This window comes from Salminus brasiliensis, chromosome 9 (assembly GCF_030463535.1).
Source record: "Salminus brasiliensis chromosome 9, fSalBra1.hap2, whole genome shotgun sequence".
Taxonomy (NCBI): domain Eukaryota; kingdom Metazoa; phylum Chordata; class Actinopteri; order Characiformes; family Bryconidae; genus Salminus; species Salminus brasiliensis.
In genome coordinates this window covers 30,827,420-31,111,142 of record NC_132886.1, presented here as the reverse complement: position 1 = coordinate 31,111,142, position 283,723 = coordinate 30,827,420, and the positions used below count along the sequence as shown (strand labels likewise).

The window sequence follows — 283,723 nt, the reverse complement described above, 5'->3', positions numbered from 1 at the left end:
TATTTTAAGAAAATTGTAAAAATAAAACACCCAAAGACCCTAAACTTGACATTTAGAAACCCCCCAAACATGGACATTTCAGCCGATCAGTCAGGTTGAAGACGTTCTCACATACAGTATCATCAATCGAGAGCTAAAACCATGGGGGGGAAGCAGTACGCTTGAGCACGTCAGACACTGGCCTTTGCGCAAACGGCTCTAGGGGCACAGAGGCTAACTGCCTCCCTGCTCGCAGCCGATGGGCGATGTTTGGGCCGCTGCTGTGAGACGATGCCTCTCCAGGTAGACCGAAATGGCCATGGCGGTGAATGCGCTTGACCTTTCCCTCCCTGCTCTAATCTGATTGTGCCTCCTTTATGTAATCAGCCGCTAAAGGTCACTGGGCTATTTAACATGGGAACCCTTTAGCTATGGAATTTGCCTTGCAGTAAATTACCTTTATTATGTTTCGCTCGCATGTCGCCCATGCAAAAAGCTACTTAACTCCTTGGGGTGTCAAGAGTCTTACAAGCGATAACGTTAATGGTTAACACAAGTCTGTCCCGCTGCAAGGTAAATCATGTGATGAATTGGTAAATGAGTGAAGCGATGGGGGAGATTTACTTGAGAAGCATTCAGGCTCTTGGGTAACTGATGAAATCAAGCAGATGTAATGACTTCAGCTGAAGCACCTCCGAACATGATTGCATTTGTAAACATAACATAACATAACATAATTATGTATCTAATCACAACAGGATGTTTGATGGAGCCGTGCATATTAAATGCCAGTGTTGAAGAGCAGGGCCTTGAAGAGAAAGCCTAAGACGGGACATTCAAAATTGAATGTTTCTATTGTGACAGGACCTTCAACAAATATCAATTCCATATAAAAAACATACTCAGGAATACATCAAAATAAAATTAAAATGCTATACTTAGTGTGACATATTGTTTCAGGACTGAAAATATAGGGAACATATCAAAGGGAGCAGATCATTATATTGAGCATATGGAGCCCAAAATATACTGAAAGTAAACCAGTGTACAAAAAGTTTAACAGTTGTTGGTTATTTCACGAAGACTAATTTGCTAAAGGATTTTTTTGTCACAGGTAAGGTTTCCGCCTAATAACTATTTTAAACACAGTTGAACATTACACCACCCTCTTGACTGAGCTAATCTTTAATGCTGGCTTTTGGCATTCATACTGCAGCCCAGATTTGCCTGTCTTACCAGCATACGAGCAGTTCTCTCTGAGAGTTTCATTTGTTAATTTGCTTAGCTAGTAAGAATCTAAACCACAAGATCCAAATAGTGATGGCTGGACAACTGGGTCAAGAGAGCTCCAAGGGAGGACAACCAGTGAACCAGCGACAGGGCCATAGACACCCAAGACTTTTTAAATGTTTGCAGGGATTCAAGGCTAGCCCATCTAGTCCCGTCACACAAAAAAGCTACTGAAAAACAAACTGCCTGCCTTACCAGCATATAAGCAGTTCTCTCTGAGAGTTTCGTTTGTTATCCAGATCTCACGTTGACCTCCACAGTTCCCCTGAAGTGCCATTTCTGCACTGTAGAAACTGATTGACTACATTCTAGCAGTCTTCCTTTGCCTTGAGAGCATTAATTACTTTCATTGTAAGATATTTTAACTGTTGCTTAGAATAATGTTTTAATACAAGGTTTGAGAATTCTGAGAATGTATTAAGCTTGGAAATTTCATTTATCTGGATTTGACAGTTCTGAGAGAAAAAAAAAAAGCTTTGTTAAGCTTTCAGTGCCAAAATCTTTGTACAGGCCATACTAATAATTGTTTAGGTTATTAAGACTGTGCTTAGGTTATGAAAGACTAACCATCAGAAAACCTTGTGTAGAAGCAAAACCTTTTAGCATTAGTTAGCTAACAGCGATTAGCTAATGGTTAACTGTTATTGCTCACACATCTCAAGATTATTTTGAATAATAACACATTCCTTTTCTTACTGCAAATGTATTATTATTTTAGTGTTTAGCTCCTAATACAGTTCACACACAATTAAGCATGTGTCAAGCATATGTCATGACAATGGTGGGATTTTCCCTTATAGACTCCACAGAGCCCTCTGCTGGCCACTCCATGTTTAATCGTATTGGTGAATATTCATATTCTCACAGAAAATTTACTTAATAACAAACATAATTTTAGTTAATTAGATTTTTAGTTTTTTAAACCAAAGATATCAGTTCTTGACTTGACTGCCATTTGTTTGACTTTTTTTTTTATTATTATTTCCCACTCACTTTCACTCTTTCAAAGTTGTCGAAGTTGCAGCTGGGGCGCATATTTAAATGTGCAGCTACGTGAGAATGACTATATTCATTGTTGGTTTATAATATTTTTAAATAAAAAAAAAAATAATAATTATCGGTTCATGTTGAGGGTATTGGCCCAATATGTTAATTATCGGTTATCTAGCAACCTACAAAGGTCTATATGTGTGTATCTCTACAATATGTACACTAATAACTCATAATATTAAAACCACTGATGGGAAAAGTGAATAACAATGGCACCTGTAAAGGGCTGGGATATATATATTAGGCAGCGAGTGAACAGTGAATTTTTGAAACTAATGTGTTGGAAGCAAAAAAAATGGGTACATGTAAGAATTCAGCCACAAGATCCAAATAGTGATAGCTAGACAACTGGGTGTAGAGGGAAGCTCTCTGTCTCCAAGGGAAGACAACCAGTGAACCGGCGACAGGGCCATGGACACCCAAGACTTTTTTAATGCAAGTGGGGATTCAAGGCTAGCCCATCTGGTGCCGTCCCACAAAAGAGCTACTGAAGAACAAACTGCTTGGAAAGGTAATGCTGGTTATGTCTTGTGAAGTCCATGACTCTACAGGTCAAAGGTGTTTTTGGTGTTACCAGGGAGACCTATATACGTTATTAGGAAGGTAGATTAAATGTTATGGCTGATCAGTCTATAGCATTTTACAACAATGAGATTAAGAGGAGCATTTTGAGAAAGGTTTCAGGATGTTGAAAATAAATGTTAGTTGTAACTAATTAATGGATCAGATCCTCTAAATAACTCAGATAATTCAGATCCTCTGGATCGATGGTTTATGACAGGATGTTTTTGGTATTGTTGAAAAATTGACGCCTGTACAAAAGCTACTGTGAAATCAAAAGGGTCTCTTAATCATTCCTGAAATGCTGTAACATGCACACTACATTATACTATGTTGTATGTGTGTATGAATGTACATAACTCTTACAAACATACATACATACAGTGATCAACTTTGCTTCTTCAGAAAATAACAAACGTCAAACGTCTGAAGGACAAACGTTTTGTCCTTCAGAAATGTTCTGCAGTTCAGATTTTTTCCATGTTCTATCCTCAAATATTCAAATGAAATGGGGAGCTCTTTAACCTGCACACTATAATCCAGCCCAGTTCTGAAAAAGGTCCAAATGAGATAATTCATGGCTGTTTGCTCTAAATGGGAAAGCATCGTTTTCTAATAGAATCATATTTCACCCGGACTAAAAGCTTCCTCAGGAACAATTAAAGATAACGGATGAACATTGCCTTATTCGAACAGATTCGTCCACATATGCACCCATAACTCTAGTCCCAATTGTAAAACTGCCTATTTGCGAATGTGCTACTACGTTTAATATGTTACTGTCTCGTTCATTAATCAACGGCTAATGAGATTGAAGCTTTGCCGTTGACCAGTGCCCAGTTCTGCTTACTCAGATTGTGAAAACTCAACAGTTTTTGCACAGAAATCTCCTTCGTTTAAATTTCCTCTGTAAGGAGAGGCGTAGGAACGGCCAAGCCACCACTTTTATGCAACTGTACAATCTATTCAATAGCAGTGGAAAGCAACATATTATCAGTATGTTACTATATTAGCATGCATACTCTTGCACTTAAAAGAATTTATGTACTACATAAAACCAATAAATATCTTTGAATGTGGAGTTCACATTACATACAATAGTTACATATACAGTCATGCATCTTAAGAAGCACAAAATAAAGCAGCAGAGTGTCAAAATTTGACCAAACAACTTTCTACAAACAGACTTTTCTATGTGGGTTTAATACTTGCTTTAAGCACATTCTTTTCATTTGGACAATTGGCTGAAACGATGAACTAAAAATAGTTGCAAACAAACCAGCAAATTCAACTAAACTCTGAGGAACTACAGTAAGAACCTCTGGTGGTTCACACTGCCTAATTCCTTTTACTAAATCTTATTAAACTGGGGGAAACCAAGGCCATGAAATAATTCACAATGAGACAAGCGGTCCAAATCAGCATTAAAATGATAATGCTCCATATCCCGGTGTTTCATCTTGGGGCAATTCTTAGGATGTTCTCCTCCGGCATAGTAGGCACAGTCTTAAGACTAATAGCATGCTTAAGCTAAACCACTTATATATAGGTTACCCACCACTTTGGCGTATCATACTAGGAACAGCAGTGCTTCAGTAATAAAGAGAAAGGAAATAGGTAAATCTGGGTTTCAACCTGCAGCTCTGAGGTTACCTGACCCCATTTCTCAATGGCATTATCCAGGGCCTTTTATAAAATGGCCACTGAAGTGAAAGAAACCCAAAGCTACAGGGCAAGCCGACTACCTTCTGGTCTGTACCCTGTCTAAGACGCCAGCTCCATCCATTTTCTGACAGTTTGGAATTTGAGCGCTTTCTTCCAGCTCTGAAGAAAAATGGCTCTGGCAAAAGTGTTTTAGAGAAATGTCAACCCTGAAACAATCTGAAGGATTTGAAGGTGTGTGCAGAGACTCGAAATGGCCACTCGAAAGAGGTTTAATGGGATGGACACCTCCTCTTGGCCAGGGGTCAGGTAAATACTGCACAAATCAAGAAGAGAATATCTGGTTTCTATTATTTAAATGACATTGTGCCGGGGATGGAATTGTTCTGGCACAGGCGCACGGCACGCGGCAAGAGGGAGATGATTTAATGTAATGGGAGGAATAAAGCATCATTAGTGCAAATTAACTTTTGTCAGCTGAGGTGATCTTGTTGGGTACTAATGCCATTGGCAGCCGTTGAAGGTGGTAATTTATGCAGGGGGTGGTGGTGGGGGGTGAAGTGAAGTGCACCTCACCGTGCATTTACCTCCCAATGGCAGGTAGGTCACAGCCGCCGCAGGTTTTGTCTCCTGGAGTTTGAGCAGTGCCAAGATGAGGGATGCCCATGTTTAATTCATGTCGCTTTGTGTTTAAATCGGGGCTGGGAACGGCCCGCAGTCCATTAATTAGTACCGTACGGCCATTCAAAACAAGATCGGCCTTGTATAGGTCGCCCATTCTGCTGGTTCAGGAGGAAACGGATTCCCCTTCAGTACCTGCTAAGAGTTTTTAAGAGTTCCTGTGGTTATGTAGCAGTCATCTTCAACAATTTTTATACACAAGCAGTCGTCCTAAAAATTCAGCTTTGAATGTAGTATTAAGATGAAAATGTAACTGACGTTCACTGGGTAGCCATAAGATGCACCACTAACTTTCTAACACTCTATTATGTTCTAAAAGAAATGGCTATATTCTTAATGTCAGTATAATATACAGTCTTGCATTTCTTAAATACTATAAATAATCTAGAGGATAAACATTAAAAAATATGTTGTCAGAAGTTGTTGTTGTGTTGGAAAAAATGTGGTCCTACCAGAGGCATCTTTGGTCCTGTACCAAACAGCAAGAGGACTCCCAAGGCTCCTAGGCTCCCAAGAATCAGCATTACAGTATGATGGGCCGCGTCTACACAGTCTCATTCAAACAACGCATTTACACTTTCAGGTATCATTTTTTATTTGAGTGAGAATCTATAACCTCAGCTTACAAATGAAAACCAATTTTACCTCTGAATATTTGAGTTCAAAGTTAGCTAGCTAGCACTAACTCTGCTGAGCTGACACAAACATTTTGTCCAGTGCACTCTCTATCCTAAAAGCTAAAGCAGCGTTAGCCCAGTGACCTCAACCTGGGGTTTCTGTTTCTGTCAGGTGTCCACAGAAAGCTTTCCAGTCTGGACTTGATGGTGGGTCAGAAGTTCAAACTTATCCTTTTTGAAATCTTCTGGTTTGTGTTTTGAACACGCTTCTACTGTTTCTCAGTACAAATGATGTATTTGTCTGCAGCAGCAACTTTTAGTGGTGAATAATTTGTCTTTGAAGACTTTTCTTAATTTACACACACACACACACACACACACACACACACACACACACACACAGTGGTTCCACAGAAAACGTAGCTAGCTTGCTAGCTCACTTACGAAGTTGGAACGCTAAGCGGCTCGTGATGACGAAGGGGGCGTGGTCATTCACGCGAGGTGTCGAAATAACCACGCCCCCATCCGCTGAAACAGCGCAGTCTAACTGTTGAAGAATCAAGATTTATAGGTTAATTAAGTTTTTAAATATTTATTTTTTATAACGTTACACTGTATGCTGTTAATAAAAAATAGATCTAAAAATGATTTAAAATGTAATAAGTTACTATTATGATGTTCTCTCTCATTGGTTAGAAATGTCTTCGTTGCTATGATTAATTCATTCAAATTATTTGGTAAAGTATTCTATGGACTATTATTAAATGAAGTGCTAAAAGTCCATTATGGCACAGTCTATTGAACATCATCCATAAGCCTAATCAAACGATACCCTATAGACCAATTTCATGGACACAGATAAAGATGAAAGGTGCACGTATTTGTCACTGTACAGTGTACAGCGAAATGTGTCCTCCGCATTTAACCCATCTGGTAGTGAACACACACTCACACACACACACATGTGTTAGGGGCAGTGAGTACACACACACACCCAGAGCGGTGGGCAGCCAACTCCAGCGCCCGGGGAGCAGAGAGGGTAAAGGGCCTTGCTCAAGGGCCCAACAGTGGCAGCTTGCTGAGCCCGGGAATCGAACCCACAACCCTGTTATCGATATCCCGGTGCTCTAACCGCTGAGCCACCACTGCCCCACTATAAGCCTACTATAGGACTAAATTGTAACGTCTGTGGAATTTTATTATGGAAAAGCCTATTTAGTCAAGAATTAAGTTTAAGCTGGGTCCAGGAAACAATCAAGCTGTGAGCCTTTTGAGGCTGTGTTTAGACTGCTGGCCCAGATCTGATTTTTGACATATCTAGATTCTATTCGGATTGATTTTTGCTTGTCTGCACAGCCAAAACCCACATGGAATCTAAATCTTGCAAATGCATTTCAGATTTGTACAGACATGTCTCAGTCTGGACGCTCAAATTTCAAAGTGTCTTCCGCGTCACTCGCAACACAGCATCTACAACGACTACAATTCCAGCGTGACAGAAGTGTGAGGATCCAAGAAGAGCACCACAGGTTAGTTAGCCTATGTCGTTACCACAGGACCACACGCAGATATGTTTGTGATGTCCGGACACGCAAATCCAATCTGATCTGATCACTGCAAATAACAGACAGTAATCTCACCAGTCAGTCTGAACATAGCTTGAGTGTCTCCCATAGAGGCACAGCCAACGTTGTGGCATTTAAATCCACAGAGGTATACTTGATGTCCATGGTTTCAGAGGTAACAAAAAAGTCTTCTGGCTGGGTTGGAAGCTTATACAAACATCAGGGCATGGGGAGTGAAACAGAAGCCTCTTTTGGAGTAACAGAAAGAGTGGGGACTAAGGGTATGGGCCACAGAGGCCTCCTAGAAAGTAACTAATCCATTTAAACCCAAACTTCCTATCTTACAAAGTACAAATATGTGCATCAGAGCAAGGGGCAACCCTGAGCCTCTTAAGTAACATCCTCACAGTGACATCAGTACATCCCTAAAACACTCCCACAGCAGAACAGTGGAAGTAAAATGTAAAAAACTGAACAAAAGCAATATAAGATTAAAAGCCAATCATTACTGAAGTTGCACATGGGGCACAATGGCTATTCCAGACACTTTCGGCAGACTGTTATACTGGCGACGTGACCACTGCTGTAGGAGTCTGAACATAAGAGCTGATCAGATATTCTGAGAAAAAATGAGTTCTAATGAATATAAGTGAGTTCTAATGAATAAGTAAACAGTGTGCTATGTAGCCACATGCTACATCTACTTACTCAGTTTAGCTACTTTAAAAGCATAGCTTGGCAAAAAATTGAACATGAACATGATGTATTGCTTACTCCAAATGCAGCCGATCAGCTAAGTCTGACGTTTGGTCCTGTAGTTTACCACGGGGGTTGCTAGGCTAACAAACTATCGTTCTGAACTGTCACCAATCTCGACTCTGTAAATACATGCCAAGCTCCTAATTCACCTGCTTCCAAACTAAATAGCTATAGAAACAAGTTTACAACAAAATGTTTGGTGAAATGCCATTAGTATGACCTTAGCTAAAATTGGAATGCTTACACAAAAAGTTTGCAGACTAAAGTAAGTTATATTGTGTTATAAACCACATCGATTTGTCAACGCAAATGAATGAAGATGCTTTTTTTAAGAATGTTGAGAGATGTGAATTTACAGAGATAAGATGCATTGGGAGCATCACTTGCAGTGGAGTGTTCGGTTCTGCTGCACCGATCTTCAGTCCACCTCACATGAGATGGAAAGTGGCTACCTTTGCATGGACCACTCTCCTGGTTATCACACTCAACTGTTGCTTATCTTTGGTTTCTTTTGCACACAAAAAGATTTGTATGGAAAAGGTTAATAATGTGCACAAAGAAAACTCAAAAAATATATATATATAGTACTCTATAAGTGAAGATCTGAAAAGTTTGCTGAAGCTTAGAAGCATAAGGAAACGTAACCCTGAAAGTTATTACAAACTTTTACCAAACTATTACCAAAGCATAGCCCCATCAGTTAGTACAGGCCTTCTTGTATTTACGGAATAATACGTCCTTAATGTGTAACAAGCCTGCCTGTGTTAAGGGGTTTAAAAACTAGCTGTAACTTTATTTTATTTTGGTACAGTGTTCCTCTCAAGCCAACAAAGTCTAGCTTTGGTTAAGATACAAAATAATGTACACAATAAAAACAGATAACTGTAGGCTCATTTAGATTTGACAATAGTATAGGCTTACAAACCTAAGCTGGTCATTTAGGAGTCTCCTGCCTAAATGCACAAACTAGCAATGTAGCAACAAAGTACATAAGTACCTTGGATTATAATTCATTTAGCAAGCAGCAATAAATGTAATGAACTATTGTTCAATTAAAAGGAAAAAGATTAGCGGTAAGTTATTGAAATGACCAATCTGACAGAATTCTGCTTTCTCACAGGATCTGTGCCAGATCGATCCAGCCGCATGTCATCGCCATTCTGAAGATGAAGTGCGGTTCGGCCTCTTTTTAATTAGTCAGCGTGTCTTGCCAAGAAATTGGTCATTACCTCACAGACTAGAGACAAATTCGCTCATTCACTGAACATCACATTTCCTTCGTGTAGTCTTCCGAACTGTGTTGTGCTCTCAAATGAACACTGGTGGGCTAATAAAGCACAAGCATAAGGACCATTTCTAAATATGTGGGGGCATAAGCAACATTTTGTCGGCAAGAATGAAAGATATAATTAAAACATGTTTAGTTAACATTAACTTAGCAAGTTAACACGTGCTAAGCTGAACACATTAAAACACTAAAATTTGCTCAAATGTCTCAGATGTGGTTCTGTGTAAACTCCCTCTTAGACAGTTACTTCCTGACATTGTTCTTCACATAAGTCTACATCTACATTAAAGTACTACAGTCCTTGGTGAAGACCACTGTGCTATAGAAAAAAAGGCTTAGCAAAAAAGACATGTTAATAAATCTATGGTCAGTATGCCATGCTATCACAAACACTTCAGTCCAGTCTCCAGAATATTCATTGTTTGCTAATATATACATATGTGTGTGTGTGTGTGTGTGTGTGTGTGTGTGTCCATATTTAACTCTTTGTTGAGACCACATGTCGCTAGATAATAGAACACATGTCAGTTTTATCATTGTGGGGACAAAACACTTATTTTAGATTGACCTTTGACTGCTGAGGTTAAGTTCAGGTTGGGTTAGGCACAGCAATATCCATCTACAAAAATACACATACTCCTGAATTTATGGACTGTTACTATTACCTACCCCACAACACAGAAATCAGTGGCCTCAGAGTGCCTCATAACGACAGGAATACAAACCTCTGTGTGAGTGTGTGCCCATGGTGAGGTAGTAATATGCAGATAAGTGATGGGCGTCTGGGGGAAATGGTGGTTAGAGAGCAGACTCTCCAAAGTCATGACAGCGCTGTGCTCTGGAGAGGTGGGGCCCGTCATCATCAACACGGTGACACATCTAAATCTGCTTAGTTAGTGAGCTCTGGCTAGCGGATTATCAGCCAGATTTGAGTAATAGACTCCTCATTTGGGCTTAATGCGTTTTGCATAGAGAGCAACCGCCTCTCATCAGTCTTAAAGATGAATCGGCTTCCCAGGCAAAATTCTAAAGATATTAGTGGGGCGGCAGCTGCATAAATCATGAAATTTTTACTAATGGGACCAAAGTTAAACACACTCCCATCCTCTTAAGGACACAAGGAAGATTATTATGATGTCAGGACGGTTGCATTGAAGCAAAGGTCCCTGTTATTTACAGGAGGATTTGCATGCAGGAAGGACTGTCTGCTTAAATTATGAAATCTTTTCCAGTATCTCCTGGATGAATAACGCAACAACTCTCTCATAGAGAAATGCAGTGCGCAAAAAAAATAGCTGGTCTATATTCTGTATAAAAAATCTAATAAGCCTCATAATAGCTCCTGATCCAGCAGAGTCACTGAGGAAAATGTCAAGGTTTGGGGGGTTGGACTCTGATGACTCTGAAGAGGCCGGAGAAGGAAAATTACGAAAAACCTTTTCTGATGGCACTGTGGCTATCAGAGCCTCTGACTAAATCTAAATTTAAAGCCAGCCTTTAGAATGTGTTTAATCTATATGATCATGACAAAATAGTTCTGTGCTTGGGTAGCGTCAGAGTCTTACAGGGGTTTTCTAGGAAGAGGGAGATTTCATAGGGTGAGCTGGAGCCAATCATACTGTTGAAAGGTGGTTAATTTTTCATGATTTGTTAATGTGCATATTTAAAGCAACATTATGTAGCATTTTTACTTTAAGAACACAGCTTTATTTTGATGCTCCACCCATCTGTAATAGGGGGAATGGCATCTCTATCATTGTGTATCATGCAGAACAAGTCATGTTTGTGTAAAATCCTGTAATATCACTGTACCGCGTGAGTCTTCATGCTCCTTTTACTGTCAGGGATGGCTGTGATGGTATCTCCAAAAATGTCCAAAAATGCATGTGTAAAGCATTTCCTGTAGTAGTGGCTCAATATATGATATATAATAATAATAATAATAATAATAACATATAATAATGGTTTTATAGTACTGAAAAACAGTTATAGTAAATGATAGTTCGGTACCAACTATCATTTGAAACCAAGCAAAAAGACCGCAAAAAGAGTGCAATAAGACCGCAAATGCAGTGAACAGTCCGTTTTTACCTGCAAAAAGACTGCATATGCAGTGAACAGTCCGTTTTTGAAGGTGATGTGTTAAAAGCAGGAAATTGAGAAAATCTGAGCCACTTTGAAAGGGCCAAATTGTTATGGCTAGAAGACTGAGTTAGAGAATCTCCAAAACATCAGACAGGCCTTGTGGGTTTTTTCTGGTATGCAGTGGTCAGTACCTGCAAAAAGACCACAAATGCAGTGAACAGTCCGTTTTTACCTGCAAAAAGACCGCAAATGCAGTGAACAGTCCATTTTTACCTGCAAAAAGACTGCAAATGCAGTGCAAATTCCTTTTTGGTAGGTGATGTGTTAAAAGCAGGAAAATGAGAAAATCTGAGCCACTTTGAAAGGGCCAAATTGTTATGGCTAGATGACGGAGTTAGAGAATCTCCAAAACATCAGACAGGTCTTGTGGGTTTTTTCTGGTATGCAGTGGTCAGTACCTGCAAAAAGTGGCGACACCTCACAACTTACAGGACTTAAATGATCTGCTGCTAATGCCTTGATGCCATATACCACAGGGTGCTTTCAGAAGTCTTGTGGAGTCCATGCCAGATGTTTGTAGTAGGCAAACTATATTTAGCTCACATTGTACAAATCCTGAATTTGTCTTTTAGTCACATGTGTAGCAATTCCTCTTAAAACGTGGCTGTTCTCTTGGCAGCCCTCTCCCCCCATTACTCAGTGTGATGCTAGTCAGTGCGGGTGTCGATTAGTAGCTGAAGTAACAGAGCTGAGTTAGCATTGTGCTCCAAGCGTGTTTAGCTGCCCAAAGACATTGTGTTAGCAGCAATTCAGAAAGATGTGGTAGCATTTCACACAACTAAGAGGAAGCATATGCTAGCTTTCAACCTCCCATCACTGCTTGTATACTGTGGGGATGGATAAATACTAGTTAGTGGGTTGTAACTGGAAAATACCTAAACTTGGGAGAACCGTAGATCTTCAGATAAGTAAATATATTTTTATGACTTTAAAGCAGCATTGTCCTAGAATTGGTATTCTAGCATAGACTACTGGGCTCCCCCCACAGTTGTGGAGTGTAATTCACGTTTACAGCACTTTAGTAAAATGTGCTTTGAGCTCCGGCTCATGGACAGCTCTACACATGCATTTGTTGACAACTTGAGAGATACAGACCGGCATCTGAAGTGACAGAACCATTCAGACTGAGGCGGTAGAACAATATTACAGGATTTTACACATATATGACCCACATATATGGGTTACGCAGTTCTAGAGTGAGTTCTCATGCAGCTCCAACAAAGTTACATAGTGCAGTAGCAGTGTTTTGGACCAGGGGGGCAATGACCAAGACCTAACATCAGTGGCACATCAACATGATAGAAAAACTGTGCTTCTACACTGCGTCAAAACCCCAATCATATGTGATATCAGTGCAATTCAGTCCAAGTTTCTGTAGATTTATCAGTCATTATTAGTTTAGTCTTGTCTTCAGAGTAATTGAGCGTGTTGCTACAGAACTGATAACAAAGGGATTTTGCTTTGCGCAGGAGAACAAGGGAAGTGTGGGGAATGTCGACGCGTGTGGTGGAATCAAACGCCTGCTGCTTTTCTTCTGCTTTTTGTGCATCCCTCTCTCTCTCTCTCTCTCTGGAGGCCTGTCATACAACACTACTCCTCTCTCCCCTTCATTAGACACGCGCTCTCTCTCTGCGCCCTATATGCGCCTTGCCGTCACCGTCAAATTAAGCACACACACATGTCCAACCGCACACTTGCCCCTCCGAGTGAACCAACTGCACAAATGTGCCTGAACTGTCATACTTTCTTCATGTGTACACAAATGCAGCTAGCATGTGTGCTTTCACTCACTCATGGACTACACACACACACACACACACACATACATCACTTTGTCGCACACCCTAGAACGTGCCGCTTGGGTATCATCACTGTGCCCGTGTGTGAGTGTGTATGTGTGTGTGTGTGTGTGTGTATGATGCCACCGGGTTTGTTTTGTACATCTAATTTGACAGAGCTTTTGCAGGGGCCTCACGCTTGTCAGTTTGGATGCCTCCGAGAAGCCAGGAGGTGCTCTCTTGAAGTCGTTCTGTGAAGCACAGGCACTTTGAACGAAGCCCCCGCTCACCAAGGGTCTCTCTTTCTCTCTCTGCCTTGGAAGTGGAGTGGGGAGGGGGCACGGAAGGTAAGGTGTGTAGCATGTGGGGGGTTGTGAGGGGGATGATTGGTTAGTCGGACTGAAGAGAGCGAGACAGAGAGGGGGAAGAAATCTCTCTATTCCAGAGTGTTCGATTCTTCAACCGGCAGCACGAAGAGGGGGGCTTTTTTCAAGTTCGTCAAAGCAGAGATGACAGAGATGACCCCGTCTCTCCGTCTTGCTCTGCTCTGTCTCTCTCTCTTTCTCTCTCTCTCTGTCTCTCACTCACTCACTCTCCCTCTCTGAACTGAGGAGGGGGTCCACCGCCAGCTTCGGGCTGCTTCAGTGGGACGCTTTTCCTCATTAGAGGAAAAAAGAGACGACTTGAAGCTCCATTACACCACGGCCCTGCCAAAACAGGTGCGGAGGAAGGGGCTTTACTGTAAAGCTTCAGGAGCCCAGTGACCGAGCGCCGCTGACAGTGGGGGGAAAGGTGGGAGGGAATGAGAAAGGGGGATGGGGGGGTTACGGAAGGACAAACAAGGGCTGATGTGCAGTGTCTGTTTCCTGACACCAAATCGTTCAAGGCTGGAAGACAAAGATGACACGAAAGCGGAGCACTGCCGGAAGCAGAAGAGGTGCACGGCACAGTCAGCTTGTGTTTGACCCCTGAACCCGAGACACTGCATAAAGAGGATTCAAAAAAAGAGATAGAAATATAGCAAGTCTGGACATGTGCCAATATTTTATGTTAAATTCATATTAATTCATATTATTCATTCATGTTATTTATTTATAAATTGGAACTAGTAACACCCACAGAGACTCATACATACATACATTCTAATATTATATACAGTATATATATATATATATATATAAATCTACATTCTTTTTATCTCTTTAAAGAACCAGAGAAGTATACAGGTGTGTTTTTATTTATTTATTAGTTTATTTTTTGCTTTTTACAAACACCCATCATGGACATGTCATGGCAATACTGTGTCTTTGAACTGTTCTTTTTCTAAGGCAGAATAAGTGCACAACACTTTTTTTGGCTGCACAAGTTAGAATTTTTGGGCGTTTCTGAAATCAAAGTTACATACAGGGTCAAAAATATACATACAGCACTCCTAATATTTGGTGAAATGTCTCTTAGCAAGTTGCACCTTGACCAGACAGTTGACAGCACCTTGACAAACAGAGAAATTTTAGATGTATGTTTTTTATTGGACTAAAGCGATATTTTCTATAGGGCTGAGGTCAGAACTTTGGGAAGGCCATTCCAAAAGCTTACTGTTAGCCTGATTTATCCATTCCACAGCCACCTTTGTATATGTGTGTTTGGGGTGACTGTCCTGCTGGATCACTCAATTGTGTAATTTTTTTAACTGTCTAGCTGATGGTTTGAGGTGATGCTGAATAATTCTGAGGTAGTCCTCCTTCTTCGATATTCTATCTACTTTGTGTAATGAACCAGTTCCATTTAGCATCACATCCGCTGCAGAATATGATGCTACCAGCAACTTGCTGGTATAGTGTTTTTATATTGACAATTTAGTCTCACCTGACCATAGAATTTCCTCCAAAAATGCTTTTTCCTTGTCGTTTCTTTTTTGAACGGCAGCATCTCAGTCCATGGTGATGTAAAACTGATGAAAGACAGTGACACTGGTGTTTCATTAGCTATGCCATGCTGCTAGCTATGCCATGGTCGCTCTTGTGTTGTCCTTTTTCAAGTCTTCTTCCAGACCTTGGGAAGTACTATGGGAAATTTCAAAAACTTGTACTAACATACAATTGTGTGAACTGATCCTGGAATCTGCAGTTGTCTAAAAAAATACTCCAAGAGACATTCTTGTAGATCTCTGATCATCCTGCACTGAGATCTTTGGACTTTCCTGTTCTACACCGTGTTGGTGAATCAGTTGGTGAAGTGCAATCAGACAAGCCCTTTTTAAGTGGGCACAGAGAAGCTACCAGCAGTAGTCAGTCATGAGCACTAATAGGACAGGACTTGGCAAATTAAAAGACATTTTGGAACTTCATCAATGAATTAATAGCTGATAAGTATGGGAAATAATTAAAATTCAAGAAATACATTGAACGTCTAAAATTACCATCTATTCTCTGAAATTCTTTAGTTAAAGTTGTTATTTTGTTTTTTTGAAATGTAACTAAGTAAAAGTATAAGCGTTCAGTTTCACTAATACATCTGTAAGGTCCATAGTAGTGGTAGGTTTCTTGAACCACTTTTGGGAGGTACTGACCACTGCATACCAGAAAAATCCCACAAGACTTGCTTGACCCTTGTCAAAATCCCTCACATTCTCATGATTGTCATTTTTTCCTGCTTTTAACACATCACCTTCAAGAACTGACTGTTCACTTGCTGCCTAATATAATCCAAACCTTGACTGATGCCACTCAAGATGAAGACAATCAATCAATCATACACACGTACATATACATATATGTAGTTTTTGCACTGTTGCTATGGAGCTGAACCATTAACCTTTAACTATCCATTAACTTCATACCTAAATCAAACACATCCTTCTAAGTGTGCTCATTTACCAAAGGAATCTGCTTCTCTGTTTTTTGGCATGTGCGGTCGACTATGAAAACGGACATCTGATCTAAATAATTCATCAGTGTGCTGGAGAAAGAAAAAAAGCCACCTAAAACAGGAGAGATGACAGAGATTCCTGGACTATCGCGATAACTTGCAGTCATCCCAGATTTATCCATTTCCCCTGGGATAAAGGGCAGTAAAATCATATCAGATTTGCTCTCAGAACCCAGACAGGAATGAATCGAAGCGCACAGTGATTGTTTGTGGAAGCCTGATCTCCACATATGCGTATCTCTCAGTCACTCCAAAAAGACCAGACATGTAAAACAGTTGTATGACTTGACATTAAACTCAAAGTGCAAGAGGACGACGGCGCTGAAATCCAAAACGGATTTGAAAAATTCATACACAGGCCTTCTGATGGTCAATCACAGTAAATGTCAAAACTTCAGGAGATAGCAAATTCACCTTCACTTAAACTGTGATACGTCCAAATATGTTTATGTCCAAGATCATATGTGCCATTTATATTACCCAGATCAAAACTAGCCATAAAAGTTAAGGGAACTACAAATGTTATCTGGACAAGTTCGGATCTGTCCACCTCAAAACTACATCATATGTCCCAAAGCTTGTAGACATCCAGTGTTTCTTCTGAAATAAAGAGTATTCAGGGAAAAGTCCACAATTTTTATACATTTTCATAAAGCCTTAAGCCTTAAACACTGTCATTCAGAGAAGTTTGGAGTGAAATGCTTAGTTCTACAGAAATATGTTCACAGAACTGCTCACAGTGGCGGGGAATCGAAGCAGACGTCTGAAATAAATACACTAAGGTGGAACAGGCATTGCATGATAAAATTGTCCCCAAAGATGAATTTTTTGATATATCACTATGTTACTGCTACCAACAAAGAAGACAAGTGTAGGTTGTTTTGGGTAGTAAATAAAACGCCTATATCTGTGTTAGAGATCATAGAGATCATGACCCCTGGTTTCTATCACCATCTAGGGATGCCGTATGGGGTGTGTGTGTGTGTGTGTGTGGGGGGGGGGGGTTAGGGTGATTATAAAGGCTTGTGACTGACAGGGGCCCTAAAAATGTATTAATTGAGTATGTTAGCAGAATTGTTGGAATTGAGAATTGAGTTGGAGTGGGGTCCAGTGTAATATCTTTCAAATCTCTGATATATCAAATCTCTGACTGCACCTCTGTCTACACTGAGAAACCTTTCTGGCACTCCAACTCATCCTGAAGGTATTGGATGGAGTTCCGTCACTCTGGGCAATGCAGTTTCACGGCTCCACAGCCCAATGATATGGAGCTCTATACCTCCTGTAGCCGGTGCCTGGCATTGAACGTGGTGGCGACCGTGTGAGGCTGAGAATTCACTAATTAGAAGGAATGTCTGCATACTTTTGGACATGCAGTTTATGGAAGATGAATTCAGCCTGCAGTAATTTCTCTCTAGGGGATGGTTCACTCGTTTCTGTTTTTGGCTCTAAGAAAGGCCAGGTGGTGCGCATGGACTAGCACCTGCATGGAAGTGAAAGAAGGACCAATTAGTCTTTCACTTTTGGGTTTCTGGGGAAGTCTCTATTTCTGGAGTATCGCTCCACACTCCAGCTTTCTCTAGATTCTCTCTGTGTGCGGCTTGCAGCTTGAAATGCCGCTCCACTGGCTGACAGTGCCATCTATTGGTAACGAAGGAGAAACTGCACTGAGTGCTCTGGTCACCAGCAGCTAAACAGGTTGGCCACTACAGCCCAGACTATAATGACTCCACTCTGGCCCTGACTGCCACTTAGTCCAAAGCTAGGCCAATATCCATGTCTGGATATCCTCTTGGAGAATCCTCTGCCCTGGGCATTTTAGTGTTTTCCTGCTCCAACCCACCCACTTCAGCTTAGAAAGTCTTATTAATGGGGTTATTACTTGAATCAGGTGTGCTGACAGCAAGGAAAACAGATACCACCAGTGCTGGAGATCTGATTGAGATCCCCAGATCTAATAAAAGACTGCAAAAAATGTTTTTTTTTCATGTGAGGCTTAAAGAGCTCCTGGGGTGGATCTTACTCCAAACTCTTGAAACTTCTACAGAGCTAGGGAAATGTTGCTCATCTGCCAAATGCCACTACTTAAAACCATCATTCTTGTGGCCCGCTTGCTGTGTGAGCATTCAGCTTCTCCCTAATGTTCAGAGCCTGACAGAAGCCATTTTCCATGGACGAGGGGGCTGAAGAGGTCTGTTGACCCCTTTCCACTACAATTTTCCCACATCATACTGTGAGACTTCATTAACTCTGAGGGCAATTTGGGGACTTTTTCCCCCCCTGGATTTTCATCCTGGAGTGCTGTCTATTACGCAGCCTCACCATATAAATGAAATCCAATAATAAAGTGTTTAGCATAGAGGTTCTTTGAAGGCCAGAAGACCATCTTTTCGACTTTACCCATAAATTTAATGAAGTCGCACGCAAAGCATATCCCTCATGAAGGGGAACTGGGCCAAAGCTGTCACTTTTTTATTTAATGAACACAATTTTACCTTATATCACTAAGCACTTCAATGCAACACACTTTCAGTGGCTACATCAGTGTACTTGCCCCACCCCAGATATCCATATTTATAATAGGTCATGTCTCAAATAAGCCTATAACAAAGCCAAATTTGAAGATATCTCATCTGGATATAAATGAGCAGCCTTTGGGGACAAGAACATACTGTACGACTGGGCTTTTGCACAAGACGAGGGATGTGAAGGAGCAATGGCACCCCCTTGTGAGAGTAACACAGAAGGGCTGATGGCACTGCACCTGAATTAAGACTCCTGCAACTGAATTCTGCATTGTCCATTTTCAAGTACACCCATTGAGCTTGCATTGATAGATCAGTTACAGAGATAGGATTGGATTGCAGCAGGCTTTAATGATAAAGCGGCATTGCCATCCAGTATAACAGCTATACAGCAGCCCTGTCTACAACACCCAGATTTCCACTGCTTCTTTGGAGATAATAAATATCAGTATCATATAACCTGTCTGGGTTGAAAGCAGGACAGTCCCTGAGTGTCTATTCTACAGATATCAAACCTGAAACACTTAAGCAACACGAGCTACTCGTCCACCCAGACAAACAGCAAGATGATCTGTTCGCTGTGCACTCCAATAAGCGATGTTCATCTGTCTAAGCAGATCTGCAACCTCCATTCTTCCTCTCTCCCCTACCACCGGCTCTAAATGATATATGAAGTACCAGGGTGAGCTTCCTGGAGAGACAAATGCCAGTGACTCGCTCTGAAATGTCAAATATGTCAGAAGATCGCTGCTGCCTGGCGGAGATGGCAAAGGCTGAGTTGAACTGCCCAGAGGTGAAATGTCTCACCATGCCAAGAATGAGACCATGGGTAAGCTGTTTACAATCCGCAGGTTAATGTTCCCCTCACAGAAAAGGTCTCTGTCTCTGTGTAAAATGTAAAAAGTCACAGTATCCATGAAGACAACCAACAACCTCATGGCTAAAGAATTTCCCTCAAAGTTTCTGCATATTTCAATCGTAGAATAGTTAACACTTATAATTCAGATTGGCTCTTTGATTCATGAATCATGGCACATAAGAAGATTCTCATTGGTGAAGCATGGTGGGCTTGCCCAGCTAGGAAATCAAAGTCAATGAGAAAGCAGTTGTACACTACACTACGGAGCCCCACAGGTGACATCCCACATTATTAAAATGAAGTCATGACCACGACTTAGTAAGGTGTGGGAACAAGATCATTAAGTTGTGGCCATGACTTTGTAAAGCGTGGAAATGGGATTCTAAGTCATGGCCACAACTTAGTAAGATGAGACCTTACTAAGTAGTGGCCACGACTTAGTGATCTCGTTCCCACGCTTTCTAAGTAGTGGCCACCACTTAATGACCTTGTTGCCATGCCTTACTAAGTTAAGGCCACAAATTAAGTTTCATTTATGTGGAACGTCACCAACAGGGTTTCGTACTTCACCAACTAAAATCCATACTAAGACCTGAAGTGGTTGCAACCAAGACAAGACCAAAAATAAATTGGTTTTGAAGTTCATTTGAAATCTGATTCATTTAAAACAATTCAAAAGGAAAAGGGCTTTCATTTTTGCATTAGGCCGAGGGTCAGCCTTGTAATTTTATCAGCGAACAGACACAGGTTTTCATTCCAACCAAGCAAGAGTAGACCTCATATGACCAATTTGGTGCTTGAAGACTGATAAACAGATTAAACATTTGGAATGATGTGTGCAGTTGTCTTGGTTTCCCAGACCTCAACTTGACCTCCATTGTTCCTTTTAACTGCAGTTTCTCAATTACATTACGAACTGAAGAAGCGGCTCCCTGAAAATGCTATTTTCTTAAAGCCCTGTCCTGTGATGTGGGCATCAGTTATGTTAATTTCCAGAAGGGCCCATGGCTGCTGATTGTTGGGACAATATTTAAGTCAGACTGTTCATAAAGCTATGAAATTTGCATCGCCTGGCCTTCCCTTACAATTATTAACAATAACTGTAAACAAGCCATATCGCATAGACCTTGGTTAAAGTTAAAAGAGAGCACACATTTCTTCAGGTGCCCAAACTTTTGCATGTTGCTCTCTTTCTGTTTTTCCACTCTGATATTGCATAAAACTAAAAGAAATACACTGATGTTGCTTAATGATGGCCAGCAGTGCCCATAATTTTCGTGCCACTGTACACTGGAATTACTGTACTGTTCCTATGGTTTAATGGGTCATTGGAACCCAAGTTTAACTCCTATTGTGAAACTATAAGTCCTATATTGGAACCAATTTCCCTGTTTTAGAAGATAAGGAAAAACAGTCAACATTTTTACTGAAACACCATGACCCACCAAGCAGTGGTTAACCAAATGAATGGATTATTTATTTCTGGAAGGCACGTAAGTCAAATACATTAACTGGTTAATTACAGTTTATAGAATTGAAAAATTTAGTATGCTTTAAATTAAGTTAAATTAGTTATCAATTCACAGTACCAGACACATACAGAACACAATTAGCAGTCAGCTTTCCCTTATATGAACTTACAGAAGGTCAACTTATTAAACTTGTCAATCAGTAGTATTTATACAAATGTGGCGGTTTGTATGCCTGACTTTACAGCAGTTCCGTGATCATGTAAATTATTTAAGGGCAAAGTGAGAACACAATGCTGTCAGTGCTCCACTTGGAAGCGCTTTCTTGTTAGGGTCCCCTCGTGGCTGGTCATGCAGCTGGTCAAGAAGGTGTGGCACCTGCTGGAGTAGTCCTCGGGACAGTCTCTGAACAGGCTCACGTGGGCCGGGGTGATGAAGTCAAAGCTCTCCACGGACAGCCCTTTCTTCTGCAGTGCTCTAACCATCTGCTCCACATCTCGGTACCTGATCACCAGGTCCGCCCTGGAGTACAGGTACATCTGAGGCCAGGGCGCTGGCTTCTCCATCATGGCGTCATAGTGGTTCTTGTGGAAGTATTTGGTCAGAGGGTACAGGACAATCCTAAGCAGGACCACCATCACAGCGAACAGAGCAAGGAGGAAGCACCGCAGCAGAACGTTGACATTTGGACCCAGTGTGGTCTTGAGGGCGCGGAGGGCCCCTCTCACATTTTGGCTCCCTGGTGCGCTGTCCACGACCGTGCCCACCACGCACAAAGAGCTGAACTGCTTATGGCTTTGCAAGAGCTCTACCATGTAGCGGTAGAGCATGAAGCCACCATTGCTGAAGACGTGAAAGAAAACAGGGTTGTTCTCCACCTCATAGTCAAACAGTATCTCCAGCAGTTTGTGAGCAGTGCTTCTGAGCTCCTTGTAGCCAAACGATTCTGAGATGAACACAGTCTTGAGGGGTGCAGTGTAGCGCACGGTCACGCATCCCTGAAATGATAACAGAGGAAGAGCCAGACAGCTTTACTTTGCATTCATGTTCTGCACATAATCAGTTTCATCTGCATGTTTTTAACCTTTTACATACTGTATGATGCTCGATTAGGGATTGATTAAGGATTTGTTTCAGTGATTGGTGTGGGTGTGTATGGAGAGTAGTGTGTCTGGAGGATAAGGATAAGACAAAGTAAGATGTGAAAGAATATGATTTCATTGCATCTTACATATCTTATATGTAAACCTGACCTGCAGCTAGTTAATTAAGCCACAATGTTGTTCCTAATTGATCCCTAATCCCTGACAAAACATACATCATAAACTAAACTGGCATAACATAGGACTCATCCAGACATACTCAAAGCTCAGGACTCACCTGTGTGTTATAAATGGAGCTGTACTTTGATAGATGCTTGTCTCTACAGCCAGCCCAGCCTAAAAGAATAACAACTGGCTCCTTTGACCCAGGCCAGTATTTCTCTGCCAGAAGAGAAGAACAGGAGAAAACTGAAGGTAGCTTGGCAACACAGCAAGATAAACAAAGCAGCCCAAAATACTGCCGTCCTTTAACCACGGTAAATAGCTTCAATGTTCATTCAAACGCGCACAGTTCGGAGGAAATTGGCTGGTGATTTTCTAGTTCAGGTTAATCCCTTAACCCCTTAAACCAGCAACGACTAGCGACAATGTGACATACTCCGCCTCAGGTACCTGCCCCTCACCAGCTAAACAGACCAGCTAAACAGTTAAATAGCTAATAGCTAGCAACTCATTCAAGGCTTTAAAGACAAATATATTAGTTGAGCAAATTAATAAGGCTGACCAACAAGGCAGATGTACCAGAATTCAAGCAGTACTGGGAGCTATAGCTAGCTAATATGAACGCCACTGCAACACAATGGCATCTGTCTCCTGCAGACCGCTGATGAAAGGAGGCGTAACTGGCTAACGTTAGCTAGCCCGCTAATGCTAACACACAGCCGCCTTACCTGAAATCTGAGGCTCTGGAAAGACTATATTGTAGTCTATGCCATCATCTCCCATATTGAGATTTTATTATCGCTCCCGTCCGACTGCCATGAATATTGGTTTCAAAACGAGCCTCGGTTTGACTCCGACCTCTCCGGCTGGAAGAAAGCACAGCAAGGCGGAGCGAAAGCTTCCTCTCCACTTCCGGCTGACGCTTTCCCTTCAATAATAATAATAATAATAATACTAATAATAATAAGCACTTTCGTTTTTAGACTGAAGAAGAATTTTCTATCAACTAACTTTACTTACCTGATTATGTAGTTACATGTTTATGTTTATATGAAGGCAATCTATCTATTTACATATTTACTATTTATTATTAGTAGTAGTACGCGCTATATATTACTGGCAGTACTTTCTAGCTGCTGTTTTTGTTTATTTGTGGTCATTTATGTCAATATTCATGCCATGTATATTATTTGCTTTTTTGTTCATTTTGCATTTACATCCTATATTAAGTTTATATTGATTATGTACCTTTTATTTATCCAGGTGGTTTCCACCCCCATTGTGTTTTTACATGTAATTTTCCAGAATAAGAGTCTTCACATTTGCATGTATATTTACATTTAAGGCATTCAGCAGACACTCTTATCCAGAGCAATTTACAAAAGTGCTTCACTGTTTACTCAAAATATCCATAGCTAGTTTGTATCCGTTAGGATCCAAAAGATACCTCTAATCTTAGATACTACTACATACAAAAGTCAGTATGGAGACCACAGTACTCACGCCTACACTTTGCACAAGTACTCTTGAAAGAGATGGGTCTTCAGTCTGTGTGTGGAGACAGCAAGTCGTTCGACACCCAGGGGAAGTTCATTCCACCACTTTGGTGCCAGGACAGAGATGTAATAGTTAAGCTTGTTAATGTTGTTCTTTTGTTAGGAGTGCAGTGCCCATGACTCTATGCCACAGTGGCCTTAAAAGCTGTTTTTGTACTTCTTCCATTTTGGTGTTTGGGTAACTCCTGCACATACTTCTACTGCCTTCTTTTCAAACTGCTGTTAACACAACACACAAAGTTATGGGGTAAAGGTAAAGGCCATCCTGGGACTCCATGTCTGTGGCATGACCGGGGATCAATCCTGCCAACATCTGAGACGATGGTGTGCTCAGGAGCCCATAATACATTCTAGTTTGTAAAGTTAAAGAAAATTCCAGTCATATTTCTGGTATCATATAGGAACAAGAAGAGTCTTTGGACCAGCAGTAATGTGTTTAAATAGGCTTGGGTTAAGCAGTTTATTAGCAAGTGAAAATAACAAGAAAGTCTGCTACTCAAGTAGCAGTTTCATTCACTATTTTATTCATCTTAAAATATAGAGAAAACATCACACATGCAAAAGAAATTTGTTACATCTTCTGAAAAGAACATTTCATCTTTGAGTAGCACTTGAACCCCTGTTCTGGACATGGGTGAAGCCTATGTCTTGGACTGTAATAGTAATGTGATGTAATTAACCATTTAAAACCCTTATTTGTCTAGGTCTAAATTTAAGCATGGTCTGGGAAACCAGCCCTACAAATCTAATATAAATCTATACATCTTCAAAGAAAGTAACCATAACTTTAAAGTAGTGTTTACAAGATATACAAGACAAAACAAGTATTCACAGCTAAAATAAGTGCAAAGTTAGAAGAGACCTTTGGTTTGCACTGTACAGTTTATACAGAAAGTAAAAGTTTGAAGGAGTACCCAGACCAAAGCACTGCACCAGCATTCCTCTCTCTGTCAGTTACCAGACAGGAGGAAAGCTTTACCGTCTGAAAGTACACTTCCGTCTGACACATCTGGCTCCAGGGTAATGGAGGGCACCGGCATGCTGCCAACCTTTTCAGTCTGCCCCACTTTCTGCCCGCTGCCAGTGTTCGCACTGGCCTGCTGTGGAGGGATGGCAGTGTCTGTAGAAATCTCTGTAGATACCCTTCTGGCAAAAGGCAGGGAGTTGACACTTGAGCCATCTGCCTCACTCTCTGTCCAGCAAGAGTCAGTGTCCGAGGCGGAGGACAGTCGGGTCTTCCCCCAGCGGCCATTAGCTCGAGCAGCGTTGCCAATGCAGACACCCAGGGAGCACTGGCTGGTGAGGGTGGGCCGGCGAGATGAGGAGCCACTGCTAGAGCTGAAGGAGGAGCGCATGTCCTTCTCACCTACACATAGAATGACACGGAGAAGGGGAACGTAGCGGGCAATGGCCGCTCTGTATTTGGGGTGGGTGATGGCGTAAATGATGGGGTTGTGGATGGCCGAGGCTTTGGCGATCACTGCAGGTACAGAGTTCATATAAGGAGTGAGGTGATGGGCATATCCCGCAGTAGCAGTCAGAGCCACAATGGAATAAGGTGACCAGGATATCACAAAGAGCGAGATGACCAGGAGAGCCACCTTGGCCATCTTCCATTCACTTTTCATGCGCTCAAACATTTTGTGGGTCTCCCCGCAGTCCAGCTCCTTCACCTCTCTCCGAGCTGAACGGATGGCCTGGAATATGGCCAGGTAGCAGCCACCAATGATTCCCAGAGGGATAAAGAAGACAAAAATGAACAGTAGGATGGTGTAGGCACGTACCGATGGCGTGAAGGACATATAGTCCCAAGAGCATGAGGTCTGGAGACCCTCCGGGACGTAGGCACTCCAGCCAAAGAAGGGAGGTAAACTCCAGCCGAGAGCATAGAGCCAAACTAGAGCCAGCACTGCCCCTGCCCTGCTGCGGCTGACCCTGCCCAGCAGGGCAAGTGGTCGGGTTATGGCGAGGCAGCGGTCAGCAGCTATTGCCGTCAGGGTCATCATGGAGCAGATCCCGAACAAGCCACCACAGAAAGCATAGAGCTCACAGGCTTTCTCCCCAAACACCCAGCGTCTATGCAAGCTGGCCACAAAGAAGACCGGCGACTGTGTAAGGGACATAAAGAAGTCAGCCACAGCCAGGTTCACCACCAGAATGTTGCCCGGGGTGCGTAGGGAGCGGCTTCGGCAGAAGACATAGACAACCAGCGCATTTCCAATCACACCAGTGACACCCACCATCAGAATGACTGAGCCGATGATGTAGTGAGCGTGGTCCGGGACGTCCACAGTGGGGAAAGGGTGTGGAGGCTCATGATGATGGTGGTGGAAGTGGCTGTGGGTGGGCCCGTGGAAAGGCACATGCAGTATCTTGTAGTTGCGACTGCTTATGGAGTCCTTAAACCCGGCAGTGCAGTTGGACTCGCCAGGGTGGCAGAGATGCCCTCTTTGAGCTGAGTGGAGGCTCATGGCGTGAGTCTCAAACTTGCCAAAATATATCCAGTACAGTCAAAAAAATGTGAAGATCTAAAAGCAGTCTTTTATGCCAAAGGACCAAGAAACTTACAACAAACTTCTACCACATTGCTAGATGTGAGATGTAGGCAGTGCCCTGCCTCTATCTATCTGGACATAACTGTGCCCAACATTAGCTTTTTATAAGTACATTGATCAATCCATTTAGGACATCATTGATCCACTGTTGTCTGGCTTACATCTGAGACTCTCACTATCAATGGGGATCTAAAATAGCAGATGACAGAAAGATATGCCCGCCCAAACAGACCATTAGTGACCCCATCTGTTGACTTCCCTATAACATTCAGTTGGAGTTGAAGCCCTGCCAAGCTTTCCCTAAAAAGCTCAAGTAGGTCAGCTGGTAAAGGGCTGAGAGTGGGCCGGGCCAAAAAGGGGCCACCAGGAGAAAAAGTGGGCCATGTCAAGCTATAGATTTTTGGGAGTCATTAACTGACTAAATGTCACTACTCTTTGTAATCAGGGTAACATGGACATGGTCCAGGAGTGGTGCGCATGGAAAAACCACACCTTTGTGACCCAAAATTAAGCCAAATGGATCATCTGAGTGGCTGCAATGAGCCAAATCAATTGGTGCAGGGTGTAAAATGTAGAGAGTTCCGATAATTAACATCCTTCACCCTGGAAAAGCGCTCGGTGACCTGAAAGGTTACCACACACTGCCTGCCCCACCTAAGCGACTTCTAATCTGCCTCACGCAGGACCCTAAACAATGACACTGGACAATTTGGTTTTGTGCTAGTGACATTTACTGTTTATTGATCTCTAATCATATTCTAATGTACAATAATTCACTGTGAGCAGTGAGTTTTATTTGGCACCACCTAATTATAAAGCTATTTTGCAATGCTTACAATCACGGTACAAATGTACAGTGCTGTAACCCTACCAGATGGTCATAGAAATAGGAGGTTGTGAAGTCTGTAGTTAAAATACAGCACAAATATATTTAATTTACTATCCCAAACTACTTGTGAGCATGGGAAAAAATATCTGAGACTCAAAACTGTTGAATGGGGAATCAGACAGTAAAGTTGTAACCATTTAGAGTAATTAGGTTCTGTGAGGTAGCTTTTACAGGCTTTAAAAATGTCTGGTTCTTATCAGCACTGCTGGGAACAATTCTGAGTTGGTTCCTCTTTAATGGAGCATTTCACATCAAACCACTGCCTTTTAAGCACTGGTTTTAAAGTTACATGGTTATACCATGATTTGGTTTCGGGTGAAATTAGGATCAATACAGACACTGTACATTTTTTTTTTGAGATAAAACACTTCTGTAAAATCCTGAGTTAGTATTCTCCTCTTCATTATTAAAAGCAATGTGAGAAACAAGAAATCTGTCTTTTTTTTTTTTTTTTTAAGAATACCACTTTATGCTACAGCACAGCCCGTCACTCCAGAATGTCTGTCTCACAAACCTCTAACTGCAAGAAGGACAAGTTGATAATGCAGTTTTGTGGTTTAGTGGCAGCATGATTTGGCTCCTGAAGCCCAGTGTCAGCCAAGTTCAAAGTTGCAGTTTCTGCATTACAATTGAGTCCACCATCCTGTTTTATATGAGTCCTTGTCAGCACCTGGGAGCTGTGTGTTGAGGAAAAACAAGCAAGGAAAAAAAAATGCCTGTTACTTTCAAAATAAATCCTAACCTCAAGTCCAGTACTAGCCTCACACATACTCTCAATTCACTTAGCACTGCTGATTGTTCTAAATGGATGATCAGTATCTTACCTTCTCCTTGCAGAATGCACAGAAAGTTGTTTCTCACTTTCCTTTTCCTTTAAATACGCATCATAAAGTATAGTTTCAGTGTTGGCCAAGCAGAATCCATTAGACCTCCATACATCTGCGAAGCAAATTACAAAATATGACAAATTTACGTGGTTAAAATGTACGTGGTTGAAATTTACGTGGTTGAAATTGTCATAATAAAACGTAAAGCGCTCTTCAAGCAGCCACATGTAGACAAACCTGCCACTGTGACGGGACTCTGAAAGAAGGGTTGAACTGAGTCAAGGGAGGCAGTCTGGACAAATGTGAGAGCTGCCTCAGACTGGGAATACTGGGAAATGAAAAAAAAGCACATGAATGAACTTACATTTTGCATTAACGTAGAGTAAACGGTGTGAGAAGATAGGTGAAGCTATGTCTGCGGTTGTGTGTGTGTGAGTGTGTTCTTTGAACCATTTACAAAGTTCTCCTTGAGGAAGTCCATTATTTACAATTACCATTTAATACCTAGTTTATCTAATCAGTCCTTCATTAAAGTAAATCAGGTGAGCTGCTGGTGGAACTGAACAAATACACATAGTGGCTGACGTTTAGCAACCCAACCCTGTTTTCTTCTTACAAACACATTATACGTTATTGACGAACAACACATTCTGACTACAGACTACTACTGTTTTTATGTTAGTTTGTGACCTTCAGCTGGAAAAAGAACTCTATAGTATACGTCTCAGAGCTTTATACCTACCTAGCCCCCGTCTGGCATGGGTTCATGCTCTACTTCTCTACAGGTACTAGACAAGCTGTGTGTGTGAGCATTTATACATCTGTGTCAGCGGTCAGTCCAAACGTACAATGTGTCTGAATGCATTTATTAGAAGGGTTACCCACAAACATTTGGACATATAGTGTAGTTTGCACCTTGTCTTTCCATCCTTCCCTTAATTTTAACAACATGCTCAGATCACCACAACAAAGCATCACCACAACATATCGGTCATTAATGCCATTTATATATCAAAATACATAAACAGAAGTGCATGTACTGTTTAATGTTTTATTTGCACTTATTCTAATATTTTAAAGTGAAAAAACGCTCACTGCCCAGATAAATAGTGTTAAAGCAATTTTCATGACTACTAGGTGACAATTTTAGGACTTTTGCACAGTAGTGTAAATGAACATACAAATAAATTTAATTATATATAAATATAATTAAACTAATCGATTTGATCAGTGATTGCATGTCCACACACACACACACACACACACACACATATATATATATCATATTTATTGCACATTTTAGGCATAATTCCTGTTTTTGAATTGAATATACTAGGGAGGATAATGTATAATAATACATATTTTTTTACATTTATTATTATTTATTTTTTTATTTGCAGTATGTAAAATTAGGGAAACAGTCATTATACTTTACAATGTGCAGAGATCTGTAGAAGATGTGAATGTATGTTCGTCTTCTTCTTTATTATTATTTATTAGGGCGCAGATTCATACCTGATGAGACATGCTGATTATATTCTTCAGTATTTGTTCCACTTCTTCCAGCCTGTTTTCTAAGACGGTGTTTCTCTCAGACTCTCTTATCCACTGAAGTGCTGACAATAAAGCAAAGAGAAGTCAAATCCGTTTTAAACTTAAGACGCAAGGCAAAGGCTGCCCTGCAATCCGATACCAAGTCTGCGCAGAAACTTCTAGCTATAAACACAAACTCAAACTAAAGCAAGATTACCTGCCAGCACCGAGGCTTCAGCCGTCCCCACATCCTCCGAGAGTGATCTTGTTAACTCAGTCCACAGTCTCTGAATATCTGAACGTCTTCCTCCACAGTGTCCCTGAACCTCGAACAGCTCCTCTTCGTGCTCCTCCTGCTGCTCCTCCTGCTGCTCTTCTTGCAGGCAGCTTCTGTCCATCTCCCTTATCCAGGCGGCCTCTTCTCCTCCACTAACACTCGGGTTTGTCTGACTGGAAAAATAAAACGTCTGTTATGTCCAGTGAGGACAAAGCAAACCGCTAACGAATACAACCCCCAGTCTATAATAATAAGAGCTATAATCACCTCAAAACACAGCCGATGCGATCACAGCACTGTAGCGCTTAGCTTGCTTTGTGCTAACGTGACTGGATTGCTGAAGAAAAAAGCAACGAAAAAAGCGGTCACTGCTTCGCTTCTTTCAGATGAAGGCAGATTTATTTGCATTCCCTTTAGACTCCCTGGCAGTTAGCTGTGTTAATTATGTATGAACTACAATAGACTGCTGGACAGATTGCTAGGAGCTACAGTATACAGTGCCTACCCCTATAAATGAAGCACAGTGTAAATCTTGGGTGACTTCAGCTTGGAAACCCTCCAATATTTCCCTCCTTTTCTGTTAGTAATGTGAATCAGTAAGACCCCAGAGGTAGGATAATCCCATTTCAATTGGATTGGTGTTGGAATTTGTTTTTCCTTCTAAGCGATACCCATTGGAAAAGCTATTATCAACCACACACCATAGTATAGTGTACACCCAACAGCCCACCAAATACACTGTATACTTCAGTGTAATAATAATAATAATAATAATAATTCAGCGTACATCAAGAGTGACTGTATATCAGAGCGTGATAACCAACAGCCCACCGATTTCATAGGATGTGTGAGACCTGCCCAAGATTTTGGGCCCCATGACAAGATGCACTCTGCCCCACAACTCTTAGAATACTTCATTCAAAGCCCTTAGAATTGTCCTAATACCCCCACCTACATAATGTGCCCCTGCTGATAATCAATAGCCCACCAAGTGCACTATATAATATAGTGCAATTCATGATAAGTTAAGTCTAAGTTCAGTCCATATTCGAGAGCTACAGCCGTTAGCTCATGGAATAACTTCCATAATGTCCATATTCACACTCCCTTGACTGACCTAAGTGGTGTATGTATTAAAAACAATCAGTTAAATTATTATTATTATTATTATTACAAAAGGCAGCCAGTACATTCCATTCCACACATTGCAACTGATGTAAAACATCATTACATAACTCATGTAAAACATTAGATTTGACATTTATAGTATAAAATCACAGTGAAAACCAAAACAAAGTTCAAGTCCAACACAAAAGCATACAATTCCATGTTATGTAGAGGTACGTGGTCTTTTGGAAGAGCCGTTGCGACTTCTCGGACCCAGTGCGGAAGACTGTTCTGTGCTGTGGTGTTTATGCGTGTGTCGCAACAACAGCTGCCGGTCTGGCGTGGAGTACTGGCACAGAGGACAGGGGAAGGATTCTCCTGTGTGATGTCTTCTGCAGTGAAGGTCCAAGCTTTTCTTCTGGATGCTGGTGAGGAAGGAGCGCCATTCTCGGTTAGTTCAATACGTGCAGCCACATCTGCATGTGTAGTACACGTTGCGATACAACATACACAGTGTATTTTTCAAGTGTGTGTTTACCAGCTGTAGGGGCAGTACTGGCAGCGGTAAGGCTTCTCTTGCGTGTGTGTCCGCAAGTGCCGTCGCAGAGAGCTCCCATCGATGGAGGCGTAGGAACACTGGGGACACTTGTAAGGCTTCTCACCTACAGCGCAGAGCAGGGCAGAAAAATAGTTTTCTGAAATTCTCCTTCTAAGGCACTCAGATGTCATGGCAACCCTGGCATGGGAACCCGTTCTTCCAAAAGCGCCTCCATTAGGCTCTAAATATCTACGGCACTATGACAGTGAGATGCATAGCTGTGGTCCTGTCGAACACTTCCATGCTGTTGCCACAGCTCATGCAGAGACTGTGTGAAAAGTCTCCTAATAGCCCCATCACGGCCACAATTTATTCGCCTGGTGGAAGGGGACGAAAAAGTGGTTGACGAGGTGTCACCATCATCCTGCACCAAGTGCTATCCTTACTCATGTGTACCTCCAAAGCATGTAAACAAGTGGATCTGCAGCTGAGGGGAACTGCATGTAAAATTAAATATATAATGATATTTCTTCCCTTTTAGAGTCAGACGTTTAAAAGTAATCCAAGCCAAAGTGGACGGTGTAAAATCACCTTTTCCAATTTGGCCTGTATACTGCTGTCATTTGTATTGTGGCACTACCACCATAACAACATTTATTATGCTTAAAAAATTTTATTGTGCCATCTAGGCTGTCATTCAAAAGCCCAATTAAGAATGGTCTACAGGACCTGCAGTAGCTCATATTGGTTATCTTCTCTCTACAAAATAATGAGCACTAAAGTTTCAATATGACAACCTGACTTTAAATTGTCAATGTTTTGAAAATATCCTGACTTTAAATCAACTGAGTGTTTTTACACATTTACAAAGCATTTAGGGTATAAACAGAAACTACTGAGGACTATCACTGCGGTGATATGGTGCATTATCATGCTGGAAGTAGCCGTTAGAAGATGGATAAATTGTGGCCATGACGAGATGCACATGATCAGCAAAGTACTCAAAACGTCTGTGGCATTCAAGCAAAGACTGATTAACAGGACTGGGCAGTACAAAAATACATGTACAGCACTGCATAATCAGGAATCTGTTACAAAAATCTGTTACAGTGAAAAAGTGAGTAATTAGGGTGATTACTCTCTAGAATTACATTACATTACAGCAGGAGTGTTGAACAACCGGCCCGATAAAGGCTCTAATCCGCCATGCCAAATAAATTATGAATCCATATTCTCAACAGCAAGAATATGGATTGTATATATTATAGTTATTATATATTATAGTTCAGCCACTTATTAAAATAAAACACACTTTCCTAAACCGTACAGACACTGTCCTATAGGCATGAACAGGGAGGAGGTAAGCGTGTGACTTCTCTTCAACAGTTAGACCAGAGTTCGGCTCCAGCTCATTAATCCGGAAAATGTTTTTACTGCAAGTCATAAACTGATATCACTACACTCGTTCACAGTTTATACTCCACAGTGTGTGGAAATTATTAAATGTCCATCACAGTACTTTTTATAGTGCTATCTCACCTAGATGTTCTCCAGAAATGTTACCTAGCACAGTTTAAAGCTTTGTGTGAATCTGCAGGGCTAAAGCAAACACTAAACACTGACACTGTTTATGATTTATTGGAACATGGTTTTATGTTACAGCCCTGACAGAAGCTGAACGTAGAGCTGAAAGTTAGTTCATTAAGTCAGAGAAAAATGTAATTTGTCAGTCACTGTTCCACTAGCAGCTTTAGCCATGATGTAATTCTCTATTAGCAATCTAAGATCATCTATATGGTATGTCTACTGCATCCCATAAAAATGTGTAGTGTAAAGAACCTTTAAAATGGTCTTCTTCAAAAAAAAGATTCTTCACACACGTTAATATTAAAATGGTTCTTCTTTGGTATCACTCTTCTGTAGCACCTTTATTTTAAGAGTGTGTATTAGACAGGAGATTTGTTTCATGTTTTCTTCTTTATTTCTTTCTAATTAAACCATAAAACTGATCCCAAAAAATCAACAGTTCTAAAAATACTCAATCCAGCCTATTTAATATGAATCTCACTATGCTCAAAATCACTGAGATCACATTTGTCCCCATTTTGATGGTTGATGTGAACATTATCTGAAGCTGCTGTCCCCTATATGCATGATTTCATGCACTGCACTGCTGCAACACGACTGGCTGGTTTGATAATTGCATGAATGTGAGTCTTCTCTGCTTTCAACAGCTGATCCTACTATCCAATGCTGGCCAAGGGTGAACTTGGTGTGTTACCACAGGACAAAATTACAACAAGGGTACACTGAGACAATGACTGAGAACCACTGGTATAATTATCATTTGTAGGGGAGTGGTGCTGTACCTGTATGGACGCGCAGGTGCTGGATGAGTGATGCCTTTAGTCTTGTGGAGTAGTGGCAGTGAGGGCACTCGAACGGCTTATCCCCCTGGTGGATGCCCATGTGTCGACGCATAGTCAGCTTACTAGTAAACTTCCTGCGACAAAATTCAACAGGATATATATAAGACACTCAGACCTACTGTGTAACTAACTGACGTTTAAACTAAGTTGCTAAATCACTCACTCACTCACTAATACCTTAGATTCTCCACAAGGGGGTGCTATTAGTACTCTGATGTTTTGAATCAGTGACACCATGTGACGCATTTTGGGTAACTGCTCAGTAACTGAATTGAGTAATTGAATTGACATGCTGCATACATTATCTAGATGACTATAAACACTGTGGTGAAATCAGCCTGCATTTGCTAACACGCTCACTCACTGAATAAAGCTGAAGATTCTCCATGAGGTAGTGCTATTAGTGCTCAAATAGTCTTTGAAGCTTCCCACATATATATCTTTAAACCTTACAAACAAAATCTGGTTCACACCTCCAGTCATCACACTGCTCTGAATAACTGTTTACATTTTAATCACTGAACTACTTCAAAAAGAAAAACAATTTCTGAAATGACACTGGAATTTATTAAGCAGAAAACATGGCATTTAGAAAACAGACGTCAGCACTATCTATCAAATACCATATATTATACGTTTATAAAAAAAAGTGTGCTATATAATAAGAAACTGAATCTCAGGAAACACCAGTTGTAACTCACCTATCACAGAGGGTGCAGCAGAACTCTTTCCTTTTAGGGACTTTGACTCCTTCAACCCTCATCTCAGTGTGTCTCACACCATCTTTCTTTCCCACCTTGTTCTTTCTTCCCTCAACTTTGTGTTTTAGTTTTCCACTCCCTGCCCGGCACCATGGCTCTGGCTGCACCCCTCTGAGGCATTTTGGGGAACTGCTTGGCGATTGCGTGTCAAGATTTAGAGGCCCTCTGTAAAGAAAGAAAAATAAGAGAAGGATGCAAATTTTTAATTACACAGGGTACTGTAAACAGAACAGTGGAATCAATGTTCAAACATCCGTTTTTTTTACTAGCAAATAACAGCCAGTGAAATATTACAGGAAGACGACAAAATCAACAAAACAACTGGGCCCACAGACATAGGCCCCAGCCCATCCTCTTCCTCTATACTCTAATCACCCACTACATCTCAAGCTCTATCAGGTAAGCACCACCCTTCCTATGCAGCTGTGGCAGTTTATGATCTAATCAGCAGCATTTGCTATCCTTAAGCAGTTAGCTTTTTGGAGTAAAATAATGCACAAAAAATAACAAGATCCTACACCTAACACTTATGGTTGCTGTGTCCGTTTATGTTCCAATCAGCAACACTTTCATGAAACATTTAGCTGATTGGAGTAAGTTAATACACAAAAACCTAATCACCCACTACATCTCAAGCTCTATCAGGTAAACACCTCCCTTCCTATGTTGCTGTGGCTGTTCCACCGGGGCTGACAAGATCTTACACCTACTATTTAAGGCCTGGCATCTCAGACCCAGTCAAAAATATGTACCATATCTGATTATAATAAGTTCTCAAAAAATGTCTAATTTTTAAATTATATTCCATTTAGTCAACATCACTTGCTACAGGGGCTTTCCAGAGAAACTACTTATAGTAAGTGAACGGGTTACTTATAGTAATTGGAAATTTCAGTTAAAAGAGTGAAAGTAAAATTATTCACATTTATATTTTCCCACCCCTGATTTGATCTGTGCAGTCATAAAGGTAGTAAGCAGACTTTTCTATTGTCAGAGAGGTCATGGAAACCACACAACTCTGGTATGAACACTAGGGGAATATAAGTCTATAGTGTGCTCTGTTACACAATACTTTCACATATCTACTAAAATAAAAAAAACACACTTTCAGCATTAGCATTAGTTTCTCTACGTGAACAACTTACTCATGGTAGGACGTCTGTTGGTCTGTATCTGCCTCGTTCTGTGTGTGTTGATTGAGGATGTGCTTGTGTATCTTCTTCCATGACTTTTCTACAATGTTGTCAAGGGAAACGGAGTGTCAGATATTGATACAATTCAGCAGTAGAAGTCTTATATGGTACACCTTTTATACAAAATATACAAAATGCAATATTTACATTTTTAACATGAATTTTAGCTTTAGTTTGGTTGGTTTAATGACAGCCTGACTCCATAGATTTGTGTAAAAGCCTCAGAAGAGTTCAGCAAATTCCCCTGAGAATCATTTGACAGCACAAGATCAAATGGATAAGATTAGCATGAGATAAAAAAAATCCCAACTTTGCATACAGAGCATTCACATGGTCACAAATGTGTCTATGTCTGATTAGTGACCTAGAAATCAATCTTGATTCGTTTCTCTTTAACCTTACTTATTAAATCAGATGTTTCTCTGTTTTTTCACATTTCTAAAGCTGTTTATTTTCAGGTTTAATTACAAAAATAATGTCAGAGTATGTTCTCAGGCATTTTGAACCTCATAATAAGAAGATAATTTGTCTGTAATAAATTAAAGGAACTTAAGCAACTGACATAAAAGTAGGTTTTACCAGTGAAGTCACAGAACAAGCACTTAAAGCCTCCTTGAAAGTGGCAGCGCTGATGAATCTCCCACTCTCTCTCTGAATGGCACCACTCGAGGCACTGGGGACACTGCGCCAAAGGAGAAGACTTTGTCCCTGTTCGATTGCGGCGGCCATGCCTCTTCTGGTGAGCGTCACGGGAGTCCGCTCTCCTGAATGTTCTGGCGCAGACAGCACACTTGTGAGGTCTGGAGCTCCTCCTTCTCCCATGGCCTATCCAGTGGCGCTCCATATTCACCCACTCCGCTGTGACCCAACCACAGCGCGGACATTTATAGCCCTGCTCTCCGTCATGGCACTTCAGGTGGACCTCCAGCAGGCTGTGGCTGCCCATGTTCGCCTGGGAACAAAGATGTAAAACAACAATTTGCTTTTATCATTAATCTTCGGGAAACATTTGATTCAACTGTAATTCAATGTGCCAAATACACAAGTGCAAGTAGAGAAACTATGTATAGCGAAAAGTAAGACACTGACTTTGAAAAGTAGCAGTACGACTGGAATTATGTTGCGTTTACACTGACTCCATATTTTTTTTCTAAATCTCTTTTCTGATTATAGGCAAGGCAATGAAACATGAGAGCATCAAAAAAATCAGATTGTTGTTATAATGGATATAAACACCTTATACACTGCTCAAAATAATAAAGGGAACACTTAAACAACACAATATAACTCCAAGTAAATCAAACTTCTGTGAAATCAAACTGTCCACTTAAGAAGCAACACTGATTGACAACCAATTTCACATGCTGTTGTGCAAACAGAATAGACAACAGGTGGAAATTATGGGCAAGTAGCAAGACACACTCAATAAAGGAGTGGTTCTGCAGGTGGGGACCACACACTACTTCTCAGTACCTATGCTGTCTGGCTGATGTTTTGATTACTTTTGAATGTTGGTGGTGCTTTCACACTCGTGGTAGCATGAGACGGACTCTACAACCCAAACAAGTGACTCAGGTAGTGCAGCTCATCCAGGATGGCACATCAATGCAAGCTGTGGCAAGAAGGTTTGCTGTGTCTGTCAGTACACCAGGAGACGTGGCCATAGGAGGGCAACAACCCAGCAGCAGGACCGCTACCTCCGCCTTTGTGCAAGGAGGAACAGGAGGAGCACTGCCAGAGCCCTGCAAAATGACCTCCAGCAGGCCACAAATGTGCATGTGTCTGCACAAACGGTTAGAAACCGACTCCATGAGGATGGTATGAGGGCCCGACGTCCACAGATGGGGGTTGTGCTCACAGCCCAACACCGTGCAGGACGCTTGGCATTTGCTAGAGAACACCAGGATTGGCAAATTCGCCACTGGCGCCCTGTGCTCTTCACAGATGAAAGCAGGTTCACACTGAGCACATGTGACAGACGTGACAGGGTCTGGAGACGCTGTGGAGAGCGATCTGCTGCCTGCAACATCCTTCAGCATGACCGGTTTGGCAGTGGGTCAGTAATGGTGTGGGGTGGCATTTCTTTGGAGGGCTGCACATCTCGCAATGTGCTCGCCAGAGGTAGCCTGACTGCCATTAGGTACCGAGATGAGATCCTCAGACCCCTTGTGAGACCATATGCTGGTGCGGTTGGCCCTGGGTTCCTCCTAATGCAGGACAATGCTAGACCTCATGTGGCTGGAGTGTGTCAGCAGTTCCTGCAAGATGAAGGCATTGAAGCTATGGACTGGCCTGCCCGTTCCCCAGACCTGAATCCGATTGAGTACATCTGGCACTTCATGTCTCGCTCCATCCACCAACATCACGTTGCACCACAGACTGTCCAGGAGCTGGCGGATGCTTTAGTCCGCCATCTCATCAGGAGCATGCCCAGGCGTTGTAGGGAGGTCATACAGGCACGTGGAGGCCACACACAATACTGACCCTCATTTTGACTTGTTTTAAGGACATTACATTAAAGTTGGATCAGCCTGTAGTGTGTTTTTCCACTTTAATTTTGTGTGTGACTCCAGGCCTCCATTGGTAAATAAACTTTTCAATGATTTTTTTTTTTTTGTTCTCAGCACATTCAACTTTGTACAGAACAAAGTATTCAATGAGAATTTCATTCAGCTCTAGGAGGTGTTATTTGAGTGTTCCCTTTATTTTTTTGAGCAGTGTATTTACACCCTACCTGGCAGAGGATGCAAGACAATCCTCCGTCCTCCTCGCCCTGCTTCTGCATTTCAGCTGTGGTCAGCAGGGGCTGTTTGTCTTCTGCCAACGCATCAGAGGCATCCTGTTCTCCAGTGGTCAGAGCCATCCTGTTGACTAAAGGTGCGGGCTGAGTGGGGCACTTAGTGCTGGAGATTCTGCACAGTCCTAGGGTCATTAAATGAGCTGATTGGGCCATCTCTTCATCCTGGTCTTCTGTACAGGCCATCCTAGTTGAAAGGGGTCCAGGCAGGCCATCTCTGGTGTCCTCCAGCTGAAACACAGCCTCCTCCTCACTGCTCTCACCATGCCGGTCTTCCTCAAACAGAGTGCTCACCTTTACAAAAAAACATCAGAGTGCTTTTCAATGCAACTGCTTAAAACAAAGTGCCACTTTCAAACATTTGCCACAACTCACCTCACACGTCTGGGCCACATGAAGGTTGCCGTCAGAGTTAGAGCTCAGGCCCATGTCGCACGGTGGGCTGATGTTCTGTAGCATTCCATACATGGGGAGAAGAAAAGACATGCGTTCCATGTCCATCTGGTCCTCCTCGCTGTTCTTTGAGTCTGAATGGAGGTCGTAAGGAGAGCCACTTGGGTCCAGCTCATCTTCTTCATCCACCCTCATGCCCACGGTCAAGCTCTCCTCGTCCTCCTTTTCCAGGCATGAGAGATGGGGGCACGGTGGCGGCGAATGTCTCTCGGACACATGTCTGCTGATTCTGGCTTTCTGGCTGCTGGTGAACTGGCATACCCGACACCGGAACACCTCCACTAGGAAGACCTCCACCAAGGTGGACAAGTGAGCTTCGATACCCTTGGCTGAGCTGCAGTAAAGGTGTGACTTGATGCTGTCCTCTGCAAGTTGCAGAGTTACAGGTGGGATGTCTTGGTAAGCATCTTTAATTCCACCCATCATGTGGACTCTTGATGAAAGGAGAGAACCGACACACTGTTAAAAACACAAGACAGCTAATGTAAGTTGAATTTTCATATTTAAGATTAATCAAGACTGACAAGTATTATATTGCATTATATGCAGGTTCTTGGAAACAGTTTGGATACAGTTATCAAATTAACAAACCTAATTTACCCCATCATCATATTTTCATGATTTTTTTTTTCTGCCCACCTGTAGCCAATATTCAGCCCCAAACATCCCTCACCACACTCCTCAACTTAACACAGTCCACCCTTCACTAGATCAGCCGTGTGGCACCTTGCATTTTCATACTGGAATATGAAATGATTTTTTCTGATTATTCACCAGTGGAAGAGGCAGATTTCAGCTGCTAAACATTGGGACAGTGTGGGACATTTTACAGAGAAAGCGACCGGCAGTGGTAAAAAAAAAAAAACACACACAGTACACGAGAACTACGAGATGTAGCTAGTGTTAGCTAACTTTTTCAGACATGCACAAAACTGCAAAGCCCACTGAAAGCAAATGATCAAACGTCCCTGTTTAATAGAGGTGAATTTAACGTGATCAGAAAGTCTTAGTATCAAGTCACTCAGCATTCGGCTAGCAGGCTGGTCACTGGAGACCAACATAAACAAAACGCGGCTCACGGATTATTACAAATTATGCTAATGTTATTTATTATAACACCAACGTTACCTTAGGTTCATTATTAAACCATGGAGTAAAATACAATATATAAAAACACTAGCTACAACATTACTTCTTATCGATGTGGAAAGCTTCAGGCTAACGTAGCGCTACGTGTTGTTGCCACGGTTGTTGTTGTTGTTGAGGGACGAAGGAAAATTCTCAGCGAAATCCCGAACGTAAAAAAAAAATTATTTGAGATTATAAAAACCCAAACCGTGTAAATATACATGAAAAGCATGGTTGTCTATGCCGTTCCCAGCGCATTTTTCCAAGTCATCGCTTGTTCTAGCTATACGCTGTATTGAACATTATGGTGTTGGTGAAACTTATTGACGGTGCCTAGGATTTGTCCACCGGGGCTAGCGAGCTAGCTAGCTAACCTGTTATTGCTAAAATGGAAGCGCTGATCAGCGGCGCCGCGAACGATTTCGAGTAAGAGACATTCACACTTATACTAGTCTGCTAGTCTGTCTGTCCGCGTACACGTATATTTAAACGGCGGCATTTGTATAGAATAGTGTAGCGTTGGTTGGACATACCCAACATTTAAAAATCGGTCGTTAATGTTAATGCTAGACGGCTAGGTTAGCTAACTTAGCTAGCTAGCTAGGTTAGCTATCTTAGCTCAGTGGGTAGCTACCACCTTCCGCGAAATGAATCGGTTTAAGTAAAAATGAAGGTAATTTTAAATAGTAAATTTGTCGAGGAACTATCTTTCTGCATGTCATAACGTTAAACGTGCACGGTGACATGGTGGTGCATTAGTTAGCCAGCTAGCGCTAGTATTAGCTTGTCAAAAATAATGGCTAGCAAAACAGGACGTTTTAAAAGGTCCTGTGTTATCTGACCCTAACACCAAGCACTCAAATAATACACCGCCGTTAAAAATAAAAATAAACCGTGTTTAAACCGTGTCTGACGTTGACATTAGGTAGCTATCTAGCTTTGTACATTTGATTTTTGATTGATTGTAGCTAGCTAGCTGAGTTTTGTTAGCTTGTTAGTGCTAATATAACGAGCCCACTAGGGTATCTACAGTAGTTTGACAGCCCATGTTTGACAGCCCATCAGCGCAACGTTACCGTTACCGGTTATTCTTGACAAGCAAGTATTTATGATTGTGTTGAATATTGGGGACAACGACATTGTGTGTTTCTTTCCAGAGAAGATGATGTGGATAACTCTGACAGAAGTGGGAACGGCTCAGGTGAAGAAGAGGAGAACAGAGGAAGGAAATCTGAAAACTTGAAGGGTGTTGACATGGAGAAACACAAGAGAAAGAAACACAAACACCATAGCAAGCACAGAAAGCACAAATATTTGTCATTAGAGGAGAAGGATCACAGACACAAGCATAGGCACAAGCATAAAAAACACAAACGCAGAGAGTCCTCAAAGGTGGATGATGGAGACTGTCCTGAAGAGGACAATGTTGACCTTATCTCACTAAAAAGGTCCAGACTGGATGACATGGCAGCTTTGGAGGATTTAGAGAAGCAGAGGGCCATGATCCAAGCAGAGCTTGATAATGAGCTGCTGGATGGGAGGGTGCACTCAGGAATGGGCCTGATACTGCAGGGATATAACTCGGGCTCAGACGAGGATGGGGAGATGCCAGAAGGGACATGTAATGGGGATCAGGCAAGGGACAGTCTGGAGGAGCCAAATATGACTAAGGACAGTACTTCCATTAAAGAAGCTGAAAGACAGGATTCCAGGTGTCGAAGCAGAAGCAAGTCCAAGGAGATGCCTGTCAGACAGTATAGATCAGATAAAAGAAAGAGTAGAACTGAGCCAGACACTGAAATCAAGAAGAGAATTCAAGCCCATGAAGGTCCAAGCCCATCCTTGGAGAGGAGGCCATCCAGTAGTATTCAGCAGTCCAGAGATGGACGTCAGAGTTCCAGATCTCCTGTGACATCCAGGAAACAACAGTCTGCTAACAAGAGTCAACATTCACACTCTGCTGAGACTGAGCAGGGAAATAAAAGGGCTTCTTCACCTCCAGTTCCACAGCCTGGAGGCAGACAAAGTGTGGGTTATTCCAAATCACCAGACAAAACGAGACACTCTAGTTACTCCAAATCGCCAGATAAGATGAGACGCTCTAGATCCAAAGACAGACATGGACGACAGACTGAGTCTGACCGCAGACAGGACAGGGACAAGATAGCGGTTAAGTCTCCCTCTAAAGAAATCTCATCAGGCAAGGAAAACAGATCTCCCCGCAGAAAGCAAGACCAAAGTCCAGCACAGCATGCATCCTCTATTAGGACCAGAGAACCCCATTCCCCTCAACAGCTTCCCCGCAACCCAAGTGACGACAGAGGGCCCAAGCAAAGCCGCTCTGACCCTCGCAGCAGATCTCCAGCCAGAAGGGGTCGATCTCGCTCTGTAGAGAGAAGACAGAGAGATTCTGACCGCCAGAGACTATCACCTGTCAGGTTTGAGGCCTTTTTTTATTTGTTTGTTTTTTTTATCTTATATACTCCTGTGGTGTTTATTGGTGCAATGTTATGATCATTACAGTCAGTGGGGCAACAGATTCAGTGTTAATGAACGATTTGTGAAATCTGTGTTTGTAAATAAACTCTACTCTGTAATCATTTCACTATTAACCATAGTCATAACATGACATTTGTTCTTCCTTCTATACCCATCGTATGTTCCTGTTTTCCTCCATTGTTGAGAATGTCTGTATGCCCCCTGTAGGGTCCGCTCCCGTGATGAGGCAGGAGGGGGCAGAGGGCTGAGTCCCTCTCTGGGCTCTAGACGGAGACTGAGCCGCTCCCCTCTAATGTGCAGATCTCGCTCCCCCAGGAGACACGCCAGCAGGTCCACTCTTCCCAGACGAAGGTCTGTTTCACTTCTAACTCATAAGCCCATATTATTTATTATCATAAATAATAATAGCATGTATTATCTTTTTTTATATAAGTGAGGACATTATAGAGCTGCCCACAGGGTGTCAATTACCATGTTAACCCTAAAGGAAATAATCCCTCGTTGGGGATTGTTCTTGGACCTGATTTACAGGGCCACTAAAGCCATGATGTTTCTGATGTTTCAGGTCGTTGGAACGCAACAGATTGGGCCACAGGCAACATTCACGCTCAGGATCTCAGGAGAGAAGGAGGAGAAGCAGGGAGAAAGAAGACAAGTTTAAGGGCAGTCTCTCTGAAGGCATGAGAGTAGAACAGGATGAATCAGATGAAGAAGTGTGAGTACACAAGGGATGTGTTTATTGCTGCTGTACTGCAATCTGTCTTGTCAGATATTGTAGAAGCATTTTGATCCATGGTTCATATTACAAAGAATGTGAAATATTGTTTTATGTTGTTTTGGACTGGGAAGTGTGCAGTAATTGCAACTGTGGGTTATCTCTACATACAGGCTGGATGATTATGATGTTGATGAAGAGGATGAGGAAGCCCTGATTCAGCAGAGGAGACTTCAGCGATTGGCGATTGTGCGGGTCAGGTTCTTGCCATGTCTTTGGCTATGTATGCGTAACACATTCTTTCAACTGTCTCCGCGTTACAAAGTAAAGAGACTTGCATTTTAAAGCTGCATTGCTAAATATTGACGTACTGCTTTGCACATAATGCCTCACAGCATGGAAGTAGCCTCTGTATTCTCTGCCCTTCTGCAAAAACAAATTATATTTTTAGCTCACAAACAGACATGAGTTTTATTTTCTTGTCACTGTAGTGTTCATTCGCTACCGGTATGTGGATAAAAATGATGAACTGTGATCTTTTAGTGAACAAAATGTTTCAACAACAACAAATAAATATTGACACATTAAGATTGGGTTATACCAGATTTTTTTTCTTGATGCCAGTATTAAAATCTTGACCAATATAGATTCAATATTTTTCTTTAAAAACTGCTAATGACCTGTTTTAAATTGTAATATTTAACTTAACATGAGTATCAGAGTAGGCTATCATGCTATAGACTGCTAAAAACACTACTACCCCACAGAAAGTAGTACAGAGCTAATGTCACACACTGTGACTCTACTTGCTTTGAGTTCAAGAAAAGCACATTATAAATGGAATTATTTGTTGTTCTTCTTCTTCATTTTCTTCTTAAGCTATTTATTTCTTACATTCAGCAAAACTTAATATCTTCCCCCTGCCCCACATATGATATCTTATACAGAAATATAAGGACACTAAGGAGGACAGCATTAAATCTGAACCTGGCAGTCCACAGAGTAGCCCTCGCAGTCGTTCACCTTCACCTGATGACGTCCTTGAACGTGTTGCAGCTGATGTGAAGGCATACGAGCAAGAAAACCTGGACACCTTTGAGGCCAACATCAAGGCCAAACACAATCTGCTTACCCAGGAAAAAGATGGTATGTTTTATATTCAGCAGCATTTAAAGAGAATATTGACAGCAGACAGTCTATTTGGAACATATGTTTTATAGGTGGTGTACATTTGTGTTTTACCTTGATCAATGACCATTGAATTGTTCTGTGTGGTAGAAATGATACTTCATGTTCTGGATGATGTTTCAGTGTACTGTTCTTTGCACTAATGTAATTTAATGTTTTGTTTATATATATGCGCTTCTGTAAATATTATTATTAGAGCAAGCAACTGCACAGTGGAGTACTGTGGGCAGTGGAGTCCTCTACCTTGGTTTTCAGATAGTTGCTTTAAGGTGTTAGCACAAGTGTTAGCACAACTTTTGACATGTCATAGATTTTAATGGAAAATGGAAATGTAATACAGCTAACATTGGTGACTTACCTAAAGGCTGATTAGCTACTGAGGCTGTTTTCTAGATTAAAAAAAAAAAGAAAGTGTCCAAACGTGCTCAGAATTTTGCATACAATGGTATATTAGTGGGCCCATATTTAACAAGGGTATCAAAGTGAGAACACTGATCTAAAATCAGGTTATATCAATCCATTTAGTCCAAATCAGTGATATATAAAACAAAAAAATAATAATCCTAGATCCAGTTATGCCTAGTATCTGCTTTGGATTAATGACAGTTAAATTTTTTTTTTTGCAGGGGCTAATCTGAAGAAACCCTCAGCGCCAGATATGTTTACCGAGTCAGATGACATGTTCGCTGCGTACTTTGACGTGAGTAGCCTTTTCCATTGCGCTGGTCTGTGACCTTCCATGCTTGAGTGCTTAAATAAAGTTGTCTGTGTAATGGGATCTGCATAGGTAGAGTTACAAACTCTTGTCTCTCCCTTATTGCTATTAACTGTTCAGGTAAGCTGAACCTTATCGTGCTGCATACTCACTCTTTACGTCTTCATATAAAACTATTATTAGGATAAACTATTATAATGAGTACAAAACGTTTTTGAAAACTATTTTTGGGAAAGGAGAGAGAACAAAAATGTGGATATTTAAATTTTATTTATTTATTATGAGCAATGTTGGTTGCATTGTTGCTGCTGATGCTGGTTTAATGTCCTGTCTTGATATTTTTTTATAATTGAACCTTTAGAGTGCAAGGCTGAGAGCAGCAGGCATTGGAAAGGACTTCAAAGAGAATCCCAATCTCAAGGACAACTGGACAGATGCAGAAGGATATTATCGTAAGTTTCAACCGCATTTATGCTTGATTCATGTCTTTATTGCCATCCTGTTTGACATTTTAACAGTGATGACACATTAACAGTCTTGAAGATCTTTCATTGTCATGTCTTTTACATTTCCTGTCTTATCTCTAGGTGTGAACATAGGAGAGGTGTTAGACAAGCGGTATGACGTTTATGGCTATACTGGGCAAGGTGTGTTCAGTAATGTTATCCGTGCAAGGGACTTGGCCAGGGCTGGTCAAGAGGTGGCCGTGAAGATCATACGCAACAATGAGCTAATGTGAGTAATTGGTAATTAAGCGGCAGTAAATCGCTTACACATAGTTTCACTTACACATATTTTAATTTTACTTCACAGTTTCTTAAAACGGTATTTAGATCAATTACTAGCGGACCATTACTCCATTATTCTAGTATTTTATGTGTCATTAAAAAAAATAAATAAATAAAAATGCACATTCCAAGATAGAAATGGCCTTAGTTATTGTGACTTGCTTTTTCCAGATTGATGAATGAAAAAATTACATTATCAACAACATTAAAAGTTGAAAGTTTATCTCTAGATGGGGTTGCTGTGTTGTAATACAGATACTTAATGAATGAAAATATGTGATCCTGTAGGCAGAAGACAGGCCTAAAAGAGCTGGACTTCCTGAAGAAACTGAATGACGCTGACCCTGATGATAAATTTCACTGCCTACGTCTTTTCAGGCACTTCTACCATAAGCAGCATCTCTGTCTGGTGTTCGAGCCTCTCAGGTTAGTTTAGCTTTAAACCCTTCTTGACATCCTTCTTGCTTAGGTTGTGTTGGAGTTTGCCATGTATATTGCATTCCAATTACATTAAAAGCTGTGTAAAGACGTTGTCCTGTTATGTTAGTAGAAGTGGCTTGTTAGTAAATAAATCCTAAATGTGCTGATATGACCTGGCTCCAGTATGAACCTCCGTGAGGTCCTGAAGAAGTATGGCAAAGACGTGGGGCTCCACATCAAGGCAGTCCGCTCGTATAGCCAGCAGCTTTTTCTGGCCCTCAAACTCCTCAAGCGTTGCAACATACTTCATGCTGATATCAAACCCGACAACATCCTGGTGAGTCATATCTGTCCGTAAAGCTGTTTCTACACATTGCAATTTCAAACATCATTGGCTGCTATCCTTCATTTATTAACCACTTTCTCCTCTGTTAGGTGAATGAGTCAAAGACTATCCTCAAACTATGTGACTTCGGTTCAGCATCCCACATTGCTGATAATGACATCACACCCTACTTGGTCAGCCGGTTCTATAGAGCACCTGAAATCAGTGAGTCTACAACACTGTAACCCCTATAGTTATTTTTGTGAGCAGCAACAGATTCACTATATAGCACTTGTGGCACCACTATGTACATGAACAAGCAGGAAATGTACAATATCTGTACAATAGAGTTTCATAAAGTATTGCTTTTGGATTTAGAGTTGCTGTTTCCTTTCCTTTTGCAGTCATTGGAAAGCCATATGATTATGGAATTGACATGTGGTCTGTGGGTTGCACGCTGTATGAGTTATACACTGGAAAAATCCTTCTCCCTGGAAAAACCAACAACCACATGCTTAAACTTGCTATGGACCTTAAAGGAAAGATGCCCAACAAGGTAAAGAAAATGCTGACATGTTAAGTGTGATGTGTGGATATATTTTCCTGTTTTCAGTGTTTGCAAGTGAGTGACACCCTTATACACCAATAGTTCAATGCTGGAACAGACTGAATATTGTTCAATTATTTTCCCAGATGATCAGAAAAGGCTTATTCAAGGACCAACACTTCGATCAAAACTTGAACTTCTTGTATACAGAGGTAGATAAGGTTACTGAACGGGTAAGCATAATTTATTTTCACTTTTTAATACATTCTGAAGCAATCAAACAACCTCTGTGTAACAAGCTGCTCAATTGCTAATTTCTTCTTTAATTTCTAGATTGATTTCTGGCTGTCGTGTTCTTCTAACACTGTTTTACCCCTTTTGTCTTGACTCTTTCTCTCTCTTTCTCTTTCATATTTCTTCATTGTCTCTTGTCTTTTTTCCCCTGTCCAGGAGAAAGTCACAATGATGAGCAGCATCAACCCCACTAAGGACCTTCTAACTGACATGGTGGGTCGCCAGAGACTACCAGAGGATCAAAGAAAGAAGGTAGTTCAGCTCAAAGACCTTCTGGACCAGATCCTTGTGCTGGACCCAGCCAAGAGGATCAGCATTAACCAGGCCCTGCAGCATCCCTACATTCAGGAGAGGATGTGACCACATCGTCCGTATGACCAATGAGGGCACATGGCACTAAGGACTCAACAGTCTGCCAGCAAAGTGACGGTTTTGTATTTGCAGACATGACTCAAAAGACAAAGAGACGTTTAACTACTTAAGTAATGTTTTTATTTACTTTCTGAACAGGTATGCTATCTTGGCTTTATTTAAAAATCTTAAAACTTTGCTAAATAGTTCCACTAAATAACCTGCAGGGTGTTCCAAAATGTCTAGTCTAGTTTTAATTCAGTTTTGTGATTGTGTTTTTTTTTGTTTGTTTGTTTGTTTTTTTTCCTCCTCTCATTTATTCTCCATACCCCTGCAGGTCGTAAGCTTCTGAGAAGGTTAAAGGGCAGATATGTTTGATACAACTATTTAGGTTGTAAGTTGTGCTTAAGGCTACACAAGTGATTGTATCTGTGTGTGTGTACTAGCGTTCCAATACTCCGCCCCTTAATTTGTACAAGATGTTGTCAGGTCAGCATAAATGCTGTCTATATCCGCATCTCCTTCAGGTGTTAGAGCAAGAGCGCATTCTGGTGTGCGGGCCTGTAGGTGTATGTCTGCTGAAATCGGAGCTCTGATCCCATCTGCAGGGAAGGCATCCTCTTTAAAGGCAGGTTGTGTTCCTCTGTTAGTACACTGAAGGTAAGCTTGCCCCTCTAAAAATGCCATCGTCTTCATTTGGTGCCAAATGTTTTGGCCAAATGTCCTGAAACCCAGAACGCTCATGTTCTGGTAACTATTGCATGCTTTAGAATGTAGAGATGACGAATGGACATCAGCCTAAACCCACTGTCCCTCCATGTGCTGCCGTATCTCAACATTGCTTTCACAGAGTTAAAGTTAAATCCTTTATTTAAAGAAAATCTTTTGCTTATTTCACTGCCGCTAAGGGTAAGAAAAAATTTTAGAATTTGAAGAATTTTGTAATGGAACTGGCGCCTTCAGTGTACTGCCCGTGACAGTAAATACACTGAGAACACCAATGTTAGTGCCCTTTCAATGTATATGCACTTTGACAAGTTTCATTGTTTTCCCTAGTGTTCTTTCAAGGTGTGCATGTGTATATGAAATCCTGCACTGTGTACTTGTATAAGCCCTTCGTTGTGTCTTTCTGCTGTGGTCCTTTGTTCTGACATGATGTTGTCTTTTGATACAGGAGTATTCCTCATCTGCTCTATGAATCTGCTTGTTTTGAGCGGTAATTGCTTCTTTATTTCATATTGCTTTATTGTTCAAATCAAACAGATAAAGACACAGAAAGATTAGCTCATGCTGGAAACATTCACCTTGTATAGTATCTTTTGCAACAATATCCTGCCCTGCATGTTAACAACTAGCCTGTATTACTTGTAAATTCACAAATTCAATGTTCTCGTAAAACAATATAAAATAAAGATGTTTTGTGGTGGAGGAAAAGGTAACACAACATGTAGAGACTTGTAAAGACTTTTAGTGAGTGTTTGACTGGAGTCTTTGAGCTTCTCTTTTGGTTTCACTAATTGCTTTTTGTGATGTTTCTCCCACTGTTTCCCTGTGGTTGCTGAGAGAGAGATTATATTCTCCAGCCAAAGGAGGCTCTTCTCTGTGCACCATCCTCCAGCCTGCCTCTGCTTTCAAAGAGACGAGACCTCCACAAGATCCCCTTATCCAGGTCACTTCTAAAGGCATGTGTAGCTCCAACATAGCAATACAGAGATGATCAAATTTGGCTGAGATGAAACTGAACATTCCAGTGTAGTGGGGCTTGCCCCCATAAAGCCTCCTTTAAAATGGGGTAAAAGATACTTGCTGGTATTTGGGAGCTTGTCACAGTACTGCAGAAGTACTGTAAATGATTTGACCGTGAAAAGGAAGAAGCTTTGAAATTATGGATTGTACACAATTGTAAACCAGTTTTCCTACTTGTCTAGCCTTGATTTACTCTGGCTAACTCTGGTAGCCAGAGTAAATCATTCACTACAATGATTCAGTTGTGAAGGATAATGTTTTTTTTTATTATTAGGTAAACATTCAGGATGCAGAAGATTCCTTTTTTTTTCAGATTTCTTTTATTCAGAATAAAGTCATGTATAAGAAAATGGGGGAAAAATTACTCATTTGAATCCATTTCCATCTTCATCTTGATCTATGTTTGCCAATAGATGTGGTGTTACTTTTTAGAGGGTAAAGCTTTCAGTTTTAAATAGGCAGGTGGACGTTTATGTTTCATTGTGTTTCAGGAACGTATACTCTTAACTGCAACAACATTGAAGGAAGATACTGGTTTATTTGTTCTCTGTATTTTAGGTGCTGCCCATTAGAGAAGACTCTTAAAGGGAACCACATCTGACCAAAGGTTTCTGTTTTAGAGAGAGATTTTGTTTTTTTAAAAATGTGTTTAATGTGTTTCACTTAAACGTTTACAACAAGAGCTTTCATTTGTGATTAATGACTCATTTGTTGGCCATTAAGAAGAGGCATGAAACTATTCTGCAGGTGTAAGCACACATGCATAGTTGCATTACGTTCCAAAACAAAGTGCTACAAGCACTTCACTTGTACTAGAAATGACACTTGAAATGGTATTTTGGATAATCAGTTCTGGCATTTGACTAAAGAACTACAGGATATCTGAAACTCTGGCACAGTTAAGATGTAAATTTGAGCCCCTGTCACCTGCAGAATCACTTTCAAAAGTTTTATCAGCTCTTTCAAAGTTTCAAGAAAAAAAAAACATTGTTTTCTGAGAAATTGTTATAATTTGGCGGTATGTAGCCAAATTGAACAACAGAAAGGTAATGCTTTTCTTTTTTAACTGAGATATACGTGTGCGTGTTTATACTTTATCTTCTACACTAACTTTTCATTTCTTTATTTTAGGGTAAGTCAACATTTGCTTCCTGTTTTAATCATTGTACAAGATCTCATGCCTGGAACGTATCCTGACTGCGGGCCCACTCCATTGCTGAAGATTTTTTTTCAGTTTTATAATCACATACAACTACATTTAACCAGAGGATACCATCAGTACATGTTCAGCCATACTCACAAATGTAAAATATGAAAATGTAACAATAAAAGAAGATAAACTCTACACAAATGTTTGGATTGCTGCTTCAGAGATTTTTCCTGTGTGCTGCCATTATCTAGAGTAGTGGTCCTAGACTACCCCTCTAGTGCACATTTTAGAGCTTCCCTACATCCGAACGCACCTCATGCGTTCCTGTCCTGATGTTAGATGAGTGCACTGGAGCAAATAAAACACTACAACATCAAAGACAATGGTCCAGGGTTCTGGGACCAGATTCACAAAAATATATGATGGATCTCAGGATAAACATTTCTACAAATAACCTTAAGAAGTACTCAAATGTACTCCTAAACAATTTTTATTTTTTTATTAAGATCTTCTTTAAACACTTTTTTTTCTTATTTAGGCCAATTGTAGCAAGAGTGAAGTGCAAAATGGAGGGAAAAAAAAGCTTTTCAACATTTTTCCTAAACAACAGCCAGATGTGACTTTTCCTTATATAGACACTATTTAAAAGGCTTACTTATTGAGCTCTTTCACACTTTGACAAGTGTGAGGCTGTTGTAAAAAAAAAAAAAGAACACAGTTCTTGTGAACACAGTTCTGTCCTAATATAGTTCACAGCCTATACACACTGCAAATGATGCAGCAATGTAAACATCAGGTTCTTCTACTAGGAGCTGCCATTGTCTTTTTGGCAGAAGTGGAGTCCTCTCTCTGTGGCCTTGGTGTGCTTTTCTTTGTAGTTCTGAGTCTTTTGGTCCTATTTGGAGTTTTGGGTTTTGGTGAGGCCTTTACATTAACAGAGAAAGCTGGAACCAAAGTTGCAGTCCTGTTAAATTTGCCTGACATAGTGTGTGGACGTTTAAGCAAAGTTTGATGTAGACACGCTCCTCTGCTTCCATGTCCTAATTTTATCAAGGGGCAAGTATCATGCCTGCATCTACAGGAAGAGTTGGAACAGAGAGTGAGTTTGGTTAAACTACATGTAACAGAATTACATTCTGCATCCACAGAACTCTCCAACTTGGATGCTGGAAATTCACCATTTCTTAAACGAGTGGTGTTTCGCGTCTGCACACCAGCAGTAGTCGGCCGAGATCGCACCGGTTTTGCTCGCTCTTTCTGCACCGTGGCGGACTGAAGCTTTTCCAGCTCCAAAAGACGTGCCACCATAGGAGCAAGACAAGGGTCACTTGCAAACAGTCTCTGCTGAGTCTCTGAGGTTTCTGTGGAGGAAAGACCATGCGTAAAATCCAAATCTTTGAGAGGAGCGGGAAGAACCTCTGGATAAACTTGTCTATCTTCTATCTCTGTGGAATGAGAAGGGCCCGGGTCACAGTGAAATGGCTCAGGCCTCAAGTCTAGCTCCACAGGTGCAGACCACTTTGAAACATGAACTTTTTCTTTCTCCTGATCAGAGAGATCACTGTCGTCAGAGTTGAACTGTATTGACACTGCTGTGTTACTTGGTGCATCCATGTGATTCACTTTCACCTCTGGAATTCCAACACCAGAAATGTTTGAGCTTAAGCCTTCTTGTTTTCTATCTCTTGGCGCTCTGTCGTGGCTGGTCTGTATGGCTGTGATTTTTAGTGGACAGTCAGTCTTCTCTTGGCTATGTTCAACTGCGTGGTCATCCCTGTTCCCACTGGCAAGATGCTGGAGGCCAAGCGTCTTCCACCTGTGGGTCAGCATTCTTAGCTGGTTGTCATGACGATGCCTCAGACTAGACGTGATCAAAGACATATATCCCATATTTATTTGGAGGGAACAATTGAAGTTGAAAGTGTCTTAAAACCATTGATCCTCCTGAATCAATAAGAATTCTGAACATGATATCAGGTCCCAGTAAGGAGAAAGCAAGGAGTCTAATGTTGCAGGATAATGCAGAGCTACATTCAGTTCAACCACAGGTTAAGGATTTTGGCAACACCACCAGGACTTGCTGCCAAGTGCTGTCAAGAGAGGTGGTGTACATTTCTGATTTATTCAACACACATCAAAAGCAGAGTTGGAGATGGACAGGCGAGATATCTAATAGAGAGCCCATTACTAGTATCCCTATTGTTGCCTGCATGGGTGGCAGCTAATACGCATTCACCATCACGTTTTGCTGGGCGTGTATGAGGCTAATGTGATGAACTGTGGAATAAGATCAACTCATAATGATGATGAACTGTCGTCAGGCTGGGAGTGTCCCTGGTGGGTTAAAAGAGACGTCCGTATCTACTTACACTTTGGCTGATTCCGGCGAGACGAAACAGATGGCTGGCTCATGTGCCGAATGGACAATGGAACTCCTGCTTGATGAAGCTTTCTGTGAAATACATTTCGTACAAATGACATGCAAGCTTGTGGATCAGTATACACACCTTTAAAAGGTTGACTTGTACATCCAAAGGTATTCAAACATTAATATAGCCTAATGTTCACAGAAATGGAAAAAAAAGAGAGGCACTGATACCTGATACCTTTGCTGCACTCACTCCTTTAGATAACTGTAGAGCCTCAATTTTCTGTATTAACTGTGTGATTAGGAAATCCTGTGGGGCAAAGGAGAACAAGTCAACGTTGTACATAACATTCACAATTAGGCCTTTACTTTGATTAATGTCCATTTAGTAAAGTCTGGAGTATCTGCAATATGCAGTCTGCTTTAGTCAAACTACTGCAACTAATGGGGCTTGCAGAACTCAAAATACTGACCAGGATTAAACAGCTGCAGTTTCATGGGTATTGTGCAGCTAATTTGGACATGAGACATTCAAATAAGTCAAATTAGCACAGATTTAGCTTACTTGTTATATAAAGTACCTACCTTGTCAGTGTCTCTCTCCAAAGACACACCTGTACTGAAACATGCAAGCAAATTTAGCAATGTCTCCAAACGATAGCTAGAGATACCTCACTGATGAAAAATGACCTGTTTCCATTTCGGTGTCCCACTGACCTCGAGCTGGCCCTGGGCTGGAGGGCAGCGGTGTCCTGCCTTGCCATGTAAGCTACGAAGTGAAAGAAAGGAGGACGTTAAACTCAGACCACCTCACAAACTGAACCCAGCACCAGACTGGCAGCCGGCCATTCCTGCTCAACGCGGTGTGGAGGACGGCAGGTCGACTGCACAGCTCTGTGCCAAAACCAGTCGCCCAGCCTCTCCTCACATTTAGTGCTAGCTAGAGATAGCTAGCTACATCCTCCACAGGACATGGAGGCTTAGTTCTGACTGACTGTTGGTTGAAATGAAAAATGTTTACTACAATGTCCTTTCATTTCCTTTTATTATTAGATTCCACATTTTCGAGCTCAGAGATTAGCTAGACCTACATGCTTATTTACAGCCACAGAGTTCCTCTCATATGAAGTCAAACCAGGGCAAATCAACACAAACCTGATAACCCCTGGTTCTTCTTCCTCTTTCCATTGCTGTTTTGTGACCGAGAAGCCCGTTCTCTCGTGTCAAAGCTACTGCAGAGGGAGGAGTAGCCATATCAGACACCTCCGCACCTGCAGGCAGCGACTCGTGAATGCAAAGTTCAGCGTAAAAACACAATCCGAAACCATGGCAACCAACCGCCGGTTAGCAACAACACACCGCGCGAACTGAAGGAGAGGCGAAGAGCAGAGCCCTGAACACCGCTGATCTAAAGGGAGACCCGTTAGCGTTAATTATTTAATGGGGGTGATAATCTGATGGTTTTAGGGACTTCTTTCTAAATATTACACCACGGATACGCATGTAGCCAAACTGAACCACAGAAAAGTAGCACTAATGCTTCTCCTTTTTAACTGTGGGAGCTGTATGTGTGCGTGTCCATGCTTAATCTTTTTTCACTAACTTTTATTTTCTTTATTTTAAAGTCTACATTTGCTTCAGTAAATGTTCGAAAACTGCTCGTCTGCTTTTCATAAGAAAAAACGTTTTAATGAGAAATGCATTTAAATAAACACTGAGGAGTTCATAAAGATGCATTTAAATGCATTTATCCGTAAAAAAAAAAAAAAGTTCTTTAATATACAATTAAAACAATTGTTTTACTTTCTTAATATTACACAACTTTAGAGTAAAACCCCTTGTGCAGTGATGTTTTAACCATGCCGGTTTGATCCAGGCAGGGGTTCAAATACTAACCCGTTACTGCACAATACATGCACTTATATATACACTTATTTACTTAGCTAAATTCATTTATTGGTTTGTTTGCCTAACCTAGTGCATCTGTAATTTCCATGGACAACATTGGGTCAGTTTCTGTATTTCTTTTGATCATTTGCAATCCTGTTGCAGTCTGTACTTCTTCTTCTTTACACACACAGACAAACACATGGTAATGACTGGCCCCAATATCTAGGCTATAACTTTAAGTCAATTCTGAAACAATCTGTGATCAGGGTTTTTTTTTTTTTCATGCAATTTAGATGGTATGTGTTGTATTTACAAATGATCGGAAAAATCTTTTCCTTATGGCCAAAAAGGTCCATTTCTGGACTTCTTAATGTGGGCATGACACAGATGAATGACGCACGCGTACGGTATGCTCACGTCTGGATGATGCATGTTTCTGTGTTTTATGACAGGGTATTTTATTTTGAGCTTGGCATATTCAAGTTCCATTAGTGCAATGATGTTACTAACTAAATTACTCAGACTTTTCAGTACTCGACAGGACATTCGTGTTTTGTGGTGAAATCGTGCGCGTTGTCCTGTTAATAGATAGCTACGACACCATTAAGCGCCTTGTAATTCAGTCTCCAGAAACTCTACATTTTTCCTTTATCTTGATTCAGTCTTAAATAAGTGCAATTTTACGCACTTGCAGTATCAACAGTTTACCAAGCCACTCTAATACAAAGTAAATCCACCCCTTCGATGCAGACCATGGAATGTTCCAGTCGTGTGTCCAGTGCTCCGACTTTCCCAAGACGGAGCTCTGGAGGGGGTGCCGTTATTGACCAGCATCTCGGTGGCCTAACCAGTGGCTTTTCGTATTCCTCTGGCTAGGTGGGCTATCTGTTTTTATACTCCTATCAAAAATGCTTGTTCTTTGTTACACTGTTAAAACTATCCGAATCGGTGCATTTCGTTCGATTACAGCCGTAGTAGCTAGCTAGCTGTCTATGTGGTCAAGGTTAGCTCTTAGCTCGCTGGCGCTGCTACTGTAGCGCAGCAACGCAGAGCTGCTCAGCTCCGCAGATCTTCAAGCCATTCCCTCACGGCAGCGTGCCGACGTGTTGACATATAGATCCGTAGATGGAGAGATGGCGTTTGTTTTGTTGCAGGCAGCCTACATATTTTCCCTGACCTATTTATTTAGTTTATATTTATAGACGCAGATTAGTCCGTAGCGTTAGACGCCTGTACTGTACTGTCTGTACAGCTGGGTTAAACGCTAACGTTGGCTTGTAAGCACGATGAGCACGAGGACACTACTACTTGCTAAGCAAGCTAGCTAACCTTTTAAGCACAAACTGTCATAGGGCTTATTAAAATGTCAGTTGTCTATATTTGGTTCGTTCTTCTTTGTCATATTTAAGATATAGTAACGTGAAAAATATCTACTGACATACTGGTTAATGTAATTGTAATGTTGCCTTTCCCCCCTCAGTGTGCAAAGACATAACTGCCAAAATGTCCAGCAAAAGGGCAAAGGGGAAGACCACCAAAAAGCGTCCCCAGAGGGCCACTTCAAACGTGTTTGCTATGTTCGACCAGTCACAGATTCAAGAATTCAAAGAGGCCTTCAATATGATTGACCAAAACCGGGATGGTTTTATAGATAAGGAGGACCTGCATGACATGCTTGCTTCATTAGGTAAGGCTGTCTTAGCACGCTGGGCCAGATCTGTTGACCTTGATCTCTGTGGACCTTAAGTGGAGAATCAAGATCAAGAAGAACTTTGTCATCCCCAGATCGGTTATACATTGGGATGAAAGTGATGCTCCTCCAGGGCCTTACTGCAACATGCACACATGTCCTGGGTTTAAAGGACAATGCAGTATGAAGTCAGAAAGGCAGATGACATGGGTCACAATTCAGGGCCGTCACTAGAGATGTATGCATAAGGGAGTATGCATAAGCCCTTAATGAAAAGCCTCCAAAATACCAATTTTTATGATTTATCCTGATGATAGGAACAGATGTGGCATTGACCAAAGGTAAGGCTATTTTTTGAACTTAGCAAAAAGAAGAGCTGTTCCTTCATAGTTAGTTTATGTCACAGAAAAGACTCTCCATTAACTTTCAGCAGACACCTTTAACAGATCAACCAATGGTCCTGAGGTCAAGCAGTGCTCTCTCAAGCTAATACAAATACACATACTATAGACTGGTACCACTCTGGTCTTCCTCAGCATCTTTCTCATTCACTCTTTTTCTGGATTTGAGGTTTAGATCAATCAATTCTAACACTGAAATTTGTTCACTGACATTAACTCACTGAACAATAATCTGGTGACAACTTGTGAAAATGTGAAAGTTTTGAAAATATTGAACAAATATGAAAGCAATGAATATAAAAACATTAACAGTGAGTTGTTAGTTAGCTAACAGGTTTAAAGGTAAAATTTTGAAATAAACAAAATGCTAGAACTGGTACAAGGGAAGGAAACAAAAAACAGAAATGAGCTGTATGCTTTTACAGGGCATTGTGAAACAGTCTTATTCACCAGCTTCTTTCTCAGATTTTCTGTTTCACCTTAAATGTTGCAGCAGTTCCACTCTGATGCCTGCATGCCATTTGAAGTAACTGTGGCACAGTCTGAAGAGAATTAGAAAATTCAGACAAGCTGATGAATAAGAAGCAAACTTCAGCCTCATCAAAAATATCCAGGAAAATATCCAAGAGCGGCATCACTAATGCGCAGCAGTCACAGAACTAACGCAGTGCTAGAACAGATATAAGCAACATCGCCTGCCACAGGGTCTAGCACTGTCTCCATATACTTGGAGTTTGGAGACGCCATTTCATAATGTGAAAATGTTTTCTAAAAAAAGAGTGTACATTTACTTAGGGGGGCTGAAGTAAAACGGTTGGCCTAGTGAGGCCCCGGACAAAGACAAAGACAATGAAGTGCAGCACATTCTACTGAGGATTACAAAAATTCTGACAGTTCAAAGAAAGTGGCCAGGATGAAGTGTCAACTAACCCAATAATTCTTTTCAGGTAAGAACCCCACAGATGAATACCTTGAAGCCATGATGAACGAAGCACCTGGTCCCATCAACTTCACAATGTTTCTTACAATGTTTGGAGAAAAACTGAATGGAACCGACCCGGAGGATGTCATCAGAAATGCTTTTGCTTGCTTTGATGAGGAGGGGACGGGTAACTTCTTAATAAAATATTAACTGAACAAATGACCTGTACTTAACTGAGATTGTAGATTTTCTTTGGTCCATGTGTCCTCTGATCTTGCCCAAGCGCTACAGTGATTTAAGACAGCATTGAGATGATGTGGACCTTCTTAATGTTCTTCCAATTATTTCTGTAGGTTTTATACAAGAGGACTACCTCAGGGAGCTCCTGACCACCATGGGGGACAGGTTCACAGATGAAGAAGTGGATGAGCTCTTCAGAGAGGCCCCTATTGACAAAAAAGGCAACTTCAACTACGTGGCGTTTACACGTATCTTAAAGCATGGTGCCAAGGACAAGGATGACTAGGAAGGGACTGAATTGCACTAAAGGTTAATGCAGATGCATACACTGTTCATAATACTGCACATCATGTTTAAGTGTCTCTGGTTCTTACCCTGTGTGGAACAGTTCATACACATTGGCTTCAGAAAGGAGGTACATAAAACTACAAGGCAACACTAAGACAGTTAGCCCCTATCCATGGACCTCTCCATTATTACCTTTGTAGACTTGTATATAAGTACAGTAATTAACTACATATATGTAAACTGTGGTGTTCTCAGGAGCTATACGAAGCTGTGGAAGTTGGGAAGGTTGGAAATAAACTGTGGAATGATGTTATTCACAGTGGTAGTTGTGTAGTTACATTTTTCTGGTAGCTGGTTCATTGGTCCAATCATCCCATTCCAGCTTGCTTTAGTGAGGAGACAAGCAAGGAAGCAAGAAAGCTGGTAAATTGTAAAATGTGACAGAATCAAACTGTTAGCAGTGTTAACATTTGGCATTGCTATGTGTGTCATCGCTTCCTCTCTCACTGAGAGGTGGTGTTTTGCTATTGTCTGTAAACATCAACCGATCACTGTCCAAACCTCCTTCTCCACTGTTATTCTTAATATTTGAGGTCGTTTGCAGCTGACCAGGTGAACCAGGGGCTAAAAGCCAGTCCATCAGCCATAAATAACTGGATTACTTATTTAGACACTGTGCACCGCTTTATCTAAACCACCTCCCACACACTCCGCTCCACTTATCATGTAGGAGCACTCTGTAGACTGTAGTCCATCTGTTTCTATGCAAACGTGTTAGTGTGTGTTGTGCTGGTATGAGTTTATCAGACAGTGTCACTGCTGGACTGAGAATATTCCACCAACCAGAAAAATCCAGCCAACACCTTCCTGTGACCACTGATAAAGTACTAGAGGATGACCAATACAAACTGTGCAGCAACAGATACAGAGCTTCTGTCTCTGACTTTACATCTACAAGGTGGACCACATTGGTAGAAGTGTCTAATAGAGCGAACAGTGAGTGCACACAGTGTTTAAAAACTCCAGCAGCGCTGCTGTGTCTGATCCACTTGTACCAGTGCAACACAAACTAACACACCACCACTATGTCACTGTCACTGTAGTACTGACAGTTACCCACCACCCAAATGATACCTGCTCTGTGGTGGTCCTGTGGGGTTCTGAGCATTGATGAACAGGGTATAAGGAGGCTAATAAAGTATACAGAGAAACAGATGGACTACAGTCTGTGAATATAGAACTACAAAATGCTTCTAAATGGTAATTGGAGCTGATAGAATGAAGAGTGAGCGTAGAAACAAGTAGGTGGTTTTAATGACATTTATTATGACCATTATGACCTATACCTATATGACTATTTGTAGACAATCGCTCATCTAGCATCAAGAGTATTAATTGAGTGTTTGCTGCTCCACTGTTGCAAAAACAGACGCTTCTGGTAAGATTCTGGTAAGAAGTAACATTTGCTGTAAGGATTTGATTGCCTTCATCCACAAATGCATTGATGAGGTCAGAGATTGATGTTGGATGATTAGTTCTGGCACTCCAATTCATCCCAAAAGTATTTGATGTGATGGTGGCCCACAGCCAAAACTTGGGAGGCTTTAACTCCCCCAGCTGACATTTGGCACTGGGCATTAGTGGGCCCATCTGCTGTTGCCCCAGAGCATCTCATTCAGTTGGCAGTGCTATTCTATGGAAATTATTATTATTATTTTATTGTTAATAATTATTATTATGTGTGTGCACAACTTAACACATTTCAGCAATGGGTGCACCTTAATGGTCACTAATTGGAAGTTCTGTCTGGATCTCATTGGACATACAGTGTATAGAGTATATGCACAGACAAATTAAAGGAAAATCTCAACTTGCAGATATTTACAAACAGTTGCACTGCATGATACCATTAAGCAAGTAAAATCAAGTTCTATAAGAGGTATGAAAATGAGGTATGAAAATGCTGTGCAGATCCTGTGCAGATCCTCAATTTTAGAACGAAATGACAAAGGGAAAAAAAAAGCACAGAGATTGTGCAACTGGTCAGTGTTTCAATCAGAACAGTGACTAAAGTGTCCTCTGCATTTAGATGTCTGGGAAAGACATCAGTAAATAGAGTTGGAAACTGTGGTTGGAAGCGCGCATTCAGAGTGGTATATAAGGAAAAACAGAAGAGCAGTAGTTCCTCAGGTGACTAAGACATATCAGACAAGAACATATGGCTGCAGTGCACAGACTCCTAATAACAAATATGTTCTAAAAAGTGACTGAATCTGAGTCATCCTTTACTGTGTTCTTCACAAGAAGGAGCATGCTTGTGTGGAGCACACCAAGAGAACATAACAGGCCTGAAAGCTTGACCTCTACAGTATGGAGGTCTAGTGGATCTAGTGGTTCCATCAGCTTTGTCCTGTGATGGGACATGTCTATCCTAATGCGAGTGGTCTCAACAGAGCACAAGGGCTTATGAAATGGTTTAATGAGAATAAAAATGATCATTTACTTTGGGCTTTGCTTTCATCAACTGAACCACCTATGGAACATTTTGGGCAGATACTGTGTGGTTGACACTCTCAAAACACCTAAGGTAATATGCTATATGTCCAAATGTTGTGCCATTGCTGACACAAATGCGCAAGTGCACACACAGCTTGTCTAGAGGCAATAGAATAGGACACTCTGAAGCAGATCGACATGAACCTATTGGCACCATGTCTAATGCCCGCTGTGGGCTAGATGGGTATAAAGCTCCCCAGCACTGAGCTGTGGAGCAGTGGAACTGTGTTCTCTGGAATGATGATGCTCCATTCAGTACCTTTGAGATGAGTTCTTGTTGCTGAATACAATCAAATCCTCACAGCAATGCTCCAAAATCTACCAAAAAGGCCTTCCCTGGACAGTAGAGACAGTTACTCCCAACAAATTCAGGATAAACATTTAATACTTTTGTCCTATCTTTCAGAAGAATGGTGTTCCTTGCCTCTAGTACGGTTCCAGACACTTGTAGAATTGATAGCAATGTGCATTGGAGCTGTTCTGGCTGCTCCCCCCGCCCACCCCTCCATCCCCAGTCTGGATACACATTCTTCTTTTGACATTTCTAGATGCATAAGAGTGTTTCATTAAATTGCTGAGTCCCACTTTAATAGCATTTAACCAAACATCCTTTTTTCATTTCTCATCATACTCTTGCACTAAGCTATGTACTATGCATCATAAAGCCCCTATAAAATGTGATTAAGTACTGTATAATGGCACTCAATCACTGTGCTCATAGTTTTGAATGCAGTCGTGTGTAAACATTTTATCAGTTACTTTCGTTGTCTGTATGCAAATATGTGGTTAGTTATGTGCATCTGAATTTGAAAGAACATGGTGTCACCATGAACCACTTCCTGTCGTGAGAAGGTGGTAGTTTCTGAGAGCCTGTGTGTGTCTGTGTGGTTTCTGAATCAATCTCATCTCATTGGATGGTACATTACCTCTTCCAAAGTGAACATTTTGTTCTGCAATGCATACTGCTTTTTTGGGGGGGAGGGTGATGGGGGGCTACACACACAACACAATACTCACTGACCACTTCCTTATAGAACCTGTTTGTTGGTGTTATGGTAACATAAACAGTTTTGCACAGTTTGTGATATTTTCTCAATGGTCAGTTTCTGAGCACAGAGCGGGCTGGATAGTTTTCAAGTGGAGGACCTATGAATTACATAGAGAACACTTCTAGAACTACTTGAAAGTATGGGACATTTTATTTTATGTTTGATCTTTTCTCCAGTAAGTTAAATTTAACAAATATGGTAAAAACTTTCACTGACACTTTCAGCTTTAACAAAAAAAATACAACCAAATTATAAATATAACAATTATTTTTGATACTTGGATGTAAATTCTTGCCATTGACTGCATGAAACATAGAACCCATGGACATGGAGTTCCCTCCCTTGACAGGCTGTGCCAGGCCTTTACTGCAACCGTCTTGTTTGTGAGTCTGTCTGCTTTCAGTTTTGTCTTCAGTAAGTAAAAAGCTGCTCAACTCGATTGAGATCAGGTAAGTGACTAATTTCTTTGCCTTGTTTTTTTTTTTTTTTTACAGTATGTTCTGTACTGTGAAGCGCCCCTCCCTTCACTTTAGCAGCATTTGACTGAATCTGGGCAGAATCTGAATAAATTTGTAGCTCTGTTCACTTCAGAATTCATCCTACTAATCTTATTAGCAGTCACATCATCAGAAAACACCAGCAAACCAGTTCTATTGGCAGCCAAACATGCCCGTGCCATAACAGTACCTGCACCATGTTTAACAGTTAAGCTGTTTTCACACCAAACATGGAAAATGGCAGACACGTGGGGTCATATAAAGTTTAAATGTTTAAAAAATCAACCAATAAAAGAGCAGTGGGCATGCCTGGTGGTTCCCCTTCAACATGGGGAAAAGCCTACTTTAATCTGTTTCTGAACTCGAAAAGCTGTGGCAATACTAGTCTGAAAACCTATTGTGGCCTATAAAGAAAAGGTTTAGCAGCACCTGAAAAGCAGGTGTCGGCCCAAGTCTTCCAGCTTCATAGGTACCCGTGTTTAAACTAACTAAAAAGAAGGAGCCTGAAATAAACCTGCAAGCTAATGTAGTCTCCAACTAGCCAATATACTTATGCAGACCTTCCAGCTACAGAGGTGTACAGAGAGATTGTACTTTGGGCCCAATCGGCAAGTACACCACATGCTACGCACAGTGCATACCATGTCTAATCCCAATATTCCTAAAATGGTTACTTAGTCTTAATCTGTTCTTGAGTGTTACCAATGGTTTGCATCTTGAATTAAATCTTGAAATTCTTGATAGCATCTCTTATTTGTAGACTTCAACAACAATACACCTCAAGTTTAGAGAGTGTTCTAAACTTGACAATATGACTAGTTTTTTCACCAAGGAAAGAATTCTGTGTTCATGTACTTTACTTGTCTTTGGTCTTCTGGCTTATGTTGGGATTGCTAAGCTCCCCAGTGTATTCTTTCTTTTAATAAAAATGACCACATTGTTGATTTGGTCTCTCGATGTGTCCTTTTATTACAATGTGCTTCTAGCAAACTGAGAAGATTTTGAGCAGGATTAGCTTTAAGCCCTGCCTCCACTTTTTTCTTGAGTCTTGCCAGCACAAAAGTAAGCTGTTGTTTGCCTCCACAGCCTTTGCTTCATAGTGAGCTAAGTTCACAAGGCCTGGGCCCTTGTGTAGCATCCCAAAAATCCCATATTCTTTGCCCTCCAGTATCAACAACACCATATTCTTCCAAAGTGGCCATCGTGTTTTACTGCCTGCTTTGACTAGGCTGGTCGCACGTGGGCTGGGTTTTAAACTGGACCGTTTTCCAGCTCTGTTTTCATTAGGCTTGATCATCTTTTGAAGAAGGGCATCACAATGTTTGAGGTTCACAGTATGTCAGTTCCATGTACCAAACTCTTTTATTCAACTATGCTACAGTTTGACATTCTAGGGCATGAACAGTGACCACATGCAACTTCAGCACTTGGAATCAACTCCAGACCTTTAATCATCTTCCTTTGTCATGAAATATCAAGTCACTGTCCTAATACTTATAGACTTGACTGTGTATAAACATACAATAGCCCCAAACAATCTGGGGAAACATGGTCATCGATGCATCTGTTGGTTGGTGTGGCGCAACAGATAATACCACTACCTGCTAGTGAGCTACCTCACCACATGGGAGACTGGGGTTCGATTCCCAGTCTGGGTGACTACGCTGCGCTACACCAATAAGAGTTCTTGGGCAAGACTCCTAACACTACATTGGCCCACCTCTGTAATACGAGTAACCCTGTAAGTCGCTCTGGATAAGAGCGTCAGCTAAATGCCATAAATGTAAATGTAAATGTAAATCTGTCCTGTGACGAGAGAAACTATTCACTTAACGCTCAACATGGTGTCTGTTTACAGAATAAGCCCCGCCCTTTGGCAAAAAGAGCCAATCAGCTTGCTGGTTATGGATAAAGTCTCGCCCTTCAACAAAAAGAGCCAATCCGCTTGCGGGTTATGGAGTCTCGCCCTGTAGCTAAACAAGCCAATCAGCTTTCTGGTTACTCTGCGAGCAAAGGAGGGTCATCATGCTAGTGGGGAAACTCCCCAAGTGAAGATTTGAGCAAGCGTATTAATCTCCTTTTTGTGCTTTATTAAATCGAAGGGTTCAAACCATTTTATTTTCTGTTTTTTTTTAAAGATTTTACCAGTGAGGTTTAAAATGTGTTTTTGAAACAGTAATTTGGCCTTCAGTTTTCAGTAGTTTCGTCTCTTTCCATTCAGCCTGTCACTTCAGTGAGCAAGCTTGCTAGCACTAGTCAGTAGCTAGCTAGCTAGGTAGCCATGGGTATAAGAACGTTTTTCAGAAGGAGTCAATCACAAACATCAGCCACAGAGAGTGATTCAGCTTCAGCTGCATCAGCATAAGCATTAGCATCGACCGGTGTCAGCTAGCTACGTGGTTAGCATAATTAAATGTTAGCTGCAAATATGGTAAAAACTTTCACTGACACTTTCAGCTTTAACAAAAAAAATACAACCAAATTATAAATATAACAATTATTTTTGATACTTGGATGTAAATTCTTGCCATTGGCTGCATGAAACATAGAACCCATGGACATGGAGTTCCCTCCCTTGAAAGGCTGTGCCAGGCCTTTACATTTACATTTACATTTATGGCATTTAGCAGACGCTCTTATCCAGAGCGACTTACAAAGTGCTTTACTATTTACCCAAGAAAAACCTTAGCTAGTTAGAATAGACTAATAATACAAAAGATACCTCTAAGCTTAGACATTGCTAAACACAATACAATGAGGTGACCATAGAACTATTTGTCCAAGTACTCTCTGAAGAGGTGGGTCTTCAGTCTGCGTTTGAAGACAGCGAGTGACTCGGCCGTTCGGACACCCAGGGGCAGCTCGTTCCACCACTCTGGTGCCAGGACAGAAAAAAGCCTGGACGCTCGTCTTCCGCGGATTTTGAGGGATGGCGGGTCGAGCCGTACTTGAAGCTCGAAGGGCTCTTGGTGCGGATCGGCTTCAGATGCCATCAGATACGGAGGGGCTGGACCGTTCTTGGCTTTGTAGGCCAGCGTCAGGGTTTTAAATCTGATGCGGGCAGCTACAGGAAGCCAGTGGAGAGAACGCAGCAGTGGAGTGACATGGCTAAATTTTGGGACATTGAAGACGACCCGTGCCGCTGCATTCTGGATGAGTTGCAGGGGCCTGATGGTGCGCAGAGGGAGACCAGCCAGAAGAGAGTTGCAGTAGTCAAGTCTGGAAGTGACAAGAGACTGAACGAGCACCTGGGTGGCCTCTCTAGAGAGGAAGGGTCGAATTCTCCGGATGTTGTACAGAAGAAATCTGCAGGACCGAGTTACGTTTGCAACATGACTTGAGAACGATAACTGATCATCCATCACTACACCAAGGCTTCGGGCTTCAGTAGAGGGAGTGACCAGTGAGTTCTCAAAGGTGATGGCAAGATCGTTTCTTGGTCCAGCAGTTCCCGGGATGTACAGCAGCTCCGTCTTGCTGGGGTTGAGTTTGAGGTGGTGAGCCGCCATCCAAGACGAGACGTCGGTGAGGCATGCTGAGATACGGGCAGAAACCTGTGTGTCAGACGGTGGGAAAGAGAGCATGAGTTGAGTGTCATCGGCGTAACAGTGGTAAGAGAATCCATGGGAGGATATCACTTTACCAAGAGAGTGAGTGTACAGTGAGAAAAGAAGAGGACCAAGAACCGAGCCTTGTGGAACGCCAGTGGAGAGACTACAAGGAGCGGACGTATCGCCCTGCCACGTTACCTGGTATGAGCGTCCCTGCAGGTATGATGCAAACCATTGCCATGCAGAGCCGGTAATTCCAAGACCGGCAAGGATAGACAGGAGGATCTTGTGGTCCACTGTGTCAAAAGCTGCAGAGAGGTCAAGAAGGATCAGAACCGAGGACAGTCTGGCAGCTTTAGCTACATGGAGCTTCTCTGTTACTGCAATGAGAGCAGTTTCAGTAGAGTGTGCAGCTTTGAAGCCAGACTGGTTAGGGTCCTGAAGATTGTTCAGAGTGAGAAAGAGAGACAGTTGGTTGTAGACGGAACGTTCGAGAATCTTTGAGAGGAAAGAGAGAAGAGAGATGGGTCTGTAGTTGCCGATGTCCAAGCTGTCCAGAGTTGGTTTCTTTAGGATGGGCACGACTCTGGCAGACTTGAAGGCCGATGGTACCTGACCTGACGACAAAGAGCTGTTTATGATAGAGGAGATGAAGGGAAGGAGGTTTGGAGTGATTGTTTGGAACAGAGGGGATGGAACAGGGTCTAGTGGACAGGTGGTAGGATTATTGGAGGTGAGAAGATGTAGGAGGTCATCTGTGGAAAGAGGAGAGAAGCAGGTCAGAGAAGGAGGAGGGAGGAGGAGGGCAGTGCCTAGAGAGCGGGGTAGAGACGGGGGGGGGAGATCGGCGGATCTTGTCAACCTTTTCTTCAAAGAAGGAGACAAAATCATCTGCAGACAGGGTAGTGGGAGGTGGGGGAGTAGGAGGGTTGAGGAGAGAGGAGAAAATGGTGAATAGTTTGCATGGGTCAGATGCAGAGGATTCCAATTTCCCCCTGTAGTAAGATGCTTTAGCGGCAGCAACTTCCGTTCTAAACCTGGAGAGAAGAGACTGATAGGAGTGGAGGTCGGAGTCGTGTTGTGACTTCCGCCACTTCCTTTCAGCCAGTCTTAGCTCTCTACGGTTGTTGCGGAGAACATCTGACGGGGAAGGTGGGGAAGAATTTGCTGACCTAGGGGAGAAAGGGCAGAGAAGGTCGACAGAGGTTGAGATAGAAGAGAGGAGAGTGTCTGTAGCAGTTTCAAGTGGGAGAGAGGAGAAAGATTCAAGATGGGAAAGAGTGGTCAGGACAGTAGAGGCAAGAGCTGAGGGGGAAACAGAGCGAAGATTGCGGTGAAGAGTGGAAGAACTTGCAGAAGTGGTAGTTGAAGGAGCAGAGAGGGGGAGTGAGAAGGAGAGAAAGTGGTGATTAGAGAAGTCCAAAGGAGTCACAGCCACATCCAGAGCAGGGACAGGTCTGCTGAAGACCTTTACTGCAACCGTCTTCAGTTTCTGCTTGTTTGTGAGTCTGTCTGCTTTAAGTTTTGTCTTCAGTAAGTAAAAAGCTGCTCAACTCGATTGAGATCATTTTTTTCATCAGCATAAGCATTAGCATCGACCTGTGTCAGCTAGCTACGTGGTTAGCATAATTAAATGTTAACTGCGATTAGCTCACTGGCTAATGTCAGAACCCTTGAAATAGCGTCCTGGGGAACGTTAGCTAGTTGAGTTTTACTGACTACAGTAGATGCTGCGTTTGTGTACCTTTAGATGTTATAACAAGATAAATGTAACGCCAAGAAACAGGCAGTAGCATTTCACAAATCCTAAGCTATTTACGATAAGTTACTGTGCTGCTACGGAGTTAAGCAAACTTGGAACATTTTATTAACGTTATGTATTAGCTATATTTGGTTTATTTGCCCTGCTGGTACACTGAAAATGTTATTATGTGTGTGAATATAAATATTTAATTGTACTTATATGTAATTAAAAGCGGAATTGTGAAGCCTAGTTCTTCTGGGGCAAGCATGGTCCTGGACATTAGGGCTAAACCCCTGATGTTTAAAATGTCTGGCTCCGCCCCTGGTGTAAAGCTTTGTTTTATATATATGCAGTCTTTGGTGTACTGTATATACCCTACACCGAAAACAAGCCACATAACACGCTTACAAAATAGCTTTCACATCCTAAAAGGAGGCGAGCATTGTCAGGAAGTTGCCTGTTTGAGATCAGTATTAATAAAGGGGGTGGGGAGGGGGTGTGTGAGTCAGACCTAAAGCCGCCATTATCATTTTGAATGTGCAGGTACTCTACGTATTTCTCTCTGTGTACTCATGTGACAGCCTGGTCTCGCCGCAAGAGCATCAGTGACTCAGGTAACCAATGCACGTCACACTCGTAACGGTTCTACTGCCACAGATTGTGGTTTAAACTACTCTCTGTGGCATAGGGCCAGCACTTTGCACGAAACACGCTCTCAAGTAAACAAGCCAGCTTTGTATGTCACTAAGGAATGTACTTCTCCTTACGAACAAGGGTAGACTTACAGTTGTCTGATTCCTCTTGTTTCTGTTTAGCATATTTGACTGAGGTTCATTGTGGGGGGAGGAGACGGGGAATAAAAGAGATTCGTTTTACTTTGAATTTAATTTCAATTTAAGTTTGTTGATACAAAAAAGCAGCATGTATATATGAACACTGGCTCAGTTTAGCATTACACATATATTTCACTGAATACAAATACAATCATATCAAGGATATAAAGAAATGATACTGAAAGGTGTGACAGACAAAACATAAGGCCTTTGCGGTCCTGAAGCCCTTAAAGAAAAATATTCAAAGTAACGTCTCACTGAGAACACAAAAGCATTTTTTACTTCATATCGATGTACCATGACTGAACATTTTACTGTATAACGTCTTAAATTGAAAAATAAAAAATAATGCTAACGTCGATACAGAAAATGGGCCTCATTCACCAACCGTTGTTAAGACGAGATTTCTTCTTAAAAGATTTCGATGAATCTGGTATTCTTATTAGGGGTTTGTTTAATTTATGAGGACAATGGGATACATTATTAAAATAGAATAGCTGTGAACAATTCTGTGCTTTAAAAGCACAACATCAATCTGACTTGGCTTTTCGTTTGTCCTTTTCTAAAGAACAAATGTAAGGAAGGTGTTGGTGAATGAGGCCTAATATCTTTACATTCATAAACAGCAGAGGATTTGCCACACAGTCCATGTGTATTTGTTGAACCCTTCAAGTCTCCACAACATACTGGTTTTGACCAATTCATCCCGTTTGAAAGACATAGATAGTCTTATTTGGTCAACTACCTCTTGGAGGTTGCTGATTCAAATCTCTCAGTCAACTTTCTCAAGTTTTCCAGCAGACGGAGCTGGGAGTCCCAAAGTTCAGACTACACCCACCAAGCAGAGAAGTGAATGCTGAGAACTCCTGAAGCACTGGAGCTGTCCTGTAGCCAACCTTACAGCGAGAGAGCCACTGTGCTCTCTGCATCCGACATGACAGATGAACGCAGTGGGCCTCCATGCTTGATGGACTTTCCACTGCATCGCAAGCAGTGCCTCTGGAACAGTTTCTTCAAATCCTTTCTGAAGCGTACGCCGACAAAGACGTACAGGAACGGGTTGAGACAGCTGTGCATGTAGGCCAGACTCTGCATGATCTGGAGGACAATGTCAAATGTTTGGACTTGGCTACAGTCTGTGATGGTTGTGTTGGCGGCCTGTGCTGCCTTCACTGCAAGCATGCCGTTGTAGGGCAGCTGAGACAGGACGAAGACACCCACCACAGCCAGGATGACTCGCAAGGCCTTGTGCTTCTCGAAGTTCCTTGCCTTGAGCAAGGTGTAAATGATATTAGTGTAGCAGTAGATCATCACCAGCAGAGGGATGCAGAAGCCCATGCTGATCTGGAGGGCCAGGACCAGGATCTTGGTGCGGTTGTTCTCGTTGTTCCAGTAGATCATAGTGCAGAAGGTGTTGCTATCCAAGACTTTGGTGTTGGCAAAGAGGATCTCGGGAATGCTCAGCATCAGTGCCAGTAACCACACGATGAGGCAGATAAACTTGCTGTAGGCCAGGCGCTGCTCCTTAGAGTTCTGCGCCTTGGTGGTCTGCACAATCACAATGTAGCGGTCCACACTGATGCAGGTGAGCAGTAGCATACTGCTGAAAAAGTTGATCTTGTAGACTGCCGACACGCCCTTACACAAAGGCCAGCCGAAAGTCCAGCCGCTTATGGCATCAGCTGCCCAGAATGGCAGCGTGCAGAGGAAAAGCAGGTCCGCCACAGCCAGGTTCAGCAGGTACACGTCCGTCATGGTCTTCAGGCGGTTCTTAAGGTTTGTGTAGATCCAGATGACCAGAATGTTGCCCACAGAGCCTAGGATGACGATGAGCCAGTAAAGAGGAGGCTCGTAGTACTTGCGAAAGTTACGCACTATGCTCATGTCACAAACTGAGCCGGAGTCATCGAGGTCATAATCTTCAGTGGTGGAACCACCTTCATAGTCATCCTATAGAGATGAAAAAAAGGAGCAAAAGCTCAGAAAAGCTTGCATGGCCAAAAACATAACAGATTTGCTGTATATTTTGTTTGTTTGTTTGTTTGTTTTTGTTTTGCACAAATGAATATATAGAGCTGGTTGCGTGTAGACATACACCGCACTGGCTTTTTCCAATTCTACTTACAGGTGTGACTGCTGCTAACACCAGCATACTGTAGTCTTCAGTTGTATTTTCCATTATTTCCTCTAAAATCTGAAAACAGGAAAGCATTTGTCACATTAGATTTGCAATCATAAATACACACACTTTGAAGAAATATTTAAAAAAATCAGCTGCAATTTACACAATTAAAGTCAACTTGAATCTCTATAACTTACCTGTTTATCTGCGAGAGTGAAAGCGTGGATACTGATACGCCTGAGCTTCTGTGTCTTTGTCTTGCACTGTCTGTTTTGCAGAAGCTTTTAAGCTCAGTGTTAACCACAATGACGTATGTTCTGTTTTGCAATATATTTTTCTCTAGTGCCCCCCAACGTCAAAGCCTGCACCTTCAGAAAGGATCAAGAACTGTTTGATTAACACACAACAATAGCAACATACAGCTCTGTTAAATAGGTTTACCCTTCGTTGAGATTAAACACTTTAGTAAGAGTTTATAAGCCGTTGAAGAGAACTGGAGCAGTGTGACTAATACAAGTATCATTTTTATTCATCTCTCTTTCTGATGCAAGACTGCATCAGAATGCACGTTAAACCCTTGGCACATGTTGAAAAACTACAGGCATGTTAGCTGCAATTGGGGGGAACTGGTTCAAGACTGTGAGTCATTTGTTTTGGGGCAAGACACGCTACTAGTAACACCTAGTTTCTGATACAACATCAGGTGTGTGCCTAGCTGTCAGGGAATAAAAACATACTTCCAGGAACAGAGCCAGCACCTGTTCCCCTGATTTGTAGCTGTGTAGGTAGGTATATGGTTACTGTGCCTGTACATACATGCAAAAGGCTTTGTGTTTGCAGGATTGAAATCTGACAATTTAGTGACATTAGTTTAATAAGCCTGCCCCTAGCAGACAATTCCTTGGGGCTACATTGGACTGTTGGCAGCTGGACAGCAGACACATTCACATGCCTCAGCTCCTCAATTAGCCCTAATCAGCCATAATGAGCCCATTCTCATGCAAGGAAACTATATTAAAGCTGTTTCGGGCTTGTGTGTAGTATATCACCGTGAATCTGCCAATAACAGTAAAGTAAAACAAAATTGCCCTGACTTTTGGTTATCTCACTTCTCAGGTTATCGGTTTGGTTAGAGAGTAAAGCGTGACCAAACATTTGACCTCTAGAAAGCTCATTTTTTAGTTTCTCCCAAACCACAGGGTCACTAGGGAATTTAGCAGTGACCTTAGACGTGACGCTGAGCCTAAAGGGAACTAGTAAGAAGAAGGAACATATAATTGTCTCATCACCTTCTCCTTTTCCTGTTGTTTTTAAAGTCTGTTTATCTCTGTGGTCAGTAACGCACACACGCATGTGACATAGGTCACACACTCTGTGCTGCAAAAGTAGTGGACTGGTCACAGGAGAGGTACGTTCATGGCACACTGACCTAGCACCTCTCAACAAACTGACTTTTCACTGTTCCAGAATTAGAACTAGTCAAAATGATATAAATGGTGGGATCGGTTCTAGAGCATGGTGAATGGTTGATGGAGGGAGAACATTGTAAAGCAGTGTTAACTGAAGATAACGTTCTAGACAGTGGCAGAGCAACACTTCATTACATCCTGGTGGTACAAAACAGGTTTTGTATACTAACCTGCCAAACCCACACAATTAAGATTGTAAATACCTTATAGTTTTACTGTGTGGTACACAGTTGGGGAAAGCACAGCCAGAGTTGTTGGTGAGAGAATATTTTAGAGCACTGTTAATGGATGAAGTTAATGGAAGAGAAGATTCTCTGGAGAGAATCTTGCAGAAAACAGCATTATAGAAGATGGTTAATAAAGCCAGAACATTTCTAGAGCAGTGTTAATGGGAGAGGAACGGTACAGAACATTGTAGGTGGAGGTAGGAAAGAAAGGTCTTGTGAGCAGCTGAGGCTGTTTGGAAGATGTGACTAAATCTTCAGTGTCATAAATGCAAAAGCATTTGGAGTGTAGATCCTCTTTGAATGTTCTCATGCATTACGACATCCTGTTTTTCTTCCTTCACACTACAACGTCTAACTTCACACAGAACCCTGTCTTATTTTGCTCTGTTGTTTTACGCCATTTCCTGAGCTTATAGCTTCAGTTCCTCTTCAAAGAGGGGCCAGACTATTGCACCTATCAGTCTGTGATCAAGCTCGGTCGAGACGAACTGTTTACATGTATTTGCTAATAAGCAAGGACGTTGTTGCCAAACCACTTGGTATAATTCGGGTAGCATGTATGTCTGCGGTCTGCCCACTACTCAACTTCCCTTTCACTGGCCCCCTTAGGGAAGGTAACACAGCCGTGGCTTCATTTAGATTTTATTTGAAGTTCTAAATCTCCTCTGTAATTGATCCAGGATTGAGAAATCCTAAACAAAAGCATGTCAACAGAACAAAAACTGTTTTTCAGTTTTCTTCATTTTTTGCATGACTAGATCTTGTGACCCTCAGTGCCACATAGCAGCAAAAACAACATTGTCAGCAGTGAACGCTACACGGCACACAGTCCAGGGTCAAATGTTGAGGACCTCTTACTGTCACCTAGCAGCATGAAGGCTGCTGTGATGCCATCTCTTATCAGGAAACAGTAACCAGAAAAGGTCTGAAATGCTCTGTAAAATCACAAACCTGATTTAGGGGACATTCCAAACAATGGCTTGGTTTGCGTGAGAAGCATGCATCAGTAACAACTGTAGTTCTAAGGGGGCAGTGATGTAAAAGTAGCATGATTGTCCCTAACAGTTGAACAAAACCTCACTGGAACAGCCTGCGGTGGACACTTGCACGACACAGTCATACCATCAAAAACTATATTGAGGAACAGTGCCACCACGCAACCGCTTACTTACCTTCTTTTGCCCGCCCACACATTTGACCAGGACCAAAACACATGAGCGCTCACGAGCACCGATCTGTTTTCAGTCATATGAAAAATATAACTGAGCATGTATGGAAATATATTTGAACATTGAAGGCTAAAAGGATTACTGTGATTACTGGATCCTACATTTGAAAGCAGTGTTCAAGAAGTTCAGTGTTGAGGGAGCCAAAACATCCTCATGTCACATGCTGTTTTGGACAGTGGCATGTGCCTGGTGAGATCATGATATTTTAGTGAAAGAGAAAAAAACATTGAAAAAGAAAAGGCATAACTTTGACAGAAGTGTCAGTAGCTTCCTCTGTGGTCTAACGGGCAGCAGGGAAAAAAAGATGAAAAAAAACCCTGCAAGAAGTCACACCTAGCAGACCAGCTTCACTACCATAAAAAGAAACAAGATAAACATCCTGAGAGAGAGAGAGATGTTTAGAGATAAGGCTAACACTACAGTGTGGCTAGTGCATAGATATGTTGGTCTAGTTCATTTAACCCTCTATGTGAAGATACAATTCTGATAAAGGAGCCTACAAAACGTTTAACCCTGTCATCTTAGCCATCATTCATTATTCAGCAACTGCAATATACATGATTCAGTAATTGTAATTAAACTAATGGAAGATCCACATCCAATGTATTGGCACAGAGACTATAAGGGGATAATGTCTGTCTGAGAGGGTTTTTTCTGCTCTCTAAAAATGTACTGCCCTGACAGGTGCCAGACGCATGATGTACCTTGTGGGGAAAAAAAAGTGTGTTGTCTTTTTCACAGATGAAACATAATTAGCTATGGTCAGGGGTGTTGTATGAGGAGGGGGGGGGGTGGTTTGTGACGATTCCGAGGGCCCTAAAAGTATGTGTTGATGTGTGAGTATTTTGGCAGAATTGTTAGAGTTGTGGGGCCCAGTGTATTATCTTTTCATGGGGCCCAAAATCCCTTGCAGTGTCCCTGGCTATGTTGCATTTGCATCAGGCCTGCACAGTATAGACAAATGATTACTACAATTTCTAATGCAATAAAATGATATGCTAACTACTAGGACAATGGCCTAATATCACAAGCAATATCAAATACTGAGATAGGCCAGTGTACTGTTTGCAATCTTAAATCCAGGTACTCTAATTGATGGAGGGAGATATTCTTGTGTGGGTGGAGAATCAAACCCCAGTCTGCCACATTGTTATCCACTACCCTACACCATATTGTACCTGTCATGCAAAAACCTTTTCTCCAAAATGGCAGCTTTACAAGAAAAGGAATAAGCCTTCTTAACTTTCAATGGTAGTCATATTTCAAATCATTTTGGGGCATTTCTGTTGGTCCATTCATCATTCGACAGTTTGACACTATGTAAAGAACAACGGTCAGTTTATATCTAGAAGAAAATCAACAAAAATGAAGATTTTTGTGAGTGTGACAGCAACAATATTGATATACAGGATATTAAAACTGTCAGTGTGTTTGAGCAGAGAAATTGCCAATCTGTCCAATATGTGCCGTCCCTGTCCCTGCAGGATCGAAACTGGAAAATGTTGTTTTACAGTATTGTGCGAGTTAGGACCACGCCATCAGGATAAAATGACATTAGCTGGGGCTGTAAGAGAAATGGGAATACAGAGAGAACATTCAGGGGGCTTCTGTTTGGGCTAGATAGCTTTAAGGTAAGTGTAGGTGTATATTTACTTCAAAATGTTAGTGTAGACCCAAGTAGATAAAAAGCACAGGAGGTGGGTTTTATTGGGAATGCAGCTTTATTGGAATAGTCGAAAGGGAGATGATTGCATGTGGGCTTCGGGCCATGACAGACAATCGCTCTGTATTCAGGAGGACTCTGCGTCGTCTCCATCGCTGATGACTGACGTCTCTGGAGAGAGAAAAAGAGAAGAGAGAGAGAGGAGTCATGTAGAGAGCCAGTGCAGGTCCTAACAAGAGTAGGTCGAATTTTTAAAAACATGTCTTTGTTATTCAATGACAGACACTGTGCATTCCCCATATTAAGCCTTGTTCGGGCTGCTTATTCCAGACATATCCAGAGTTCGAAATGGTCACATTGTAACATAGCAGGAATGTTACTGTGGCAGTCTGATGGCTATATAATGTGCTTGTTTATTGTTGCTTATTGCAATGTCTCAGTTCTAACATAAGCTAATGGCTAATATAACTATCCAATTGAACAATTGCATAAGTAGCAATATAGGAGCTTCAACAAGTGCATTAGGGACTCTGACCTTGGTGCTAAGGGCACCAAGAATCTGTACTACCATTGGTTCCATTACCGACACTAATGTTATACAGGTTTGTTCAACTGCGACAGCAACATTAGCCTGCTAGGGAACATTAGCCATGTTTCAAAGCCAAGGACACAGAACATTGCATCACTGAAGAGTATTTTGTAAGATCCTTAGAATGTGTTGAGAAATAAAAAACACTCAGCCAATTTGTCTTTCTAGACATGCAATCACCCTCACGAGAAACTACCCCATCAGGAGTTATTATGAATTGTCATCCGTCAAATCATATTATTATCAGGGCCTACCCAGAATCACTGGGCACATGGAAGGACTACTTACCGCACAGGGTCCAGTTCATCACAGGATATCAAAAACACCCATTCACCCACATACTCTCACTTAAGGCCAGTTTAGCAAGGCCAATTCACCCATCATGTGTTTTTGAGAAGTGGGAGGAATCCGGAGCACTTTTTCTGTTGTAATTCCTGTATGTCCCACGCCCTTGAAATCTAAGGGAGGTGTTGTGAACTCAGGAGTTTGGACCAGCTTCTCAGTATGTGTGTGAAGCTGAAGCCCGTGAGAAGTGAGTAAAAGGTGAAGAAGGGAGGAAACGGGGAGGTGGAGAGGACAAAGTTGTTCAAAGTGACGATTGAGTGAGAATGAGGGTTTATATAGGGCTGAGTGGCAGGAGCTCTGGGCATTCTAGCTTCACTTATTTTTTTATTCATTTATTTAGTTACTTAGATTTTACTTTTAAAAGTCCTGACTTAAACCCAGAGGCCTTTTTCAGTTGTGTGCAAAAGTTTAGATACCCCCATTCAACCTTTGTTTTGTGTGCTAACAAGCTTTCTCCTTCCTTGGCTGAAGACTTTGAGCTACCTATTCCAGTTCATTGTCTGGATTGTAAGAGTGCTGTAGATACTGTACCTGTGATGATCTCTTTGACTTGTATTTTTCCACCAGCTGAAGGCACAGGAGAGAGAGGAGAGGGAGAGAAAGAAAATGGAGGACTTAGTCTTTCAGTTTCACTTAGGTCATTGTGGCTTGAGCAAATTCAACATGTGCTGCATTAGATGTGAGACAGTCCTAAGCTTGTCTCTGATTACACTTCACTGGAGGGGTGTGTTTGAGATGGACTTGCCTGTGCGCACATATCTAGAGTGTATTTCCACATGGGCATTGGGGGAGTCCTGGGGCGTGCTGGTTTGGGGTAAGGCTCCCCCTATGAGATGGAAAAGTGCAGATGAGCGAGGGCTCTGCCCACCCCCACGGCCCAGGACTCCACCCTTTTCACTACATTGGAACAGAAGCTAAATCATGTACACAAACAAAGAAATGGACTAATGATCAAACTCATCTATGTAAATATAAAGGCTAGAATAAGTACAAGGGTTCTATATAGTGCTGAAAGGGGTTCCTCCTAACAATAGTGGAAGCTTTTGCTGCTGCATGTATGGATGCCTTGTGCTATACATATAACAGACAATGAAAATAAGTTGTCATGTTTAAGAACCCTGTACAAATATACACTCAGGAAGACAGCAACTGTCAACACTGTTAGTGCTATTGGTGCCTAATAAACACAGTGAGTGTTAAATGTTGATGCTAACAGTGTTGATTTAACATTGGCAAATTTGCTGTGTGTATAGTATTAAGAAGGGGTTCTAAACTTCTTTCAATATTGGCAATATTGGAAGCCTATTAGTAGTAGCATTTTTTTAAACGTTATTTAAACAACTCATTTATATCTGTAGATTATTATTACAAACTTATTTGACCATGCAGTGAACCATGTATCCACACAAAAAAAGGTTCTTGAATTTCTTTTTAGTAAAATCAGTGGTTCTGGCAACTCAAAGAAATTTAAGGCATGCATATATAGTACACTGGTCTAGGTCTAGTTCTAGTCTAGTTTGCGGTTAACCCCTGCAGACTTAATTATTATATTAACCAATTACAGTGTTTTTTTAGTTAACTTAGTTTAGTCCAAAGTCCTCCTAACTCAATTCTTTTTTGTTCTGCATCTCAGTAAGACTAACAAAACATTTTGAACTAAGACAACTTAAAAAACATCAATGAATGTACTGCATAGAAAATTACTTTTAATATTTTCTATAGATTTGTGGTTGGTGACTTTATTCTCTGCAGTTCATTCATTGCTGATTTACATCTGCAGGTTAGAACCTTATCACAAGTTGTACCCAGACTCTTGACCATAGAGCATTGAGACCACCTTCTCAAGGGCTTAGGTCTTCATTAGCAGACAGTTGTGCCACTCTAGAGCTTGTTAAGAGACAGTAGATCATATGTTTGAATTCCAGAGAATAGGAAAAAGCACCCTGGAAACCTCATGTGATTGGGGAGTCCTAACTTGCAGATGGGAATCGACAATGAACAAATGTAGTAGGGAGGGAGTAGCGGACATCTAATAAAAAGCTTACAAAGTATTTCAGCCACAGCACATTTACTGATATTTTTGAGGTGACCTAACTGAGATTCATAACAAAATGAAATATGACTTAATATGACTAAACTAAGTTGAGTTAACTTTTAATCATTTTATAGGTTTCATTAGTTTTCATGATTTTAAGACCATTACAAATATTTTTTAAGAAACGCATCCGACAGCATTTTCCATCATGGAGAAGAACCATTTGGATAGGCAAAGAACCATTTAGCCATTCAAATGTTTTTTTTTCAAGTATATTCATTGTCTTTACCAAAGAACCCTTAAACATCTGCTTTTTACAGGGTGTAGGAGTTAAGTTAAAGTAGTTAAATTTTGAGGGGTTGTGTGAAGAGCGCTATAAAGCTGAAGATGGTGATGTGGAGACACGTGAAAGTGCTAAGAAACATCTAGAATGAAACTTTACTAAGATACTAGAAACCTTTTAGAGCCAGTTACAGAATATCTTTCTATTATTGAACACTTTTATACTTTTATATAAAAAATGTACTTAAAAAACCAAAAATCTCTGTCTTGTTTTTTTCAAATCACATTCAATATCTCAAAAACTCAATGATCTATCCCAGTGATCTAAAATCTTAATTTGCAGCCACGCATCAGCTAAAACGCTGCTGCTGGTGTCAGCATCACAAGCTTCCAGAGCAGCTGAGAATGCCTTCCTTGTGACTGTTTTGTTTCCCCAAAAAAAGCTGTTTTCCATAAGGTAAACAGTCAAAAAAGGCTACCACAGTGTGCATGCGTTTCTTCCTTGTTTTCTGTTTTTCATGGCTCTTGGATAACTGTTTTTCCACCCTGTTAGCTAACCGCCATGTGCTCAGTGAGCAGGTAAAAGCAAGTGGGTAAAAATGTGCTCAGATAACCGAGGTACCTAGTTTGGTCATCTGCACCACAAACAGCTTCACCAAGCTAATGCTTTCTCCCACACAAGCAAGCACAACACGCACACATGCAACTGAAGAGCCAAACAGGGCATTATAGGTAACCCAGGTTACGGTTGCTAAATAAACATTTGCAGTGTGTCGTGTCTTTGAGCCTGATCACACTGTCACATGGTTGCCAACTGTCAGGAATCTCCCTGAAAGCCCATGTGTATGAGATGAAAACCCGGCTCCTCGCTAACCACTTATATTGTGGCCTGTCCGCGGTTTGTGACGCAGTCACAGTGATGTGCTTTGCAGACTGCTCTTACCTGAGAAAGTGTAGGATGTCTCGGTGTAGTCTGGCAGTCTGTAGAGCAGAAACGAAACAGGGTGTGTCAGAGAGGGGTTTTGGGTGTCTGACTTTAGGATTTGGTTAACACCAGGAAATCATCTAACAGTTTCGCAGTCCCCTACACGTCAATGGAAATCTAGCAATTTATTAGGAATGAGGCTGCTGGAATTTTGGACATTGTTGTTTCTGTTTGGGTTAACTAGAAAGAGAAAGAGAGGGGTAGAGAGGCTCACTTGAAGTCATCCCCCTCCAGAAGTTTCCTGTAGGTGGAGATCTCCACATCAAGGGCGAGTTTGACATCCAGCAGCTCCTGGTAGGCCAGCATCTGTTTCTGAAGGTCTGCTTTAGCTGCCTCGATGGCTGACGTCAGGCTGGCTATCTGGGCCTGGTACTCGGCCACACCCACACTGGACTGGGCACTGGCCTCGGCCAGGCTTTGCTCCAGGGTTAGGTTCTGAGATAAGAACATATGATTCCATTATATGTTTATAACACTTTTTTTAAGGACATTACAAACTTTTAGCTAAACACTTTAAATGTGCTGTTGAATAGAATGCTGCACTTAACTAATTGAAAAAGCTAGATTCATGTGACGCAAAGAAAGCGTAAACCAGCCTTCACTTTCCCAGAATTGCTGACGTTGTGTGATGGGGGAGTCCTAGCTACTGAGTGAGAATTGAAAATGACTAACAACAAACAACATATGCACCTTAACCTCAAACTCTGGGACTTTATTACATTATTATTCAGTAATTACATAGAAAACAATGCAAACTGGAGCTATTCTTATGTTTCTTAAGGAATTCACGTCTGGAACAACCAGCAGTTCTGTGGAGTTTAACACATGAACATTTTCTAGAGTTCAGCTGGTTCCCTGTCACATGGTCAGCTTTCTTTGGAAGGCTGCACTGCATTCTGTTGTTCTAAAAGGAACTAAATAAACCAAGCCTGTTAAGATCTCCAAAATAAATCCCCTACTCTTAGCACTAACTGTCAAAAAGCACCTAACGTTTCAGCATTAGCGTTTCACTTTGTAGTCTAGTAAGTGATGTCAGAATGTGTTTAAGAGTGAAGGATGCATCTCCTCTGAGAAGGCAGCAGCTTGCTTTCTTCTGTGGCACTGACTGCGAAAACCACTTCCTGTGTCATCTGTTTCCTGTACCTGGTAGCTGTGATTTATTGTAAATACATTCGTTGCTCGCTGGGAACCTGTGCTGATTTCAGCATGTCTCCCAATCTCATGTTGCTGTCTAGCCTTAACCTTGGCATCACCTGAACATGTGCAGGCAGCTTTTGACTTCCTATGTAGTGGGTTTAGAGCAAAGCTGTGCGTAAAATCCCTGAGAAGAAACGACAAAACCACGTCCAATGAGGCACACAGCAGGGGATACCCAAGCTGTAATATGAGAGTAAGCACGCTGCCTTTATCCAAATGACAGAGCTAATGGTCGTCATGACGCTGTTTGACACAGTCAGCGATGTCACTTCTGATGTCAGCCATCTAATCTCTGTCTCTGTCAAACTGCCCATTAGGAATGATAAGGACATTCAAACCCGAATCCTGTTATTCAGAAGACAGTATCTGTGTTCTAATGAAAAGAGCTTGAAGTGGTAGCTACTCATCTGACATTGATGTCAATAAGATGCTGAATAAGACTGTTGCATTTTTCTAGAACTAGAATCATTCATACATTGTCTACATTGTCTGTTTATTAGAAACACCAGGAACTCTGTCAGGAATTTCTGACAACAAAGTCGCTATGGGCTGGATATTTTTAATGGTGGGCCGTACCACTTGCTGTGTGAGAGTGAGAGTGTTCCACCAACTAAATAATATCAAATTAAGGTATAAGGTATATATAAGGTAGTTGAAGCTCAAAGTGACCTGTGGAAGAGCATGGTGAGTATGTATGTATGTATAAATATGTATGTATGTTTATGTTCATTATATATGCTCATGTAAACTATATGGACACTCACTTGTGTGATGAGCCCCTGTAGCTCTATCCCCAGTGATTGTAGCTCCTTCCGGGCTGCAGTGATCTCAGTTTTGGTCGCTGACACAGCCTCCGTGCTCTTTGCGTTAGCTGTCTGTATCTCATCCATCTGAGGAAGTGGTACAGAAAGCGAATCTCATTTCATGGGGTCCAGATATGTGTAACCGTGAGTTTTAAATTCATCCTATGAGTAATGGAAAATGAGCGGTGTGGAAAAAATATATGATATTCATAAACAAGGTACAGTGACAAATACGTGCACCTTTACCTTTACCAACGATGTACCCACTAAGATACAACTTTGCCTTGAAGTCTCTAGTGTGAATCCCAAAGGTACCCTACATTGACTGTCTCTTAGGGCCAGGAGCTTATTTGCACATTTGATTTAAAATCCAGACCATATATGGAAACCAAGCTGCAAAAAAACAGCCCACGTTGAATTCTCTGGTTTTGTGTTGTCATAAAAAACCTGAACATTTACATATATCTGCTTATTCAATCCACAGCACGTTCACCTAAACCTTATGAGGAGTGTTTTAGCCTGAAGTGCTTTTTGAATAAAGTACATTACAGAGTAGGTAGCCAAACAGAACAGAAGTAATAATATTTTGTACAGGATAAAGAGGGGTTGGGTTATGGTTCTTTGACAATGCATTATGAATATTTTTGGTGCATTAAACCACATTTGTCACCAGTGGATCTCCAGGAAATAAATAAACTGCAAAACAAATGCGGGATATGGACCCTATTAGGTTCAATAACACATTCATTTACAAGTAGAAACTGAATTAGTCGTTATATGATCACCTTGAGTTTGTAGTAGGCTTCGGCCTCATCTCTGTGTTGTTGCACAGATTTTTCATACTCCATTCGCATTTTGTTAAGAGCTGTAGAGATGTCAAAGGACTTGCCAGTGTCCACTTCAATCATGGAGACAGATGTGTCCATGGTGGTTGTGCCCAATTTGGACTGCAGAGTGGACAGCTCCTAAAGCGCGAGAAAATCACACCACAAAGAAAGAGTGAGACGTATTGATAGTACACATATTGAACAGTGGAAAATCTGAAAATATCCAGTCTTAAATTCTGCACAATTCAGCAGTATCACACATCTTATGCATATTTGGAGCACCTGTCCCTGCGTTTTGGAGACAAAGTCCAGTTCAGTCTTAAGGCTGGCATACTTTGCATCCAGGTCAATTCTTAGGTCAGACGCTACTTCAATATCCTGTGGTCAGAAAAAGAAGATGGAGATTTATGCTTTCAGTACCTTCTCATTCCAATAGTCAGTCACAAAGATAAGATTCTACGTCTCTTACTAGATGGAAAATTCAGGTCCGCCCCAGGATTTTTACTTTCTGGACCTGAATCTCTATCTCTTACCTTTTTCATTGCAGCAATGTCAGACTCAAGCTGGAACTTGACTCCTTGTTCAAAGTCAAGCCTAATAGAAATGGAAGATCCAGAAATTGAAGAATCAGTTTAAAATAAAGAGATAAACTACAAAATAAAGCATTTTGTAAAAACATGAATCCAGCTTAGATAGGGCAGTGGAACTCCAGGACTAGATGGTGAACCACTGATGCTCTGATAGAAAGGGCACAATACCACTTTTTGTCCCCTAATACTGATCCTGCAATTAAAACCTTGAGTATCCGCTAATTATGCTCCAATTCAAAAAATTCAATACAATTTTCCTCATCAAGCATTTTTATTGAGATTGACACTGATATCCATACAGCTATGTCTGAATTGTTAGATTAAATGGCCCAACAGCTTTTCATTAGAAACCTATACCCAACATAAACACTCACTTGGCCTTGATCTCATGAGCGGCGCCACGGACATTGTCAAGCTCTATCTCCAGCTTGATGGTGTCGAGAGTAAGGATCTGCAGGGTGCTGCGGTACTCACTCAGCTGGGCCTCATACTCCACTGTGGTGGTGCTGGATGCCTCAGGAGACATGTCGGCACCTCCAGTCAGCTGAGACAACTTGGCCTCCAGGGCTGCGTTCTCCTGCTGCAGCGCCCGCACTTTGGTCATGTAAGCCGAGAAGCGGTCGTTCAGATTGGACAGTGTGCTCTTCTCGGCCTGACGGGACAGGACAGGGGCCACGGTGGCACCTAGGGCAGGGCCAGCTGCTAAGGCAGAGCCTGCACTCAGCCCTCCTGCAGCGAAGGTGCGGCCCATTGCGAATGCTGGGCTAGCAACTAGCGCTCCTGCAGCTCCACCGGCTCCCAGGCCAAATCCAGCTCCAGCACCCAAACCAAGACCATAACCAGCACCAGCACCCAAACCAAGGCCATAACCAGCACCAGCACCCAAACCAAGGCCAGGGCCAGCACCGGCACCCAAGCCTAGGCCAAGCCCCAGCCCTGCTCCAGCACCTCCACCAAGCCCAAGGCCTGCTCCAGCACCTCCACCAAGCCCCAGGCCCAGCCTGGCTCCAGCACCACCACTAACCCGGGAGAAACCGCCCGAGTAGCCAGACGACCTCAAAGACGACATGGACAAAGACATGATGGACAGCTGTGGGGCAGAGAGCACAGCAAAAGCAGACTGGAGAATGCAGGAAGGTAGAGGGCTCCTGATGAGGTTTATATACAGTCAGGGATGAAGAAGGAGGGGGAGGAACTTGAGGGAATCTGTAACAAGACTGAATGAGCCAGGACTTGATGAAACTTTTGATGCCACTTTTAAATTCCAGTGAATTTAGACTTTGGAATCTTTCCCTGAGGGTAGACTTGTCTTTGTGTTTAATGACCATGAAGCATGAAATGATTAATAGTGTACAAAAGTAGTATATTATGGCAACAGAAGTGAATAAACCCAATGATATACTATGCTGGTACTGTACAGTTTTCCACCACTGCATTTCAGTTGGGTTGGGGTCTGGACTCTGACTGGGCTGTTGCAATTGGTTGCTCTCTGACTGTTGCTGTTGTAGATTTGGTGGTGTGCTTGGATCACTGTCCTGTTGCATGACCTAACTTCAGCCAAGCTTTAACTGTTGGATAAACAACTTCACATTTGACTCTACTTTGGTTAACAAAGGAGTTCATGGTTGATTGGTGACCACAAGGTGCCCAGGTCCTGCATCTGCAAAACAAGCCCAAATCACCCCTCCACTACTGGGTTGGACAGTTGGTATGAGGTATTTGAAATCCTGTTTGGTTTTCACCAAAGATGGCGCCGTGTGGTAGGACCAAACATCTCCACTCTGGTCTTGTCTGCCCAAAGGACATTGCTTCACAAGTAGGGTTGCAAGGGGGTGGAACATTTAATGTGCTATTAATGTCAATAAAAATATGAACCTCTTCAAAACCTGACATTCGGTAGTCCTTTGGTCCAAATGTGTGTAGTAATCAGTGTGTAATGGTTTGGTTTCATATCTAATTATTTTAGCCAAAATTATGCTTCAGTATTTTTTACCAACTATATGTAAGTTTCTTACCTTTAGCTTCAAATATTCCTATTTTATTCTCATTCATTTCTGTTCATTTCCATAATTACCCAATTATTTGTGTTAATTCCCATTGTAAATTTCCCAACTTTGAAAAATCCTGGAATTTTGCAATCCTATCCACAAGTCTAATGGGGTTTGTTCAGATACAGCTTTGCAAACTTAAGCTGTGCTGCCATGTTCTTTAGGGAAAGAAGAGGCTTTGTTCTGGCAATGCTTCTAAACAAGCCATACTTGATCTGTCTTTTTCTTTTTCTTTGTACTCTCATGAACTTGAACATTTCAAAAATGCTTACTGAGGCCTGTAGAGTGTGAGATTGCTATTTTTGTAATCTAGAGACACTTTCTTCTGTGTGAGAGCATTGCTAAATTTTCCTCCTTGACATTGTGTTAACCCTCTGTAGGCACCAGACCATCAAACTGCCAAAACATCTGCTATCATAGAGGTGGTCACACTTGTAGATGATCAGTTATTTAAGTGCATTTAATTAGCAGCATTAAATGTCAACATTTCTGAAAGTATTTTTTTTAAATGCTTTTTGTATTTTGTCATTTGTACATAATTTGTGCTGTTTTTTATTCCCCTTTCATCCCAAATTGCTCACTAGCAGCTCAACATAGAGGGTGTTTCTTAATACTGAGAATGCGACAAAAAGACTTCTTGACAAGATACCTTGCAAGAAAACAAGGCCTGAGGACACTTATTGAGATGTGCTGAGTACTTGCTACTGCACTATAAAATGAGTCCAGCTGTTAGTCACAATTATCCGCAGCTAACCAACTTAGCTAAGGCTAATACAAGAAAAACTTGTATTAGATGTATTAAATGCACTTAAACAGGAGGATATATGAGCCTCACAACATAACAGAAAAACGCTCACTGTTCGTAATAAAGGAACTGAAATATGATAACTCTTCTACCCATTTTTCGCTAATGGCGGTTGGCAGACCAACGTGAGATGCATTACTGCCACCTACTGAACAGCACCATTAAAAAAAACAAACAAAAAAAAACATCCAAAAACTTGTGGGTCTGATCAGTGTCTTTGGTCATTGCATCAGTGCTGGATTTGCAGTTAATGCTGGGTATTTATGTTCGTTCGGCAAGTTATCAACCAATGCATCCTCGGTTTTCAGGGCGGAGAAAGAACACATCTGGGAACTTTAACCAGTCCTGTCACAGTCCTAGCCCCACCCGGTCATTAGTGTTCCCACCTATGCTCCTTTGTAGCCTTGCGCTCACGTTACCCTGGTGTTCCTCACTGTCTCTTGTACTTTTAGACCCCTGTGTTTGCAGTGTTCCTGGTCTTGCATTGTTGTGCTGTGTTTCTGTTATTTATGTTCTTTGTGTTTCGTTATGTTATACTATGTTTTTGTTTCTTTTGTGTTCCTCCTTTATGGACGCATCTACACTTCTTAGTTCTGTAAGACTCTCTTAAATGGACCAATTAAGTGAACATGCACTTGCATCCTGACTCCACACCGCAGTCGTTACAACATGATAACTTGAGTTTTGGGGAGACATATTTGGCAACACTTTATTTTCACACTGCTACAAACCTAAACATGTCAATTATTACTGGTGATTGTCAAGACAGATACTGTAAAGTCGGATGACACATGCAGATTTTAATTAGTTTAGTTAAGTCAGAACACCAAACATTACAGTTACTGGCAATGGTAATGTGACATTGTTATATTATTGGAAATGATCTGCCATGAGGTACTATACTATTTTCCATGATTTGTTCATGGATTGCTTCTATCTGTGTTATGTAGCAGGTTCTGGAGATAGAAAAGAGGGTTTGAGTGTTACATAAAAATATTGTGTTGATTAAGGGGCCTGCAGGAAAAGGAAAAGGGCAAGGCAAGTGTGTGGTGATTTAGTTTAGTAGCCTGAAATTTACATGATGCTCATTCTTGTGTATACTTTCATTGTTTGGTAGCTACATTAGCCTTACTGATAGCCATACTGATTAATCACATATTGATAAAAGGCCACTGACTACACTGATTTTAGTTTCTGTATTTACTTTCAAAATAATTGATTATATCATTAAACTCTACTTTCACAATACTATCCACAAACCATTTTCTTTACACCATGTGAAAAACCCTTTCTGTGCTATATATAACCATTTATACATTAATAGAAACTATAAATTATGTTTTTCTTGTATTTTACTAGACCTAAGAACAATTTAAGCATTCAGATACTTTGCAAACACTGGAAATAGAACCTATATGGAACCATTGCCTTTAGTAATGAACTCCTAAAGAACCTCCCTTTATAAAAAAAAAAAAAAAAAAAAGTGAACTGTAGAAAATAGCTAGCTACTGTTGAGACCTGATACCACCTCAGAGCTGTAGTCTGCTAGCGTCTTTCATAAACTCTGGAATTTGACAGGCTGTGCCCAGTCTTGAAAGCCTTAAGGAGTCTTTTGGGCAGCACCTGGATGAATGATCAGCGTCACCTGCCCATCTGCCTCTCTGACAGGTGAATCTTTTCACCGCCTAAGGCCCTGCCCAAGTCCTTCTTACATAACTAGACAACTAGCACCCGATGTACATTATCCAAATAACCAAAGTGAATACATTTAAAGAAAGCAAAGAAAGATGCAGGTAACGTCAGTGCCACAAGACCTTTCAGATGTTCTTGATCATTTAAGCAGGTGTAAGTGTGGTTTGTCACTTTGCCACTCCACTGAGCAGCAATTCTGCAAACAGAAACACCTTGGTAATGGTGAGCGAGGTCAACAAAAAATGGCCAGCCTGGTTCGTGATAAAGAAAGTATGGTAACTCAGAAAGGGATGCATAAGTGCCAAAATATATATTTATATATATATATATATATATAAATAAGTGCTGATTCTGATATGATTCTGATATCGTTCTTTGCCACTACTAAAAGCACAGGGTGTGTTGCAGTTTTTTTCTTTGCACAAAAATGAGACACAGCAACAACTTTCAATCTAATCATAGTAAGTGACCTCTTATAAAGTCATGAACTCAAATATGGTATCCCAACTTGGCCACATTTAACTAATCAGATCAAGGCCATGGCCTTTAGGGCTGCTTTTATACACCTACATGGTCTGCTGAAATGACTGATTTGGAAATGGTTTCAAGCTAAATGTACTGCTCATGTTAAGGCAGGCTTTAGTTGTAAGCTAAACTTAAATCACTGTCATCGAGAGCCATTTGCTAATCAATCATTTTCCAATTATTGCCTACCTCATATCTGAAGCTGTGCTGCCACAGCTCTGGACATGTGTTGCTATAAGCAGTGCCACATCACTTATAGCATTTTTACATAAGTAGGCTGGGACTGAAGCTTTTGAAATGCTGGAACACGCAAAGAAGACACTTAAAGATGTCTTGAGAAGAAACAGTCTGTCTCAGCAGGCTCTAATGGCATTAGCTTTATGAGGTTAGTGAAGATGAGAAGATTAAAAAAGGCATGTGGTTGGCAGGCGCGTTCACTTGTGGGTGGAACACAAAAAAATGTGTTAGCAACGCAATACAGCAACACAACTCTGATAAACTGATGTAACGCAGACAAGAACTACACAAATAAAAACTGTAAGCTATGCTATCCTGCTGTATGATACTATGATAATCTAATATAATATTCCTGCTGTACTGTCTACTATGATACAAAAGTATAATCTGTTCACTGCAATGTTAAAAACCTGAACTTAGAATCCATATGGTCAAATCAAGCCTTATTGCAATTTAGAGGCTCCTGAGCAGCAGACCCAATGGTAGGTCAGTCAAAGCCATTAATGTAGGAGATGATTTGGCCTACAGGAAGGAGATTCAGCACCTGAAAACCAACAAAGACCAAAGATATCATGATCAACTGCTGGAAAACAAAAAGCTGCACACAGCTTTTGTCTACATCAACAGGAACAAGGGAAAGAGTGTCCCCAGCTTCTAGTTTCTGGGCGTCATGTCTCCTAGAAGCTTTCATGGACCCTGAACACCTCCCATCTGGTTAAGAAAGCACAGCAGCATCTTTACTTCTTCCGACTGAGAAGGACTATGCATCTATTCAGATCCCCACAGACTTGTACCATTGCAAGTGTTGCAACTGTGCGATGATGTAATACGGCACTTCTGCTGTGGCAGACAGAAAGGCCCTGCAAAAGGTGGCAAAGAATGCTCAGTGCACCTTTGGTGCACGTTATCAGCCATTAATACCACAAGTCCACAAGACCTTTAAAGGCATCCTGTGGTATCTGGAACCAAGATGTTTGCAGCAGATTCTGTTTACACCAACAGTTAGCCCAGGTGCTGCTGGTTTGCCGGTTGTCTTTTCTTGGACCACTGGGGCAAGGTACTGACCACTGCATACTGGGAACACCCCACAAGACCTGCCTTGATTTGGAGAGGTTCTGAATCTTAAATGTGGGTCACAAATTCATCATAAACAAATTAATGCAAACTACAGCTTGTGCAAAATGTAGCAGCACATATTTTAACGCCTACTAGAAAACCAGATCGAATTACACCAGTTCTAGTATCTCTCCACTGGCTGCCCCTTTTGTTTTTAACCAAATGTTTTTTTGACCAAATCATTTTTTAAGATTGTGTGATGCTGCAAAAAAAACACTAAGTATTAGCAATTATAACTAACTAACTTTTAATAAAATAATTTTCTTTTATGGACATATTATTTTTGTTGTACTTTTATAAATTTTTTTAATCAAACAAAAGTATAATATTAAATTATATTATTATTATTATTATTATTATTATTATGTTGTTGTTGTTGTTGTTGTTATTACTATTATAATAAACATTGTTTTTTTTGTTGAAGATAAATTTGTGGAATGGTTCAAACTAACATTAGATGCAAATTCAATTCACCATTAAAAGTAGCAATGAAGTTTTGGAGTAGCAGCCCTCTTCAGTTCTCTGGAGACTGTTTTGTGTACTCCTATCCACCTCTTTCAACAAGAAGATGTGGCTTGTTGATAATTCTCAGGGGGTGTTAAGCCTCTCTGAGAGCGACACATGCATTGCACACTTTTCTCTCATCTCAGGTTGATGCAAGCCTCAGAACACAAGCTGTTGGAGATCAACCGTAGCTTTACTGTGTGTTTTAAACGGATTGTACACCTGAATGTGGTGTCATGCATCAGAGAAACAGAAATAGTCTTGAGGAGACGTTTCTGATCTCAAAGACATTTAGTGAATGTGATCTCCACTGTAATGAACTGGTTGCAAATAGCCTGGGGTGAGGAGTGGAGGATGCCAGTTCAGTGCTTAAGGGCAATTCTAGAGTTTATGTACTTCACACTTCACTAGATCATTTACACTTTTACAGTCATTGTGTTGTTTTCCCACTACAGTTTTTAAATGAAGCACATTCATGCATAATTATTTGGGAGTTTTGGAGAGAACAGTGATCTGCAATGGGATTTTTTCTGAAGAAAAATTCTAATTCAGATGTTTTGTTTTTTTTCTAATGCAACTCGAGAATTTACTGGTGCAGGAGTTTCACTTTTCACATTTCTGCGCTTCTGTTTTTTACTGAAGTGTGCTTTCTACCTGTGGTAAATCCCCGTTTCAGCAAACACTGCTTAAACTGAACTAGCGAGGATCCACAGAATGAGTTCCCACATTATTTCAACACATAATCTGAACTCTGTGGCCTGCCACACATCTACCGTATTCCTACTTTCTTGCCTTGTTCTGAGAATAGGCATGAGAACAAGTTTATGGGGGTTGGAGGGGGTGATTTTTAGACAAATCAGCACATGTACATGATGACCACTTCCATCTGCGTATTTTTGAACTTCCTAGAATGGTCTACTTGCTCTGATGTTGAGTTTCCAGCTCAACTGGTCAGAAACTTACAGTTCCAGCTGTGGGAAGTCTTTTTATTTTCGTAAATGCTTATTCAAACAGCCACTAATGTAAAATCATTGGACAGCTTAACACACTTTGAGAAGAACACCAATTCGGTCTCATCAACTATGCCCACATTGAGTAAGGTAGGGTGAGGTAGGGCTGTAGCCACCCAGAAATGCCAAGGCAAATGATGCTTTCTTGGTCTCCCACACCACAGTTGGCTGTGGCATCATGGAGGATCCATCCTGTAATCTTCCAATGACCAAGCCAATGCTTAGATAGTTGCAACACTTGGGAGCCCACCATGTTAAGACTTAACCACTTAAACTGTGAATAAAACGACAGCCTTACACTACTTGTAAACCTAACTGTTGAGTTAAAAAGATGAGCAGTGAATAATATGATTGTCTTTTATCTTAAAAGAATTACTTACATGTATTACATTTGTCAATCAATTATAGCCTATGTCTGACTCCCATGAGCATTATTAGTAGTGTAATACTGCTCTGCATTTTCCATAAAACAGTAGTTGTAAACATGCAAGCATGTCATGAACTCATTTGGAGATCATGGAGACCCTGGAGGTGCCCTCCAGTGTACATACAACTCATTGCAGTTTCAATGATTCACTATTCTGAGGCCCCTGTTGAGTATTTTCCAGAAGCCCTGTGGTCAATTGGACTTTTCCCATTCTATATCTGAGAAAGAAAACACAGGGTGCCATGCTGTGGCCATTGCTGAACATGACAGCATTAGGAAAAAGGAAGAAACCCTGAGATCAACCTGAAATTAAATAGGAAAATCCAACTTTATGTGGTATTGTTGTATGAATCAAGCATAATTATTTTATAATAATAATAGATGATTAATGCTTACAGTAAGTATCCCAATGGGGAAAGCTGATATATACGGCCATATGTGCAGAATTGGGCATATATTTTTAATGATATGTACATATATGTTATTTACATATCCTATATGCTAAATACATTGAGCACACATATGTATGATACCTATATGTATATACTTATATGTAGATACATATAAGTGTATAATATGCAGTTGCAATTTATTGAGTTACAAATTATTAAACCCCTATTGCAAATTAGATTTATTAGCAAAATGTAAATTTTTTTGCCAAAAAAATAGAAAAGAATAATTTAAATAGCACACAACTAATATAAGTTATTAGTTTATGTATAATACAAGTGCTTTCTTCAAATCCAACACAGAATACCACTTTTAATGACTACTTCAGTCTCAGAACTACTCAACCCCTTCATGACAAGCGTCTTTAGTACTTAGTAGAGCACCTTTTTACTGTTAACCTGCTGTAGACATGATGCATAGCCAGACACCAGCTTCTGACAGCATTCCTGATTATTGTTACATTTACATTTACATTTACGGCATTTAGCAGACGCTCTTATCCAGAGCGACTTACAAAGTGCTTTGCTATTTACCCAAGAAAACCTTCTTAACCCATTAACATTCTTAACCCATTCCTTATGGGCAGTGGCCTCCTGTTCACTCTTGCGTTTCTTGGGTTCTTGGGTTTGTGTTCTGCAAACGTCTTTTTCAAATCCCACCAAAGATTTTCTATGGGGTTCAAGTCAGGTGACCGTGACGGCCACTCCAGAATCTTCCAGGACTTCTTCCGAAACCAAACCTTGGTTTCTTGAGGAACTTACAGGGCTCCTTAAATTTGAAACTGTGGAGGAACCTCTTAAGATTATTTGAGGAACCTTTAAGGATCCCCATTTCTTCTAAAAAACTTCTATTAAAGTTTCTCCACAGTTTAAAGTATTGAACAACCTCAAAAAGTTTTTAAGGAACTTTTAACAGTGAGAGTGTTCTGTCTAGTGCATGCTTCATTCTTCCTCCTCTAGACATACCTCTGATCCATAGGCCCAGCTTTGTTTCACTGCACCACAGAACAGAATCCCCAATTCATTTGTGGCTTATTTACATGATTTTGAGCAGATTAGAGCCGGCTTTGCTGGTGCAGTAGAAGTGTAGAGGTGCCGGCCGTGACGACCTTCAGTACCTTACTGTGCAAACTGAAACCTCAGTGCCTGCTTCCACCAAATCTTGCTGCAGGTCTTTTAGCAGTTCTTTGAAGGTTTTTTCACCTCCTGCTTACTCAGAAATCTAGTGATCGCTTCCTTGTACTGCTACGTTCAGGTTGTATAACCAGTGTTCCTTTAATTTACTTTTTTCCGGAGACAGCAGTTGTCATTAAAGGTGGTATTCTGAATTGGTTAGCAGTTCTATACATTTTGTCAAAATGTCACAATGAATGGACCAATAGAAATGCCCCAAAATTACAATAAAATAGTGCATGCTTTATTCTTTCTCCTCTAGACATACCCCTGATCCATAGGCCGAGCTGTTTCACTGCTCCACAGAACAGAATCCCAAAATCATTTGTGGCTTATTTACATGGTTTTGAATGGACCAATAGAAATGCAATAAAAAAATACATAAAATAGTTTTACATTTACTTTCATTAAAAGTAAATGTTTTCTCCTGTAAAGTTTCTCCTGTATAGTGTGCAATAGAGATGAGCTTGGGTATAAATCAGATGGTGCTCATTGCCTCTGTTTGTAATGTGTTACACAATGCTTATGTCCAACAACATCCACCCCATCCCCAAACACACACACATACATGCACTGCTACGCATTCAGTGGTAAATACTCTCTTGAGACAATGTGATGATTTTCACAGTTTTTCATCCATGTTCATTGTCCTCATGCTCAAACATGCCTGACCATGTCCTGGATTGGTCAATGGCTCAGTAGATCTTTCCTGAGAAGCCCACACTGCTGAGGCAGCCGAAAAGCGCCCAGCCTCAATGAACAAAGGGCAGCATCCAGCATGAGCAGGTCCCAGTCACAATGCTCCAGGAACAACAGATTTTGCACAAAGGCGTCGCTTTCCAGAAGCCAGGGCCACCATAAAGAGGCATGCGACAGGAGCTGTTGCCGTTTCGCTGAGCACCAGTCAGAGAGAAGTTTTGCTGCACTGCAGCAATGTCTATGGGTTAGTAGTACCCTGTCAAATAACCAACACCAGGACAGGAATGCCTCTGCCAAGACGCCGATCCTCCATCCTGGGCCAGGCCAGTGCGGAGCGGCCAGGCGGTGTCGGGCGGGTGAGTGCGGGTGGCACTGCGGCGCCTAGGGGTGTCTTTGTGGGCACCGCGCCACCCACCGTGCCCCAGATGCCTGCCAACCTGGGTGCGCGCGTGTCCCGCAGGGCGCTGGGCATCAGCAGCGTCTTCCTGCAGGGCCTGCGCAGCACTACCAGTGCCCCCATGCTGCCTCAGCCAAGAGACCGGGCCCACCAGCAGCTAGGATTTGACAGCCTCAATTGCTGCCTGCTAGAGTACCGTGACAAGGTGCGGGCCCTGGAGGAACTCAACCAACAGCTGGAAGAACAGATCCGAAACTGCCTGGAACGCAAGGCCTCCAGTGCAGAGACTTGGGGAGCCCTGCGACATGAGTGGGATGATGTATACAGACAGGTGAGGCAGGGCAGGCCATCAAGAGGAAAAAGGTCTTGGTTATGGTCCTGTCAGAATGTAGATTACAGTACAACCTTAAATGGCAGTGGGGAAGTCTTAGATGGGACAGAAAGTGAATATGTGCGTGTGCAAGTTGTTGGAATGTCTGAATACCACACTATAAGGGAAAGTCATTGTGTTCCTCTGCTTTAATGAGACCACTTTATTAACAGACCCCTAATATATCCTGAGAACATTCAAAGTACTGTCAAAATACTGCCTAAGATACCTTGTTATGCTGGCCTCATGGTGCCATCAAATGATCTTAGTGACTGTAAAACTGTTCAGGGCTATGTTTGCCAACCCTTTTTCCTGGACCAGAGTTAGAAAAGAGGTAGGAAGGTGGTTGGTGTGGCGCAACAGATAAGACCACTTCCTGCCACTGAGCTACCACACCATGTTGGAGACTGGGGTTTGATTCCTGGTCTGGGTGACTATGCTGCGCTACACCAATAAGAGTCCTTGGGCAAGACTCCTAACTACATTACATTGAACTACATTGGCCTACCTCTGTAATACGAGTAACCACGTAAGTCGCTCTGGATAAAAGCATCAGCTATATTTAATGCCATGAATGTAAATCATAAAGTAGGAAAAACCAAATGGGTAAATGCACTGCAGGACAGTCTAACACACTTCCATTGTCCACCAGGTGAGCGAAGCCATCCTGGACAATGCTCATCTTATGCTGCAGACAGAGAATGTCCAGGCCAATGCTGAAGACCTCAAAGACAGGTATATGTGACATTCAGAGAGACAGAAAGTAAGGCATGTAAAGAATGTAAAGTTTTTAAGACAACACAAACACAAAAGTTACAAATTATTGCCTGGATTTGTTGTACTCAAAGAAACCCTACCGGATCTAGTCCCCAAAGCCCGCCTGAGTCTGTGTGTGTGTGATTACTCAGGTTTGAGAATGAGCAGCCTTTCCGGAAAGCAGTGGAGGAGGAGATCAGCTCACTCTACAAAGTTATTGATGATGCTAATCTGACCAAGATGGACTTGGAGAACCAGATTGAATCCATGAAAACCGAGTTGATTGACCTTGTTAGAAACCATGAAGAGGTGAGATAAAGAATTCCAACCCAACAGCAAAGACTTGCTGGGATTTTTTTCCCGAGCCCTACACAATGCAGACCTGTTCCAGTGTGCAGAACTGAAAATTCTTTGTTTTAGAACCATTGTAATTACTAGCTCTGTCCCTTTGTAGGATGTTAGAGTGTTGTATAACCAGATGGCTGGTCGTGAAGTTGATGAACCTGATGCCCCTATTGAGACTAGTTTGGAACAGATCCTGGCCTATATTCGGTCCCACTGGGAGAAGGTCATTGAGAAAAGCCGTGCAGAGACTGATGCATACCTGGAGTGTAAGGTAAAATAAACAGTCCAAGCCTACACTGTCAGAAATTAACCACAGAACTGTACCTCAATCTGATCATTCTGATTGTGTACATTTGTGTGTGAGAGCAGCAGGCTGAATGTGTGAATAGTAAGTTAAGTCGCGAGGAGGCAGAGCTGGAGAGTCTGAAGACGGAGTGCAACGAGGCTAGCGCCAAGATCCAGAGTCTGCAGGCTGAGACAGAGTCTATGAGGGCACTGGTAAGAAACCTCTTACAGGTCCCTTTGTTTTCAAATTGTAGGTCTTCCCTAAAACATCAGGCATCTTGTGTACCTTCATGTCCCTTCCATGCAGAAACGAGGTCTGGAGAACTCCCTGAATGATGCTAAGCACTGGCATGATATTGAGCTGCAGAACCTGGGTTCTGTCATAGGGAAGCTGGAGGCTGAACTGTCTGATGTGCGTGGGGACATTGAGCAGCAGCGGCGCGACTATGACACTCTCCTTAACAACAAGATGAGGCTGGAGCTGGAAATCGGGACGTACCATGGAATCTTGGACGGGGAGGAGAGCAGATACCACCCTTCATTGTAAGTTGAGCCAGAGATTCCCAAAGGACTGGGAACCCTGCCTTCAAAAGATTAAGCACACTTTACCGCCACCGCCCAGCAGAATTCAACTTTTGCATTTAACCCAGACGTGGCATTGAACACACACTCCAATACAACACACTTGCTCAAGGGCCCCTCAGCTGTAGGTCCTGGGGATTGAACCAGCGACAACCAAGTCCACGGCTGCCCTTATTCTCTTAGCAGTCATTTTAAGCTCAATCCTTGAAACAAGAGTCACTGAGCCAACATTTATAGTTGTAGATATTCCCCTGTACCATTTTTCAAACTGGGTCCCAAATCTGGTCCAGAGCATTAAGCAAAACACTCCAAATCCAAAAGGAGACTCCAACATGATAGTTGAAGCTGAAACTAGATTCCAAATGCTTAATGTGTGCCACTGTGTGTTCTTATGTTCTGTCACCCTCTACAGGAGCCCAGGTGGTTCTGCTAAGCCTGAAGGAGCAACTGCTCCTCCTTGCCCACCTTCCGAGCCTCAAAGTGTTCCACAGCCTGAAGGTACCACACCTTTGCTCACTTTCCAATGAAAATGAACTCTCTTCCTAATACTGGGTCAAGATACCTCTTTTTGATCTCTACTTTTGATTAATTTTTTCCCCCTATTTCAATTTCCTACCACAGGTCCTCAAGACAAAGAGAAGTGAACCCTTTCCATTTAAAGCACAGTTGCTCTACACCACAACTGCAGAGATTTCTCTGACAAAATGCTTGATTTTCATTTGCATCCCTTCATTTCTACTCGACTGCTTGTATGGATTACACTGCTATTTTACAAGTTAAGGGAGTTTGATAGCTTGGGAATAATAAACCAAATCTCATACTAGTTAGAAGTTACGAACAAAGCATACCGTAGTTCCAAACTGTATAAATACTGTATGTTTTGAACCCCGTTTTATTCTACAAAAGAAAACAAGAACATTCTTTTTATGAAAGGATTGCAAAAATTATACCTCTGAAAGCAGCAGACTATTTTGGTCTTTTGTCTCATTCCATTCATCCAACGGGCAGATAAAGAGAGACCACAATGAGAAGGGACTGGCAGGTGGGCCGGGAGAATAAATGACTTTGGTCTCCATCTACGCCCCTGCACACCATAATTACACACCTCGCCTCTAATGACACACCTGAGCAGCAGCCACTCGGACGTCACTATGTGAACTGTGTCATTATTCAACAGTTTAGGAAATCCACAAATTACAGTGCAGGAACACTTTAAGGTGCGTCACAAACACCACACAACACTTTTGTGAAAAAGAAGGGAGAAACAGACATGTTTATTAAGCAGAGCAGAAGAAAAAAGAAAAAAAAGTCTGAAAGGGTGCATATACAGAAAACACAAAATCAAAGTTAAAAATAAGTATAAAATAAAGTTAACACGTATTCCCCATGATTTAGTTCATAAAAAAAAAACAGATTTCAGTGTAAAGGTGTTATTGCTGCGGAATTGTCGGGTCTCCAATGACAGAGAAGCAGCCGGTACAGATCCGGACCGGCGTCTTCGGGACAACGGGGGCGGCCCTCCTCAGCCGAGGACTCACAGAGAAAGTGCTCACATACTGTAATGGACAGAGAGCATCAGTCTACACTACGGCCCTAAACAATAGAAATTTCTCTTCAATGTATCCAAAGTTTGGCATGAATAAAGCTTTAAAAGCACTTTTCTCATTAAGGAAAATCTAGCAAATATGATTGACTGCAAAAACACCTCACACTCACCTGAGGCTTGTCTGAAGGTCCTCTTTCCACAGGCAGTGACTGAATTCCTGGTGGAGGCGTCTGAAATGTCCAGAGAAAAAGAATGCATATCATACGATATCACAGCCCATCAGATCAGTGATTTATTTTTGTGTGGGATTTCCAAAAGCTTAACTGACACGTAAAGATCAAATAAATTAAAGATTTTAAATTAAAATACATAGATCCATTAGTTGTTCTAAAATACAGTATAAAAAATATACAGCATTTATATGGTCACTGTTACGCAAAAACCTTGTATCTCCAAAATGGTAACTTTAAGTAAAAACCTTATCTTTAATTGGAAGTCAGTGGAAATAGATTTAATTCTTTAACTTGAGACAACAAATTATATTTCAAACACAGGTAAACATAAAGGTACAAGGTTTTTGCAGGACAGATACTATACTACATATAATAATGTCTATCACTTCTCATTTGGTTTAACATAAGGGGGGAAAAAAATTCTCTACTTACAACCTGCAGCCTGTCCACTGGCCCCGCTAACGAAGAGCTTCTGAACAAAGCCACAAGCAGGATCATAAGCACTAGTCCCTTCATCCTGCCTCGTCTTTTTTCTTCTGTCAGAGAGTTAGAGATGGAGCTGCTGTGGCTGAGTCCGGTTTATAAAAACACCTGCTGGAGGCAGGGCGGGACGTCTGCGTTTATGTCACTCCTGCGTCACTCGGTCTCGTAGGCCAGTCCTTGGGATGAATAAGCGGCATACCATTTGGATCCACCAACCACATAGCTAAACATGTTTGTCTCCCAGCAAGAATTCGGCAAAAAAAATCCAGCAGGCCGTATGTGTTTGTTAGAAAAAGACATGATTTATTTAAGACAATTGCGAATCTGTAACGTGAATGAATCACACAAGAAAGAAAAAGAGTGAGAGACAGATTGAGAGAGCTCAGTCACCGGTTTTGAGATCCTTCGGTATAAAAAGAAGTGGTGGTAGGGTCACAAGCAGGGCGTCTGTCTGCATCCGGCCCTACCTGCCCTCTCCCATCTCAAACGGAGGTAGCTAAAGATTATATGAGAGACACAAAGGATGAAGAAACACACTACAGATTCACTGGTCCACATATTAATAAGATCTTCTGTTTATATATTACACATCTATAAACGTTCAACTTGATTCTCAATTCTGAGACAGATAATTATCAAACTATTATGTGCAATGCTGTAAAAAGAACAAGGGAACAAAAAACAGAAAAAACATACAACTAAAAATAAATACAAACTCTGTGGTCCAGAATTCCAACCATTAAAAGTAGTAAAAAAATACTGCACCATGACCGACGGTTACAATATATAATCATGTAAATATGTTATACAAAAATCCATCATAAAAGAAGATCAGCAGAAGAACGATGTAATGGCCAAAAAAAAAAAAAAAAAAGGAAAGGAGGAAAACATCATCCGTAAAATTCACAGTCAGTAATCCCAAATTAAGATCCGCAATCACGCAAAAGCCACTGGCTGAAACTAATTTACAAAGCCTGTTCGCTGTATCCACATATCCACACATACACCCCCAGTCCTGATTCTGCACTACACCTCCCACCACAACAGGAACACTGCCACTGCACTGACTACAATGTGTTTACACTGCCAATGCTGGTCATCAGAGAATTAATTACACGCCACTGGTGTACCTCCGTTTGCGCTCCATGTATTCACCTCCATCCATACGCCCAATGAACAGAAATGCAGAGAGCAATCTACAAGGCAAGTCAAGCTACTGTCAAGCCACATGACTCCTGATTGTAACCAGTTCACCCCACTGGGCGGCGCTAAAGTGTCTCCAATACACAACCTGCAAGGTCTCGTGGGCCCAGAGCTGGTGAGCAGCTGGCACAGGAGTGACCAACCTGACATAGTTCTATCCCTCCTAAAGGAGTTTAGAGAATTTCAAGTGAGTCGAGTGTTAGAACGTTGTCCAAGAGGAGTCCCATAGGATGGCTGGATGGACCATGGCACATCTGAGCGGATGTCCTGCGCAGTTTGGTTGTTTTGCAAGTTTTCAGTGCTGCTGTTGCGTGTTCATGCAACATTCAGTACAGCTCCAGCACAGATTCAGTACAATATCCCAAATCACATGATATAAAAGCACAAAAGAAACGCCCTAAGAATCAAATCTGAATGATCAGGTTCTCCCAAGTAGCAAGTACCCATTTGCTTGGCATAAACCTTCAGTGGTTACCTTGTACCTTCTCATATATCCTAAATAAGCTTCCAGTTTAGAAGTGCCAACATTTAGCCCAAGCAAAAGTCTCTTTTTTTTATCCCTTATGTTTCGCTCTCATATACAAACATGATCACCTGAATGTGCATACACATACGACACACACACCCACACAATACACACACTAATAACAATAAAGTGGTCCATATCCCAAAACAGCCCCAATCCAAACCCTCTCATGAAATGCCGGTCACGCTGTATGTTTATCTTAGTCATTAATCTGTTTTTAGTTCTAGTTCTGTTCTATTAAACAAACTTTCCATTCTTCGTTCCGTCTGCCTCTTCTAACTTCAGAGTCAAGCGGGCTGCCTCGACCACAGGACCACGCAGTTTGACTCATACTAGCAGCTTCTGATGGCGCCCCCGCCTCAAAGGAAAGTATTGGTCATTGACAGTTTTTTAAAAAAAACAAACAAACCACATGATTGTTGACGGTTTGCACGTTAGCTTTGTATATCAAGGCTTTCGGTAACAGAGCCAAAAGTGTGGTGCCTCAGTTGCAAACCCCTTAACAAAAACATAAAAACTGTATAAAATTCTGCTCTATCCCCCCCCCCTCCCTTCAAGTCATACAGCAGTCCTAGGCTGGCTGTAGGGGTATACACCCGACCCCCACTCCTCCCTCGTGGCAGACCATGGGTGCCATAAACGTCCAACGGTTGGTCTCGGGGTCATACATCTCTACTGAGTTGAGGTTAGACTGTCCGTCATAGCCTCCCACGGCATAGAGGTGGCCGCAATTGGCCACAAGGGAGACTCGGCTGCGCCGTGTGTTCATAGGCACTAGGTGGCTCCACTGATCCGCCACGGAGCTGTAAACTTCTGCGCCGCTCAAGAAGCCGGAGCCATCGTAGCCTCCGGCAATGTATAACTGGCTGCCCAGAGCCGCCGCTCCATGCCGACATCGCTTGTTCATCATTGGAGCCATTGGGTGCCACAGGGCTGTGTGCTGATTATAGTACTCCACCTAGTGGAAGAGAGGAAATAACACTTCAGCTACAGAAGGATCAACACATTTACATTTACATTCATGGCATTTAGCAGACGCTCTTATCCAAAGCGACTTACAAGGTTACTGGTATTACAGAGGTGGGCCAATGTAGTGTTAGGAGTCTTGCCCAAGGACTCTTATTGGTGTAGCGCAGCGTAGTCACCCAGACCGGGAATCGAACCCCAGTCTCCCATGTGGTGAGGTAGCTCACTAGCAGGTAGTGGTGTTATCTGTTGCGCCACACCAAACACGCCTTAAGAGCCCTTTTTTGCCATTGCCAGTTCCCACCCAAGTCGGGACGCTAAAGATCAATATCTATGCTTACATGCACATAACAGCTCAACAACGTTCTTAGTCTGTCTTAGAAATTGGAACAACCTAACTGTCAAATGACAATTCACAAGAGCTGTGTAAAAGACTAGTCCATTTACAGTCCCGCTGATATGCACACCAGCACAGCCTGACCTTAAAGTAGTTAACGCCCCCATTATAACTGACTTTTTTTTTTTTTTAATTTTTTCACTGCATAATCAGTATGGGCTCAATCTCTCTAAGCTTAGATCATCTAAGACCTTTGTGGAACTATTAAAAACAAAAAAACTAAACACAATGTGGACAGAAAATGTCATTGGCAAGACACGCATGAGTTGCATCCAGTGTGAAATGTCAAGAAGGAGGAAGAATGGAGGATGTAGGTCTTATGGTGTGAAATGAGATTTTGCATTCATAATGTAATTCCTGCTGAGCTGAATGAGGTTGTGTGAGCTGTAAATCCAAACTGTGCTGGACTGAAGACCTGCAGGACTGTTTGGACTCTGATTTATATGGAACTCTAATGGTAAACAGACAGGACTTTGGTAGTTACAGGGCAGTTTGGCAAGTGGTTCTGCCCTATAGGTTAAAACCTATAGTTGCACAATAGTTAAAACCAATGGATATTCAATGGACATTATGGAGGCACATTAAAATCAAGTGTGAAAATATGAATTGTTTTAAGGCACAACAAATAATGTAGGAAGTCTTTTACTAACCGTGTTGAAAATCTGCAGACCGTCATGGCCACCAGAAACAAATATCCTTCCCTCAAATACTGTCACACCTGCTGCGCTACGACTTGCACTCATCTCCGTTACTATCGTCCACCTGGCCAGAGAGAACAGACACACATACAAATGTCAAATTTCATTTAAATCATCAGCATTTTGGAATCAAAATTGTAGTCTTCTATCAAAATGGTATAATTGAACCCACCTGTCAGTTTCTGGAGAATAGCACTCTACTGAATTGAGTGAAGACTTTCCATCGTAACCACCACAAACATATATGTGTCCGTCAACTACGACTGTTCCCATTGCACTTGAGATAGGAGAGAAAAAGGAAAAGTTATTCTATAACTATTATGCAGTGCAGCAACTTTTGCAATATTTCTCAATGAGGTGTCTCAACCACACCTGCATCACCTTCATTTGTACAGGCTTTACATTTTACAGGCCTCTATTGAAAGTCTTCATCAATAGGTGCTTTACAGAGGGACACCAGTTCAAAGTGGGAAGCAGTTTACACACATTTCTGGCAGACAAGCCAATACACAATAATAAGCTGCATTTCTACCAGTCACTCCACTATCCTTGACTTGCGTTGTGTGTAAATAGTTGTTAGAGGTCCTTAATCTGAACCAATTAAAGCCCAAAACAAGGAACAGGCAAATTAGACTGTGCATAACCGAAACCTAGACAAGACAAGCAAGTCTCACCTGCGCTGGCTATTCATGCTGGCCACTTTTGTCCACGTGTCTGTTTCCGGATTGTAGACTTCAACTGTGCTGAGCCGAGACTGACCATCATAACCTCCAATAGCATATAGCAGCCCGTTGACCACAGCCACGCCCACTCGACTCCGCGCCGTACTCATGGGCTGACAGCGTTCCCAGCAGTTACCAATGGGGTCAAACACTTCAACCACGTTTAACGAATCACCTGGACATAAAGCACAGGGGTTAGCTGCACCGACACATACGTTACAGAAAGCTTTTGAGTAGTAAATAAACAAATGGATTGTCTTTTTACATTTAAAAAGTCATTCAGAGTTGTGAAATGGCAATTTTTTGAGACATACACTGGATGTGGTATTTCTAAAGGGTATGTTAACATTAAGTGATAGTGATAAGAATCAAGGGACCATAATGTCTACAATGGTTAATACAGTCATTCTATTTACTTTGAAACCACCAGTGAATTTACACAGGTCAACTGAATTTTCATACATTATGTGAAATAGTGGTAAAGTTGGAGAACAAAATCCTGGGTACTATTTTCTCATTTTTACTCCCAGCATGTAACTCTAGGCCATGAATGGCTTTAAAGTGCCAGTACACTATAATTATATATATTTTTCTACCTGCAATTTTTACACACATACTTCTTGTAGCATTTGGATTAAACAACACAAGCCATTTTATGGCGGAAAATTATACTTTTGCTGTTTCAAACCTGGCTAGTGTGTCCCCAGGTGGTTCAAAAAGAAAATCCAACATGTTTTTTCCACCCAAATGTGCTGTGAGGGCAGGATACCCACTGACACTGAGGGTGGCTTTTAACGTTAAACAGTGTCTCAGACATCAGGCAGATTTGCAACCATTACAGTTAAACATTTTCGGTGACGATGCAGAACGGTAACATTTGCATTCAATTATCTTTAAGTGACTGTTTACAGCCTATTAAGAAACTCTCAAAACACTGGGAAATGTTCAATTGTTTAATAACCTTACATGTAATTCCATTCTAAAAATCTTAAGGAAGGACTGTGAATTTGTCTATTTTAATTTTTATATAATATGGGGCCATTAGGTGACTATTACATGTCCATGAAAAAAGCATGAGATTACACAGCAGGAATAAGCCTCGACAGTGGGATACCTGCACTATTCAGGCCTCCAACAGCATAAATTAACCCAGCGATGGATGTGCAGCATCTTTGCCGTGTTTTGTAGGCAGGTAGGTGTGGCCGCCGCTCCGGCATTAGATGGTAATCCTTTGCCTCATCTACTAGATCTCTGTTAATAGAGAAACCAAAATCAAAAGCCAAACTTTACATTTGTACATTGTGCTTCACAACTACCAGAAAGGCTATTCTGGATGGGGTCCAGAGCGTGAGACACAGAGACAGTTAAATGCACACATTTTGTGAAGAAACAGACCTGCATTTGTGGCAGCAGCGCACAAGCTCATCCTGCTGCACTCGGTCAGCCAGGAACTGGGGTCGACACAGGGGCAGTCTAGTCTTTGAGAGGAGCTCTGGCAGGCAGGGTTCGCGGTCCTCCCGCTGATGTCGGACCCATGCGAGAACAGCTTCAAACACCTGTGGAGAACAGATAAACACAGCTGAGCGGGTGAGCGCGAGGTCATATTTACAGCCTATTGAGAAACTCTCAAAAGACTGACATTTTCAATTGTTTAATAACCTTACATGTAATTCCATTTTAATTTGCGAGGTCATATGAAACAATGATGTTGGAAAACAAATTAAGCTTTAAGCTTTATTCAAAATTATTTACAGTTTCAAGGAAACAACATAATGTATAGGAATATAAATTAAAATCTAAGCAATACGAATAATAGTTTAGTATTTATTACACTGTAATTATCTCTTTATTTTGGTTTAGAAACAAATTTCAAATAAATTTGCAAATGAGGCTGTCTGGTTATTAATTTTATTTAAAATATTCTTATGGATTTCCCATTTTCTTAGATGGTTTAGAAACAGTCTTACAGCTCAGTTAATCACACTGAAAACTATAGGACCTCTACAAGACAAAATTTTATATAAACGTATAATCATTTATTGAGACATTGATTCCAAACTTGTGCATACATGCTGCTCAAGACCACCCTCCAAAAAACAATTCTCCATAACAATAATTTATCATGTATGTAAAATATTAATTCCAGACCTGTTCCTCAGCCTTGACGTTGAGCTCATCACAGCCCACCAGCTCCAGCACCTCCTCCGGCCGTAAGCTCAGAAACTCCTCCGACACAGACACCTCCACAAAGTGCTGGTGCACAAAACTATTGGCTGCATCATACAACCCTGTACACATCATGGTCTCAGCGAACTGGCGCACGCCCAGACAGTTCTTTGGATGCAACCTGGGATCAGAGCAGGGGGAGCAGAACATTTGTAAGAGAACATGTCTCTAAGGTGTAAGGTCAGTGCTGCACTTGGCAGAAGCTGTGGGTGTTGGTGGAAGAGCGAGTACCTCTCTTGAAGGAACGTGCAGCAGGCGTCTTTGACATTTTGCAGCTGCAGGAAGCTGGCTCCGATCAGGAGTGCCTGAACGTTCTGCTGGTCTATGGCTATGTGTCCGTTATAGGCAAAATTGATGAGAGCTTCAAGGGCACTTTGAGAGGACATAAAGCAAACAACTGTAAGTGAACTGGGAAGTCTGATCAATACACTGCAGCTTTAAACACTCAAAGACCTCACAAACCTGGTGATGAATTACTGAACTGGACAAAAATGCATCACATGCATTGGATAATGAATAGTGTCTATGTTATTTTGAGGTTACTTATTTACTCGACATGGTTTAAAATAAGTGTGAGTGGCAATTTAAGATAAGATAAGATAATCCTTTCTTAGTCCCACAGTGGGGAAATTCTCAGTGTCACAGCAGAAAGGGATAGCATAAATAATTTACACTATATAGGTATGTGGTTTGCACTATGCTAATTGATGGGATTAGATGCTTTTCCAGAGCAGTCAACTTCAGACACCAGTTTAAAGTCTAGGATGATCGACTATATTTGGTGTAAGGGGAGAAGTGGCGCCTGTTGGGAAGTGGTAGTACAGTCAAAGACCAAAACTAACCGTCATAACTTACACAGCTTTCAACTACTTCTCAGTTCTTACTTGTGGCTTTAAAGCTCGTAAGTAAGACCAGATTTCTGTTCAAGTGGTTTTGGTCAGAACCAACAAAAAACACCCAGGGGAAATCTTTTTTCTTTCATTTCTATTTTTCCAGAAAAACGTAATGGTGTGTGCGCTCATCTCACAAATCTGATATTTCCGACACGACTCAAAGGCATAGACGCCTACCTTGGGTCCATGCCTTGCATGACGATCTCATCCTGTTTGCACTCGACCATGTCGTTGGTGAACATGGCGTGGAAGTAGGGAATGGAAGCAGCCAAAACTATCCTGTGGGCGCTGAACTTGTGTTCTCCCACCTGCAACAGACAAACACACGCAGTATTTACTACAATCAGCTTTTATCAAGCTAGGAAATATCACTGCTAATAAGCCATACAAAAGCATAACATTAAAACTGACCTAAGCCACAAGAAAACCTCTAAATAGGAGTCGGATCGATATCTGTATCTAATAACAACGTTCATTGAGACCATAGATCACGTGAAACTGAAATTCACAATTCCATGTTTAGGAGTTTTAGTTAGTCCTAGAGTAAGCTGTCAGCAAGTCAATGCTGGTGTATCTGTATACAGAATCATTTGCAAAAAACAACACAAGACAATCAAATTACACAGTCATTTTTGGAGCTTATCTAGGACAGGTTTACTGCACTGAATAAGTGTAATATGACATTGCTGCTTTCAGTCTAGATATGCCAAAGAAACGCCATTCAATTCCAACAATAAGGGCTGTTCAAAAGCATGTCTGTATTTTCTTGGTATTAGCCTTGAAAGTGTGCTGATGACCAGATTCTAAATATGAATATCTTGCAGTTGAAATACATTCCCTGTTAAGGTTGGTAAATGAGATTCTACATGTTTACAGATGCTACTCAGCAATGATATTCTGCCTGGATTGGCCTCCCTCTGGAAACTCTGGCAACTGGCAAATCTGAAAGAGCATGTTAATGAGCTGATTAGCAGAATCAGGTGTGTTAGGAAAAGGGAAAGTACTAAACTGTGCAGGCCAGGGTGCCTCTAGGACCAGGGCTGAGAAACATGGTCCTAGAACACCAATCTATATTAAAACACCTACTAACTAATGCTTTGAAAGAGTCTCTCAACCATTCCCTTGGTCTGAAAGGTAAGACTTGGTCTTCACTCTCTTTAGCAGGAGAAGAAAGAAGTCTATCAGAAGAGTAAGGGCTGGTTATAATGGCAGCTACAGCTTACTGTATAATCCCAAGATCATCCATTGCAGCTTTTAATGATCACATGACTATATTACACAAACATCCAGCTTTATAGAAAGTACAAGTCACAAGAAACTTGCTTGTACTGTTTGCTGCTTTTGCAAAACTGGATGGCTGAAGAGATGTGCACCATTTGATCAATCTAACCCAATCCAAATAAGGTTATAGTCAAACAGCTCGCTTTAGACAGTTGTATATAAGAGGAAGCACACAAGACACCTTTTAGACCAGTGCTTTCCCATACATCAGACATTTGCATCAGTCTATCACCTGTTGCACAGGTGTGTGGTGGGGTGAGGTTAGCTGCAGGGACAAGCAGGCCGTGTGTGCCGGTCAGGTGTGGCACAGAATTAATCGGCTGCTCTTCCCGCGAAAGAGGCTTTTGATGCAACACTGCAGACACAGGTGTTGCCTACGGGAGCGGGGAAGAGGGTGAAGCCCTGAGGATGTAATCTGACGTTAGTCATAATGCTGCTTAGCACGGAGACAAACAGTGATTGGCCGCATGGTCAGTTCTGTCGAGTCATGGGGATATGAGCAAATCTGAACAAACCAGGCAACTAAGAGTAGAGAACCACATGTTTGTCTGACTATTGAGTGCATGTCAACAAGCACAAAAAAGGCGAGGTCTCTCAAAGGCGAGGTTTGCCACTTTTCTGTCATTTAAAAAAAATCAGTCAGATGAAGATATTTCAGAATATTACACCCATTATAAGACAAGCAAGTCTTCAAGTTCACTGGGCAAATCCTGAACTTTGCCACAATCCCAAACTCCAAGTGAATAAATGTTAGTAAATGGTTACGTGGCACCGTAGGCTCAGGTAAATGGACTTGAATTATTCAAGTAAAGAAAAGTGCTACTACTAAAGCTTGATCTGTGACATAAAACACTAAAAGAGATTAAGCTTAAAAATGAATAACACTACTTTTGTAAATAGATAAATGAAATAAATATCTAATAAATATATACAATATAATAAATAAATAAATGTCCTAAGAACTAAATTGTTAAGATCAAAACCTTTTTAGAGGTTTAGATCACAGACCACCAGCTCCAGAACCTCCTACAGTGGTCTTACACATTAAATGTCTTTTTTTGTTTGTTTACACTGTAAACATGTTGCCCGTTGTCTGAGCTACTGTGTTCCAGTGCTACCTTTTGATTAAGCATTATCAATAACAGATCTAAAATCTCAGAAGACTCGCTGGTCATTTTGGACAGTACTTGTAAATGGCTGTAATTGGGTTTTAACCACACTGTAAAAAAAACAAAACAAACAAAAACAAAAAACAACAACAACAACAAGAAATAAACTATTGCTGTGTTCAAAACTGTCCCCTGCTCATAATCCCCTATATGCAAAGTTCTAAACCACTATACAGAGTACTATTATAGGAAACAGAATTCGACAAGCGGGCGATTTCGGACATGTTGTTGTGTGTTTGCTCACTGCTGTGCAACAGGCTGCATGTGAATCTTCAAGCCAAACAATGCAGTGGATTGTAGGTATTCCATGTCTGGTAGTGTACATCGTTTGTACACTACCTACTACAGTGTACTGTTGGACTGTTACATATTGAAAATAGTACTGAAAAATTTGCCACAGTTTAAAAGTCAGCAGGTTTCTCACTACACCATTTCATGACAAAACATTGTGAAATGATTATATATATATATAACAATTACACAAGCTTCAACTATAGGATTTTGAAAGGTTGAATGTCAAATGCTCCCTAATCCCTACATAGCGCACTACATAGGTCATTCAAATAAATAAATAGCTCTTGTGCGTGTGTGTGTGTGTGTTTGTGTGTGTGTGTGCATCTGCTTTCCAATAAATGTTCAAGTACGTCTCAATACATAAGACCGCACTAAAAGCACACTTTTCTAAATACTAGATCTAATCGGTACTTGGTAATATAGTCCCCAACCAACGGCCGCCCCCAATATCGGGCACTTCTGTGTAGTGTGCTTTTCGGCTCTTGATGTGCCAGATTACAACATTGTTAGGTATGTTTAAATAGTTTTCAGATTAGACTTTGTGCAAGAATAAAGTTGAAATGCCTCTCTAAGCAGGAAGCTTTTGTTTTTAGCATTTCATCCAAGCGGAAACGTGCAATTCTAACATAGTGGGACACTAACTGCTATATATCCCACACTTCAAAGCGTTGCTGACATCCTAAACTGATGTTAAATATCGAACATTAAAATTTATGACAAATCTAAAACTGCCTGTCCCACAAAGACTGGTGATACAAGTCTGAACACTTGTGGCCTTAAGTGTACTTGCGCACTTTGTCAGAAAAACCAAGAACCACAAGCGTGGACTTTTCAGAAGGCAGATGAATGCAGTGAGTGCACTAGGGAGGTAAATAGGATTCACCCCAAGAGTAGAACCCATGTTCAGGAAACTGGCTAATAAACCCACCCTTCTGCTCTTCTGTGTTCCCCTCAAAAATAAGAAAAAATATACTTGACAAAAAAAAATAAAAAATAATAATAATAATTAAATGAAACTGGGGTTTTGTCCTAACATCAGTGGAGAGCACTGGGAGCACTGGGTGGTGTGACCCTGCTGGCCAAGCCCCACCACAACCTGACAGCTGAAGAGCAGCAGGTGAAAAGGGACTCCACTCGAGTAGCTCAGAGACATCTTCTCACAACTAAAGACATGGACCGCTTATGCGTTGACTTCCATGTAAAAACACAGGAAACTCTGCACATCTTATAAACAACGAAACTCAAACAGTGCTGCTAGTTGTGAAGGCTAGCTAGCACAGGGCGGTTTGGTACACAGCAGGGTGGGCAACGTTAGCCTCCTAGCTTCAGCAACCTGCTGGCCCCCAAAACTGCTGAATATCGCGCATCTTATCGTTTGTCATCGTCATATTGTATTAGGTACGTTTCAAAGATGTGGACGTGTATTAATGACAGCGTTTTCCAGCCTCTCAGTTGTCTCTTCAATCCTGTCTTTCCCACGCTTACCACCGCAGACCTGCTATCTTAGCTTAGCCTAGCCTAGCCGGCAGGTCGGCAGGCGGGTGTTAAAGTGTAGTCAGACAATTCACCGGTACCTTCAGCGTGACATCGCAGAGTTTCCCCTGTCGCCGGATCTCCTCCATGACTGAATATCCACGGGTTGGTAAATCGTGGACCGAAAAATGCATCAAATCCTCCAGCTCCTCGAATATCATGTCACCCATCGTCATTGAAGGGGAAGGGAAAGCGGAATACGAAAACGCGAAGGAAGAGGAGTGAGCTACGCGGGACGCCGTAGGAGGAAAGACAATAACAACACAGCCGGCAGAGAGACGTTGTCTAAAAACCAAAAACGCTCAGATCAGATCATTACAACGAAACATATTAACCATAGCAGCATTAACATTTATTATGTAGAGCAATTAGGCCTCAATCCGTTGTTCAATAACGTGAGTGAGTGGATTAACACGGGATTATATTCCCAACAGAGGGATTATTATGATCTTTTAGAGGAGGATAAGGACTTCTCCTCGTATCAGCATATCCGAATGTGAAACTCTAGCCCGGACACCTTGACTAATATGTCTAAAATATAACTTATAACTAAAATATCATTTATAAACTCCAGTCTCCATATATCTTTTTACATATTTTCCAGATTCAACGCATCTGAATGTGGAACTGTATCCTTGTCCTTTAAAACAAGTGTCAGACAAGTGTCCTTGTTGTGAAATGCTTGGTTCTAGAGAAACCTACAGAGTCAGAATTGTTCACATTGGTAGTAAAAGAAGCACAGAGTAGAAAGTGTTTAATGTCTATCAAGAAACTATGATATAAAATATTTACAAATGCACTACCTGCCACTCCTTGATTTTGCCCAAATTCTATATTTTAAAGTACATTCATGGTTTCAGAGGCACACACACACACACACTCGCATGTGATTGGGAAGGCCACATCTCACACTGAACTCATGCCATGTTTAATAAACTAGTTGACTTTTGCACTGTGACATGGTACATTATCATGCTGAAAGTAGCCGTTAAAAGATGAGCCAATTGAAGCCATGAAGGGAGGCACATGTACAGGATCAGCTGCAGTATTTAAACAGACTGCGGCATTTAAACAATGATTGGTATTAATGAGCACAAAATGTGCCAAGAAAAAGTTCCCCACACCATTGCACCACCGGCACCAGCCTAGACTGTTGACACAAGGCAGGTTACATTAATGAGTCCTTTGAGTGATACCATAGAAGAACCACATCTGGGTCCCTAAAGAACCATTTGTGTAAAACTCTAGTGCCACCCCTGAGAGACAGCTTTCCAATGGAAGTATCAATATTAATTCCACTCTAGCGGCTGAGGCCAATGGCTGCCATTTCCAGATGCCAATGAGAAATGCGTTTGCAGTATTATGTTTGCACACAGCAATCAATCAGTCTTTGCCCAAGTTGAAACAGAACTTGTTTCCACAACAATACTAATGAACAAATAGCCTCATGAACTCAAGCCTGCCTTTCTTATGTGTTTCATTAATATGCCACATGGACATGGCTAATATGTATGATTAATTATTCATAGATATAGCATAGCCTACTGCTAAACTTGTGGCTTATAATTGAACATCCTATCCATTCTACAAAGTCCCTAAATCAGCACTTCCCTGTCACACCTGGTCATTAGATTTGACAGATTCTGCACTGGAGCCATTAAAGACCCATGTAGCTAAAAGTAATGCAAACTTATACATTGCACACCTAGACAGTCACAACGCTACTTGTCTCAAACCTCATTGAGTTTAGATATAAAAATCAGGTTAAATGACTTGTTGTTGTACTGAGATTTACATCATTGTGGTCACTGAAGGATTGCATGTTCATTAGGAGCTTATAAAATGCCAAATAGTGAACGAGCCTGTTTTCATCAGCTAAGGACAGTAAAACAGAAGTCTTTCAAAGAAGAGGCACAATGCAGACCTTCAGTAGCGGCTAACTCAGGTTCTGAATAAGCACACATCATTTCTGCAAGTTTGTTCTATTTGATTATGCTCTAAATGTTGGTAGATGTCATTGGTTGGTTGTGCTCTACGAATTAGGGCTAATTTCATCTCCTCTGGTCAGCTCCCCTCCTCTGGGGCTATAAAATGGGCTGAATCTGCCAAAGCATCACTTTACATTGAGCTACATCCTCATCTGATTGATCCTTTAAAGACTGACTAGCCTGTGAGTATTTCATCAATGCTATTAGTATCATGTGTCTTGTGTTTAGTACATATTTCCTGAGAATAGAAGAAAAATATCCATAGGAAGTATGTCTCAATGTAATATAGATTTTTTCATTGTAATATTGATCATTTGATTGTCATTTTAGAACCATGAGCAGAAACTACATGTCCAAGTATGATGAGCTCCGCAGGGGAGACTACCTATGGTCCAACAACAAGGAGTACAAAGCAGTCTTTCAGGTACAAGTTCCTGCTGGCTTCAAAACAAATTGGTGTGAAGATCATGTTTGTACCTTCTGGCACTTTGACTGCTTCTGATCTTATGAGATTTTTTTAGAAAGCTCGAACACACTGCCCCAATGTTCTCCAACAATCACAGGCGCTCAGTACCCTGTGTACACCTCTGTGTGATTATTGGGATGTTCTATAATGTTCTACCACCTTTACACTCTTTAGTTCTTTAGTTGGTTCTTCACTTTGCTTTCTGGAACAGTTGGGAAAGCCAACTGTCAACATCAGAATGCTGTTGGAGAGTGTGGCGTCAGTGTGGTGTGGGTTGACTTCTCTCATCTCTTATTGTTGCAGGAAGATGGCAACTTCGTCATCTACAGTTGGAGGCAGGTGTGGTCATCTGACACTGGAGGAGTGAGGGACGCCCATCGCCTATGCATGCAGGACGACTGCAATCTGGTCATGTACAAGAAAGACGACAAGGCTGTGTGGCACACCAACACCCACAGGGCCGATGCCATCAAGATGTGCCACCTGTACCTGCGCAACAATGGTAACCTGGTCATTGAGAGAGACGGTGAGGAGGTGTGGAACTCGGCCCAGTCCAGGGGGCAGAAGTGATAGAATCAACGGCTGATTTCAAAGCCTGCATGGCTTACAGACCCACATGCCTTTTGGCCTTGAGAGTCTGTGTACAGTGCTGTTGATGTTTCTCAATAAAGCTCAAGATATAAATAAATATCTTTCTCTGTCTCTGTCTGTGCTGGTGTTCTAATGTCTATACGTAAATTACTGAGAAACAAATGAGAATGACATTCATGATAAACACAAGACCAATATAGTGGTATATCAGTACATTGATTATGCTGATGTATAAACCTCTATACAGATTTGCTCCTGAGTCCATGCAAGATCTCAATTTCTATTACGAACCATCGTGATTACTTAGATTACAGGGTGTTGGCTTCTTACTAGTTCCCAACTAAGCCCCCAAACTCTAGATTAACCTTCCAGATAATGTTTGGGACTTAATGTTGGCACAGTTTCAATCTTTAAGTCTAGGCTGAAAACTCATTTGTTTAGTTTAGCTTCTGGTGATTAATGTTTACACTTATTTAATGGTTGCATTGACACAAAGGTTTATGGACATTGTGGTAAACTGGGATGCCTGTTATACTGTCCTGCTGCTTGCAAGCAATGACTCAAGTTTGTAGACACTAGAGCGGAGGGATGCCAGTGTTTCAGGGTGCTCCCATGTCTGTGTTACCTTCTGGCTCTCTCCTTTTAGTTAGGCTGTTATCATCGTTAGTAACTTTCTGATAATGTCCACATTCTCTGTACTCCATGAATCCAGACTGAATGAATTCTATCACTTTACCTTTTTTTGAGTCAGTGACTGCTCACATGTCCAAACCTGACACTGATGGAAGTTTGACCGTCAGGTTGTCCTGCTACCTGCCTCAGACCAGCTGCCAACCCTTAAGCTTCTGCTACATGCCACTGACTTGTCTACCATTTAATAACCCCTTAACACTCCAGGGCTTATTACACATTAAGTTGTATTACTCAGTACCTACAATGAGTTCTGTACAAACTGGTGGGGCCATTGTTTGGTAATAGAAACTTTTGGACCACCGGCAGGGCCATAGGATTTTAAAGGGGTAAATAACGACATTTAAGTTTACCTGGACTGGACTATTATTATTATTATTATTATTATTATTATTACCATAAACCATCATAATTACTTTTGACTATATCTGTACACTTGAGCATAACAACAGACTTATGTGTTGGTACTGTGACTTTTATTATTAAGTGGTTTTGACTAGAGGAAGATGGGATCACCTTGTAAGTCTTAGTTCCCCCCCCAAGTTTTTTTCCTCCAGCTATGAGGAAACTGTTGCATTTGGCTTGCTCACTGGGGGTTGTATGCTTCGTTGATCTTTTGTTTCATTACTGGATTTCTGTAAAGAATTGTGACATCATTTATAAAAAGCACTATAACACAGTAATAACATGGTAGTACATATCTCTCTTAGATTCATGTTCATTGGGTAACATGTACATGTGCATGTTTCTAGATGGCAAGCACACGTACAGTCAAGTCCATATTGGGCAGTGACACATTTTTAATTTGAAGTGTAGACTTTCATTCAAGGTGTTTAATAATAATATTGCATTAACTGCTACTTCTATCAAAAGTCACATCTCCAATAAATACCAGTGAGTCAGTTCCACTAGCAGCCACATGTCCATGCAGCAAAACTTTTCTTTAAGCGTCTTGAGTGGTACCAGGGGTTTGCATTTTGCACTAAACCTTATTTACTTTCGTGAAGGCATCTCTCAAGTACATTTTCACAATGATAGGTATAAACCTCCTCAACTGACTTGACTTGATAATGTGAAGGGGTTCTGCTGTCATCATCATGTTTGTTTTTTTTTTGTTTTTTTTTTTGGTCTTCCATGGTCTTCCATTTTTTTTGGCGTTGTTGATCTCATATACCAAATTCTCTCTGATTTTTGTTTTGGCCTTCCTTGCAGCAATAGCTCTAAAATGGAATAATGAGGAAAACCGCTTATCAATCAATTGTCTAGCTACTTTTGAGAAAAACTTTTGTATTTCTGCATTTTGTCACTTCTGTATTTATCTCATAAAAAAGCAGAATGTCCCAAAAAACACAAGCCTATCTGTAAGTACATATACAACATAACAAGTGTTAAATTTAACACTGTAAGAGTTGAATCAACACTGAAAAATTGCTGTGGACCCTGTGCTACTGTTTTTACAGCTATGTTACTGATACTAAAAATAAGCTAAGCCAAAGCCTTCAATTTCTCTTTCTGAACAAATATCTTTCAGTCTTTTCAGTCCAGTCATAATATCTTTATATTGTACAATTTTTCAAATAAAAAGGGACATTTAGCGTATGAACACTTTTAGATTGCTGGTTGCAAATTTAGTGGTTTCTCGACTCATTACCCTCTCTAATCTCTCATTGCTTCACTGAAAAGAGCTTTTTTCTGATCTGCTGCATCTCATGACCCACTAAACCACAGCTGAATGAGATCAAGCTCAGTCCTTAAGGCTAAAAGTGAAGCATTCAGTATTTAAGTCGGAACAGTGAACTACACACAGGTTTGGACATTATGTAAACATGTTTACTGTGTACTCTCACAGAAAGCATTTTGATTAAAGTGAGCAAAAAGTGAAAAATAACCTCATCATCCCAAGTATGTTCACTCGGTTTAGAACATTTGGCTCATGTGCAGCTCACACCGACCTGTAATTTCACAAGAGTCCATGTGGCAATAGAAGATTGTGTGTCAGCTAAAGGGAATATTCAGTTTTTCAAATCACACACTGAGGTCAACATGTCAAACAAATACTATATCTTTTTGTATCTGTATAGGAAGCCATAAGAAATGTAGGCTAACTCTTCCCTGTAAGACACAGCTATATATATGCTGAATGGACAAAAGTATTGGGACACCTACGCATTACACCTGCAGGAGCTTTTATGACATTCTAATTCCATAAGCATTGATATAGGGCTGGCTCCTGCTGTGCAGCTCTAACAGCGGGCTTGGAACTCTGCGCAGCCTTTAGCACTCAGCAACCTCGCTCTGTAACTTTACATGGTCTACTACTTTGTGGCTGAATTGCTATGCTGTTCTTTATTAAGTAATAATTATGTAAAGCTGCTTTGTGACGACAACAGTTGTAAAAAGCGCTATACAAATAAATTTGACTTGACTTGACTTGACTATGGCTCCTAAAAGCTTGTTGATGGTGGAATTTTTAGGAGGGAAGAAATTTCACAAACGGACTTGTTGCAATAGTGGTGTCCTAGTACAGTATCATGCTGGAATTCACTAATGTGTGTAAAGGCAGACTGCATACACCTGTGGCAAAGGGCTTAAATGAAACTTCGGAATTCAATGATTAAGAGGTGTCTCCCAATACTTTTGTCCATAGTGTACATTCATTATGGTTATAGAATGAACAAAACTGAATAATTGAACAAAACATTACAAAAGAATGGAATCAGCTTTAGTAACAGTTCCTTACTTCCATTACATGGGAATGACACCGGTTTAAGAATATCCAAGGAAACCATACAACCACCACCTTGCATTGCTGTTTCATGTACTCAGTGATCAGCCTTTGGGTGCAGTAAGCTGGAGAATTTTAAATAATTGCTGAGAATCCTTTACAAAGTTGTGCATTCAGAATACATTTAGAATAGACACGGAAATCGCAGGTCGAAATACCTGTTACTGTGAAAAGTAAAGTAAGCAGAAGATGAACTGATCTCCAAAAGGCAAAAAGTTACAGATTTAACATGCTGTTCAACATTTTATGCAAGGGTAGTGCAGTCTATTTGTTCTGTATTATTTTAAGTTTATGATCGAAAAAAAAAAGAGCATCATGCAACCGTTTGAGAACCTCAAGAAATTTGTGCTCTCGGATGACTTTTACCAATGTCTTAGACCATAATTAGCTTGTTAGGGCAATGGCTTTACAATAAACAGTCGAGGTCAAGTTGAGGTTTTTAAGACCAAGAAAACTTTCTGAGAGAACTGCTACTCAGAACTCTTCCTACACAAAGGAAGATCTTCAAGGAAGAGCCATCAGGAGAAGTGTGATTACGGTATTCACACCTGCCCAAACAAATCGCACCAAGGGTGAAAACCAACCTCTGACCTCTGAGAAGTGCAGGTGTGAAAATGTCCTAGTTCAGTTCTCACATGGTTTGTTTTAACACATTTAGGTGTGCTAACAGTTGAAAATCTCGTTAACTGAGTTAGCAGACCAGACCAAACGAACTACAGGTGTGAAAAAATGTAATTACAAATGTTAATAGTTAATAATACTGTTCTGTGTACTGCCTTTTTAAAAATGTAATATGGTCTGAAAAACACATGTTTTGGCATTATGACATCACAACCCTGCATTTTAAGGAATCAACTAAATAAATGAACAATGTGATGGATGAAAATACAATGATACATATATCTGTATATTTGATCACAAGTCTTTTTCAGAAGCTTAATGGAAAATAAGTATTTTCAGACCTGCTTTTACTTTTTTGTTTTTGTCTTCTGATTAAACCCCAGTTTTAGATCGTACATGCTTTTAAAGCCCCATCTACAGGGTTTAAATATTTAAAAGGTTATCTGAAAACTGAAGATATGCCACAGAACAAGCATTTACCAATGTTATGTTCAATATATATATTTACATATTAATGCAGTTTGAGCTGTCCGTGTTTTGCACGTTTTAATAAAGTGGTGACACTTCATGATTTTGATTCATGTATTCACTGGATATGACGGATATAAAATGTCTTAGAATATAATGTTGAAAAAATAACATAAGAGGTTTGCAGTGCGCTAATCTCATCTCAGCATGAAGCTGATATTCCACCTTAAAATAACAAAATTGCTGGGAGAAGCAGGTAAGATGAACAAGTGGAAGTAGAGCTGGTTGCTGCATCACTGCATCAGAGGCTAAATGCAGGTGTTTTCTTTAGTGAGGTAGATGACATAAACAGATTGATCGATTCTTTGGCTGATCAGAGATCAACAGAGGAAAACTACAGAAAAAAAACTGTAGATAATAGAAGAGACTCATGAAAATAAACATACAAGACCATGCACTTGACTTTTTTTAGGCCTGCTTCCATCACTATCTGTGCCAAGATTTCCGTTGGTAGGATTTAGATATTTTGTGCCTCATTATTGTAAAAAGGGACATATAATCCTCTTGATTGATAAAACCATTATTTTTCTCAAACATAAAAATACATTGTGACGTAACAACATATACACAGCGTTTCCTTTCATTTCTTTACAAAGAATTCACTAGTAATGTGCTTTTCATGGAGTCTTTTACTTCAAAGCTTGCGACAGCTGAAGTGTCCCATAAAAACAGCTTTAGTGGGAATGTCACTGCTTCAATTTTGTGGAACATAGAAGTCCATATTTGCTGAGTCAAATAACACATTTCACAAAAAGGCACATGGTCAGGGCTGCAGAATCAGGCTTTAAAGTGTCAGTAAAATAGTCTAGTCAGCGAAAGCAGCTTAAAGCAATTACACCCTAATCAACATGATCTGATAATACACATGAAAGCACTTCAAATTCCGGCGAAATTGGAAGCGCCCTCATTCACATCTGAGGTCTCGTGCATCCCTGGGCCCGCTCAGGCATGAAAGAGACCCTCAGTGCCCACAGCTGCTCCCTCCCCTGCTCTTCACCTATAAAACAGGTTGTAAGTGCAGGACCATGACTATAGAGCTAGAGCCTCAACTGTCTGATCCACTGAAGGCCCAAGCTGACCCGTGAGTACTTGTTGCAGATGTTTATTAATGGGTTCATGCATGAATTTAGAGTGACAGTGTTACAGCGACCCTTTCTTTTCATTAAGGGTCATTTGAGTGTTATCTGCCCATGTTCTTTGATGTAACAGGTCTAATGGTTTGCACCTGCAGATGGCAGTCCTCCACCTACCTTTGGCCAGTTGGTTTGCAACTGAATAAGGACGTCCCAGTGCTTTACAGTAATGCTGCTGTATATGCTTTTACATCTTTTTCAGAACCATGAGCACAAACTACATGTCCAAGTATGACGAGCTCCGCAAGGGAGACTACCTGTGGTCCAACAACAGGGAGTGGAAAGCTGTTTTCCAGGTGAGGTTCAGCCTAAGAGTACATGCAAATATTGAGAACCAGTGTGTGAGAGAGAGAGAGAGAACGGGAGACATTGACACATTGATGACGGTGGTGCCAGCAGTTATGTTGGTATCATCAGAATGTAAATTTGCATTTGAAGGAAAACATTAGTCAATTTATTTTAAGTTAATGTACACAGATTTTATTCCAAGCCATTTTTTCACCATGTTAAAGGTCTAAAAAACCTTCTCTTGATTCTTCACACTCATTCACCAATAACTTCTTCAGAATTTTCTTAAATTTGTTTTTGAAGAAAGTCCAAACAAAAAGTCTACGTCAGATTCATGATGATGTTTCCAAACTGCTGCAGAGTTCCCAGCTCTGCTTTTAAAATGATGGATCCCAACGTCCTTGTAAAAGAAGTAGGTGGAAGAAAACGTTTGGCGAATAAGGCCCAATGTTCTTTGTGGAACCAAAAGTGTCTCTTCTATGGTGTCACTGAAATAACCTTTTGTAGCTCCTTCATTTTTTAAGAGTGCATGTCATGTCACGTGCAGTCCACATCATCTTCACTCAGTAAGAACATTATTTTGACCCATGTTTTCTATGTGTGTGCTGCCTACAGGATGATGGCAACTTTGCCATCTATGGCTGGAGACAGGTCTGGTCGTCTGACACGGGTGGCACGAGGGACGCCCACCGCCTGTGCATGCAGGACGACTGCAATCTGATCATGTACAAGCGAGACAACAAGGTGCTGTGGCAGACGAAGAGCCAGGCGCCTGGAGGCTTCAAGGCGTGCCGTCTGTACCTACGCAACGACGGCAACCTGGTCATCGAGAGAGACGGAGAGGAGGTGTGGAACTCGGCCCAGTCCAAGGGCTACAAGTAAACAGGCCAAGCAGAGGGGCTGTAAAGAGCTATACGACTTTGCAGCGACCCTGCTATGCTAAGTTCTAAGAATGATTAAAAGATTATTCAATAAAATTGAATTGCATGCTCCAATAGAGCCCCCTGTGTTCATTTGAAAAGACACATTATCACTGCATTTATAAATCTGCTGTGCCACCAATACATTTTGACAAAGGTGTGTGAGCAGATTTCAAGGGGTCCATAATCTATTTTATCATGAACCACCGTTTACTCCTTAAACTAAAGTAACTTCCATGTGTTTGTGGAACACAGAACCAGGGAAGGTCTTCCGTTTTTTTCACTTAATGACAGGTGATTATAATTGGAGAGGGATGATATTACTGGTTAATATTACTTTCCTTACTTGTTGATGCATGACAATATAACCAAAAATCAGAAGAAGTGATGGGAATGTAATTTAGGTAAACATATAAAACTGAAGAAGAAATGTCTTTAAAATCTTTTTATTTGTTAATTTATTATAAGCTAATTAGCTTGCCGTTCCCTGCTGCATCAATTCCAAATCATGACCTTTCCACATTCATGCTTCGCTGTTGCTATGAGGTTCTTGTGCTCAAATGCTCAAATGTTTTCACCAAACATATCTTCTGTGACTATGCCTAAATAATTCAATGTTGGATTCATGTGTTCAAAGCACATTGTTCCAGAAGTCCTGGTCTTTGTCTAGGTGCTCTCTGGTAAACTTTAGCCTGAGTCTTGAGAGTTTTGTTTGACATGCAGGATTTCCGGGTCACACACCTTCAATGAAAAACAAACTTGTACTTTTTCTGATGGTAGATGTTGTACTTTGACATCAACTGTAGCAAGACATTTTGGGATTGGAGAGTTCATTACACATCTTGTGTTTTAACCACAACTCTAACCCTAACCCTTGAGCTGAACTTGCTAATCCATGTTGGCAGTTGTTTTATAGTTGTTTTTGCAGAAAATGAAATGGCTGAACTCTTATTGTTTTTTAACTTTCTTCAAAAGTCCTCTCTAACCATGTTCTAATCATTCACAGCTGATTTGATATTTATTATAATACTACATATATATATTGAATGCCTTGAAAAAAGGTCACAGTAAAGGCTTCACAGTCCAACAGCTGGACAAACTGACTTTGGAAAAAACATCTAAAGTAAACATGGAAAAAAGATAAGAAAAAAACGCTTCAAACTTTTAGTTACGCCTGTTATATAATAGACCCCTGGAAAAGAGTTGACAGACATGACATACACCTAATCAGAGGGATCACCTCTTCTTTCAGTGTGTTTTTATTCCATAACTGTGGCCTGACAAATAGCATGAAGTTACACTCTCGATGAGCTGGTTGTCTTCTTCACAACAAAGACAACATAAGAACAGCTGTCAAAACTCTTCACACTGATGCTGTGTTACTGGTTATGGCAGAACTGGATAACTGAATACCAGTGACATTAAATTCTGTACCTGAATTTAAATTTAAATAGAGTGAAATTTCTAATTAAGTTAAAGTACTAAATGCTTTTAAATGTACTTAAGTAACAAAAGTAAAAGTATTATACAAACACATATTACACAAACTCACAATTGTGTTATAACGACTGGCCTACTCCTTTGGTAGACCTACCCCCATCTACCAGACCAAGTGTGTCTCAGACCGCCTTTATTGAGCTTACAGCGCAGAAGCAAAGCGGATTTTCCCCCTGGATGCCCAGTTTGTCCGATAAGTACAGTGTTACAGCAGTAAAAGTGCAGTTCTTGTAAGTTCCACTACAACTTCACATAATGAAGAGAAAGCCCACAATGCAGGTCCTGCAAACAGTCTCTGCCGGCCAAGCCAAGGCTTTCAATCGCTTTAATAAGGGTTTAAAAACAAAAAAAAAGTATATATATATATATATATATATATATATATATATATATATATATATATATATATATATATATATATAAGAAATTGGGCCAGTATAAGCACAGGGAAAACTAACTTTTAATGAGATGGAAAATGGGCTGTTCTGTCTTTGAAATATACAGGGATGGGTGGAGCTACACATCATACTGCAATCAGCCAGCAGAGGCGCTAGACCTGTGGTGGCTGTCCATGTTTTCAACAGTCATTGTTCCAAAATATCAAAAGAGAGCACTGGAAATTTAAATTTGATAAGGATGGAGGGAAAAATCTATTTTCCATCATCTGCATTTTTGTAGACAAACACATGTTTAGACTGAATGGTGAAAAAATAAAGGTAAACATGAGAGTATCAAACATCTGACTCCTTAACCTTTCTGTGCCTGACCCCACACTAGGATGGTTAACATCCCAGTAAGCCATCTCAGCCATCTAACCTACATACTGTTTAGTATAAGAGTATGTTGTTTTGGACGCAGCCCTGGCTTGTTTGCTCATGTGTGGGTCACTATTTTAGCCAGCAGAGGGCACAACAGCTTGATAACAACTTGGTGGATTTTTTAAATCATTGCTAAATACAAACTAAATCATTTGAGTCACTTGGCTATTGTGGCATTGACCCAGAAACTCTGCAGTCCTGTGACTGACGTGACACACTGCACACACTCAGAGGCACTAACATTTCCCTTCTGCTGACCCTGAGCTGTAGTCTATTGTGAAAATGTTTTGGGACAAAGTCACTGGACTGAACTAGACAAGGTCATAGTCCGTGCCTTACCTCACATCACTGTGGTGGAGATTGAGAAATGTGTGTGTGGTGTAATTCCTTGCCACACCCTAACAGTGAACGGGCTACAGTGAACTACCTTCATATGTGGAAAGACTACTTCTTAATAATAATAATAATTTCCACCCCCCCCCCCATTTATTTTCCTGTTTAAAGGCCCACAGTCAATAGACACTGATACTACTTCTCTCTCATTGACTGTAGTTAAAGAAAGGCTGCGGGATGTTTGGCTTTTCGCTAAAGCAGAGCCTCTAACGTGTTGTATTTGTCCTCTTGACATTTTTATGAGATCCACAGATAAGATGTTATCATACATCTAGTGGGACCTTTAGACATCTCTCAACTAAAAACACTCCTATGCTAAATAAACTACAAATACAAGTAGGCACAGACACTTTAACGGGACATATTCTTCATGTTTTGCATTTTCTTTTTTTTCTTTCTTTTTCCATAAAAGTCCACCTTCCACTTCGGTGTGGGTTTGTGTACCAAAACCGTTGATTAATTGACCACTCTCCAGGTCAATTTAGTTACTGTGCCTTTAAGATTGATTAACTGTATGTAAATGACACCTCTTCTGATTGGCTGGCCTGCATTGTTGACTCAATCAGAATGAATTACATTGAATGAATTACACATAGTGTAGTTTTACAGCTTAGTCTGATATCAGCCTCCGCCCGGTAACATAACCGTAGTAGAAGATAATGATTGAGAGAAGAAAAATGGTATTATTACCTTATTTTTATTTATCTTTATTAATTTTTATTTTTAATTATTATTAATTATTATTATGAGCAGAAAACAGACATTTCCAGTGGTGCAAAAAGATACAAAATAATAAAAAAAAAACATCATTTTTATCAGGAATCATTTCTGTGCTTTACCCTGAAAACGGTAATGTGAACCCAGCGGATCTGTCCCTCACCAGCCTGCAGCCTCACTGCGCGCGTATTATGAGATTTACGGTAGGGCCTTAAAAAAGAGGACATTTCTGAAAGCACGGGCTCACACACACACACACACATATACACAGTCTGGAGAGCTGCACACAGATGAGATGCTCGTAGGCTGTTAGGAGGGTCTCAGTGTTGTGGGGGTGTTATCTGCCACCGAGCAGCTTCACACACGTCCCACACGTCCCTCGTGCACGGCTGTGGGACTGCAGGGCGAGGGGTCGAGTTCTGAGGTTCCTTCTATCTGCTCGAAGACGGTAGACGAGCTGCAGTTTCGCAAGAGGACAGCTCTGCTTTTACTGCCGACTGGACCGTCGTCGTCCGTCGTCGTCTGCCTGAGCGCTTTCTGAGGAGCCGCTGACCAGACGCGTTGTGTGTGTGTGTGTGTGTGTGTGTGTGTGGTCTTGCGCTCCTGCTCGACTGCACAGGAGTAACGTTCGTTTCAGCATAAGCTAAGAGAGGAGAGGAGTCGCGTTCTTCTGTTTTCTCGTAGTCGTGAGGCTTCAAGGGGGGCCGGTAGGGTCGAGCTCGGATAAAAATGACCATGTCGGTCCCGGAGAGGATATCGGAGTCCGGAGGAAAGGAGGAGGAGAGCGAGGACGAGAGTGAAATCCTGGAGGAGAGCCCGTGTGGCCGCTGGCAGAAGCGAAAGGAGCAGGTAGGTTTGGGCTCTGTGGGCTGGGATTTGCAGCAACGCCATGAGGCAGCACTGACAGACAGACAGACAGACATAGCTACATACATACAGCGGATTTACAAGGGCTGTTTGCAGGGATGTGTTTACATGAACATGCAGAAGATCTCGACCAACCGTACTAGTGACCTGTATGAGTGCTGGTTAGCTAGTTGAGTCTGCACGAGACTCAAACCCATTCTATAAAAAAGGCTCAGGACTGTTTATGCAGCCAACCCTGCATGGACTGCATGGCTGCATGCTGCAGCAGGTAGTAGGACTGTATTTGCTGATTTCCCGTTTAAAGTGAGCAAGACTTCAAGACTAAGGCAATCGATACTACACTGCTGTCAGATATTTCCCACAAACAAACAAACAAACAAAAACAAGATCACAGTCTATTTTTCTGTACTTTAACGTGATTGGCTGAGCTTGTTGTTCACGAGTGGTACAAATTGTCCGCCCCGCCCACAGCACGCGCGGTAACCTGTCTGAATACATGCTGTGTAATGTGAGAGTCCCTCTCCAGTAGGGACCCCCGCACTGGGTTTGTGAGTGAGATAACATGGGTGTGGTGGCTTGTGTCAGTAGAAGTTACGCTGGAGACCGAGCCATGGAGTTCTGCTGGCCTTCACTCTGAGATAAGTGGGAGTAAAGCTACAAAAAGCCTTATCACTACTGGCACACATTCAGACTCTGAGCACACACAGACTTCTTACTCACACCTCTGGCTCAGAGGACAGGAAAATCACCAGTGTTGTTAACACCTACAGTGTCGAAGTAGCACCTGCACTGCTGAGTCAACTCCTACAGTGTTCAGATAATAGCTGTAGTGTTGAAAGTCATTCCTAGCAGTACTACCCAACCCTGCTCTCAGACTTTTGGTGTTTTCCCTGCTCCCAACACATCTTATTCAACTCTGAATATCCTTAATTAGCTGTGTGGAAGTTGCTGTGATGGAGCAAAAGTTACTGGAAGGTGTGAGACAGGGGGTACTCCAAGCCCAGGGTTGGCAACCTGTGTCCTACAGTGCTGAGGTGACTCCTATGTGTTGAACAACCCTGCTGTAAGGGCTGCTTCAAGTCTGGTCCTGGAGGGCCAGTGTCCAGTGCAGTTTACTGCTCAATACAACATATTAACTATTTGTGTTGGACACAGATGGAGTTTGGCCTCCGCCTTTAACCTATCTAAGCTATCACATGCATACACACTAGTGAGCAAACACGCTCGCCCAAAGCGGTGAGCAGCCATCGCCATCTGCACCCAGGGAGCAGGGAGGGTGAAGGGCCTTGCTAAATGGCCCAACAGTGGCAGTTTGCAGAGTTGGGATATTGAGCCCACAACCCGGTCATCCATAGCCTGGTGCTCTAACTGCTGAGCCACCTTTAAAAACCTGCTAATTAAAAGATTAGTTAAATCAGTGAAAATCAGTGGTTGGAAAGTGCTAGACACTGGCCCTCCAGGACTGAAACTGAAGAACTCAGCAATGTAGAGGCAGCCTAAATGCTTTATGGTAGAGTTTGACACCTTTAAAGTATTGAAGTAGCCTCTGCATGGTAGCTCCAGTGCTGAAGTAACCTCTAAATTGGAGAATTAACTCTCTAACCTACAGTGTTGAGGTAACTCCTTCAGTTTGTATGCATTACCTATACTGTTGAGGTAACTCCTTCAGTTTGTATGCATTACCTATACTGTTGAGGTAACGCTTTGCCTTCAGTGTTGATGTAACCTCTACATTACTGAGGTAATTCAGTGATGGATTTATATGCTGTAAACATTTGCTGACAAAAAAAGTAGTTATCTCAGTGTGTAAACAGTGACCATTGGAAAGTCATTCCAAGGATTTTGCAACTCTGAATTAAAAAACACTCTGCTTTTTGGTCCAGTGTAGTGTTTTTCCACTGCTCTAACACTCTAAGACCATAATGTACACCGTATGGGCTGCTATATGCTTCATACTTCATGTACGCATGCGTGACTTGGCTGCCCTGCACATTTCCAGTTTGTAGCTCAGAAGCTTAGATTGTGCATGTTCTCGGGAATTGGCACTAAACATTAGCGAGCATCAGTCTAAAGAATCTGTGACAACCAGCTCTCCTGCTGTCTCTTTCCTCTGTTTTACTTAGGTTAAACAATAATGGCGAATATGCAAAGGTGGTAATTTATTAAGGCGTTCTCATGCCAGTAAATAATGTTTCAGCCCTGACCTGCCCCCTAGTGGATGTAGCTTCAAATCCTCCACATAGATGCGTATCGTGTGGCTGCGGTGTTAAATGAAATATATATACACTGTGGTTAACAGCAAGCATTTCACACAGTAATGGTACATGCTGCACTGGGAACCCTGCTGTATTCACGCACCTATGACTAACCTGCTATTCCTGATGAAGCCAGTCTTTAGAACTGTTGTGTAGATCACTTAAAAAAAAAAACTCGGTCATGCTGTTTTGCTCAGTGTAATCTGTTTTTCCATTTTGTTATGCTAAGGCCTCCTGGCGCAAGTGATGGTCTCCCATGACGCCTCTCAATAAGCAGCGGCGAGGGCCTATAATTAGAGCAGAAATGCCGTAGTGTGTGGAGCACAACAATTTAATGATTTCCGTCTCATAAACAAGTCGTGGGACTGTAAGAGTGATGTTACTGTGCCGTGCGGAGAACCACGTGCGAGGCCAGTTACATGCGCTTGCACGGTAAAAGCCCTGTTTGTGTTTTGCCCTCTACAGGCTGTAAGCTACTTGTTTTTCTGTGAGCAGACAGGGATCAGTCCCCCTACTCAACATGTTGCACCAATCTTGTCCCTGTGGATCAGTGTTTCCCAGTGTTGTCCTGGAAGCCTGCCCGTTTCTTCTCCACAGTTTAGTGCTTTCCTTTATTCACCTGATGTAGCTCACAATGGACTTATGAGCTAGTGATTTCGCCGTGTTCTTGTGATTAATTGACAACATGCATTTTGAGGACACTGTGGCTGGCCTCCTAGAAAACTGAGAAACTTAATGGATTGTAAACCAATTACTGAGAGCCTGTAAACAACAGCAAGCATGTACCCGTTTGTACCCATGTGACCTGAATAATAACAAGTAAGATGTCTGCCCATTATGCTGTTATTTTATATGTTTATTTGTTTACTAAGGCTGGGCCTGAATAATTTAATGACATATTGATATTCATTACTTTATGTATTATACAGATGCTGATTTGAGACAAAATCAGCATCAGCAAAGGCCTTTAAATAGAAGAAATGGCTAAATTATAGTAAATTCTAGCTTTAGCTCTAGTATTACATAGGGATTTCAACTTAACAAGAGCGTTAGTGAGGTCTGGCTGTTGGATGATCATCGGCACACCTCGTCCCCAGCTCCCCAACTCATCCCAAAAGTATTGAATGGAGCCTTTCAATGCTGGGGAGGGGGGTGGGGGGCTTTATACTCCACTAGCCCACCCATGGCATTAGGCTTGGTGCCAATATTGTCATGTTTATCTTCTCCTGATTGGCAGTACTTCTCTACAAGGACTAGCCACGCTGTGTGAGCAATGGGTGTCCACAATTATTTGGACATTATCAGAGAAACCCTTGGGATGCGTTGTGTACATATTATACTAGGTCCCTTAGCATCAGACAGAAGCATTTAGTATGTACGTGGCTGATTTCAGTTCATTTGCACCATCACTGGTGTACACTATTAATATATAATTTGAATAATTTGTATGGATAAAATATAAACAGCATTAACGACAATGCATTAATGAACTTATTTAAAATTGTGATGAACAAAGTAAAATGCAGTTGAGGCCATCCTTCATTAACCACTTATTTTTGAGGATTGTACTGTACAGTTGTGCTCACCTTTTTTTTCATATTTTAAATTGTGACATTAGTGTTTTTCTGCAGTGTTTCATGTTCTGTCTTTAAATGCTGTATTTTGCCATTTAGCCTTATGTATGTATAACCGTATGTTTGGGTTGGAACAGTGCCATGCAGATGGGCCTGCAGGACTGGAATTGCTGCATATTGATAATCTGAGTGTAATCTGAGGGCTGACTGGTTGTAAAGCTGCAGAGAGTCAGCATTTCTGCAGAGGGAGGTTGAAGCACTGTGTTCTCCACCTTAGTTTGATTTCTATGCAAACCCCTGCAGAAAGCTCATTTGACTATAGGCCTGTGTTGTGGTACAGAGCCACCTTAGCAAAGCTATTCTCTCAGTACAGTGTAAGTTTGTCTTCATCTGAGCTGGTATGAGCTCCCTAGGCAGCTTTACTGTGTTGGGTTAGCACAAAGCACCTTAGTGTGAATGAAACGCAGGGTTGTGAAAATTGCCTTCGTACGCCCACGGGACGACTGTCCCATCTTTGGAGTCCAGGTTTTTTTTTTTTTTTTTAACAGCACTCGTATCATATCTACGGTGAGACTACAGCTAGAGGGCTGTATTTTACAGTACAACCAAACCTGTCGTGCCTCATGAGTGATTTGCTCTCGCGTCCCGCTGTGACATGTAGAGACCCCGTGAAGTAGTTCACCTTTCTGGGTCATGCTGTAATTAACTTCGATGAGGATTCGCATGAGACAGCGGTGAGGGCAGATGGCTCCTCCAGACTGCACAGTTCTGTTGGATCTGAGGCTGCAGAATGGGTCCATTATTGGAGCTCTTGGTGAACACGGCCAACTTGGCAGTGCTGTTAATTATGGGCCTTCTCTTATGTAACACTTTCCACCTTTTTAGCTGTTTTCATAAGGAGCTGACTGCTCCTTGTTGAGTGTTTAAGAACATTAGTCGGACCTGGACTTTGTGCACTTGGTAAAGAGTGTAGCAGAGGAAGACTTAACGCTCCAACATTGTTGTCAATTCCTACAAGTTACCTACTGTGTCAAAGCTACTCTTTTGCTTTTCCACCACAGCCCCGCCGAAAAAAAAATCCCAGTTGAGTTGCCACACTGCTTCCATTTGTTTATTAATAAAATCTATTGGTTTGCTTTGCTTTAAATGTACCAAGTGCGGTCACACAGTGAGGGGGAAAATTGCTGTGTAGAGGGGAAAAAAAGATGCATTAAGATTCAGTATCGGTAGTTATTTTATCATCACATTGCAGCCCGAAATGCAATCGTAATGAATAGAGAGGTGCCTAGAGATTCTCACCCTTACTAGTTAGCTGTCTATCTAGCAACATGCATAGGTGAGTTACCTTAGAGAAGCCCCTTGGTTTCCTTTTTAAAAGGGAAGCTGAAGTTAATGGAGCGTTTTATTTGCCAGCTTCTATTCAGTTTTTTTCCATCGTCGAGTATGATGCCAACTTAAGATTTGTTTAAACTTCGTTTGATAAAGGCTTAGTCATTAGATAGCTAAGAGACTGTATTCTCTGTTAGTGATTTAGTTTATGAATACAAGTTAATACAAAACAGTTTATACATGAATACATAACTAAAATGGGCACTAGCACATAATGGCTTCATTTTATTATAATTATTATAATAGTAATAATAACTAGACAAGTAGAATTTTTGGTAGACAGTGCAGAGGGATTGTGGCACTTTATCAATTCCCAAGTGGTTGCTATGCTGTTCCTATACAGTTCCTATGAAGTTGCTTTGATATTTTTTTGAATGATTGTATACCAGGTGGTTACTAAGTAGTTCCAAGTGTTGTTTCCTGTTGTTGTGCAGTCACTATGGTATGCCAGGTGCTTACTATAGGGGGTTTATGCCGTTCCGTGTGGTTGCTAGGGTGTTGCTATGGTAGTAAGATGCTCCAGGGAGGGTTGGCTGGGTGATTAAAATGTTTGCTAGTCAATACATTTAAAAAATGTACTTGATTAGTAACAAACCTTGTAACACAGCCTACCTGTGTCCTCATTTTCACCAGACAGTTTGAAATGGCTTTCTTTAGGTTAATTGATGGGATACAAGCTTCCAATATTTGGTAGCTACATTAGCATCACAGCTTAATTACAAAACTGAAGACCCAAACTAGGTATATCGAACAAGTCTGCAAAAAACGGACTGCATGAAAACAGTAGCCATGGTCATAGTTTCAGCTTTAGCTTAGCATTAAGTCTAGCAGCTGGACTAGACTGGACAAGTGAGAGGGCTCAGAAAGTCTCAGTGATGATCGGTTTGCCAAGGCTTCCACAGCAGGGGGAGAATAATGAGCTCACAAGGCAGCATGAATGTCTGGAAGGCCTGTCGATCCCCTGGCTAAAAGAAGTTTAGAGTTGATGGTTATTCAGGTCTGTGATCTAATGGATTTTCCCAGAGGCAGCCTCATTGCCTTACTGTCTGCATAGCTGTGCCTTCATCTGCTCTGTCTCTCCAGCCTGCTGAAGCTTCAGGGTGTTGCATTGCAGACTCTATCTGCTCTCTCTGCTCTCTTTCATGTCTCTCAGTTGCTTCCTTTTGCTGTCCAGCTGTGCCTCTCTTGCACTATCTCTCTTGCACTCTCTATGTTGGTCTCTCTCTGTCAGTCTCTCACTCTTTTTTTTTTTTTTGCTGTTGATCAGTCTCTTATGCACTCATTCTTGTGTCTCTCTCTGCTCTCTCTCACTAGATTCAGTTTGCTGCATTAACATTACAAATGTACCTTTGTTTTGTCAAAGGATTGCAAAGACTCATTAACACTGATATCAAACCAATAAACATTCAATATATACAAATCTAAAAAAAAAAACATGAAAGAAAGATCATGTTAAATAAGCTTTGTTAAAAAAAACGATGTGCAAGAAAAAGCATTACAGCTTTATAACGTAATTAGAGCTGGGCGTTTTTTATATCACGATAATTAAATAAATATTTACAATATACGAAAACTATGGCAATGTGCACAGACAGCGTAAAGCGGTAACTCTATTGCTCTTCTTCACTTGGAGTGCAGGAAATGACTTGAGTACGTGTAAATGTTATCCTGAGCTTCATCAACTCCTAGAGGTTTAACAGTTTTGCTAGCACAGGTATCCCAAGGATCAACTCCTGGACGTTTTACAATAGAGCTGGGCAATAGGATATTTTATCGTATGGTGATGCACAGTATGATTTCTAAGCATATCAAGGATATTGTTAGTGCTTAATAAACACTGATCAGCTGCACGTTTCATTACAAACAGGGTCATTAATTAGATGAAGTGCAGCAGATGTTGAATAAATCACTGTATTCTGTACGGGACAGTGCCTGAATATTGATATTTAAGAATCTGTTGCAACGGATGTATTTAGTCTGTGATTACATATATTTTGATAAATATTGTGTATCATGCAAAATGTCTTTTAAATATTATAATATAGTATTTTTTCCATATTGCCCAGCCCTGTTTTACAATTTTGCCAGCACGTGCATCTCAAGCATCACCTCCTGGAGGTTTTACAATTTTGCTACCAGGGTATCTCAAACATCAGTTCCTGGAGGTTTTTCAATTTTGCTAGCACATGTATCTCAAACATCAGTTCCTGGAGGTTTTACAATTTTGCTACCAGGGTATCTCAAGTATCAGTTCCTGGAGGTTTTACAATTTTGCTACCAGGGTATCTCAAGCATTAGTTCCTGGAGGTTTTACAATTTTGCTAGCACACGTATCTCAAGCATCACCTCCTTTTTTTACAATTTTGCTAGCACACGTATCTCATGCATCACCTCCTGGAGGTTTTAAAGTTTTGCTACCAGGGTTTCTCAAGCATCAGTTCCTGGAGGTTTTACAATTTTGCTAGCACACGTATCTCAAGCATCAGTTCCTGGAGGTTTTACAATTTTGCTAGCACATGTATCTCAAGCATCAGTTCCTTTTTTACAATTTTGCTAGCACACGTATCTCACGCATCAACTCCCGGAGGTTTTATAGTTTTGCTAGAACGAGGATTGCTAGCAAGAATTGATTAACAGCTTAGAGGCTGGTCTTATTTTTGAAGTACAGTTTTGTTCAGTTACGGCTGCTGTCCAGTGGGTGAAAGCAGTAACAATTAGTTCTACCAGAAGACTTCGGAGACATGAGTAAAGTAAAACATACATTTAATCTTAACAACTAATGATTAATGAGATGGGAATTATGCCATGGTGTATGAAAGGTGCTATACCAATAAACTAGTCTTGCCTCTCTGTCCCTCGTGCAAACTCTCTCTTGCACTCTCTTTCCCTCCCACCCCCTGCCCCTGCACTCATGCTCAGTTGGGCTTCTAAAACATGCATGTTATCTTTGTGAATTGCTGGCAGGCTGCCAGCAAAGTGGCCTTGGCATCGTTTGACCCAGCAACTCATTCAGAACATAAATCTCCACAGGGTTACGCCTCCAGCAGCCACTCCGCTTCAGCAATGCCATGCCCACTAAAACTATAACTGTAACTGATATTTATTGATGCCCATACAGCAGGGAGATGGTGAGTACACTAGAAACTAAAGTGTTCTGTATGGTCTATGAGGACACTTGATATCATGGATAGTTGCAGGACATTAAAAATGAATAGCACACCTCCGTTTTCACAACCTGTGGAGTTCTCAGGTTGTTTGTTGCCTTTTTTCATAGTAGTCCCTGGATGGTTCGCCTTAGGCTACCCTGCACTGTCACCCACTTCTTTCACGAAAGCACAGAGTCTTGTGTAAACTTGCCTCCGTAATGACGCATGCTTTGCTTTACGTCTTTCAGTGAATGCTTTGCATTTTCTGCGGCGCTTGGCAGGGTCTCTCACAATGTCTTAAAAGAGATGACCTTGTCGCTTTGAGCGTTAGATGTTGCTGAGCCACAATAGAAGAGTTAAAAGCTTTGTGATGTGCGCTTCAGGCAGGCAGGCAGGCTGAGAAGCAAGTATGTGTGGTTGCTAAGTTTTACCTTTAGTTTGAACACTGCCACTGTAAACACATCGTCCTGCCTGTATATTTGTCTCTTTTGGAACCATAGTGTTGAGCAACAGCGATTGCTTTCCAGCTCAGCAGCTGTTTGAGGTGAATATGAACATTTTAGCCAAATGTGATATTGAATATTATTTAAATAATGAAGGAATAACATCTGCCCTGCCCATAGAGCCAAACCTCAAAAAGTCTATAGGAGATGGCACATACCTTGAAATTTGCAAAGCAAATTTACCTCCACTGTTACTTTTACACATGTATTTAAATGACCCCAATCACTGATGTTAAGTTTTAATCAGACACACCAGATTCTAGTAAATTGCCAGTGTTTGTTCTTTGCGTACGAACAGACCGATGTGGTGATTCCGTGATTGCTGTCTGTTTAGCCAGCTTTTAGCCAGCTCCCAACCCCCGTCCAGAGGGAATTTCTGCCTTGCACCCAGTGATTCCGGGTAGGCTCCGGACACCTCAAGACCATGAGCTGGATACAGTGATTAGAGGATGGATGGATGGATGGATGGATGGATAGATAGATATTCTTTACCCAGAAGGTCCCCCATGTAATGAACTGGTTCTGGAGCTTCACAGTCTATCTTAAACTGGCTTGATAAACCCAGAGGCAGAACCAATCAAATTAGTTTTTTATTTCAGCTGAGGGTAACAGTTTGTGTTTCACACTGACTTAGCTAGCATAGTTAGAGCACTGTGAGAACCTGCAGTGTCAAAACAAACATTGAACACTGTTTATGAGTAGGTTTATTGGAACATTTTATATTGTAGCTCTGACTGAGGCTTTACAGTACGGAGAGCTTGGTGGAGTATCCTCTTCTAAAGCGTTCCCCTTATAGCTGTTAATTAGTCAGAGTGCATTGACAGACCTGCAAGATATCATTTATCAGAGACTGGACCTTTAACAGCTATTGCCTCTAATGTGGTCAGAGTGTTAAAGTTTGACCATGCATGAGGCTTATCTTAAACATGCTTTTCCCTGTGGTCAGCAACTCGTATTCACTAAGCTGTGAGGGCGAGTGCACCTTGGCCTTTAGCCAGGGTAAAGAAAAGCCAGCGAGGTCCATCTGTCTTTCTTCATGAAGCTATCCATCTGGTTTTCCTCTCCCTCTCACTTTTGTTGCGTATTCACTTGCCTAGTTTCTGGTGGGGGTGGGTGTTATGCGCATACACCCCTGATCGCTGTTTTTGAGAATAGAACGTTTTCTGTCTCTTAAAGGTGCAGTTAGTAGAGGTTTACTTTTAAAGCAACTATATTTATTGACACACTTGGACGGTCCATTTTCTTTTTCCACTGAAGAGCTCAGTAAACAGTGTTCGAGGTTCACGCTATGACACCTCCATGTACTCTGATTGCTCAGTTAAGCCAAGGTAAATACAGTTTCCCATTCTACAACTCCTCTAAATTAGAAAGATCTGGGCTGGGTCACCTGAAAGCATCGTAGCGCAAAGATGATTCTTAAATGGTAGAGCATGCATCGTACGACATGCTTTCTGTACCTTTAGATAATCCTAAAATTGACCCGCTTTGAGAAAACTGGGACCAGACCAATATTGACAATTTCTCAAGCCATCAATATCAGTGTATAAATTTGCAACAGTACTTTTGTATCTGAGAAGTGTGTTATTGGGTGCTGTGTTGAGGCTGACCGTATTTAAAGTGCTCTTGGCGTTTGGTCCCAGTTGCTTTTCTCCTAAAGCCTCTCCCAGGAAGATATGGAAAACTGGCAGAGTTGGCTAGTACTTTGCAGTGTGCAGAGACCCTGTTATTGGGTGGGACTGTTTTCCTTGAGAGAAACGCCAAGGCATGTTCATGCAGTGCAGTCAGAAATGAAAAAGCTAAACATTACTCTAATCCAATTATCTTCTCAAGAGCACCATTGTGGTTGTTACGACAGGAAATTCAAAATTCATGAGTATTGTTAATGTATCTTACTTAAGATTTCATGAGATTGGTTGGGAGAGAAGTCTTAATGTAGCTAAATTTATCCACAAATTGCACCATATGGCTTTAATTTGACCCCATGACACTAGTTCTATGGAACTCGTTCACTAGATCTATGAAAGTGTTTAGTAATATGAAATTTCCCTGCTAGGCAGCAGCATTTCCTTCCCGTTCCAGTATTGCTGAAATCGATGATGCTGTTGGGTTTTCTGATGGAAGAGGTTAACTGATGACTACATTTAGACTCGTAGTGCTGCTGAGGCAGCAGCTCCAGCTGTGTTAGCTGGACAGTCAATCACTTCATGTCCACGATCAATACCATGTTCACTGTGTCAGGATAGTGGGGATTGGCTCCAAGCCAGGGTGTACTGATATCTCTCTGAAAGCTGTGCACTTGCTGAGGGAAGTTGGATATTTGTGAAAATGGGCCTAAGCTGAATTTCTAATCCTTCCAGTTCTGCCCGTCTGTCTGCTCTCACTTTCACACTCTCTGAATGCTCTTAGCTCGGCTCAGCTTCAGCTTTAGCACATTTCTGCTTGGAGACAAGTCATTTGCATTTAGGCATTTTTGCTTGTCAACAGCAGCACTTTATCCTAGCTCTGATTCCAGTTACTTCTCTTTGAATATGGCGTTTCTCTCCCATCCCAACCTGAAAACGTTTTTATCAGCTTTCTCTTGATCCACAGTTTACTCACTGGCAGTGCAGCTGTCTTTGAAGTACGAGGCAAAATTCTTGGTATCTGAAAAAGTAATTGGAATAAAATAAATTTGAATGATATATATATATATATTGTCTAGTTTATTTATTCTGTCCTTTATTAAAGTAAATCAAGTGATCTGCTGGTGGAACTGCACAAATCCGTATAGCACAGAGAAGTCAGCAATCAAAGCGAATTGTGGTCTTCTAACCAACACATCAGTAACTTTGCTGACAAACCGCACATTCTGACTGCTGAACACTGGACTTACGCTTGTGTTTATTTTATTATCATACAGGCAAAACCAACTTACTGCTCAGATAAGTAGATTTTGGTCTTGAACTGGAGTACAAACGTATCCCTCCCTTGCTTGAGGTGGGCTGATTTAACATCAGGGTAATCTGCTTTGTTGCTCGAGTAGCTTAATACAATACTTTCATTCACCAGCTTTGGAAAACAAGGAAGTTGGACGTCCTCATAAGTCGCTTCAGATGATAAGTGCCGTCTGTGGCTGCAGTGAATTACGTTTTGATGACAACTAGCATTTGTATGCTTTCCGGATCATTCTGAAATCTGGACATTATATAACTAGATTAACTAGATCAGCTGGCTCTTATGTGTCTGATCGACCAAGTTAATTAGCACAGTGATATGAGCTTCAAGCCATATTGGACAGAATTTCTAAGGACTGTGCGTTTCTGAATTGACCTTGGCGATGCTGGTATAGCAGAATATGCAAATCAGCTCTTAAACTAATCACAATTCAGGTTCATGGTTCCAGATGACTTTTTCACTTTGTTTTTCTTTGTGGGGGTTTTAATGAATTACGATACCAATTATCTATCTGTCTATTAAACCACATTTTGTTTATACTACTTCCTACCAGTGCCAGGGTCTCCCAGTAATTCCTTATTCACATGGAACCTTGCCAGACCGTGGTACTACATCATACACTCAAAGTTGTGCTATAGCTTAATGCGGCACACCACTGCCAACACCTCACAGTTTAGCACTTTTTTTATATAAATACTTTACATAAATACGATGCAACAAAAGTGAGTTATTTTGGACATTTCTCCCTCATTATTGAGCATATCAAAATTGCTAAACATAATGATAATAGTGAAATCTCAGTAGTATTATTTTCTCCCATTTGTCCAGCACTCAGAATATATACAGATTAGGCATAAAATCTGTAAAAACAAAACAAAAAAACACTGCCTGGTTAAATGAATAACATTGATATTCTTGCTACAGTTGCATCTGTCAAGGAGAGGAATATGCATATTAGGCAGCCAGTACAGTTGGTTCTTGAAGTTAAGGTGTTGAAATCAGATCAAATGGCCAAGCGAAAGAATCTGAACCACTTTGACAAGAACCGACTTGTCAAAAAAAAACTGCAGGTGGGTCTGGTGTGGTGTTTCCAGTATGCAGTGGTGTAGGACCTACCAAGAGTGCCTTCCAAGGACAGACAGTCGGGGAACCAGCAACAGGGTCATGGGCGCCTGATGCTTATTGATGTGCCCGAGGAGCGAAGGCTAGCCCGTCTGATCTGATTCCACCAGAGAGCTACTGAAGCACAAACTGCTGAAAAAGTTGCTAGTGTCTGTGGTCTGTTGTGGAGTAAATGCGTCAATGAATCAGAGTTGTTTTGGTAGCATGAGGGTAACCTACACAGTATTAGACAGGCGCTTTAAATGCTACATCTGATCAGATGTACCAGTTTGCACTTTGGTATATTAGGACATTTTATGTAACATTCATTTACTTTAAATGTAAGTGTTTTACTAGTTTTGTTGAACAGACCTCATTAATCTGAAGTTTCTCTAAGAAAGTATCTCTATCTGATTACAGCCTGGCACAGTCCCTATGACATGGGGCCAGTCGGTTCTGAAGACCAGATGGTTGCTTCAGTTCACATGGGTCAATCAGGATTATGAGGGGTGTGTGTTTGTGCGTGTATGTGTGTGTGGGAGAGAGAGCGAGAGCAAGTGGATATGCACATATGCATACTGGTTTATGCATTTCTTTTTGTTTGTTTTGTTTTTTAATATTTTCTTTCTATTTCTTTCTATTTATTTTTTTTTTTCAATTTTTTCACCTCCGAGTGCATAGGTGACAGGAGATGACCACAGTTGCATAACCATTTCAACCAGACTGCACAATCAGCCAGCCCAGAATTTCCATCACTCACACACACACACACACACACACACACACACACACACACACGGATTATATAAAATCCCAGTCTTTTTTCCGCCACAATCTAATCTCTCTATAATCTGGGCCTGTTCCATCTATTTGCACTAATGGTCTAAACAAAAGAGTATGGTTTACTGTTTGAGTGATACAATGCAGTGTGTGTACAATAGGCAAAATCATGTTAAATCTGTTATCAGTTACTGTTGACCTCACTGTGCCTGCTGGAGATGCTTTTTCTTGATGCTTGTTTTCTTGAACGTATTTGCGACTTCCAAAGTTCTATAGCTGGTGATTTCTGCTCCTGACCTTTTAGGGACTGTAGCAATGCAATGTATTGTGTCTCCAAAATGGTTTTCTGCACCTTAGTGTTTTGTTTGTTGTGTTGTGTGGTGTTAAATAGGGGTAGATGAAATGCGTAACTATAGCACAATGCGTATGAAATGTTACTGTTATGCAACTTTAAAATATTTTAGTTTTCTGACTAATACTAACTTGCTGTTAGGCCTGTCACAATAATTACATTATTGAGTTATTGTGGATAGAATGGTGTTAATTTATTCATGTTTTATTTATTTGAGATTAAAACCTTTTTATGTTTCAATTCCAATGTCTGAATATTCGCAAAGATCAAAAGTTCATTGCTCTTCAAAAGGGTGTAATTACAGTACTATGCTTTATATCAGTGGCATTAAATTATCTTTTAAATGCAAACACAATAATTTCTGGTAGTTACTGTGACAGGCCTACATGTAATGAAACTAGAAAACCTGCATTCTGAAGTATAGATGACATTATATTATTACCCCGATAACAAGAAATATTATTTTACCCAACTCTGAATCAAATTATGTCCGAATGTGTCATATTGTGATAAAACGTGTTACTTTGTGGCAACTTTGGCTAACGTATTAGCAAATGGAGATGCCATAAATCTCAGCTGTAGTTTCCAGTAACGTACTTTTACAACATTTGAATGTGCTGGAAATGGAACTGTTTACATATGACCTCAAATCCCATTTCCTCAGTTGTCTTAAAGAAATGTGAGTGACATACTTTTGTGAGAAAACTGAAAAGAACTGGACCCTTTTCAACCGGTCCAAAACAGCCCTGATGATGAGAAGCTCCTCTTCTTCACATTTACTTCACCTTGAGTTCAAATATATATTTGTACCTCCCCCCCTCTTAGTCCGTTGCACTGTATACCCTCATAATGCAGTTCCCCTGCTTAGATCTTTAAACATGCTATTCATTAGCAACTTATTTTTAAAGATATGCAATGTCATGTAGTTGTGAGGGTAGGGCCTTCATAATGAAAAGGGTTAGTAATGCTCGCAAATGCTATTTTCATAAAACATAAGCTTAATGCAAACTGTGAATAGGTCTGACTTTAGATCTAAGTCATAACCTGCTGCCTTTTCTGACCACATCTGTTGTGGGAAACTGATTCTGTCTTACGCAACAGTCTGGGGAGACCCATAAGCATAAAGTCTTTCCCCTCTAGGTCCATAACATTTCCACCCCACCAACCGGTGAGATGCGGCCCTGTCTGTGCACAATGTTTTAAGTACAAAAGCCGCAGGCTGAGTGTTTTAGTGCTCAGAAAGTGCACAATTACTGCTGGGTCTGATGTCTTAGGACTTTGACTAAGTGCCAGAACATGGCAACCTGGAGCAGAGCTGTGTCATTGAGGTGGGAGCGATAGTGGCCTCCTACGGCTGCTCTGCCACAATACAGGGCATTCATGAGGCGCGAGAGCGGTGACTGACGCCACGTTGAAATGACCAACATTACATCACTCTTCCTCCAGTCTCTTCCTTTACAGAACTCTCGCTCTCTCTCTGTCTCTTTCTCTCTGTCTCTTTCTCTCTGTCTCTTTCTCTCTCTCTCTCTCTGTCTCTCTCTCTGTCTCTCTCTCTGTCTCTCTCTCTGTCTCTCTCTCTGTCTCTCTCTCTGTCTCTCTCTCTGTCTCCCTATCTGTCTGTCTGTATAATGCCTTCATCTGTAGTCTGCATGGACATGCTGGTATCCCCATAGCCTCTCCTGCATCAGGATTTTGCGTAGCTGGCACATCACTTCCTCTTATCTTTCTGTTTCTCTATTCTTTTTGTTTCTCTGACTATATTTAGACAAATCCTGCTGAGCATCTGGTGTATTTGAAGTTTCTCAATGTGTGCAACTGTTTTGACAGTACAACATCCCGACACCAGCACAATCAGTGGAGCGTCCAGGTTTAGCAATTGTGTAAAAAACTAAAAAAATCATTGTAAAAAGTACAGAAACTGATGTTGATGCAGAATGTAATTTAAACAGCCAGTCAGTGTGTCATACCTGTGTCAGTGATCAGGTTTTGACACACAGCCCTAGTTTGTGTGTGTGTGTGTGTGTGTGTGTGTGTGTGTGTGTGTGTGTGTGTGTGTGTGTGTGTGTGTGTGTGTGTGTGTGCACATGTGGAATGTTTTACAACAGCTTTGAACGTGGCTCAGCCAATTATATTTTGACATGGGAACTTTGTTTTATGTCTGTCTGTTAAAACCTTGTCGTCCAAGTTTGAAGGACAAAGCCAGTGAATCATTAAGCAGTCCCGTCCAGTGTGGGTCCTGCTGAGGCGGCTGCAGCATTATCTGCTCTGGCTTTAAAGACCTCAGCATTACATAAGAGCTGCATTCGGGCTTTCTGTCTCTCTCTTGCTCTCTCTGCCTTCCAGCAGACTGAGGAAAAGATGTGCTTTAGAAGTTGAAATCTGTCGTTGCAGCAAAATGTAAAGAACTCCGTAAATCCTTACTTTTCTAGACCTTACTGTTACTGTTTATGTATCGACATTGAAAGGAAAAAAAACGAAATCAGTACTTGAGTATCGCAATATTATGTTTTGCAATACTGTATCAGTTCTCAAACACAGCATTTTTGTAATTTTATTATTGTTTACGTGTAAAGATTGGTGTCAGACAGTGGTTCATTCTGTGCTGTGTTGTGCAATATATCACAGTATATTGAATCATAACCCCTGTATCGTGATGTGTATCGTATCGTCAGGTTACATTTACATTTAAGGCATTTAGCAGATGCTCTTTTCCAGAGCGACTTACAAAAGTGCTTTGCTATTTACCCAAGAAAAACCTCAGCTAGTTTAAAAAGGCGAAAAATTCAAAGAGACCTCCAAGTTTAGACACTACTAAACACAAGTCAGTAAGAGGACCACTCTGCTATTCGCCCAAGTATTCTCAGAAGAGGTGGGTCTTCAGTCTGCGTTTGAAGACAGCGAGCGACTACCGTTCGGACACCCAGGGGAAGCTCGTTCCACCATTTTGGGGCCAGGACAGAAAAAAGCCTGGACGCTTGTCTTCCGTGGATTTTGAGGGATGTCTGGTCGAGCTGAGCCGAAGCTGGAAGGGCTCTTGGTGCAGATCGGAAGGTTCTTTCCAAAGAACCGCCCTAATGCACATGAAAGCAAATATCACATATTGACTAAATATCACAGATATCCCCATATTGAATATAATTTTTCCATGATCAACTTTAGATTTCTGACTTCATGGAAGAGCTCATAATCACGATTATCGAGTGAATCTTTACGAACCAGGATTGGCGAGCTTAATTTGGCCAGTGACACCTTTTCACGTAAATCTGTGCATAATTCCCAGGCTATTCAGCACTGTACTAACTCAAACCTGTTCCCGTCCCTTTTTTCTGCCGGCTGTTTGTGCCGACAGCTTTTCCATTTCCGACATAAAGGAAAGATGAAAGGGTGGCTCGCTGTGAAAGTGGAACGCCCCAGAGGAAACGATAGAAAAAGCCATGCTTCTGCTCTATCAGCACTTTTTGGGAGGGAACTTTGTGGAAGTGGTGAAATGCAGTCGATAAGCTGTAAAGATAACGAGAAGCTTGATTAGTGTGAGAGTGAGAGATCAGTGGCTCCACGTAGAGAGTGCACTGGGAATAGCTGCCAAGTGTGTGAATTACGGTCAGGTTTACAGTAGTTACTCAGACATTCAGCTCCGCTCTGGGTCTGCTGCTTTGCTGCTGCTACTGTTATATTTGTAATATGATACTGATGTGAGCTAAATGGTCTTGGAGCAGCAGTCAAAAGTCTGGACACTCCTGTTTGAGAAACCTGTACTTAAATGTGCTTTAGAACACGATGCATATTTATGGATTTATACCAATCAGCCATAACATTAAAACCACTTGCATAAGATTGTGTTGTTCCCCCACAGGGTACCTTCAGAGTATTCCACAAGACCTCAGAAGGTGTCCTGTGGCATCTGGCACCAAGATGTTGGCAGCACATCCTTTAAATCATGTAAACTGTGCGGTGGGGCCTCCATGGATTGCCTCAGTGAGCTTTGGGGGCCCTTGACCTTGTCACCGGTTCCCTAGTTGTCCTTTGCAGCACTTTTGGTAGGTCCTGACCACTGCATACTGGAAACTCCCCACACGTCCTGTCTGATGTTTTGGATATGTTCTGACCCAGTCGTCACTGCATAATACGTAGATTTAACCCCTTAACAGGTGCCCTTTAAACCAGACTTCACCCGTCAGTGGTTATAGCTGATATAGATATTTCTGAGGCAAATATTTAAAATGTTATTGATTATAGGTTATTTTAAATGCTAAAAATATTGACCCACATGCATTACATTACCCTTATTACTAAGTGTATCTCATGAAAAATTCATTTGTAAAATTTGTTGATGCATGAAAGAAGTTCAGCTATAATAAGATCGGGTGGCCCTCAACAAGGCCAGTATTATTGATGGTTGAAATTACGAACGTGATTTCATATTTTTGTGTCTTTGCTGTTGTTCTAAAATAAAGACAAAACACACCTAAGACTACACGTGTCCAAACGTTTGGCAGGATGGAGCATTTTCTTGTTTTCTTGTTCTTGGCCGCCAGCGTTCTGCCATACAGAGATGTCTGCTGTGTAGCCTGAAAGTGCAGAACACCCTGAGAAAATAAGGCTGTTTTTAAGAAGGCTCTCTCTCAGCCTAGAAATAGATAGCCTGACTCAACCTCGAGTACTGCTACTGTGCATTGGCGTGACTGGGTTCCTGTTTAAAGGGGGCCGACGGGGGGGCATGGCAAGAGGGGAGCTGCAGCAGGATCTGCCAACAACTGTTTTGCAACCTTTCTTGTTCTCCAGGAAGTGCTGGGCCTACTTTCAAGCAATATTTCAGAGAAAAGCCAAAGCTACCCTTTTTCTGAGTATTCCAAAAGTAGCCTTTCAGCCAAGATGACCTCTTTGTTTTGCGGTGTAGCTACTAGGCTAATGTTGCTAACAAGTAATGAAAGCTGATACTCCACCAATTAGCACTGTGCAAACTGGGCATCTGAACAGAAGGGTGGCCAAAAGTGCGATGCTAATTGGTAGGATCTAAACTTCAGTAACATGTTGGATACATTTGCCTTGAAGCAATGTTTGCTTGCTAGGTTCAGTTGAAGTACATTTTGGGAGAAATTGTGTAAATGTGATTTTCACCACACTGTTGCCTTCAGGGAAGCCATACACACCCCAGACCACTGGGCACCAGTGCTAAAAATTGCGCCCGTTCTGTCAGCTTGAGTGACGACGCCATTCTTGCTAACAAGGGCTGTTTGTTTTCACATCTGGAGCAGAGCTTCCGAGCGCTCCGTCTTGCCTGAACGGTTACACAACCTACATTGTTCTGATGGTACCGCCAAGCAGAGGTCTCATGTGGAAAAAACAACAACAAAACAACAACTGTGGCTACAGAGAGACGGGGGAGTACCTCGTCCATCAGCTACAGTCAGGACTTTGTGGATTGGACGGCTCCAGAGAGGCGGGTCGCCTTTCCCATCAATACGAGGACGGCCACAGCATGCAAAAAGGCTCCTTGTCCTCTCTGAGGAGGCCTATGTTGTGGGAGGGCCAAGGTACTTCCAGGTTTACAGAATTCCATATTCATTTGGTGCAAGACTAGCCTGAATGAGGATATACAGTACCAGTCAAATGTTCTTTTTGACACAACTGCCCATAGAACTTTGTGTATATATATATATATATATATATATATATATATATATATATATATATGTGTGTATATGTTTTGGTTTTTATGACCTGGAGAAGTTGCACTATCACATCAGAAAGGAAAAAAAAAGAAAAAGCCATGAATTCCAACACGCAGATGCCACCAGACAGTGTGAGACGACCTGCAGCAGCATGACGAAGCTGTGATTCATGAACGCCTGAAGGCATACTCTAACTCTGACTCCCTTAGCTCTTACACACTCCCAGGCTAATAGTGGAAGAACAGTCTTTTCCAGTGATTGAGCTGCATAATTCATAATGCGTAAACTGTAATAGGAGGGTCTGACAGTGTAGGCCAATCCATGATACCAAGGGAAAGAGAGCATGTCAGGGCAGGAAATGAAGGTAGTAGTCTTTTTGTTTTTATTAGGAGAGCAGTTGCATTGGTTCATAGCAGGAGGATTTACAAGGGCCGAGAGCTAAAGGCTTGGTTTACTGACTGCGTTTATTAGAATACTGTTCCCAGTTATTGGACCTTCTGGGAGTTTGAGTCTATTTTAACAGGCTTCTAGAGTTTACTTTGGTGCAACGACAGTGGTTGCCTTCACAAACAACAAATGGGCTGTAATCCGATAATTCCTGATGGTATACATACAGCCCTTGCGTCACAGATTCCAGAAAGTTATAGCTCTTACAAAGGGCTAATGAGAGGGCTTCCATTACCCATGATTGCGTGTTGTGTCAGCTGAGAAGAAGAAGGCCCTCCGGCTGGGCCTGTGTTGTGAATTCTTCCTTTTGCCCATGTAACCAGTAGAGAGAGAATTAATTCCCTCCAAATGTAGAAGACTGGGAGGTTGCGTGTCTGTACTTGATGGCTTTTGTAGATCAGGAGTGGTATTATGGCTGCAGGATTGTTATTAGGTTGTCTATCAGGGGTTGTTCTTTGACATATTGTAGTCATAATCAGGACTGTTAAAGAAAAGACTACCTAAGTGGTCTCTGAGACTCCATTACAAACAATATCTGTGAAACATAAACAGAAGTACAGTGCATTGCACATGGTGCATAGCGTAGATAACCGTGTATTATACACACACACACACAAGTCTGTTTAGGATGATTTAACTAATTAATGTGTTTGAGTTGGAAGGTTAATATAAAAGCTTTGCTAAATTATTGTGATAACATATTAATAGCATTATCTTTTGTAATGCTAATTTGAAGTTGGGGATGTTCTGATCCAGTTATTTTGTCCCTTACTGCAGCTGGCAGGGCATAATGTCTGTTAATGGCGCCCTGAGGCCACCAGATGCCGCTCTGTACGCCATGGTTAAAACAAAGACTCTAAAGACTCTGTATTGGGATTAAAATAGGCGGTACCTGATCCTTTATACTATGCCTGAATCAGCCCTGATCTCTACTAAATGGATCAGATCTGGACATCCTTACAACATCTCTTAACTTTTAAAGTGGGCCTTGAGTGACTTCTGTTGACTACTCTGAACAGTGGTTGCAGGAAACCTATGGATAAATCTGAGAATACATGAGCTTGAATGAATGACAGATGCAAGATTGTGATGACAAGATGATTGGGTTGGAGAATCTCCAAGATATCCGCAGGCTGTTTCTGGTATGTAGTGGTCTGTATCTACAGCGATCCACAAAAGGGCAATTGCTGCTTGATGCGATCAGTGGAGGCTTTAACTCACAACTTGCAAGACTCGGTCTTGTGACTTGGGTCCATGCCTCAAATGGTCAGATATGCTTTTGTGGCACAAGGGGGTTAAATATCATGTCACACAAACTTTATCTCCATTTTTTTTTTCCCCCCAAAATAAATTGGAATTACATTTTTACACTGACTTCCATTGAAAATTAGGAAAAGTTTCTTCCTTCTCCTGTAAAGTTACTGTTTTAGCAGCGCCTAATGGTCTCTCTGGAAATCGATGAATTTAGAATGAACATTTATTGTTTAAAAGTAATCTATATGTTATGATGAAGCCTGTTTGGTTCACTTAAAGAGCCATAAAAATGCACCCAACATTGGTAGGGTGAAATCTGAGCACATAAGACCTACACAGACTAATCACAGTAAATTATTTTAATGGCTTAATAGTTTAACAGTAGAGGCTAATCTGGTTTGATTGTTGCAAGTAATGGTTTATGAACTCTTTTTACATTAGCCTTGTGGAACCAAAATGAAACTGAAAAGGCTCAACTGAACATCTTGATCTTGAACTGCAAATATGTTGAACTACATTTGGGCTAAAGGGGGAAATTGTGTAGAATAGTGTGTCCCTTGAAAGTAACTGACTGAAAAATGTCTGATTAGTTGTAATATTCCCTTTCTTACTCAGGGAACAGCTGTGTTTGGTGAGAGCGCTTTTATTTGCCAAATGGATACTCCTAAACAGAAATTAAGTCTGTTTGTGATTATCTAAATTGCATAGACCAAAAATCCCAATTTCACTTGACATACAGCTTAAGGGTTCAGCTTCTAAATAGTAGCATTAAAGTGTGCGGAAATCCCCCACCGCCCACTGCCCCCTGCTCTGTGTTTTTCTGTGTGCAGGAGCTTATTTTCTCTTCAGGTGGTCCGATAACTATACAGTGCTTGAACCATCTCCGCAGTAGCCACCCTTAAGCCAGGCCCTCACTGAGGGCTGCTAATAGCCAGTGCGCTCAGCGGCCTGCCATTAACAGTCATTGTGTGAGAATTTTTTGTTTTGTTTGTTTTTGGGTAGATCAGACCCTCTCTGTCAGTTTAAGACTAATTGTACAGCCACCGATTTCCTAAAGCTGTAGGATACTGTAAACTCAAGGAAAATTACACATTTCCAAGAAAACGTGGCTCCTCAGTCTAAGGCACCCTTTGTACACAGTGGTCCCATTCTGCATGCACAAGGTCAGGTTTAATGGACTGCTTGACCTCTTTGAATGTGTGCTGTATTTTATAATTAATGCACACTCTCACTCTGCAAACATTTCACACCAGCCCGTGCCCTTCAGTGCCCTTCATCTAAATGGACCGGCCCTTACAGTGAACGTGCAAAAAATTAGTATGCATTAGGAACTGAAAGCTTCAGTCCCAGAGCAGATGTTCCTCAGCGTGAGAGGACCACATTGGGATTGTATGCAGACCACTCAAACTGCCCTTCTGCAAAAGCAGTGCAGGCCATGTTTTGTTTATAAATGGGGTGACTTCGAATGGAAAAACCGGCAGGGGAGGGCATGTTTCTGTAGTGTTGGGTGAGTTGATACATGCTGTTTTTGTTCAGACTGGACAGAGCTTACATATTTATTGACCGTTCTATCGTACTTTGAGCTCAGTCGCTGGCAGGAACAGGCCAAAGAAAGGAGCACTGTTCTAAGAAGTCTTGAATTCTTAGTTATTTTTTACAGTATTTAAATGTAATAGCATAATTAGGTATGAGTTATGAGGTTAACTTCATTTCCATTTGGTTTATGTACTATATGAGCTGGATCAAATCAAGCTGTTCCCATGTTGAACTGTAGCAGACCTGCCAAAGTTGTTTTCTTTCTGAAAAACAAGACTCTGTTCACGTTCAGGTTCAAACCATACCAATATATCTCTGTCTGCTTACAAACTGACAAGTGGGTTCATTAATAATATTTCATATCCATCATATAAAATTAAGACTCCTGTAAAATTGAGACATAAATATATTTTATATAATGTAAGGCCGTCATCAAACCCTAAACTTTCTTCTTTTCTTCTCTTTCTATTTTTCCTTTCCTCTACTTTCCCTCCTTTCCTGGGCAGGTAAGTCAGGGCAATGTTCCCGGCATCGAAAGCGCTTCCTTGGCCATGGACACAGAGGAAGGGGTGGAGGTGGTGTGGAATGAGGTTCAGTTCTCTGACAAGAAGGTCTTCAAGGCCCATGAGGTAACAGACATGTTCACTGACTTGATGATGATGATGATGATAATTAATATTACACTGTACAATGGATTCAACAAGCTTTTGCACAGTATATGAACACCTACAACTCTCCTTCTGCTGTCTATGCCCTCTGTGCACTCTGTGTAGTACTGATGTTTGTGCGTGTTTTTGTTTGTAGGACAGAATCAGGGAAATGTTTGAGAACCTGATGCAGGTGGAGCATCCCAACATTGTCAAATTTCACAAATACTGGTTGGACACAAGAGAGAACCGAGCCAGGGTGAGACCGCTATAAACTAGAACGCTTATTTCTGTGTTACTCTAAAATTAGTCAACAAATGAAGAGAACCCAAGCATTACAACGTTTCTGACCTCCTTCCACAGGTCATTTTCATCACTGAGTACATGTCGTCTGGAAGTCTGAAGCAGTTTCTAAAGAAAACCAAGAAAAACCACAAGACGATGAATGTTAAGGTAGGACGTTCTGGGAGTCCTCCCGGTTCCTCTTCTTCAGAATGACTTTACATGCAATACACCACCCCCCTGTGGTAAAAGAACAACAGCACTATTACATCCACACGTCCTGTCCACATGATCGTGTCTGTCCATTTCTCACCCTGTCTGTGTGTGTTTCGGTGTCTGTCTGTGTGTGTCTTTCTCTTTGTGGGTTGTGTGTCTAGGCATGGAAGCGCTGGTGCACACAGATCTTGTCCGCTCTCAGGTAAGATACCATTCCAGTCATTCAGTATCAGTGTTGTAAGAAAACCTTATCAGTGAATCTGTTCATTACAAGGTTTTCTTATGACTGTGGAACAGTACCCATGGCTCTCTCCACCAACTACAGTCACAAGTCGTCAGTGGAATTCTTTTACTACTTTTTTCATTGTGCTTTGTGCCGGGTCAGAACAGAACTGTTCAGTGTTACAGCACTGGAGCAATGAGGGTTAAGTGTCTTCCTCAAGGGCCCAACAGTGGCAGTTCAGTATGCCTGGGTTTCGAACCCTCAACCCTCAGCGCTCTACCCACTGAGTGAGCACTGCCCAAATAATATTTGCTAGATTCCTTACCGAAGAGAAATCGCAGAAATCAACTAAATATGCTAGACACTGGCCTTTCAGGACCGAAAAACTTTCCACAGCATAGTCACTGTCAGGAATGTTTGACAGAATTCTTTGGCCATGAGTTAAAATTGGTGTGTAATGTGATGTTCACTCCCAGCAGACATAGTTCCTTTGATACCAAAGACCATGCTGCCCATAATAAAGTTTTTTGTGATGTCAGGATACGCTCAATGCTTGTATCACTTTTCTTTATTTCCATATACACTTGTTTCGTATACAAATTCTATTACTCCCTTATATGGTTCTTTATTTTATGGTCTTGAGCCAAATTTTATTCCCATTATTTTTGTAAGTATTCATTTTTATTTTAATTTTTGCCTAGAAAATTATATAGTGGACTGTCACTTAGAGCTTGTAAATGTTAAAAGGCCCTTGTGCTTGTGAAAATCTACCCGTAGAAAAGCAGCATTATTGAACACACCACCTGGACCCAACTACAAGTTAATTAGTTCTTGACCATGTGTAACCATTGATTGGTGTGTTGTTCATTCTGTTCAGCTGAGGATGGAACAATGATCAGTTTTAAACATTATCTTTCATCCTTCTCTTACCCTTAGTTACCTGCACTCTTGTGATCCGCCCATAATCCATGGAAACCTGACCTGCGACACCATCTTCATCCAGCACAATGGCCTCATAAAGATTGGATCAGGTGCAGCATTACCTCTTTCACTGTTTTTGTTTTTTTTTTTTTATATAAAGTTCAAGAACAAGACATATTCAGATTCTTTTCTTCAGCTGTTGGAAGTTGAGTGATGTTTTTTTTGTTTGTTTTGTTTTCTGTCTTCCTCCACAGTTTGGCACAGACTGTTTGTCAATGGTAAGTTCTCTTTGCACCAGCTGGATTGTTCATCTTGTACTGCGATGCAGTCACAGTCTGTCCATAAGTATTTTTCAACCTTGGGTTAAAGAAGAAACAGTAGTACAGTTGGTCATCTATGACCTGCTTAGCATCAGAGATTTGCTTTTTTTAGTTTTGTACTGGCTACATGATACATAATGGATGCTTATAGCCTGCTATTTAGCAGTGTGCCGACTCCATGCCTAAATCATCACACACTTGCCTCAAACCATGTGGAGTTGTAAGTAATCTCAAATAAATGCTTCATACTTATGTCACATGGCTTAAAAACAGTACTGCACCCATTAGGAAGCCCTGGTTTTATAAGTAACCGTGTGTCACACAGTGTTAAAACATACATTAGCAAGTCTGTTACTGAACACCTTGCCCCGAGTGTGTGATGAAGTAGGCATGTTGTATGTTATGGTATTGGTTAATGTAGTAATATCAGTAGGAATCCTTGGGCAATGCTACTAATGCTTTATTTGCCTGGTGCATTAGGAGCCTACCTCTGTAATAGGAGTTGTAATATAAATTGGGTCTCTGGATAAGAGCCTTTGCCAGATGCCATTATTGTAAATAGCAAAATCTGCTCGAGTGCAGAACTAAAGAATAAACCCTGGAATGCCAAACATGTCTTTGTTTACTTGATTTGGTTTTGGAGGGAAGTTCTGAAAATGTGTCCACAGTACTGTTCAGAGGTTTGGAATAGACATTCCTAAATTTGGAATCGGTAAGGTTGTTTACACCTTACGTTAACCAGTATCTATTTTGTTAATAGTTTCTCATGTTAACTGAGCAAAATAAAAACAACTCATTTACACTTGATCACAATGCACACAATGTGTTTGTTCTGTCTGGATGTCTATTATTGAAGTCATAGCAATAAAATTAACTTCCAGAATGCCATGTATTGAAAAGTGATGGTCAGATCTCATAGTAGGTGTCTTGGCAAAAACCTGCATTAAATATATAATTGGAATATATTTTGTGTCATTGATTAACTGTTTGATGTTCCCTACAAATGTTCAAATTAATTAATGAGTCTGTAGTTTTAACAGATCCTTCCACCCACGAAGTTTAGTTGTCTTGTATATGTCTAGAGCTATAGCTGTTACTTTTCTGTGAGTCCGCTCCTGCTATTTCCATCTCGGGTTTCATAGTGAAGCAGACAAGAAAGTACCAAAGCCCCACATCCATCCCCAGAGTGCTACTTTTGAACATGACCTAGTGCGTTTAGAGTCTCTTCAGATGTGTTTACTGTCTGTGGTTTGGACAGACCCCCTTCTTATGTGTACATACAAATAAACGAAGAAATATAAACAAGCAATCCTACAAACTGCGTTGTTTGTTGTTGAAGCTGTTGGTCTGTGCTGTTCTCAGTTTTCCCAGAGGCCATCCATGGGAATGTGCACCAACATCGGGACGAGCTGCGCAATCAGCACTTTTTCGCTCCAGAGTATGGCCGTAAGTGTCTGAGGAATTCAGTCTGTCTGTTCGTCTGTCTTTTTATCTTTTGTCGTTCATGCTCTCTGTTTTTCTTTAGGTCTGCCAAAAAATAAAAAATAAAAATAATGCTTGGAGGCATGTTCACAATAAACACTATATGGACAAAAATATAGGGACACCTACAGGAGCTTTAATCTAATTCTCCAATTCAGTGAGCTCTTTAGAACGCCCCATTCTTTCACAAATGATTGTAAAGGAAGACTTCATGGCTGATTGTATATGCTATGGGGTCATGGGATTGATTGAAACACCTGAATTCAATCATCAAGAGGTGTGTCCCAATACTCTTGTTCATAATGGGTGCTATATATATGTTTACTCATTGAGCACTTTATTAGATGACCTGCACTATGCTCATGCAATTATTCAATCAGTCAATCATGTGACAACAGTGCAGTGTATGAAATCATGCAGATAACAATGAGCCGCTTTAGTTAATGTTCACATCAACCACCAGAAGAAAAAATGCTCTGTCCCTTCATCACTTCTAAACAATGTTGGCCCGCACAGGTGTCTGTTGGCTGATGTGGCAGAGTCGGGGAATCGACTCTTTCCTCTGAGCTTGTCTGCTGCCTGGTAGTTCAAAAAGAGGCGGTGGCCAGTTTTGCATGTATAAGAGGAGACTCATTAAATCCTTATCCTCCTACTGTCTGGAGCATTGCTAGTGCTAGGGGGCGATTTGAACGAGTAGGTTAATTGTCGGTACCAAATTGGGAGAATGCAGCCACAAAAAAGTAGCACCACAATAAGTGTTATTCCCATGATCTATACTATTGTTGCATTTACTTCACATTACATTAAAAGCTGGAAATCATTGCATTGTTGGATCATTGTCACAAAATTCCTTTTTTGAGCAAGCAAATGCATGAAAGGAAGTATGAGTCTAGAATCTGTCACATTTTTAATGTTTCTAAATAAACAAATCAACAACAAATCCTTACTGATCAATACTGTGCTCTGAAAGAGCTCACATGCACATTCAGAACACATACAGCGCACCCAACAATAAAGACAGCCTCATTATTGCTTTAGTGACAGAAAACAACAGATTGTACAAGTTCTACATACTACTACATGTCTCTGTGGCCAATGTGGACATGCACAGGCAGTAAGTCCTCTGATGGCAGATTTAAATGAGTTTAGGAAGAATGTTAAAACAAATGTTAAAAATAAAAAGTAGAAATGCACTTATAAGGCGAGGTAATAACTGTTAGTTCCAGCCCTTTACTTCTCTTGCTTTGCCCCTCTCTCCAGTTGCAGAGGATGACTACTCCATTGATATATATTCCTTTGGCATCTGTGCTTTGGAGGTACAACACTGAACACTGAGCATCAACATTAACTCTTCGATACACATACAGCCACTGATTATTATTATTAATTTTTTTTTTTTTTTTTTTTTTTTTTTTTTTTTTTTTTTTATACATTTTTTTTTCTTGCTCCACTCAAGATGGCAGTCTTGGAGATTCAGGCCAATGGAGACACTGCAGTTTCCAAAGAGGCCATTGCACATGCTGGACAGTCACTGGAGGACCCTCTCATGAGGGTAAACGAATTTGTCCTCTGTTTTATCCCATAACAGTAACCTAAATAGTCTGTTTCTGAGGAATCAAGCTTGTGTCTATGCCTGCTACCCATGTTCTGCCTGCTGTTGCTGGCCAAATTGTTGTTCATAAGCATCTGCTTTGAATGTGTCTAGTACATATCTTATGATTGTGTGGACCCAGATACATTATCATCAAATGGTATTAGAGAAATAATGGGCTAAACTTCTGTCTCTGTGGACGCATGCAGGAGTTTACCCAGTCGTGTGTGCGCACAGAGGCTAAGATGAGGCCTACAGCTCATGACCTGCTGTTCCACAGAGTGCTGTTTGAAGTCCATTCCTTAAAACTGCTGGCTGCCCACTGCTTCATCAGCAACCAGTGTAAGTGGATGTCTATAGTAGAAGCTGTTTGTACGTGGACATGGTGGATTTTCTTTGCTTTTTGTTTCAACCAATTTAGTTTTAATCTGTCCAAGGGGGTTGATGCGAAATCTGTATTTCTTCCTCAGCTCTTTAACAGTGCTGTCTTTTCCTAAGAACTAACTATTTATAATTCCCCAATAACACAGATCTACTCCCTGAGAACTGTGTGGAGGAGAAGACCAAGTCTATTGACCCAAATGGCATCATGGCAGAGATTAATCATAGCGACCGGCCTGGAATCCAGTTAAAGTAGGTTCTGCATGTCTCTCTGGCACGGTTCTGCCTATTGTAATTACATTCTTGATCTTCACTGGCTTCTCTCTGATCTGAAAGGTACTCTCATGTCTCTCCGCTGGAGTTGGACAAGTTCCTGGAGGATGTCAAGTAAGTGCTGGAGGCTGACTAAGGAACTTTAAAGGCCATATTTTCATTTGAGATCATATTTTCAGTCCTGCTCAGGTCATTTGTGAAGTTGTAGCCCTTTACCCATTCTGTTTGTCCAGGAACGGAATCTACCCCCTAATGAACTTTGCCTCGCAGAGGCCGCATCCTATTCCCCGTGCACTGTCCCTGTCTCAGGAGCACATGGAAACGGTAAAGACTCCAACCCCAGAGCCACAGGAGACTGAGACCAGGAAGGTAAGAAAAATAGAAATACGAAGGCCAAGGATCAGTGTACGCTACCCGTCAAACATTTGGGAAAATCTTACCTCCTAGATGTTTTACTGTTATTTGCTGTGGCAAAATGTCCCCTGTCCTTTACAATAAAACCAGACCAAGTTGGTCAATATAGGGAAATGAGGAAAGCTGTTTAGTTCTCTGTCAATGAAAATATAATCATTTTTTGATCTGACCCAAGCATTGATCATTGAAGTGAAAAAAAAAGATCTACCAAAAGACTGCAGCTGGACTGCACACCCATACCTCATAGCAAGCCGTGCACTAGAGTCTAGTCCTTCTTAAGGTTCCAAATACAAAATAAATGTGCAAAAAAAGGCTCCTTAATGTAACACCATAAAAGAACCACTGTTGGATACCTAAAAACCTTCAGTTGATGGTGTTGTGCTGAGATGGGAATCAAATCATTATTAACAAATATTTACTTTAAAAATGTCAGCATCAGACTGATATTTCAAAACAATATTTGATGTGTTTGTTATTAGGATGGAGGGATGCTTAGATAAAATGTTCAGGTGAGGCTAAACTACTGTGCTAAAGTTTTACTGTAACCCTACACAAATGTTCTATTCCTGTGTAAAGCTGATCCATGTGGATTTATATAAAGCTATATATATATATATATATATATATATATATATATATATATATATATATATATATATATATATATATATATATATATATATATAATAACTATCTGCATTGGTATCAGCATTTAGAATTAACAGACATGTACACTTTTTGAAAATTGGATATCGGAAAATATGTGCATCGGCAGCTCCAATAAGCATTGACCTCATCATTGATTTGATCTAGCCATCACCCTCTCAGCACTAGTAGCATCGTATGATCGGGTGTCCTAATTAGTGAGTGGGAATTATATATTTTTTTGTTTTGTTTTGTGTTTGTTGTTTTTTTTTTTGTTGTTGTTTTGCTGTTTGTGTTGTAAAAAAAAGGAAATGAAATGGTTCAAGATTAAAATATTTATTATCTGCATTAGCCATGTAGCTTCCGTATAAAACTAAAGAAGCAAATATCATAACAATAGACATTAAACATGCTTTGACTGACTTTGGGTCAGGAGAAGATTGTGAACATTTAATTTTATTTATTTATTAGGTATCTTTGAATTTTAGCCTATTTAAACTAGCTGATGTTATTCTTAAGTAAATAGCAAAGCACTTTTGTAAGTCTGCTAAATGCCTTAAATGTAATGTAAATGTTCATTTTATGATCAGTTTATGTATATTACTTTGATTCTGTTTGAAGTTCTAGACAATTGTTGTAGGTCTGATAATCATAAAATGTTTAGTGTGTGTAATGTTCAGTTGGCTTAAAAAACATCTTACAAAAATGAAGAAATCTAGGTTTTAGTATGACTTCGAAATTATGTTGTCAGTGCCAATGTGTTTGTTTTCAACCATTTTGCACAGGTTGTTCAGATGCACTGTAATTTGGAAGCTAATGAGGAGGGAACCAGGAGTCATGTGAGTAATTCAGTATTTACTGCTCCACTTTATCACTCTTCTTGAATGGATCTCTTGAACAGTAAATAAATATGGATCACTCCTGGTTAATAAAATACTTTTTATTTTTCATTTCTTTAGCTGTCTCTCTTTTTGAAAATGGACGACAAGCTTCATCGTCAGCTTAGCTGTGATGTTCTGCCAAGTAAGTTGGTTGTTTTAAGTTTTTAATTTTAAGTGTATGTTTAGAGCATGTAAGAGCTTGTATCAGATCTACTATTGTGCTTCACAGTAATATTCAACAGTTTGAGCTACACTGCTTGCTCCAAGAATTCAGATTAAAGTTGGATGTCAGTGGTTTGAGAGTGCTAAAGCAAATGTATTGCAAGAGCTGACATTTTCTAAGCATAACTAAAGGGTTTTTCCCCCCTTCCAGGTGACCGTCCCAGGGACTTGGCCAGTGAGCTGGTGCACCATGCATTCATCAGTGAGGTGAGTAAAGTAATGTTTTATGTGTAACATGCATTCTTAACGTGATTATCCCCAAGTACTTTCATTTCATAAAGTCATTAGGCAGTGAAGTGGTAAATAGGAAGATATTCTCAATCATGATCAACCTAAATAGAGGATTTCAGTCATAAATATGTTCAATTAAGAGAAAATGAGATGTAAAGTTGTGAAACTGGGCAGTATGTGTTTTATTTGTTTAAAAAAACTCCAACATTACAATAAATACATGCAAGTAGTTAAACAGTGTGTGTGTTAGCTTAACCATTTCCATACCTTGCATCAATGAGATCCATTATTTACAGTTCCTCTCAATAGCTATATTATTTAATCAGTCCTTCATTAAATAGTAAATCAGCTGAGCTGCTGGTGGAAATCCATATTCAAATCCACATAGTGGCTGAGGTTCACAGATGAGTAGTGTTGAGTGTTTGAGTTTTGATTTTTTTGGGTTTTTTTTTTTTTTTTTACACTGTATTCTTCTAACCAACAAATGATTGCACAATTGATGTTCTACAGGAAGACTGTGAGAAGCTGGCAAGCTTTTTGGAAGAGGCCCTGGGGAAACACTGGGCTGGAGCTTCTGCTTCTTCTACTGCCATGGTGATGATGCATTGAGCCCCATCGGACTCCACTGTGAAGCAGAAAAGTTGGCCTGAACTGGTCCAACTGAGAGAGAGGGAGAGCACGAAACCTGGAGAGAAGGGACTGAGCTGACGAGAGACTGAAAGAGCAACACTATCACATGGGAAGTAGGGTGAAGATGTCTTTGAGGAAAGTGGTTGAATGGTCAAATTAGAAAGTGTCATCTAAACGCCATGGCATCATGGTACCAAGGCTCCAAAGAGCTTATGTTGTAGGTCATCTGTGTGGGAGATGTGGCTATCTCAGTCATCCCACAAAGCAGCAGGCTCGTGCTTCAATTGGCAGTGGAGATCCCTCCATATCTTTTATATTTGCTGGATTTTTGTGGACATTCTCAATGCCGTCCTACTTTCTGGCAACCTCCATCCTCCATCTAAGAAGCTTCTGGCAAGGAAAATGTGCCACAAGAAGGAACAAAAAGAACTTGGGAGAAAAAAAACTGGAAACAGGAGGCTAGAGGTCCAAAATAGTTGCTTCTCATGGGACTGCCAGCCCATGTGTTGTCTTAAATTGTTGACGTATTTTAAGCAAAGCTGCAGTAAATGTATATTTATTGTTTTTAACTGTTAAACATTGCTAAAGTATAACTCTTTCAAGGTTCCCAGTGTGAGAACAATTTCCACATGTTTAATATTTCTATGTAAAAAACGAGTGCAACAATTTCTAGTTCACAATTACTCGATAAGTGAAGAGTTGACAACGAGCTGATGAATGTACAGTACTGTAGCAGATTACCGCCGGCGCTTGTCATACTTTACATTACCGTTTCCCTGCGTGAAACGCAGTAAACTGCGTAAACTTTAACACCTGCCATCCATTCAGACTGGTTCTTACAAAGCACCAAGTGCCTAAGTGAGAAATGAATGTGTCAAACGTATTTGGTATGGTACCCTCCTGCATCGCCATTATTTCAGATGCTTGTTTCATACAGATTTGTGGCTTCTTCAGTTTGCATACATTTATAAACAGTGGCAATAATAGTCATACCTTAGATTTGCCAGGTCTGAGGAGTGTGATTGTGTGTGTGTTTGTGTGAGAGAGGGATGTTTTGCAGCAACTTAGGAACACCAGCCTCTTTTAAGGGAACCAATGAAGTTGGAGAGCAAATGAAGGCTCCAGGTGCCGTCAGAGCATTTTGAGCATGTAGCGGCAACAGCACACTACCAAACCCAATCTAAGTAGCACCTTCTGAAGACACGCTCTGTCTTTCCAGTCCTTGGTGCACCAACCTTATTGACACTTTACTGCTATCTTAAACTGCTACATTCTCTCAACTGATTGACAAAGATGTGAACGAACTGCTCACCCACTGATCTTTGGATGAGCAGGTCCTTTTGTGTAAAGGTCTAATAGGAATCCCTCCATACAGTTTAAAAGGGCTGTTCTTTCTTTGAGCTTGTACATCGATGCAGCAGTATTTGAAGTCTTTTATGTTCCATCAAAGTGATGTTTACATGCATATAATGTAAAAGAAACTGAACCGTCTCAATGCCAAAAGAGGTTATTCTCATTCGTTGTTGAAACACTGGATACAATGATGGCAGCTGGAGTTGGGGTAGCTAAATAAACTGCCTCTAAACTGAAAGAAAAAAATAACTCATCCGGACCCTTGGTTCAGTCCTGTTTTATCTTGTGTTTGTAAATCAGTATTCATCCTGTAATTATTCAGTCATGCCGTCCATGTCTTTATTATCACAGTTGAAGGGCCCAGTTGGAAAGTTACTGGTAAGCACTACAACAGTTCAAATGTAGTCGAGAGTAGAGCACAACTGTGAACGTTTGTTGATGGCACCGGGTAATTGTAACAGTTGGGTTAAAGAACAAGCTGTAACAGTCTCTAAAAGCTATGCTAAATTGCTGAAAGCAATTAAATGATTATCTATATATATATATATATATATATATATATATATATATATATATATATATATATATATATATATATATATATAGTTATTTGAACCAAACTTTAATGCATAAGTCAATCTGCATCCAAATAAATATGATTAATTTGGTGATTAACAAATTTATTTTTGACCACAAAATGGAAAAGCAAATCTATATTCCTAGTTTATGATCTACACTGTGTTTCCGATTAATTACTTTAATGACAACACTTCAGATTAAACAAGTACATGGTACAAAAGCAGGGTCTTTAAGATGAATCTTAAGAAACATCTTCCCAATTGCTGTACTGTCAGAAATGTCAGATGACTGCTATGTGAGTCCTGCTTGAAACCGTTTTAACTACACAAAATTCTGAACGTCTGAAGTTGTTAGATTGTGCCTAGCTCTCCGCTGCACGTGTTCCCCGTTCGAAAGTTAATCCATCCCGACTGGGTCCTTCAAGGATGTTTACGAACTATTACTGTTTTTGTCAGTGGCTTTGGCTCTTGGAGACTTCCAGTATCTCAGTAGATATGCTTGCATGTCAGAACATGAATGTTCTTGCCATTATTTTCTTGGCAAGATGGCTTGGTGTGAAGTACTGGATGAGACAAGATCAACAGTTGTACTCGCAGAACGTTTCCCTGAAGGCCAAATGATGAAAATTAGTGGGAGGACGCATGATGTTTCTTCTCGCTGATGTAATGTAATACCCCTTGTCATATTTCAATTTTATATGTCAAAGCATAGTTATAGACTATGAATGGTTTATTCCTAGTCTAAACAGTGTGTGTGTATATATAAATATATATCTTTAAAAAAGGAATGTTGAATAACTTTTAAATGCCTGCACACTAAATGGCTGGCGTCCTCTTTTGCTTCCGTCAGACAGTTCCACTGCGCATTTTGCTTTCTTTAATTCATGCAATGATTTTGTTTGTATTTGTGTCAAATTGTTGTACAATGGATTACCATGGATTAGTATATATACAAATTAAAAAATTCAAAAAGGTGGAGAGTGTCTGTGCATGTTTTACTGCATGATTTTGTGGAAACTGTTGCAGGATGGTTTACCACATTCTTCATTATTCATGGTTTTTGCTGGTTAAGTATTTTTAAACAACATGCAGATTAGACTAAGAATTTCAGTAAAGGGGCATGCAATTTGGCAATGAAATTGAATCTCAGTTACATGTGTAATTGAGTAGAAGATGAACTACTCTCTAAAAAGCATAAAGGTAAAGCTGGAATACCCTTTTCAACATTATAAGTAGTGTTGCAACGATACTGTATTGTTATCAGTGCCGATACTGGCACTTGCACGCAGTATCTGTATCGGCAATAGAGAGAACCGATACCGATTTTTCACTGCTCCAGAAACTTGAATTTTACACACTGATTAAAAAGCTTTTTGGTCGCGTTTAGCCAGCTTATGCTTCTCAACTTGTTTCAGCATTGTGGCAATTTTAATTTTTTCATGAAACCTTTTCAAATGTGCAGTTCCTCAACCAGTAAATGCTGTTCTTTCAATCTCAGTTCTTATTAGGGATAAGATATATAAAAAATTACAACCTATAAAAAGTGGAACACTATAAATATCAGGAAGTATTATAGCACATATGGGGGGGTGGGGGGTGGCTCATCCCTAATTGTAAGCAAGATTAGTGTATTGTTTGTATGGTCCATATTAAACCCCCAAGCAAGAATTAAAAGGCCCTTAGCTTGCTACAAAGTGTTTTACCAGCTGCGATACTTGCTGTAAAGGCTGTTGTGTTAATAAGTACCTGCATGTTTGGTACCAAAACTTTTGCTATAGCCCTTTTTTTTTTTTTTTTTTTTTTTTAAAACTAAGAGATGGAAAATAATTATTCAAGAAATGTAAAGAAATGCCTTTTTGGAAACCAGGTCATCTTTTACTTAACTATTCACAGTAATACAAATTTTGATTGTGGTGACCCAATTTTTGCATGCTGTTGTGTGGTTGTCTTTACCTTGGTGGTCACCTGTAAACAACACTGTGCACTCTAATTAGATCTGACTCCCTCAACCAAACCTGCTTGTACATTTAAACTTGCTTCTCAAAGTCAGATCAGGTCAAGTCAAGTCAAGTGGGTTTTTGTCATTTCCACTATATACAGAGTACACAGTGAAACGAAACAACGTTCCTCCAGGACCATGGTGCAACATAGACAGTGCATACAGAACACAATACAGACACAGAATAATAAATAATTCAGGGGTAGTGTGCGAATTATGCAGTGTGCAACAAATATTGAGTCCAGTGAGGTAGTAAGGTTATTTGTGCAAAATGCTTCCCATATTAAGAGAGAGATAGGGAGAGAAGTCTGATGGCTTGGGGGAAGAAGCTATTGCAGAGTCTGGTCGTGTTGGACCGGATGCTGCGGTACCTTCTTCCTGATGGCAGGAGGGAGAACAGTCTGTGTGAAGGGTTGGTGGAGTCATCCACAATGCTGGTTGCTTTGCGGATGCAGCGGGCAGTGTAATTGTCCATGACGGAGGGGAGAGGGACTCTCAGCTGTCCTCACAATGCGTTAGAGGGTCTTGCGGTCAGAGGCTGTGCAGGTCCCAAACCAGGCAGTGATGCAGCTGCTCAGGATGCTCTCTATGGTCCCTCTATAGAAGAGGGTAAGGATGTCAGATAAACTAAGCCCAAAGCATAGCCTGTCTAATAGGACGGGTCTACACTCTGGGGCCAAGTTATCAGGCTGAACTGAAAAAGTTTACTCAAATTTTCGTATGATACAGGAAAGTCCCAGTCTGAGAGCACTGTTTCGCTTAGAGGTGACCATCATGGTGAAAAAGATACAGTAGCATGCATCAGTATAGCTACAGAGCCCTTAAGGTGATCAATGGTGGTTGTTATATTGAGGCATGACCACAAGATAATACACTGAGGCCATAAAATAGGTTTCTAGTGGCCACAAGATAATGGAGGCCACAATATTTTAAGACCACAAAATGTTACAGTAATATTGTCTTGTGGCCTCAGTGTATTATCTTGTGTCTATTAGAAACCTACATGTGGCCACAACTTATTAAAAACCACCACCATTTGGACACCTATATGCTGGGCAACCATCACCACACCAGCAACTGACCAGCAAATCACTAGCTTGTTTGAACCCTGCTATGCTGGTTGCAATGGAAGTTATACTGGTCACTAGCAAAAAAAAAAAAAACATGTACAGTGTGTGAACGATCATATGCTGGTCAATCATCACCACACAAACAACTGACCAGCATAAACTAGCATTTGTTGTGTTTTGAACACTGGTACACAGCCCAAACCAGCCTGGTGTGGAATCCATACTGGTCTACAAGATTAAGGACTCCTGAGGCATTCATACCCTCCAAATACTTATTACCCGTGTAAAAGATTTTTTTTAAAGGTAGGTAAAGTATATGTAGTTAGTTATAATAGCTAAAGTTGTAAGCATACGGTTTTAAATACACCTCACATCTTTTTTGCTAGCTAACTGTTGTCTTCTTCACAAATAAAGACAAATACTTTTATATTCTTAAAATACTTTTTATGTTGTGTGGTGTAATATGGTATTTTCCAATATACATATCCAGATGTGGAGTGTTTTGGTAAATATTATATACATAAGTACAGGTGTTTCACTGCACATTCACTGGTGTTTAGATGGAACAGTCTGGAAACACGCTGCAGCAGCAGGTCCGTTTCAGGGACTGAAGTCTCGCGAGCACAACGCAGCACCTCGTTAGTTACAGTGTGTGAGGTCACAGCGTCGCGATATTTCATAGTCTTCATCGCCGTGGACCTCGCTGCGGGAAGGTGTGCTTCATGGCGGTGGCGGTTTCTGTGGTAAATTAAGCTTGTCTATGTTTCGTTTTTATCGTGAGTTTATCTTCGTTTCAGAGCACGGATAAAACCAGTGAATGCAGGGTTTCGGCACGTTCTAGAGTACCGGGTTTTGTGAGCCTGTGTTGAATAAGCACCCCGGTTTATCCCGCCTAGTGGAGAGCGGGGTTTGGTTCTGGCCTGCTCGACTCGGGGTTTAACCGCCGTGTCCGACTGGCGTTGTTAGATTTAGGAGCATCCTCACCCTCTTCTGGTTTAATTAATGTGCTTCTTGTTCGCTAGCTGCATTATTGGGAAACCTACTTGAATCGTGGTGTTTAAGACGGGCCACACTGCAGGTAGGCGTAACAGCGCTAACGTTAGCTGGTCTGATTACTCTGCTAGCTGGCGCTGTTTAGCTAGCTAGCTAACCAACGAACGCGCCTTAAGGTTGGCTTCATCCCGATCGGCTCGTTGACAAAGATGTAGTGGACTATTTTGAGGGGTACCCCGTGCCATTTCGTGACTTATGTATTGCATTGAGTAAGAGGAGATGGGTGCATTTCAGACATCCATTGTCTTTCCGATTCGTTTCCCACTAGCTAACGTTAACTATGCTAGTGCTAGCTAGCTAGCTTTTCTCAGGCGATGGCGGGTTGCTCGACCACCGTGTTGCTTTTATTCTGCATCTGCACGTTGACTTAGTCTTTTAACCTCCCTGTATGAAGTCTTTAAGACGCTAGTTTGCCCCTAATTTGATTTATTGTAGTGTACACAGATTTGGTGCTAGCTAGCTACCTTTTTTCACGATTTCTCTATCGTCGCGATGAATGAATGGAGAACGTAGTGCTAGCTAATTAGGCCGTTAGGCAACCGTTCAAACAGTGGATGCTATCTAGCTAGCTAATTGTGAGAGTAGTGTAAAGTTGCCAATTCAGTGTTATCTGTTGGTTTCGGTTAATTTTAGGATGTTTACTTATCCTATGGGCTTTTAGGATTGGAAGATAAATCTAGTTGAAAACGTGTAGTTAAAATACCTGAACGTAGCGCTTTTGAATATTTTTGCACCAATGAGTTGTGGGTGTAAGTTAGTTTGTGTGTTTACATTTTCTGTAATTTAGATGTCCTACGTAGATTCAAATACCCTTTCATTTGGTCTTACAGTAAGAAGTTTGTAACTCTTAAAAGGTGTGGTGATGTTTTCTTAAGGGATGTGTTTTCCCCCTCCAGGACCTGTTTCAACTGTAGAAGCTCTGTTCTGTATTTTTTTTTTTTCTTTTTTTTTTTTTTTTTTTTTAATTGGAAGAGAAACCTGCATCAGGACACCTCAGCGGAGACCAGGCGCTAGGTAAGGGTCCTCCTTTGTGCAGCAGATGAAACCATATCTTGTATGAATGTTATCTTTGCCTTTTTATGGAAACCTAGGTCTTTTAGTGTCTGACAGGATGACTGACCTATCTGTACACTGTATATTCACAGCCTCCACAGCTGCTGCCGTATAAAAAAAAACAGTTGTGTGCGTGTTCCACTTTAACGAAAATACAAAAAATATTTTGTTCAGCCCCCCCTGAGAGAACAAGAACGAGCCGAATCACGTTGGAATAGGCACAGACTTTTGCGCTGACCTATACACATGTAACAAGGATTGTGGGGCTTTGATCTCCCTCTTTAACGGTTACTACTATAGCTATGAGTGTTTGGTTCTTATTACTTATGTATTTATGTGTAAAATGGCCAACGTGTAGCTTTTATGAAAAAGGGCAGAATTCCTGCCGTAACATTTCCCTAATGTGACACATTTCCATAATTTTCCACAATACAGATTTGTTTACACGTCACGAAAAACTGTGAGGAACTTCTAGGACCCATCATAAGTAGCTCTGAATATGGTGTAGCGGTTAAAAGCTTATGTTGGCCTTATGTCCTGTTAGGAAAAAAAACTTTCCCTGAAGTTGGATGTCAAGTGTTCTCAAATTGTTGTCTCCCTCTCTATTATCTCTTGTTCTAAGTAGGTTTGTGTTTTTCTTTTTTTTTCTTTTTTTTCTTCTTTTTTTTAAATTTATTATTTTTCCCCCTTTTTTGTCGTTTCTCTGTGTCGTCTGTGCTGTAGAGCGTATCTCTTGACAGTACTATATTTCCAAAGCCAATGGCAGACCCATTTGGGTTCAAACCTCCTTAAGGGGGGCACTGCACCACTCTGGAGTTCATTTGGGCAAAGGTACTTAAGTTTTCTTCTGTGTAGTACTCAGTACGGGGGCTCACCTCACTATACTTACTGTAGTCTTTCCACTCTTAAGAACCCTTCCCCCCTCTTTTGATGAGGAGAAATTGTACCTTGTACTAAAAGTATGCCGTTTCCCTTTCATGACGTTTTATGAAGTGTAGATAGCTTCCTAAAGAACTGCAGTGTGTTGCAGTTTTGTTACCAGACAAACATTATGCATATTTGCAGCTTTAGCTTTTTAACAATAATTTCTCTTATGTGGTTAGAAAGCATCTCAAAATGTAGCTTGGTGAGGTGTTTCAGGAGCATGCACGTCTGTTTTAAAAATCCTCTCCTACAACTGCATTAAATTAGGATAAGTGTACCTTGGTGTTAAAATAAATCTTAAAGTACTTTGGCTATCACGTGATCACCCTGTCAAAGGTAGAAGTGTTTGCTCTGAAACATCATGAAGTTGAGTGTTCTTGGTCTATTTTGTTTGAACTTTGTGTTAGCACTTTTCGACCCCTCACTCTTGTGCTTTCCCTAGGGAGGCGAGGCTCTGACAATGGAGAATGGACAGAGCACAGCCTCGAAGCTTGGCCTTCCGCCCCTTACCCCCGAGCAGCAGGAGGCGCTGCAGAAGGTGACTCCACCTCTTGCATCTCAATAATAATGTTTTGTGCCATAAATGAGTTAATCAGGTTTCTTGCTCACTCATACTGGATGTCCTGTCTGTACCACAGGCAAAAAAGTATGCCATGGAGCAAAGCATCAAGAGTGTGCTGGTCAAACAGACACTTGCCCACCAACAGCAGCAGCAACTAAACAACCTCCAGGTATGCTGCAAGGCTTAACATGCCCAGCAAGTCTTCTCTGCCCTTTTCTGAGTTATTATTTAGTATGTCCTCATATGTTTAGTGTTTTGCATGCTAAACTGTAATGGTAACAAAAGCTACATCTATGATTACCATTCTTTTGGTCCCCCCCTTCACCTCGGATCAGCTCCCGAATTCCCTACAGATGGCTTCACTGACCATGGCTGGCTTTGGAGATCCGCTTTCACCCTTACAGTCGGTGAGTTCAGTCAAACAGCCTCAAACAGGGTCTGTAAATGTGACTCCCCTCCGTTTCTTGGCATACATGTAGTTGCGTAGTACTCATGTGTGTAATGTTTGGAGGTAAAGTAGAGCCAGTGCTATGTCTTCGGTGCCAGTGTGTGTTGTATGCTGGTTCTATCCTCAATCACTGGAACACTCTTTGATGGAGTGCATAGTTTATTTTTGATTTGCAGACTATTTCTACAGTTGGAAAATATTTCTGAGAGTCCTGAGATGACTGATTTTGATTTTCAGGTTGCAGCACAGCGACAGCGGGCGCTGGCTATAATGTGCCGTGTTTACGTAGGATCAATATACTATGAGCTTGGAGAAGACACCATTAGACAGGCCTTCGCTCCATTTGGGCCCATCAAGAGCATCGACATGTCTTGGGATTCAGTTACGCTGAAGCATAAGGTCTGAATCTGTATTTACTCAATGGTTTACTTTTTTTTTTTTTTTTTTTTTTTTTTTTTTTTTGGTCCCCTTTAGACGAGAAGACCTAATTCTCTTTCTCATCCTGCAGGGTTTTGCATTTGTAGAGTACGAGGTACCAGAGGCAGCACAGCTGGCTTTGGAACAGATGAACTCAGTCATGCTAGGGGGGAGGAACATTAAAGTAAGTTAGACTCCAGCACTATTTCTTAATGTAAGTGTAGTCTGAAGTTTGTGTAGACATAATTAACTCATGTTTTAAGAATATATAGTTTTTTTACATAACCACATTATATAATTACATCATTTATATAAATATCATTTAATCATATTTTCAAAGTGCCTGGAGACCTGTTTGATCATTGTTATTCCTTTTTAAGGTGGGACGGCCAAGCAACATTGGTCAGGCTCAGCCGATCATAGACCAGCTAGCAGAAGAAGCACGAGCCTTCAACCGTATCTACGTAGCATCTGTACACCCAGACCTGTCAGATGAGGACATCAAGAGTGTCTTCGAGGCCTTTGGGAGAATCAAGTCCTGTACGCTGGCACGGGACCCCACGACGGGAAAACACAAAGGCTATGGCTTTATAGGTGAGTGCCAGGCATCCTTTCTCGTTCGGCTGAAAATACATGTATGTGACTGAGAGCAGTCAGTCATAGCGGAATGCTGTTCTCTACATATGTCTCACAGGGGATAGAGAAGGGTGGGGGCAGGTTCCTCACATGCTTTCATAGTAAGTTTTTGTTTTTGTTGTTGTCGTTATTTTCTTAGGCTCAGTTGCGGACAATTTGTGCCATAAGTGCCCTCTGGTAATTACACAGTAAATGACACAGTGCTCTGCTAGAAGAATTAAGCTGAGCCTTTCCAGAGGCCTTTTAAGTCTAATTCTGATGTTCCATCCTTTGTAGAGTATGACAAGGCCCAGTCGGCACAGGATGCGGTTTCTTCAATGAACCTCTTCGACCTGGGTGGTCAGTACCTGCGAGTAGGCAAAGCGGTCACCCCTCCCATCCCCCTCCTGACACCAACCACACCCGGCGGCCTGCCCCCTGCTGCCGCTGTAGCGGCTGCGGCGGCAACAGCCAAAATCACTGCTCAGGTGAGCCCTTTTATTCTTTTATCATCTATTGTTAGTCAGGGAGTGTGTGGGTGCGTGTGATCAGCTGCTTCCTTTTTGGCACTAGAATCGTTCCTTGATTAAAATAAGGCAGCGTGATTTTAATTTTTTTTCTTCCTTTTTTAAAATGCGCTTAGGCTAGAGCAGAGACATGGTGCTGTATGTGAGGGCTTGCTTTGAGTCAGTTTAGGTTTTTGACTGGCATGAAGACTCAGTATGACACAGCATTACATATATGAGACAGAGCTTTTACATGCAGAAAGATAACATAGCGTGTAAACTCCAAAAACAGATGGCATGGAATCTTTCCACTCCGGAGAATCGGACAGAAGACTTCCTCAACTGTCTGGTAAATCCTTCAGGCAATTCTGTTCCAAGCACGCTGGTGCCTTTTTGTTTTGTGTAGATTTATAAGTGTGGGGAGAGACTTGTCTTCAGGACCTCCCAGTTTTAATAATAATAATAATGATGATGATGATGATGATGATGCTGATGATAATGATAATCATTGTGCCATAGTCTACTAGATGGAGAATGTTAATTGGTCTGTCACGTAATTCCTGGATGCTGATTGGGTAGCTGTAGTTCCAGGTGACTCAAGGTTCCAAGTAGCCCTTGCTTTTAAAACACTAAGGCAACCTTATGCCATTTATTAAATGGGGCACTTTGGCTCTTGATTTGTTGCCTGCACATCTTGTTTCAGTTTGGTAAATACAGATATGCATGTGTTCAGGCTTAATAGATCATTTTAAGTGGATTTAGCAGGATGTCCACTTATTCTGTAACTTTCCATTTTAGTCCCTTCATACTGAGTGTGACTTTCCATACTATAACCAGTTACCTGCTATGGAATTGCTCTGCATTTTCAGTCTATTTTATAAAATGCACTTTAAAAGTCTATGCTACTGCATAGATTGACATGCAGATGTACCATATTATGTGATATATTTATAGTCATTAATAACCTGTAATCTGTCCTGTGTTGTCTCATACTTGTCATGCATATATTGCATATTGTTTTCTACAACAGTAATTTAAATGTAAAATGCATTGTCTATGCATAATGTAATATTTGGAAATTGATATACTGTAGTTTAATATAAATTTAGACTGGATGGTTTTTGTCTTGTCTTTGGTGTTCTGTGTCTCTTGGCTTGGGCCTGGTTGCATTAAAGCAGTGTTGAAATTACTTAGTATTTGTGGGCTATACGTGTAATATAAACAAATGGCAAAGCTTCCCCTTAAACCAGCACTTTCACTAAACTTTCAGACCAGGTTTAGGGGAAATTTAGGACATCTTAGTATTGAGTAATGGTTCATTTTAGTGTTTTAATGTATTTGTATAATGTAACTGCGGTATTTATATTGTGTTTATTTGCAATTCAATTCTTATTTGCGTTATTGGATAAAGTTTAAACATTCAATTTTAGTTCTGCACTCAGTTCAGGAGTTACCTCAGTATTAAACTAAGCAACTTGTGATTCAATTAGTATCAAGCAGAACTTCAAGGTTCTGATCTTTTAAATTTGTATAATTGTAGCAGTGCTACAATGAGATGCACTAGTTGATTAAACACAAGCTAACTAGAAAGAGGCTTAACTGTTCTAATGGTTGTCTGCATCTGCATCACCTAATTCTCACATCAAACGTCAATTTAAAATGTACACATTTGCTTGATACTGGTTATTTCATTTTATTTATCCAAAGATGTCATAGCTATAACTTCAAAAAAGTACTCTAACCTGAGCTGTAGGATAACAATCTGCAAGTCTGACATTTTGGCAAATTATAAGGTTAAATGTGCTTCACCATGACTTGCTTGAGTTGCTCTAACTCACTTAAGACAGAGTGACTAGGTGTTTGTGTGAAAACTTGGTAAAGCAGAAATCTTCCCAGTCATTTAAATTGGTAGCCAAGGGAAGTAAACAATTATTTTAAAATTGAGACATAAAACTCAGTGTGACTGTGTGCAAAATAGAAGGGCTGTTCTGTTGAAAGTACAGTGCTGTAATTCGCTGTCGAAAGCAACTTTTTAAAGTGGTTAACTGAATATTCCGATGTCTGTGTTTTGCACTGTTTGAAATGACACTGCAAGAGAGAATAGCTGAGCTTGTTTGGACGGGGGGGGGGGGGGGGGGTTATTACAATATTAAGGAAATTATTCAGATTACACTTGCACAAAGTCACTAAATAGACAACTTATGAAAACTTATGTTAACTGTTTAAACAGCAAACATGGTTAAAAGACCTATTCCCACCATCTGTACTGCTGCCCATAAACAAAATTGATTTATTTATTTTATTTTATTTTTGCCAAAATGTCAGTGCTGTCTGTTTTAGTCTATAGATTATTGAACTGAACTGTTTTACATGATGCCTTTATATGCAGCTGGCCCAGGTCTTGTCCAAGTGTGTCTCTGTCTTGTCCTGTCTATTGTCCTGTCCTGTTTCGTCCGTGTTCCTGTGTGTGCTGGTTAACGGGCGCTGTGCGGGCGGTGTTCCTATATGTCCCACTCTGTTCTTCCAGGAAGCGGTAGCGGGCGCATCCATCCTGGGGGCGATGACTGCGGGCTCTGTGACGTTGCCCCAGCAGCTAGGTGGCCTCCCTCAGGCCGTCATGGCAGCACAAGCCCCAGGGGTCATTACAGGTAGGCTGGGGGTGGGGTGGGGACACACACAATTCTGCTGCCAGCTTTACCTTGTTTTACACTGTAGAAGTGGAAATGCACGCTCACCTAGTGTGCTTCTGGTGGTGCTGTTAGGAGGGGTGTGCTTGCATTTAAACAGCATGAAGTCAGTGCATGTTGAACGTGTGGTAAGGTGTATGTGAATGGGACACTGCCATCAGGTGGATGCATAGTGGGAGTGCAAATTTATTAGATATTTGCTGAAGCACTAGAATTTAAATCTGTCTGATTTACTGAAATACTGGCTGTGTTTCCTTTGAACATAACCTATATTGTAACCCAATTAAGTATGCACCAACCTGTTATCTCATGTTAGAGAAATTGGTTGGACTTGATCAAGCAACTTTCATTTTGTACTTTCATTTCTTGAATCCCATCAATGTTTAAATTTTTTTTTCCAATGTGCAAGGATGGCTTGTTAAACCCTCTCTCTCCTCCAGGTTTCTGTTGTCTCCTACACATTACATAGTTTAACATGGCCTGTCGTGGGACCTGTCCACTAATAGATTCTCTTTTATTTTCTCTTCTCTCCTTGTCTCTTTCTCTCTCTCTCTCTCTTTTTTTCTCCTTTTCTCTCTCTCCTCTCTTCCCCTCCCTGTCTTTACTCTCCACAATCGCCCTGACCGTGGCCTCTTAACCCCTCCCCTTTGCTGCACACTGACCAACCAAGTGTGAAGAGGACTGTTTCTAGCCCCTCCCCTCATAAACAAATCTCTCATTCCCATTGGCCAGTGAGTCTCAGATCCTGTGTGTTTTTGTGGAGTTGAATCTTGGTAACCTTTCGTCTGAACTGACAGGCATGAGAGGAGGGCAAAGGACTCTTAAGGGTAGAGGGATGGGGTGGCGTTCATCAGTCCATCAGGAAGAAGACTGATCCCCCTCACCTTCTCCACCTCAGCTTTTGTAATCCAGCATTTGAACAGCTATCCCCCCCCCCTCTCTTGCATTTATTTTTTTAAGGAATCGCTCACATTCACTGAGTTATATTTAGAGGCAAGTAGCCAGTACTCATTAAGCAACTGTGTCCCACAGTAAAAGTAACCAGCTACATCTGTTGGGTCTGAAAGGCTCCTTGTTTAAAACATGATTTAAAAATCTACACACACTTATCTGCATTTTGTCTTATCTTATTGCCCTGCACACTACTTAAATGATATTCAATGTTATGACCCCATTAGGTTTTTTATTTTTAATTTTTTTAAGGGTGATTTTTAAACTTGCCAGTTTTATTGGAGCCCCTGTTGCCTGACAAAGTCACTCACCTGCAAACACGCACATACATCGAGGGCTTTTCCAGGCCTCATGGGGCTTCATATTGTCTTCCTTGTATCTGTAATGAATGCTCTGACCTTTGCGTTTCTGTGCAGGTGTGACTCCCGCTCGGCCTGTGATACCCCAAGTGGGCCTGGTAAACCCAGTGCTAGCCTCTCCGCCGGTGATTTCGGCTGCTGTGGCTGCAGCCCAGGAGGCCAAGAAGGAGAAAGAGAAGGAGGAAGAGGAAGCAGCTCAAGACGGCACGGGTCAGGAGATGCTCAGTGAACAGGAGCACATGAGCATCTCTGGCAGCAGTGCCAGACATATGGTCATGCAGAAACTGCTGAGGAAGCAAGAAGTGAGTCAGCCAGCGCTAATGCACAAACCTTGCAAGATGTTTTAATATTCATACCTGTATTGTACAAACTAAATTTCACTTGAACTGTGCCATTTCAATTTGACAACCAAATTTAAACAGTCACTTGTGCTCAAACAGCATAAGCACCCCAAAATCAGTAGCTAAACATCAGTGCATGTATAGCGCTTTGTTCAGCCTGAATTTCTTTACATGTTATAGTGCAACCCAAGTTAACAGTGGATAGGAAAGCTAGTTAAATTCTTGCAGTGTTCTTGAGGGGTTGTGTAATTAACATGCTGCTACTCTGCCCACAGTCGACGGTTATGGTGCTCAGAAACATGGTTGGTCCAGAGGACATAGATGACGACCTTGAGGGTGAAGTAACGGAGGAATGTGGCAAGTTTGGCGCGGTCAACAGAGTGATTATTTACCAGGAGAAGCAAGGTGAAGAGGAGGATGCTGAGGTCATTGTAAAAATCTTTGTGGAGTTTTCAGCGGCATCTGAGATGAACAAGGCCATTCAGGCCCTCAACAACCGCTGGTTCGGAGGTCGAAAGGTCATTGCTGAGGTGTACGATCAGGAGCGGTTTGACAACAGCGACCTCTCGGCATAGACTCAGTACATCCCCTACTTCCATGACCCTTTCTCTTGCTTCTGTCTCTGTTTCACACACTTACAGCTACAGCTGCTGACCACTACTCCCAGTGGCACTGGCCTCTTTTTAACTTGTAATTATTTTTTATCGATGTTGATATTAATATTATTAATGATCCCCTTTGGGGACAAAGGCAAGCAAATGCTCATGGATATTTTTTTTCACTGTTGCCTACTGTGAAGGACTTGATATCTGGATATTTTTTTGTATTGTTTTGTTCCTTCCCCCCTCAAGTAGTTTTGATTTGGTTGCATAACTTTCTTTTCTGTAATTTAGTCTCCAAAAGGTTCATCTTGTTATAAAGCCCTTGGTTTCAAATACCCAGAACAATAAATTCTTCAAATATGACTCTTGGGGTCAGTCTGTTTTGAAGCCGCTCAAATATAAAGGAAACTTCTACGTTTTTTTTCCCCGTTAACGTCTTCTGACAAGCTACTTTAAAAGAAAAAGAAAAAAAACAGTATTGCTTTATGGTTACTGGCTGAAAAATGATTGGTATGTTGGTAGTTTATAGGATTTTGTTTTGGTGTTTTTTTTTTTGTTTTTTTTTGTTTGGATTCCCTCTTGATGAGAATATAGTATTGATGGGTTGTAACTTTTTCCTAGCTACAGTGTAGCTTACAATTTCCACCTGTAAAAAATGTATTTTATAAAGTGATTGTAAACTGTCCAGACACTTCACAACTAAATCAGAGGTAAAATCACTAGTCCCAATTACTTAAAGGATATCCTAGCAATATGAATAATACAAAAAAGTAGTGAAAATGTCATGGGCAATATTAAATTAGGGTTGCAATATTCAGTTGTGGAATGTGTCATTCGACTTAATGGGCAATGATAAATAATAATGGAAATTAATGGACATAAAATGTGAATCTTCGAAGCTAAAAATGAGAAATTTGCATATCGTTAGTGGAGAATATAATAAAGCATAATGTTGGCTAAAATAATTAGATATACCAAAACAGATTAATAGCAAAGCTGCTCCTTAATCCCAGGTACATGGGACATTATACACTAGCTTGTGGGAAAATACCTGTATTTGATTTGAGGTTAATAATTAAGGGATTCTTGGTTACAGAAACACATTGAGGCAAAAATATTGGTAACAGGCCTTGGTAAACTAGTCTGAAATGAAATTGCTCATTAAGCTTTTGTTTTACCAGAAAGCGAGCAACTGAGATTCCACCTTGATTTAATAACTGCTTAAATGTTTTAGTGCTATTACTGTGAGTAGAATTCTAAACCTAGTCAAAATGTGCCTGACTTTAGGGAGTCCTTTGGTCCAAATGTATGCTTTCAGGAGCGGTCAGTGTCAGGTTTCTAGAAATCATCTGGACATATGCTGTACATGTGATGAAGGAATGAGCAGTGAGTGCCGTGGCTGTGCTCTAAATGTGGTCTGTGGTCTCAATAGCCCTTCAGAAATGCTCCACTCCATGGCAACCCTATATTAAATTATTTGAGGTCCTTTATTTGAGTTTTTACTAGTAAGAATTTTGTAACTACCTGTATCACTGGTGGCATTTTGGGCTAACCCTGCTGGCCATGTGATTCAGGAAGCAGGGGAGCATTGGATGCCACTTTGCTGGACAGGTGCTCTGTTAGGGGTAGATCAGTTAAAAGTACGTTGTGCTGTCACTTTATGGTAGCATAATCAAACGGTTCATGAGAAGCCTTTTGCCAAAGTAACAGGAACACTTGAGCATTCTGGTTGTCCGGTTCTTTGGAAATACAAGTGTTGTATTTTGAAGCTAATTAAAAAAAAATTAAAGCACATTTGCGGTCTCTGAATTAAACTGGCTTATTTCAGTGGTCTGAGCTGAAGCTTAGTTGGAATATGAATAAACTGTTCCAGAGGAAGGAGGTTGTCGAGTCTTCTGAAAGTCCTTTCACTAAAAAAGAAGCAGAAATATTAACAGCATGTACTGGATTGTCATCTTCATTATTTTTCTGTGACAGTTGAGGTGGTTTTCTGGCCTTTTTGACTACCACTGTTAAATTTCGTCATTTTTGATTACATCAAACGGACGCCTGAAAACATTCTCTTGACTTTTCTTGTTTTGCAGACCTCAATTATTTGAATTTTCACTATCAGGCAGCTGCTAATTGACACGCTTTGAAATTTGCATCACCTGGACTTTCCAAATGATAAATGTGAACAAGCTATAGCTAAGTAAGGTCTAAGACCTTGGTAAAAGATCAATGTTGGCCGTGCTTAACCCTAAGAATGTAGCTCCTATCCTAATACTAGCTCCTAATAGTTGTCTAATAATAGCTGAGAGAGCCTGAAAACAGAAAGCTGATGTTGGTAAAGCAGTTCTACGTTTGAACTGTTCTGAAGGCCACTCACTAAGTTTGCATTTGTACAAAGTTGCAAGAGTCCTTTCCCCACTCTGTGGAAGGATAAGCCAATGGGGTGCTTTTGTCTGTACCTGCCAACCCATTGCGATTGGACAGCAGGGTTAAGTTCAGACATCAGAAGCTGCTCAGTCCCCACAGACATAACGAGCAAGATGTGTGCTGCGCTGAAACTGCTGCTGTTTTCAGCTGTGATTCTGCAGCTTTCTGCTCAGGGATGGAATAACTATAGAAGCTTACCTGAAGACTACAGAACGCACATTGATAAAGCACTGCTCAGTGCCAATAAAAAAATGGGAGGTCCTTATCATGTTGCCTTTGAAAAGGTCTTGTTCACACCAACGGTAAGTGTTTGTTCTGCGGTTCTGAGCGTGTAGATTCTGATGTAGAGCAACCAAGTTGCAAAATAGTTTTTTATTTTTAACACACGTGTTTGAGATTAGTTACTAAATCTATTATGAGTATTATGTTAATAAATTCATCACTTGACCTGTGACTGATACTAAAACAAACACTGTCTTTATTTTCCTGTTTAATTTGGATGCTATTCATTTATATTTGTTTTTCATACCAGCTCTCTGAGGATGGACTGTATGTGAATGTGCGTCTATTTGTCACTACGTGCAAAAAAAACCATCAGAAAGGATTTGGGCATCGAGATGAATGTGTTGCACAAAAACCTAAAACAGTGTGTATGACTTCTTTACACTTTTCTTTTCTATACACAATTTATTGGCTGGAATTATTGGCTGGAACGGCATCAGCAATTTGATTTCACTTTTCTAAGCTGTTGTAGTTTACTGTTTTTAATATTTTGTCAAGAAACAGAAATGACAAGCATTGCAAAATCACAAAAGATGCAAATACTGTGCAAATATTGCACTTTAATTTACAGCATCTACAACTGTTATATCCATATTCATTTAATCTTTTTTTTTTTTTAATAAAGCCCTGGATTAACTGTCTTGTGTGTACGAGAGGGAATGGTGAAGAACTCATTGACTGTGCAAAACAAGCCGAAGTCGACAGCGTAAGTTTTGATTTTTTTCATGCATAATACTTTCTTCCCCTCAATCCATCTGCTTAAATACTGTAGCTGCAGTAGATACAGTGATGCAGACAGTCGCTAAAGTAAAAGCTCAGTCTGGATAAGTAAAGAGTGTTTATTGATCTGATTCCAGAGAAGAACAATTCGCGATGAGTGTTCAGTGTACCACCATGGCCCTGGAATGGCGTTGTCCCTGAAGGCTGGAACAGATGAACAGACATTTGGCTGTAGTGGATGTGTCTGAATTTGAGACGTCTGAAGCTGCACACATAAAATGGAAAAACAAATATAAGTGTAATAAGATTGATGCAGCCATTATTCTATCTGTCTGCTTCTGCTTCTGTGTACACTTAAGTAAAAGTAATTTAAAAATAAATAAAATAAATAGGGACACTATATATAAATACGTTCCACTTTTGTCTCATCTGTCCTTAGAACGTTTTCCCAGAAGCATTGTGGAACAGCAGGTGTTCCTGGGCAAATTTGGGATGGGCCCCAAATGTCCCTTCATGAACACTGTTCTTGTTAAGTGTTGTTCTAATAATGGACCTTTCTTGGTTGGCTCGTATGAATCTTAATCAAAACCAAGTCAATAACACAGAGGTTCACTCACCTTTTCTAGCCTGAACTGTCAATGTGCTCAATAAAACGATTCGCTATAATAACGTGGTTTTGTAAGTCTATAATTGTGACTTAGAAGATCAAACTGTATTACTCCTGAGCTATGTTTATTAAATCACTGTCCATAATAATGGGAAATATGCTGTGCTAATAAAATATCTTCCTTTAATAAATATTTTGTTGGTCACCTGTCCCTTGCTTTTCCACCTTATCTCATGGTTCAACTAGTTATATTAATATTTAAATTACAATATAACAATTTCATCAAACAATATGAAGATTTTGGTGTTAATATGTAGACAGGTGGAAACTGTGTACTGTGTTGTGTTGTCTGTCTGCACTTGTACTGTGATGCACTTGTGTTCTGTATGCACGGTGTCTATGTTGCACCATGGTTTCGTTTTACTGTGTACTCTGTATATAGTTGAAATGACAATAAAACCCACTTGACTTGAACAAGTATTTAAAAAAAAATTGAAGACCAGATTTTGTTGTTCATTTTTTTGTTGTAAAGGAAAGATGATATAATAGCACCCAAACAACTGCATTGTATTTTTTATATATTTAGGAAATACATAGTTTACTATAATTCTAGTTTACATGTGTCAATAAACACTTATGTGCATGATTTGTGGAACTGACTGCTAGTTAATCATGTCCTTTAACTGTTAGTGTTACAGTGATAACATAGGTGCTGGTCATAAAATTAGAATATCATGAAAAAGTTTATTTATTTCAGTAATTCCATTCAAAATGTGAAACTTGTATATTATATTTATTCATTACACACAGACTGATATATTTCAAGTATTTATTTCTTTTAATTTTGATGATTATAACTGACAACTAATGAAAACCTCAAATTCAGTATCTCAGAAAATTAGAATATTGTTAAAAGGTTCAATGTTGAAGACCCCTGGTGCCACACTCTAATCTGCTAATTAACTCAAAAGCCCTGCAAAGGCCTTTAAATTGTCTCTCAGTCTAGTTCTGTTGGCTACACAATCATAGGGAAGACTGCTGACTTGACAGTTGTCCAAAAGACAACCATTGATACCTTGCACAAGAAGGGCAAGACACAAAAGGTCATTGCTAAAGAGGCTGGCTGTTCACCGAGCTCTGTGTCCAAGCTGCGAGAGGCAAAGGGAAGGAAAAGATGTGGTAGAAAAAAGTGTACAAGCAATAGGGATAACCACACTCTGGAAATGATTGTGAAACAAAATCCATTCAAAATCTAGGGGAGATTTACAAAGAGTGAACTGCAGCTGGAGTCAGTGCTTCAAGAACCACCACGCACAGACGTATGCAAGCTGTCGCATTCATTGTGTCAATCCACTCTTGAATAAGAGACAGCGTCAGAAGTGTCTCACCTGGGCTTAAGACAAAAAGGACTGGACTGCTGCTGAGTGGTCCAAAGTTATGTTCTCTGATGAAAGTAAATTGTGCATTTCCTTTGGAAATCAAGGTCCCAGAGTCTGGAGGAAGAGAGGAGATGCACAGAATCCACGTTGCTTGAGGTCCAGTGTCAAGTTTCCATAGTCGGTGATGGTTTGGGGTGCAATGTGTTTTCTGAGGTCCAAGGTCAACGCAGCCGTCTACCAGGAAGTTTTAGAGCTTTAGCTTCCTGCTGCTGACCAACTTTATGGAGATGCAGATTTCATTTTCCAACAGGACTTGGCACCTGCACACAGTGCCAAAGCTACCAGTACCTGGTCTAAGGACCATGATTTCCCTGTTCTTAATTGGCCAGCAAACTCGCCTGACCTTAACCCCATAGAAAATCTATGGGGTATTGTGAAGAGGAAGATGCAATACGCCAGACCCAACAATGCAGAAGAGCTGAGGGCCACTATCAGTGCAACCTGGGCTCTCATAACACCTGAGCAGTGCCACAGACTGATCGACTCCATGCCATTGGTTTATAATTTATTGATTGTGCAAAATGGATGGAGGTCAGAAATGTAAGTTTTTAAACACATCCATACAATACATCCGTCCCCTCCATCCAACTGCTCATGTACAGCAGCTAGACTCAGCGCATACAGTTATCAGATGCATGTGCAGCTGAAGAGAGTACACACAGCGAAAGAACTGAGATGAGCAGGAGTGAGCATTTTCTTTTCTGATGTGGGTGGCATTGCAAGTTTTTTTACCCGGTCACTCAAACGCACTCACATTCTTGACCAGACCACAGGACAGAACCCTGGGCAATAGTGTTGGCACATTAGACCGGTGAGCCACTTAAGGCCTGAGTCAGAGTATTTCTAAAAGATCAATGTTGGCCGTGCTTAACCCTAAGAATGTAGCTTCTATCCTAATACTAGCTCCTAATAGTTGTCTAATAATAGCTGAGAGAGCCTGAAAACAGAAAGCTGATGTTGGTAAAGCAGTTCTACGTTTGAACTGTTCTGAAGGCCACTCACTAAGTTTGCATTTGTACAAAGTTGCAGGAGTCCTTTCCCCACTCTGTTTGTGGAAGGATAAGCCAATGGGGTGCTTTTGTCTGTACCTGCCAACCCATTGCGATTGGACAGCAACAGAGCCTGCCTTTCACAGTCTGTTCTCACACGGTTTGTGAACGTGGGTTAAGTTCAGACATCAGAAGCTGCTCGGTCCCCACAGACAAAACGAGCAAGATGTGTGCTGCGCTGAAACTGCTGCTGTTTTCAGCTGTGATTCTGCAGCTTTCTGCTCAGGGATGGAATAACTATAGAAGCTTACCTGAAGACTACAGAACGCACATTGATAAAGCACTGCTCAGTGCCAATAAAAAAATGGGAGGTCCTTATCATGTTGCCTTTGAAAAGGTCTTGTTCACACCAACGGTAAGTGTTTGTTCTGCTGTTCTGAGCGTGTAGATTCTGATGTAGAGCAACCAAGTTGCAAAATAGTTGTTTTTAAACACGTGTTTGAGATTAGTTACTAAATCTATTATGAGTATTATGTTAATAAATTCATCACTTGACCTGTGACTAATACTAAAACAAACACTACTTCCTCCAAATCCTTATTTTGCTGTTTAATTTGGATGCTATTCATTTATTTTTGTTTTTAACACCAGCTCTCTGAGGATAGACTGTATGTGAATGTGCGTCTATTTGTCACTACGTGCAAAAAAAACCATCAGAAAGGATTTGGGCATCGAGATGAATGTGTTACACAAAAACCTAAAACGGTGTGTATGACCTCTTTACTGATACACAATTTAAATTTGAGTGATTATTGGCTGGAACGGCATCAGCAAGTCGATTTTATTTTTCTAAGCTGTTGTAGTTTACTGTTTTTAATATTTTGTCAAGAAACAGAAATGACAAGCATTGCAAAATCACAAAAGATGCAAATACTGTGCAAATATTGCACTTTGAATTTACAGCATCTACAACTTTTATATCCATATTCATTTAATATTTTTAATTTTTTTTTAATAAAGCCCTGGATTAACTGTCTTGTGTGTACGAGAGGGAATGGTGGAGAACTCATTGACTGTGCAAAACAAGCCGAAGTTGACAGCGTAAGTTTATAATTTTTTTCATGCATAATACTTTCTTCCCCTTAACCCATCTGCTTAAATACTGTAGCTGCAGTAGATACATTGATGCAGACAGTCGCTAAAGTAAAAGCTCAGTCTGGAAAAGTAAGAAGTGTTTATTGATCTGATTCCAGAGAAGAACAATTCGCGATGAGTGTTCAGTGTACCACCATGGCAGTGGAAATACGTTGTCCCTGAAGGCTGGAACAGATGAACAGACATTTGGCTGTAGTGGATGTGTCTGAATTTGAGGCGGCTGAAGCTGCACACATGAAATGGAAAAACAAATATAAGTATAATAAGATTGATGCAGCCATTATTCCATCTTTCTGCTTCTGTGTACACTTGTTTAAAGTAATTAGAAAATAAATAAAATAAATAGGTACACAATATCTAAATATGTTCCACTTTTGTCTAATCTGTCCTTAGAACGTTTTCCCAGAAGCATTGTGGAACAGCAGGTGTTCTTGGGCAAATTTGAGATGGGCCCCTTGATCTTGTAAGTCTATAATTGTGACTTACAGGATCAAACTGCATTTTATTAGTAATCAATTCAACTATATTTCAGTGGATAAAAAATATTACATTCATCTGATTACTGGTCCCTTTAATACTTTTTCTTACTGAAAAAAAAACAATAGAAAAAAATGGTATTACTCCTGAGCTATGTTTATTAAATCACTGTCCATAATAATGGAAATTATGCTGTACTAATAAAATGTCTTTCTTTAATAAATATTTTGTTGGTCACCTGTCCCTTGCCTTTCCACCTTATCTCATGGTTCAACTAGTTACATTAATATTTTAATTACAATATAACAATTTCATCAAACAATATGAAGATTTTGGTGTTAATATGTAGACAGGTGGAAAGATGGGAAAAGTGAGGAAAAAAATCATTTGTGGAATTATTTTCTCCAGAGCAAAAATACCTCCAGGACAGGGAGCTCCATGGCAGGATACCACACACTGATACACTCACACACTTATACCTGGAGGGACAGTTTAGCTTAGCCGGTTCACCTCAAGTACGTTTTGGCAGGTAGGAGCAAACAAGTATTTAAAAAACCCTAAGACCAGATTTTGTTGTTCATTTTTTTGTTGTAAAGGAAAGATGATATACACCCAAACAACTGCATTGTATTTTTATGTATTTAGGAAATGTATAGTTTACTATAATTCTAGTCTACATGTGTCAATTAACACTTATGTGCATGATTTGTGGATCTGACTGCTAGGTAATCATGTCCTAACCAAACTGTTAGTGTGTTAGTGATGGAGGAATTAAATTTGAATGGAGAACATGCTATTGTCAGAGTCTTAGTCCATTAACAAAACTAACACGCATTGAATTGGATCAGGTGCTGGACATTAATTGCCCAGGGTGTCTGTTACATGACCTCAATCCACTTGAGCAGCTTTTAACTTACTATAGACAAAACTGAAGACCGAAAAACTCACAAAAAAGTAACAGAAATGTACTGAGCGATTTGGACGTGTTTAATAAAAACCTAAATCTCTCCTGACTCACTAAACATTGGTTAGGCAAAGTTCATTTTATTCACTCACTTATTAAGCAGTGTGTAAACAGACTGTGTTCTGGATGTTTTGTCAGGAAGTAAAACTTTTCGAAAATGACAATAATATTGTAAATACTCTGATGCTTGCTAATAACACCCTATCTCTGTTTTTTAAAGCCCTTGTGTGTAAACTAGTAGTTGGTTTATAATTTATTGATTGTGCAAAACAGATGGAGGTCGGAAATTAACGTTTTTAAACACATCCATCTGCTCCAACTGCCCATGTACAGCAGCTAGACTCAGCGCATACAGTTATCAGACTAATGATCTTTTAGGCACATGCGCAGCTGAAGAGAGTACACACAGCGGGAGAACTGAGATGAGCAAGAGTAAGCGTTTTCTTTTCTGATGCGGGTGGCATTGGCAGTTTCTTTACCTGGTCACTCAAACGCACTCGCATTCTTGACCAGATTGTTGCACATAGACAGACCACAGGACAGGACTTGTACCCTGGGCCATAGTGTTGGCGCATTAGACTAGTGAGCCACTTAGAGCCTGAGTCAGAGTATTTATAAATGTAATATAAATGTAATATAAATGCTTTCAAATTTGCATCACCCGGCATTTACTAGTGAATAATTTGTAGCCATAACAAACGAATTGGGGTCTGAGAGCTTGGGAAAAGCTGTTAGAGAGCTCAAATCTCTTGGGGTGCCCAAACTTTTGCATGGTGCTTTTGCGAGTCAACCCTGAGGCAAGCCTTCGCCCTGAGAATGTAGCTCCTATTCTAATCCTAGCTCATATCCTAGCTTCCAGTATATACACTGACCTGTTTTTTTCTGATTAAATACATGTACGTAATTAGAATATCCAAAAGCAATTGGGTAGTTTCCCCACATACCCCAACATACCCCATGCTGAATAAGGTGAAGGTCAAACCTAAAGGTTCGCTCATCTACGAAAGTCCTGAATTCAAGGGCTGCTGTGGTGCACTGGCACTGTACCGGGTTTTGCTGAGGTGCAACCTCCAGGAGACCTTTTCTGAGACTGTAGCTCTGTTGAACATCTTCATAACCACTCCCATGACCAGGGTGGATTGTGACTGCAATTACTGTATCTCCTCAATTGTTTAATTGTCTCAGTTGTCTTTTATTTATTGCACATCAACCCCGATGTCAATCTTTATTCTGAATTTGCTGCACCTAAAATAAAATGCTATTTGATGAAGTTTGTGTGAAGGCTTTACTTCCAAGTTATTTGTGAAGGCAAAGTGACTTTTTTTGATGACCACCAGTTGTCAATTGTTTAGTCATTGTAGAGCCAAAACCATGCAACTTGACAATTGTCTAGTTAGATAGATGTTAATTTGCCCATTGAATGGATCACCTTAGACACCATTGTCCACAATTGTCCATCCGGAGCGATATGGCAGGACCTGCCCTTGCTTGTGGTGAACAAAAAGTTCTATTTTAACTTAATTGGTCCACAGGAATCCTAGCAGTCCAATGAGCAGATTGTACTCGGTTCTCCAGACTTGACTTCTACGGATGATGTTCACTGTCTTTTCTTACTTACATCACAAGAAAATGAGGAAACTAATACCTGAACACTTTCTTCTTATGGGCTTCTCCTGCTTTGTGGGCATCAGTAATTGTAATTTTCAGAGTGCTAGGCAGCTGCTTAGAGGAGCGTATGGCTGCTGATTGTTGGGGAAAAGATTTGAGGTTTTTGAGACAGAAAATGTATTATTTTGTTTTTCTGATTTTTCCCTGTATTCTCAGTTTGGTACTGCCAACTAACCCACCCATGCAAAACTCACCCTAGCACTCACTTCTGACACTAGGAGGGCAAGGACTTAACGCATGTCTTCTCTGATACATGCAAAGCCAGCCACCACCTCTTTTTTTCAGGTCCCCAGTTTTACTGTACCAGCCGAAAGATGCCTGTGCCGACCAACATCACTTTTAAAGTGTTAAGGGGAGAGAGTGGCCAATAGTGCTCTCTCATAGTCTGGCCACTGATGGCAAAGCAGCATGGCTCGGGATTCGAACTTGCGTGTTGGTGCATTAGACCGGTAAGCCACTTGGAGCCAGAGTCTGATTATTTATAATATAAATGCTTTTAAATTTGCACCACCGGCATTTCTTAAAGATTGAACAAACTGCAGATCTGCTTAAAAATAAAAGCTGCAGTAGATACAGCGATGCAGTCACTAAGCTAGTGGCTCAATCTGAAAAAGTAAGAAGTATTTATTGATCTTATTCCAGGGAAGACCAATTCACGATGGCAGTGGAACTGCAATGTCCCAGAAGACTGGAACAGAGAAAGAAGAGACGTTTGGATGTACTGGATGTGTCTGAATTTGAGACGTCTGAAGCTGCACACATGAAAAGGAAAAACAAAACTGTGATGAGACAACGTGTGGGACGTCCTGCACGCCTGCACTCAGTCCAATTTATAGGACTTCACACCTTTATTTTGCAGTGCCATGTCCATGATTAACGTTAAGGGGAGAGAGGATGGCTAATTGGGCTCTCTCTAAACCTGGCCACTGATGGCAAAGCGACATTGTTTGAGGTTTCAACCCTGCGACCCGTGGGCCATAGTGTTGGTGCATTAGACCGGTGAGCCACTTGGAGCCAGGGGCCGACTATTTATAATATAAATGCTTACAAATTTGCATCACCCAGCATTTCCTAAAGACTGGGAACAAACTATAGCCATAACAAACGAATTAGGGTCTAAGATCTTGGTAAAAGCTGTTAGAGAGTTTAAATTGCTTGGGGTGCCCAAACATTTGCAGGGTGCTTTTTGCAAGTCAACCCTGAGGCAAGCCTTGGCCCTGAGAATGTAGCTCCTATCCTAATCTCAGCTCATAATAGTTGGCTTCCATGACTTCTCCGTAATCCACCAATCAGGACTTTACCAGAGTTGTATGTTATGCTGGTTCTGTGTGTGCATTCTCAGATTTAAATAAGCATACTCTACACAGACAGACTCCTACATCAGCTGTCAGCTTCACAGCAAAGCCGGTCTGTACTTAGAAATGAAAAAAAAAATCTGAGGTGAAGGGTGTGTCCTTCAACTACTTTTTAACTATTGTTAAATACTGGCAGCTGTTGACAATGATGTTTTTGCAGTGTGGTTACTTTGTAATGATGGTGTTCATTTTTATTGGTATTAAAAATTTATTAATTTCACAATCCTCTCAAAATAGAAAGCTGAGTTGGTAAAGCAGTCCTAGGTTTGAACTCTTTTCTATAGGCCGCTTCATTAAGTGAATGATTTTTCAGTTGTTTGCATTTGTACAAAGTTAAATAATGAGTTAACTCCCCAACGCTGTCTGTGGAAGAATAAGGAGGGTTGCCAAGTGGAGCTTTTGTCTGTGCCTGCCAACCAGCTGTTGCTCAGAGAGCAACAGAGCCCGCCTTTCACTGCCTGTTCTCATGTGTGACTTGTTAAGTTCAGACATCAGAAGCTGCTCAGTCCCCACAGACATAACGAGCAAGATGTGTGCTGCCCTGAAACTGCTGCTGTTTTCAGCTGTGATTCTGCAGCTTTCTGCTCAGGGATTTAATAACTACAGAAGCTTACCTGAAGACTACAGAATGCACATTGATAAAGCACTGCTCAGTGCCAATAAGAAATTTGGGGGTCCTCGTCATGTTGCCTTTGAAAAGGTCTTGTTCACACCATCGGTAAGTGTTTGTTCTGTTTGTTCTGCTGTTCTGAGTGTGTAGACTCTGATGTTGCAGATTCTTTTCTTGTGTGTTTCTACACATGTGTTTGAGATTAGTCTATAAGTCTATACTACTACAAATACTAAAACATGTGATTAACAGTAATAGTGCTGGACGATCCACATTTCTTGTTTAACATGTCTTTACTTTGCTGCTTAACTCTGACACTAATGTACCTTTGTTTTTAACACCAGTTTACCAAGGATAGACTGTATGTGAATGTGCGTCTATTTGTCACTACGTGCAAAAAGGATCATCAGAAAGGATTTGGGCATCGAGATGAATGTGTTAAACAACAACCTAAAACGGTGTGTATGACCTCTTTACTGATACACAATTTAAATTTGAGTGATTATTGGCTGTAACGGCATCAGCAAGTCGATTTCACTTTTCTAAGCTGTTGTAGTTTACTGTTTTTAATAATTGTCAAGAAACAATTGATCAAAAAAGTTGCAAATACTGTGCAAATATTGCAATAATACCCATATTCATTTAAACTTTTTTTTTTGGAATAAAGCCCTGGATTAACTGTCTTGTGTGTACGAGAGGGAATGGTGAACTCATTGACTGTGCAAAACAAGCCGAAGTTGACAGCGTAAGTTTAGAATGTATTCATGTATAATACTTTCTTCCCCTCAACCCATCTGCTTAAATACTGTAGCTGCAGTAAATACAGTGATGCAGACAGTCACTAAAGTAAAAGTATAGTCTGGAAAAGTAAAGAGTGTTTATTGATCTGATTCCAGAGAAAAACAATTCGCGATGAGTGTTCAGTGTACCACCATGGCAGTGGAACTGCGCTGTCCCAGAAGACTGGAACAGAGAAAGAAGAGACGTTCGGATGTATTGGATGTGTCTGATTTTGAGACGTCTGATGCTTCACATATGAAAAAAAACAAAAACATGATGAGACGACGTGTGGGACGTCCTGCATGCCTGCACTCAATCCAATTTATAGGACTTCACACTCTTGTTTTGCAGTGCCACGTCCATGTTCAGCGATACAAACAGATATTCTCAGATATTCAAACAGATATTATGTTTAATCATATCTTTGAAAACATGTTGTTCTGAAACTAACATAAAGAGAAGTAGAATCATAATTTTGGAAGCATGTTGTCTTGAAACTAACCTGAAGGGAAGTAGAGTCGTATTTTTGGAAACAAGTTTTCTTGGAACTAACACAAAAAGGATGTAGGGTATGTGTGGAGACTGCATGAAACAGTTGCGCTTCTTCATACCGAAAAACAGGCTATTGTTAGTTATCCAGATGCCAGTGTGCATGATGGCGTACGACTGGGGTTGTATGTAACTAACACCTTTAACTTTTATACTTTTATACTTTATGGAATCAGAACTGTGTTTGTGATTTGATAAATAGTAATCAGGTGCAACTGTGTGATCAGTAATAAAGAACCTACAGTTTAAACTGCTCTCAGTCTCCTCTACCCTTCATTTCCACATTACAACAAAATCCAAACGAAGTGAAAACACAAAGGACCGAATAATAAGTAAATCTGAACATGATTGGCACATCCTTTATTCCTAATGCTTCTGTGTACACCTTCAAATACAGTACTGCTTCTCTGTACAGTTTTAAAATAATAATAAAAAAATACTAAAGTAATAAGGGAAATTTATACATTATGTTTTTTATTAACTTGTCTAAGCTGGAGCTCTACTATCAACCGCTGCAGGTGCAAATATTAGCACTTTTTTTTGGTGTTAAACAATAGGTCATGTACAAGTAATAGACACCAGAGGGCCTCTGTAGTTCTATTGTGGGTGTTGAACATACTTAATACTTATTGTAAAGCAAAATTGTGGCAGTCTTGAGTGTGTAAAACTTAATATAATTGAAAAAATGATTATTTATAATATGAAAAACCAGTTCACCCTTATGACCCTATTTTTTGCTGTTTCTGAAAATTGTACAGTTCCAGGAATAAATAAAGGAACTTTTTGGAATGACCTGGGTTTCTGAATTGATTATAATGATATTTGGTCTGATTATGAAGTAAGTTTTTATTAAGAACGTTGTGTAGACATCCAGACTGCAGGCCAGCAAAAGTTCATTTAATTGAATAACCTCTAAAGCTCTCTCTTTCAGCAATCCTCCACCAAACAGTTCCTGTAGCTGTAAATGAGATTTCCACATTTAGGAGATATTTTGGGCAATTCCTCCCTGCAAATGTGTTTCAGTTGATCAATATATCTGGCTTGCCTCTTTATGCACAGCCCTTTCCAGGTCTGGTCATGGCATCTCCATAGGGTTAAGGTCAGGACTTTCAAAAACACAAGTCTCCTTTTATTAAACCATTCTTTAGTTGGTTTACTTGTGCGCTTTGGGTCATTGTCTTGTTTCATCACCCAAAGTGTCTTCACCTTAAGGTCATGGACTGCTGTCCTTGCATTCTCCTGGAAAATTTGTAATTAATTGATCTCTCAGTAATCGCAAAGCTTCCATACCCAGAGGCAGCCCAAAACTATGATGCTCCCTCCACCATGCTTCACAGCTGAAATGAGATTTTGGTTTCTGTGTGCAGTGTAATTCTAGTGCATGTGTTCCGCTTTTGTCTCATTTGTCCATAAAACATTTTTCCAGAAGCATTGTGAAACATCCAGGTGGGCTTGTGGAAGAGAGATGGTTTTGTTTGTTTTTTGGACCACAGTGGCTATCTTAGTGTTGTCCTTTTATAAACATCATTCTTGTTCAGCGTTTCTCTAATAATAAAAGCTTAGCAGTTTGTAGAATTGTCTGTAGGTCTTTTACTGTTACCTTTGTGTTCTTTCTCACCTCTTTCTAGATTGCCTGTTGTACTTCTAGAGTGATCTTTACAAGACACCTACTTATAAGCGGAGTATCAACAGGTAGATTTTCTTGTCCTGAATGTGTACGGTTTGTTTCAGCCACATGCAACATAATGATCAAATCATGTTTTATTAATAATGTAGAAATTCCAGAGGGGTTGACTTTCTTGTGTGTATTTCAGTAGTTTCAGCCAAAATAAAAAAAATCAACACAAATGTTGTTTGATATTGTATCTTTACTCACATTTTCTAACTGCAAAAAAAGAAAAAGAAACATAATACGTAGAAAAATGGTAAAATGAAAATGAGAGGCCAAAGAAGAAGGGTGAAATGAAAGTAGCAGGTTTTAGTGAAACAGAAAAACAAACTTGGAGAAAGAAGTGGAGAGATAAGAGGAAGTCAAAGACCACTGCAGGTTCAGGGCATTCTTTCAGTGAAAAGCTCTCCTAGTGTGTGTTTTTCAAATCAATGATCATAATAATGAGAATTATTTCACGCTACAGTTCGTAATTCAAACTTTCAGCTGTTTGTAATAAACCAATTAAAGAAGAACAATACTGAAACTTCTTTTTTCAACACAACTAATAGAACAAGTGGTTATTGTGGTAGTTCTTCAAATTCACCACAAAATGCTGCTTTTGATGACTACTGCAGTTTCACAATTATTCAACCACTTCGTGAAGAGCGCCTTTACTACTTAAAAGAGCACCCTTCTGCTGCTATGGCCAGCTGTATAAATGATGCATACCCAGACACAAGCTTCTGGCAGCCTTTCTGAATCATCTTCAGTTCACTAATATTCTTGGGTTTGCTGCTGCAACCACCTTCTTTAAATTCCACCAAACATTTTCTATATGATTCTGTAGAGCAAAAACTAGTGTATTCACGTCTGACATAAAAATAAATGCAAAATCACATTGTTCACTGTTATATATAATATGACTTTTTTATTAGTAATGTATTGTAAACAAATGCAGTGGCCAAAACATTTATATTATACAGTGCCCTCCATAATTATTGGCACCCCTGGTTAAGATGTGTTCTTTAGCTTCTAATAAATTGAGTTTTTTTCTAAATAATATAGGACCACGATGGAAAAAAGAGTAAAATCCAACCTTTAACTTAAGTAAATTTATTCAGTAGGAAAAAAAATCCACATTAAGAAATAATTGTTTAACATCAAATCATGTGTGCCACAATTATTGGCACCCCTGATGTTAATACTTTGTACAACCCCCTTTTGCCAACAAAACAGCACCTAATCTTCTCTTATAATGTTTCACAAGATGGGAGAATACAGATAGAGGGATCTTTGCCCATTCCTCTTTGCACAATCTCTCTAAATCATCCAGCGACCTGGGTCCTCTCCTCTTCAGCTCACCCCACAGGTTTTCAATGGGGTTGAGGTCTGGGGACTGAGATGGCCATGGGAGGAGCTTGATTCTGTGTGTGGTGAACCATTTCTGTGTAGATTTGGCCATATGTTTTGGGTCATTATCTTGCTGAAAGACCCAGTGACGACCCTTCTTCAGCTTTTGGGCAGAAGCCACCAGATTTTGTTTTAAAATGTCCTGGTATTTCAAAGCATTCATGATGCCATGCACCCTAACAAGGTTCCCAGGGCCTTTGGAAGAGAAACAGGCCCACAGCATCACTGATCCTCCCCCATATTTCACAGTGGGCATGAGGTGCTTTTCTGCATACGCAGCTCTTGTGTTACGCGAGACCCACTTAGAGCATTTGTTGCCAAAAAGCTCTATCTTGGTTTTATCTGACCAAAGCACACAGTCCCAGTTGAAGTTCCAGTACTGCTTAGCAAACTCCAAACGTTTGCATTTATGATTGTGAGTGAGAAAAGGTTTTTTCCGTGCATGCCTCCCAAACAGCTTGTTGGCATGCAGATAGCGCCTGATGGTTGTTTTGGAGACTTTGTGACCCCAAGAAGCTACCATTTGTTGCAATTCTGTAACAGTGAGCTTTAGAGACCTTTTTATTTCTCTTATCATCCTCCTCACTGTGCGTGGTGGCAGAATAAACGTGCGTCCTCGTCCAGGCTTGTTTACCACTGTTCCAGTTGTTTTAAACTTCTTAATAATTCCTCTGACAGTAGATATGGACAGGTGGAGGTGAGTGGCTATTTTCTTGTAGCCATTGCCTGACTTGTGGAGGTCAACACACATCTGCCTTACTTGAATGGTATGTTCCTTTGTCTTTCCCATGTTGAAGAGAAATGGCCTCTGTGTCACGTCATATTTATACCCCAGGGAAACAGGAAGTTGTGAATTACTAATTAAATGTTCCTACATACTCTGATCAACTTCGTAAACTACTGTAGAATTGACAGAAATACTTTAATTACATTTATTTCCTAAGAAATGTTAGGGGTGCCAATAATTGTGGAACAGGTGATTTTATGAAGAATAATTATTTCTTAGTCAGGGATTTTTTTTCCCCCTTAAAATTCACTTGAGTTAAAGGTTGGATTTTACTCTTTTTTCCATCGTGGTCCTATATTATTTAGAAAAAAACTCAATTTATTAGAAGCTAAAGAACACATCTTAACCAGGGGTGCCAATAATTATGGAGGGCACTGTATATTGTGACTATTTTACAATGAAAGTCTGTAAAATGCCAGTATTGTAAATTGTCAAAAAATGTTCTTTCTTTTTTCTTTTTTTCTTTTTACAATAACCACAACCAAAGTTAACAGTATTTTGTGGTGAGAATTATGTACCAAATAAATAAATGCAAAAATGACAATAAAATGTATATTTACAAAATATTTATGTTATAAGCACAGTGAAAAAGTATTTAACATTGGAATAATGTCCTATCACATATTCTTGCAGAAATGTATTAAAATATGTGTTTTGGCTGATATGTTTTTTATGGAACTTCACAGTATAAGAAACTACATTAAATCTTTTTAGAGTTTAACAGTCCTTTGCTGTCATGGTTTAACATCTACAGAACGTACAGTGTGAACAGCTTATGCGTGTACAGTGTGTCAGAGCCCTCCTTCCACTGCCTGTACATGGCTTGTGGTTTGTTGACCATGTGAGAGTCTGAGTTCAGACGTTAGAAACTATTACACACACATGAAGAGCAAGATGGGTGCTGCACTGAAACTGCTGCTGCTGGTTTTAGCTGTGATTCTGCAGCTTTCTACTCAGGAATGGAATAACTACAGAAGCTTGCCGGAAGATTGTAGAACACACATTGACAAGGCACTGGTTGATGCCAATAATAAATTTGGGGGTCCTTATCATGTTGCCTTTGAATCATTTGTGTCCGAGCCAACAGTAAGTAGCTGTTCATTTTTGTCTGTTGCTGTTATGAATGGAAGTGGGGTTCTGACCTATGTTAAACAACTGAGAATTTTAATACATTGTTGGAGTAACAGACTGCGGTGTGTCATAAAGTCTGATTATTTTTTTTTTAAAGATTTTAAAAAAATTTATAACTACATTGACTGATATGTTAAAACAGGAATGAATAAGACCAATAAGTCTGACTTTTATATTGACTCTGACTTGTTATATTTCTCCACAGATTTCCAGCAATAACTGGTATGTAAATGTTCGTCTGGTAGTCACTGACTGCAGAAAGGATCGCACCAAGCCATTTGGACATAGAGACGAATGTGTTCAACAAAAACCTAAAACGGTGGGTAGGGGTTGGATAAAAAAATGAGCATGTGTATCTCTCCTGACTCACTAAACATTGGTTAGGCAAAGTTCATTTTATTCACTTACTCATTAATCAGTGTGTAAACAGACTGTGTTTTGGATGTAAAAAAAAAACAGCAAACATTACAAAATCTCAAAAAGGTTGTAAATCTCTGATGCTTGCTAATAACTCATCTATTTTGTTAAAGCCCTGGATTGACTGCCTTATGTGTAAACTAGCAAATGGTACTGCATTTATGGACTGTGCAAAACAGATGGATGTCAAAGTAAGTTTTTAAACACATATCCATACAATACAATTCTTCACCTTCACCCAGCTGCTTAAGTACAGCAGCTACAGTAGATTCAATGCATACAGTTTTCAGACTAAAGATATCATCTGTTACTGGTTCCACATTTGCTCCTGATTAGTACAATATTACAAATATGCTGATTGTTCTCCTTTTAGGAAAGACATGATCGGAAATTGTGTCTGCAGGACTACCATAATGGAGGAACATCATTGTTGTTCCAGAAAGGTGGAAATATTAAGCAGAAAGTTGGATGCATTGGATGTGTCTAACTTTGAGACCCTGAAGAAGGTGAATTGGAAAACCAAGAAAAAAGTGTTTGTAAAGCCAAATTGTACTGACGACCATTCAGCATCTTTTAAAACATGACAAATGTTTCAATTTTACATTATTATTATTAATAAACATTATTCCCAATCTCTCATTTCATGTATATTTGTTTTAATAGTTTTTGTGTTTTCCTCTCATCTGATGGTATTTTTTCTCCACCACTTTCACCACTGGCTTGCTCAAAAGACACTCGGACCCGGATCTCTGTAAATTTGCTTTGTAACATTCATTGTGAAAAGCAATGTATGAATACATTTAAATTTTATTGAATTTGCCTCTATTTCTGTGCTGCACAAGTGCAATATAATGGTGTAATGCTGGCATATTATTAATTTGGCTGGACATAACATGTGGCTGCTAGAGCTAGCACATGTTGACCATTTCCACATACATTTAGATCCATAAGTAGTTGGACAACAATGCAATTTTGCTTCGGCACACTATATTGTATTTGAAATGATGCAACCATTGAAATGTAGACTTTCATCTTTAATTCAGGCTTTAATTCAAATCATTCCTACCTGTATCAAACTCTATAACTCCTCTATTAAACTCTGTAACTCCTCCCTTATTGTTCAATTGTGAAATACTCAATAATTCTACTGTTTATTTGTGAAATAATTTCAGAGGTGCAATACTTGAACTGCTTTATACAGCATGTTCTATATTTATGATCACAGTTACCACCACTTTGCCACTTTATTATATTCATATAATGTATAAACATGTACATATTTCATTCTTTCTCTTTTTTATTTATTGTACAGAGTATTTATTCTTACATGAATGGTTACAACTGTAACAACTGCAATTTCCCTCCTGGGATCAATAAAGTATTTTTGATTCTGATTCTGAAAAATATTGTGTTTTGGTGTTGCTGAGTTTGGCAGTACATTCCTTCTTTTTACAATGTATAAAATTTAAAAAAGGGCTGTTGTTTTGCCTTAGAACATGCAGTTTCTTCCTTTTCTGGTAGATATGTAAAGAAAACAATGATAAGCTCTGCTTTTATTGGCTGGATTATGTCACTGTATCTTAGGTTTTAACACTTTAATGGAAACTGTAGTATTTCTGAGTCTTATCAGATAGTTCTGTTCTCTCTGTGACCTCTCAGGGCAGTGTGCAGTTAGCTAACTAAAGAGATTGTAACCAGGGTAGCTTTTAGCCTAGCATTCCTTCACTTTTGGCTTTCTTGAGTCTTCTCGGAAAACTAGCAAATGTACGGAAAACTTCTGCAGACAGCGAGACTGGTGTTCCAGCTGCTTCCACTTCCACATCACAGGCCTTGGTGCTTCTTTGGTTGTTCCAAAAGACGTTTCTGACTCCTGTAAATCTATAATCAACCTTCCAAGACCTGCACTGAGCTTCTTGAACTTTCCCATTGTGCTCTGTGTTGGTAGATCAAATGAGTGCTGTCAAACTGTAGCCAATAATGATCACTAACAACTTGGAACTTTCTGAATTTGTAATCTAAGTGGGGGTATGAATATGTTTGGCCCCATATGCACAATTGCAAGCCTGTGTTAACTTCAGAAAACCCCAATTAAATAAAACTTGCATCACATGTGTTGTACCCTTATTAATTATTACAGTCTAATTCCAAATGCAGGTATTGGCATGATACAGGCAGGCCACTTTCGATTGTTGTGTATTATGTAGTTTTGGTGGAAAGATGTTTAAGCATCTGGTTTGATGTACATATATTATGCCTTCCATGGTGTTGTATCCTGTTCTCCCTTTAAAATAAGGTGGGGTTAAGTGAGGTAAGTTAATGTTTAGCCCATGTCGATGCACACAGAGAGCCTGTCACACACACTGTTCAGTCCTGAAGAGCATGATGAAGAGTCTACTGAGCCTGTTACTGCTCTCTGCTGTGGTCCTGCTCGGTTCCACTGAGACGCAGGATAGGTACGACAGTTTAAATAGTCCGGTCCGGATATTTGTGGACAAGGCCATCATTCAAGCAAATAAGCAGTTCAAGGATCTCAATCAGCACATTAATTTTGTGTCACTCAAAGGGAATGCAGTGGTAGGTGCACTTCTCTTCTTCTAAGATTAAAGATCAATCAGGCACTTTAATGTTGTGCCTGAATAAGAGATGTTGGACATATATAGAAATGATAGATTCAGAAAATTCTAAAATCCCAAATTTTGCTCCAAATCCTTTTGATGATTTTGGTACGATTTAGAATGACAATGATATATGAGATATTGACACTTCTGTGCTGCGTTTAAGGCTGGATGAACCCTTTTAAGCTTTTTGGAGTTTCAAAGTTGAACAATAATTCATTCATTGTGAAATTTAAACACAATGTAAAGAACAACTGTCTGTCTTCAAATTATGTGAAAAACATGAAAAAGTGAAAAACATCAAAAATGGAGATGGAGTTTTTGTGTGACAGGGACAACATACTCAAAATCAAAGCATTTAAACACGCCTGGAAAGTAAGTTGACAAAAGATTTTTTCTTTTTATAGATCAGTATGAACTACTATGTCAGGGTGGAATTGAAGACAACTGTGTGTCCTGTGGCAGAAAGTGAGAGTGGATACAAGCACAGAAAGGAATGTGGTCTCAAGGGAAACGGGCGGGTGAGAATTCTCTTTGAATGTCTTCAAAATGTAACAGGGTTTATTTGCCACTACCTGATCAGCACTACTACTACTACAATTATATTTACATTTACATTTACGGCATTTAGCAGACGATCTTATCCAGAACGACTTACAAAGTGCTTTGCTATTTACTCAAGAAAACCTTAGCTAGTTAGAATAGACTAATAGTTCAAAGATACCTTTAAACTAGTACTACTACTACTAATAATAATAATAATACTACTACTACTACTACTAATAATAATAAATAAATAAATAAATAAATAAATAAAAGATTGAATAAAAGTCCTGTTACATTTGGAAGTGTCTTTTATTTGTGTGATGTACCCAACTCTATCAATCTCAATTTACACCTTCTATTTTCTTTCATGAAGCCCTGGATTGACTGTGTTGTGTGTAGGAACATTGGTGGAGAACTTATTGACTGTGCTAAGAATAAAGATGTCCCGAAGGTAGGTTCTCCATCCATTAATTCATATGCAGTAGCTGTGTACTGTAAAGATAATCTGCTGTTGTGTACAAATTGCTCTTAATGATGGGAGAGTAAAAGATTTGCCCAAATGTTTTCATTTCAGAGACAAGAAGTTCGAAATACATGTATTCGTTACTTACATGGAGGCGCAGTTGCTATGGCTAGGACAGTAGCTGATGTTAAGAAGGAGGCGGGATGTCCTGGATGTGTCTGACCGTGAGACATCTAAAGATGGAACAAATTCAAATTGTGATGGAAACAGAAAAATGTACTGATGAGTATAAGTAATTAAAAGTAAGTACTTTGGACACATGATTGTAACATATATGAAAAATAGAGCATAACTTCCACTGTCTGGTTCAATGCATGCTTCATGAACTATAAAATCTATACAGTTAAATGGTAAAATAGACAATCATTAAAAACTATAAATAAAGTACACATGGTTACAGAGAAATTAAATAGAGAACCTTCTCAAAGTACAATTCTGAATATTATATTTGTAAAAACAAAACATAACGAAACCAAAGTATCCAGATGAGATTTGTTTTTGTTTTGGCAACAATGCAACAGTTTCTTAGAATTGTACTACACAAAGCACTTGTACCACTGCATGTTTTTTTTTTTTTTGTTCTGCATTATTAAATGTAAATGTAAGAACCAGAAAACAAGCATGACAATAACAACAACAATAACAACAGTTGCCTGTGTGGTCAATTTATGAATCAGCAGCAACAGTTACAGCACCTACAACAGTGGCAACAACACTGTGTCCATCTGAACAGCAGCCAGCCAGAAGGAAATGGACACCAGTTCTCCTTGTCATTCACCATAAATCTAAAATTACTAAACGAGTTAAGAACAACAAATTCAACTCACAGTGCAATACAGTGCGATAACCAGAGATAACCTCAGGGAGGATAATGTTTGTGTTGGGAAGCATCAGGAGACTTGCAGGACTGAGATCCTTAGATTTTGCATTTATTCATATGCTGACAGGGTAATGTATATGGGCACAGCTTGGTTTGCTTGTTGCGCTGCAGTTATTATTGGTGTTCCAGTTGCAACGGGAGGGGTTTGGGGTTTTGAATGCATCTTACTGAGACAGATGTGTTTACACTGCCCTAACATGTGTCTCAATTGCATCTCAGTCCACCTCCTGAAAATGGTTTGAGTGATCGGATTTGTGATCAGATTTGGACATGCTTATTATTTGAATGTGTCTTGGCCTCATCCAGACACAATCCTGATACTCAAGACGCATGAAGTGACCAGATGTAAACAGGGTCTCACTTTCCAAAAAGGCCTGCAAAAGGAGCTACTGACACAGTCAGCATGGTGTGATTACTGTCTAATCTCCCATGCTGTCCAAATGGACAACTTACTATAGGAACATCATCATCGCACCAACAACAAACCCTTAACTGCCTTCAAGCTGGATCTCCTGATCCCCTGGAAACTGACAGAGCTCTTCTGACCTCACAAAAAATGTGAGACTTGTGAAGTGGCTTTGGGCACTCAATCTAAAACCTTTAAGAAACCTTAAAAGTAGTGAGTGAGTCATTAGTTACTGTAGACGTTTCTTGATGTTTCTTCATCTTTTAAAACTTCATTGTGTTTGTGCTGGCATGAAACTCTGCCGCTCAAGTGCATACTTTACTCAGGTGCAGCAGGCAGTGGTGTGGATCAGTGCCTGGTATGAGCCTTCAAGGTCCCTGTTCAGCAATTCCTTCCCATTGCATTGGTGATGTATCCAGGATCTTAAGTAAGGCCCAGAGGGATGTTTTGTTTATTACTCAAACGAAAAAAAAAAACACATTTTGGAAATTCCTGGTTCATTCCTATGTCACTTCCTAATTATGTTGGTAGTTAATCTGCCATGTTAAGGCCTATAGTTTTACCAGTAAAGTCCAGGGGCTTAGCTGAATCTCTCCATATTCCACTGCAAAAATATCTAATTGGACAGGTTTAAACCCAATTTCACAAAATCACGATCCTTTGGAATCACAGAACGTCCGGTCACTTCCCCACTGGTGTGGACTTTCTTTTGTTGATTTTGGAAATTGGGTTAAAGGCACTTCCACCTGAAAACCAGACCTCTGGTCTCAGCTACATTTCTAGCCTCTACAAATATTTTTCACACATAAAAGTCAATAAATAAAACCACAGGCTCTAATAATGAATTCAACTATACTTTTTAAAACAAATAATCCAAAGTTATTACTAGCTAATATATTAATAACTAATATGTAAAACAAGAATAATAGAAATATAGTAATAATAATAATAATAATAATAATAATAATAATAATAATAATAACAAGATCTAAAATAGAATAAGAGTATTGGACTTTATAAAAAATGACTTTTTAAAACAAGTAAATCATTTTCTTACAACAACCTCTCAATATGATAGATGAAGATAATGTCACTTGCCACAATGACATAATATCATTTCATTTTTTCATTAACTTGACAAATTAATCTATCCATTTCCTGTTCACAAATTAAGATGGGGAGGCTTTACATACTGGAAACATTACATTGAACATAATGAGAAATTGTAGCACATTGTTTAGTATTCGTCAGAATAGCTCAAATACATGTGTTATATTTATTTTATATGCTGTTAGGATGACCTTTTTGGTCATGCTAATGCTGGCATAGTGGCAAATACATTGTTGTTTCCAATCTGCCTTGTTTCGATTGGCAACAACATCATAGCATTTTAGACTAGAACCAAATGTTTGGTTGAAATGGAGTCAAATGTTTTTGGTGTTTAAACAAGCCAACCTAAACTCTTCAGGTTGAACACTGCGTGCACACTCCAAGCGCTAAAACTTTCTTGTGACGTGCCAGTTGCTATGAAAGAATCTGTTTGTGGACGGAGTGGGAATGGGTTAATTGTATACTTTTTATTCTTACCTAACAGAGATGAGCCAGATTAATATTTGGCCCATACTGAAGGATACTCACATGTTTAGTCCCTAGAAAACACGTCTTGTCTGAAGTGCTAGATAAGAAAATAATCCATGATCATTCTTCACAATCAGTATATTGGTGGTTGGTGTAGTGGATAACAATACTGCCTTTCCTGCATCAGAGGGTTTGATTCCCCATTCAGGAAAGAACACATATTTACATCAATAAGAGTCCCTGGCCAAGACTCCTAACACTACATTCATGGGAGCTGTATGTGTGGGTAGGCGCTTCACTGTAAAATATAGATTTACAGAATTGTGAGATGCACAACAATCACAAGCATTAAATGACTGTAAAATAACTGTTTAATGTGCTATTTAAACAATGAATTTTATGAGTTTTATTATGATATAAATATAAATTAATTAAGTGACCAGATGAATATGATACTGTCACAAATTGGGACATACTGCTAAAGGTATTAAAATCATACCCATTCAATACCAAAGAGGTGAAATACAATATAGCTGCAAATGTAGCTGTTTAATAACAACAGAAAATTTAACTTAATTATTAATTAATTAATATAGTTTACACAGACTGCACACAACTGAACAAATATTCCAACACTGTTGTCAGACTATTAAACATTTTTAAACTTCAGTCTTTCTGACATGGATGTTTATTCAAGACATCAGTGAGTGGCAACAGCAAATGATCGGATCAGCTGGCCAGCCAGTCAGCACTCGGTAGGCAGAATGCTAAGCCAAATCTCAATCCTGCCTGAAAGACTAAATAAACATTTTATTAAGATTTTTAGCTGTTTAATCCCATTCAGCCCTGTTCAAACATAATTTACTCAGGAGCACCATCTAGTGTTTGTAGTCCTTTTTTGGTGTAATGGGAGGAATAGGGAGAGACCAGCTCCACATAAACTGGAGCTGGTATACCACACCATATTTGGTATTACTACAGATATTACAATGTGCTGAATTTATTATTCACACACATTTTATATACAAGTGAGGATGCTTAAGGATGATTCCTCAGTTAAATCATTTTAATAAAAATCTCCTTCATGCATGTGAAAAAAAGGAATGAATGAAAACTATTTAATTTGCTTTGTAAATTTTTTTTTTGAAGACCAAAAATTTTTTTTGGAATATATATTTATTCAAACAATTTTTCAATGTGTGTCAAGGACAAATCGCTGGCTGACTTTTATTGTGAAATCTAGTGGAAGAAGCCCCTGAACAAGTCCAGTGGGACACTTCAAGTTCTGCCACAGCAAGCAAGCATTGTAATCTTCATCCTGGCAATAAAGATATTGATATATTGTTGATATTGTGTTGATATTGTTTTTACTTTCATATTAATAATTTACTAGGCAGGATTTCTTTTTACTGGGAAATAATATTGAACTATTTCTTACAGAAATATAATTATATCCTTTATTTACTTTCCGTGAAATCTCCAAAAGACCTTCACGTTTGTTTTTGTTAGTTTTAAAAATAAGTCACACCATTCTTCATTCTTATTTCACTCTTTATTTGGACCTGTTTTTTTTAGACTTGCATTGTTTTATATATATTTTTTATTATTTTTTTATTTTTTATTTTTTTCTGACCTTGATGTGATATAATGTGGTGGAGGTTAAATTGTGCACGATTGATGTTTGAGTAGTCTTCAGACCGAGCGTGCCACCCTCAGCGAGCCTGCCACTGTTTGCCTGCACACTTCTTCTCGCTTCAGTGGGAGAACACGTGTTTCCGTTTTGCCACTGTTGACTACCGGGAACATGGCGGAGGCCGGAGCGGCGGACGAGTCCTGCCTGACTGCTAGGAGATAATAGCTGCTGGTCGACATTACTGCACATATGCTCGCCTCGGCGTTCGAGGCGAGTTGACAGTTTACTCTGAGGCTACAGTCAGACCGTTTCTGCCATCAACCAGCTGTAGAGACACATTCAGAGCCCCTGAGCGAGGTTTTGTGTGCAGAAATGGAGTAGCAGCAGCAGAAGTGCTGTGGAGAGGCCATGTTAGTTGAGTTAATGTGGACAGCACCCCTGACACACCGTCTGCCAGTTCTTCCTGCAGTGTAGCTCCTTAGACACCACATTGCTGTGTTCAGCGTGGCCTCGGTCGTTTCCTGGCTCTCCTGATCACTAGATTAGGAATGAGAGACTGGGGGTCCGGTCAGCCTACACCGCAGCGCGCTAGCTAGCTAATGACACGGCCTTCTGTTCAGCATAAACTGCCCCAAGACCCGTTCTCCTCTAGATGCCTTTAAGACGTTGTTTATCTCCAGTTCTCTGTAGTTAGAGGTAAAGCCAGCGACGCGACACTGGACTCAACTGCGTTATTTACAACATTTCTCCAGTGTCTTCACGTCTGACTTAAAACTTCCTCCGCGTCCAAAGCCGTCACTTTAAGCTAAATATGTGAGTAGAAGTTCAAGTCTCTTCAGTGTATGCTGGTGTGATGTATGTAGAGATGGCAAATTTAAGTCCAGAAAGATTTAGCTCCAAGTACCCGTGCAGCTCTTCTGCAGATAAGAGAAACTGCAGCAGAGCTGCCCGGACACGGGTTACCACTTTTTGCATAAAGCTCAAACCATCCAAGACTGCACTGTATCTTCCATATATTTGGGACCTTGCATCTATATAGGGGGAAAAGCAGGTGCAAGATAAGCACTGATGGTACAATCATAGCAGACGTATGACCTCCTGACAGCTACTGCTGAGAATGTGGTTATATGTTTTTCCTTCTTGATTTCCTTACAGCTGAATTGGTGGCTTATGGCTGCTTATTTTATTACTGCAACATTGTTTTGCTTTTTAATGGTTCTTAAATAAAAACAAAAACAATTATCTAAATCCTAATCACAAAAAGAGCTACATTAAAAAACAAAATAATAAAAAAAAAATTCCCCATTTCTCACCATGCCCTGCCTTCTATCTTCTACTGTCTGCAGTATCCGTGAATCAGACAGATCTGGATTGATGTTAGTAAAACCCCTCTCTTCGTGTTTGGGAAGTGTGCAGCAACCTAGAATGTGTTGGGTTACAGGTCCAGCTATTTTGGGATGAACCTTCTTGCCTTGTCTATTAGTGCAGATATGATCTGTTGAACTTGAGGATTACGCACTGTTAATCCCAGTCATCTCCTACTCAGTGTGCGAATTGAGAAAACACTGAAGTTATTAGTGATTGTGAAATGCAATGCATGTCTTGTCTAGTATTGTTTAGAGAATATTTATTATTATTATAAAAAAAAAAACAAGACACAATACAGACCAGTCAACAAGAACAGTGCATTCACGTTCAAGGGTTAAACAATTGGATGTTTGTAGAAAAAACTAAAACGAATTACTGTGGATATTTGTGTTTTTAGGTGTATACACTTGAACTGCCCTCTTGGATCACCTCATATACCATGCTACGGCTGTCCTCACGCCTTGACCTCTTAACCTGCGGGAGATTTACCTTGCCTCCCCAACCTTCCTGCCTCCTGGCCTCTGGTGCTCTTGCTAGTATGTACGCCACACGTCTATATGGCGGTGGAGGGGGCAAGCCAGGGCGCCGCATGGGCCTGATGGGGGGAGGGCAACCCATGCTGGAGAATCCCCACCACTCCCTCCCCCCTCATCACCACCCCCATATCCCTCCGCCACAGAGCTACCCGCCGCTCTACCATGGCCGCCTCGATGCCCACAGGCCCCACTACCAGACCCACCAGCAGTACCAGGCACATCCTCAACCCCCTCACCTGCCCCCTCCTCATTACCAGCCCCACAGCAAGAAAACCTGGAACTTCATCCACGAGAAGATGAGCTACGACACCTTTTTCACCATGAAGCGACTGATTGATCGCTCTCACAGCGTGGACGAGGTGCTCCGCTGGGTCACCCAGAACCCAGGCAAAATCTCGCACAATCATTACCCCATTGCCCTGCAGAAGATCGGCCAGCTCCTGGTGCTCCATCAGGCTGGAGGGGTCGGGGCCAGCGGAGGGGAGAGTGGGCGATCTGTTAATAGTGGGCCAGTGGGAGAAGGAGCCCTGCCCTCACCCCCTGCTGGAGGTTCGAGTGATGGTGCTACTCGACAGATTCTAGATCACCCGGACTTCCAGACGCTGTGTGATGCTATTGTCAATGACTGCTCCAAGTTCGACAACTTCAGTATTGTCAACTGCCTTTATGCTGTGGCTGCTCTTGGTAAGCCTGTGAATCTGCAAGTATTTGAGAATTGTAGGCTTTGTTCGTTTTGTGTGAGACAGTGAGCAGGGAGTTCAGTTGTTATTGTTGCAGCTACTGAATATTGACCAAAAAAAACAAGTATGATAAATGTGTCCATTATTATTGAAAATAATTGTAGTTGGTCCACTTGTCAGTTATTAAGTAATTGTGCCAACAATTTTATTTGCACTGATTAGATTGAAATTCTGACTGCCTTTATTTACCAAAAGTGAGCTTTCACATTCATATCTCGATGTTGCCACAAATGCTACGTTAACTTGATCGGTTGGGTTGAGGAGATGACATAAATTAAAGAAAGCAGAAAACATTTATTGAAACAATTGGGGTCTTACAAAAGGTTTTACCCTATTTCTAACTTTAGACAAGTGTCTGTCATTAACTGTGAGCTACTTAATATTGAAAGATAGCAAAATGACTAATTGAACAATTTGTCCATGTCGGGCTTGTAATTTAAGTTTCCTACAATGATCATGATTGAATGAAATGGCTTAGTTTTCTTAAACACTTTCAGTAGGAATATTTAGGGTTATACAGCACAGTGCTCCACTTGATGAGATTTGCCATTGCTATTCCAACTTCTTAAATGACTTGTTTGATTCTTTTAAGATCTCAAAGCATCGGTTTTGAAGGCAGTACTAAGTATTGCTAGAATAAGCCGAAGTATTGATGATTCAGATACTGATGTTCAAGCGAAGGATGCTTTTAGGTGATTTGCTTGGTCACCAATTACATGTAAGCTGACTCGGCTATTGTGTTTTGGTGCTGTACATTTGTGAAAGTTTGCCACAAATGGAATTAATTTCTCTGTTCAAACATGTTTAACGACCATACAACATTGCATGAGTGGCATTTGAAGAGATGCAATGGCTGTTGTCTTGTGTTTTGAAGGAATTACATGCTTCCCACATTTATAGATACTGTATAATATATGGGGAGCTAGAAAGATAATTGTGCAGAGCAAAACAGCAATTTGACTTGACTTAGTTTGGTTTGGATTTATTGTTTTTGTTCCTTTAGGGTTACCCAGTGACTCTCAGATAGTGCAGGTGCTGGAAGAGGAGTCACAGGGCCGCCTGTCGCAGTTCAACCAGAAGGACATCTCCATGGTGTTTAGCAGTAGCATGAAGCTGCACCCATCCAGCCAGCATCCGCTCATCGAGTCCTGTCTGGCAGGCCTGGAGAAGAACATTGAGCGTGAGCGACACCCACAGACACTCTTCCTCCTCCTCTCCTACTACCGCACCAAGTGGCGAGCGCTGCAGACGGGTGACAGCACCTCGGCCGAGCAGCTGGTGGTCAGTCGAAAGATCCTGCGACTGGTGAAGCACACGCTGTCCAGTGTCAGCTGTGTCAGGGACCATGAAATGGCCCTGCTGGACGAGATGCTGGCAGCGTGCGCCTGCGAGGTCAGCAACAAGAGCCTGGAGATCATTTTCAGCTCCCATCTCCTCTACCAGAACAGACAGGAGAAGTTCATTAGCAGCCTGGCTGGTGAGTAGTTGGCTGTGCTTGCTGCTGGTCTAAATTGTATGCATACTATGTCCTTGCAGCTGTAAGTTAGTAGTGAATTGATTTAAATATAACAAAGATGTGTGGATTTTCAAATGTAGGCATAGACCAAATTCCCATGTCTTCACAGATATGTGTAGTATGTAGAAATGGCCCAGTACCACTTATTCTGTTACGATGCCAGCATTGAAACCTTCAATGTTGGCGATTAGCAGTATCCCCTTCAATACTGACTGATACTGATTATATTTTAAATTGAAGCTCTCAATTTACTCTCGCATAATGCTGCTTTAAGGTTAAGATAAGATAAGATAAGATAATCCTTTATTATTCCCACAGGGGGGAAATTCACAGTGTCATAGTAGCAAAGGGATAGCAAGACCCTCAGATGCAAAATGTAGATAAATTACCAATATATACACAATATAACAATATAAAACAATATTATTTACAGATAATTTGACTCTGTATTTTTACATTGAGGCACCTCTGTTCCCTGAACATGTGTGAGTAGCTTAAGTGTATGTGTATGTGATCTGCTGGGAGCAGTGCTGGTTGTGGATTTTGACAGCAGCAGGAAGGAAGGACCTGCGATACCCCTCCATCACACACTTTGGGTGAAGCAGTCTGTCACTAAAGGAGCTGCCCAGTGCTGCCAGAGTCTCATGCATAGGGTGGGAGCTGTTCTCTAGCATGGATGCCAGCTTGGCTGTCGTCCTCCTGTCTCCCACCACCTGCACTGGATCTAAGAAGCATCCCAGGACAGAACCGGCCCTCCTTATGAGTTTGTTCAGTCTCTTCTTATCTGCAGTCGAGATGCTACTGCCCCAGCAGACCACTCCATAAAAGATGGCAGACCACCAGTTCTTTGGTCTTTCTCGCATTTATCTGAAAGTGGTTCTGCAGACACCAGTTCACAAAGTCCTGAATAAGTTCTCTGTACTCGCTGTCCTCCTCAATAGTTATTAGGCCGGCGATCGCAGAGTTATCTTCTGGAGGTGACAGATCGGTGAGCTGTACATGAAGTCAGCAGTGTACAGGGTGAAGAGGAACGGTGCCAAGACCGTTCCTTGAGGGGCCCCTGTGCTGCTGACCACCATATCAGAGACACAGTCCCGTGCCCTCACATACTGAGGTTGGTTGGTGAGGTAGTCAAAGTATCCAGTTTGACAGGTGACTGTTCACTCCACAGTGTTCCAGCTTGTCCTTTTGGAGCCCTGGCTGTATATAAATAGGGCAGTTAGAGGTCGTAATTCTGTATGTCAGCTGGTATTATGTTACATGTGCCTATAGTACTAAATTGATAAATCATAGTATTCTGAAGGAATACTTAATTTTTTTTTATACTTTTTTTTTATCTATCATTCCCAGCCTGTTGCAATAACCACTTAGTTAATTTTCAAGTTCTTTAACAATTTAAATGTTTTTTGTTAATTTTGTGACAAAAGTAATGTTGTGGAATGTCTTTTTTTCTCTCGCTTTTCCAGAGGAGCTGCCTAAAAAGATCGACAGCATCACCCCTTACTCCATGGCCCTTATTGCCAAGTACATCGCACGCCATCGGATTAGAGAAACCCGCCTGATGGACACTATTGCAGAGTTCTTGGTCAAAAAGGGCGAATACCTAGATAGCAAAGTGAGGCAAAGGACAGATAATAATTTCTTTATATGTATATATGTTCTTTATAAAATACAGATTAATTTTATTATTATTTTATATATATATAAGATATGAATGGCACAAGTTTCTTTTAACTGCCATGTTCTCTGTTGTTGTGCTGCTGTTTTGTTCAGGTCATCCAGAAACTTGTGTTCCCCTTCAGCCGTATGAATTACCGGCCACCTAACGAGGCTCAGTTTTTCTCCAAGCTGGAGATGGTGCTGGAGCTGAAGGCTCTGAGCTCGCCGCTAGCCACTGTCAACATCCTCATGTCTCTCTTCCAGCTGGAACACTTCCCTAGCCTGGTGCTTCACCGTGTCTTCTCTCCCTCTTTCATCAGCAACGTTACCAGTGAGTCCATCTCACAGAACGCTGCCTTGGGTCATGCCAATAGCTGTAGATGATAAAACAGTACCCTTTTACCTGTCCGGGTGGTAAATATCTGGTACACTAGCCATTTCATGCATGGTGTTCACTACAGTGGACAAATATTCAAACCACATGACTTCAGTCATCAAGGAAACTCAATTCAAAGGTGTATCAAAACATTTTACAAGAGAACGTAAGGGAAGTAGTTCATGACCTTAAGCCGAAGAGAAGTTTGGTGATGCAACCAGACAATGACTCCTAGCACACAAGTAAATCAACTGATGAATTGTTGAAAAAGCAAACATTTTCTGCAAACTTACAAAGGAGCAGCATCTTAACCTTCACTGTGTTACTGAATAATCATTGCTTTTTAAAATATTTAGTACCATGAAATACTACATCAATCCAGTGGACATGATCATATGACCTCTAGAATATCTGTAAAATACCCAAATAAGCCCAGATACAAAAATGATTAAGTAAGCTACAGATAAAACCTTTATCAAAGGCACAAAGTTCCTTTTAACTTATGTTTTTTAGTAATTAGGTAATCACTAGTCATATTTGACATTTATCTAAATACTAAAACAAAATTATTAATAAATATACAATGTACAATTATATAAATACAAAAATGCTAGTATATATGTTATTTAATACATGTTATTATATATTGTATATGCCAGTATAATATTACTATATTTTGTGTTAAAGGACATGGTTTGTGTCTGTATGTGTTTATGGATGTGCAGGATATGTGTGTTTGCATGTTCTTACATGTGTGTGCACACTTAAATTCAGTTCAGTTATATTTAATACAAAGGTTAATAATATTATTACAATTTTTTAAAACATGATATAAATAAATAAAAAAAAACATTTATTAATGTGTTTATGCTGTGGACGTATCTCATTTGTAGCCCGCTCACATATTAGATCATGAATTGATTTCAATATTGTAATCTGACAGAAATGTCCTGACAGCTTTTCAAGCTTTCATTATTGCTTATATACTATTAAATAATAATAATAATAATAATGTTCTACACATTTAAAACACAGATGGTGTTTTTAAATTAATAACTGGTCAACATGAAATTGAATGATAGAAATAATTTGCTTAAATATTTCTAAATTGTTTTAGTCTGAGCTGTGTAAACACCTGTTTCTGCTGAAAAAGAACACTTGCTGTTGTTAATGTTGCACTACAGTGGACAGTTGTGTATATTTGTCAAAATAACCCAAATGAACATGTTTTAGGTCTTGTTAGGGTGTATATAATTGAATAAAATATTTATTTTTGTTATTTAATACTTTGGGCGTTAAAAGGCTAGTATAGCACCCTTCTGCTTGTATAACTAAGTAATGCTTGGTTACTGCAGAGTGACTTACCTGCTTGAACCATATCTGACCAAACCTTGGGCGTGAGATGATGTTAAACCGTAAAAATTCTGTGCAGCAGTGCAGGGTGATGCTGTTTTTTGTCATGATGACTAAGCTGATCAAAGGCCTAAACCAGCAACGGTGGCCTCTGCTGGTCACCTCATTGCAATACAGTCAGGCCGGTGCAACAACGTTTATTTTGCCCTGTGTTTGCAGATAGCCCATACACTCTGATTGTGCGGCGATACCTGTCCCTACTGGACGCTGCAGTGGAGCTGGAGCACCGAGAGTACACTGGCCCCCGCCTGCAGGACTCCCAAAAAGTACTCATGTTTGAACATGCGCTCACTGCAGATGAGGTCAACCGAAAGTACAGGTCAGTGGTTTCGTGACTTCTGCAGAAGTCTGTGAAATTGTATCTCTGTATAAAGTAGAGCAGGGTTATTGAATTAAAATCTGGTCTGTTTCGAGAGAATTTCCTTAAGCTAATGTCTGGAACATTATAATGTATACCTTGCATTACAATTCAATGACCCATTCTGTATCTGGGAGTAGCTTAGTGATTGGATACCATATCAAAGTCAGTGTATTGTGAAAGATTAAACATGTACCAATCTGGCCATTCTGGATATAAAGCTTGATATATACCTTATCTAATTACTCGAAATCTCCCCCTACTCTGTGTAGGGAATGGCATAAATACACTGCACCACTTACACTTTGATAAGGGGTGTAAATACTCAACTGCACTGCTGACTATTTGGCTGTCTTGTTTAAGCCTTAGGTCCTTAAACCACTTAATATGTAACTTTTATTTATGGTTTTGTCAAAATAAATATTTTTAAGTGCTCAATGTAACTTTTTGGAGCGAAAATTATTCCTTAGATTAATTGACTAATCGGCAAAAGAGTCGTTAGTGGCAGCCCAACAATAGCAGTAATAATTATAGGGACAGAGCTGGATAGGACAGTGTCTGGGACCGGACCCGGGCAGTGGCTCACCTGTTAGTGACCGCTGATGTAGAGTCTTGTTCCATTGTGTTATTTTGGAAGACTTCCAGTAGTAGCTCTTTCTTTAACAGGAAACATTAGGGATGTACTGATCCAAGAAGAGTGCCTTAATGCCTTAATTCTGATAGACTGTTCAGATTCTAGTGTTTGTATAGATAAAATGGCTGCGCTGTTTAGATTTGACACTGCAAATGAATAACCCTAACCCTAACCCTAACCCAAGTAAAAAAACTTTATATAATGTAAGATTCTGAGCTGATTCACTTTTGTTTGTGACTTTCTTAAAACATCCATTTTACAGTGTGTTGAATATCTTACAACATAGTGTGACCGACCTCACTGATCACTAAGTTCCCAGTACTTTTAAAATGCTGCAGTGGTATGTGTGTATATTGGCACACGTGAAACACGTAGTGTTGTGAATGTGCGATGATTTGATATGTCTATTGGTCAGCTTCTCTCATTGTTACTTGCACTTTTGAGTGTGCTCAGCATTTCTGCTTGTAAATTTCTGCTTGTGTGTTTCCGTGAGAGTTTCATTTCAAGCTAGTCATAATTATAGTATTGGCAAAAATGACAAAGTAGACAAACATCTGCAGGCAGCAGTGCCTAGATGATGCCACATGTACCCTCACAGTACTAAAAACAAAGGATCAGAACTGATGTGGGCTTAAAACAGCATATACCCTGATGGACTGGATTGATACATTGGCTCGCTAAACTGGATTGGATCGAAACATTCCAAAAAAAACATAGAACAAGAAGAGTGAACATGAATTTGCTTTTGTTACAGTTACAAGGGGCTGGTTGGAGAGGCACTCCGGCAGTTGGTTGGAGAGAATTGTTACAAACAGAATGAAGTTCTGGCTCCAGGATATTGCACAGGTACAGGGAACATTTTATTGCATGTCCTGTTAACTATACTTACTATGACTGTACTCCTTGGGCAAATGACTACTTCTTTCATTTCATCATTAGTGATGTAGTTCACAGATTGTCATGCAAAAGAACACTTCAAAAGCTCTGAGGTTTTCATCACTCTGCTATCAGTTTGCCTAGAAATGCTTCTTTTTAGTATGCATCATTGTTCTCTTCAGTGTCTGGTCACACCCATTGCAGTATACACTGGTTTACATTCATTTACAAGACTCTCCTTGGTCTGTCACTAGCCTACTTAAAAACATTTTATGGCAAGTATCCCAAGTGTAATACCAGGTATAATACCCCCTTCACACTCTACTGAAAGTATCTAAAACACTTTTACACGACTCATTATCCTAATTTTAGACTGGTGCTGCAAAATTGTAAAAAAGACTAATAATAATCTACCTTTCTGGTTCTAAGACTAATCATTTTGGGGGGTATTTTGGGGATATGCATGTATCTGCTTGTATTATATATTTTTCTTGTGTTTTTATAGTGTAGTTGTTATCTGTTTTTTTGTTTTTGTTTTTTGCTCTTAATTTTGTGTGTTTCCATCAATGTTTTTCTGCTACTTTCCATGCTGCCATTGCAAATGATAATTCCTTGGTGGCTTGCCTGGTTAAATGAAAGGTTAAACAAAAAAGGAATTTAAAAAAGTAATAATTTGTTTGTTTTGATACAGTGCAGAATTAAAAATAATACTTTATTATGAATAATAAATAATACTAATAAAACCGTTTCACTTCATTAACAGATTCTGCAGTCACATTTCTATGTACCTTTTTGTGATTGAAGCCTCAACATTCTGTATTGGCCAGTTGATAACATACTTTATTGAATATTATTTATAATGAAGTCTGACACACCAAAACAATGTGTCAAGTTGCATTTATGCATTTTGATACCCCAAAAATTACACATCTATATAGCACAAAGTTACTCATCTTGTACATTATAGAATAGTTTTTCATGCATTTTTGATGTGCTCTCCATTCCTACATAGATTTCCTGCTGTGGATACACCATGCAGGCTGTATTCTTCCCATCAGAGCAGGGTCAGTAGCAGTGTCCTTGAGGGTGGATTCCACTCCATGTGCCGTTGTAAACCCAAAATCACAGGACGGCTCAAACAGTGTCACTGCCCTTACTTCCGACTTCCAGAAGTTCTCACCCTTCTCACCGGGGCTGGAGGAGGAGGCCGACAAACAGCCCGACGAAGACTCTGCCTTTCTAACCCCCCACATGCGCTCCCCGGCACACACCGGGCACAGAGTAGGCACCAACGGGGCGGTCCCATTGAGCTACAACACCTATTACACCACTTCTGATTACTACTCCACCCTGGCCAAAGAGCACTCTCTGGAGAGTCAGGACAGCTCCACCCTCAGCAGCCCATCAGACTGCTTGACCCAGGCTGGCTCTGCCATGCCCGGGACTACTGCCCCACAGGATTCCCTCTTCCAGTTCTCTATTGGGAAGATCCTGGAGGATGAAGGGGGCTCGTCTATACCGGCAGGTGCCAATCCCGGACCGGATTGTGAGATCACTCCGTTTTACGAGGGGGTCACATATGAGGGAGGGGAGAGTAATGTAGTGGCTGCAGCCCCACTCCAACTGCACTCTACAGACCCGCCTGAGACAGAACGGAGCGGAGAGAACATTAAGAGGTGAGTATAAGAAAGGTTGGGGCAAAAAGGCCCCTGAAAGTTTAATAAAATTCCCCCAAAATTAGTAAGGACAGGTTGCTGCAATATCAATAGAGCACTGCTGAGGTTACTACTATTTAAGTCCAAAATGCTCCTGAAAATCGAAAAGAGAGGGCAAAATATGCCACTTTGTGAAATGAAAAACTACACCCCTTTATTGTACAAACCAAATATTCCACGTAAATTGTGGTAGCATATAAAATGTGCACTCACTGAGCACTGTATTAGGAACACCATACTGATACAGGGTAGGGTCTCATTTTTCTCTCAAAACAGCTTAGCATTTTAGTGGTATGGATTCCATAAGATGATGGCAGGTGCGTTTATTTGCTGCAGATGTCCCGTTCTTCCACATTCCTGTACTGGATTCAGATCTGGTGGCTGGGAAGATCTAGTCATGTTCGTGAAACCAGTTTGAAACATTGAAAAGTTTTTGATACGCTGGAAGTAGCCGTTACAAGATGGGTAAATTGAGGCACATGGGCTGGAACAAAATGCTTAATAACTGAAACAGGCTGTGGCATTTAAACAATTAATGATTGGTTTTAATGAGCCCAAAGTACGCCAAGAAAACATTTCCCACACCTTTTTACCACCAAGATGGATTGTTGACACAAGGCAGGTCCATGAATTCAAGCTATATACAGTGCATCCGGAAAGTATTCACAGCGCTTCACTTTTTCCACATTTTGTTAGGTTACAGCCTTATTCCAAATTGTATTAAATTAATCTCTTTCCTCAAAATTCTACACAAAATACCCCATTATGACCATGTGAAAAAAGTTTTCTTGAGAGTTCTGAAAATTTATTAAAAATAAAAAACTAAGAAATCACATTTACGTAAGTATTCACAGCCTTTCGCCATGAAGCTCAAAATTGAGCTCAGGTGCATCCTGTTTCCACTGATCATCCTTGAGATGTTTCTACAGCTTAAATGTAGTCCCCCTGTGGTAAATCCAGTTGATTGGACATGATTTGGAAAGGCACACACCTGTCTATATAAGGTCCCACAGTTGACTGCATGTCAGAGCGCAAACACCAAGCATGAAGTCAAAGGAATTGTCTGTAGACCTCCGAGACAAAATAGTCTCGAGGCACAAATCTGGGGAAGGATACAGAAAAATTTCTGCTGCTTTGAAGGTCCCAATGAGCACAGTGGCCTCCATCATCCGTAAATGGAAGAAGTTTGGAACCACCAGGACTCTTCCTAGAGCTGGCCGGCCATCTAAATTGAGCGATCGGGGGAGAAGGGCCTTGGTCAGGGAGGTGACCAAGAACCCGATGGTCACTCTGTCAGAGCTCCAGCGTTCCTCCGTGGAGAGAGGAGAACCTTGCAGAAGGACAACCATCTCTGCAGCAATCCACCAATCAGGCCTGTATGGCAGAGTGGCCAGGCGAAAGCCACTCCTTAGTAAAAGGCACAAGGCAGCCCGTCTGGAATTTGCCAAAAGGCACCTGAAGGACTCTCAGACCATGAGAAACAAAATTCTCTGGTCTGATGAGACAAAGATTGAACTCTTTGGTGTGAATGCCAGGCGTCATGTTTGGAGGAAACCAGGCACTGCTCATCACGAGGCCAATACCATCCCTACAGTCAAGCATGGTGGTGGCAGCATCATGCTATGGGGATGTTTTTCAGCAGCAGGAACTGCCAGACTAGTCAGGATAGAGGGAAAGATGAATGCAGCAATGTACAGAGACATCCTGGATGAAAACCTACTCCATAGCGCTCTTGACCTCAGACTGGGGCGACGGTTCATTTTTCAGCAGGACAATGATCCGAAGCACACAGCCAAGATCTCAAAGGAGTGGCTTCAGGACCACTCTGTGAATGTCCTGGAGTGGCCCAGCCAGAGCCCAGACTTGAATCCGATTGAACATCTCTGGAGAGATCTGAAAATGGCTGTGCACAGACGTCTCCCATCCAACCTGATGGAGCTTCAGAGGTACTGCAAAGAAGAATGGGCAAAACTGCCTAAAGAGAGGTGTGCCAAGCTTGTGGCATCATATTCAAAAAGACTTGAGGCTGTAGTTGCTGCCAAGGGTGGTTCTACAAAGTATTAAGCAAAGGCTGTGAATACTTATGTAAATATTTTAATTTTAATAAATTTTCAGAGCTCTCAAGAAAACTTTTTTCACATGGTCATAATGGGGTATTTTGTGTAGAATTTTGAGGAAAGAGATTAATTTAATACAATTTGGAATAAGGCTGTAACCTAACAAAATGTGGAAAAAGTGAAGCGCTGTGAATACTTTCCGGATGCACTGTATGTCAGCTACTTTAAGTTGCACCCATTGCTGACACAGATGTACAAATAGTATTGCCAATAGAATTGTTGTCTGAAGCACAAAAGATGCATGTAAAGAGCTGTAAAGCAGTGGAACAGAGTTACATACAGTTAGATACAGTGACTCCAACAAAAGCAGGATAAACTCTAGTCTTCAACTGTCTTGGTTTTGCTAAGCTTGTGCCCATTGCAACCTCAGCTTTCTGTTCTTGGCTAACCAAACTCATCCCAACATGGTCTTCTGTTGTTGTAGTCCATGCACCTCAAGGTTTGATGTGTTGAGCATTCTGAGATGCTTTTCTGCTCAAAACAATTGTACAGAGTGGTTTTCTTAGTTACTATGGCCTGTCAGTCTGGCCATTCTCTGTTGATGTCTCTGAACAAGGTGTTATTGTCTGCAGCACTTCCACTCACTGAACGTTTTTCTTTATTACACCATTCTGAGTAACTCTAGAGACAGAGTCTGATGGCAGAGTCTGTTGCCAAAAATCAAGCCACGCACAATCACTGGTAATAATTTGCCCTATTCTGATGGTTGATGGGAACATTACCCAAAGCTGCTGATGTGTGTCTGCATAGTCTTATGCATTGCACTGTTGCACTGTCACATTATTTGCTGATCAGATTATTGCATGAATGAATAGGTGTATAGGTCTTCCTGAAAAAGTGCTTTGTTGGTGCTCATAATGCAGTCTTGTGTGAAAGTTGGGCACCCTGGTCTAATGATGCTATGGGCATCATTTCTCTGTATGTATTCTCCCAAGATCACTCACCCCACTAGTCATTTCACAGTTTCGCTATGTGTTTTATTGCAGGGTCATCATGTCAGTAAACGATAAGTGGCACTACTGCCACAACTCTGACGTGCTAGTGGGCTCCAGGAACATGAGAGACCGCCACTTGCGGCTGCTAGGCTATATAATTGTACAGGTAAGCTGCAAATGGCACGCTGCAAGTGTCTCAGCCATGCTGCAGCCTGTCCGGTGAGCATTATCTCTTCCCTAGTCTTGACTGTTTGTTTCTCTTCACCAGTTGCCTTACCTGGAGTTGGAGAAGCTGAATGGAATCGAGGAAGTGAAGCAGTACCTACACAAAAAGCTGCTGGAGGTTCCGTTATGACAGTGGAAAAGCACATTGTGGTGTGTGTGGGTGTGTGTGTGTATGTGCAAGTTTTGAAAGACTTTGTTGTTTCGAGGAAAGACTATTGTATGTATGTGTTAGTGTGTTTGTCTGTTTGTGTGTTTGTACACACAAGATGTGAACAGTCCTAGTTTTTAGGACGGGTTGCTGTGACACTAAGACAGTGAGTGGGACTGTCGTAGTGATTAGCAAGGGAAATGGACTGATGACACCTCTGGGCAAAATCTAAAACAACGTTTCTAAAAACAGGTGATCACGTGTACCTTTACTCTGAGAAATTCCTACTACCGCACTGTCACAGCCAGAGCCTGGTGTCTTTTCCGGTGCTTAGTAGGACATGATGCAGTTTCTCAAACTTAGACTCGAGGCCATGCTGTTTTTCAGCATCATGGTCATTAGCTGGTACGTCACGAGATGTTCTGTTGTCATGACACAGGGTCACATGTGTGAGGAAAATATGACCTTTTTCTTTCTTTCTAAATGAATTTTAGTGCACACAGACTAAAGTTAGAAACTTTATTATGCCAACAAATGATGGCAAGAACAAGGAGTTAAAATAGCTGAATAGAAGCATCACCTAAGCTGCTGCTGTGTTGATGGTTGCATCATTGAATATTTAATTTTAATATACTGCTGTATCTGTATATCTATATATTGAATGGAGCCTTGGTCCTCTTTGGAGAACTGGTGATGACTCCTGGTTGTATTTTGAATATCAAAGTAGTGTTGATTCTAGCCGTTCCAGAATACCGCAGTGACACCTAAATCAAATGCTTTTTCTCCCTAGCATCAATCCGAGCATTTTGTATTTATTTCTGTTCTCCACACAGATGTAGAGTGACAGTGGGGAGTTCACACTGATGGCAGAGTTTTCATCCAGGAAGGTGCGCTTAAGACCAGCTCATAGTGGTTATGTGGGCTAGAATCTCTGAAGATTGGTTTTATATTTTGTCCAGATGGAGTTTTCCTTGGTTCATTATGGTCTTTCATTCACTCTGAGGTGGGGTTTAGGCACCCTGTTGCTTGTTTATAATAATTGTCCAACCCGCTAGATCTCTGCTAGTGTTTTTATCTCCCATGTTGATGATCTGTCTCTCGTTTGTGTTTTAAACCATCTAGGGGACAGGTTGGGGACGGACACTAAGATTGCCTTGTTTGAGGCAAAGTGGATAAGAGGTGGGGTTTTATGAAAGAATAAAAACATATAGATGTAGACTGGGCTGGACTGGGATGGGCTGGGGTGTAACTAAGGGTGGGAATTTGTTTCTAAATTGCAGCGGCAGCCATGGGGGGGAAAAAAAGGGCCTGCTCTTTTCACCAGATCTTACTGACTATGTCCGAGGCCAATGCTGTGTCTGATGCTGAGTGTGAACTGAACAGGACCGTGTGACGTTTTATAAATTAGAACTATGGACAAAAGCAACAGAGATTTGGAAATTAAAATGATTTAGAGAGGATGATGAAGAATGTATCAAGAAAAAAATATTTAAAAAAAAAGGATTATATCTATATATTTTATTTTCTCAGAATGATTGATCTAGTTTGTCGTTTAAAAGAATGCAAAGCAACGCACTCAGTAAACTACTGGGATAATCAATTATTTTATGAAGTAATAGTCTGTCCCCAATTAAGAGCAGTGTGTTGTCAGGTTGCTGTTGAGCACATTACCATTTTTGTGTCCCATATTTCAAATATGTGTTTGAAAGAACAGCATGTGTTTCTTTTTTTGTAAACCGATCCCAGTCATCAAACAGTTACTACGTATCAGTCTTTTGCCTTGGAGGGGAAAGCCATTCAAAGTGGGTTAAAAGGTTGAGGCAGTTTCCACTAGTATCAGAATAAATTGGTAAATTGTTTTTAATATTATATTGTAAAAGAGAAGGTATCGTTTTTTTTTGTTAGTTTTTTTTTCTGTTTTTTGGCTGTTATGGTTTAGTGCACATTTTGTTTGTAAAATGTATGGACGGACAGTTCTATAGAAACCTTGTTTTGTGTGATCTAGTTCTCATTGTGGTGCTGTTGCTGTGTGCGTTTGCTTTGCTCTTTTGGGAGAGAAATAATTTATTATTGCAAGTTTTCCTTTGAATGTAAGAAGACTTGGTGAGTGGATGTGTGGGCAGTAGGTGGGGAAATCTCTGTTTATATATACATATTAAAATGTCTATATAAAACAATTATTAAAATAAAAAAGTAAAAAAAACCAAAAACAACTGGTTTAATTTTGTCTGCATTTCTGAGTTCACATTTTCACTGTGGCGTTATCTGTGTTTCAGGCCCAACAGCCGCACATGTTCCACATGTTCGCTTTTAAGGTGCCCAAGAATGCATTTATTAAATATTTTATTTAATATTTAAATATTCAGTATGTGACTTTGGGTGGGTAAAAAATATATGCAGTTTTACAAGGCTATTTACAAGCCAGGTATTTGACCTCAGAATAAAACACGCTAATTTACATTGACTCAACGGCTCTCTGGAGCTATATAGCTTAGTAATCTGTAATGTGAACATTTTGTAATTATTTTATTTTGTAATTATTCCCAAGTGTTACCAAATAACGCTGATGGCCTCTTGGTTGCCTATTAGCTAGGTTAGCTTTTTGCCTAGCACCTGCTTTCTTCACAGCTTGGCTGTCCTCCAGCTTTCCTGTGATGCTACGCTCCCCTACACTTCTTGTTATGCGTATTGTCCATGCACCCTGATATTCAACTATGCCCAGTGCAATTCTAGGGCTCCTTTAATCTTGGCTGTATATTTTCCTATCTGCTTTACATTGAGCAACTGCAGTATTTTCTGGATGTCTCTCTGTGTACTTAGTGTTACTTTTACATACATTAAATATTACTGCCAGTTTCCATTTTCCAGACAGTTTGAAGTGTTAAAACATTTGTCATTAAATTTTTTTTTAAAACCTTTGGGTGAAAACATGGCTAGTAACTGGCATGATGAAAGCACGCACTTCTACGTGTCTGAAAGTTCAGCCGTCCAGGCACAATTCTAAAACTGATCTAGAGTAGTCTGTTAATTTTAAAACCGTCCATATTGTTAAATCAACCAAGTCTTTGACACAGACCAAAGAGCACAGTGATTCTCCTTAGAATAATCTAAATATTGTATCTTATGTATTAAACAGGAATGATCTGCATTATTCAACATCATTAATTGTATATGTAAATGTGCCAGAATTGGCCAAAAAATGACTAATTTACATCTACAGTCTCACTTTCTTCTTTCTGACTTTTTGCAATTGGTGGCTGGGAAAACCAGACGTGTTGCTTTAGCACTTAACTCAGTTACCAAATTCTGTTTGTGAGACGCGTACATGAGGGCGTACAGTGGTTTCCATTAAGAGGATGCACCCTGGATGGGTTTTCACAGGATCTGATGAGCCTACTTAAAGCAGCATTATACAATAATTTGTCTTGTTTGCTAATGGGCTCCCTGCACAGCTGGAGGGGACCAGTGCAACCCTCATGGACCGTAGTACACCTGCATTTGTTGACAAGCCGAGAGATAAAGAACCATAAAAAAAGCATGTAGACTGACATGGTAGATTAATATTACAGGATTAAACACAAATAAGACTCTGGTTACACAGTGTTATGCAGTTCTCGTAAGAGGTCTCATGCAACTCCATCAAATTCCTGCCCAGAGTGGGAATGAGCAAAGCATCATTCTCCCCAATACAAATTAGTGAGGTATCCAAATAATTTGTATTAAAACTTAAACTATTACTTTAAGGTAAAAATGTCTTTGAATTATCCTGCTTTAAGGTAGATAGCAGTCAAATGTGCCTGAGGTTTAACTGATTTTGTAAGTATTTATGAAAGAGGCACTTTAAATTTTGTTAACAGATCAGATTGACAACATAATGGGATTTAGTTTAAAATAGCTACATTAATCCAAATCCAAAGACAACATCTAGTAAATTCAAGATTTAGAAAGTAAAAAATAATTATCACCCCCATGTGTTTTTATTTTTATTTTTGACAACCTCTGAAACCTCTGGAGGCGAGCTAGCTAGCTAGCTACATTTAGCTAGCTACATGAGGTAGAATTTAAATATGGACGCTGAACTTTTCAGGAGGTTTCTGGATAAAATGTTAACGTTAACAGTCACAGTTAAACTGCTAATGTATGCAGCAGGTCTGAGCGCCATTTCAATTCATTTGTCAAATTAAATAGCTAAATTAAAAGGCTTGGATACGGCGCGTTTTCTGCGAGGTAGGACTTTTATTTTGTCGCGTGAAGTGCGTTCTGTCCACCGGAAAAGATCGGTTGGTGTTGATGCGGCCAGTCTGCCCGCAAGCTAAAAGCAAATATAAAAGTAACGCGGAACAAATCATGTACCATCATGCGGTGTAATATGTCAATAGTAAGTATTTGCTCGGCGCCTCGAGACGAAATCTTTTATGGTAATATCTTTGTTCTATCTGTTGAAATCCCGCATTTATCGACTCGAGCTGAAGATCCATCTCAGTGTTGGGAGTTGTGCTTGCTAAGCTCGCTAGCTCTGAACAGTTGTGCTCTTGTCCAGCGGCCGCTGGGTTAGCTCACCTGTTCAGGTTCGTGACTTCATAGCTAGCTAACTAGCTGGCTATATAACCTGTAACCGCCAGCCTGAAATAGCCAGGCCCTCGAGGATGGGCAAAACGAAGATTAATGGATGTTTAAAAAAGTCCAGGTTGGACTAAATAAGGTTGCTGTCCTCAATAGAAAGTCGTTTAGTAGCGGCTCGTTATCTGACTAGCTCGTTTGTTTTATAAGTTGTCATTTCTCGTCCGTTGGTCTGTTTCGTTAACTGTGCTGATAACCCAGGACTCGGTGGTTTAGATGGGAACCGAGGACGACAACCTTTAGCTAGCTAACTTGCCTGTAACAGTTAACGTGCCTTATCTGTAACCATAAGGGGCTTAGGCAACTCTCTCTACCATATGTGTGCAAAGCTGTTAGCTGTGTGGTGGTGATTTGGGTGGTTTTAATATTCAGCAGTTCATAGCTATGCTTGGGTTATGGGTGGTAAATATTGTAATAATATTGTCACTGTTATGCAAAAACCTCCAAATCTCCAAAATGTCAAGTTTACAGGAGGAGGAAAAACCTTGAAGTCAGTTATAAGGTTTTACTCCAGGTTATTTTGGAGCATTTCTATTGGTCCATTCATCATGAAATTTTGACACAATGTCAAGAACAACAGCCAGATTCACATCGTCATCGCATTGGAAATCAACAAGAATGAAGGTGTAAGGTGTTTGCGTGATGGTGATGGGGGCAGTGGTGGCTCAGCGGTTAGAGCTCTGGGCTGTCGATAACAGGGTTGTGGGTTCGATTCCCGGGCTCGGCAAGCTGCCACTGTTGGGCCCTTGAGCAAGGCCCTTTACCCTCTCTGCTCCCCGGGCGCTGGAGTTGGCTGCCCACCGCTCTGGGTGTGTGTGTACTCACTGCCCCTAACACATGTGTGTGTGTGTGAGTGTGTGTTCACTACCAGATGGGTTAAATGCGGAGGACACATTTCGCTGTACGGTGTACAGTGACAAATACGTGCACCTTTAACCTAACCTTTAACAATTATTTTCATTGTGGTGATGGGTTGCATGGCTGTACACTTTTCTGAGTGTATCGTGGATTGTTCTGGGCACCGTTGATCATTCTTTAGAAATATATTAGTATTGGTAAAGCCAATGAACCCTACTGTACTGATGATTTAGACCCATTATAAGGTCTGTAAACAACAACAGTGCATTTTTGGTATTTGTGTCATTTTAACAGTAACCAGTACCTAATGAGCATTGGTTTATTTCGTTATTAGCGGTGTAACAGGACACAGAAGTCACAGCTTGGTTCTCACCACGGTTTGGACATCACAGTTCAGTACAGGTTTAGTACAGTGTGGGGGGAAAAAGGGCCTTTTATTTATTTTGGATAGACATTAAAGCAAGTTACAGTCTGTTTAATTCTGAGGTCTGTGCAGCCTGTAATTACATTTACCTGTGAGACATTTAGCAGATGCTCTTATCCAATAATCGATTATACAGTGCAGTGTAAACTTGCTTAGATCATATTTTTACATAGTGGGAATAAAACTGAAAACATTTTATGTAAAAGAGCAAAATAAATACAATTATATAATAAATTGGTGGTTGGTGTGGTGCAACCGATAACACCACTACCTGCCACTGCACTACCACAATATGTTGGAGACTGGTGTTCGGTTTCCGGTCTGGGTGACTGTGCTGCACTACACCAATTAGAGTCCTTGGGCAAGACTCCCAAAATGTAAGTTTTGTAATTCGCTCTGGATAAGAGCGTCAGCTAAATGCTGTAAATAAATATAAATTGACAAGACAAGACACAGATGGATTTTGGCTTCTGCTGTGAGCACATGTACCCCGAGCGATGGGCAGCCATTACTGCGGCGCTCGGGGAGCAGGGAGGGTGAAGGACCTTGCTCAAGGGCCCAACAGTGGCAGCGTGCCGAGCCTGGGTAACGAACCCACAACCCTGTCATCAATAGCCCGGGGCTCTAAACGCTGAGCACCACATGGAATAAAATAGCACACACCACATAGAATGAAAAAAGAATGACATTTGCATTAGGAGTGTTTCCAATTAGGCTGTATTTAAACATACAAAGCATTAATTCAACCTTCCCGAGGGAAAAATATCAGTGTGAGAAAGCAATATGGGAAAAATATTCTTCACAGTACCAAGGGTGTAATGGTACACAAAAGCCACGGTTCCCACGGTGGTTTGGACCTCACGGTTCATAGTTTGGTTCGAGTTTAGTACAACAAAAAAACCTAGGTTTCTTTTCATTTCATTCGTGCAAGTGAACGTTTGTTCCATCTAGTGCTGCATACTCACCCCCGAGATACTTCATAAGGTAGTTAGGTAGTTTGTAGACAGACTGTAGTGTGTAAACATTAGTATGTTCAAAAATGCAGGCACATCGTCCTCCAATCCGCCATGATTTCTGATGCCATTAAAATAAGATGTTCAAAGCCAGAATATCAGTGAAATACCTGGTTTTCAGTAGTTTCAACCATAAGAAATCAAGAATAAAGAAAGATGAAAACGAATGCCTCACAGGCTAATGAGTCACACTCTACATATGGCAGCGCCAGGCAGAAAGGCAAAGGAGAGTTTAAAGTATCTGAGTTGCATGTGCACTCGTAAAATGATAACTGCATATACGATGCATTCTCTTTGCGGCTGCGAGCTATGAACCAGGAGCCACATCGCATTTTTGTCGTGCAAGTAATGCCATTTTAAACATGTTTCTTCACTGTTAACTTCCTATTGAACTGTCTAAAATTATGTTTTTTGCAGTGGAACATGCAGCTGGTCAGTGTTCTTTAACTACTGATCATATCTGTATAACAATGTTATTGTTCTCAGTTACGATGTTATTGTAATTTCAACCTCTTTTGCAAAACCTTAGCAAAACTAAATATAGTGATGCATGTTGTTTTGTTACTTCTTAACATTTATATGATCTATATATATATTATATTATATGTTGTTTTATATTGCTTTAGATTCTTTTTAAAATTATAAAATGGAACAGCCTTTTGGTTTTGGGAGCGCAGTTAACTATGGTGTTTAACCAGTTGTGACTTGCTAGTCCAGACTTTGCAGCAGTGAATATTTTTTTTGGCAGCGAGTCGCTCATGCTACTACTAACCATAATCAAGCAGAAAAAGAGGCCGGTTTAAACAGTAAAAAGTCTGCCACTACAATTTATAAGTTTTCCACTCTGTAAAGCAGTTCCACATTTCAGAGTTTAAAGTGCTTTTGTTATCTTCTATAAACATCTCTCCCTGCGGCAGGCTGTGACCGTTTATGGTAGAAATAAAGGATCGGAGGTGGATTGGGCTGAAAAGCCGATAATCAATCCATCCAAATATGTCAGGATTGGCCCAACCCACTGGATTTGAAAAGGACATTTTTTGCCATGTCACCCACCCTATCCTGAGTGAGTGTATCCTTAAAACACTCATGGAAGTTAATCATAAGCAGAAAATAGCTTAAGCGTCCTCCTCAAAAAGCCTGATTAATGTTTAGAGGTTAAACCACATGCAGCCATTTGTCTCGCTTTAGAAGATTAGCTGCAAAAAATGCTGACCCAGATCAAGACATGAGTAGAGCTTTTAATTTGTGCAACCAAAAAAAATAAATAAATAAAGCAGTGCCCATGTTTACTGCCTCACTCCCTCTATTGAAAATGTGGCGCTACTCTATGGTTACATTTTCTATATGTTTCTAGAGTTTCTATATGATCACAAGTCTGGATATTCAGTTAAATCTATGAGTGCTTGTCAGTTGTACAGTAAAGTTCTGTTGTTTTTTTTTTTGTTTTTTTTCTGTTCTCTATCCTGTAGGTGCCTAGTTTGACGTTGCCTTAGTCCCAGGACACAGCAGTCCAGGATGGCTCTGATAGAGGGCGTGGGTGACGAGGTCACTCTGCTCTTTGGAGTGGTGTTCCTGGTGCTGGTCCTTGTCCTGGCCTGGATCTCCACGCACACCGCCGAGCCTCCAGAGCACCTCCTCTCTTCCAGCCCGGCATCCGCTGCTCCCTCTTCAGAGGACGAGAGCCAGGAGCCTCTCCCCACCAGTGACATCACCTCGCCATCCCATGGCCTGAGGGAGGACGGGAAGGCTGAGGCTGAGGCTGAGGCTGAGAGACGGGACGATGGCCACGGCTCAGAGGATGGAGTAGATGGAGGCCTGCTGGGCGCGGATGGTCTGAGACACCGAGAGGCAGCAGGGCCTTCACTTACCACGCAGCCACCAGCTAGTGCCTCAAGCTCAACACAACCCACCCCTTCTGAAGACATGCCCAACGACACAGAGAGAAACATGGTGCTGAGGCTGAAGTTCCTGAATGACACGGAGCGAGTAGCGCAGGTCAACCCAGAGGACACCATTGGCTACATTAAAAGGTAGTTGGGTGATAATAATGATATACTTTGCTACTTTACTTTACTTTGGAATATTTAGCTGAAAGCAAATATTTTGCCATTCCAAAATGCAAATCATCTTCATTTCAGACATTCTTTACTTGATTTACTTTGCATGTGTATTTTGGATGATTGTCTTTTCCGCTTGTGGTCCTGGACTGTTGCCCTTACATTCATCTGTAAAAGGTTTTGATTATTTTGATAATCAGTGTTGCTGAAACTATCCACTTTTGTCTCATCTGTCAATAGAACATTTTCCTGGAAGCATTGAGTAATCTAGGTGGTCTGAATTTTCTCCATTTGTAGTTTTTCTAACCATGGATTGATGTCTGTAGCAAAGCTTTTCTAGCCATTCTAACTTCATGCATCTCTGTAATGTGTATTCTGAGGTCTTCTGAACAAAGCACCTGTGGAACTCACACTTCCAGTCTCATCTCCTGAAACATCATTTACCAATTAGCTCTTGGAAAGTTTCACTTACTTTTTATAGCCTGCACTGTGGATATTTACTTGATGTGCTCAATGAACATGTACAGTACAACTGTTTGTGTTTTTAGTTTAGCTACAATGCATTAGACTAGAATAATGACTTGGAGAATGACCAAATCTCATTTTATGAGTAATCAGTGCAAAAGTCCAGTTAATTTGTTTACGCTCCTTGCAACTCAACATAAAATCTGGTAAAGAATATCAATGTGGTATCAAATGTAAGAACAACTTCCCTCCTCTGTCTAAAGTGAAGGGGGGCAGTCCAAATAGTCCAAATAGATGAAAGATCACCTTTTTAACATGTTGGTCAGTCATCATGGTGTGTATTAAGTGTATGTGTGTTTTCATAATTTTTTTGTATCCCACTCTGACCTGCAACTGTGTGTGTGTGTGTGTGTGTGTTTGTGTGCACGCATGCTTATTCATGTAGGACCTACTTTGCTGGCCAGGAACACCAGGTGCGGCTGATCTACCAGGGCCAGCTCCTCCAGGACGACACCCAGACCCTGTCCTCTCTGAACCTGGCCGATAACTGCGTCCTGCACTGCCACATCTCGCAGCACGCCACCCGGGCAATGCCGGCAGGCACCCGTGCCGCGGACCAGGTGCACGTGGCACTGAACGTGGGCAGCCTGATGGTTCCACTGTTTGTGCTCATGCTGTCTGTGCTGTGGTACTTCCAGTTCCAGTACCGCCAGTTCTTCACTGCACCTGCCACTGCCTCTCTAGTGGGCATCACCATTTTCTTTAGTTTCGTCGCGTTCGGGGTGTACCGCCGTTGATGGGTAGTTTGACTTGACACACACAAACACACACACACACACACACTCATACACATATTCTTGCACTAGCACACCAGCGCCAGTGTCTATTGCTTCTGGGATATCTGGACTCTAGGGTTGTTTGAAGGCTGCAATTTTTTTTTTCCCTTCACTGTTGTCATTTTCATCTGCATCAAGTTTATGCTTGTCACAGATAGAAATGTGCTATATATTTAATTTTTAATTTTTTTAGAACCGCTCATTGTGCCTATCCTAATATTTCCTCTCATTTTTGGGTTTGCAGGCTGCCGGTGTGTAGCCGGCGCTTGGTTGTAGGAGGGTTTGTGGTTTGATAGTCACATGACTGACTATCTTGCACTGTTGCAGAGCAGGCAGCGCTGCTGATGTATGTTGGGACTATTGAAGTACTTTGTGTAAAAACAAAAAAAGGCTTTTGAAACAAGGAAATAATCTATTAAATCATTCTTTTATTTATCAGCGACTGATGTCTTTTCTAAAGTAACTGATTCAGAATATACTCCAATGTGTCTTACTTGTTTATATGTAATACTATAGTGTCGTTCCAGTCACTATTGAAAAAGTGTAAGTATGAAGGGCTGTAAAGATTCATTCTTCAACCGCATTTTGCCTCTGCAGTATTGTTTTGCAAGTGGGGTATTTCACAAAGTAGAGTTTTTCTGTTTTCCAGATCACGTGCGCCTAAAATTCTGTTAAATGCAGAAAGGAAAAAGAGCAGTCCTATTGGTTATCTATGCATTCATCATCATATCTTTTTCTTTCTGACCAGTATTGTGTTGGGTCTAGAACCTACCCAGGCTCATTGGTCACAAGGCAGGAATACCCTCTGGGCAGGGAGTTTTTGGGAGCCACAGAACCTAGAGGAAACCCACATGGACACGATAAGAATACACCAAACTTGTCACAGACAGTGAACAGCAATGGATAGATCCCACAATCCCAGGCCCCTGGAGCTGTGCCACTCACCTACTGGACAATTTTGCATTAATTTACTCATGTTACTGAGCAACTCAGATAAAGATTTCATGAAGTTGACCCAGACTTAATCCTTTGCAGTAACTATGGTTAGGGTTAGGAGCAGAAGCTGGGGAGTAGGCAGATGTGGCAAGTAACAAAGTATTTACTGCCTGTTAATGTACTATTTAAGTGTTTTATGTGAGTATGGTAATGCATCTGATATCAAAGAGAGCCTACAGCTCCTATGAACACACAATTTCAGAAATCTACTGACCGTGAGCATCCTTCTATTTCTGGACAGGGACATTAGAAACCCAGCTTTTTGGTGTTTTAAGTCTTTAGGTAAAGGATTTTACCTTTTAATGCAACCATGATGTGAGCTCTGTAGTGATGTCGCACTGGAGTGCATGATAAACTATACTTGAGTATTTCTGTCACTTAATTCCTTTCACTTCTACTCCCTACATTTATAAAATGGGCTTTAAATGTTTTATAATTGTACAGTTTTTAATCTGTTAAAAACTCTGAATCTGTTAAAGCTTTGGTTTGTATTTAATGCAATGAACCGCATTGACGCTGAACCTCCAACTGCATATAGGTGAAGACTGCGTATCGCAAATGGGCCCAGTATCTTTCCGTCAGCTTTCTGAGTTCTGTAAGTTGTGAAGAGGGGCCTCCATGAGCCTTGGGCGCCCATGACGCCATCGGCTGTTCTTTCTGGATCACTTTTGGTAAGTACTGAGCAGATTTGTTTTAATGCTTGTCCATTTTTCGTTCCTTTTAACACCTAACCTTCAAGAACTGACTGTTCACTTTCTGCGTAATATATCCCACCCCTTAAAAGATGCCACTGTAGGTGAAGGTAATTAATGCTTTCTCATTTTTTCTGTAAGTGGTGTGAATGTTATGGTTGATTGGTGTTTGTAGTTATGTGAAAAAAATAGACACCAAAGAAAACCCTTCATTAAAAAAAAAAAAAAAAAACAACAAAAAAAAACAGTGAGTGAATGGACCCAACCAAATCATTGAATTCAGGTGTTACACTCAATTCCATGGCCACAGGTGTGTAAAACCAAACACCTAGGCATGCAGACTGCTTCTACAAACATTTGTGAAAGAATGGGTTGCTTTCAGGAGCTCAGTGAATTCCAGCATGGTACAGTGATAGGATGCCACCTGGGCAACAAGTCCAGTTGTGAAATTTCCTCGCTACTAAATATTAAACTGTGAACTGTCTGTGGTATTATAACAAAGTAGAAGCGATTGGGAACGACAGCAATTCTATGCCATGTAAAATAACAGCAGGTTTAGCGGATGCTGGGATGCATTGTGCACAGAGGTTGCCAACTTTCTGCAAAGTCAATCGCTGCAGACATCCAAATTCCATGTGGCCTTCAGATTCCCTCAAGAACAATGCATAGAGAGCTTCATGGAATGGGTTTCCATGACCGAGCAGCTGCATCCAAGCCTTACCAAGCGCAATGCAAAGCATCGGGTGCAGTGGTGTAGAGCATGCCGCCACTGGACTCTAGAGCAGTGGAGACATGTTCTCTGGAGTGATGAATCACACTTCTCCGTCTGGCAGTCCAAAGGACAAGTCTGGGTATGGCGGTTGCCAGGAGAACGGTACTTGTGTGACTGCATCCTGCCAAGTGTAAAGTTTGGTGGAGGGGGGATCATGGTGTAGGATTGTTTTTCAGTAGTTTGGTTCGGCCACTTAGTTCTAGCGCAAGGAGCTCTTAATACGTCAGCATAACAAGAGAGGGCCATTAAGACATGGATGAGTGAGGGGTTGCAGATTGGTTAAGGGGTAGGAGAGCCTTAGATATTGGAGTTAGATTTAGGGTGGGTATAGGCTAAAGGCTTGGAGCTAGGAATAGGAGAACCTTAGACTTTGAAGCTGGGATTAGGGTTGGTATAGGTTTATGGCTTGGAGCTAGGGATAGGAGAACCTTAGACTTTGGAGCTGGGATTAGGGTTGGTATAGGCTTAAGGCTTGGAGCTAGGGATAGGAGAACCTTAGACTTTGGAGCTGGGATTAGGGTTGGTATAGGCTTAAGGCTTGTAGCTAGGGATAGGAGAACATTAGGCTTGGGAGTTATGTTTAGGGTTGCTATAGGCTAAGAGGCTGGAGTTAGGTTTAGGGTTAGGATAGTCTTATATCCTCTACACATCAGAAGAGGATAGGGAGAGATGGAAATAAAGGAAGGGTGATAAACAGTGAATTCTAATACTCCAATGGAAAATTTTGCTCAGCTTTTACTTTCTGAAACTAATTGCAGTTGTTCTCTGGCTGATCTTCTCAGATATGATGGGTTCTTCATGCCCAGCTGTTTGCGAGCCTCCATAAAAACAGTCCAGTCTGTTTAAAGAAGGAATTCTGTCCTTAAGCTATCTTTTATAATGTTGATTGGGGTGGTGTGTGTTATTCTGTAGAGCGGAGTTGAACTCCACAGCCTCTTGGGATTGACATTATCTTTGGGATGAGTTCATCCGACATCAGTACCTGATTTATTCACCGAGCAGCCATTTCATTAAAACCACCTCCTTGTTTCTGCACTCATTGTCCATTAGATCAGCTCCACTTCCCCCTTAGTGGTTCTGTAATTCCAGACTGTAGTCCATCTCCTTTCAGCTCCAAGTGACTGACCACCACAGAGCAGAGAGTAATTGGGTTGTGGGTCATCCTCAGCACTGCAGTGACACTGCTGATACAAATGGATCATACACAGCAGTGCTTGCTCTGGTCCGAGTTTGATGTGTGCTTTCTTAGTTTACAGTAGGAGATGCTAGGCCAACTATGCTAACAAACACTGCTTCATGGAAAAGCTACATAGTCAACGTTCTTGATATGCAGCATAAAGCCATATCCTGACGGTTCTTAAACTGGTCTTATATTATTTTAAGAGACCGTTTCACAAAGGCATAAAGTGTTCATTAGTAATATGAGCTGATATAGAGACTATAGAGATTGTTTGATATGTACTGTATATTTAATATTATGGGCTAGTTTTAGCTTCTGGTGGATAGGTGGTAAGAAAATGTGATGGTAAGAAACATGGAGGCCGTGGTCAAAATGATACTGTTTATTACAGGTCCAAGCTCGTCTCTGTGGATGAGCTCTTATGGTAGCCCCCCTTTCTGTGCTCGTTTGGACATGTCCCCACACTGCTACGAACTGGTCCATCCATATTTTGAATGGATGAGCTCTCCATCACACATCCGCTCTCCAGAACATCCACTGTCTGGGATCACTTTGCTCCATATGTGCTCTTCTGGACGCCCCCTTAGCCGGATGAACTCTTTTGGACCTACACAGTCCGAGCCCATGTGAGTCAGGATAAGCTCTCCTGAGTGCCCCCATTCTGAGCTCTCTCTATGTGGATGAGCTCTCGTGGCGGTCCTGTTTTCGTCTGGATGAGCCCTGTTGTAAGGCCATAGTCTGAGCTATTTTCTGTTCTGATGAGCTCTCATGGACCTATACAGTCCGAGCTCGCCTCAGTCTGGATGAGCTCTGTGTGGCTCCATTCCGAGCTCGTTTCCGAGCCGAAGAGCTCTCCTGGACATCTTCATCACGGTCACGCTTCTGTGCTGGGTTTGGTGACCTGCAGATCATGAAGGTCAAAGTAGTTCTTTAAGAGTCGTCGCAGAGCCAGCATGATCTGCCCTTCATTTACTTTCATTAGATCAACCGAATGAATCCATAACCAGGGACTGAACCCACAAAATCCCTCCATAATAACTGAAATCAGACAGTCACCTGATGTAGAAGAGCAGATATGCTTTCTGCTTCAGGAAGCTTTCACTACTGGACACCGACTCGTCATCCATCTTATACCAACGTCCATCGCTGGCCTGAAAAAACAGATGATGGTCCAAAAGGTCAGTGTTGTTCTGGGTGTTTAGGTGTGTAAGCAGAGCAGGTAGTCAGGTAGTGTGTTGTGGATAAGTGCAGGGTGGTGTGTGACCTTGACGTGGCTAAAGAAGTGTCCATTGTCGGCGGAGCAGCCAGAGTGGACCAGCACCCCATACAAATGGTATAGCTCCGGTGCTCCGCTGGGATGGGCCATGAAGGGCCTCATATTCAGGACCTCTGGGTACCTCACGTACTGCACAAAGAAGAAGAGGAGGAAATTCCTCAGGTCATTTGAAGAGCTTTTAAATTTCACTGCTGTAAACATCAACAACTGCAGCGTTCAAGAGATACAGTACAGTTTAAAGCACTGCAGCATTTACCTTTGTGTTTTTCCTCCTGCGCCTGTCAACACGCTTCAGTCTGAGGACCAGCACGTTGGACAGGTCCTGAAGCGCCATGTCTTTGGAGACCTGACAGGTCCTCTGACATCTGCGAGCACAAGGAGAGATCTGAGTGAGTCGAACACGACAGCAGAAGCTTGTTCATTCTGACTCAAGTGAAGAAACCATGCTGACGCTGTGCTCTGTGTGCAGACATACTTCCAGCATCTATAGCCAGACTTTGTACGGGACTGGAAGTGCCGCCTGAGAGCCTGGCGGACACTGTCAACGTCCTGCAAGACAGAGAGGAAGAACTCCGAAATCTAATATCTCTGATGTGAATTCACTCTGAACGAATACAGATGAGTTTAAGCAAGTGTGGAATACCTCAATGCTCAGAGTGATGTCCTTGTAGGACCTCACGTCATTAGACCTTGTGCCGCAGCTCTGACACGTGGCTGTAAAACGATACAGAAGAGCAGTGATTAAAGCATAAAAGAGGGAATGAAGAAGACTGAGCACAATGTTGCCATTAAAAGACTCATATCTTGGAATTTGAAGAGTTAAGAAGAGCTAGGAACTCAGAGGACTTCACAACATGTGCGTGTTTGTGTGTGAGACTCACTTGTAGCCTGGAGGCGGCCTTCAAAGAGGACAGAGGCGTCCACTCTCTGTCCGTTGAGGCTGAGGAGAATGGGACAGTATAAGCAGGTCAGAATAGCCGTTTAGAGTCCAGCCTTCTGTGTTACAGTTATGTTACACCGAGTCTCATGAGAATGGACGCACCTGCAGCTCTGCTCCATGGCCTCCACAGTGGCCTTCAGGAACTTATGAGCGTCCTCTGCGACCCCAAGTCTGAACTGCTCCCCGGTCACTGTAGCAGTGATGCACACTCATAAGATTGGCTGAGACACTAAAGAGCCTTTAATCAGCTCAGAGTTCAGAGCTCCTTCACTCACAGTTCAGCTGGCTGAGCACAGCGTCAGGCTGAACCACGCAGCCTGGGTTGGCCAACACCTGCCAGACATGCTCCTCCATCGTGCACATCATGCAGAATCGCTCCTGACCTGTGGAGGAAGAAGGGTCAGAGGTTTGTTCAGAGTTCAGCTGAACGTGTGACGCTTAGTTCGAGAAACAGATCAGAATGCTGGACCTACACGTTCTGGAGTGTTCTCCACCCAGCAGGTAGTTGGCCAGGGGAGGTGTATAGGTAAGGCACTGGAGAACGGAGTTGGCGTAGCAGACGCTGTCCACGTTTTCCAGGCCTGCACCGACTGGAATGAAATAACTCCACTTCAGTTCAACACAACCATCTGCAAAGAAGAGCACCTGAAGTGAGGAAACCTCCTCACAGAGCTCAGGACTTCCTCACTGCTTCAGCAATGGACAGTTTTTATGACCGCAGGTGCAGGACTGCTAAAGGCCTCATCTCCAGTGAAGCCCATTAAGACCAGAGAGAAAACTTTCTAACTCAGGCTTCAGCTTTACAGATAACTGCCTTTCCTTGGTCAGGGCTTTCCTCTGGAGGTCTTACCTGGTGTGTTTATGGTACCGTCCATGTCTCTAATGGTGGGCACTGAACTGATATTAGAGTTCGCTGTAGAAAAAAAAGCTCACTGTTGAAGTTCTGTGAGGAAAGAGCACAGATAGACTAACTGTAAGAGCACCCTGCACTCACACTAATCTGACTGAGGTGAGTTGTTCTTAATTAGCATTCACAACATAGGAGCTCAAATCTCAACATTAGAATATATGATATTTCCAACATGTACATTATATGTTCAAATGTTTGTGGACACCCCTTCTAATGAATGCATTCAGCTACTATAAGTTGCACCTATTGCTGATCCAGATGTGCAAATGCACATACTCACAGCTTGTCTAGTCTGTAGTAGTATTGCCAATACATTAGGACTCTGTTGGACTCTCTTTATCTCTCTCTATATATATCCAAAATTCCCATATATATAAATATATTTATCTCTGCCCACTATGTTACACTTATTCACTATGACGAGCGTTAGTGATGACAGGAGAACCAATAATGTTAATAAATATCTGTATGATCCATATATTACACATATGTGTTCAATATACAACATATATGTTCAAGTATTTTTTAAAAATGTGCCCAGTCCTTTGATATATGTGGATATATGGCTATATATCCTAATGTAATATTATTATTTATTTTTAGTTTTATAGTCATATTATATTCATCAATATTTAATATCTAATTTATGTTTTAGATGTGTGCAGCTGCTGTATATTCAGGTCTATTCAGCCTTAAAACCAACAACAGTGAAGCCTCTGACTGTTCAATATTAATCCCTTCCTAATTTTTCCACTCCAACAAATCCTCCATTCCCACACACACACACACACACACCTCTATCTGTGTGTGTGTAAGGGGGTTATTAATAATCTGACAAATTATTTGATCGCTTTCATTCACACTTTCTAATTCCGCCTCAAGCGCTGCTGCAGAGCCGCTATTCCGTCTGCAGAGGGCGCCAAAACCCCACGTTTTCATCCTTAATCTGTACAGAGGTTCTAATAACGGTTTTATGGTTCTTTTTCGGGTCCTAAGTACATATAAGTACAAGTAAGACATGGTTCTCCTCTACAGGTCCTACCTTGCTCTCCTGTTTATCGTGTTTATGAGAGTTCTCGGAATTGACCAGGTGTTTTATACTCGAGCTGCATTGTGATGTTCACGTTTACATGTGTGACGTCACTGCAGCCGCAAAGCCCAGAGAGAGAGTGTTCAGCGTGATGGTCGCTCGACCCTTGAAGAATGGTCATTTTATCAACCTTAAGAACCCACTGAAGAAGACAGTGTTTTTAATGTTTTGGCTGATCTACTGTGGATCTGAATCTTATCAATATGCAGAAAACTTCTGTAATTGTTACTAATCATTTATTGACTCTAACAAACTTTGACTCACATTAATATGAGCTTTAGCCCCAACACTTTAGCTATCCACCCGATTAGAGTTGGCTAATCTGAGCCTACACTGTCCAGCCTGAAGGGCTGCGGGGCTGAAGGTAGATGTCTCTCAATAAAGGCATGCAGATTTGTGGGAGGCGCAGTCTCAAATTTTATTTACCATCCAATAACATCCATTATATTCAGTAATCGGACAGTCCAGTGATCTGAACACACCTTTATTATTAAATGAGTCAATATAAACCCATATGAAAAGTGGATACACTCCCAGATAGCCTGCTCATGTAAGCTGGAGTTGAGCGGAGACTCAGCAGATCATCACAGGAACTGCAGTGGAGATGTTCCTGACTGGAGGACTCACAGGCTGAGTGAAATAAGTATTGAACACGTCACCAATTTTCTAGTAAATATATTTGTAAAGGTGCTATTGACATGAAATTCTCACCAGATGTCTGTAACACCCCTTTTAATCCACACATGTAAACAAATCAAACCATAGCCGTCCATAAAGTTATGTGTAATAATGAGAAATGACACAGGAAGTATTGAACACGCTTACTAAAATGAGTTTAATACTTAGTACAAAAGCCTTGGTTGGTGATGATAGATGTCTCCTGTATGGTGAAACTCTCTTCAATTCTTGAGGGTTCAGATGGCTCACAGAAAGGGCTGGCTGACTTTCCCCAAACCTTATGGTACTATTTGTGCTTCTTTATGAATTGAACATTGAAATACACATTTGAACACTGAATACCTCAAATAATGGAGACTATTTGAAATGGAGACATTTAAAACTCTGCAGAATGTAGTCCTGAATCTATGTGAACAGTGCTCTGCTTGAGTTGTGTTGCTAAAAATATATGTCTGCTGAAGGCCTAGGCTGTTGCAGTGCTCCAGAAATGCCCTGGAAACGTTATTAGTGTAGTTTGAATAACCCCCACATATTCATTCAGTAATGCTTTGATACAGACTTAAGCAGCTTTAGGACTTTTTTTAAGTGGATATGTATATTTTATGTTTTTGGACACTTTATCTTGTTCAACTGGTGATACTGTGTGGCCATTTATTTATTAAAAAAAAAGGGGAAAAAGCTGCCTATATATATTTTTTTCTTTCTGTAAAAGTGCAGAATGTGATTTTTGATTCTGTTAATACACTGTTAAATGTATTGATATGTGTTTTTTCAGCAGGTTTCAATTGACACACTACAGTTCACTCATGTATTTCTGTTGCTGTGTACAACAAGCATTTTTAAGTTTTCTAGTGTAAGTAAAAATGTTTTGGTAACTAATTTCAATGCATTTTTTAGTTGGCAAGTCTATCATAAAATTTAGATACTAGATTATGATTACGAATTGGAAAGAAATTTTATGTTGAGGTGATAGTAATTTAAGTTTACCTAACATTTAAGACTTATGTGAACTTTAAATTGTCATTGCAAAGAACAAATCAGCCCTAAAGTTGTACAAAGTTACAAAAGGTAAAAAAAGTTTTTAAGTCACTAAAATGTCTTTACAGTATAGGGTAAGGAGAGACTTCAGCTTTTAAACTGTGGTTAATATTGCTATAACTGCCCCAGGGGTTGAAGCTAAGGGTTAGGGATGGAAAGTCTTTAGATTTGCTGCTGGGATTAGGATTAGGAAAACCTCAGGTTTTGAAGCTTTGTTCAATGTTGCCATAAGATAAAATGGAGTTATGGTTAGGATAGTCTTTAGCTTGGCAGCTGGGATAAGGATTGGAATAAAAATATGGATTGGAGCTAATGATAAGATTAGAACAGCCTTATGCTTTGAACCTATAGTTAATATTGCTAAAAGTTAAAATCTTAAATGCACATTGGGGTTAGAAATAAGAATAGAAATAGGAATTGGTGCTAGGTATGGAGTGAGGACAGCATTTGGCTTTGGAGCTGAGGTAAATGTTGCTAAAGGTTTAGATGCTGGAGTTCGGGTTCAGATTAGTATAGTATTTGGGTTTGCAGCTGGGGTTAGGATCGGAATAGGCATAGGCATTACAGCTAGGAATAGGGTTGGGAGAGCCTTAGGATAATACTGCCTTAGGCTTAGGGGTTGAAGTTAGGCTGTGAGAAAGGAAAGCCAACTTTGATGTAGATTTTGCTATTGGATTAAGAGCAAGGCTTAGGGTTATGAGAGCCTTGGGCTTTGAAGTAAGGGTTAGGGTCAGTACTGCCATAAAGTATTTAGGTATGTTTAGGGTTGTGTTTAAGGTTACAATTTCAGAGTAATTACAACTGTTTCAGTCACATCTGGAACAACAACATCTGCGGTTCCCCGGTCCTGTTCGTGCTGGCTATAAATATGCTGGTAAAGTCAGCAGAGGTGGAGTGTAGAGGTCCACTCACCAAGTCAGGTGTGTGACAGCCCTATATGGACGATCTGATGGTGACCCAAACGGGTTGGAGCATGGCTTAGGTTTAGAATAGGCTCAAGGGTTGTATCTGGGGCCATGGTTGGGAGAGCCTCAGGGTTTGGAGCTAGACTTTAGAAAGGCCTCAAGGATTCAATCTAGGGTTAGGGTTGTTAGAGACTTAGAGTTTAAGACTATTTTTATGGATAGAATAGACTTTATATTATATTATTATAGGGTTATATCTGGGTTAGGGGTTGGAGACTTGTAGTGTTCGTGTAAGTGTTTGTAGGGAGTTAGGGTTTGGGTTAGGGGTTTGAGATCCTTAGAGTTTAAGGTGAGTCAAAGGTGGATTTTTTTTTTCAAGCTTTATGGTTTTCATCTAGGTGTTAGGATTTGTACAGCCTTAAGGGATTGAGGTAAGGTTAGTTTTGTGGGAGCTTTAGGATTTTGAGCTGGGATGAGGGTCAGTATGGCTTTGGAGCATAGAGCTATGCTAAGGGTTCTGGGACCCTGAGCGTTTGAAGCTAGGCTCAAGATTACTAATGGCCTCAGGTGTTATATCTAGCATTACTATAGTGAAATAAAACTACAGCTATGTTGGGTCAGTAATATACAGTGGGTTTGTGTGTGGAATTCAAGCTATTTGAGTAATTTGGTTCCTTTGACCACCTATTTTATACTGGGTGTTTCCTGTCATTGTAAAGTCACACTCCCCCCTCTAGCTGCCATACTTTAAGTGTTCCCTTGTCATGTGTTTTAGTGTTGTAGTTGTTGAGTGTGTTTGCAAATTGGCTGAATGCTGGAGTGATAACTAATGCAGAATTATCAGTTTTCTGTTCACTTCCAGTAAGAACCAAATTAAGTATTGGAAAGTGGATTGAGTGTTTTAATGGAAACATTTTAAATTAATGTTTTAATATACTCTGTGTACATTAGTGAAGCATTTTAATGCATATTATTTTTTTTTGTGAATTTCACTATAAGTTTACAGAATGTAGAATATTTGTTTACAGGCATATGCAGTAGTATATTTGAAGTCTACTTAAGTATATTAAAATAGTTCCTTTTTAATACAGTTAAGTACATTTAACACAATGTTATATGTTGGTACTATTGAATTAAAAGTACAAATACACTTTGGTGCACTGTAGCATAAATGAGATTTGTATACCCAAGTCTACATTTTCTGACTCTAATAGGGTTGGGAGCTATTTTTAGGGTTGTATCTAGGGTTTGAGTTGGGAGAGTCTAAAGAACTGGAAGTAAAGGTAGGGCTTTTAAAGCTTTAGGTTTTTTTATTTATTTTTTATCTATAGTTAGGATTTGAACAGCTTTGGGGGATTGAGGTAAGTTTAGTGAGAGCTCTAGGGTTTGGAGCTAGGAGGATGGCCAGTATGGCTATGGAGCATAGAGCTATGCTATTCGTTCTGAGACCCTAAGGGCTCAAGGGTTGTATGTGGCATTACCTTAGTGGAAAAAACTACACTTAACTGTATTTAAAACATACTGAGCTTTGTTAAATTTATTGTTGTATTTATACTAGCAATTTTATGTCATGAATTTTGTGCATCTTTGTGTTAAGTGTACTTACCTGTACTAAAACGTAACTATTAAAGTATACTTAAGAAGACTTTAAATACATACCTCTGCACACATTATAAATTCAAAGTGAAATTATAACAAATAACATGTGCATTATAACTTCTTCACTATAAAAAAAACAAACATATCAGAAATATACTAAAACATACATTAAAGATGTTTTCATTAAAACACTCCATCCAGTTTGCAGTTGTAGATTTTGTTTTCAATGGAAGTGACATGAAACACTAAAACTGATAGCATAACACAGCATTAGCTATCACTTCAACTATAACATAAAATACTAGGCAATGAACACTTTAGCTTGGTAGCTTGGAAGGTGTTACTTCACAATGATGGTGAGAAAAGGGGGAAAAAGACCCAGTATGCAAATAGGTGGTCCCAGGAACCAATGGATAAGAGTTTTATTCAAATAAGTTTTTATTCCACACATTTAAACACTCAATCCAGTTTTCAACCCTGGATTTTGAAGAATTATTAACAATCCCTACACAATCCCAAATCATCTTTATAAACATTTCCACAAAAAATATCACTTCAACATTTAGCTAACGTGTGGTGGCACAGCAAGTAAAAACTTGCTCTTACAACCTACAACACTGAGGGCAGACTTTTACAACACTATAATCCTGACAACTGAACACTTAGGGGAAGTTATCTTGGCAGGAGTGACAAAACAGCTGACTCAGTTACTGGAACGTTTTAAGAATAATCAAAATGGAAGAAATAGAGACATTAGTAGTATAGTAGTATAAATACAACACACATTTATTCCATATTGATGTTTCATAACAATTCCAGTAACTGAGTCAGCTGTGTTGGGTCAGTAATATACAGTGGGTTTGTGTGGAATACAACCTATTTCCCCCATTGGTTCCTGGGACCACCCATACTGGGTGTGTCGTTCTCCCCCTTCCCTCACCATCAGTGTGAAGTCACTCCCTGAGGCTTCGCTTGTAATCTCTGTAGTGTTGTAGCTGCCTGTTCTGTGTTCAAGGCTATAAGAGCAAGTTACTGCGTTCTGTGCTACTGAGAATGGCTGCAAGTTGGTCAGATGCTGAAATGATAATTAATGCAGACTTGTGTTGTACGATACTGCCAAGTGGTTTCCCTCATCCAACCAAATCATTGCATCCAAGTGTTCTAATCAATTCCGTGTCAACAGGTGTATAAAACCAAGCATTGAGGCAAGCAGACTGCTTCTACAAACATTTGTGAAAGAGTGAATTGTTCTCAGGACCTCAGTGAATTCCAGCATGGTACCATGATAGGTTGCAATCTGTGCAACAAGGCAAGTCTTGAAATTTCATCACTACCAAATATTGTTGTCTTACATCATATTAAACCCTATTTATTAGGAACTGTAAGTCACTTAAGTTCATATGTGTGTGAAGGCAGGCGAGCGAATAGTTTTGGCATCATAGTGTATCAGTGTTTATAAACATGATAATTGTTAATATGTCATTAGGGATGTGAAGGCTTTAGGGTTAGGAGCTACGGATAGGGTTAATAAAGGCTTGTAAGAGTTGTATCTAGGGTTAGGGTTGTGCTAGACTTAGAATTTGAAGCTAAGGTAAGGGTTGTAATAGTTTCAAGGTTTGCAGTGTTAGGGTTAGAACAGTATTAGGTTATTGACATTGGGTTAGGCTTGTGTGAGCTTTTGGGTTTAGAGCTATGCTTAAGAATCGGCTTAAGGATTGTATCTAGGGTTAGGATATAGAGAGTCTTACAGGATTAGAATTAGACTAAGCATTTGTAGGGTTCCAGGGACCAGATATTTGCATAATGGGTGTGTCTTTCCCACTTCGCTTACCATAATTGTAAAGTCACTTCCGGCAAGCTACCTTTCCCTAAGTGTTGCCTTTTGCGTATATTTAGTGTTGTAGCTGTTTAGTGTGGAAGACTGTAAAAACAGGTTTCATCTTCTGTGCTGTTGAGTGTGGCTGCAAGTTGGTTGAATGCTGGAGTGATAACTAAGGCAGAACAAGTCTTCATGAAGGTGATAGTTGGTAATGCCATGGTACTGAGAATTAAATCCAGGATTTGGAACTGGATTGAATGTCTTATTGAAAACATATTTAATGTGTATTTTAGTATATTTCTATTACTCTCTAGATTATTTCTATTAAACCCTAAGGTTCTCACAACCCTAACCCTAGATACAAACGTTAAGACTATTCTAAACCTAAGCGTAGATCTAAACCCTTAGAGCGTTTATTGTAGTGATACCCTATGGCTGTATTGACCCTAACCCTATTTTAAACCCTACCTCAATCACCTAAGACGGTACTAACCCTAACACTAGTTGCAAACTCTAGCTGTATCACAACTCCCACCTTAGGTCCAAACTGTAAGTCTAGCCCAACCCCTCAGAAATAGAGCGGGTCCAGTTCATGTATCAGCCCTTTCTGAGAGTTGAGGACGCCATAATCTACCTGCTTACCTGAGTCTACGCTCACCTGGACAAGCCTGCCATCATTGTCAGGGTCATGTTTTTTGACTTGTCCAGTGCATTTAACCCCATTTGGCATGCTCTTCTGGGTGACAAGCTGACAGTGATGCAAGTAGATGGCTGGAACTGTCCTCTCTCCTTTCCTCTTCATCCTCTACACCGTAGATTTCAGCTACTGCACAGAGACCTGTCACTTCAGATGTTTACTGATGAAGCTGCAACAGTTGGATGTATCAGCAGCGTTGATGAGGACAAATACAGGGGATCTTTGGAAAGCTTTTGGGTTTGAAGCTAGGGTTAGTTTCAGTACAACTCTATAGCATTGTGGCATATGAACATAGAGCTATGCTAAGGGTTTTGAGGCAGCTAAAAGTTTTGAAGTTAGGCTTAAGATTAGTATATTGGCTCAAGTGTTGTACCTAGGTTTACCCTACCTTAAGTGTGTTGTATTTATACTAGCACATTTAAGTCAGCTGTGTTGGGTCAGTAATATACAGTGGGTTTGTGTGTGGAATACAACCTATTTGAATAAAACTCATATTTTTCCAATTGGTTCTTGGGATGACCTATTCACTATCATTGTGAAGTCACTCCCCCTGAGCTACCTTCCCTTAAGTTTTCCTTTGTAATACACATAGTGAGGTTTAAAGCAGAATTATACTATTAGCATTAGTATTAATGATAATTATTATTATCTTGCTTCCAGTGAGAAATTGTACAGAAATAGTACTGGAGAATGTTTTTTTCTCACTGGAAGCAAGACTTAAGTAAAAAGTAGACTTAAGTACACTAATCTCAATTATGCTACAGTGCACTAAAGTGTAATTGTTGCCAAACTGACTATTATTGCACTAAAACAAAAACAAAAAACAAAACAAAACATGTTTTATACTTATAATACTTAAATTGTACAGAAATAGTACTGGAGAACCTTTTTAAGTATCATAAGTATAAACCGTGTTTTTTATTTCTATGTTAGTGCAATAATAGTCAGTTTGGCAACAATTACACTTTAGTGCACTGTAGCATAGCGTGTTTGCCTCATCTAATCATTCTACCATCACTATACCTAAGAAAGGAAATGTGGCCGGCATTTTCGGACTGCTCATAAAAACTACAACACCGACTTTCCTCCGAAAAGCAAACTGAGAAGGAGGACGGTGAAAGAACTAAAATCCCAGTTGTCCAGACAGCAGTCATGTCTCTCACAGCTAAATACAAAAGCTAAGGCAGCCACTGAAGCGTCATTCCGGGTGACGCCTCATCAACAAGATGTCATTCCAAGATGGTAAAAGAGGCGTTTGTTGAAGCAGCTAACTCATTGTTCTGAAACAAATCAGAAATACTGTCTTCGATTAAAGCTCTCCAGTTATCAAAAGCCACAATTACGCAGCACAGTGAAGTCATGGCCAAGGATTTAAACCCAGCAACTTTGGAAGGACATCACAGATTGCGAGTGTTTTTCACTGCAGTTGGATGAGCGGTACAGCCTAGTGGTGCATTTATATTAAAGTCAAGTCAAGTCAGATTTATTTGTATAGCGCTTTTTACAACTGTTGTCGTCACAAAGCAGCATAATTAGTAATGAATAAAAGACAGACAAAAAAAAAAAAAAAAGAAATAATGTAAGACATGAAGGATCAAGGACCCCCAGTCAGCAAGCCAATGGTGACAGTGGCAAGGAAAAACTCCCTCAGAGCTGGCAGAAGAAACCTTGGGAGGAAAAAAGACTCACAAGGGGGAGTCATCCTCCTCTGGTCAGAACTATTTAAACATTAATGATAAAAATGACCAAACCAGATACAGCAGATAGTTAATAGTGGTGATATTAATAGTGGCAGATAGTTAAGAGTCCATTTAGGTTTTAACATGGTCATTAAACAGGTAGCAGTGGTAGGAGGGTGTGCCGCTGGTCTGGTATGGGTGGTGGTGGGTGGGGGGCCTGATGGTCGGACTGGTAGGTGGCAGCTGGTCTGATGCAGGTAGAGGGGACCTCAGCGGGCAATCTTCCAGCAGGTCGGGCTGGGTGGCCATTTACTCAGGGAAGGTAAAAAAAAAAAAAAAAAAGAGAGTTACTACTGAGAGGATTTTATGGAGAGCAGAGAATGTTGAGCAGTATTCAGATGGTGTTTACCGATATGACTGTGGAAGAGTAGCTGTTAACTGTACTGCCCTTGAAAAAACATACATGAGGAAAGGAAATATTACATATTGCAAAAACTTTATTGAGAAAACAGTTGAAAAATTGGAGTCTATCACCACAGACAGAGCTCCTGCGATGGATGGTTTATTGCCAGGTGCAGGGAGGACGATGATTTTCCGGACTTTTTAAATTACCACTGCATAATCCACCAACAAGCGTTATGCTCAAAAATGCTAAACATGAAAGACAATAATGGATAATGGATATTACACACTGATGTGAGGTGGCTTAGTTGAAGGAAATTACTGCAACAAATTTTTCTATGTGGCTAAACATGCAGAAAACAATCAACTGAATGACAGTGGCTGCTAGATTTGGCATTTTTAACTGATCTGACCAACATGTTGAATGACCTTAATCTGGAGCTGCAAGGAAAAGACAAAATATGAATCAATGTCATCAGCTCACTTAATGCATTCAAATTAAAAATGCAACATCTCTCTTCAAATCTGCAGGGTCATAATTTGACACACTTCCAGAACCTCACCTCAGAGCTGGAGACGCAAGAGAAGTCGTGTGCCGCCTGCACAGATATAGCAGATTGACATTCGTCTGTCAAGACTTTGCTTTAATCGAGCCAATCGCTACATTAATGTGCTATCCATTTTGGGAAGGTGCTGAAGTTGTTTCACTCGCAACAGTTTCCATCTGATCTCTTCTGGAGTGGAGGATGAGATTTTGACACTATATAGCAGAAGTTCAGAGCTCATGGACAGTTACTCACAGAGGAAATGTACCCCAACATGAGCAAATGTGCCACCTCCTTGACTGCATTATTTGGCTCCACTTGTTTATGTGATTCAGCCTTTTGACAGATGAATATCATTAAGTCCAAGTACCGTTCCACCATGACAGATGGTCATTTAGAAGTTTGCTTAAGGCTGACTATCAGCAACTACTATCCATACCATGCATCCCTGACTGATTCCATTCAGTGCAAGTCATCAGAGTAAAGTAGACTAATGACAAAAAATGTACATAGTTGTATTGTGCAATATGTGTTCATGCAGTTATTCAAGGTACACCTGCAAACATTATACACATAAAGAATCAACTTATTTATAAATAAATTTATGTCTTGCATTTTAGGTAGATCATTTTGACTTGGTCATTAGATAAGTAGCTTGCATGCTGAAAAAAAAGTGTGTGCATCCCTGCCCTAAGGGTTTGAAGCTAGGCTTAAGATTAGTATATGGGCTCAAGGGTTGTTTTTAGGGTTACCCTTGTGAAATAAATTACACTAAATTGTATTTAAAACACACTAAGATTTGTCTAAGTGTTTTGTATTTATACTAGCAAATTTATGTCACCATTTCATCCATACTGTTTTTCAACAATTCTTGTAAATGAGTCAGCTGTGTTGGGTGAGTAATATACAGTGGGTTTGTGTGTGGAATACAACCTATTTGAATAAAACTAATATTTTTTCAATTGGTTCCTGGGACCACCTATTTGCCTACTGGGTGTGTCTTTTCCCCTTCAATCATCATCATCAGTAACTCCCCCCAAGCTACCTTCCCCTAACTGTTCCCTTGTCATTTGAGAAATTAAGAGAAAAATGGTAAATGTGCCATCAAGCCATAAAAGATTGAAAACGTGAGTGGGATGATAAAGTACATGCAGATACACGGTCATGCAGAGAGGTAAGAATTAATCAATGTCCTAGAGAAGGACAGCAGGCAGCAAGGTAGTGAAGAGCCAGGTCTGGCAGTACCAAGATGTAACAGTATAAACTGAGCATACTGTAACCCCTTAGCTCCCAGTCACTTCAGTCCCTAGCGGCCAAGGAAGCTGGAGATCCTCTCGGTTCCACCTTGCCGTGTCAGGTAGGTTGGTGTACATTGTTCTTTTTGTAAGTTGAAAGTGGATTTAGTATGTATTCAAGTGTATTCTCCTGGGGTCAATCTACTGTTTAAAGGTCTGGCTTCAGAATGTAACTGTGTTTTTCTTTGTGATAGGGAGTGCTGCTGGGACAAAGGCTCTGCCACCACCATCATCTTTACCCTGGTTCATCTCCCCAACACCCTGTTCCTGTATGAACTCTGCTTGACAGGAAAGCACAGGCTTCACTCCATTAGAAGTTGCATTGGGCAGGAAGTTGAAAGGTCCATTAGAGAGGTTTATACATCAGCCCCTTACCCCCGAGCATGATGCATACAACACCATTGTCAGTCAACTAATGGAGCTGGTCCGATCTCACATGGACAAGGCCCAGTGTAAGTAAGCTCACTATAACAATGCCAAGAGGAATCCTACAAGTCTCCAGGTGGGTGAGCTAGTGTGGGTCAGGTCCCATCCTTTGGGTTCAGCGCACCAGGCCCAGCAAAAATTCTTAAACGACTTGAATCTTTACTGAAGAATAACTTTAGTTATTTTGAATAGACAAAAAATTCAAAGGTACCTCCAAGCTTAGACACTACTAAACAAGTCAATAAGGAGATCATAATATTGTACTCTTTGCTCAAGTATTCTCGGAAGAGATGGGTTTTCAATCTGCGTTTGGAAACAGCGAGTGACTCTGCTGTCTAGACACCCTGGGGAAGTTTGTTCCACCACTTCTGTGCCAGAACAGAAAAAAAGTCTGTCTGTGGAGATTAGGGTAGCAATAGTCTATGGGGCTGGAGATAGAACTAGGGTTGTGATGGATTATTTGGATGTAAGAATACATTATGTACTCATAAATATGTTCTATGTGTGTGTTCTGCTATAATGACCATGGCTGAGACAGTCAGCATTGCTGTACACTAGGCAGGGGTGAATCAGAGGTAAACTGATTGGAAAAAACCTTAAAATTCTGCAGTACGTGATAGTCAGCACAACTGGCCTTGCAGGTGTTAGCACTGTGTTCTCGTGAGAACACAGAACATAAGCGGGTACAAAAAATAATTGGGCTAAAGGGTGAGGGGCTTTCCACAATGATATAAGCGGACCCAAACGTAAGACATTGTAATAAAAAAAATATGCGTAGGGATAGCCACAGCAAGACAAGGACGGTACATAAGGTCCAAACGGAGCCATCCCTTTTTAGACTGCCTTGGGAGAGTGCTGGCTGTCTCAGGCTAACGCATTATATGTAATGCCTTAGTCTTCACCTTATTTGTACACTTTATGTAGAAATAAAGGTTGCACTCTGTCTTTCTATTGACTACGGAGCTGGATTCTTTTATGCACCATTTCTTTTTTTGATATACCATCATTATCTCAATGTAGTTACCCCTACAAATATTTTATATGTTTAATGTGCAAGGTTGTATCTGCTTATGTCCAGGGTAAAGGTCCCTTTTCTGGAAACCTAGATACTTTTTGTTTCGCTTATATCCAACCCTAATGTAAGTCTCTTTTTAAAAAGAGTGCAGACACCTGCAGAGCTAAAAGTGCTGACACCCACAGAACTGAAGACTTAAGTCCTGCCGAGCTGTTCACCTCTTCTTCACCCCATAGCGGGCCCCTCCTCATTTGATAAGGGTCTTGCATTAGCTTTACAATGTGAATAGGACTGAATATGTCATGCTAAAGCCTAGCGATACTTTTGTTTAACATGTTTTGATGTAAATAATCTTCATTCGTAACTTTATGTTATAAACAATACATCAAGGGCAGGCATGAATACAGACATTAACATATGGTTATTTGGTTACATGCATATAGTCATCACTCAAAAATGTCAACCGTTGTCATAAGTAATGAGTAATCTAAGGCATTGTGAGTACATAAAGGCGGTTACATAATATCATAACACACATTCTGTCAGTGCTCAAGCTTACGCATCTCGAGTATGTACATCCCTGGAGAGGCCCTTTGCTTATGGCATATTTCTAGTTTCATACTTATTATGATAAATGTCTGGATACATGAGAATATAGGTGTAAATACAAGATTTGATAAAGCTCCAGGTAAATATAAGATTTGATAAAGGTCCAGGTCATATCATTTCCCCCCTAGGCACCACCATACATAAAACCCAAAGAGACACAGAAGCCAAACATTAGTCAGGCTAACAGGACCATTTAAGAAGGGATCCAAGGTTGGTCGGTCCTCAAGCCATGGCAAGGCGTAACAAGCCAAAAGGTCGCAAAGAAAATCACTTCTTAGACCAGTTACGAGGAAAGGGCCCCAAGAATGACACCGGTGCAGACCGATGTGCCGCTCCACAGAATGTTTACTAGGCCAGGACTGTTAGGGTCAGAAACAGGAGACAATGGACAGAATAGGACGTTTGGGGTAGCCTATGAGGGAAAAATTAGGACTTACAAACCGTTCACATTGTAACATACTTATTTGACATTGTAACTTACTCATCAGGGTGCTTAAAGTCATCAGGGATTTTAAAGTCATCCTTGAACAGGTCATCACAGGACGATATAGGTTTAAAAAGAAGTCGTCAGCGAGAAATAATCAACAGGAGAGGAACGCAGACTGTAAGTACTGAGATTATATAGGCCCGCATACATTTGGGTCGAGACAGATTTGTCAACTGCCTTAACTATAAGGCCTCGAATTCAAGGGATGACGCAGCAGCCGCATAGGGCTAAAGGGATTGGCCCACTATGAGACTTGACAATATGGCAATAGCAAAGTCTTTCCACCTGCCAAACATGGGTGATTAGGCTAGAATCAACACCATAGTTTTCAGCTAATTAGTTTTGAAAACTCTTAAGATACGAGAGGGCTCTAGTGATGCTCCCATCACTAGCAGTGTGGTTTGGGATAATGGTGCAATGGGAATCATCAAACATGGCGCATACACCACCTCTTTCGGCTAACAACATGTCAAGTGCAACACGATTTTGCCTGCAACCAGATTTCTGGCCTTAAATTCGTCAGGGACCCCCCTTGGGACACCAATCATCCAGGGTAACATATAACCAAGGATCACCACAAACCCAGTATACATCAGGGATTGAAATTTCATTATCCTTTAAAGCAAACAGGGGGTGGTTAGGTTAAACAAAATCAACAAATGTATTAGCGTTTGTGTTACGATATTTAGAACAAAGGGCATCACTGTTGAAATTGTGATACCAGGAATTATCCTTACACATCAAACACCAAAATGGGCACAGGTCGCTAGATGAGACATCAAGGTTATTGTCACAGTCAGAAGAGTTAAAGGGGACAGGCCAGATTAAAGGGTGCGAAGTCCCTTGGCACAAACCACACAATTATCTTTAGTCAAGGAACGGGCAGTGAAGGATTGGTAAAGGACATGGGCATAAGGATTAGACAGTCATGCGGGTAAAGAATTGCCAATCTTACAGTTTTATGGAATGACAGGATCAATTGTATGACAAAAAGGATAGGAAGGATCATTAAGAACAACAATGTCCCTCTGAGACCACAGAGACTGGGCCAATGGAAGGGATGCTACGGCCATCTACGCTGAGTTGGCATGGTGATATGAGGCATTTGGTGTCGTGGCTGTGGAGGATGATGAGAATGATGGGTCTGAAAACTGAAAACTTGACAGTAACCACTGTTGGGACTGCAGTCTTTGGGGTTTAGCGCTTGGGTGTGTACTGCAGTACTGAACCAGTCCGCAATCTGGCATCCAAGCACACATCGTCAGCCCTGCTACCCTAGGTAAAAAGTGCAATTCAACAAGACCAGGATGCCTGGTGTAGATTTCAATGCCTCCTCTAGTCGGCTGGTCTCCCAAGTGTTGGCATATTCGTAGGCAGGAAGCGGTACTGGGCTTGGCGAAAGTTTTGATGTTTTTGATGTTCGAACGTTTTGAAGTTGTGGGGTGCATCGAAATTACCGTTCGTCTGTGTGTCTGTTGTGCGTTCGCCAGGCTTCTTCCAGGGGTAGATAAAGGGGATGTCACGGTACAGTCTATACCTTCGAACACGTTGATGTGACTTGAAATCCAGGGTCGCTGAGGTTGCGGAGGTGGTGCGGAGCACCTCCCTCTTCAGATGATCAATTGGAGCTGGGGGTTATATCTGTCGCCAGTGGATTTAGGGTAACTGCACCTTCCCCAGAAGGCAGATGTGCCTTTAAAATACAAGAACAGAGATACTGTGCAGACATAAGTGAAAAGAACAATAATTTTGTTGAAGCTATGGTATGTTCGAACAGATTTGAATACCATGTAAATTATAATAAGGTTACACCTCAGTTTATTGCATGGCAATACACTGACCTGGATAAGTGAGTTTGGCTTTCTCGTAGAAATGCTTGACAGCAGGTATAATATAGCTGAGTAAAATCAGAATGGTAATTATAGTAACTAGAATTTGAGGCAGCATGGTCTGCCAATGCTGCGATTCCATCCAGTCCCACCAGGAGATATCCTGTGGATCAATACTGGCTAGGTATTGATCACGATGCCAAGTCAATATGTTCAGTATACTTATAACTAACCCTAACTTATCTACATTTCCGTCAGGGTGGATGTAGGTACAACAGTGGTTGCCAAACATTACACAGATACCTGCTTTGTAGGCCTTGGATGCACCATTTGCTAATTTATTGGAGAGATAGAGCTTCTCAATGTCCCTCAATTGTTTCCCGTTTCCCTGCAATAAGTCAATGATATAATTCAAGAAAAGCTGTTGGTTAAACCATAAGTAATTATATAAGGAACTGTTTATAACTTTTGCCCATGAAAAATATTCTGGTGATATGACTGGGTTTCCAGATAGGACTAGCTTAAGAAAGTTAGGAGCATCTAAAGGCCCATTCAATGGATAGATGATAGGTTATGTGTTGTAGGGCTGGTCATCTGGACTGTAATTGGATCAGCGAGGATGAATCGAATATGATAACATCGCTACAGGAGCACAACAACCATTCCAGTTGGGTGGGATGGTCTGTATAAGTCCTGTGTCACTGCACACCTAGAAATATCAGCAACAGGGAGAGTGCCCTCAGTGAAATCTAACATGAAATTTGTATTGGCAACAAAAGTGCGATTAGACTGCACTGTACTGAGTGTTACACTGCTGGGCCATCCTAGTGTTGCTGAGAGTAGAACAAAAACAAAGAGGGTAGGTTTGATCAGGAGCTATGATTTCAAATGGCAGTGGTGTAGCTGGTTGTGTAAGTAAGAATGGATCCCACATATCTATGTTGTCATCCATTTGACAAGGATCCATGTAATGCAATAAAACATAGGATACATTTTCGCTCTAAGTGTCTCCGATCCCTATACATATGTAAGCTAGAGAGTGGTGCTATTTGCGGTTTAAGCTTTATATTATGACAAGCTATGCAAGGTAGGTTAGTAAAGGGTTTTGCAGAATATTGTAAGTATTTGTGCAACATATTGTTTATCCCACCATCAGGGAATATCAGGATATGGGGATTATTGGTTCTTAACATCTATAGCTACCATATTTCTGTCATTGTTAGTAACAGAGGGTATTTCAGAACAGTCTGTAGGACCGGTGCATGTGGCTTTAAGAAATCCCTTACACCATTTCTCACACCAAATACCTTCTGTGGTCTGTCATGGCTCTATCATCACTATCCGATCCCAAGGGATCACTACCTTGAGTAGGTCTCCATGTCAGGTTGGTGATGGATGTATTGTCATATGTTACAATGGTTATATTCAACCATGTTCTCTGCCCAGGAACACAATTTTGTCTATATTTTTAATCATGAGCAATTGTGTTTGGATGAATGCTAGTGATTGATACCTAATCTCCAGTCAATAGATATAACAAGACAAGTCAGACAGGCGTGCTCCTATTTCTTTTGAAAGTTGTATGTATACCAAGTCACCTGGTAATACCTCTCTAAAGGAATTGTCTAAGTCCTTTCTTATTGATTGTAGCCCCATTCAAAGCTTTGTAGATTTCCCTGTGAATATGCGTAAGGACCCTAGTGTATTGAGCTAAGTCGGCTTATAGATAATCACACGCCACATCACAAGTTTGCGGGGCTCTGAGGTATGGGACTGGCATAGGTCGACCCGTCATCATTTCCTGAGGAGGCAAGTGAGGGATGCGGTTGGTGGTGCTCCGCATAGCCATCAAAGCTAAAGGAGACTAGATTAACTGGTTAGATGCTTTATCTAACCAGTTAATCTAGTCTCCACTGTCCATAATGATCTTTGCAATCTTGTCCTTTAACCATTATGTCTCTCTACAAGGCCTTGGCTCTGGGGATGGTAAACACATCCCAGTCGCTGTTTTACTCATAAGGCTCGAGTGAGGTAGTGAATGGTAGAGTTAACAAAATGAGGCCCATTGTCTGAGCTGATTTTGTCTGGGATTCCAAATCTGGGAATCACATCCCTCAATAAAAATTTTGCAAATGCTGCAGCCGAGGCATGACGTGTGGTGGTGGCTTCAGCCCAAGACGTCAATGATCATGATCATTATGTACCTACATTTTCTGATTTCAGATCCCATGTCCACACAATCCATCATGATGTGTCTGAATAGACCATCTGGAGTGGGAATGTGTGCCGTGAATGATTCTGTAATTGTAGGCAATACGGACTGCACAGTTGGACAAAAAATTATCTACAGTTGGGACTAGATAAGGTGACCACCAGTCCCCTGATCTTCAAAATGTATTTTCTTTGTTTATGGGCCAGGCGATGTGCATCCGAAATTAGTGTTGTGAGCAGTTTACAAGGGGCCAAAAACAGTCCATTGGGACCGTACCATAGGCCATGAATACACATGGCACCCCTTTTCCTCCTTTTCCTTCCAATACACTAGCACTGTCCTGCACTTCTTTTAAGCTAGTGAGGTCAGCTATGTAGGTTTGTTGGTCATCAGGAATACTATATTGCCTGTCAAGCAGACCTACAGGGCACTGTAAGGTGGAGGAGGCTGCTTTTTTTTTTTTTTTTTTTTTGGCTTGTTGATCAGCAAAATTGTTTCCCCTAGTGATTACAAAAGTGTCTGTCTTGTGTCCTGCACATTTGACTATAACTAGTTGTGAGGGCATCTGAATAGCATCCAACAGTTTTGAGATGGCCTCCCCATGTGCTATTTGAGTTCCTCTTACAAAGCCCCTTTTGGCCCATATAGACCCGTATAAATGACAAACTCCATAGGCATAGGCTGAATCTGTGAAGATGGTACATTTCTTACCGCATGCTATTTGGCAAGCTGTGGTGAGCGCTTTGATCTCTGCTACTGGTGCTGAACAACTGCATACCCTGCTAGATTACCATCAGGGCCTTTAAAACAAGAACAGTCTATTCTCAAATTGTAAAATTTGTTCTGCATCTGGTAAAGGATCACTATACATGTTTTCCCTAGATTTCAGAAAGGTGGAAGTTGGTACCTCACAGTCATGAGGGGTTCCCTCATCTGGTGTGGTTAGTCTCTCTGCTGGGTTTACCCTATTACACTTATGAATGGTCAGTTCAGGTGCAGATAGTATATGATACCCAGTTCGTCTGGCATTGGTTAAGACAAATGAATTAGAGGTTGGTAACAAATGCAATTCATAGTTTGTATATAGATCGACCTGGTGTCCCATGGTAATTAAGGCAGCTTTTTCATAGGCAAAAGCTGTGGCAGCCAAACCTGGAGGCATACCCTGCTTGATTTTATCAAGCTGGGAGCTAAAGTATGCAATTGGTTGGTGTCCCCCGTCAGATAAGATAATCCAGATAAGATAATCCTTTATTAGTCCCACAGTGGGGAAATTCTGGTGTCAATACGGCATTTGCATACCCATTTTTGGTTGCTACAAAAAGTTGGAAAGGCTTTGAATAGTCTGGATTTGCTAACGCTGGAGCAGTAAATAAGTCCATTTTAATAGCCTCAAAAGCTTGAAGTGCTTCCTCATCCCAATCTAGCTGTCCCTTCAGGTTTTGCTGACCTGCTACAAAAATTAACCTTCGCAAAAGGGATGTTTTTAAAGCAAAATCGCAGATCCATTGTCTACTGTAGCCTGCCATGCCCAGAAAGGTCAACATTTCTGAGACCGTTGTAGGTCTAGGTGCATTCTTTACTGCTGTGATGTGAGCCGTGGTAATGGCTCTTTGTTCTCCTCTTATCCTTCTGCTTAAGTACATTACCTCTTTTTGACAGAATTGTAACTTGGTTTTGCTTACCTTATGGCCTTTCTCTGCCAGCGCTGTTAGTACTGTTATTGAGTCTGCCTGAGTCTGGTCTCTATTGGGCACAAATCAAGATGTCATGACAGTACTGCAGAATAGTACTAGTTACCTTTATGTCAGTCAGGTTCATTGCAAGAATTTGGTTAAACACTGAGGGGGATTCATTGAACCGCTGTGGTAGACTGCTGTATGTTAACAGTCTACCACCAAAAATAATTGCAAATGAATACCTAGATTGCTCATGCAATGGGATGCTGAAAAATGCAGAACATAGGTCAATGACTGTATACCACTCTTTGTTGGGTGGAATATTGGAAAGTAGTGTGTGGGGGTTAGGTACTTCCGGTGTCTCGGCATCGACTATTGCATTTATGGCATGGAGATTGTGCACTAATCACTAATTTGTCAGAATTTGGTATGCGAACTGAAAAGATTGGCGTGTTACATGGACTTTTGGTTTCGACTAAAGCCCCTGCTTTCAACAAACCCTCTATAGTTGGCATAATCCCGTTATACGCAGCAGCGCTGAGTGGATATTGTTGTTGGTACAGTAGGCGGGCATTCGGTTTTACTAGAATTTGGACTTCACCTCCAGATGTTACTAGGCCTATATCAGTGTCATGAGTGGTTCATAACTTGTCTGGTACTTTGGCTAGAATGTTTTTTCTGCTCTTCGGTGAGTGTGTATTGAGTAGCTGTGACTGTTCTATCAACAAAAACTTTCTGCCATGGTTCCATCAACTGATTTTACAGCAATCTTGTAAAAGGAACCATCTGCTGACCTGTGAATGTATTTGTTGTCAGTTTTAACCCAATTAACTTCCCTACATGGCTTCATCATGGTTCCGAGGTCTTGAGGTTGGCTATCCTGTGCAATCATTAGGAAAACATGGGAGCCACATTGTTTACGTTGTACCATTGAGCAGTTTTGGGGTCTAGTTCAGCTACAGCTGCCACTCCTTGAGGACCGCTGTAGATGTCTCCTGTTGTGAGGAGAGAGTCCTGCATGTTTTGTGTCCATGCTGCATCATACTCAGTGTTGGTATTTGTTGGGCCTTAGAAAATTGTACAGTGAAGGTCATCTACCACATCAGTCATGTTCGGCCATACTGCTTTGATCCAGATCTTCCAGCTGTTGAAGTAGATTTGGCTCCATCAGCTTGAGCCAACACGCTGTTGGTTGCTCAGGGACTCGCTTAAGTCATCAGCATGTGCAACACATTTGGTGGTAGTTCAACCATCACTTCATCTGGGGTGCATTTGATGTCAGCATTCAGTTTGCACAATGCATCTCTTCCTAACAAATGTACAGGAGTTGTATGTGAATACAATAATAACAATTGTTTGGGAGTCTAAGGTCAATTCTAGTGGCTCAGTGAAGGTTAAGACTTGTGTTTTGCCAGAGAATCCTTGCGTCCGGATGTTTTTGTTGACAGGGGGAGTTTAGCTCCTACAGGGTCAATCACTGAATATGTAGCTCCAGTGTCCACTAAAAGAATTTTGTTGACCATTTGAGATTTTTATTCTCGGTTCTCCAGTTGCAGATGCTGAAGCGGTCAATTGCAGGTACTCCTCAGTTTGGTATTGCTCCATTTGGGCAGAAGTGGCTTATGTGGCCTGGTTGTCCACATGTCCAGCAGTCATACTGCGGTTGGCCTGTTTGATCCTCGATGTCCTCTTCCTCTATGGCCACGGTTTCCTCCGCCAACATAGAAGTTGATTGGGGTCATTGTTGCTAACATTCAGCATCATGTTCATTGGTTGATTCGGCATCACTATGGGTGGTGAGGCTGTGCCCAGCCACTCTTCTTCAGCATCATCGGAAGAACTTTCGGTTGGTTTGTGTTTGATTCCAAGATGATCCAGTTTCTTCTAGCCACTTTCTCTGAAAGTTGCTAATGTGCTTTTTGATGCACATATCTGGTTTTCTTCATGGCTTCCAATTGTCCTGGGTCCATGTTGGATGGGTATTCGTTCCTGATGGCATTCCAAATAATGTTTCTGTACCTTTCAGCTGAGGTGTCATCCAGGTAGTTCCTTCTCACCAGGTCTGGTTCTACTGCCATTGTGAAGATGTCTTCCATCTTTGCTTTTCCTATGGTTTGGGAAAAGATTTCAGGTCACCCACAGCCAATTTATGGCCTGCCGTGCATTCTTTAAAGGCTGTGCTCCACTTCTGACCTCCTTCATGCATGTTGGGTAGCTGGTCAATCAGGCCTTTAAGATCTAAGAATGACCATGGGACATATGTTTGCCTGGTTCCCTTGGATGGGGTATTGGGTAACCTTTGCATTCTGGTTTGATTTGCTCTGGATTTGTCTTGGCCTTTTTGGCACATAGGAGTCATCTATTAGCTGTCTCACTTCCTCATCTTCTGATGAATTGCTAACGGTGTCATAGCGTTGTTCCTCATGGAAGGGTGTTTTAAGCCTCTCCCACATGGTGTCTCTTGCTGCTGGACTGGCTTCGTTTTGTCTTTTGGTCTTTTCTTATTGTTTCTAATATTGGGATTCCTGCAGGAGTCTCAATTCTACTTCTGCCTGTTTTGCAAGTTCTTTTGTCTCTCTCATCAAGGAGTTAAGGTAAGCTTGTTCACCATCATGTTTGTGTCTTGCATGCTGTTCAGACTCAATCATCAATTTACTGCGTACTCATTGAGGGATCATGTCAGCAGTGTCAGCCTTTGTCGACTTTGTCATCCATCCATTTGCTGCGTTGCTTTGTCCTTGGGGAGTGCTTTCTTTTGGAGGCACCATCCTTCCTTCAGCCCATCCTTCGAGTAGTGACCCTCACTGAAGGACTGGTATGGACAGGCCACAGATGCAGGCAGCATCAGGCTGTCAGAACGCAAGGCGCGTAGAATGAAGCCAACCAACGGGCTACCATTAATGTTGTCTCTAAGTATCCAATCAGCTAATAAGCACATATGCAATTATGCATAAAAGAATCCAGCTCCATAGTCAATAGAAAGGCAAAGTATGACCTTTATTTTTCAAAAAAAAGTTTACAAAGAACATTAAGACTAAGGCACCATGTAACATAATGCCTTAGCCTGAGACAGCCAGCACTTCCCCCAAAGCAGTCTTATATACCATCATTATCTCGATGTAGTTACTCCTACACATATTTTTATATGTTCAATGTGCAAGGTTGTATCCACTTATGTCCAGGGTAAAGGTCCCTTTTCTAGAAACCTAGGTTCTTTTTCGTCTCAGCTTATATCCAACCCCATCATATGTCTCTTTTTTAAAAAGAGTGCCGACACCCACAGAACTGAAGACTTTGGACCCCTGCCCAGTATGCAAATAGGTGGTTCCAGGAACCAATGGGGAAAATGTGAGTTTTATTTTAATAAATTGTATTCCACACACAAACCCACTTGCTCAGTTACTTGAATGGTAAAATCAATAAGGAATGGTAAAATCAATATGGAAGAAATGAGTTTTAAATACAATTAAGTGTAGCTTTTTTTCTTTTTTAAATAAATAGGTATGTATAGGTATAGGGTTTGGAGAGTCTAAGGGATTGGACAAGCTTTAGGGTTTTAATCTAGAGTTAGGATTTCAACAGCCTTAGGAGACTGAGATAAGTCTATACAATCTATTTAAATAACACTCACATTTTTCCCCATTGAGTGTGGAATACAACTTATTTGAGTAAAACTCAAACTTTCCCATTGGTTCCTGGGACCACCTATTTGAATACTGGGTATGTCTTTCCCCCTTCAGCCACCATCTGTGTGAAGTCACTTACGCCAAGCTACCTTCTCCTAACTGTTCCCTTGTAATGTGTTTAGTGTTGTAGTTGATTGGCCTTAGTGTTGAAGGCTGAATGAGCAAGTTGCCACATTTTGTGCTACTGAGTGTGTTTGTAAGATGGCTGAATACTGAAGTGATTAGCAGAATTATGCTATACGTTTTAATATTTCATGTTACTTTATACTGAGCAAGTGAGTTTGTGTGTGGAATACAATTTATTAAAATAAAACTCCCCCATTGGTTCCTGGAACCACCTATTTGCATACTGGGTGTGTCTAGAGCTATGCTAAGGGTTTTGGGACCCTAATCATTTGAAGCAAGGCTACTAATGGCCTCAAGTGTTGTAGCTAGGATAACCATAGTGAAATAAAACTACCTTAATTGTATTTAAAACAAACTGGTATTTGTCCAAGTGTGTTGTATTTATACTAGCAAACTTATGTAACAATTTCTCAACTTTCTCAACTATTCCAGTAAATGAGTTGTATCTAGGCTTACATTTAGAATAAGCTTAAGTGATATATATAGGTTTAATAAAGTAAAATTATAATCCATATAGTGATATAGGTGCCTGGCCTTCATGTTGAATGTTATAAGAGCAAGTTACAGCATTCTGTGATGCTGAGTGTGGCTGCAAGATGGCCAAATGGAAAAGGAGGTAGTGTTCAGGAGTGGGGACAGAACTGTCTATAAAGAGGCCAAATTCAGATTGGAGAAAAGGATTAAAGCGAAAATACTCAGAACAGCTGAGCAGCAACATAACTGCTAATAACCCATCTTCAGCATGGAAAGGTCATCAACTTCTCACTGGTTACATTGTCCTCTCCTCTCCTCCCCATTCTAACTTTAAATTCTGTCCTCTGCTCATCTTTTCATTAGCTTTGAGGATGCAGGCTCTTTAGCAGACAGAAGGTGAGGAAAGTCCTGGGGCCTGACTCGGTCTTTCCATCTACTAAAACACCGCTGCAACCAACTAGCTAAACTAAAGTCCATTACGCACCCCCTGCTGGCCCCCCTGCAGTTTGCATACAGAACAAACAGGTCTTTAGAAGTCGTGGTCAACTTGACCCTTCAATTCATTCTACAGTATCTCTACAGTCTTGTAATCTATGCAAGAATTCTGTTTGCAGACTTTAGCTTGGCTTTTAACACTGTTGTGCCACTGCTTCTTCAAGCCAAACTGTCCCAGCTGTCAGTGTCGGGTACTGGGGTACCACAAGGCTGGACTTGGAATAGGAGAGGAACACAGTTTCCATCTCCAAGAAAAAGAATGTTTTTCTTGAGACAGTTCAAGAAATTAAACCTAACGCAGACCCTGACGATCCAGTTCTGCACAGCGATCATCGGGTCCATTCTCACATCACCCAAAACCATCTGGTTTGGTTACTCCACCCCCCAAGACCAAACTCCAGCACATCATCAGGACAGCAGAGAGGATCACTGAATGTATTCTGCCAACGCTTCAGGAGATCTACACCAGCAGGGTGAAAAAGCACGCTGGCAAAATTACAGCTGACCCTCTTTTAGACACTCTCCTTTGTTAGAAGCACAACACGGCACAATAAGCTTAAGGGTCATACCTAGTTTTAATAAACACATTTTCCCATTAGTTCCTGGGACCAACTATTTGCAAAGGGGGTGTGTCTTTCACCCGTCACTCCCCCAACCTATCTTCTCCAAGTTACTGAATTTGGTGAGGCGGAGTATGGTTTCAAGTTGGCCAAATGCTGAAATGACAACTAATGCAGAATTATGCTACCTGTGTTTATGAAGATGGTAATTATTAATGTCATATCCCTTTCAGTAAAAGAAAAATCCAGCACCATTTCTGTACAATTATTGGTATAAAAACAATTCTTTTATCTTAGTATTCTTTAGTGCATTGTATCACAATTGAGATTATTAGTTTGTCCACTTTGCAAGTCCACTTTTTTTGAAGTCACACTTGGTAAGGAACTATGTTTAGGGATGTGAAAGCTTTAGGGTTTGGAGCTAGGAAAGGGTTAATATAGGCTTAAGAGCCATAACTAGTGTTAGGTCTCTGAAACCATAAGGGTTTAGAGCTAGGCTTAGGTTTAGATAAGGGCTAGGGTTGTCGGAGTCCAAGGGTTTGGGGTTAGCTAGCGTTAGGGTTTGTACAGTCTTGGGTGATTGAGGTAGTTTTTACAATCTTCAAGGTTTTTGTCTAGAGTAAGGATTTGTACAGCCTTAGGGGATTGAGGTAAGATTAGTTTTGTGGAAGCTTTAGGGTTTGGAGCTAGGATAATGATCAGTATAGCATTGGAGCATAGAGCTATGCTAAGGGTTCTGAGAGCCTAAGTGTTTGAAGCTAGGCTTAAGATTATAATGTGAGTTCAAGTGTTGTATCTAGCATTATCCTAGTGGGGGGGGGGGGGCTAAAAGCACTTAAAGTTTCACAACCCAAAGCCTAGATACATCCCTTAAGCCTATTCTAAACCTAAACCGATCTCCAAACCCTTAGTATCTCACAACCCTAAACATACCTTAACACTCAATGGCTGAACTGACCCTAACTCCAGTCCCTACAAACACCTACCCTAACTCTAAACCCTAAAGTTTACTAATCTCAATTATGCTACAGCACGCTAAAGTGTAGTTGTTGCCAAAATAATGATTATTGCACTTAAAGAGCAACTGTTTTTGTACTTATTAAACTATACAGAAATAGTACAAAAGCATAACTTTGTGTTAAGGGTACTAAAATGGACCCATTTTACATATACTTAGGTAGACTTTAAATATACTACTGCATATGTGCATAAACAAATATTCTACATGCTGAGAATTCATAGTGAAATTAAAACAAATTTAATATGCATCATAACTTGAGTGTATACAACATATACTAAAATATACAATAAATATGTTTTCATTAAAACAGTCCAATTTTGTTTTCACTAGAAGTGACAAAAAATATTGATCTTTCTCAACTATTTTAGCCCATTGGTTCCCCATTGGTCCCACATTTTTTCCCATTGATTCCCATTGGTCCCAGCTATTTGCCTACTGGGTGTGTCTTTCCCCCTTCATTCATCATCACTGTGAAGTGATTACCTAAGCTACCTTCCTCCATTGTCCATTGTAATCGATGTAGTATTGTAGCTGCCTGTTCTCAGGGATCAAGGCTGTAAGAGCAAGTTGATGCGTTCTTCGCTGCAGAGAATGGTCATAAGTTGCGGAAATTATAATTAATTCAGAATTGTGCTAAACTATATGACCAAAAGGAGTCACTCACCCGATCAAATCATTCCTTTCAGGTGTTCAAATCAATTCCATAGCCACAAGTGTATAAGACCAAGCATTTAGGCATACACACTGCTACAAACATTTGTAAAAGAACAGGTCGCTCTCAAGAGCTCAGTGAGTTCCAGTGTGGTATGATGGGGTGCCACATGTGCAACAAACTTCATTTGTAAAATTTTTCTTGTCTAAATGTCTACTTAAGTATACTTACATTGTTCCATTTTAGTACAATTAAGTACACAAAGTTATGCTCTTTTACTATTTCTGTAAAGTATAAACAGTTGTTCCATCTTAGTACTAAGTGCAATAATCATTAGTTTGGCAACAACTACACATTATTGCACTGTGGTATAATTGAGATTAGTATACTTTTGGGAGAGTCTTACGTTTAGGAGTTATATTTAGGTATGTGAAAGCTTTAGGGTTGGGAGCTAGGATAGGGTTAAATAGGCTTAAGAGTTGTATTTAGGGTTAGGGTTGGGCTAGACTAGTGTTTGGAGCTAAGGTATAGGTTGTGATAGCTTCTAGGGTTGTAGTCTAGGGTTAGTATAGTATTAGGTGATTAACATTGGGTTAGGCTTATGTGACCTTTTGGGTTCGGAGCTAGGCATTGAGAGTTTGGAGCTAGGCATAGGTAATATAGGCATAAGGGTTGTATCTAGGTTTAGGGTTAGGCTAGCTTTAGAATTTGGAGCTACGGTAAGAGTAATAAACTTAAAGTTTGCAGCTAGTGTTGGGGTTAATACAGTCTTAGGTGATTGAGGTAGGGTTAGGCTTGTGAGAGCTTTAGGGTTTGGAGTTAGGGTTGGGGTCAGTACAGCCATAGAGCAGTAAAGTATGTTTAGGGTTATGAGACACCAAGGGTTTGGAGCTAGGTTTAGAATAGGCTTAAGGGTTAAATCTAGGGTTAGAGTTGTGAAACACTCTGCGTTTGTATTTGTTTTTTCATTATGGTAATGCTAGACAGCACTTGAGCCCATTTACCAATTTTAAGCCAAGCTTCAAGCACTCATGGTCTCAAACCTCTTAGCATAGCTCTAAGCTCCAAGCTCCAAAGGCATACTGTAGCTAGGGTTAGGGTTGGGAGAGCCTCAGGGTTTGGAGTAAGGGTAAGTGTTTGTAGAGACCTAGGGTTTGATGTTTTATGGTTAAAGTAGGCCTAATGGTTATATCTAGGGTTAGTGATTGGAGAGTCTAAGGCATTGAAGCTAAAGTTAGGGTTTTACAAGCTTTAGGGTTTTAATCTAGGGTTAGGATTTAAACAGCCTTAGAGGACTGAGGTAATGTTAGTGTTGTGGGAGCATTAGGGTTTGGAGCTAGGATAATGGTCAGTATAGCTTAGCACAGACTATGCTAAGGGTTCTGAGACCCTAAGGGTATGAAGCTAGGCCTAACATTAGTATATGGGCTTAAGGGTTAAATCTAGGGTTACCGTAGTGGAAAAAACTATACTTAATTGAATTTAGAACATGCTGAAAAGTGTGTTATATTTATACTAGCAAATTTATGTCACCATTTCTTCTATATTGATGTTTCTCAACAATTCCTGTAACTGAGTCAGCCGTGTTGGGTCAGTAATATACAGTGGGTCTGTGTGTGGAATACAACCTATTTGAGTAAAATTAACATTTTCCCATTGGTTCCTGGGACCATCTTCATTTATGTGTAATACAAGCTTATGGTTCAGTACTTGGATGTGGGTTAGTAGAGCCTTGGGCATTGAAGAAAGAGTAACTTGGCTTAAAGCTTGCAGACTGCATTAAGGTTTGGGTTTGAAATAGGATTACAGGTTGCAGCTGGGGTTAGGAAAGTCTAACTGTTGTCCCTCCAGTTACAGATCTATAGAGTTGTAATGGCTCCTGCCACCAATGGCAGTAAAGATCTAGCAGAGGCTAGGTTTGAGATCTATAGAAAAAGCTCACTGAGCCATTGGGGGCATGCATACAAACTTATGGTGTGTGGTTTGCCCCCATACAAAGTCAAACAGTTTTCAAGCTCAATGTAAGTAGGCTGGAAGGTTGATGTCAAGACTATCAAGGGATTCTAAAGAGAAATGTGTGTCAGAAAGCTTGGTCTCAGTCACAGGTTGCATGGGTCTTGCAACAGGATAATGACCCATCAAAACACCCAAGAATGGCTAAGAGGAAAACTTTGGACTATTCTGAAGTGGCCTTCTATATGAGCCCTGACCTAAATCCTATTGAGCATCTTTGGAAGGAGCTGAAAAATGCCGTCTGGAAAAGGCACCCCTCAAACCTGAGACAACTGGAGTAGTTTGCTCCTGAGGAGGGGTCCAAAATACCTGCTGAGAGATGCAGAAGTCTCATTGACAGTAACAGGAATTGTTTGATTGCAGTGATTGTCCACATGTGTATGAGGTTCATTTGGGAAGGATCTGTAACTAGGTCACATTGCAGAGATTGTAGAACAGGGATGTCTGGAAAAACCACTACATAGTTTAAGAGCAAGTAAATGGCTTGGTCGACTACTGTAAAATTAATAAAACTGTCTAGTTCTATGAATTCAGAGTGTCACTTTTAAACCAATTCCAATTTAAGTGCAACTGATTTATCAAAATTATGTTGTCATGAATGAGACAGAATAGAGACTTTCTATTCAAGATGAGTAATTGTAGACATTTTGGTTTTATTTAAGTGAGAGGCAAAAGAAGACAAATAGTCCCTAATAAAACCCATAGAAATTGATAATTTTGAACAAAACCGTGATTCATAAATTCCTTGAGTGAAATATCTGAAGAATGGTTTTGTGGACTAATGAAATGAGGGACTCTTGACGGACCAGATGGATGAGCTTGTGGCTGGATCAGTAAGGGGCACAGAGCTCCACTTCGAGTCAAACGACAGCAAGGTGGAGGTGGGGTACTGGTATGGGCTGGTATTATTAAAGAAAAGCTGATGGACCTTTTTGGGTTGAAGACACGCTCAAAATCAACTCCCAACTCTACTGCTAGTTTTTAGTAGATACTTTCTTTAAGCAGTGGTACAGGAAGAAGTCTTTCATCTCTCAATAAGACAATGATTTTTATGCAGAACAATGTTCCATCACATGCACCCAAGTACTCCTCTGCATGGCTAGCCAGTACAGGCATTAATGATGAAAAACCTATGAAGGCCCACTTCCTCACCTGACTTGAACCCAATTAAGATATTGTGGGCAATTCTTAAACAGAAGATTTACAGTGAAGGAAAACAGTACTCCTCTCTGAACAGTGTCTGGGAGGCTGTGGTTGCTGCTGCACGATAAGTTGATTGTCAACAGATTAAGAAACTGACAGACTCCATGAATGGAAGGCTTACTGTCCTTGAAAAGAAGGGTGGCTATTCTTTTTTTTTTTTTTTTACATTTTACACACATTTTTAATGTGTCACATGTTTATTGGTAAGTTTTGAGTTTGTTTATAATTCTCACTTGAACAGATGAAAACGTGATTTGTTGTCTCAGGAGATTAAAAAGAAAATGATAGAAATGCATGTTAAGGGAAGGATTATAAGGCCATCTCCAAGCAGCGTGATGTTCCTGTGACTACAGTTGCACATATTATTCAGAAATTTAAGATCCATGGGACTGTAGCCAACCTTCCTTGACATGGCTGCAGGAGGAAAATTGAGGACAAATCAAAGAGACGGATAATACGAATAGTAACAGAAGAGCCCAGAAAAACTTTTAAAGAGATTAATGGTGAACTTTAAGCTCAAGCAACATCAGTTTCAGATCGCACCATCCATCAAGAAACTGACAGACTCCATGAATGGAAGGCTTACTGTCCTTGAAAAGAAGGGTGGCTATTCTTTTTTTTACATTTTACACACATTTTTAATGTGTCACATGTTTATTAGTAAGTTTTGAGTTTGTCTGTTTGGGCAGTGGGATCCAGTCAACAGTGTTGTGCTGAAAGCATCTCTTGCCTGGGTGTTCACCAACCACCAACGATTTCGGCTTGGGTGGCGGTCACTTGGTAGCTGTACGTGACAATGGTAGGGCACTGTGATTCGCTCATCACGCAGATGTCTTTGGTGTAGATAGTGGATGTCCTTGGTAAGAGTGCGCATACATAAATTCGGGACTAGGTACAGATCGGGGTTGTTGTCATGGTAGGCCATCATGAATGGTGGGGGTCTGTACCTTAACAGGTTTCAACTTGCCCATCATAGCCTCGGATAATATCTATTGCCTCAAGGTTGTTATCAGTGTTGGGTTCCGGCAAGTTAATCAGAAATGCTAGTTCTCGACCTTAAGGGATAAGGTAAATGGGAATGGCACTGCCTAGTGCGTAAGCCAGATGGGCTTGTAGTTCAGTGACCATCTTGCTAGAGGGTGTCCCCAGGATGTTTTGTACTAGCTCAAGGGGTACCAGGTAGGGCGGAATTTTGCCTATCGCTAAGCTATCCACGGAGGATCCGATTTTACGCAATGTCAGGAGCATGTTAACTAGCTGTATGTGGGCTTGGTCCACCTGAATTACAGACAGCAAGGTGTCTACTGTCTGAACTGTCCTATGGTCCATATCCGAGTTTGCTGCATGTTGAGCTGTTCCCCAATGGCAGGGATCTTTGCTTGTAATTCCCCCACTTTTTGTCTCAAAGAGACGGATAATACGAATAGTAACAGAAGAGCCCAGAAAAACTTTTAAAGAGATTAATGGTGAACTTCAAGCTCAAGCAACATCAGTTTCAGATCGCACCATCCATCAAGAAACTGACAGACTCCATGAATGGAAGGCTTACTGTCCTTGAAAAGAAGGGTGGCTATTCTTTTTTTTACATTTTACACACATTTTTAATGTGTCACATGTTTATTAGTAAGTTTTGAGTTTGTTTATAATTCTCACTTGAACAGATGAAAACGTGATTTTCATTTAGCTGCGTAATAATTCTGCACAATAATAGTTGCCCACTAATTGTGCACATATAGATATTCTCCTAAGAAAGCTAAAACCTCACTTTTACTTTCTTAAACATTCATGTTTTAGGTTTATTAACATTTTGGATTAACCGAGAGGACTGTAGTTGGTGATTATTAAAAATAATCCTAAAAAATAAGACTTGCCTAATAATTGTGCACAAAGTGTAGGGTAGTGATCAGACATCAAAAAAGGAAAGATAGCGTTTGAATGTATCAGTTGTAGCAAAGAGGAAGAACATAAATTCTAGAGAATGATTTATTTTTGGCAGAAATTGTAGTATATTTTCTGTATGATGGGCCAGACATCAACCAGGGTAAAATCATGACTACCTCATTTAAATGAGGTCCTCAAAAGTAAATAAGTAACTCATTTAGAACAGAGGTGGATTTAATTTGTGTATTAGAGTGAATTGCGTTGGAGCAATCTAGCAGATTATTGGCATCAATGAGTAACGGAGAGTCAAAATTAGAGAGATATTTAGATAGAGCTACAAAAAACTCCAAACCAAATACAGCTTGGATGTAAGCTAAAACAAAAGTGAGTTTTTTCCCTCCAATAGATGCTATAATGTGAGAAATCTGCTCAGATGTGCTAGCGCCTGTACAAAGAATTAATATATTATATTTTCCACAAAAAAAATTATGTAAGATTATTATTTTTTACTAAGCTGGAGAGTATGCTGCCACCTTAAAATCTTTGACATTCTAGACACATTAGTAGATAAGAGGTGGGATTCTTGTAATAATGTAATATCTCAGGGTGCCATAAACCCATGAATCCCTTACTAAAACTACTTTGAATAAACCCCTCTGGAATGTGGAGAAACCGATGGAAAATATTCCCCTCCTCAATTTCAGACCCAACATACCACTCCGTAAATACAAAAGAAGTTATTCTTTGAGAACATTCCTCTTTGGGTGTAACTGGGACCGTGATATCACAATTTTGTTTCACCCCATGTATCGCATGTCACAAAGTCTCCTTTCTTCAAAATTCACTATGGAGAAATAACCTTCACTGCCAATATCAGCTTGGCTTTCCACTAGTCTTTCATGTTGCTGTTGGGTGACTATGCCATTCACAGTATGCAAATACAAGTAACTCAGCTTTGTTTGATGAAATGCCTGGACTAAAATGGCTGCCATACACATAATATGATTATGTGTATGGAATAGTGAACTGGTTGGAATTTCCATGAGCGTCGGTTGGCTATTTAGTTGAACACATTGTCAACCGGTATCAAGTCTATGGTGCCCTCAGACTGTATGCGGTTCAGAGTATTGGGTTCCAATTCTAACGTGTGTTGGGCGAAGAAATCAGATACCTCAAACACTCTTTCATATTGGTTGGGGTCTAAATAGCACAGTGATCGGTCTTTCAAATGTAGGATAGCATTGCGGGGCACTCCGATTCAGAATGTCTGTTTGGGCAGTGGGATCCAGTCAACAGTGTTGTGCTGAAAGCATCTCTTGCCTGGGTGTTCACCAACCACCAACGATTTCGGCTTGGGTGGCGGTCACTTGGTAGCTGTACGTGACAATGGTAGGGCACTGTGATTCGCTCATCACGCAGATGTCTTTGGTGTAGATAGTGGATGTCCTTGGTAAGAGTGCGCATACATAAATTCGGGACTAGGTACAGATCGGGGTTGTTGTCATGGTAGGCCATCATGAATGGTGGGGGTCTGTACCTTAACAGGTTTCAACTTGCCCATCATAGCCTCGGATAATATCTATTGCCTCAAGGTTGTTATCAGTGTTGGGTTCCGGCAAGTTAATCAGAAATGCTAGTTCTCGACCTTAAGGGATAAGGTAAATGGGAATGGCACTGCCTAGTGCGTAAGCCAGATGGGCTTGTAGTTCAGTGACCATCTTGCTAGAGGGTGTCCCCAGGATGTTTTGTACTAGCTCAAGGGGTACCAGGTAGGGCGGAATTTTGCCTATCGCTAAGCTATCCACGGAGGATCCGATTTTACGCAATGTCAGGAGCATGTTAACTAGCTGTATGTGGGCTTGGTCCACCTGAATTACAGACAGCAAGGTGTCTACTGTCTGAACTGTCCTATGGTCCATATCCGAGTTTGCTGCATGTTGAGCTGTTCCCCAATGGCAGGGATCTTTGCTTGTAATTCCCCCACTTTTTGTCTCAAAGTGGAAATGCTAATTGTTTTGGCAGCAAAGGTGACAGAAAAACTGAAAGGAGATACCGCGGCTGTTGTGGAGTCCCCCTATGAATCCTTTGGTCCTCATTTTGTCCCCCAAGCTCAGATTGGGCGACAGTGAACTTCTGCAACTGCTGTAGCATGTGGGTGGTATCAGACTCAGTGTGACAAATGGCATTCATAGTCCACCTGGCTCCGGCCCAGCCGGTCTGATGGCCATTATCCGGACATTTTTCCTACATACCTTCCCGGGGTTCAGTCTAACAAACACTCTTTGGGTATGTAGGCAATAGTTAGTGATCAACAGTCCGGGTTGGTCCTTCAGAACAATTCCTGAGCTGGGTCCCAGTTCTACAATCTCTTTTGACGCAAATGCCAGGGAGAAGAGCTTCAGAGTAAAGGTTGGCCAAATCATCTTAGCAAAAAGAGTAAACATGGTTAGGGTTGGACTCCGGTAAGGTTGAAAACGACCTCGTTCCATGGCGTCGGGGGCAAGCTTAATTTAAGAAGACGTTGAATTCAGCCGGTGAGTTGGCATAGCCAAAGGGGTACCTGGTAAAGGAGTACTGCCTGTGGATGAAAGTGAATGCCAGCTTGTACTGGTCAGCGATATGGACCGGGATGGTCTAGAATCCTGAGGCCATGTCTAAAGTGGAAAAGTATTTAGCATCCTGAACCTTTGGAGGCTCTTGATTGAGTTGCCTTATTCAGGAGGTCATTAATTATTTTGAGCACTGGTTCATAGGAGGCCAGTGGGATCTTGTACTGGTGTACAAATGCCGGGGGCGCGTTTGGATGCGTGGGGATTCACACAGAATGGAGTGTGGAGTCTCCCGCTGGGGTGGGTGCTGATCGATTCGGTAGACTGTTTTGTCGGGCACAGTCAGAGCTGGGAAAATGGAAATGGAACAAGAATGCCTAGTGTAAACCATGCCAGGCTCGGAACGTTCAAGGAATAAGGACAGAGGGATCTGAGTAAGTCTGAGTTTGAAATCATGGAACTTTGTGCTAACAAGCCAGCCAAGCATAGTAGAGTTGGGAATGTCAATGTCTTGTGATGTAATGTGTACCAACAGGAGTGTAGACCTGACACGCAACTCCACAAGGGGAGTGGCCTGAACTGCAAGGCCCAGTTCGAAAGAAGCGAGGGGACAGTTGCCTTGCTTGTGAAGTCAAGACAATAACACTAGGCTTCCCTATACACCTTAGCAATGACTGGCAGTGGGCTTCGGGCCTGGGCCCAGATCTTGGCTCACTGAAAATCAATCAGCGGTTCAAACTTGTTAAAAAGATCTTTACCAATAAGGGACGGGATAGTTTCAAGTGGGGACGCATGCACGGGGTGTACCAGACTCATCAGACCAATGGCCAAGTAAATTAAATCCATGGATTCAAGGGTAATGCCAGTGTTAGTTATCGTTGTATGTTGAGCGGGCAGCTTTGGAGCTGGAGCTGGACTGGCGGGCTGCTGGTCTGACTCACTGGAAAAGTGTGGATGACATCAATGTGATGTCAGCTGCGGTGTCCAAGAGTGCTTTATGCACTAGTCTATTTTCAAAAGTCGTGGACAAGTAGAATCTTCAGTAAGGTGACCTAAGAACTGTTGGAAAGGTGGCTCGCTGGGAATGAGAGTCGCATCTTCCCTGGCAAATCCATCTTTGGACTCTATTTAGACCACAAGCACAGCACTGGGTGGCATAGGGGTCTCACCCCCCTGAGGGGGTGGTTGATAATCGGAACTCTGGTCTGGTCTGGTCTCCGGGAACCGTGTTCGGACTGCCATCAACGCTTACAGGTTCTGTTTCTGCTGTAGAGACAGAAAAGAAACTCGTTCTCACGTGGTCTAGTCACCTGGTCTACCTGGGTCCGAGGTGGGGGGTAGGTGCCCTTGCCCTCTCCCTCAGCTTGGTGCCAGGTGCACCTTTGAGTACCATGTGCAGGGAGCTGATGTCTAAGCTAAGGATGTTTGGTGGCTCTTGGCATTTACTGGACATCTGTTGGTGTCTAGTGAACGCTCAGAATGCCAAGTCTTTCAGTTGCTTGCTAGCCATGGTGTGTGGGCATGCCATGATGCCAAGGCAATGGCTGGAAGTTGGATGCACGTTTTGGAGGAACAGTGTTTTAAAATGCACATTCGACTCCATGCCTACCCCATTCCTGGCTCCAAAGTAGGCTTGCCTGAGGTTGTCATAATAAACCTGTGGAGACTGCTGCCTTAGTTGCTTGACTGCCAAGGCAGCTGCTAACCCAGCCTGAGAGGACCCATTGTCAAATTCATCTTCTAAGGCTTTGCAGAGAATGTCCTAATTTGTGCGGACAAAGGGTGGTTGGCAATTGATGAAGCTACTGATGTTCCTACTGGAGAAGAGCTTAATCAGGTAGATCTTGTCAACTGTGGCATTGGGGAATTTATGTAGATAGTAATATATGTCCTTCAGGTAGAAATGTTATTGAAACTATCCGGCTTAGGGACAATTTTTAATAGATATAGATCACGATCGTAGGGGCCCCTAAAATAACCTTGGTCTACTAGCAAGGGAGGTGGCTCTGCTGTGTCAGCCCGGGCTCCACCGGCCTCGAGTGGCGAGTTCCGGAGTCGCAGGTAAGGAGGGTGAAGGTACCACAGCCCTCCTAGGGTTGTCTCGGGGGCCTAGCCCTCGAGACCGGCCGTGTTCAATCTCTAAGGAGTACTGAAGCTCCATCAGCAAGCTTCATTATATGAGAGGTAATTTACATCCCTTAACATTAGCTTTAGCTTCTGACAGTTTTTGTCGGGCTTGAGTTAGCTCTAGCTCTGTGTTTGTTGGTTGCGCACCCATACGGTCTAGCTTTACCTGGGCACGGGAGAGAAGGTCTGTGGCTTTATCTAATTGAGACTCAAATCTCTGGCCTCGCTCTTTTGCAAGCGCATTCTCACACTATACAAGGGCGCATTCTTGTCTGAGAGTGTCTTTCTCTCTTGTGTGAGTTTGAGTTCTTTGCAGTTCTGTTTTGTGTCGCACTAACATAATGAGGGCCATTTTACTCACTACTTCAATCAGCTCCTTTCATTTGAGGTCTGTGCCTACATGCTGAGCTACTCACTTCGTCATTAAGTCCTCCAAGTCCTATGTGTCAGCATCTTGGGCTCTGGTGACATAGCCTGGCACTATGTGTCTGGTTAGATCTAGGAGGGCTGTTTCAAATTGTTCCATTGGGTTTAAAGAGTCAACAGAACAGGCTCTCCATGCTTACCAATGAATTGGCCTACTACTGGAGACACTGATGGCCGTAGTCACAAAGTAGGCTACTGAAAAGGAGCCCCCAATCTGGGTCGCTTAAGGTACCTATAGAACCTAAGCTGACTGTTTGGTGGAGCAAAGGGAATCCACAAGGACCTTCACAAAGGGTAGCAGCAGTGGCTGTTGAGTGGTATGGGGCATGGAGCCAGGGCCAAATTAATGACCATCATAATAAGGGTAATTGTTAACTAAGTGAGTGGGAGGATGGGAGGATACCTACTTTGTGCTGACTTGCTTCTCGGACTCATCACAAAGCCGCAGACTCCTGAGGTTGGACTTCTGGCGCGGCTCCTTGTCGAACTAGGCATCGGCTTTCAAACCACCCAAGTCCGCTAGGTGGCACCGCAGTCCGTTTTTAGCAAGAAGGAGGAGAGGCGTGTGGGCAGCGTGGGACCCTGGTTGACGCCCTGTACCCTCAGATCAGGTGGAAACCAGTGCACTGCGCCGAGCTCTGAGTGTCTGCTGAGTGTCCGGTGACCAGCTAGTTGCTCGAGTGTCTTGAAACAAGCGTACAGTCAGAGGTATACGGTAGTTTTAATTAGCCGGTTGAAACTTCGTAAATCTATCAAGGCTGCTACGGAGCGCATGTGGCAATTAGAAAAATGAAAACTAACTAACACGTGAGAAGTAATAATAAACTACACAAAAAAAGTTGAGCTCTCTATTGTTGCATGAGTTTGGAGTTGGAAAGTTGCAATTAGTCGATTTCTTGGCTCAGCTGAGGATCTTCCGAACTTGAAGGAACTTGAGCACATTTATTTTTCTGGTAGTTTCTTCTGGCACGGCACCACAACAAATCCTAATCATCTGTGCATGTGTGTCTGTAGACATACGTGTGCCTTGTGTAAATCAAAGGTGGTTTGTTTTTGGGGTGTGTTACGGGAAACCTTATTACTTTGTGTGTGATTCTTAATCTAGTAGTATGCAAGTGTACTTCAATGTATTGTAATCAAGTTATGATGTCTTTCTCTTAAGCTTTATGATGACTTACAGAGTACATGTGTTCTTTACATGTGCCATAGTCTTGCATACTGCATAAGTTAGGAGTGGTTACACTCTGATGTGCTGGTTGCTCAAGTTTATGTCCTTATATGGTAGAATAAGTCTGTGAGTGTTTCTAATATGTGCATGTACACTTGCAGGGGTCAAAAGTGCAGAATATACATATGAAGTCTGTTGTACCACAATGTGGTGGGGAATATATGTTTTTGTGTACCAGACACCGCCGACAGGAACTGAAACTGGCTGTGACCGTTTCAAGTTCCTCATTTGCCATGTATATAAGAAAGTCATGCTTACTTGTTGGGAGCGACTATATTCTGTTGCTCGAATAAAGTTATTACTCCCTGCAATACAAGACAAGGTTTCTGTTGTTTCTCAACTTCCACCACAGGTGATATTTAACAAATAACCAAAGTACCATTGCTAATAGGGTCTCTAATCATAACCAAGGTAGGACTAACTAGATTATAATGGTAGAGATGCTAGAAGGGTGAATTTTAAGGGAAAATTACAGAGAGTGATTATCATACGAGAGGTCATTTACATCCCTCTTCCACTATGACTGCTATATGCTGCTATATTTTCAAGATCTGTTAGTAGGGTATGAGGCATATCTTATGGGAGTAAATATATGAGACTGTGGACAGGGGAAATGCCCCAGGTAGAAGAACTGTTAAGAACAGTTCTAGCCATACGCTGCCATTGTGGGAAAAACTGATACTGTAAGCACTGGCATACTGTAGTGTTTTACAGTAGAATCTCCAACAATAAAAACACTGGCCTGAGCAGTCATCCTCGGTGATGAAGTAGGTGAAGGCAAAGAGCTGAGGAACCCCGAACTGGTTAGCAGAGGTGAAAACTGCCTGTTGGTGGAGACGCACTCAACTTTTCCTGGCCACACTGATGCCCACAGGTTCTCTTCAACACAGGTCTGCAGACGACGACCCCCTCTGTCCGGTGCGCCGGTAGTGCTATAGTTAAGACTACCCCATTGGAGGAGTCACAGGAAGCCTCCAGCCTTGTCTTCCATCGGTGGAGTTTGGACTGCCTCTACAACTCCTTGTAGAATGTCTGGAGAGCTCTGCAAGCCACGTTCAAGAGTAAACAGAGACAGAAATGCAAATGATGGTTAGTGAAACAAAGTACTGCACAATAACACAGGTAGCAGAGATCACAAGGATTACAAATGGCCAAGATAAATAAGACAAATATGACATATTGTACTATAAAGTAAGGGTGGTCGCTCGACCAAATTTATACCATTCAAGTTCCAATTCTGCGCATCACTGTTGGCGTTCACAGCTACAAGTGATTGGTTTCAGAGTACGTCTGGTCATTATGCCATAGAGCTAGCTTTTTCTACCAAATTGGTTTGATTCTGATTGTCAATGTTAGAACTGAACCATAAATTGTGGCAACTGCCATTGTTAAGTCTATTATATAGACATGCATTGTTTTATGTGTATTCCCCAACATCGGTTGTGCTATATTTTGGCTGTAAAAGTTAGTATCGTAATTTAAAAGGGAGACTTTTAGTATGAAGTAATCAAGTGGGAGGGGAGAATCGAAAAATCAACAATTTGTTCCTCAAAGAAGAAAAAGATTGTAAGAAAATTTGATTGGATTATGAAAGACAATAGTGCGTCTATGGTGGACCATATAAACAATTTTGAACAGCGGTACTCACAGATACGTAAATCCAACATGGAATTTCCTGCCGCAGCATTAACATTTAAGCTGCTAGATACAGCATGCTTGGATATGAAAGACCGACAGTTGGTTTTGGGAGGAAAGTAGTCTGTGGTAACAGGAATTAACCAGGAAACCGCACAAGTAAGAGCAAAGACAACAGAGAGGCAAACCTTGGTCCCAAAATGACCAACAAAAGACACCATCTCCTGTAACAAAACCTTTGGACAGATATGATCGCAGACCAAAATGTGCAGTTTTTCAAAGTACATTCTACTGAAGACTGTAAAACTAATGATGAAGAGGCACGCAACATTGCTCTGTATACAGAAAAAAAACAGCAATCAATGATGGCCACAAACACGGTACCAAGTTCGCCTTTAGAGAGTACTGAGAGAAAATATGGCCCTTTCTAACTTTACTTTCATGTGGTTTCAACTTGTGATCAAATGGTTATCTTAATCCTTTGTTCTCACCTTTTGTTACCCTTCGTCTGCCGACCTAAAGTGGTCACTCTAATAACCCCCAAAAGGTGATAATCAAGTGAGCATACCGATGACCTTTGATGTGTGATAACCCTCAACCCCCCTCAACTTCACCCACCTCCTACCCCTCTTTAAAGTGATAACTATGACCCCCTATTGTTGATACTCCAAGTGACCTATCCTTCATCCCCCTCCTACCCCTCCTTAAACTCCTCTTCATCAACCTTTCTCCTCCCACAATTTCTAATGTATATAAGGCCCTCTCAAAATACCCCTAATCAGACTGGGTTGACCGTGACCGATCGAGTTGTACATCTCTGTGTGTACCAATAAACTCATCAACACTGAAGATCCAGTCTCCTGACTCCTGAATCTGTCTCCTGGACGCCGGATTTCTAACAGTACAATAGGCTTTATTACCTGAATGTGGTCAGTAATTACAGTGGCGGTGGTGGTTGCAATTTGTGTTACAATATTCAAACGCAGTATGAATTCCTTAGTCACTGTAATTATGATGTTTTCAGGACGCAGTAGAGGGCATGACAATCAAGAATAAGATTGATCAATTGAACCTAAACTGTGAAATCTACATACAAGGGAAACATTCTCAGAGTAGAAGATAGAAGATACTGAGCGATGCTTGGCAGATTCATCTCCATATGGAACAGTAAAATGTATTTCCTCAGATAAGAGCACAGAGTTCACAGAAAGGGATTTTCAGTCATTGATCAGTGAGAAGGGCATAAAGATGTGAGACCTTGGCACCTTACTCACTTCAAAATGATACATCTAAGAGAAATTGGAGAACCTTATTTCATATGGAAAGGTACAGGCTTGCAGCAATTCACCTAAAGAATTCTGGACACATGCTATAAACCACTGCAGTCATCAGCAACAGGGGCTTAAATAGCTGTTTGAACCCAACTCCAAACAACATGTTGACAGGGAGAAAGCCTAACCTTTCAAAAGAGGGGGGTACTTGGATCAGTATGCTACACTTACAAACATGACAAAGAAGCTAGATTCAAAATGTGAAAGGGTATCTTTGCTCCATCAGGATCTCGCTGCGTCAGGCAGGGAGAATAGTAGAGAACAATGCCGCTGAAGGGGGTCACGCTGCCACAGCACCCAGGAAAACCATCTGGCAAAGTACAGGATATAGGCACCTAGAAAACAGGAGACCATGACGTTACTCTTCGGGTTCCCCTTTTTTTTTATTTTTTTGGGTGATCATTATTTATTTATTTCCCATTATTATCCATTATCAAGAACATACAATATAATACAAAAAGAAAATATTGGTGATTGTGTACACCACACACCCTGAGTTACCCCTCCCCAATGGCCAGCTCATCACAAACAATGTGATAATAAAAACAGGGAGTAAAATAAAACATTTTACATTCTTCAATAGGAAACCATTAAGTTTTTGCGTCAAGATTAAGCCAAGTGGTTAGAACCCGGAGAAAGAAAGATTATAATTTGGAGTTTGGAGCAGAGAGGCCACCATTGGTTTTACAATGAGGTTTAAATATTTGTATCTAGGTCTCTTGACTCTCCACAAATAAACCAAAATAATGATTAAGTTCCTTTCAGTACTTCATTGGAGGTGATAGAACAAATGTTGTAATTTGCAGCAATGTGATGGTAAATCGCCATCTGGGTGCATGATGTGACAAATTGTGAGATGCTATCTTCGTAATATTAGGGTAATGATCAGACATCGAATGAGAAGAGATATCAGCTTAATATATCAGTTGTAACAAGGAGGAAGAACCTCAATTCTAGAGAATTATTTATGTCTGGCAGAAAATGTTGAATATTTTCTAGACGATAGGTTAAGGGCACAACATACATCACCCAGTGTGAAATCAGAGAGAAACTCATTTAGAACAGAGGTGGATTTGATTTGTGTATTAGAGTGAATTGCGTTGGAGTGATCTAGCAGATTATTAGCATCAATGAGTAACGGAGAGTCAAAATTAGAGATATATTTAGATAGGGCTACAAAAAACTGCAAACCAAATACAGCTGGGGCGAGCTAGGCTGAGACAAAAGTGTTTGTTGTTTTTTTTTTTTTTTTTTTTTTCCTCCAATAAATAAATAGAAAATAAATTGGGGATGTAAGATGTTTTTCTTTTCTGAGCAAAAGAATATGCTGGCACCTGAAAATATGTGACATTCTAGACACATCGGTAGATAAGAGGTGGGATTTTTGTAATAATGTGATCTCAGGGTGCCATAAACCTGTGAATCGCTTATTAGAACCACTTTGAATAAATCCCTCTGGAATGTGGAGAAACCAAGGGAAGATATTCCCCTCCTCAATTCCAGACCCAACATACAGCTCTGTAAAATATTAAGGAGATCACCCTACATGATCAGTTTCTCTGGATTTACTATTTATAGGCAAATGTGTCTAACATTTAAATTGTATGTCATAAACCATGGACAACATTTCCCTGAAATTCCAAATAAAAATATTGCTATTTGGAGCATTTATTTGAAGAAATGACAACAAATAATGCAAAGAAATAATTCTAATACAAAAGACGTTATTCAAATGTAAACACAGTACTTACATTTGAACTTTGAGAGAATTCCTCTTGGGGCTAACTGGGACCTTGATATCACAATTTCGTTTCACCCCATGTACCACATGTGATGCGAATGACCGTCTCCTTTATTCAAAATTCACTATGGAGAAATAACCCTCACTGCCAATCACCAAGTCTAGTCTTTCACATTGCTGTTGGGTGACTATGCAATTCATAGTATGCAAATTCAGGTAACTTTGATGAAAAGCCTGGAATAAAATGGCTGCCATACATGTAGAAATGCAAATTGCATAGGAAAAGATGAAGTGGTCAAATTTTTTTTCAGAGCTGTATAACTGAGCCATGACACATTAGCCGGCATGAACATAGCAGCGAGAAATCATACTGCACCCCTGTTATTACAGAATATACCTTATTTTAAATGCCAAGATATACAAGGAAATAAAATAAATATAAAAGAGGGTTTCTCACCTAAAGAGAAGAGAACAGTAGGCATAAACTTATGCATCTAAAAACTAAGATGGTAGATATACAGAGGCTCAGCGGTTAGAGCTCCGGGCTATTGATGACAGGGTTGTGGGTTCGATACCCGGGCTCAGCAAGCTGCCAGTGTTGGGCCCTTGAGCAAGGCCCTTCTCACCCTCTCTGCTCTATAGGTGCTGGAGTTGGCTGCCCACCATTCTGGGTGGGTGTGTGCAATCACTATCTCTAGTTCACTAGTGAGTGTGTGTGTGTTTACCTACCACAGATGGGTAAAATGTGGAGGACACATTTCACTGTACATATTACAGTGACAAATACGTGCACCTTTACCTTTACCAGTAATCCTGAGAATTGCATAGGACTAATGTTGCTCCCAGACAGAGAAGATAACAGCTCTTCTGCTTCTTGGGGTGAAAAGAAGAGGTGTACAGGGCCTGAGATGGTGACTTTCAACAGAGCTGGATAAAGTAAAGTTTAATACCCTCTGCTCACAGAGACTTCTGAACTGGAAGAAAAGCTGTTCTTCTCTTAGAAGTAAAGGCTAAAATCAATGAAAAACCGAAGGTTGGAAGTTGGAGGTGGGGCTGCTGGCCCTGCTTACCTTCAGTAGATGCTGCCTATCACGGTTCCACAGAAGCTTGAAAATGAGGAAGTAAGGAAATAATACAGTATGCTTCTCATCACAATAGTTTACATCTTAGGACCCACCTTTTGAGGCGGATTCCATGATTCCACTGAAACCCCCACTGTAAGAATTGTGATATGGGTACTGACTCCTCCCCAAGTACTGAAACTGTTGCACCTGAGTCAACTAAAAACGGAATAGATTTTCCCAGCAAATCTCTAAATTTAGAATGGGTTCCTCACTGAGATTCAGAGTCATCTTTAGTGACTGCATACATTTTCTCCCACCTCATTCTATTCAGCATGGTCTGGTTTTGTAAATGTGAACTCTGTTTTAATTGTGGTAAATCAAGCCATTTTGCTAGAGTGTGCAGTTCAGGGAAGTTGCACAAACACATTCTCTCCTACCTTCAATCTCACCTTCTCCCTGTGCTCCAGAGTCCGCTGCCTAAGCTCCAGTCTGATAGTACACCATCTCTATCTGCCAAGTTCTTCTCTGCATGATTTCCGAGTAATCCTTATCTTTCTAGTTAATGCAAATTTGTTTAGCTTGAATGTCTGTTGTTGAGTGGACAATGCAGCTACAGACAGATATAAACCAGTTTGTTTTACGTCCATCTTATCCTGTGTCTATTTCCGTGGCCATCTCCCCCAGCAAAACCTCCAATGCCTTTACTTGACTTGGCGTCAGACAGCCCGATTCCGCTATGCGCTGCTTCAAAGTTCTTGGCTCAGCTTGGTAACTTCATCAGTCAGGTGGCTGCTGGACTTTTTCGATGGGTTCAGGTGAAGATCTGGATGAGGCGCTCTCTGAAGCTGCGGCAGGTGGATCTGGAGGCACAGTCTGAGAAGTCACACAAATCATTATTCTGTTAATAGTTTACATACATTCCTATTTATTCCATCCCATTAGTCAGTTGTGTCCATAAGTTCATTTGATTTGTTTTTCTTTATAGACTTTTTTCATCTAAATTACAGGACCAGCCCGCTTAATTTGTTTATTTACTCTTAATTAAAAGTAATTATAAACATACATAGATTTTCAAATCCCTTATTTCCTTTTCTAAAAGTTATTTTAAAGATATTAATATAATGTATGTCCTCAATATTATTTAGACATCTATATAACATTATAATTATTATTGTTAGCACTTTGTTAACTATGTATTAATTTCATGTGTATAGTCCGCACTTTTGGGGTGTTATAAAACCTGGCTCTAATGGACTCTGAACCCCTCTTTAATTCTCCAATTTGTTGGCAGAAGGCTTCAAGAAAAAACCCTCTCATATGGTGTCATTGTAACGTAGTACATGTTCATCATGTGTTTGCGAAGTATAGAAATGTAACATTCACTCATTGATCAGGCTGGTTTCAGTCGCCTTTGATGTCCATATGCTGATAATGCTGATATTCAGAGCCCACTGTGGTGAGGCTGGTGTGAAGCTGACAGAACCCACCATATGTTCCTATTCCCCTGACAGTTCAATATGTAATAACGTGGAAAAACTACAAACATGAAATGAAAATTGATAAAAATAAATAAATAAATAAAAAACTAGATTTGAAACGTGAAAGAGAATCTTTGCTCCATCAGGATCTTGCTGCATCGGGCAGAGAGAACAGTAGAGAACAATGGCGCTGAAGGGGTCACACTGCCGCAGCACCCAAGGGAGCTGCCAGGCGATGTCCAGGATACAGCCACCTAGAAAACAGGAGACCATGGCGTTACTCTTCGGGCTCTGTTTATTCATTTATTTTTTATTTTTTCTAAGAACATACAATAAAACAAAAAGAAAACGTGGGTGATTGTGTACACCACACCCCGAGGAATCCCTCCCCAATGGTCAGCTCATCAGAAACAATGTGATATTAAAAACAGGGAGTAGCAGAGCAGTGCTATAAACCTCTCAGCAGCGTTTTCCCAGGCCAATAATGTCTTGTCTTTAGCACCATGAATGTGAGAGTTTGAAAGATCCAGGTTAATAATGTCAATACAGAAAAGAAGCCATTGTCTCTATGTCCGAGAATGTGGGGGTTGCCAGCACATGGCTAGTTTTTTGTTGTTGTTTTTTTTTAGCAGCGATTGTTCCAGCAGACGCAAGTAAAGAGAAAAGGAAAATGCAGGTAAATTATACAAAGATTGCAATTCTTGAAATGTCTGAAGTCCAGTCTCACCAAAAATAAAGTGGTGATTACATTTCGTTGCCACACAAGGAAGAAAAATGGCTTCACAAAGTTCACAATTATTGAAGACGGGAGTTTTAGTGCCACCTGGTGGAATTGTGGATTGTGATTTTTTTCTACATTCCTCCACACAGGAAGTAAATTACTAATGATTGGTCCATACCTCAATTTACAATGTTTTAGCGGGATATTTGAATGAAGGTCTCTTGCCTCTCCTCAAATAAACCAAAATAACAATTACGATTCTTCCAGAAATTCGTTGGAATCATTGAGGAATCATTGAGGCAATGAAGTGAAGTCTGGGAAGAACAGATGTTGTATTTTGCAGCAATGTGATGTTAAATTGCCATCTGGGTGCATGCTGTGACAAATTATGAAATGTTTTCTTCGTAATATTAGGGTAATGATCAGATCGAAAAAGGAGAGATATCAGCTGAATGTATCAGTTATAGAAAGGAGGAAGATGTAAGAAGATCATCAATTCTAGAGAATGATTTATGTCTGGCAGAAAATGTGGTACTTTTTTTGTGGATGATGGGTTAAGGGCAGGCCAGACATCACCCAGTGGGAAATCAATTAACTTGTTTAGAATAGAGGTGGCTTTGATTTGTGTATCAGAGTGAATTGCGTTGGAGCGATCTAGCAGATTATTAGCATCAATGAGTAACGGAGAGTCAAATTTAGAGAGATGTTTAGACAGGGCTCCAAAAACTCCAAACCAAATACAGCAAATACAGCAAATACAGCTTCCCCTCCAATAGAGGATATAAATGTGAGATATTCACCCAGACGTGTCGTCGCCTATATGACGAATGGATTACATTTTTCTCTTTCTTAGCAGAAGAGTACACTGCCACCTTAAATATTTGACATTCTAGACTCATTGGTAGGCAAGAGATGGGATTCTTGTAATAACACTATATCAATTCTTTTTCTATGCAAAATATCTAAGCAACAAACCCTCTTAGAAGTTAAAATTCAGACCCTGGACATTCAGTAAGCAAATTCAGGTAACTCAGTTTTGTTTGTTGAAATGTCTGGAATAAAATGACTGCCATACACTTAATATGATAATATACATAATAATGAACGTAATATAATGTGTAGGAATAGTGAACTAGTTGGAATTTCTCGGTTGGCTATTTCTTTGAGTTCACTGTCAACCGGTGTCAGGTTTATGGTCAGAGTATTGGGTTCGCTTTCATATTAGTTTGGGTCTAAATAGTACATTGATAGGTCTTCCAGCATAGCATTACGAGGCACTCAGATCCAGAATATCTGGTTGGGCAGTGGGATCCAGTCAACAGTGTTGTGCTGATTGTACATGTGTAAATCATCTCTTGCCTGGGTGTTCGCCAACAACCGATCACCAGCGATTTCGGCTTGGGTGGCGGTCACTTGGTATCTGTGTTTGACAGTGGCAGGACATTGTGCTTAAGGCCGCAGATGCAGTTGGTGCTGTCTTACTGGGGCATAGATAGTGGATGTCCTTGGTAAGAGGTCACATGCGTAAATTCGGGACGAGGTACAAATCCAGGTTGTTGTCATGGTAGGCTATTGTGGTGGGAGTCTGTACCTTAACATGGGTCTCATCTCGTCAGAACCCAACATTCTTGAGGCGGCAGATATTATCCGAGGCTATGATGGGCAAGTTAATCGGAAATGCTAGTTCTTGACCTTGAGGGATAAAGTAAATGGGAATGGTGCTGCGTAGTGCATAAGCCAGACGGGCTTGTAGCTCAGTGAGCGTCTCACAAGTGACCAGATTTCACGCAACATGTCATTAACAAGCAACTCTCTGGATATGTAGGCAACAGTTAGCGATCAACAGTCCGAGTTGGTCCTTCAGAACAACTCCTGAGCTGGGTCTCAGTTCCACAATCTCCGGCGGGGACGCAAACGCCAGGGAGTAGAGTATCAGGTCGGCCAGATCATCCTAGCAAAAGTAGTACACCTGGTTAGGGTTTGACTCGGCCTCTGTTTCCGGAGGTTACCCGGGAGGTTAAAAACTCATTCGAGCCACTCCACTAGGGTGGGCCCAAACTAGAAAAGTAAAATACAAAAGTAAATTCAAACAGGTAACAAAAGTGGCCCTGAGAGGCCGGAGGACTGGGGACGTTGGCTGATGTGGAAGTTGGCCTTTACTCAAACAGCTGCCATAGCTGCTGCATGGTCTTGGCCATGAAATGGGTTCCCCTGTCGAAACGGACACGGCACAGGAGTCCAAACCGGGAGATAATGTGGTTAAGCAACAAGTAGGCTGTGGTCAAGGCAGTGTCATTAGGAGCAGACAGGCACTCCACCCATTTGGTGAAGGCGCAAGTGACCGTGAGGAAATATGAGTTTCCTCGAATGGACCTCGTCAGCAGTCCAGATGGAGGTCTGACCATGGGAAGGTCAGCCCCCTTCTCTTGAGGTGTGCTCGATGCAGTGGTTTTGTTGGTTGGAAACGGCAACAGCCCAAACAGCTTTTGACAAACTGAGTCACATCACTTTTCATGTATAGTCAATATGCTACCTGCTCAAGCATTTCCAGAGTAGCCCTGACAGTCATGGGCATGCATTATCGTCATCACCCTGTGGCACCAAGGAACCACAAACTGAGGGGAAGCGTGTTTGTCACTGTCATAAACAAGGATACCCTTGACAAGCCGAAGAGAATCGCGAATGCCGCAGAGGCATCGTACCAGTGGATGGGCATGGTAGTCAGCGGCGGTGACAGGGTGTGCCGCAGGATTAGTGAGAAAGAGAATCGTTACATGTTAGCATGGATCTCTGGCCTGCATTGAAGCGAGGTCAGAGTTGGAGAAGGCAGGGAAGTTGGTGAGGAATCAGGAAGGTTCGCTGTCTGACGTGTGGCTTGTGATGCTTGGGACCAAGCAACTGCAAGGACCGAAGGGGTGGGATTGGGTGGAATCTGTGAGCAGGCAGCATGTACCACCAGCCACCAGCAGGGGGCCCGGCCAGCAAAGTAGGAAAGCTGGTGGGGTTGGAGCAAAGAACTCCAAGCCCCAGAATTCCCAGCGGTAATCAATGCTGACCAGGCCCACCTGTGTGGCATGGTATAAATACACCCAGCCAAACACACTTCCCCGTCGCACCTTTGTAGAGGGGTGAACGGTAACAGTGGGTTTATGTTGTAAAGAGAAGAGAAAAGAAAAGTTAAGTTTAAGCTGTGAACAGAAAAGAGAAAAGTAGACAGCTGTGAACAGAAAAGAGAAAAGTGAAAAGAGAAGTTCAAGTTGTGAAAAGAAAAGTTTGTTGTTAACAGTGAAAAGAGAAAAGCATTTGAGTTATCTTTAGTTTGAGTTAACATCACTCCTGGTTTTCCTTTGTTTGTTTTCCCGCCTTTTTGTGTTGCTTATGATCAGTGTTTATACTGCCACCTCTCACAGCTGTGGTGGCACAGTGAAAATACACTGGGCTCCCATTACCAGGGTTGGTAGTTCAAGCCCAACAGTCACTAAGCACATACCATAAGATTATCATTTCATCATAATAAAATGAATTCTGACTGCACTTTAGTCCAAACCCACACCACACCGTAACAGAATCGGGTGGGAGAGAGGACTGGACAAATGCCCAAGGAGTGCCCAGGAGTGCTCCCTGTTTGGCCAGAGTGTCTGCATGGTCTGAGCTGGACTCGAGAATGTCCCTTGAACCTTTTTCCAATAGACCCCAAGGTCGTGCAATTCCACAAGGTGATCGTAGGCCATGAACAGTGCCTTGTGTAAGACTCAAGTTCTTGGAAGTTCACAACTTCCAGTGGCTAACCAAAGTTGTCTCTCGCAGCTCTAGAAAATAAATAAGTAAAACTTAATCATGCATCCAGTGTGTGACCAGTGTGAGTTGAAGAGTGATCAAAACACCAGCTATTTTAGCATACTGGGAGGACGGAGGGCCAAATTTGAAGTGTTGTGGCTTGTATGGCACATTATCAGCCCATACTATGCCAACACCAGCTTTCATTTGTGGGGCAGAAAGAGCATTCATCCACATAAGCTGTGACCATGGACTTGCATTAGGGTCGAAGTAGCGGTGGTTGAGTGTGGCCAGTGGTTTGGGCTCTGGAACCAGTAAGGCAGGGCCAGGCAAGTCGCCCTGGCAACGCCTGCAGGCTGCCAGTCCTGTGCCCAGAGGTGAGGGTGTAGCGGACTTCCAGATCAAAACTTTGGAGCACCATGAGCCAAGAGGCCACTCGTGCATTAGTTACATCATCCTGAATGCGTTGGCTCTTAAAGAAAACGACTGGCTGGTGATTGGTTTCAACGATTACTCTCTGTCCTCCAAGGTAAAAGTTGGAAAAGCGGTTTACCGCCCAGACCGAAGCAAGCAGGGGCCAGCATGGTTTTGGTGGCGTATGCCACCACCCATTTGTCAAGATCATGTGGTTGGTAGAGGCCTGCACTTACATGAGTACATGCTCAATTTCGCATAACACCCTTATTTACATTGATATCTCGTTCCGTGGCATTGGGGCAAGCTTAATTTAGGAAGATGTTGAATTCGGACAGTGATTTGGCATAGCCAAAGGGGCACCTGGTAAAGGTACTGCCTGTGGCCGAAAGTGAATGCCAGCTTGTACTGGTCAGCGATATGGACCAGGATGGTCCAGAATCCTGAGGCCATGTCTAAAGTGGAAAGTATTTAGCATCACAAACCTTGGGGAGCTCTTGATCAAATTGTGGCATCAGCCATCATGACAGCGGAACCTGTTGGTTTAGCTTGCGATAGTCGATAGT

General features: G+C 41.0%; 21 protein-coding genes, 1 long non-coding RNA gene and 1 other non-coding gene across 38 annotated transcripts; 15 read left to right on the top strand and 8 right to left on the bottom strand.

The window, feature by feature from the left end:
* Positions 1–21,136: 21,136 nt before the first annotated feature.
* On the bottom strand, positions 21,137–23,324 carry tmem53 (transmembrane protein 53). Its single transcript, XM_072688214.1, has 3 exons — positions 23,150–23,324; positions 22,537–22,640; positions 21,137–22,154 (listed from the first exon to the last, which is right to left on the bottom strand). The coding sequence occupies exons 1-3, from the start codon at positions 23,202–23,204 to the stop codon at positions 21,456–21,458; spliced, it is 858 nt and encodes a 285-aa protein (XP_072544315.1). The 5' UTR covers positions 23,205–23,324; the 3' UTR covers positions 21,137–21,455.
* Positions 23,325–24,408: 1,084 nt separating this feature from the next.
* On the bottom strand, positions 24,409–27,897 carry opn4.1 (opsin 4.1). The gene has a single exon (XM_072688209.1). The coding sequence runs from the start codon at positions 26,446–26,448 to the stop codon at positions 24,928–24,930; it is 1,521 nt and encodes a 506-aa protein (XP_072544310.1). The 5' UTR covers positions 26,449–27,897; the 3' UTR covers positions 24,409–24,927.
* Positions 27,898–30,210: 2,313 nt separating this feature from the next.
* LOC140562500 (zinc finger protein 335) lies at positions 30,211–40,595 on the bottom strand. 4 transcript variants are annotated; one of them, XM_072688207.1, is made up of 11 exons: positions 40,529–40,595; positions 39,259–39,769; positions 38,821–39,177; positions 36,666–37,038; positions 36,039–36,126; positions 34,834–35,058; positions 34,073–34,206; positions 31,704–31,827; positions 31,380–31,590; positions 30,326–30,395; positions 30,211–30,231 (listed from the first exon to the last, which is right to left on the bottom strand). In XM_072688207.1, exons 2-9 carry the CDS (start codon positions 39,760–39,762, stop codon positions 31,389–31,391), a joined length of 2,007 nt encoding a protein of 668 aa, XP_072544308.1. In that variant the 5' UTR covers positions 39,763–39,769; positions 40,529–40,595; the 3' UTR covers positions 30,211–30,231; positions 30,326–30,395; positions 31,380–31,388. The 4 variants fall into 4 exon arrangements, with proteins under 4 accessions (XP_072544308.1, XP_072544307.1, XP_072544306.1 ...); XM_072688206.1 differs by having other exon boundaries at positions 39,259–39,795; positions 40,465–40,587; XM_072688205.1 differs by having other exon boundaries at positions 40,465–40,587.
* A 218-nt stretch (positions 40,596–40,813) lies between these two features.
* Positions 40,814–51,403, top strand: prpf4ba (pre-mRNA processing factor 4Ba). Its single transcript, XM_072688204.1, has 15 exons — positions 40,814–40,890; positions 41,622–42,902; positions 43,171–43,314; positions 43,529–43,678; positions 43,852–43,933; positions 44,626–44,824; positions 45,493–45,566; positions 45,943–46,033; positions 46,169–46,316; positions 46,658–46,795; positions 46,973–47,126; positions 47,225–47,339; positions 47,519–47,670; positions 47,808–47,894; positions 48,112–51,403. Exons 1-15 carry the CDS (start codon positions 40,853–40,855, stop codon positions 48,313–48,315), a joined length of 3,057 nt encoding a protein of 1,018 aa, XP_072544305.1. The 5' UTR covers positions 40,814–40,852; the 3' UTR covers positions 48,316–51,403.
* On the bottom strand, positions 50,215–54,826 carry LOC140562502 (uncharacterized). 4 transcript variants are annotated; one of them, XM_072688213.1, is made up of 6 exons: positions 54,726–54,826; positions 54,288–54,339; positions 54,156–54,184; positions 53,802–53,880; positions 53,572–53,654; positions 50,215–53,063 (listed from the first exon to the last, which is right to left on the bottom strand). In XM_072688213.1, exons 1-5 carry the CDS (start codon positions 54,822–54,824, stop codon positions 53,611–53,613), a joined length of 303 nt encoding a protein of 100 aa, XP_072544314.1. In that variant the 5' UTR covers positions 54,825–54,826; the 3' UTR covers positions 50,215–53,063; positions 53,572–53,610. The 4 variants fall into 4 exon arrangements, with proteins under 4 accessions (XP_072544314.1, XP_072544311.1, XP_072544312.1 ...); XM_072688210.1 differs by having other exon boundaries at positions 53,809–53,880; XM_072688211.1 differs by lacking the exon at positions 54,156–54,184 and having other exon boundaries at positions 53,809–53,880; positions 54,242–54,339.
* A 1,401-nt stretch (positions 54,827–56,227) lies between these two features.
* LOC140562498 (myosin regulatory light chain 2, smooth muscle minor isoform) lies at positions 56,228–64,045 on the top strand. Its single transcript, XM_072688202.1, has 4 exons — positions 56,228–56,336; positions 56,941–57,147; positions 58,499–58,660; positions 58,827–64,045. The coding sequence occupies exons 2-4, from the start codon at positions 56,964–56,966 to the stop codon at positions 58,997–58,999; spliced, it is 519 nt and encodes a 172-aa protein (XP_072544303.1). The 5' UTR covers positions 56,228–56,336; positions 56,941–56,963; the 3' UTR covers positions 59,000–64,045.
* Positions 64,046–69,264: 5,219 nt separating this feature from the next.
* On the bottom strand, positions 69,265–71,597 carry ccr9a (chemokine (C-C motif) receptor 9a). Its single transcript, XM_072686935.1, has 3 exons — positions 71,551–71,597; positions 71,357–71,425; positions 69,265–71,181 (listed from the first exon to the last, which is right to left on the bottom strand). The coding sequence occupies exons 2-3, from the start codon at positions 71,408–71,410 to the stop codon at positions 70,129–70,131; spliced, it is 1,107 nt and encodes a 368-aa protein (XP_072543036.1). The 5' UTR covers positions 71,411–71,425; positions 71,551–71,597; the 3' UTR covers positions 69,265–70,128.
* A 4,471-nt stretch (positions 71,598–76,068) lies between these two features.
* Positions 76,069–84,360, bottom strand: LOC140561700 (thread biopolymer filament subunit gamma). The gene is made up of 9 exons (XM_072686934.1): positions 83,969–84,360; positions 83,538–83,598; positions 83,287–83,382; positions 82,963–83,142; positions 82,139–82,264; positions 80,392–80,612; positions 80,136–80,173; positions 77,407–77,442; positions 76,069–76,112 (listed from the first exon to the last, which is right to left on the bottom strand). The coding sequence occupies exons 1-9, from the start codon at positions 84,343–84,345 to the stop codon at positions 76,069–76,071; spliced, it is 1,179 nt and encodes a 392-aa protein (XP_072543035.1). The 5' UTR covers positions 84,346–84,360.
* Positions 84,361–94,563: 10,203 nt separating this feature from the next.
* bfsp2 (beaded filament structural protein 2, phakinin) lies at positions 94,564–97,658 on the top strand. The gene is made up of 8 exons (XM_072688635.1): positions 94,564–95,007; positions 95,699–95,781; positions 95,955–96,111; positions 96,257–96,418; positions 96,517–96,645; positions 96,740–96,975; positions 97,427–97,512; positions 97,636–97,658. Exons 1-8 carry the CDS (start codon positions 94,564–94,566, stop codon positions 97,656–97,658), a joined length of 1,320 nt encoding a protein of 439 aa, XP_072544736.1.
* A 647-nt stretch (positions 97,659–98,305) lies between these two features.
* On the bottom strand, positions 98,306–111,389 carry klhl18 (kelch-like family member 18). 5 transcript variants are annotated; one of them, XR_011980160.1, is made up of 14 exons: positions 111,226–111,389; positions 107,085–107,215; positions 106,246–106,386; positions 105,937–106,135; positions 105,184–105,344; positions 104,903–105,039; positions 103,741–103,963; positions 103,239–103,343; positions 103,019–103,130; positions 100,407–101,963; positions 99,667–99,772; positions 99,226–99,452; positions 98,731–98,790; positions 98,306–98,570 (listed from the first exon to the last, which is right to left on the bottom strand). XR_011980160.1 is itself a non-coding variant. In XM_072688197.1 (10 exons), the coding sequence occupies exons 1-10, from the start codon at positions 111,358–111,360 to the stop codon at positions 101,577–101,579; spliced, it is 1,731 nt and encodes a 576-aa protein (XP_072544298.1). In that variant the 5' UTR covers positions 111,361–111,389; the 3' UTR covers positions 99,559–101,576. The 5 variants fall into 5 exon arrangements, 1 of the variants encoding a protein (XP_072544298.1); XR_011980159.1 differs by having other exon boundaries at positions 99,226–99,513; positions 99,667–101,963; XR_011980158.1 differs by having other exon boundaries at positions 99,226–99,499; positions 99,667–101,963.
* LOC140562497 (B-type lectin plumieribetin-like) lies at positions 110,774–114,294 on the top strand. 4 transcript variants are annotated; one of them, XM_072688201.1, is made up of 4 exons: positions 110,774–111,049; positions 113,253–113,354; positions 113,503–113,596; positions 113,942–114,294. In XM_072688201.1, the coding sequence occupies exons 3-4, from the start codon at positions 113,507–113,509 to the stop codon at positions 114,206–114,208; spliced, it is 357 nt and encodes a 118-aa protein (XP_072544302.1). In that variant the 5' UTR covers positions 110,774–111,049; positions 113,253–113,354; positions 113,503–113,506; the 3' UTR covers positions 114,209–114,294. The 4 variants fall into 4 exon arrangements, with proteins under 4 accessions (XP_072544302.1, XP_072544299.1, XP_072544301.1 ...); XM_072688198.1 differs by having other exon boundaries at positions 111,789–113,354; XM_072688200.1 differs by lacking the exon at positions 110,774–111,049 and adding an exon at positions 111,087–113,129.
* A 5,898-nt stretch (positions 114,295–120,192) lies between these two features.
* Positions 120,193–121,156, top strand: LOC140561699 (B-type lectin plumieribetin-like). Its single transcript, XM_072686933.1, has 2 exons — positions 120,193–120,282; positions 120,890–121,156. Exons 1-2 carry the CDS (start codon positions 120,193–120,195, stop codon positions 121,154–121,156), a joined length of 357 nt encoding a protein of 118 aa, XP_072543034.1.
* Positions 121,157–124,839: 3,683 nt separating this feature from the next.
* On the top strand, positions 124,840–160,695 carry nrbp2a (nuclear receptor binding protein 2a). The gene is made up of 18 exons (XM_072688196.1): positions 124,840–125,468; positions 148,936–149,058; positions 149,234–149,335; positions 149,440–149,529; positions 149,736–149,776; positions 150,734–150,828; positions 150,973–150,996; positions 152,401–152,484; positions 153,781–153,836; positions 153,977–154,072; positions 154,321–154,453; positions 154,642–154,744; positions 154,829–154,879; positions 154,999–155,134; positions 156,610–156,663; positions 156,784–156,847; positions 157,079–157,134; positions 157,669–160,695. The coding sequence occupies exons 1-18, from the start codon at positions 125,349–125,351 to the stop codon at positions 157,765–157,767; spliced, it is 1,527 nt and encodes a 508-aa protein (XP_072544297.1). The 5' UTR covers positions 124,840–125,348; the 3' UTR covers positions 157,768–160,695.
* Positions 160,696–163,467: 2,772 nt separating this feature from the next.
* puf60a (poly-U binding splicing factor a) lies at positions 163,468–173,669 on the top strand. 2 transcript variants are annotated; one of them, XM_072688192.1, is made up of 13 exons: positions 163,468–163,531; positions 164,738–164,855; positions 166,261–166,356; positions 166,457–166,549; positions 166,716–166,787; positions 167,066–167,227; positions 167,337–167,429; positions 167,626–167,839; positions 168,158–168,348; positions 168,659–168,715; positions 170,894–171,014; positions 172,421–172,665; positions 172,980–173,669. In XM_072688192.1, exons 3-13 carry the CDS (start codon positions 166,279–166,281, stop codon positions 173,277–173,279), a joined length of 1,626 nt encoding a protein of 541 aa, XP_072544293.1. In that variant the 5' UTR covers positions 163,468–163,531; positions 164,738–164,855; positions 166,261–166,278; the 3' UTR covers positions 173,280–173,669. The 2 variants fall into 2 exon arrangements, with proteins under 2 accessions (XP_072544293.1, XP_072544294.1); XM_072688193.1 differs by lacking the exon at positions 168,659–168,715.
* On the top strand, positions 166,835–166,969 carry LOC140563258 (small nucleolar RNA SNORA57). Its single transcript, XR_011980477.1, has one exon. It is a non-coding gene; the product is annotated as a small nucleolar RNA SNORA57 (small nucleolar RNA).
* Positions 173,670–175,772: 2,103 nt separating the features above from the next.
* LOC140562494 (cystatin-like protein) lies at positions 175,773–177,714 on the top strand. Its single transcript, XM_072688194.1, has 4 exons — positions 175,773–176,026; positions 176,257–176,370; positions 176,632–176,712; positions 176,864–177,714. The coding sequence occupies exons 1-4, from the start codon at positions 175,838–175,840 to the stop codon at positions 176,972–176,974; spliced, it is 495 nt and encodes a 164-aa protein (XP_072544295.1). The 5' UTR covers positions 175,773–175,837; the 3' UTR covers positions 176,975–177,714.
* A 2,251-nt stretch (positions 177,715–179,965) lies between these two features.
* LOC140561698 (cystatin-like protein) lies at positions 179,966–182,537 on the top strand. The gene is made up of 4 exons (XM_072686932.1): positions 179,966–180,176; positions 180,413–180,526; positions 180,782–180,862; positions 181,015–182,537. Exons 1-4 carry the CDS (start codon positions 179,988–179,990, stop codon positions 181,123–181,125), a joined length of 495 nt encoding a protein of 164 aa, XP_072543033.1. The 5' UTR covers positions 179,966–179,987; the 3' UTR covers positions 181,126–182,537.
* A 3,311-nt stretch (positions 182,538–185,848) lies between these two features.
* On the top strand, positions 185,849–187,573 carry LOC140561697 (cystatin-like protein). The gene is made up of 4 exons (XM_072686931.1): positions 185,849–186,098; positions 186,335–186,448; positions 186,658–186,735; positions 186,887–187,573. The coding sequence occupies exons 1-4, from the start codon at positions 185,910–185,912 to the stop codon at positions 186,998–187,000; spliced, it is 495 nt and encodes a 164-aa protein (XP_072543032.1). The 5' UTR covers positions 185,849–185,909; the 3' UTR covers positions 187,001–187,573.
* A 4,487-nt stretch (positions 187,574–192,060) lies between these two features.
* LOC140561695 (cystatin-like protein) lies at positions 192,061–193,251 on the top strand. The gene is made up of 4 exons (XM_072686930.1): positions 192,061–192,253; positions 192,504–192,617; positions 192,829–192,906; positions 193,089–193,251. Exons 1-4 carry the CDS (start codon positions 192,062–192,064, stop codon positions 193,200–193,202), a joined length of 498 nt encoding a protein of 165 aa, XP_072543031.1. The 5' UTR covers position 192,061; the 3' UTR covers positions 193,203–193,251.
* A 2,522-nt stretch (positions 193,252–195,773) lies between these two features.
* Positions 195,774–196,692, top strand: LOC140561696 (uncharacterized). Its single transcript, XR_011980091.1, has 3 exons — positions 195,774–195,851; positions 196,250–196,327; positions 196,451–196,692. It is a non-coding gene; the product is annotated as an uncharacterized lncRNA (long non-coding RNA).
* Positions 196,693–201,037: 4,345 nt separating this feature from the next.
* fastk (Fas-activated serine/threonine kinase) lies at positions 201,038–217,725 on the top strand. 2 transcript variants are annotated; one of them, XM_072688190.1, is made up of 10 exons: positions 201,038–201,166; positions 202,662–203,484; positions 204,544–205,017; positions 206,523–206,671; positions 206,830–207,046; positions 208,664–208,823; positions 210,251–210,342; positions 211,385–212,048; positions 215,191–215,305; positions 215,408–217,725. In XM_072688190.1, the coding sequence occupies exons 1-10, from the start codon at positions 201,146–201,148 to the stop codon at positions 215,492–215,494; spliced, it is 2,802 nt and encodes a 933-aa protein (XP_072544291.1). In that variant the 5' UTR covers positions 201,038–201,145; the 3' UTR covers positions 215,495–217,725. The 2 variants fall into 2 exon arrangements, with proteins under 2 accessions (XP_072544291.1, XP_072544292.1); XM_072688191.1 differs by having other exon boundaries at positions 201,038–201,709.
* A 2,062-nt stretch (positions 217,726–219,787) lies between these two features.
* Positions 219,788–226,220, top strand: tmub1 (transmembrane and ubiquitin-like domain containing 1). The gene is made up of 3 exons (XM_072686929.1): positions 219,788–219,890; positions 223,897–224,457; positions 225,395–226,220. Exons 2-3 carry the CDS (start codon positions 223,943–223,945, stop codon positions 225,744–225,746), a joined length of 867 nt encoding a protein of 288 aa, XP_072543030.1. The 5' UTR covers positions 219,788–219,890; positions 223,897–223,942; the 3' UTR covers positions 225,747–226,220.
* Positions 226,221–230,199: 3,979 nt separating this feature from the next.
* Positions 230,200–232,516, bottom strand: LOC140562775 (ubiquitin carboxyl-terminal hydrolase 42-like). The gene is made up of 11 exons (XM_072688634.1): positions 232,492–232,516; positions 232,115–232,270; positions 231,917–232,024; positions 231,744–231,831; positions 231,583–231,641; positions 231,345–231,415; positions 231,177–231,250; positions 230,958–231,066; positions 230,690–230,830; positions 230,482–230,576; positions 230,200–230,326 (listed from the first exon to the last, which is right to left on the bottom strand). The coding sequence occupies exons 1-11, from the start codon at positions 232,514–232,516 to the stop codon at positions 230,200–230,202; spliced, it is 1,053 nt and encodes a 350-aa protein (XP_072544735.1).
* Positions 232,517–283,723: the final 51,207 nt, after the last annotated feature.

Excerpts from the sequence above, each read along its gene's own strand:
- tmem53 (XM_072688214.1), bottom strand. The coding sequence starts at position 23,204 with ATGGGAGATGATGGCATAGACTACAATATAGTCTTTCCAGAGCCTCAG. Across the intron at positions 22,641-23,149 it reads TCCAGAGCCTCAGATTTCAG|AGAAATACTGGCCTGGGTCA; the intron begins GTAAGGCGGCTG and ends CTCTTCTGGCAG. Across the intron at positions 22,155-22,536 it reads GCTCCATTTATAACACACAG|GGATGCGTGACCGTGCGCTA; the intron begins GTGAGTCCTGAG and ends TTATCATTTCAG.
- opn4.1 (XM_072688209.1), bottom strand. The coding sequence starts at position 26,448 with ATGAGCCTCCACTCAGCTCAAAGAGGGCATCTCTGCCACCCTGGCGAG.
- LOC140562500 (XM_072688205.1), bottom strand. Across the intron at positions 36,127-36,665 it reads CTTGTTCTGTGACTTCACTG|AAAAGTCATGGAAGAAGATA; the intron begins GTAAAACCTACT and ends ACAACATTGTAG. Across the intron at positions 34,207-34,833 it reads TGCTGCACCCTCTGTGATAG|GAAGTTTACTAGTAAGCTGA; the intron begins GTGAGTTACAAC and ends ATTTTGTCGCAG.
- prpf4ba (XM_072688204.1), top strand. The coding sequence starts at position 40,853 with ATGGAAGCGCTGATCAGCGGCGCCGCGAACGATTTCGA. Across the intron at positions 46,796-46,972 it reads CTGGTGTTCGAGCCTCTCAG|TATGAACCTCCGTGAGGTCC; the intron begins GTTAGTTTAGCT and ends ACCTGGCTCCAG. Across the intron at positions 47,895-48,111 it reads TAGATAAGGTTACTGAACGG|GAGAAAGTCACAATGATGAG; the intron begins GTAAGCATAATT and ends TCCCCTGTCCAG.
- LOC140562502 (XM_072688210.1), bottom strand. The coding sequence starts at position 54,824 with ATGGCTACTCCTCCCTCTGCAGTAGCTTTGACACGAGAGAACGGGCTT. Across the intron at positions 54,340-54,725 it reads GAAGAACCAGGGGTTATCAG|CTTACATGGCAAGGCAGGAC; the intron begins GTTTGTGTTGAT and ends TTCACTTCGTAG. Across the intron at positions 53,881-54,155 it reads TGGAGAGAGACACTGACAAG|GATTTCCTAATCACACAGTT; the intron begins GTAGGTACTTTA and ends TTTGCCCCACAG.
- LOC140562498 (XM_072688202.1), top strand. The coding sequence starts at position 56,964 with ATGTCCAGCAAAAGGGCAAAGGGGAAGACCACCAAAAAGCGTCCCCAG. Across the intron at positions 57,148-58,498 it reads TGACATGCTTGCTTCATTAG|GTAAGAACCCCACAGATGAA; the intron begins GTAAGGCTGTCT and ends AATTCTTTTCAG. Across the intron at positions 58,661-58,826 it reads CTTTGATGAGGAGGGGACGG|GTTTTATACAAGAGGACTAC; the intron begins GTAACTTCTTAA and ends TTATTTCTGTAG.
- ccr9a (XM_072686935.1), bottom strand. The coding sequence starts at position 71,410 with ATGGAAAATACAACTGAAGACTACAGTATGCTGGTGTTAGCAGCAGTC. Across the intron at positions 71,182-71,356 it reads TGTTAGCAGCAGTCACACCT|GATGACTATGAAGGTGGTTC; the intron begins GTAAGTAGAATT and ends TCATCTCTATAG.
- LOC140561700 (XM_072686934.1), bottom strand. The coding sequence starts at position 84,345 with ATGGGCCGCACCTTCGCTGCAGGAGGGCTGAGTGCAGGCTCTGCCTTA. Across the intron at positions 83,599-83,968 it reads GCTCATGAGATCAAGGCCAA|GCTTGACTTTGAACAAGGAG; the intron begins GTGAGTGTTTAT and ends CATTTCTATTAG. Across the intron at positions 80,613-82,138 it reads TACAGGGGCTCATCACACAA|AACCTAACCCTGGAGCAAAG; the intron begins GTGAGTGTCCAT and ends TTCTTATCTCAG.
- bfsp2 (XM_072688635.1), top strand. The coding sequence starts at position 94,564 with ATGCCTCTGCCAAGACGCCGATCCTCCATCCTGGGCCAGGCCAGTGCG. Across the intron at positions 95,782-95,954 it reads GCTGAAGACCTCAAAGACAG|GTTTGAGAATGAGCAGCCTT; the intron begins GTATATGTGACA and ends GTGATTACTCAG. Across the intron at positions 96,419-96,516 it reads ATGCATACCTGGAGTGTAAG|CAGGCTGAATGTGTGAATAG; the intron begins GTAAAATAAACA and ends GTGTGAGAGCAG.
- klhl18 (XM_072688197.1), bottom strand. The coding sequence starts at position 111,360 with ATGACGATGGGTGACATGATATTCGAGGAGCTGGAGGATTTGATGCAT. Across the intron at positions 103,964-104,902 it reads TGGAGGCCTGAATAGTGCAG|GTGATTCGTTAAACGTGGTT; the intron begins GTATCCCACTGT and ends CTTTATGTCCAG. Across the intron at positions 101,964-103,018 it reads GTCTGCAGATTTTCAACACG|GTGGAGTACTATAATCAGCA; the intron begins GTTAGTAAAAGA and ends CTCTTCCACTAG.
- LOC140562497 (XM_072688201.1), top strand. The coding sequence starts at position 113,507 with ATGAGCAGAAACTACATGTCCAAGTATGATGAGCTCCGCAGGGGAGAC. Across the intron at positions 113,597-113,941 it reads AGTACAAAGCAGTCTTTCAG|GAAGATGGCAACTTCGTCAT; the intron begins GTACAAGTTCCT and ends TTATTGTTGCAG.
- LOC140561699 (XM_072686933.1), top strand. The coding sequence starts at position 120,193 with ATGAGCACAAACTACATGTCCAAGTATGACGAGCTCCGCAAGGGAGAC. Across the intron at positions 120,283-120,889 it reads AGTGGAAAGCTGTTTTCCAG|GATGATGGCAACTTTGCCAT; the intron begins GTGAGGTTCAGC and ends TGCTGCCTACAG.
- nrbp2a (XM_072688196.1), top strand. The coding sequence starts at position 125,349 with ATGACCATGTCGGTCCCGGAGAGGATATCGGAGTCCGGAGGAAAGGAG. Across the intron at positions 149,059-149,233 it reads AGGTCTTCAAGGCCCATGAG|GACAGAATCAGGGAAATGTT; the intron begins GTAACAGACATG and ends TTTTGTTTGTAG. Across the intron at positions 155,135-156,609 it reads AGGAGACTGAGACCAGGAAG|GTTGTTCAGATGCACTGTAA; the intron begins GTAAGAAAAATA and ends CATTTTGCACAG.
- puf60a (XM_072688192.1), top strand. The coding sequence starts at position 166,279 with ATGGAGAATGGACAGAGCACAGCCTCGAAGCTTGGCCTTCCGCCCCTT. Across the intron at positions 168,349-168,658 it reads CAGCCAAAATCACTGCTCAG|ATGGCATGGAATCTTTCCAC; the intron begins GTGAGCCCTTTT and ends CTCCAAAAACAG. Across the intron at positions 172,666-172,979 it reads AACTGCTGAGGAAGCAAGAA|TCGACGGTTATGGTGCTCAG; the intron begins GTGAGTCAGCCA and ends CTCTGCCCACAG.
- LOC140562494 (XM_072688194.1), top strand. The coding sequence starts at position 175,838 with ATGTGTGCTGCGCTGAAACTGCTGCTGTTTTCAGCTGTGATTCTGCAG. Across the intron at positions 176,027-176,256 it reads AGGTCTTGTTCACACCAACG|CTCTCTGAGGATGGACTGTA; the intron begins GTAAGTGTTTGT and ends TTTTCATACCAG. Across the intron at positions 176,713-176,863 it reads AACAAGCCGAAGTCGACAGC|AGAAGAACAATTCGCGATGA; the intron begins GTAAGTTTTGAT and ends ATCTGATTCCAG.
- LOC140561698 (XM_072686932.1), top strand. The coding sequence starts at position 179,988 with ATGTGTGCTGCGCTGAAACTGCTGCTGTTTTCAGCTGTGATTCTGCAG. Across the intron at positions 180,177-180,412 it reads AGGTCTTGTTCACACCAACG|CTCTCTGAGGATAGACTGTA; the intron begins GTAAGTGTTTGT and ends TTTTAACACCAG. Across the intron at positions 180,863-181,014 it reads AACAAGCCGAAGTTGACAGC|AGAAGAACAATTCGCGATGA; the intron begins GTAAGTTTATAA and ends ATCTGATTCCAG.
- LOC140561697 (XM_072686931.1), top strand. The coding sequence starts at position 185,910 with ATGTGTGCTGCCCTGAAACTGCTGCTGTTTTCAGCTGTGATTCTGCAG. Across the intron at positions 186,099-186,334 it reads AGGTCTTGTTCACACCATCG|TTTACCAAGGATAGACTGTA; the intron begins GTAAGTGTTTGT and ends TTTTAACACCAG. Across the intron at positions 186,449-186,657 it reads TTAAACAACAACCTAAAACG|CCCTGGATTAACTGTCTTGT; the intron begins GTGTGTATGACC and ends TTTGGAATAAAG.
- LOC140561695 (XM_072686930.1), top strand. The coding sequence starts at position 192,062 with ATGGGTGCTGCACTGAAACTGCTGCTGCTGGTTTTAGCTGTGATTCTG. Across the intron at positions 192,254-192,503 it reads CATTTGTGTCCGAGCCAACA|ATTTCCAGCAATAACTGGTA; the intron begins GTAAGTAGCTGT and ends ATTTCTCCACAG. Across the intron at positions 192,618-192,828 it reads TTCAACAAAAACCTAAAACG|CCCTGGATTGACTGCCTTAT; the intron begins GTGGGTAGGGGT and ends ATTTTGTTAAAG.
- fastk (XM_072688190.1), top strand. The coding sequence starts at position 201,146 with ATGCTCGCCTCGGCGTTCGAG. Across the intron at positions 201,167-202,661 it reads TGCTCGCCTCGGCGTTCGAG|GTGTATACACTTGAACTGCC; the intron begins GCGAGTTGACAG and ends TTGTGTTTTTAG. Across the intron at positions 215,306-215,407 it reads TAGGCTATATAATTGTACAG|TTGCCTTACCTGGAGTTGGA; the intron begins GTAAGCTGCAAA and ends TCTCTTCACCAG.
- tmub1 (XM_072686929.1), top strand. The coding sequence starts at position 223,943 with ATGGCTCTGATAGAGGGCGTGGGTGACGAGGTCACTCTGCTCTTTGGA. Across the intron at positions 224,458-225,394 it reads ACCATTGGCTACATTAAAAG|GACCTACTTTGCTGGCCAGG; the intron begins GTAGTTGGGTGA and ends TTATTCATGTAG.
- LOC140562775 (XM_072688634.1), bottom strand. The coding sequence starts at position 232,516 with ATGGACGGTACCATAAACACACCAG. Across the intron at positions 231,832-231,916 it reads TGTGCTCAGCCAGCTGAACT|TGACCGGGGAGCAGTTCAGA; the intron begins GTGAGTGAAGGA and ends TCACTGCTACAG. Across the intron at positions 231,642-231,743 it reads GCCATGGAGCAGAGCTGCAG|CCTCAACGGACAGAGAGTGG; the intron begins GTGCGTCCATTC and ends CATTCTCCTCAG.